This window comes from Hemitrygon akajei, chromosome 7 (assembly GCF_048418815.1).
Source record: "Hemitrygon akajei chromosome 7, sHemAka1.3, whole genome shotgun sequence".
Taxonomy (NCBI): Eukaryota; Metazoa; Chordata; class Chondrichthyes; order Myliobatiformes; family Dasyatidae; genus Hemitrygon; species Hemitrygon akajei.
Genome location: NC_133130.1, coordinates 18,381,514 through 18,669,871, shown reverse-complemented (window position 1 = coordinate 18,669,871; position 288,358 = coordinate 18,381,514). Strand labels below are relative to the sequence as shown.

The 288,358-nt window shown below is 46.9% G+C and overlaps 2 long non-coding RNA genes across 3 annotated transcripts; one reads left to right on the top strand and one right to left on the bottom strand.

The window, feature by feature from the left end:
- Positions 1 to 30,309: 30,309 nt before the first annotated feature.
- Positions 30,310 to 36,819, bottom strand: LOC140729966 (uncharacterized). Of its 2 annotated transcripts, XR_012099445.1 has the most exons (4): positions 35,682 to 36,819; positions 34,643 to 34,830; positions 32,417 to 32,596; positions 30,310 to 30,590 (listed from the first exon to the last, which is right to left on the bottom strand). It is a non-coding gene; the product is annotated as an uncharacterized lncRNA (long non-coding RNA). The 2 variants fall into 2 exon arrangements; XR_012099446.1 differs by lacking the exon at positions 32,417 to 32,596.
- Positions 36,820 to 67,942: 31,123 nt separating this feature from the next.
- On the top strand, positions 67,943 to 242,871 carry LOC140730255 (uncharacterized). Its single transcript, XR_012099549.1, has 3 exons — positions 67,943 to 68,036; positions 237,266 to 237,360; positions 242,413 to 242,871. It is a non-coding gene; the product is annotated as an uncharacterized lncRNA (long non-coding RNA).
- Positions 242,872 to 288,358: the final 45,487 nt, after the last annotated feature.

The following is a 288,358-nucleotide window of genomic DNA, read 5'->3' as shown; positions in this document are numbered from 1 at the left end:
CTGATTCTGAGTTTCAGATTAATTTATTTATCATACATACATGGAAACACACACGAACAGTTCTCAAACACTAGGAAAAGCCCCTTACCTCAAACAAACAGTCCTCTAACATGAGGAAAAGCCCCTTACCTGCACATGGACAGTCCTCTGACATGAGGAAAAGCCCCTTACCTCAAACAAACAGTCCTCTAACATGAGGAAAAGCCCCTTACCTGCACATGGACAGTCCTCTGACATGAGGAAAAGCCCCTTACCTCAAACAAACAGTCCTCTAACATGAGGAAAAGCCCCTTACCTGCACATGGACAGTCCTCTGACATGAGGAAAAGCCCCTTACCTCCACATGGATAGTCCTCTAACATGAGGAAAAGCCCCTTACCTCCACATGGATAGTCCTCTAACATGAGGGAAAAGCCCCTTACCTCCACACAAGCAGTCCTCTAACATTAGGAAAGGCCGTGTCTGAGCCTCCAGACTCCAGTGGACTCAGACTCACATACTTTGGCCCTTCAACTTCCTCAGTAGATTCAAAGAAGCGCGCGACCTGGCTTCAGCAATTGAACATTGACTTCCTGAATTCCAATCATCCTTCAGGCTTCTATCTGTGGTATTGACCCCATTCACCTCTCGCCCTCTTTCACGCCAAAGATGAAAAGCCCTAGCTCACTCAACACTTCCTCATAAGACATGGTGTGATTAATATCCTGAGTGGCATATATTTCAATGCAAGAAATATTGTAGGAAGGGCAGATGAGCTCAGGGCATGGATCAACACTTGGAATTATGACGTTGTAGTCATTATTGAGACTTGGTTGCAGGAGGGGAAGAACTGCCAGCTCAGTATTCCGGGGTTCTGTTGTTTTAGACGCAACATTGTGGGAGGGATGAAAGGAGAAGGAGTAGCGTTACAGGAGGGGCAAATGTCACAACAGTGCTCAATCAGGACTGACTGGAGGCATTATGGGTGGAACTAAGCAATAAGTCCCTCTTCCCTCACTACCATTCAGGTGCTAGAAGTCTGTGTAGGGGAACACTTTGCAACTAGTGATCACAGCATGATTAGTTTTAAAGTAAATGTGCAAAAAGATAGGTCTGGTTTGCGGTTTGAGATTATAAACCGGAGAAAGGCCAAACTCGATGGTATCAGAAAGGATCTGCAAGTGTGGATAGGGATAGGCTGTTTTCTGGCAAAGGTGTACTTGCAAGTGAAAGACCTTCTAAGGTGAAACATTGAGAATATAAAGCTAAAACATGCCTGTTAGAATAAAAGATAAAGATAGCGTGTAGGGAATCTTGGTTTTAAGAGATATTGAGGTCCTGGTTTAGGAAAAAAAGATGCATTTTAGGAATAGGCAGGTAGGAAAAAAGAATCAAAGCTCAATGTTCGACGTTCAAAGTAAAATTCACAATCAGACTGCATATACGTCACTACATACAACTCTGAGATTCTTTTTCTGCAGGCATATGTAGCAAATCTTTAAAACATTAACTGTATGCGGGATCTGTAAACTGTAAACACCAGGAACTGTAGACTATAAACAAACTATGCAAATACAAATAAATAATTAGCAAATAACTAATGAGCATGAAATAACAATATAAAACGTCCTTAAATGAGTGTAGTTATCCCCTTTTGCTCAAAAGCCTGATGGCTGAGGGGTAGTAACTGCTCTTTAACTTTGTGGTGTGAGTCCTGAGGCACCTGTACCTTTTACTTGATGGCAGCAGTGAGAAAGGAGCATGGCCTGGGTGGTGAGGATCACTGATGATGGATGCTGCTTTTCTATAGCAATGTTTCATGTGTATGTGCTCAATGGTTGGGAGGGCTTTATCCATGAATCCACTACCTTTTGTACAGTTTTCCAGTCAAGGGCATTGGTGTTCACATACCAGGCCATAATAACACAATTTATTATGTCTATAGAAGTTTGTCAAGGTTTTTGATGACATGCAAAACCTCCTCTGACCCCTGAGGAAGTTCAGGTGCTGTCATGCCTTCTTCACAATTATATTTACATGATGGGTCCAGACAGGTCCTCTGAGATAGCGACTCTCTCCACCTCTGATCTTCCGATGGTCACTGGTCCTTGGGCCTTGGTTTAATGGACATGGAGTGAAAGGTGGTTGTTATTGCACCAGTCAGCTAAATTTTCAATCTCTCTCCTGTACGCTGATTCATCGCCACCTTTGATGCATCCCACAACACCGGAGTCATCAACAAACTTGTATTAGGTGTTGGAATTGTACATAGCTGTAGAGACGTAGGTGTAAAGTGAGCAGAGCAGGGGGCTAAGTACACATTCTTGCAGTGCTCCTGTGCTGATAGAGATCATGGAGAAGATGTTTCTGCAAACCTAAAATGAGGTGCTTATGGAGTATAAGAAATGCAAGAGAACACTTAAGAGAGAAATCAGAAGGCCTGAAGTTGCGGACAAGTTGAAGGAGAATCCTAAGGGATTCTACAGACAGGTTAAAGGCAAAAGGATTGCATGGGACAAAGATGGTCCTCTGGAAGACCAGAATGATAATCCATGCGTGGAGCCAAAGGAGATGGGGGAGACCTTAACTTTTAATTTTTTTGCATCTGCATTGACTCAGAATCTATAGAAGTGAGGTAAAACAGCACCAAATTCATGGGCACTGTACAGATTACAGAGGAGGACATGCTTTCTATTTTGAGATAAATTATGATGAATCAGTTCCCAGTGCCTGAAAAGGTGCTCCCTCAGACCCTATGGGAGGCAAATTCAGAAATTGCTGGGGCCCTAGCAGAGATCTTTAAATCACCTTTAGCAACAGGTGAAGTACCAGAGGATTGGAGGATAGCCAATGTTGTTCTGGTTAAGGAAGACTCTAAAAATAACTCGGGAAAATATAGGCCATTGAGCCTGATGTTAGTAGTAAGAAAGTTATTTGAAAGTATTCTAAGGGACAGGATACATGATTGGACTGATTTAGGATAATCAGCATGGCTTTGTGTGTGGTAGGTCATGTCTAACAAATCTAGAGTTTTTCAAGGAAATTACCAGAAAAGTTGATGAAAGCAAAGCAGTGGATGTTGTCCACATGGAAGTTAGCAAGGCATTTGACAGGGACAACATGGGCTTTAGCATAGTCCCGTGTGGGAGTTTGATCAAGAAGATTCGGTCTCTGAGCATTCAAAATGAAGTAGAAAATTGGATTAGACATCAGCTTTGTAGGAGAAGCCAGAGAGTGGTGTTGATGGTTGCCTCTCTGACAGAAGGCCTGTGACTTGTGAAGTGCTGAAGCGATCAATGCTGGATCCATTGTTGTTTGTCATCTATATCAATGATCTGGATGATAATGGCGTTAACTGGATCAGCAAGTTTGTGTGTGACATCAAGATTGGTGGTGCAATGGACAGTGAGGAAGACTATCATGGTTTGCAGTAGGATCTGGACCAGCTGGAAAAATGGGCTGAAAAGTGGGAGATGGAAGTGTGAGGTGCTGCTCTTCGATAAGACCAACCAGGGTAGATCTTATATAGATAATGGTAGGGCACTGAGGAATGTGGCAGAACAAAGGGATCTGGGAATGCAGGTCCATAATTCATTGAAAGTGGTGTCACAGGTTGATAGGGCTGTAAAGAAAGCTTTTAGTATGTTGGCCTTCATAAATTAAAGATTTGAATACAGGAGATGGGATGTTTTGTTGAAGTTGTATAAGACATTGGGGAGGCCTAATATAGAGTATTGCGTGCAGTTTTGGTCACCTACCTGCAGGAAAGATGTAAACAAGGTTGAAAGAGTGGAGAGAAAATTTACATGGATGTTGCTGGGTCTGGAGGACCTGAGTTATATGGAAAAATTGAAAAGGTTAGAACTTTATTTTTTGGAATGTAGAAGATTGAGAAGAAACCTATTAGAGGTATACAAAATTATGAGGGGTATGGATAAGATAAATACAAACAGGCTTTTTCCATTGAGATTGGGTGGGACTACAGATAGAGGTCATGGATTAAAGGTGAAAGGTGAAAAGTTTAAGGGAATCATGAGGGAAAACCTCTTCACTCAGAGTTGAGAGAGTGTGGAATTAGCTGCCAGCACAAGTGGTACACGTGAGCTTGATTTCAATGTTTAAGTGAAGTTTGGATAAGTACATGGCTGGTAGGGATATGGAAACCTTTGTTTCCGGTGCAGCTGAATGGAACTAGGCTGTTGAAATGGTTTGGCACAGACTGGATGGGCTGAAGGGCCTGTTTCTGTGCTATACTTTTCTATGACTCTATAACTATGACAAGTTCTCTTATCAGGCAACATCCTGGTAAATCTTCATCACAGAGGCCTTCTACTGAAATTATCTAAAATATTAAAGAACGAAATCACAGTCAAAGTAATAAGAAGCCTCCTAGAAAATCGTAGATTTTATGTAGAAATGAATGGAATTAAGAGTAGGTGACATCCACAAAAGAACGGACTACCACGGGAATCAGTCCTGGCACCTCTACTATTTAACGTTTACACAAATGACCAAACAACCTTCCCTAACATACGCAGGTTTATCTTTGCAGATGACCTATGCATAGCAACACAAGCTAACTCCTTTGAAGAAGTTGAAGTACGACTTACAGCAGCCCTTGAAGCAATGAAGCAGTATTATGAAAAATGATCTCTGAACCCAAATCCATCAAAAACTCGTGTGTGTATTCCACCTGCGGAATTGAGAAGCAGTTCAGAAACTCAAGATCTTCTGGTGTGGGAAGGATCTCGAACACCATCCAACTCCAATTTACCTGGGCGTGACACTGGATAGGACGCTCTCATTTGCCACCCACATCCAAAAACTCCGAGGGAAATTTGCCTCTCGCAATTCTCTCTTGAATAAATTAGCAGGCACGAAATGGGGAGCTGATGCTCACACACTTAGATCAACTGCCCTAGCACTCTGCTATGCACCTGCAGAATACTGTGCACCTGTGTGGGGCAGATCAGCCCATGTGAAGAAAATAGACCCGTTGCTTAACGAAGCCTGCCGAATAATCACGGGCATACTGCACCCCACACCCACTAACGTCATTTACAGACTTGCAGGCATTGCTCCCCCAGAGATCCGAAGACACACTACAACAAAAATTGAAAAATGGTAAACAGAACTCGGATCCACGGCACCCACTACATCATCATGTGCCAGTTTCCAACTGTCTAAAACCGAGGAAAAGCTTTGCTACGGTGGAGGAACTACTGCATGGAACATCCCCCCAATCATACAGGATTGACCTCTGACAATGAACAGAAGCCAGAACCCCACCAAACAACACAGTGCAAGACCCCACAGAGATGTGGCCAGACGGGGCACTGTTTGACAGACGGAAGTGGTGCACTCTCAACACAGTGAGACCGGGAGTTTGTAGGACGGGAGACAATATAGTGAAGTGGGGTTTAAAGACCAGTGAATCCTGTGAGTGTGGTGAGAGGGTGAAGAACATTGAACACGTTCTGCGCAACTGCCCACTCTCACCTGATTGAGCTGACACTGACCTGTTCAACATCAACCAAACAACACTAGAGTGGCTGGCTGTCTGGTGTGACAAGCTATGATGATGATGATCTCCTTTACACACTCTCTAAAGCTTTCACATCTTTCCTGTCAAGAGGCAACCAAAAGTGAGTTCAGTTCTCAGAAGCAAAACCCTTACATAACCCGGGGAGTGACTTTTTTGCCTAATTGATAATTTAAATCTCTCCTGCCAGGAGAGTTTGGATTTTATTCAGCACAATATCATGGGGTAAAGAGTGTGATCCTGTGCTGTACTGTTCTATGTTCTATGATAGTTTACCAGAAACTTTGGCTAAGGGGCCATCTCTAAACTACCTAATGGAGTATTGATTCATTTCCCATTCATAATCGGGATTAATGGAGAATTAGGAATCTAATTTAATTGGGAATCAGAAATGTCATACAAGACAGAAATAGTTGAAACAAAACTGTCAATGGTCAGGGAGATTTCCAATATCACTTCTAATGAGCATCTAAGAAAGTGACGAGATTTAAAGATTAGCTTTATTTGTCACATGTACATCTAGACAAACAGTGAAATGTGTTACTTGTGTCAAATCTAGTCAGTGAGGATTGTGCTGGGGGTTGCTTGTAAGTGTTGCCATACTTCCGATGCCAATGTAGCATGCCCACAACTCACCAACCCTAATGGAACATCTTTGGACTGTGGGAGGAAACTGGAGCACCTGGAGAGAACCCACACAGTCACAGGGAGAACGTACAAACTCCTTACAGACAGTGGTGGGAATTGAACTCCAATCATAGAGCTGGAATATGAAAGCACATCACTAGCTGCTACGCTACCACGTCATCTAATTAACGCTCACACTACGTTACTGGAAATGCCAAGAAAAGTCCTGTGAAAGTGCCTCAGAGAACAGGGCTTTATTGTGAGAACTCAGTATTTATCTGTCTGTGAAAAGGATTGCAGAAATAGAATACTGGAAGGGGGAGATGAAAGGGTCCAAACTGAATGGAAGCCTGCTGTCATTTGACTCTGCACTCTGTGACTCGTGGAATATTGATAGATGTCGACATCCTGAAGTCAACAGTTCCAAGGCACATGAGGAGAAGCCAGCTTTGATGTTTCTGTGTGTGAGCTTGTGGTGGTCTTCCACTCTATAGATTAAACAATGCTTAGTATTCATTGTGTATTGTATATTGGCAGTGTGGACCATCTAAAATTTTGACAAAATTCTACAGATGTATAGTGTAGAGTATATTGACTGGCTGCAGCACAGCCTGGTATGGAAACACCAATGCCCTCGAATGAAAAATCCTATAAAAGCTATTGGATTTGGCTTCATAGGTCCATCATAGGTAAAGCCCTTCCTGCCATTGAGCACATCTATGTTATTGTTGCAAGAAAGCAGCATCCATCATCAGGGACTCCCAGCAACCAGGCCAGGCTCTCTTCGCAAGCAAAAGAAAATCTACAGTTCTGATGAAGGGTCTCAGCCTGAAATGTCGGCTATACTCTTTTTCATAGATGTTGCCTGCTGAGTTCCCCCAGCACTTTGTGTATGCACTCTTCCTGCTGCTGCCCTCAGGAAGAAGGTACAGGAGTCTCAGCACTCACTCCACCAGGTTCGAGAATACCAACCAACAAGCTCTTGAAGCAAAGGTGATAACTTCACTCAACTTCATTATTGAAATGTTCCCATAACCTATGGACTCACTTTCAAGGACTCATTGTCTCATGTTCTTGATATTTAATATTTATTATTATTATTATTATTGTTGTTGTTGTTATTATTATTATATTCTGCATTTGCACAGTTTGCTGTCATATGCATTTAGTTGGTGTGGCCTTTCATTGATTCTATTGTGGTTATTACTCTAGTATCGATGTATTGAGTATGCCCTCAGGAAAATGAATCTCAGTGGTGTACGTGGTGAAATATATGTACTTTGATCATAAACTTCCTTTGAACTTTACCACCTCCTCTCTATCTGAGCTGAGACTCCATTAAAACCCCTGTCCTTGACCACCCGTCCACTTCATTTTCCATACTGACCTCTCGCCGAAGTCCAAACATAATTACCCTCCACCAAGCAGCACCCATCATCAGGGACCCCCAGCATCCAGGCCATGCTCTCTTCTAAGCTGCTGACACCAGGAAGAAGGTAAAGGAGCCTTAGATCCTACACCACCAGGTTCAGGTACAGTCATTACCCCTCAGCCATCAAGCTCCTGAACCAGAAGGGGTAACTTCACTCACCCCAACACTGAACTGATTCCACAACCTATGGACTCACTTTCTAGGATCCTACAACTCATAACCAGAATACATTTATTACTGTTATCCCACCATTAAGAACACTCTCTGTGCCATTCCATGCCCACACTTTTGAAAGTCCAATCACCTGCTGTACATCTACTCCCAGTATATAGACAGAGACTAAAGACTACAGCATCAGTGGTGAGGACCTAAAAGATAAATTCAAGGGAGATGGAGGAGTGCTTCCAGGACTGCTTTGAGTCAGTAGACTGGACAATATTGAGAGATTCATCTTTGAATCTGAATGAATACACGACAGTTGTGGCCAGCTTCATCAGGACCTGTGAGTGCCTTCAAGAACATACCAGACATTCACAAACCAAACCCCAAGAACGAACCAGAAGGTTCATCTTAGATCTGTGGCATTCAAGACCGGTGATCCAGAACTATACAAGAAGACCAGGTATGACCTAAAAGAAGTCTATTTTAAGAGTGAAAATACAATTCTGGAGAGATGGAATCAGATGCACATCAACTCTGGGAGTGTTTGCAGGCCACTACTTCCTATAAAGGAAACTAACATCATGAATAGCTGTGATGCTTCACTCCCAGATGAGCTCACTGCCTTTAATGCACACTTTGAAAGGGAGAATAAAACTACAGCTATGTGAATCCCTGCAGCATCCATCATGGGTTCCAGCCTCCCCAGTATTGTGGAGTGATGCTTCGAAAAAGCAGCATCCATCATTGAGGTCCCCATCACCCAGGACATGCCCGCTTCTCATTACTACCATTAGAGAGGAGGTACAGGAGCTTGAAGGCACACAGTCAATGTTTTAAGAATAGCTTCATCCTCTCCATCATCAGATTTCTGAACAGACAATGAACAATCCCATGAACACTAGCTCACTATTTTCCTCGCTTTTGCACTATTTATTTTATTTAATGTTTATATATACTGCATTTATTACTATAATTTATAGTTTTGTGTGTATTGAATTGTATTGCAGCTGCAAAACAACAAATTTCATGACATATGTCGGTTATATTTAACCTAATTCTGATTCTACACAGAGCACTGTCACAGGAAAGCAGCATCCATCTTCAGGGACCCCCACCACCCAGAATCAGAATAAGGTTTAATATCACCGGCATATGTTGTAAAATTTGTTAACCTAGCAGCAGCAGTGCAATGCAATACATGATAATATAGAAAAAAAATAAGTAAATCATTTACAGTAAATATATATATGTATATTAAATATTTAAATTAAAAGTGCAAAAACAGAAATAATATAAAAAAGTGTGGTTGTGTTCATGGGTTCAACGTCCGTTCAGAAATCAGATGACTGAGGGGAAGAAACTGTTCCTGAATCGCTGAGTGTGTGCCTTCAGGCTTCTGTACCTCCTACCTGGTGGTATCAGTGAGAAAAGGGCATGCCCTGGGTGATGGGGGTCCTTAATAATGGACGCTGTCTTTCTGAGACACCGCTCCTTGAAAATGTCTTGGATACTACGGAGGCTAGTATCCAAAATGGAGTGTCTAATTTTACAACTTTCTGTAGCTTCTTTTGATCCTGTGTGGTAGCCCCCACCCCATACTGGACAGTGATGCAGTGTATCAGAATACTCTCCATGGTACATCTGTAGATGTTTTCAAGTGTTTTAGGTGACAAACCAAACCTCCTCAAACTCCGAATGAAATAGAGCCACCATCTTGCCTTCTTTCTGGCTATACTGATATGTTGAGACCAGGATAGATCCTTAGGGATCTTGATACCTGGGGACTTGAAATCGCTTACTCTCTCCACTTCTGATCCCTCTATGAGGACTGGTTTGTGTTCCCTCGTCCTATCCTTTCTGAAGTCTTTGGTCTTACTGATGCTGAGTGCAAGGTTGTTGCTGCGACACTACTCAACTTGCTGGTATATCTCACTCCTGTTCACCCTCTTGTCTCCATCTGACATTCTACCAACAATGGTAGTGCCATCAGTATATTTATTGATGGTATTTGAGTTATACCTAACCACACAGTTACGGGTATAGAGAGAGCAGAACAGTGGGCTAAGCACTTATCCTTGAGTTGTGCCAGTGTTGATCGTCAGTGAGGAGGAGATATTATTACCAATCTGCACAGATGGTGGTTTCTAGTTAGGAAGTTGAGGATCCAATTGCAGAGGGAGGTACAGAGGCCCAGGTTCTGTAGCTTATCGATCAGGACTGTGGGAGTGATGGTGTTAAACGCTGAGCTATAATCAACGAACAGCATTCTGACATTTTGTATTATCCAAGTGATCTCGGGCCATGTGAAGAGCCATTGAGATTGCATCTGCCGTAGACCTATTGTAGTGATTGGCAAATTGCAGTGGGTCCAGGTCCTTGCTGAGGCAGGAGTTGATCCTTGCCATAACCAATCTCTCAAAACATTTTATTACTGTAAATGTGCTCTTGTCTCAATGCTGCCATCAAGAAGAAAGTACAGGAATGTCAGGACCCACACCACCAGGTTCAGGGACAGTCCGGACCAGTAATTACCCCTCAACCATCACGCTTTTGAATGAGAATGAATAACTTCACTTGCCCATCATTGAAATGTTTCCACAACCTATGTTCTACTTTCAATGACCCTTCAAGTCCTTGATACTTATTGCTTATTTACAACAATTTCTAACTGATGCTAGTTAGAAACTGTTCGGCAACAGCCTCCTGCACCAATTAAGCAGCATAGTTTTCCAAATAAACAAAGTGAATCCTGGCTATTTTCTTGGTTAGTTTTTATTCTCTAAGTGTTGTTCCAAATAAATGGCTGCCCCAATTAACTGATGGCTCAGTTAACTGGAATCCACTGTCTATATATCCTATTGGAAGGTAGTGAGGTAATGTTCATGAGCTTATAGACTATTCAGAAATCTGATGGCAGGGGGGAAGAAGCTGCTCCTAAAATGATCAGCCTGTGCCTTCAGTGCCTGTACCTTCTCCCCAGTGGTCAACCCTGGTCCCTGCCCCCACTGTGCAGTCCACTCCACTCTACGCAAAGAGAGGGAGGCAAGGGAAGGTCATAAGAATGTGGAGAGCGATAGAAAAAATGAACAGATGCGATGGAATCTTTATCAGCTCTGATTCAAAGCATGTTGTGTGTTACAGCCAGCTGTCCTTCAGTCCTGGGAAGACCACATTCCTGCAGTGCCCTGAAGGAGATTTTGCAAGCAGTTTATGAGCCATTAATGATTTATTGCAAGCCTCAACACAGAGTACTAGAACAATTCACAAACAAAACATATCTTTGTCAAGGTGACTTTGGCTTCTCTGCCAGCTGACCATTTTGTACATCATAAATATTCAGAATGATACAACCAGCTATTGCCGTGGGAGATTTTCAGACCCCCTGCGTGTCTCAGGGCTCAGTCACTGAGTCTTTATGAGAACTCACGGGGGGTGGGGGGCACCAGATCTAAGCTGGCAGGCCGCACGAAGGGTCCCTGTATAAACACAATGGTGGGCTTGCACTCACGGGATAGATCGGTGCAGGAAAAGTGGTGGGGGGGAGTGGCAGGAAAGAAGTTGGAAACCCGAGCTTTCGTGGGGGCATGTGGCAAAGGCTGTTTGTGGAAATTAGGCTTTGATTGAAATTTGGAAAGGAAAAACAAACAGGAATTTAGATTTGTATAGCAACGTGCATCACTACAACATGGCCCAAAGCTGGGAAGGGTTTTTTCAAATTCAACCTCTGTTGCATAGGGGATGTTTGGCAGGTGATGTGTGCACAGAAAGATCCCAGAGTCAGCAATGAGATGCAAACGGTGCTTCAATTTGTGGATTCATGTAAATATTGGCCAGGATAAACCCTACAACAAAAAAAAGTTCTTTACAGGAATAGGCCATTTGGCCTGCAATGTCTGAGTCAAATTCAGTTAAATCTTTTACCAGCACATTGGCCATATCCTACAGGAAAGACACCAATAAGGTTGGAAGGGTGAAATGAAAACTTACAAGGGTGCTGCTAGGAGTTGAGAACCTGAGTTATAGGGAAAGGTTGAATAGACTAAGCCCTAGGGGTTCCCTAGGGCGTTGGTCCCCAGCCACCAGGCCGCGAGGAAACGGTACGATTTGGCGGTATGAAGCGATATGAGTCAGCTGCAGTGATGTTGTTTCCTCGCGGCCCAGTAGCACATGCTTTGCGGCCTGATGGTTGGGGACCACTGCCCTACAGCATAGGGGAATGAGGGGAGATTTAATAGAGGTATACAAAATTATGAGGGAAATAGATTAAATGCAAGCAGGCTTTTTCCACTGAGATTGGGTGAGACTAGAACTAGAGGTCATGGGTTAAGGTTGGACGATGAAATGTTGAAGGGGGAATATGAGAAGTAACCTCTTCGCTCAGAGGTTGCGAATGTGGTATGAGCTGCCAGCAGAAGTGGTTCAGTTTCAACACTTAAGAGAAATTTGGATAGGTACGTGGATGGAAGGGGTATGGAGGGCTATGGTCCAGGTGTAGTAGATGGGACTAGGCAGAATAATAGTTTGACATGCACTAGATGTTTCTGTTCTGTAGTGTTCTATGATTCTATGACTATCCCTCAACTCCCTGCGTTTTCATGTGTTCATCTAAAAGCCTCTTAAACACCATTATCATATTTGCTTCCATCACAACCCCTGGCAGTTCGCCGCAGGCACCTCCCACCCTCTGCGTAAAGAAAAACACTCTCCATGTTTCCAGTAGTGGGAGAGTGTAGGATCACTTGGCACCTCCTCAGAATTGAAGCACATCTCTTCAGAACAGAGATGAGAAGAAATTTCATTTGTCAGAGGGTGATATTTGTTGCCACAGATGGCTATGGAGGCCAAGTTATTGAGTATATTTAAAGCAGAGGTTGATAGGTTCTTGGTTAGTAAGGTTATGGGAAGAAGGCAGAAGAATGGGGTTGAATGGTGGAGCAGACTTAATGGGCTGAATGGCTTGCTTCTGCTCGTGTGTCTTATGGTCTCATTTGAGCTTTCATTTCTTATTCACTGTTTTGTGCTGTCTGTAAGGAGTGAATCTTCAGAATTCTCTGCCCCCATGGGTGGTGGAGGCCAGATCATTGGACATACTCAAGGTGGAGACCTATACCGTAAATACTTGAACCATCAGGGAGGGTTAGACCTCAAGAGATTGGAGCAGAATTAGGCCATTTGGCCCATCATGTTATCTCTGCCACTCCATCATGGCTGATTTATTATTCCACCCAACTCCATAGGGAACTGGCACAAATGAAGAGTTAAGAGCTGAGGTGGATCAGCCATGGTCATATTGATTGGCTGGGCAGGTAGTGGCCTACTCCTGATTCTGTTGGGATCTCCCTGTGGCCATCTATTTTAATTCCACTTTCCATTGCCCTCAACCCCACTCCTCTTCACCACTCCCCATCTCCTTTTCCCTCTCTCACCTTAACTCCTTGCCTGCCCATCACCTCTGGTGCTCCCCTCTCCTTTTCTTTCTTCTGTGGCCTTCTGTCCTCTCCTATCAGCCTCCCCCTTCTGCAGCTCTATATCTCCTTCACCTATCAACTTCCCAGCTCTTTACTTCATCCCTTCCACTCCCTATTTCACCTATCATCCTGTGTTTCTCTCTCCTGTCCTCCCATCTTTTAAATCTTCTTACCTCAGCTTTTTGTCTCCCGTCCTGATGAAGGGTCTCAGCCTGAAATATCGACTGTACTTTTTTCCATAAATGCCTGCTGAGTTCCTCCAGCATTTTGTGTGTGTTGGTTGGACCTCCAGCATCTGCTGATGTTCTCTTGTTAGTGAGGTAGTGTTCGTGGGTTCAAAGCCCATTCAGAAATCAGATGGCAGAGGAGAAGAAGCTATTCCTGAATGATTCTGTGTGTGCCTTCAGATCCTTGTATCTCCTCCCTAATGGTAACAATGAGAAGAGGGCATATCCTGGGTGAACAAATGGCAGTTGAGCTGCTTGGGGAGCATTACCCTGGACTTCAGGAGGGCTCGGAGTGACCACTCCCCACTAAACATCGACGACTCCTAGGTAGAGATCGTTAAGAGCACCAAATTTCTTGGTGTTCACCTGGTGGAGAATCTCACCTGGTCCCTCAACACCAGCTCCATAGCAAAGAAAGCCCAGCAACGTCTCTACTTTCTGCAAAGGCTGAGGAAAGTCCATCTCCCACCCCCCCATCCTCATCACATTCTACAGGGGTTGTATTGAGAGCATCCTGAGCAGCTGTATCACTGCCTGGTTCGGAAATTGCAACATCTCGGATCGCAAGACCCTGCAGCGGATAGTGAGGTCAGCTGAGAAGATCATCGGGGTCTCTCTTCCCGCCATCACGGACATTTACACTACACACTGCATCCGCAAAGCGAACAGCATTATGAAGGACCCCATGCACCCCTCATACAAACTCTTCTTCCTCCTGCCGTCTGGGAAAAGGCACCGAAACATTTGGGCTCTCACGACCAGACTATGTAACAGTTTCTTCCCCCAAGTCATCAGACTCTTCAATACCCAGCGTCAGGACTGACACCTTACTGACCCACTGTCCTGTTTATTATTTACTGTAATCCCTGCACTGTTTTGTGCACTTTATGCAGTCCTGGGTAGGTCTGTAGTCTAGTGTAGTTTTTTTCTGTGTTGTTTTTTTTCGTAGCTCAGTCTAGTTTTTGTACTGTCATGTAACACCATGGTCCTGAAAAAACTTTGTCTCATTTTTACTATGACCTGTACCAGCAGTTATGGTTGAAATGACAATAAAAGTGACTTGACTTGATCTCATGTCTGAGATATTGTCTCGTTGCATCACAGCCTGATATGGAAGCTCCAATGCCCAGCAACAGAAAAGCCCACAGAAAGTTGGGGATGCACTCAGTCTATCACTTGCAAAGCCCTCCCCACTAACGAGTGCTGCCTCAAGGAAGTAGCATTTATCATCACAGACCCTCACAGACCAGCCCATGCTCTCTCCTCACTACTACCATGAGGCAGGAGGTACAGGAGCCTTAGGTCACACACCAGCAGGTTGAGGAACAGTAATTACCCTACAACCATCGGACTTTTGAACCAGCATGCTTAACTTCACTCAACACGACACTGAATTGATTCTGTAACATATACACTCACTTCAAGGACTTTTACAACTCATGTTCATGGTATTATTTTTTATTTGCACATTTTGTCTTCTTTTGCACGTTGTTTTTTTGCCAGTCTTTGTGCATAGATTTTCATAAAATTCTAATATATTACTTTTTTTCCTGTAAATGCCTATAAAGGTTAATCTCAAGGTAGCATATGGCAACAGATATGTTCTTTGATAATAAATTTACTTTGAAATGGGCAAGATTCTGGAAATAAATTACATTTCATCTGAAAGAAGGTGGTTCCAATATAAGAGCAATTTCCCTGGACGGGGCAGCAGTTCAGCCTGGCTTCAGTCACTGTGCTGGGCTAGATCTCGCACCTCATTTGAAACAGATATGAGACTACAGTGTGAGGGGCAGGGTGTTGTTATAGCTAAGTGTGTATACACAGAATGTTTCATTTTGGGAAAAATATACAATAGATGGCTACTTTATTAGGTATACCTGTACATTAATACAAATATCCAATCAGTCAACCATGTGGCAGCAACTCAATGTATAAAAGCATGCAGGCATGGTCAAGAGGTTCGGTTATTGTTCAGACCAAACCTCAGAATGGGGAAAAAATGTGATCTAAGTGACTTTGACCATGCAGTGATTGCTGGTGCCAGACGGGGTGGTTTGAGTATCTCAGAAACTGCTGATCTCCTGGAATTCCTACACACAGCAGCCTCTAGAGTTTACAGAGAATGGTGTGGAAATCAAAAAGCAAAACATCCAGCGAGTGGCAGCTCTGTGGACAAAACCGCCTTGTTGATGAAAGAGGTCAGAGGAGAACATCCAGGCTGATTCAAGCCAACAAGAAGGTGACAGTAACCCAAATAACCACTTGTTACAATGGTGGTGTGCAGAACAGCATCGCTGAATTGGATGGGCGACAGCAGCAGAAAACCACACTGGGTCCACTCCTGTACCTAATAAAGCAGCAAATCCGTCCACTCACATTCTAGATTTTGAGGGATTCATTATTAAAAATAAAACAGGGTTTACTGTTTAAGAGATAGAACATAAAATATAAAACATAGAATATCAAACAGTACAACACAGCAGTAGGTTAATCCGTAAAGCCAGTAGGTAAAGCCGTATCAGACTAATTAGATACCTAATGAAATGTACCCTTTCTCTGTTCCCTCTATTCATTTGCCTGTCTAAGAGCCTCTTACTATCATCCCCGGCTGTGAATTCCAGGCACCCACCATTCTCCCGTAAACAAAAACATGTCCTACCCATTATTTGAACTTTTCCCTCTCAGGTTAAATGTGGGTCATCTAGTATTAGGCATCTTGATCCTGAGAGAAATATGTGGATGTCTACTCTATCCAATGCCTCTCACTATGTATTCGACTACTATCGGGTCTACCCGTAGCCTCTCTGCCGTTCCTGAGGAAACAAGAAAAGTTTGTCCAAGTTCTCTTTACGGCACACAAGAGGAGCTGGCCAAACTTGATTGGAAAGGGACACTAACAGGAATGGCAGCAGAACAGCAATGGCTGGAATTCTCCCTTCTGGGAGCAATTCAGAAGGTGCAGGATAGATACATCCCAAAGAAGAAGTATTCTAAAGGCGGAAGATGCAACTGTGGCTGACAAGGGAAGTCAAAGCCAGCATAAAAGTCAAAGAGAGGACATCTAATAGAGTAAAAATTAGTGAGAAGTTAGGGGATTGGGAAGCTTTTAACAACCAACAGAAGACAACTAAAAACATCATAAAGAAGGAAAAGATGGAATACAAAGGTAAGCTAGCCAATAATATTAAAGAGGATACCAGAAGTTTTTCCAGATGTATGAAGAGTTAAAGAGAGGCAAGAGTGGGTATCAGACTGCTGGAAAATGATGCCAAAGAGGTATTAATGGGGACAAGGAAATGGCAGACGAACTGAATAAGCACTTTGCATCAGTTTTCACTGTGGAAGACTCTAGCAGTATGCTGGAAGTTCAAGAACGTCAGGGGTAGAAGTGAGTTTAGCTGTTATTACTAAGGAGAAGGTGCTTGGGAAACTGAAAGGTCTGAAGGTAGATAAATCACCTGGACCAGATGGTGTACACTCCAGGATTCTGAAAGAGGTGAGTGTGGAGATTGTGAAGGCACTGGTAATGATATTTCAAGAATCCGTGATTCTGGCATGGTTCCGGAAGACTGGAAGATTGTAAACATCACTTCACTCTTCAAGAAGGGAGGGAGGCAGAAGAAAGGAAACATTAGGCCAGTTAGTCTGCCCTCAGTGGTTGGGAAAATGTTGGAGGTGATTATTAGGAATGAGGGTTTGGGGTACTTGGAAGCACTTGATAAAATAGGCCAAAGTCAGCATGGTTTCCTTAAAGAAAAATCTTGCTTGACAAACCTGTTGAAATTCAATAAAGAAATAACAAGCAGGATAGGCAAAGGAAAATAAGTTGATGTAGTGTACTTGGATTTTCAGAAGGCCTTTGACAACAATCTACACATGAGGCTGCTAAACAATTTAAGAAACCATGGTATTACAGAAAAGGTTCTAGCACGGATAGAGCATTGGGTGATTGGCAGGAGGCAAAAAGTGGGAATAAAGGGAGCCTTTTCTGGTTGGCTGCCTGTAACTACTGGTGTTCTACAGGGCTCTGTGTTGGGACCTCTTCTTTTCACATTGTATGTCAATGATTTAGAGGATGTAATTGATGGATTTGTGGCAAATGCAATGTTAGCATTCATTTTGAGAGGCCTTGAATATAAAAAAGAAGGGTATAATGTTCGGGCTTTATAAGGCATTGGTAAGGCCTTTCTTGGAATTGTTTTGGGCCCCTTATCTAAGAAAGGATGTGCTGACATTGGAGAGGGTTCAAAGGAGGTTCACAAAAATTATTCCAGTGTTGTATTATTCCAGCCTGTCATATGAGAAGCGTTTGGTGTTTTTTTTCTCAGGGCAGAAATGGCTAAATCAAAAGGCAATAATTTGAAAGTGATTGGAGGAAAATATAGGGGATGTTAGATACAAGAGATTCTGTAGATGCAGGAAATTCAGAGTAACACACACAAAATGCTGAAGAAATTCAGCAGGTCCTCTAGTGTCTGTGGAAATGAACATCGATTTCTCTTTCCAGTTCCATTATTTCTTTTTTCTCTCCCTTATTCTTTTTCCCTCTTCTTTCAGTCCCCACTCTGGCCTCTTACCTCTTCCCCTCACATGCCTATCACTCCTCTGTACCGTCCTTCCTCAATTTCTCCCTTGGTCCACTCTCCTCTCCTACCAGATTACTCCTTCTCCACTCCTTTACCTTTTCCACCTATCACATTGACCGCTCGTTTCCGCGGATGCTGCCCGACCCGCTGAGTTCCTCCAGTTTGTTTGTACGTGTTGATTTTACTATTCACCTTCTGGCTTGTCCTTCTTCCCTTCCCCACCTTTTTATTCTGGCATCTTCCCCCTTTGTCTCCAGTACTGATGTAGGCTCATCCATTTCCACTGATGCTGCCTGACCTGCAGCGTTTTGGATATGTTAGAGGTAAGTATTTTTGTTACAGGGTGTGGTGAATGAGAGGAATGCGCTGTATGGTGGAGGTAGAGGCGGATATATCCGTGCCGTTTAAAAGACTGTTGGATAGGCACATGGATGGAAGTAAATGGAGGGTTATGTAGGAGGGAAAGTTTAGGTTTCCCTGGGAGTCTCAGTGTAGGTTAAAAGGTCGGCACAACCTCATTGACCGAACAGACTGAACTGTGCGAAGTTACATATTCTAAGTCCTTGGCATTTATATCCTGGATATGTATGCCCATGACAACAATAAACTTGAATTTGACCTTGATCACTGGGTCTAAATCCTCGAATTCCCAACAGCACTGTGAGTGCACTTTCAGCAGAACGGTTGCAGGTACCGTAACGGTTAGGCGACGCTGTTATAGCCCTGGGGTGTTCTGGAGTTCAGAGTTCAAGCCTGGCATCATCTGTAAGGAGTTTCCTCGATGCATGGGTTTCCCCTGGGTGCTACATTTCCTCCTACAGTCCAAAGCTGTGCCAGGTAGGTTAATTGGTCATTGTAGATCGTCCTGTGACTAGGCTGGGGTTAAATTAGAGTGTGGGGCACAGTGTGCTGACATTCCACCATCACCTTCCCAAGGGGGTTTAAGGATGGATGATAAATGCTGGCCGGGATTGTGCCTTTTCAGCTCCGTTCTCCCCGTAAAGGCCCTGTGATCACCCTTTGAATATAATTCCTCCAATACGGATTCAGATTCAGATTTATTCATCGCATGTGCATCGGGTATACAGCGAGATGTGCTGTTTGTGTTGACAACCAACACAGCCAAGGATGTGCAGAGGGACAGCCCACAAGCGTTGCCATACATTCCGGCGCCACCATAGCAATCGCATGATGTCTGAACAACACAAATAGCAGCAGCCACAACGGAACAAAACAAAAACAAGAACAAAACAAGCCTGTCTCCTGCACCTCCCCCCCCCCCCCACACACCCTCCCCTTCACACACACAGACAGGCCTCCAACCCCAGGATAGGCTCAACTTCGGGCCTCCAGTCCTTGTCACCATTCCACCTCCCCGCTCCCCTACACTACCAAATATCTCTTTTTTTTCCCCTTTAAAAAGCTGCTAAAAATAAATCAGATTGATCATACTCTTGCCCATCTGCTGCAGCATCTCTACATGGAAGCCAGTGTCACATTTTGTCCAGTCACTGCTCCTATGAAGGGCGTGGGAGGCCAGGACACTATGGAAGTGCTTGCTGTTGGGCTCTGACGATAAGAGTTAAAAGAACAGAGGTGGAACTGGTTTTTGTTTTTCAATTACATGCCAGAAAGGAGTTTCGCCACAGACTCACAACTCAAAAATATATTTTTTTGCCAGTGCCTATTTTTGGATGTTAGAATATTTTTGTTTACATTTTGTACCCTAATGACATCATGGAACTGACTCAGAGGAGCCAGTGATCTTGACAATGTGAAGCAACTTTAATTAGTGTCAGTACATACAGTCATTAACCCCAAGGATTCTTTTGCATGAACTGTATTCGTGTTAATTCAGCTTTCTTGCACTTAACTCCTTAGAGCTATTTCCCCTGCTGATATTGTTCATGCCATCATTTTTCTCATGTGAAAGCACTTTATGGTTATCTCCAGAGTGGCTCAGCTTTTTAAAGGTGCTTCCATGTTAGTGGGCATTCCTGCTCCGATATACACTCTGTGGGGTGTATGTGGTGTCCAGGGAGGCATAGCAACTCTGGTGAGGGGGCTTGTCATGTCTATTCCGGGGCAGCTCACTCACGTTTGACCCCACCGGACACTCAGCTCTCACCCGTGGCTCCAAGTAGCTGTTTGCGTTTGACAGCAACCACACCCCGGTACACTGCATTGACAAGCAGGCTTGCAGAGTAACGTAATTGGGAGAAATGGACATCATTCCCAGCCACCGACACTCTTGACCCTGATGCTCCGGTGGACTGGGTGATGAGGTCCACAGTGAGATTCAATGGCCAGGAAGGTCGTGCTGCGACGCTTATTGGAGAGTGAGGGTCATGACAAGGCACAAAGGACATGATGGTCATCCAATGTAGCCAAGGAAGACCCCTGTTTGTGACGTATTGTACCACTCGACCTGGACCTCTGAGGTCAAGAGAGTGGAAGTACCCTTGTGCAATGGCATTTCTACTTTTAAAAACTCTCCCACGTTTCCTTAGACACCCACCATACAGGCCGTGGCCACTTTATTAGGTACAGGGGTGGAATCCGGTGTGGTCTTCTTCGACTGTAGCCCATCGACTTCAAGATTCGACACATTGTGCATTCACAGATGCTCTTCTGCACACCATTGGCATACGAGGGTTGATTGATAAGTTTGTGGCCTAAGTTAGAAGGAGTCAATTTTAGAAAACCTAGCACATTTATTTTTCCTACATTTACACACTTAGTCCAGCGGTCATGGAGCGTACGGATCCCTTCTTTGTAGAAATGGTCCACAGGAGGGGTGATTGATAAGTTCGTGGCCTAAGGTAGAAGGAGATGAGTTATTAACTTCAAACCTTCTGTATTTTCACTTAGAGTTGAACTGCATGGCATGTAATGAGAGCTGTATAACTCATCTCCTTCTACCTTAGGCCATGAACTTATCAATCACCCCTGCTGAGGACCACATGGAGGTTCAAGACACTCTCGTTACATGCATATGCAGTTCAACTCTTTGAGTGATTATGCAGAAAGTTTGAAGTTAATAACTCATCTCCTTCTATCTTAAACCACGAACTTATCAATCACCTCCCGCTGTGCACCACTTCTACAAAGAAGGGATCCGTATGCTCCACGACCGCTGGACTAAGTGTGTACATGTAGGAGGGGACTATGTTGAAAAATAAATGTGCTAGGTTTTCTAAAAATGACTCCTTCTACCTTAGGCAACAAACTTATCAATCACCCCTCGTAATGCGTGGTTATTTGAGTTACTGCCTCCTTCCTGTCAGCTTGAACCAGTCTGGCCATTCTTTTCTGACCTCTCTCATTAACAAGGTGTTTTCACCCTCAGAACTGCCATTCACTGTGTGTTTATCTGTTATCGCACAATTCTCTGTAAACTCCAGAGACTGTTGTGCGGGAAAATCCTAGGGCATTAGCAATTTCTGACATACTCGAATCACCCAGTCTGGCACCAACAATCATTCCACAGTCAAAGTGACTTATATCACATTTCATTCCCATTCTGACATTGAGTCTGAACAACAGCTGAACCTCTTGACCATGTCAACAGATCAACAAGCTCCAAAACCTGGACCTCTGTACCTCCTTCTGCAAGTGGATCTTTGACATACTCATCGAGAGGTCAGAATCCATAAGACCATAAGATATAGGAGCAGAGGTAGGCCATTTGACCCATCAAGTCTGCTCCACCATTCAATCATGGGCTGATCCAATTCTTCCAATCATCTTCACTCCCCTGCTTTCTCCCCAAACCCTTTGATGCACTGGTTAATCAAGAACCTATCTATCCTTGTCTTAAATGCACCCAATGACTTGACCTTCACAGCTGCTCGTGGCAACAAATTCCACAGGTTTACCACCCTCTGACTAAAGTAATTTCTCCACATCTCAGTTCTAAATGGATGTCCTTCAATACTGAAGTCGTGCCCTCTTGTCCTAGACTCCCCTACCATGGGAAACAACTTTGCCATATCTAATCTGTTCAGGCATTTTAACATTTGAAAGGAGATCCCCCCTCATTCTCCTGAACTCCAGGGAATACAACCCAAGAGCTTTCAGCCGTTGCTCATACGGTAACCCTTTCATTCCTGGAATCATTGTCGTGAATCTTCTCTGAACCCTTTCCAATATCAGTATATCCTTTCTAAAATAAGAAGCCCAAAATTGCACACAATACTCCAAGTGTGGTCTCATGAGTGCCTTATAGAGCCTCAAAATCACATCCCTGCTCTTGTATTCTGTACCTCTAGAAATGAATGCCAACATTGCATTTGCCTTCTTCACCACCGACTCAACTAGACACTAGAATACTACTGCACAGTACAGGCCCTTCGGCCCTTGATGTTGTGCTGACCTATATATTCCTTAAAAAAGAAGTACTAAACCCACACTACCCGGTAACCCTCTATTTTACTTTCATCCATGTGCCTGTCCAAGAGGCTCTTAAATACTCCTAATGTTTTAGCCTCCACCACCATCCCTGGCAAGTCATTCCAGGCACCCACAATCCTCTTCTTAACTATCCTATCAACCTGTGCAGCGACCTTGTGGTATGCATGGATTTGAACCCCACTCCTACCCTCTGCTTTCTTCCTGTAAGCCAATTTTGTATCCAAACAGCCAAGGTTCCACTGATCCCATGCCTCATGACTTTCTGGATGAGTCTCTTGTGGGGGACCTTGTCAAATGCCTTGCTAAAATCCATGTAGACCACATCTACCACCCTACCCTCATCAATTTCTTTTGTTACCTTTTCAAAAAACTCAATTAGGCTAGTGAGGCACGACCTTCCCTTCACAAAGCCATGTTGACTATCTTTGAGTAGACTGTACTTCTCCAAATGCTCGTAGGTCCTATCCTTAAGAATCCTTTCCAATAGTTTGCAGACCACTGACGTAAGACTCACCGGTCTATAGTTCCCAGGATTCTCCCTATTACCTTCCTTAAATAAGGGAATGACATTTGTCATTCTCCAATCCTCCGGCACCTCCCCTGCAGCCAAAGAGGATTCAAAGATTGTAGCCACTGCTCCAGCGATCTCTTCTCTCACTTCCCACAGCAACCTGGGGTATATCACATCTGGCCCTGGGGACTTAGCAATCTTGATGTTTTTAAGAAGATCCAACACTTCTTCTTCCTTAATCTCCACATTGTCCAGCACACAGGACTGTTCTATTTTGACCTCACCCTGATCAAGGTCCTTTTCACTTGTGAATACTGAAGCAAAGTATTCATTTAGGACCTCCCCTAACCTCCTCTGCCTCCAGGCACATGTTGCCTTCTTTATCCTTTAGCAGCACCACCTTCATTCTTGTCATCCTTCTGTTCTTCACATACGCATAGAATGCCTTGGGGTTCTCCTTAATCCTACATGTCAAGGCCTTCTCATGTCCCCTTCGAGCTCTCCTTTCTTAAGCTCCTTCCCAGCTACCCTATATTTCTCATGAGCCCCTCCTGCTTCCTGCTTCTTGTATCTAACATATGCTTCCTTCTTCCTCTTGACGAGTTGCCTCACGTGTTTCGTCAGCTACGGTTTCCTTTTTTGTACCATTTTTTCCTTATCTCAGTGGGATAAACCTATTCTGAACCCAGCACAAGTGGTCCCTAAATTTCCTCCACATTACTTCTGTGCTTTCACCCTTGAACATCTGTTTCCAATTTGCTCTCACTAGTTCCTGCCTTATCCCTTCAAAGTTAGCCCTTCCCCAGTTAAGCACGTTCCCATTTTGTCTGTTTTTATCCTTTTCCATAGCTATGCTGAAGCTAAGGGAATTGTGGTCACTCTCAGCAAAATGCTCCCCCACCAAGAGGTCTACCACCTGACCAGGTTCATTACCCAGAACTAGATCCAGTATAGCCTCTCTTCTCGTCTGCTGGTCCACATACTATGTCAGGAATTTTTCTTGAACACACCTGACAAATTCAGCCCCATCTACCCCCTTGCACTCAGGAGGTGCCAGTCAATATGAGGGAAGTTGAAATCACCCATAACTACAACCCTGTATTTCCTGCACCATTCTAAAATCTGCCTGCTTATCTACTCCTCGGTGTCCTGAGGGCTATTTGGGGGCCTATAGACTACTCCCAGCACAGTGATTGATCCCCTCTTATTTCTGACTTCCACCCAGACTGACTCCGTGGACACTCCCTCTGCAGCGTCCTCCCTTTCTATAGCCGTTATACTATCCCTGACCAGTAATGCTACTCCCCCCCCCCCACCCACTTTTCTACCTCCCATCCTATTCCTTTAAAAACACCTGAACCCCGGTACCGCATCATCCAATCCTGCCCTTCCTCCAGCCAAGTTTCAGTAACGGCCACAACATCGTAGTTCCGCTTACTGATCCATGCTCTAAGTTCATCCCTTTATCCGTAATACTCCTCACATTGAAATAGACACATTTCAGCCCCTCTAACTGGCTATATTTATGTTTTGTAGCCTACCTGTCCTTCCTCACTAACTCAGAGCACAGAGCATCATGCCCTTGTCCTTCTACCCTAATCTCTGCACTCACTTTCTGATTCCCACCCCCCTGCCAAACTAGTTTAAACCCTCCCCAACAGCTCTAGCAAACCTGCCTGCCAGGATATTGGTCCCTTTCCAGTTCAGGTGCAGCCCGTCATTTTTGTACAGGTCAGACCTTCCCCAGAAGAGATCCCAATGATCCAGAAATCTGAACCCCTGTCCCCTGCACCAACTCTTCAGCCACACATTCATCTGCCATAACTTCCTGTTCCTACCCTCTCTGTCTCGTGGCACAGGCAGCTATCCCGAGATTACCACCCTTGAGGTCCTGCTTTTTAACTTCTTTCCTAACTCCCTATATTCCTTCTTCAGGACCTCATCCCTACTCCTATCTATGTCATTAGTCCCCACGTGGACCACGACATCTGGCTGCTCACCCTCTCTCCTGAGAATACCAAGAACTCGATCCGAGTTATCGTGGACCCTGGCACCAGGGAGGCAACAGACCATCTGGGATTCTCAATTTCTCCCACAGAACCTCTTATCTGTCCCCCTGACTATCGAATCCCCTATCACTACTGCTCTCCCCTTTTCCCTCCTTCCTTTCTGAGCTGAGGGTCCAGTCTCGGTGCCAAAGGTTGATCTGGAGGTTAACCTTTAGGTTGTCCTGCACAAGGACTCTCAAGTCCCTTTGCATCTCTGCATTTTGAATTCTCTCCCCATCTAAATAACAGTCTGCCCATTTATTTCTTCCACCAAAGTACATGACCATACTCTTTCATTTGCCACTTCTTTGCCCATGCCCCTAAACTATCTAAGTCTCTCTGTTTCCTCAACACTACCTGATCCTCCACCTATCTTTGTATCATCGGCAAATTTAGTCACAAATCCATTAATACCATAGTCCAAGTCATTGACATACATCATAAAAAGCAGCGGTCCCAATACTGACCCCTGTGGAACTCCACTGGTAACCAGCAGCCAGCCAGAATAGGATCCTTTTATTCCCACTCTCTGTTTTCTGCCGACCAGTCAATGCTCCACCCATGTTAGTAACTCCCCTGTAATTCCATGGGCTCTTATCTTGCTAAGCAGCCTCATGTGTAGCACCTTGTCAAAGACCTTCTGAAAATCCAAGTACACCACATCTACTGCATCTCCTTTGTCTACCCTGCTTGTAATTTCCTCAAAAAATTATAGTAGGTTAGTCAGGCAGGATTTTCCTTTCAGGAAACCATGCTGGCTTTGGCCTGTCTTGTCATGTGCCTCCAGGTACTCCGTAATCTCATCCCTAAGGATTGATTCCAACAACTTCCTAACCACTGATGTCAGGCTAACAGGTCTATAGTTTCCTTTCTGCTGCCTCCCACCCTTCTTAAATAGCAGAGTAACATTTGCAATTTTCCTGTCATCTGGTACAATGCCAGAATCTATTGATTCTTGAAAGATCATTGTTAATGCCTCCGCAATCTTTCCAGCTACTTCCTTCAAAGGATGAGGGTGCATTCCATCAGATGCAGGAGATTTATCCACCCTCAGACCATTAAGCTTCCTGAGCACCTTCTCAGTCATAATTTTCACTGCGCAAACTTCATTTCCCTGACACTCTTGAATGTCTGGTATACTGCAGATGTCTTCCATTGTGAAGACTTATGCAAAATACGCATTCAGTTCCTTTGCCATCTCTGTTTCTCTCATTACAGTATCTCCAGGGTCATTTTCTATTGGTCCTATATCTGCCTTCAACTCTCTTTTACTCTTTATATACTTAAGAAAGATTTCAGTATCGTTTGATATTAGTTGCCAGTTTCCTTTCATAATTCATCTTTTCCTTCCTAATGACCTTCTTAGTTTCCTTCTGCAAGTTTTTAAAAGCTTCCCAATCCTCTATCTTCTCACTAGCTTTGGCTTCCTTGCATACCCTCTCTTTTGCTATTATTTTGTCATTTGTCAGTTGTCAGCCACGGTAGTGTCCTTCTTCAATTCCAAAATTTCTTCTTATTTGGAATATATCTGTCTTGCACTTCCCTCATTTTTTGCAGAAACTCCAGCCATTGCTGCTCTGCTGTCCTTCTTGTTAGTGTCCCTTTCCAGTCAACCTTGGCCAGTCCCCTTCTCATGCCATTGTAATTTCCTTTATTCCACTGAAATACCGACACTATGGAATTTAGTTTCTCTGTCTCAAATTTCAAAGTGAACTTGATCATGTTGTGATTACTGTTCCCTAAGGTTTCCTTAACCTTAAGCTCTCTTATCACCTTCGGATCATTGCACAGCACCCAATCCAGCACAGCCGATCCCCTAGTGGGCTCAACAACAAGCTGTTCTAAAAAGCCATCCCTTAGACATTCAACAATTCTCTCTCTTGAGGTCCAGTACTGACCTGGTTTTCTGACACGCCTTTTCTAAGTCCTACTGTAATTTGTGATCCACATCCCAGCTGCTGTTTGGAAGCCTGTATACAACTGCCATTAGGGTCCTTTTACCCTTGCCATTTCTTAACTCAACCCATAGAAACTCTTCACCTTCTAATCCTATGTCATCCTTTTCTAATGATTTAATATTATTTCCACCCCCTCTGCCTACTAACTTATCTTTCTGATACACCGTATATCCTTGGACTTTCAACTCCCAATAGCAGCCATCCTTTAGCCAAGTTTCAGAGATGGCAGTGCAGGTCAGAAATAATATCTCCTCCTCATTGATAACCAACACTGGTACACCTCAAGCATATATGCCTAGGCCACGGCTCTACTCTTTCTACACTCATGGTTATGTGTCTTGGCACAGCTCATACACCATTTCCAAATTTGTCGATGATACAACTATTGTTGGTAGAATTTGAGATGCTGATGAGGAGTAGAGGAGAGTGACAGATAAGCTGGTTGAGTGATGTTGCAGTCATTGCCAGTAAGACCAAGGAATTGATTGATTGTGGACTTCAGGGAGTAAAGTGAACACACAGCAGTCCTCATCAAAGGATCAGCAGTGGAAAAGGTGAGCAGTTTCAAGTTCCTGGGTGTCAACATCTCTGAGGATCTGTCACGGACCCCACATAAGAACATGAGAAATAGGAGCAGGAGTAGGCCATCTGGCCCATCAAGCCTGCCCCACCATTCAGTAAGATCATGGCTGATCTGTCTGTAAACTCAGCTCCATCTACCTGCCTTTTCCCCATAACTCTTAATTCCCCTACTATGTAAAAATATAACTGTATCTTAAATATATTTAGTGAATAAGTCTCAACTGCTTCCCTGGACAGAGAATTCCACAGATTTACCACTCTGGGAAAAACAGTTTCTCCTCATCTCCATCCTAAATCTTCTCCCCTGAATCTTGAGGTAATGTCCCCTAGTTCTAGTCTCACCTACCAATGGAAACAACTTTCCTACTTGTATCTTATCTATCCCTTTCAAAATGTTGTATGTTTCTATAAGATCCCCTCTCATTCTTCTGAACTCCAGAGAGTACAGTCCCAAGTGACTCAATCTCTCCTCATACGTTAACCTCTTCATCCCTGGAATCAACCTGGTGAACCTCCTCTGCACTGCCTCCAAAGCCAGTATATCCTTCCTCAAGTATGGAGACCAGAACTGCATACAGTACTCCAGGTGCGGCCTCACCAGTACTCTGTATAGTTGCATCGTGACCTCCCTGCTCTTGAATTCAATCCCTCTAGCAATGAAGGCCAACATTCTGTTTGCTTTCTTAATAACCTGTTATACCTGCAAGCCAACTTTTTGCGATTCATGCACAAGCACTCCCAAGTCCCTCTGCACAACAGCACACTGCAATCTTTCACCATTTAAATAATAATCTGCTCTTCTATTATTCCTTCCAAAGTGGATGATCTCGCATTTACCAACGTTGTATTCCATCTGCCAGACCTTGGCCCACTCACTTAACCTATCTATATCCCTTTGCAGACTCTCCACATCCTCTGTACAATTTGCTTTTCCGCTCAGTTTAGTGTCATTGGCAAATTTTGCTATGCTACACTCAGTCCCCTCTTCCAAATCATCAATGTAAATGGTAAACAGCTGCGCCACCCCACTCACCACTGACTGCCAACCAAAGAAACACCCATTTATACCAACTCTCTGCCTTCTATTGGTTAACCAATCCATATCCATGCCAATACATTTCCTCCAACTCCATGCATCTGTACCTTATTTATAAGTCTCTTGTGTGGCACCTTATCGAACGCCTTCTGGAAACCCAAGTATATGACGTCCACCCGTTCCCCTCTATCCACTGCACTCATTATGTCCTCAAAGAACTCCAGTAAGTTTGTCAAACAGGACCTGTCCTTTCTGAATCCATGCTGCGTCTGTCTAATGGAACCACTCCTTTCTAAATGTTGTGCTATTTCTTCCCTAATGACAGCTTCAAGCATTTTCCCGACTACAGACGTTAAGCTAACTGGCCTATAGTTGCCTACATCCTTTTAAAAAAAGTGACATGACGTTTGCTATCTTCCAATCCGTCAGGAACTGCTCAGAGTCTGGAGAGTTTTGGTAAATGATTACCAACGCATCTACTATAACCTCCGCCAATTACCTCAGTACCCTGGGATGCATCCCATCAGAACCAGGGTACTTATCAACCTTCAGACCCTCCAGTTTGCTCATCATTATCTCTTTAGTGACAGTGATTTTATTGAGGTCCTCACCTCCCATTTCATCCATAACATCATTCTTTGGCATATTAGACGTGTCCAACACCATGAAGACTGACACAAAATAGTCGTTCAATGCCTCAGCCATTTCCTTATCACCCAATATCAATTTCCCCTTCTTGTCTTTCAAGTGACCTACATTGATTGTAGCCACCCTCTTCCGCTTTATATATTTATAAAAACTTTTGCTATCTGTTTTTATATTTTGTGCTAATTTACTTTCATACTCTATCTTCCCTTCCCTTATTTCTTGTTTAGTTGTTCTTTGTTGCTTTTTAAAGTTTTCCCAATCCTCCGTTCTCCCACTACTCTTTGTCACTTTGTACATATGAGCTTTTAATTTGATACTATCTTTTACTTCCTTAGACATATTGATGCAATTACAAAGTAGGTATATTTCATTAGGAGTTTGAGGAATATTGATATGACATCAAAGACTCTCGCAGAATTCTACAGTACAGTATGGAGAGAATTCTAACCGGTGGCATCACCACTTGGTATGGAGGGGGGCATGGCACAGAATCGGAAAAAGCTGGAGAAAGTTGCAAATTCAGTTAGCTCCATCATGGGTACCAACCTCCCCAGCACTGAGGACACCTTCAAAAGGTGATGCCTCAAAAAGCGGGCATTAATCATTAAGGACCCTCATCAGTCAGGACATGCCCCTTTCTCATTGCCACTATCGAGGAAGAGGTACAGGAGCCTGAAGCCACACACTCAGTGTTTCAGAAACAACTTCTTCCCCTCCACCATTGAATTTCTAAATGAACAATGAATCCATGTAAACTAACTCATCATAGCTTTTATTGCTCTCTTTTGCACAACTTATTTAATTTGTATCTATATTTCCTGTAGTAATTTGTAGTATTTTTTATTGTACTCTGCTGGTGCTGCAAAACAACAAATTTTGTGACGTGTCAATGATGTAACTTGATTCTGATCTCTGCATGCTTTTGTGCATTGAGTTACTGCCACATGATTGGCTGATTAGATATTTGCATTAACGTGCAGGTGTACAAGTTTGCCTAATAACAAATCTACTGAGAGTATTTTGAAATTTTTAGTAATTTTACATTTTTGCACTTTATTGCTGCTGCAAAACAACAAATTTCAGGTCATAGAAAGCAGTGATAAGAAGCTTCGATCCATTGGTATCATCTGCTACTCTATTTTCTTTTATTCTTTCCACTTTGCACAGTCGAAAACCTAAATATTATATCCGTGTGTCCAAATTCTCAAATGCTTGCTCACTGGAAGACATAATCGAGTGCTTCATTTTTCATTAATACACCTTTGTCCTTGTATAGTTTTACAGTTGATCTACTTTGTAGAACTCTCCCTGTTCATGAGGAAGGACCTTGCTCCTTCCGATCATAAGGGCTTTGGGAGACTTGTCCTTCTGTAACGGAAAGATAACAATTAACCTGATTGCAGGTACTCTAATTTTCAAAAGCTTGCCCTGTGATCAGCATCACTGCCGGCAGAAAGTCACCAAGCTAGGTCAGGGAGTGTGCAGGCTCAAATCGTTGTCAGGACCCTCTTACAAGGCACCGATTACACAAAAGTTCAGGAGACAGTATATCACATTGATCATAAGTGCTGCCTTGTAAAATTCTGGATTTTATTAACAATCATGCTAATATTGGGTGGTGGGGTGAAGATTAGTTTCTACCAAAGGAGGTGTAAAGTGCTCCTTCCCTCCGCCAGCCTGCAAGTCACCCTTGGGGAGGATGTAGCACCTGTTTAGCACCCTTCCCCCATCTGATCAGTGTCAAGTGACACCATGGGAGCAGGGAGTGGATGGTTGTATGAGTAGCTGGTGCGTATCATAAGACCTGGTTATGTGACCACTGACGCCAGGCAGACGATCTCTGAAGAGTGTTGATATTGGCTGGGGGGAGGGGGGGGGGGGTCACCCATCTTGTAAAGACACTGCCCAGAAGAAGGCAATGGCAAACCTTTTCTGTAGGAAAATTTGCCAAGAACAATCATGGTCACAAAACAACAATCACCCATGTCATATTACTCAGCACATAATGATGATGATGAAATCAATCTAAGTAGGAGGTGAGCAAGCGCAAAAGACAGCTTGCAGATGGTGAAATCGTCTATGTACATCAGTGAGACCTGATGCAGACTGGTGGACCACTTCAATGAATGCATTCACTCTGTCCTCCCCAAAAGGCTGAATCTCCTGCTGAACACCTATTTCAGCACCTTCAACCTGGTGGCACGTACATTGATTCTCTCACTTCCAATAATTTCTTCCCCCTTCCTCTTCTCTCTTTTCCATTCCTCATTCTGGCCCCCTCTCTCATCCATTCGTTCTCCTCACCTTCCCATTATCTCCTTCTGGTTTTCCTCCTCCCTTCCATTCTGCCATGGTCAACTCTGCTCTCCTATCAGTTCTCTGTTTCTTTCTTCTTTACTTCTTCCACCTATCACCTCCCAGTTTCACACTTCATTCCCACCACCACCCCACCCCCCCCACCCACATACCTTCCCCCTCACACATGGTCTCATCTATCACCTGCAGCAACACACACCAAATGCTGAAGGAACTCAGCAGGTCAAGCAGCATCTACGGAAAAGAGTAAACAGTCGATGCTTCAGGTCGAGACCCTTCTTCAGGAACTGAAGAATGGTTTCAGTCTGAAAGGTCAACTGTTCACCCTTTTCCATAGATCTTGCCTGATCTGCTGAGTTCCTTCAGCATTTGGTGTGTGTTGCTTTGGATTTCCAGCATCTGCAGAATCTCTTGTGTTTGTGGGTTTGCTCATCCATCACCTGCCAGGTTGAACTCCTTCCCCTTCCTTCACCTTCTTATTCCAGCTTCTTCCCCCTTCCTTTCCAGGCCTAATAAAGAGTCTCAGCCCCAAATGTCAACTCTTTATTCCTTTCCATAGATCCTGCCTGTTCTGCTGAGTTCCTCCAGCTTTTTGTGTGTGTTGCTCAAGATCTGCAGAAGTGGAGTGAGTGACAAACCAAAGGAAGTTTCCGCCAGCAATGGGGGAGGGCAGACAGGGGAGGGAGGAAAGGATGATCAGGAGGTGAATGAAGACTGGAGGAGATTTCATTGTCTTGGGACATGGGAGGCTATTCGGCCCTTTGCATGCATGCCAGTTCACAAAATGATCCAACCTCCCCGTTAATTTTGCTGTAACATTTTCTCCCTCATTCCCATCATCTCCCCCCACTCCCTCCCCCTCAGATTTCATCACTCACCTAGCACACTAGGACCAATTCACAGTGGCTAATTAATCAATCAGCATCTTTGGAATGTGTTTTGAAACCAGAGCGCCCTGGGGAAATCCACATGCTGGCAAGAAAAATGTGCAAACTCCACACAGACAGCACCAAAGGCTTTAGTTCAAACACAGATGGCCCATAGCTTGTAAGAGTGTCCTGAAGAGTGAAGTAAAGAAGTAGAGTAAGACCATAAGACCCAGGAGTCAGAATTAGGCCATTTGGCCCATCAAGTCTGCTCTGCCATTCTATCATGGCTGGTTTATTATACCTCTCTACCTCATTCTCCTGTCTTCTCCCTGTAACCTTTGACGCCCATACTAATCAAGAACCTATCAACCTCTGCTTTAAATAGGCCCATTGACTTAGCCTTCACAGCCATCTACGTCAATGAATTCCACAGATTCACCAAACTCTGGCCAAAGAAACTGCTCCTCATCTCTGTACTACAAGGGCATCCCTCTTTCCTGAGGCTGTGTCCTCTGGTCCTAGAGTCTCTCGCCAGAGGAAACATCCTCTCCATGTCCACTCTATCTGGGCCTTTCAACATTCAATATGTTTCAATGAGATCTCCCCTTACTCTTCTAAACTCATGAAATATGTTACTTTCGTGAACCTCCTCTTAACTCCCTCCAATGCCAGCACACCCTTTCTTAGATTTGGGTGCCAAACTGCTCATAATAGTCCAAGTGTGGTTTGACCAAAACTTTATAAAGCCTCAGCATTATATCCTTCATTTTCCTTTCAAGTCCTCTTGAAATGAATATTGACATGGCCTTCAGCGAGGGAATTCAACACCTTGGCAGCATGAAATATAATCAGATAAAGAGCATAATAATAAAAAAGCAATAAATATAAATATATTAGATAGCTTATATACATGGCCTGATTGCATGTCCATAAAGTGACACTAGTACATAAGGTGACTGATAGAAAATGATAATGTAGTGGTATGGAGGCTTGAGTTAGTGAATGGGGGTGTTGATCAGCCTTACTGCTTGGGGAAAGTAACTGTTTTTGGGTCTGGTGGTCCTGGCTTGGGTGTTGTGTTGCCTCCTCCCTGATGGGAGCAGGGTGGGAGGAATCTTTCATGATGTTATTTGCCCTTTTCCAACACCCATCTGTATAGATGTTCATGATGGCGGGTAGGCTGGTGCCAGTGAAGCACTGGGCGGTTTTGACCTATTGTAGAACTTTTTGTCCATCGCAGTGCAGTTTCCGTACCGTGCAGTGATACAGCGTGTTCTGATGTTCTCTACTGCACATCTGTAGAATGATGCTGGTACAGATGTGCATAGTCCTCCTCAGAAAGTAGAGATGTTGGTGAACTTTCTTGACTTTGCAGAATGTGTTCTGGCACCTTGAGAGGTCGTAATGTGATGTGCACTTCCAGGAGTTTAAGACCGTTCATAGAATCCACTGTAATGCTGTAAGAGGGATATGTGTGCTGCAAGTTCTCCTGAAACCGATAACCATTTCCTTTGTCTTGTTGACATTAAGGAAGAGGTTGTTTGCCTCGCACCAGGCCTCAAGTTCTTCAACCTCCTTTCTGTAGGCCGTCTCATGATTATTGGTGATGAACCCCACCGTTGTGTCATTGGTGAACTTGACAATGTAATTACTTGGGTGTTTGGTTGTGCAGTCACATGTGAGCACAGTGTACAACAGTGGGCTCAGCACACAGCCCCGGGGTTCACCTGAGTTTTGGACGTTGGGGAGGGAGGAGTGGTTATGCATCTTGACGACTTGAGTGTTATTGGTTGGGAAGTCGAACACCCTGTTGCATTGTGGCGTATTTAGACCAAGTTTATTCACCAAGGTCTGTGGGACAATGGTGTTGAATGCCAAACTGAAATCCATAAACAGCATTTTGACATAAGACAGTTGGAGAGGGAGGAAATAACACAGTAGTATAAGGATTGGCTACCAATGGCGAGCGGAACAGACAATGGTGAAGATCGCAAAAGAGGCGGTAAAGCCCAGTCCATCACACGCCAAGCCCTCCCTATCACTGAGCAGAGCTACAAAGAGTGCTACCACAAGAAAGCAGCATCTATTATCAAGGACCTGCACCATCCAGGCCATGCTTTCTTCTCTTTACTACCATTGGGCAAGAGGTACAGATGCCTTAGATCCTACGCCGCCAGGTTCAGGAACAGTTATTATTCTATAACTTCTTGAACCAGCAAGAATAACTTTACTCACCTCAATGTTGATCTGACTCTGTAACCTGCAGATTCACCTTCAAGCACTCTACACCTCATGTTCCTGGTATTACTTTGTCTTCATTATTTGCACAATGCATCTTCTTTAGCACATTGGTTGCTTGTCAGTCTTTGTTATCAATACTTTTTCATAAATCCTATTGTATTTCTTTATTTTCCTTTAAATGCCTGCAAGAAAATTAATCTCAAGGTAATATTTTTGTTTGGGATCAATAAAGTATCTATCTGTCTATATGGTGACATGAGCCCTGATGAAGGGTCTTGACCCAAAACGTCAACTGTTTATTCCTTTTCATAGATTCTGCCTGACCTGCTGAGTTCCTCCAGTGTGTTGTATGTGTTCCTTTGGATTTCCAGAGTCTGCAGAATCTCTTGTGTTTTATATGGTGACACTTTGATAATAAATTTACTTTGAACTTTGAACAATGGTGAAAAGGAGGTTGCCTGGGAGGTCAATTGAGCGTCAGAGAGTTTAGCAGCACACAACAGATGGCGATGGCAAAACAAACCTGTCTTGAAAAACAGGAACATGTTAAAATTTAAACTCCTGGCGGCTTCTCTGGCACAGCAAGAGACATCTGCTCAATGTGGGATCCAAGGAATTAGCTCAGGGCCTTGTACTTTCCAGGAAGTTTCACAGTAGGAAAGAGAAAATACTGGGATAATTTCCCAACTCAAAGAATGCAGGTTTTCAATGGCATTATACTAGATCTAGAAAAGAGGGAGAGTAGGTTTTTGTACACGCAGAGTAATGAGTGCGAGGAACGTGCTGCCAGGAATGGTGGTGGAGACAGATACATTGGGAATCTTTGAGAGATTCTTAGATAGTCACACAGATGAAAGAAAAGTGGAGGGTTATGTGGGAGGGAAATGTTAGATTAACCTTTGTGTTTGTTAAAAGGTCAGCACAACTCCGTGAGCTAAAGGCCTGTACTGTCCTGTAAAATTCTAGGGTGACACAGTAGTATAATGGTTAGCAAAGTGCTTTACAGTACAAGTGACCCACGTTCAGTTCTTACCAAGGAGTTTGTACATCCTCCCCGTGACCATATGGGTTTCCTCCAGCTGCTCCAGTTTCCTGTCACAGTCCAAAGACCTACTGGTTGGCAGGTTAATTGGTCATTGCAAATTGTCCTGTGCTTAGGCTAGGGTTAAATCGGGGATTGGTGGGTGGTGAGGCTTGAAGGACTGAAGGAGCCTGTGGTGTGCTGTATCTCAATAAATAAACAAACAAACAAACAAATAAATAAATGCTCTTTGTTCTATGAAGATTTATTAAATTATCAAGACAATAAATTTAAAACATAGAACACAGAACAGTACAACATAGGAACAGGCCCTGAGGAAGTAGAGGCATTGGTGACTTTTCTTGGCCGTGGCATCAACGTAGTTGGACCAGGACGGCCTATTGATGTTTGCTCTTATTAATTGAAAATGACGGAATAAAGCCTGTTGCTAACTTTACAGTGTGAGATGAACACAGTGGCCTCTGGAATAGAGAAAGGTGCCAGGAAGATTCCCAGAAGTTGAGTTGGATGTTCCTCAGCAGATGGGCTGGTATATGCAGCAAATGTTGGAGATGCTCTGAACTGTGTAAGGGTTGTGTGACAGAAGTACGCAGTTATGGCCCAAGTGCAGAGGGATAGACGTTGAAGTGGAAGAACAGTTCACCGACTTTTAAAGAGAACTGTGCAGAATTAAAGGAAAAACATTAAACGCTCGGCTAACAGGGCCGTGCACTGAAACCTCTCAGATTGAAAGCTAACACTGACACTGCAGCTGGGAAGCAGTAACTTAATACTAAATGAATACCACGCCTTTACAGTGTCTATCGAAATGGTAGTCTTCTTTCCCAGAACGAGGACGAAGGTAAGCAGGGAGCGTAGACGTTGCTGTGATTTTGGTCAAGTCTTAACAAGACTGGAACAAGAGAAAAGGAGTTAAATGTCACAATGAAACATTAATAGGCATACTCATGAGCGTGATTGCCCAACCTGTTCCACAGCCCACCTGCGAGGGCGCGCAGACACTGCAACAGAGTCTGTTGTTGGAACATCTTGAGAGTGCAGTCAGGATCCAAACTATATATAGCCTGATAATAACAGTAACTCAGGAGCAAGAGAAGGCCATGGGTGGACGGGAAGGAAGCCTGTTTCATCCAGCCAGCAGACAGCGAGTGCAGACAGTTAGGGAATGTTTAGGAGGATTCACACGGTGATGGTTGAGGTCGGTGGGAGTGAGGGCAACGGGTAGAATGATAATGCAATGAAGGCCCATCTGCTAGGGAAGGTAGAGGTTGTCTCCGCTAGGTGGAAAAGCAGGGTAACAGTGGTAGAGAAAAGAGGTGTGGCATAGTTAGGGTGGGTGGAGTATGCCAGTGGTGGGTGGGGTGTCAGTGTGGGTGGAGATGCCAGTTGTGGGTAAGTGTGTCAGTGTGGGTGGGTGTGCCATTGGTGGGTGGGGTGTCAGTGTGGGTGGGGTGTTAGTGGCAGGTGAGGTGTCAGCGGTGGGTGGGGGTCAGTGTGGGTGGGTGGGGGTCAGTGTGAGTGGGTGGGGATGTCAGTGTGGGTGGGTAGGGTGGCAGTGGTGGGTGGGGAAGTCAGTGTGAGTGGGTGGGGTGTCAGTGTGGGGGTGTTAGTGGTAGGTGGGGTGTCAGTGTGGGTGGGGATATCAGTGTGAGTGGGTGGGGTGTCAGTGTGGGTGGGGAAGTCAGTGTGAGTGGGTGGGGTGTCAGTGTGGGGGGGTGTTAGTGGTGGGTGGGGAAGTCAGTGTGGGTGGGTGGGGATTCAGTATGGGTGGGGATGTCAGTGTGGGGGTGTTAGTGGTGAGTGGGGAAGTCAATGTGAGTGGGTGGGGTGTCAGTGTGGGGGGGTGTCAGCATGGGTGGGTGGGGTGTCAGTGTGGGTGGGGATGTCAGTGTGAGTGGGTGGGGTGTCCGTGGTGGGTGGTGGTGTCAGTGTGGGTGGGGTGTCAGTGTGGGTGGGTGGTGGTGTCAGTGTGGGTGGGGTGTCAGTGTGGGTGGGTGGTGGTGTCAGTGTGGGTGGGGTGTCAGTGGTGGGTGGGGTGTCAGTGTGGGTGGGTGGGGTGTCAGTGGTGGGTGGTGGTGTCAGTGTGGGTGGGTGGGATGTCAGTGTGGGTGGGGATGTCAGTGTGAGTGGGTGGGGTGTCAGTGGTGGGTGGGGTGTCAGTGTGAGTGGTTGGGGTGTCAGTGTGGGTGGGTGGGGTGTCAGTGTGGGTGGGGATGTCAGTGTGAGTGGGTGGGGTGTCAGTGTGAGTGGTTGGGGTGTCAGTGCGGGTGGGTGGGGTGTCAGTGTGGGTGGGGAAGTCAGTGTGGGTGGGTGGGGGTGTCAGTGTGGGTGGGTGGGGGTGTCAGTGTGGGTGGGGAAGTCAGTGTGGGTGGGTGGGGTGTCAGTGTGGGTGGGGAAGTCAGTGTGGGTGTGTGGGATTTTGTGTGGCGAGTGGAATCTGTCCATATTGGTTGGATGTGATGACACCGTACAACACCGACAGCTCCGCAACCTACTGAAACCCCCACCTACTCATCACTGACACCTCATAGAGTCATAGACATTACAGGACAGGAACAGTCCCATCGGCCCATCTAGTCTGTGCCAATCCATTTAAACTACCTACTCCTGTCGACCTATACCTGGACCACAGTCCTCCATACCACTATCATCCATGTGCCTATCCAAACTTCTTATAAACATTAAATATGAGTTTCCATGCTCCACTTGGGCTTGAAGCTCATTCCACACTCTCACCACCCTCTGAGTGAAGAAGTTTCCCCTCATGTTAACCTTAAACATTTCCCCTTTCACCCTTAACCCTGATCCACCCAACCTCAGAGGAAAAAGCCTGCTTGCATTTACTGTATCTATATCTCCATTCAATACTGACAGATGTTCCTGCCCCACTGACACCAGATATCCCAATTCCCCTCTGCCGTGACTCTACGTCCATAAACAGATGGTAAACAACACCACTTGCAGGATAAACCGTCTCCTTCTTGCTCCCAACTCACAGTCACCTGCCCCCCCACCACTCCTCCCATCCCAACCAGTCAAGAATGAAAATCTCTCTTTGTTAGCCTATCAGTCCCACTACATCATGTGGCTCGAACTGGTGCCAAAACTCCAGGGAACTTCAATAAAAAAAGGCAGCACCGCTTGTTAACTTTGTTCTGAGATGTCCATTGATTGGATTTAGTCCAGAGGGTGATAATGCTTTGACCCTGTGTCCAGTTTTAGTTGGATTTAAACCATCTGTAACAGTGCAAAGCTGTTTACCTGGGAGACAGAAGTAATTAGCAGGGAGGGCTGGTTTGCTGATGTCAGACAGGCAACACCACTTGATGCTTCAGTACACAGTGTTCCAGCACTTTTCAGCAGCCATCATTCAGAGCTTCTTAATATTAAGAATAGTCTGGGGTGGAGTGAACAGAGGAGAATGAGAGACATATGCACACAGGAGAGAGGAGAGATTTTATATATATACTTACACACACACACACACACACACACACACACACACACACACACACACACACACACACACACACACACACACACACACACACACACACACACACACACACACACACACACACCATCCCCTCAAAACTAATCGGTAAACTCCAAGACCTGGGCCTCATAACTCCCTCGTGCAACTGGATCCTGGATTTCCTCACACACGCGGGCAGAAACCACCAAACAGTGTGACCAATGACATCTTTCAGACAGTTCACAAAACGACTTCTTCTTTCAAACGATTCTTCTACTAAGCTGCGTGCGATTGGAACCTGTGATTTACATTTTGATGGTGTTTTTTTGTGCCGATTGAGTGAGCTGGCGCTTTGCTGTCCCCGAGGCAGTTTGGTGAGGTTTGGAGTGGGGTGTGTGCCTGGAGACAGGGCACGAGTCCACGATCAACTCCATTTCTCACCGATCTTGATACTAATTAGAGTGTCCAGCAAGACTAAAATCAATTCTAATTTCCATTAATGCCCCTTCTCCCCTTCTTACCCCATCCCTGACATATTTAGTTGTTTTTTTCTCTCTCTGCCCATCACTGCCTGTTCTCCATCTCCCTCTGATGCTTCCCCTCCCTCTTTCTTTCTCCCAGGGCCTCCCATCTGAGGCACCATCAATAACTCACTCTGAGACGTAAGAAGCGAGATATCGGCTTTTATTGACTGGAAGAATGAACAACACTACATCCTGGAGAATGAGGCCGGGCTCAGGCCTCAATCGCCTATATACAGGGGTCTGTGGGAGGAGCCACAGGAGCAGTCAGCAGGGGTCTGTGGGAGGAGCCACAGGAGCAGTCCAGACAGGTATATGTAGTTCACCACACCGTCCCATGATCCTTTCCCTTCTCCAGCTCTGTATCACTTTCGCCAATCACCTTTCCAGCTCTTAGTTTCATCCCACCCCCTCCGGTCTTCTCCTATCATTTCGCATTTCCCCCTCCCCCACTACTTTCAAATCTTTTAGTATCTTTCCTTTCAGTTAGTCCTGACGAAGGGTCTCGGCCCGAAACGTCAACAGTGCTTCTTCCTACAGATGCTGCCTGGCCTGCTGCGTTCCACCAGCATTTTGTGTGTGTGTTGTTTGAATTTCCAGCATCTGCAGATTTCCTCGTGAAGACTAAAATCAAACTAGGTTGAGAGTGGAAAGCGAGTGGGTGTTCGACACTGTATGCCTGTGTTTGACTGGTCTCCCTCTCCCTCTTGCTCACTCTGCTGGAGGAAGCTGAGGATGCTTCTGAAGTCACGTTAGGGGTCACGAGTTTCATCCGAAAGTGCACCGAGGCTGTTGTCCCACAGAAATCGGTCAGGGTCTTTCCAAACCAGAAACTCCGGATCAACAGTTCCATGCGAGCAGCACTTACGACGTGACACAGAGCTTACGTTACCGGTAATCAGCAGGAGCTCAAGAAAAGCAGCTACAATCTGTGAAATGTCATCAAGGTAGTGAAACAACAATACAGAGACAAGATCCGGACACAACGCTCCACCAGCAACACATGCAGCTTATGGCAAGGTCTGCACACCATCGCAGACTTCAAAGCTAATCGCAGCGGTGTTTCCAACATCGCTGCCTCTCTCCCAGATGAGCTAAATCCTTTTTTACACTCGGTTCGATATTGCCAGCCCCAAAGAGAGCTGCCAAAGCGACATGGTCATCTCTGAGGATGAAGTATGCAGGTGTTTCCAACGAGTGGACAGTCACAAAGCTGCGGGACTGGACGGCATCCCAGGGCGGGTACTCAGGATGTGCGGGGCACAACTGGCAGATGTGTTTACAGACATTTTCAATCACTCCCTCTCCCAGTGTAGAGTGCCCTCCTGCTTCAAAACATCCACCACTGCCCCTGTACCTAAGAAGACCAAGGTAACATGTCTGAACGACTGGTGGCCTGTTGCACTCACCTCAATAAGAAGCAAAGGCTTTGAGAGGCTGGTCAAGGACTTCATCTGCAGCTTGCTACCGCCCACACCGGACCCCCTACAATTCGCCAACTGCCACAACCGATCAACAGACAACGCAATAGTCACAGCTCTACACACTGTCCTTACACACTTAGAGAAGAGGGACGCTAATGTGAGAATGTTCCTCTTGGACTACAGTTCAGCATTCAACACCATAATTCCCACCAGGCTCGACAAAAAACTCAGCGACCTCGGCCTTCACACTGCCTTGTGTAGCTGGGTCCTGGACTTTCTGTCAGATTTTTGACAGGTGGTAAGAGTGGGATCCCTCACCTCTACCCTCAACACAGATGCCCCTCAGGGCTGCGTACTGAGCCCCCTCCTCTACTGTCTGTATACCCATGACTGTGTTGCCACCCACACTTCCAATCTGCTAATTAAATTTGCCGACGACACTACATTGATTGGCCTGATCTGAAATAATAATGAGGCAGCCTACAGAGAGGAAGTCATCACCCTGACTCAGTGGTGTCAAGAAAACAACCTCTCCCTCAACATCATGAAAACAAAGGAGCTGGTTGTGGACTACAGGAGGACTGGAGACAGGCTCACCCCCTATAGACATCAATAGATCTGGGGTTGAGAGGGTGAACAGCTTTAAGTTCCTTGACATAAACATCACTGAGGATCTCACGTGGTCTGTACATACCGGCTGTGTGGTGAAAAAGGCACAACAGCATTTCTCACCTTAGACGGTAGAAGAAGGTTGATATGGCCCCCCAAATTCTAAGAACTTTCTGTAGAGTCACATGACTGCCTGGTATGGGAACTGTACTTCCCTTAATTGCAGGTCTCTGAAAAGAGTGGTGCGAACTTCCCACTGTTCAGGACATTTACAAAGTCAGGTGTGTAAAAAGGGCCCAAATCACCCCAACCACAAACTGTTCCAGCTGCTACCATCCGGGAAGCGGTACCGCAGCATAAAAGCCAGGACCAACAGGCTCCAGGACAGCTTCTTCCACCAGGCCATCAGACTGATTAATTCATGCTGATGCAACTGTAATGTTATATCGACTATCCTGTTGTACATAATATTTATTATAAATCACTATAATTGCAAATTGCACATTTGAACGGAGACGTAACATAAAGATTTTTACTTCTCGTGTATATGAAGGATGTTAGTAATAAAGTCAATTCAATTCATTTCAAGTCTGGAATCTTGGTTTGATCAAAGCAGTTTGTGGATTGGACTCATGGTTTCTGATTTCTAACTACTCCTTTTCTATTGCTATTTTGTGTGGTTTTGATCAGGGAGGACTGACTCACAGGTACATGCAGCTTAGAAAAATAGAGGGCTATGGGTAACCCTAGTAATTTCTAAAGTAGGGACATGTTCGGCACAGCTTTGTGGGCCGAAGGGCCTGTATTGTGCTGTAGGTTTTCTATGTTCCATGACACTGCAGTTTGATGTTCAATATTCTGCTTGTTATTCGTTTGGTTTTTACTCTTTGCGCAATTTATTCTTTTCTCCGTGTTAGGTGTTCGATATTTCCTTTCAATGGGTTCCATGGTGTTTCAACAACACAAGCAAATCTGCAGATGTTGGAAATCCAAAGCAACACACACAAACGGCTGGAAGAACTCAGAGGGTCAGGCACCATCAATGGTTAAGACTAAACAGCCGACATTTCAGGCTGAGACCCTATGTCCTGCAGAAGGGTCTCTGCCCAAAACATTGACTGCTTACTGTTTTCCATTGATGCAACCAGGCCAGCAGCGTTCCTCCAGCATTTTGTATGTGTTGCTTTCCACGGTGTGTCTTTGTTTCCTGTCTGCCTACGGGAAGACAAATCTCAGGCTTGTATACTGCATGCACACTTTGGTAATAAATGCACTTTGGATCTTTGAATATACACATACGCACTCAGTGACCATTTTATTAGGTACACCTGCACACCTGCTCGTTAATGCAAATATCTAATCAGCCAATCATGTGGCAGCAACTCAATGCATAACAGCATGCAGACATGGTCAAGAGGTTCATTTGCTCAGACCAAACATCAGATTGGGGAAGAAATGTTATCTAGGTGTCTTTGTCTGTGGAATGATTGTTGGTGCCTCAAGGGGTGGTCTGAGAATCTCAGAAACTGCTGATCTCCTGGGGTTTTCACACACAACAGTCTCTAGAGTTTACAGAAAATGGTGTGAAAAACAAAAAAACATCCTGTCAAGCTGACAAGGAAGGTGACAGTAACTCAAATATTGATAATACAACAGTGGTGTGCAGAAGATATATATATATATGGATTACTCCCTGTGCCACGGACTAGTGCAGGTAAAAATGAGGTGATCACCTGTATGAATGAGTGGCTGAGAAGTTGGTGCAGGGGACAGTGTTTCAAGTTCTTGGACCATTGGAACCTTTTCTGGGGAAGGGGTGACCTGTACAAAAGGTTCGGGTTGCACCTGAACTGGAGGGGAACCAATATCCTGGCTGGGTAGTTTGCTAATGTCATTTAGGAGAGTTTAAACCAGTTTTGCAGGGGGCTGGGAACCAGAGCCCCAGATCAGTAAGGGAAGGATCGGATCAGAATGTAGATACCAGGGAAAGTTTTGAAAGGCGAAACTGAAATAACAGGTAGGATGGGTCTGATAATTTGAGGTGTATATATTTTAATACTAGAAGTATTATGAGTAAAGATGATGACCTTAAAGCATGGATCAGAACATAGAACTATGATGTTGTAGCCATTATTGAAATATGGCTGAGAGAGGAGCAGGAATGAGTGGTTAATATATCAGGTTTTCAAAGTTTTAGAAAAGATGGAGGAGGAGGTAAAAAAGGGGGTGGAGTTGCACTACTAATCAGGGACAATATCACAACTGCACTCTTTGGAGACTTAATAGAGGGGTCAGACACTGAGTCCATTTGGGTGGAAGGGTGCACTCTAATAGCCACTGGGATACTGAGGAATCAGATCTGTAATCAGATTAAGGAAATGTGTAAAATAATAGGGTTGCGTCATGGGGGATTTCAACTTCCCAAGTATAAACTGAGACCTTCTTAGTGTAAGCAAGTTAGATGGGGCTAAATTTGTTAAGTGTATCCAGGAAGATTTCTTAAGTCAATGTGTGGACAGTCCAATGAGAGGAGAGGCCATACTGGACCTGGTGTTGGGTAATGAGCATGGCCAGGTGACTGATCTTTCAGAGGGTGAACAATTAGGGAACAGTGTGCAAAACTGCTTATCTTTCAGGATCGCTCGCAATAAGAATAGGTATGGTCCTTGTGAGAGAGTTTTAAATTGGAGTTGGGCAAATTATGAGGGCATTAGGCAGGAACTAAGAAATGTTAATTGGGAACACTTTTTTTTCTGGCAAGCCCACATCAGACATGTAGAGGGTGTTTAAAGATCAATTGAACAGAGTACAGGAGAGGTATGTTCCTGGTAGCAGGAAGAATAGGGATGGAAAGATTAAAGAAACTTGGACGTCCAGAGAGGTGATGAATTTAGTCAAGACGAAAAAGGAAAAATATGTAAATCTTCAGAAGTTAGGATCAAACAAAGTAGGAGGAGTATAAAGAAGCCAGAAAAGAAGTAAAGAAGGGAACACACTCAAAACATTGGAGGAACCCTTCTCGTACCAAAACATCAACTGTATTGATGACAAGGTCCTAAATGGTGTTACTGAGCAAAGCAATCTTGGGATCCAAGTTCATAGCTTGCTGAAAGCAGCTAAACATCTGCTGCCTTGTGGTTATACCCATTCATGGGGAAGGCTTCAGGAATAACTTGTGAGGAAAAATATGGAGCTGGAGTCCTTAAGGCAGTCCTACATTGAGATTAATGCTGACTGGCAAATCCTGCGATGCCACTGATGCCAAAAGGTATCACTCTCTGCCGTTCCTTTGGATTCATCAGCTGCGTGGAGATGGGGAGCCTGCTACATGGCCAATAATTTGCTCTCCATATTGTACTGCCCTGGCTTGCATATCACGTAAATAACTAGGATGCAACATTCATGGTCGATCTTGACCAACGGAGGGGCCTCAGGTGTACCAGTTAGCGTAACACCAATACAGCACCAGTGACCCGGGTACAATTCCTGCTGCTGTCTTTAAGGAGTTTGTACATTCTTCCCATGACCATGTGCGATCCTCTAGTGCTCTAGTTTCCTCCCACGTTTTAAAGACATACAGGTTGGTAGGTTAAATAGTCACATAGGTGTCACTGGGCGTCACAGACGCATTGGGTTGGAAGGGACTGTCACCGTGCTGTATCTCCTAACAAAAGTAAATAAATGCAGTGAAAAATTGTCTTGCATACTGTTCATACAGATCAAATCATTACACCAGGCATTAAGGTACTGTACAACATTAACAGGATGTAGAATAGCATATAAAAGCCACAGAGAAAGTGTGGTGCAGGTAAATATTAAACTGCAAAATCATAACGAAATGCACATAATGAACGACTACAATGAGGTAGATTGTGAGGTCAAGAGTCCATCTTATTGTACAAGGGTTCCAAGATAACATCAGGACAGAAGCTGACCTCAAGGCGAGTGGAAGGTACTTTCAGGCTGCCCGATGAAAGAGGGGGGAAGAGAGAATGTCGGCAGTGGGTTGCACCTTTGATTATACGAGCTGCTTTCAGGTTGGCAGCGAGATGTATGGACTGAATCTGTGGGCGTGGAGTTAGTTCCTGTGATGTGCTGAGCTGCACCCACAACTCTCTGCAATGTTTTGCAGTTGCACGCAGACAGAAGATGGACTTGGGAGCGGAACTTGGGCAGTATAGGTTTATTATTGTCACAGATGCAGTGAAAGCGTTTTGTTTTGCGTGCCATGCACACAGATCACGCCAGACTGAAGTACATCCATTTTCATTCATAGGTTATGTGCCATGTCATATGACATAGGCAATCACGGTCTTTCCAGGACCATGACTGTTCATGGGAAAATTTTCTACCAGAAGTGATTTGCCATTGTCTTCCTCTGGGCCGTGTCTGCAAGCTAGGTGACCCCAGCCATCATCAACACTCTTCAGAGATTGCCTGCCTGGTGTTAGTGGTCACATAACCAGGAATTGTGATATGCACCAACTACTCATAGGACCTTCCATCATCTGCTTCCATGGCTTCACATGACCCTGATTGGGGTGGGGGGGGGGGGATGGACTAAGCAGGCTAGTGGAAAAAAGGAGCATCCTACACAGTGAGAAGGAAGAAAACAAAAAGCAAACTAAAGTGTTGCCTACTCCCTCACTACCATTCAGGGCTTCAAACAGTCCTTACAGGTGAGGCAACACTTCACCACACCATGAGTCTGTTGCTCCTGCTGTATCTCCTCTACATTGGTGAGACCTGACTTATTGTAGATTGGGGGATCGATTTATCGATTGTCTTCACTCCTCATGCCACAACAGGCAGGATATCCTGTTGACCAACCATTTTAATTCTACTTCCCACCTCCATTCCAACATGTTGGTCCATGGCCACGGTGGCTACTACCACGGTGAGGCCACTCTCAGGTTGGGGGGAGCAACATCTCATATTCTGTCTGAGTAGCCTCCAACTTGATGGCATGAACATCGATTTCTCCACCTTCTGGTGATTTCTTTCTCCATTCCCAAGTCTGGCTCCACTCTTCTCCTCACCTTCCCATCACCTCCCCCTGGTTCCCCTCGTCCTTCCCTTTCTTTCATGGTCCACTCTCTTCTCCAATTGGTTTCCTCCTTCAGTCCTTTACCTCTTCCACCCATCCCCTCCCAGCCTCTCACTTCATCGCACCTCCTCCACCCACCCACCTTCCCCCTCACCTGGTCACACATCACCTGCCAGCTTGTAGTCCTCCGCCTTCTCCTCCCCTCACCTTCTTATTCTGGCTTCTTCCCTCTTCCTTTCCAGCGCTGATGAAGGGTCTTGGCCCAAATCATCATCTGTTTATTTCCTTCCATCGATGCTGCCCGAACTGCTGAGTTCCTCAAGAAGACAATGTAGGTCCGATGGTGGAGATCTTCGATGATAGATATTGCCTTCTTGAGGCAGTGGCTCATTTTGGGGAGGGATGTGCCTGTGATGAGTTGGGCTGAGTCCACACTCCCTGGAACTTCATACATTCCTGTGCATTTGAATGATCATGCTGCAACCATTCTTTCAACTGTACATCTGAAAACGTTTGTTAGAACTGAGAAGTAAAGAGGTCAAAGGTAGACAGGAATGTGATTAATTCACATTATAATGTGATTAATGACATTAGTTGCATTTGTGACAAGTGTAAAGGGGGCAAGGCTTCTCTTATTCATATGTACTGGGCTTGTCCTAGTCTAGAGAAATTCTGGAGAGAAGGTTTTTTTAACTTTATCCCATATTCTTAATTGGGGAAGGAGCACAGTCTAGGGTTCTTCTCCCGTGGGAGTTGAGGGGTGGGGGGGTGGGGTGTATACCCCTACACAAGTGTATGTAAATATGGAATAACAAGTGCCACGTGGGTAGCAAAAAGTGTGAAAATGTAAAGACTGTAATGGAAACAGTTGTAAAGGATTGAAGGTCATTGAATGGTTTATTGTATATAATTTTATTTTTGAATAAAGTATATTTTGTTTAATAAAAAAATCCCATATTCTTAATTGCCACTTAGAATCTAACCCTCTGATTGCTCTTTTTGGCACCTTGGGTGAAGTAGACATGCATTTGAGTCCAACTAAATGTGGAACATTGTCTTTTGCTTCTCTTTTGGCTAGACAGTTAGTTCTTCTCAGGTGGACAGATGTTGCCCCACTCACTCATGCTCAATGGCTTAGTGATATTTTGTCCTGTTTAGACCTTGAAAAGATTCATTATTCACTTTTCAATTCGGACATAAAGTTTCATAAGGTGTGGGAACCCTTTCTTGAATACTTCCATAACTCCTCTTTAGATTAAGTTTATTTTTTTTTGTACTATAATCCCTTACTTTCAGCTTTTTTTCTTCTGTAAGTTTTACGGTTTTTTATGTCAGTTACGTTATAGTTTTAGTAGTAGTCATTATATTTTCTTTTTTATATGTATATTTACAGCTCTGTGGAGTCGAACGCTTCGGTTAATTTTTCTTTTACACGTTGAAATGGTTGGCCTGAAGTTTTGTAATGGGAGGGTGGGGAGGACACTGACTTTATATGATTTTATTTTGGGTGCTTTTTCCTTATTGTTATGATTTATATATTATACACGTTTGTTTTGCACTGTATAAATCTCTATTTTGTTGATTTTTTTGTAGTATTGTAGAAACTCATAAAAAAACTAATTAAAAAAAGACAGGAATGTGGAAGTGTTGTCACACTTGGATTAACCATGATATTATTGAATGACAAGAGATTTCTGCTCCTAATTTGCATGTTGCTATGTATGGCGGCAAAGCTAATCCAAAATCAAAAGGAAACAATTGTCTCTTGCCTGCGATCATACAGACTGTTATACTTCAGTGATGTGCCCACAGCTCCGATTTCTCCAAACTTCAAACCCTTTATTTGAGCCTTTATTAGTAATTAGCAAACATACAATTATTTATTATTATGTGTTATCTTAATGGTCAGCAAGAGTTATGACCGCTGCTGGTCCCAAGCTATGAACTGGCCAAAAACAGGCAAGCATACATAAATACATTGCTTCTCCCTATAGATGCTGCCTGTCCTGCTGTGTTCTGCCAGCATTTTGTGTGTGTTGCTTGAATTTCCAGCATCTGCAGATTTCCTCGTGTTTGCATTTTTAAAATAACTTATTCCCTTCGTTTTTACTATGTCCCTCCTCATGTGACTGGTCACCATAATTAACATGATAAATGAGCAACACAGAATACGAAGCAGATAGAGAACAGATACCTGGCTCCTAAACAGTGTTTATATCTGGACGCTACCTCCTGTGATCTGTCTGATCTGACATGAGAAGAAATAAGAGCATAAAATAAGATGGAAGCTGGGATGAGCCAGAAGGAGTTAAAATGGTAAACTGATAAATTGGTCCATTATTGTCACATTATAGTGTAGCAGTCAATGTGATGCCATTACAGCTTGATGTCCCGGAGTCTGGACGCTCAGAATTCCTGTGCTGTCTGTAAGGGACCTTTATACATCTTCCCCATGAAATGTATGGGCTTTCTCCGGGTGCTTCAGTTTCCACCCACAGTCCAAAGACGCACCGGCTAGGGGAACTGATCGTTAAGAATTGTCCCCTCATTAAATTAGAGTTCATCGGGGTTGTCGGGGGTCGCTGGAGTGGTGTGCCTCGAATGGCAGGTAGGGTCAACTCGGTGTTGTATTGCTAAATAAATAAAAAGGTGCTGAGGTCCAGTGAAAAGCTTGTCTTGCACACCATCCTTACGGATCAACTCATTAGAGCAGTGAACTGAGGCAGCACAAGGTAAAACAGAGTATGCCAGGTGGGTGGAACATGCTGCCAGGCATGGTGCTAGAGGCAGATACATCAGGGACATTCCAGAGACTCTTAGATAGGCACATGGATGATAGAAAAGTGGAGGGCTCTGTAGGAGAAAAGAGTTGGAATGATCTTAGAGTAGGTGAAAACATCAGTGCGGCATCATGGACTGAAGAATTTGTACTGTTCTATGTTCTATGTTCTAAAACAAGTAACAGAATACAGAATAAAGTATAACCATTACAGAGAATGTGGAGTGCAGACAGACAATAAGGTCCATAGTCATAACAAGGTTGATATTGAGGTCAAGGGTCTACCTAATTGTACTAAGGAACTATTCAATAATCCTATAATAGTGGGGTAGAAGCTTCCTTTGAGCCTGGTGGTGGTACATGCTTTCAGGCTTTTGTATATTCGGGGTGGGGGGGGGGGGGCGTGTGGAAGAGAGACTGTCTGGTGGGTGCGTTTTTGGTTTTGCCTGCTGCTATATTACGGTGCGAGAAGTATAGATAGAATTCATGGAGTGGAGGCTGCTTCCTGTGATGTGCTGAGCTGTGGTCACAACTCCACAATTCCTTCAAAGTTCAAAGTACAAAGTACGTATATGTAACCATATACAACCCTGACATTTGTTTTCTTGTGGGCATACTCAATAAATCTATAGAATAATAAGGATAACAGGTCCAATGAAAGACCGCAACAGCTTGCGCGTTCACCCAGAGGGCAGAAGACAACAAACTGGGCAAATGCAAAAAGGAAGAGGGGATAATAATAAAGTTGTGGTCAGAGGCAGAGCAGTTGCCATACCAAGGCAGTTGTGCGGAGATGATCACAAATCAGTGGCCCTTTCCCGTTCCGCATATTCGATGTGGTTTCCTTCCTGCTCTCTAAAGAGCTGAGTCAATTCCAGTCATGTTTGCGTGGATCCACCTCCAACTGTGAACTGGCACGGAAACTAATTAAGACATCTCTCATGGAACCACAAGGATCTCCACAGAAAATAGGAAAGGATCTCACGGGAGGGAAAGCTTTTGAAAGTCTATCTATTTAACCCAATCAAACACTAAGACCCAGCAGTGGTATGGAGCAGTTTAGTGTGTACCAAGAGAGTGGAATTAGCCTACAGAGCAACATGGGGTGGATATTAGAAATAATCACAGTACCTTACTGCCTTCAACAAGCCATGCGTGACTCCCACACTGATTATTAAGTAATTACAATAAGCAATGAGGTCCTGTAACTTGCATTTAGGGAGCATAGAAACATATGAAAAAGCAGAACCTCTAAGGTTGTAATCCCTGCATTACTCTCGTGCCTTGTTCCAGTGAATATAAGAATTGGATGATATACAGCTGTAGAGATGGTATGGGAGGGAGGGCTTTCAATTACAAGATCATTGTGGCACTTTCAGGGGAAGGTGAGACCTGCAAAAGCTGGACAGGTTATACCTGAAAAGGTTGGGTAGGTTAAGCAGGCCAGAACTTCACTCACTGGAGTCTTGGACACAGAGAGGTAACCTTATAGAAAACCACGAGAGGCATGCACTCAGTGGCTACTTTATCAATTATTCCATGGTCAAAGTCACATAGAAACACAGAAATCTACAGCACATTACAGGTCCTTCAGCCCACGATGCTGTGCTGACGATATAACCTACTCTAGAAAATGCCTAGAATTTCCTTCCATTTTTCTAAGCTCCATGTACCTAACTAAGACTCTCTTGAAAGACCCTATTGTATCCGTCTCTACCACCTTCACCGCCAGTGCATTCCACTCATACACCACTCTCTGTGTGAAAAACTTAACTCTGACATCCCCCTTGTACCTACTTCCAACCACCTTAAAACTATGCCCTCTCGTGTTAGCCATTGCAGACCTGGGGAAAAGCCTCTGACTATCCACACAATCAATGCCTGTCATCATCTTATACACCTCTATCAGGTCACCTCCCATCCTCCGTCACTCCAAGGAGAAAAGGCCAAGTTCACTAAACCTGTTCTCATAAAGCATGCTCCCCAATCCAGGCAATCACTAGATCACATCTCTTGCCCATTCTGATGTTTGGTCTGAACAACAACTTTTGACCATGTCCGCATGCTTTTATGCATTGAGTTGCTGCCACATGTTTGGCTAGTGAGATATTTACATTAACGAGCAGGTTTACCAAATAAAGCGACCACCGAGTGCAGATAAGATAATGCATGCAGTCTTTTTCCAGGGAAAGGGAAGCAAAACTACAGGGCACAAAAGGAAGCTGAGAGGTAACTCCTTCACCTAGAGGGTGGTGCGTAATGGAATGAGTTGCCCAGGAAAGTGAGTCAGGATCAGGTTTACCTTTACTGGCATAATTTTTTTGTTTTGCGGCAGCAGTACATTGCAATGCATAATCATAAAGAAACAATAATCAGCAATAACAAGTATATATAAAAAATATTATTAACTAAGTAGTGCAAAAAGAGAGGGAAAACAGTGAGGTAGTATTCATGGATTTATTGCCCATTCAGAAATCTGACGATGGGGGTGGTGGGGGAGGAAAGAATCTATTCCTGAAGCATTGAGTGTGTGTCTTCAGGCTCCTGCATCTCCTCCTTGATGGTAGCAATGAGAAGAGGGCACGTTCTGGATGATGGGAGTCTTTAATGATGGATGCCGCTTTTCTGAGGCATCATGTTTTGAAGGTCGTCCTGGATGCCAGTGAAGCTAGTTCCCATGATGAAGCTGATTGAGTTTACAACTTTCCGCAGCGTTTTCTGATCTGTGCACTGGCCCCTCCATACCAGGCAGTGATGCAGCCAGTTAGATTACTTTTCATGGTACGTCTGTAGAAATTTGCGAGTGTCTTTGGTGCCATATCAGGTCTTTCCAAACTCCTAATGAAATATAGTCACTGTCATGCCTTCTTTGTAACTGCATCAATATTTTGTGCTCAGGATAGATCTTCAGAGATGTTGACACTCAGGAACTGCTCGCCCTTTCCAATTCAGATCCCTCTATGTGGAATGGTGTGCGTTCCCCTATTTTACTTTTTCTGAAGTCCACAATCAATTCCTTGGTCTTACTGGCATTGAAAGTAATGTGTGTTGCAACAACACCTAACCATCTTGATCCTGTAGGCCTCCTCGTCATCATCTGAAACCCTGCTAACAATAGTTGCGTTGTTTGAATAGCAAATTTATAGATGCCATTTGAGCTGTGCCTATTTGTGTAGAGACTAGACCAGTGGGCTAAGCACACATCCTTGAGGTACACCAATGTTGATTGTCAGCGAAGAGGAGACTGTGGTCTCCCAGTGAGGAAGTCAAGGATCCAGTTGCAGAGGCTCAGGTTTCAGAACCACTTGATTAGAATTGAGGGCATTATTGTATTATGCAGAGCTGTATTTATTAAACCGCAGCCTGATGTAGGTATTACAAGATCCAAGGCCAGCTGGAGAGCAGGTGCGATTGCACGTGCTGTAGACCTATTGTGGTGAAACGCAAGCTGCAGAGGGTCCAAGTCCTTGCTTAGGCAAGAGTTGGTTCTAGCCATGACCAATCTCTCAAAACTCTTCATCGTAGTAAATGTGAGTGCCACTGGGCAATAGACACTGAGGCAGCTTACCTCGCTCTTCTTGGGCACTGACATGTTTGTCACACTTTTGAAACCTCGATGGGAACCTCCAAATGCAGTAGTGAGAGATTGAAGCTGTCTTCAAACTCTCCCGCCAGTTGTTTGTTTTCAGAGCCATAACAGGTACACCATCGGGGCCTGATGCCTTGAGAGGGTTCACCCTCTGAATGATGTTCTGGCATCGGCCTTCAAGACTGAGATCACAGGGTCACCAGGTGCTGCAGGGATTTTCACAGCTGTAGTTTTTATTTTTTTTTAAAGCATACATAAAAAGCAATTATCTCATCTGGGAGTGAAGCATCACAGCCACTGATGATGTTAAGTTTCGTATTGTAGAGGTTCCATCTCCAACCTCAATCAGATTTGTTTTCTTGCTCTTGAAATAGCCTTCCATCGGCCATGTCTGGACTTCTGGGTAACTGGTCTTGAATGCCGCAGATCTTGTCCTCAGCAGACAATGAATCTCCTGGTTCATCCATGGTTTTTGGTTTGGATATGGTTGGTATGTTCTCAAAGCTACACATTCATCCACACAGGTTTTCATGAAGTCAGCAAGAGCTATGGTGTGTTCATTCAGATTTGAAGATGAATCTCTGAGTATTGTCCAGTCTACTGACACAAAGCAGTCCTGAAATCACTCCTCCACCTCCCTTGATCATACTGTGTTGGTGTTCACCACTGATGCTGCAATCTTTAGTCTCTGCCTATGATAGTAGTACAGCCAGGTGATCGGACTTTCCAAAGTGTGGTTGTGGGATGTCACAGTAAGCATTCCTGATCGTGGTATAACAGTGGTGAAGTGTGTTGGCTCCCCTGTTTCCACAAGTGATATGTTGGTGGTCGTTGCAAGGAGTAAAAATGAAACCATTTAAAGAACATAGTTGGATAGGCCCATAGAATGGCTTAGAGGACTTTGGGACAATTGTGTGCAAATGGGGCTAACATAGATTCTGTGACTGTGATTCTGGACCCAGAGTCTGCAAATCTGAGAGTCCGGGGCCTTGAACTTCAGCGACAGTTTGTCCTGCCTGGGGTCAGAGGCCTGTCTGTTAGTGTGCATGGCTGGGTGGGTAGGAGGAAAGGGACTGGAGAAAAGAGCAATTATAATGGTAGAAATGTGGAGATGTCTAAGGTAGACTGGGAAAATGATCCAAAAGACAGGTCAGGAGGTGAACAGTGGGAGATATTTAAATAGGTGGTCATAGAATGACAGTCATTTAGCAAGGTCACAGGTTCTACGGCCCAAACTTATCTACATGACATTATATTGCCCACCTACCTATCTGCTGTGTTGGACCATAGCCTTCTAAACCTCTCCCATCCATGTGCTAATCTAGATGGCTTTAAATATTGCTAATGCACCCAAATATGCAGGACATCTGCACAGGTTTGGCCTGTCATTTAAAACTTTGAGAAAATTCTATAGATGGGATGCACGGTGGAAAGTACCCTGATTGGTTGCACCACAGCCTCGTATGGAAAACACCAATGCCCAAGAATGGAAAAGCCTATGATAGGTAGTGGATAAAGCCAGTCCATTACAGGAAAAACCCTCCCCACCACTGAGCACATCGACAAGGAGCACTGCTACAAGAAAGTAGTATACATCTTCAAAGACCCTCACTATCCAGCCCAGGTTCCCTTCTCACCACTGCCTTTGGAAAGGCAAGCTAAGTGCCTTCTTCACCACCCTGTCGACATCCGGTGCCAATTTCAGTGAACTAGGTCCCTCTGTTGTGCAACACACCCAGGGCCTTAATACTCAGCAGACATTTATTCCAATTAGAGAGAAAGATTCCATAGCAACTGAGGTCAATGATAATAGAGACACAAGATTTGGAATTAGACTCGGTTTATTATTGTCACATGTACCAAGGTACAGTGAAAAGCTCGCCCTGCATAAACATCGAACGTTACTGCATCATACAGGCCCTTTAGCCCTGAGTGTTGTTCTGACCCTTTAACCTACTCTAAGATCAATCTAACCCTTCCCTCCTACATATCCCTCCATTTTTCTATCATCTATATGCCTATCTAAGTGTTTCTTAAATGCCACTACAGTTGGTCCTTTGGTCATACAGGTCAGTTCATTATTCAGTGCCTTGAGGTAGAACAATAACAAAACGCAGAATGAAGTGTGACTGCTACAGAGAAGGTGCAGTACAGGTAGACGATAAAGTGCAAGGCCACAATGAGGTGGATTGTGAGGTCAAGAGCCCATCTTATTGCATTATGGAACCATTCGATAGTCTTATAACAGCGGGGTAGAGGCTCTCCTTGTACCTAGTATTGGAATTAGAATTGGTTTATTGTTGTTACATATTGAGATACATTGAAAACCTGTTTTGCACACTGTTCATGCAGATCAGATAGTTACACAGTGCACAGAGGCAGAACAAGGTAAACCAATGACAATGCAGAATTAACTGTAATTGTTACAGAGAAAGTGTGGTGCAGGTAGACAATGAGGTGTAAGATCGCAATAAGATGTAATGGAGAACTATTTAATAGTTATATAACAGTGGGATTGAAGCTGCCCTTGAGCCTGGTGGATGTGCTTTCCTAAGCCTGCACCGAGTGGAATATGGAGCAACTAACGGTCGGCTGGAGGAACTCAGCAAGCTGAGTGGCCTTTGTAAGGGGGGAGGGAGGGAGGAGAAGAGCTGTTGATGTCTCAGGTCAATCAGGACTGAGAGTCACCCTCAGTAGGGCTTCAATCTGTACAGTTGACATGGTCCATGTGGGCTCTATGATGCTGTGTCCTGATAGAGGACCACAGGCTTGACCTGACTTTCTCATAAGGCGTACCCTCTAATCTAGGCAACATCCTGGTAAATCTCCTCTGCACTTTCTCTAAAGCTTCCACATTCTTTCTATAGTGACGTGACCAAAACTGAACATAATATTCCAAACATGGTCTGACCAAATATTTATAGAACTGCAATATTACCTCATATCTCTTGAACACAATCCCCGAACTAATGAAGACTAACATTCCATATGCCATTTTAGCAATCCCATTGATTTATACAGTAACTTTGAGGGATCTAAGGACAGGGGCCAGCAGATCCCTCGGTTCCTCCACTTATGTTGGGCTGAAGGACTTGTTTCAGGTCTGTTTAACTCCATGACTTCAGACAGTGGTGTGTGAGGCTGTGAGGCTGATGCAATTCCTCGTGGCTATGTGACGACAACTACATTCTTGTCAGTCATTCACGGGCTATGTCCAGGGTGCATGCCCCATTAATCCCTGTGTGTACACCTCAGCATGAGGTTCCTCCTGCGCTGATTCAGTAAAGGTACTGACCCATTTAACACAGATTAACCTGTTTTTGTTTCAGCAGAGAAAAGATTTCAAAACAATGAAAACACCTTAAGACTTGCGTCATTCAGTTCAAACTCTCCTGAAGTGATTTCGTCTCTGATTAAAGGTTTTCACTGAGCCTGCTCCTCAAGGAGCAGACTATTACACTCATTAGCAAGTGCTGGCTGGGGTTGCTGGGAGATGCACCCTGCAGTCCCAGCAGGATCACTACATGCAGGCTTCCCTCTCCTCCAAGTAAATGTGCACACGTGTCACTTGAGTTCAACCAGCTGGAAGCCAACATGTGTTGAGAAGAGCTGGCACGGAAAGGGAGTAGATGCCTGCATCATTAGAATAAATCATGGGCAGGCTTGAAGGGACTGGACGCCCACCATCCAGACCATGCTCTCTTCTCGCTTCTGCCATCGGGAAGGAAATACAGAAGCCTTAGGTCCCACTTCACCAGGTTCAAACAACTACTACACTTCAACCACCAGGCTCCTGAACCAGCGTGGAAAACTTCACTCACCTCAACAATGAACTGAATGCACAACCTGTGGACTCCACAACTCATGTTCTCAGATTTATTTATGTACTGTTTTATTTATCATTAATATCATTGTATTTACATAGTTTGTCTTCTTTAGCACATTGGTTGTTTCAGTATTGGGTAGTCTGTATTTTATTGTACTTCTTTATTCTACTGTGAATGCCCATTAGAAAATGAATCTCAGGGTAGATTATTGCGGCATCCATGTACTCTGATAATAAATTTTACTTTGAACTTTGAGCTTTCTACTCCTGCTGTCAGTCAGCTCCATTATGGGCACCAGCCTCCCCATCATCCAGGACGTCTTCAAGTTGGGATGCCTCAAAAAGGCAGCATCCATCATTAAGGGGCTCCACCAGCCAGGACATGACCACTTCTTGTTGCTACCATCAGGGAGGAGGTACAGAAGCCTGAAGGCAAACACTCAGTGTTTCAGGAACTTCTTCTTCCCCTCTGCCATCTGATTTCTGAATGAACATTGAACCCATGATCACTACTTTACTACTTTTTCTCCTCTTTTTGCACGACAAAGTTAATTTAATTTTTTATATATGTTTTTTATTGATAATTACAGTTTCTTTATTATGTATTGCAATGTACTGTTGCCGCATAGCAACAAATTTCATGACATATATCGGTGATAGTAAACCTGAACCGCTCAGAAATCTAATAACCACTCTGGACTTTCTCTCTTCTCATCAGAAGGCACAAAAACTCCAAGAGCACACGCCACTAGGTTCAGGGGCAAATTCTATCTTGTTTTTATAAATTCAAGTTCAAGTCTATTGTCATTCAATTGTACACATATATACGGCTAAACAAAACAATGTTCCTCTAGGACCAAGGTGCGAAATACAGTACATATATCGCATACAGTACATAAAATAATATTAACAGACAATAAAATATTCTGTAGATGTAAGATTGATATTAAGTGTATGTAAGACACATAGTTAAATATTGGTGGTGGCATCCGTCGGTCTCGAGAGACCATGGATCTGCGCCTGGAGTTGTAAATATACAACAGGGTAATGCTACTGGGGTGGTAACGGGGTGCTCAGAAGTCTCACAGCCTGGGGGATGAATCTATACCCAGTTCTCGTGCTTATACTGTAGTACCTTCTGCCTGACAGTAGAAGGAAAGGAGACTGCGGGACGGATGTGAGGGGTCTTTGACACTGCTGAGTGCTCTGTGAGTGCAGCACTTCTAGTATATGTCCTGCTGGTGTGTGTGTGTGTGTGTGTGGGGGGGGGGGGGGTGTAGTGGGAGGAGAATCACAGATGATTCTCTCAGCAGTCATCACAATTCATTGCAGGATCTTACGGTCAACCGCTTTGCGATTTCCATACCGCATGGTGATACAGCTGGTCAGGACACTCTCAAAGGTGCTCCGGTGGAATGTAGTTAGAATTGGGGCAGGGACCCTTGCTAGCTTCAGTCTCCTCAAGAGGTGAAGGCACTTCTTGCCCAAAGAGGTGGTCTTCAGGGACCTGGAGAGATCATCTGTGATGTGCACTCCATGAAACTTGGTGCTCCTGACTCTCCCCACGGAGGAGCTATTGATGTGCAAATAGGGAGTGGTCAGCCTGCAGCTTCTAGAAGTCTAGACTCATCTCTTCAGTCTTGTCTCTTTGAGACCGTTAAACAGACCTCTCTTATCTACAGAGATGAACTCTGGATCTCCCAGTCTACCTTGGCATTGCCTTTGCTTTATTTGCCTACCTGCACGACACTTTCTCTGTAACTGCATTCTGCATTCAGATTTCCTTTTGCTACTTCATTGTAGTTACTTATTTGAACTAAGTAATGAATCAATCTGTATGAACAGTATTGGTACATGTGACAACAATATACCATCATCGAATTTGTGTGTTCTTGAACCCCCTGTAGTACTCCTCACATAGGGGAAGATATTTCAAGATGTCATTTACTTGGATTTTCAGAAGGCATTTGATAAGGTGCCACACATGAGGCTGCTTAACACGATAAAATCTTATGGTGTTACAGTAAAGATTCTAGCATGGATAGAGGAGTGGCTGACAGGCAAGAGACAGCGAGTGGGAATAAAAGGGGCCTTTCTGGTTGCCAGTGAACAGTGGTGCTCCTCAGGAATTTAGTAGTGAGAGTGCTACTTTTCACTTTGTTTAGCAATGATTTAGATAGAGAAATTAATGGCTTTGTGGCAAAGTTTGTGGATGATGCAAAGATAGGTGGAGGGGTAGGTTGTGCTGAGGAAGCAATGCGATTGCAGCAGGATTTAGACAAATTGAAAGAATGGGCAAAAAAGTGGCAGATGGAATATAGTGTAGGGAAATGTACGATAATGGATTTTGGTAAATGGAACAATAGTGTGGACTATTATCAAAATCGGGAGAAGGTTCAAACATCAGAGGTGCAGAGGGATTTAGGAGTCCTTGTGCAAGACTCCCAGAAGGTTAATTTTCAGGTTGAGGCTGTGGTAAAGAAGGCAAGTGCAATGTTGGCATTTATTTCAAGGGGAATAGAATATAAGACCATTAGACCATACAACATAGGAGCAGAAGTAGGCTATTCGGCCTATCGAGTCTTCTCCGCCATTCAGTCCTGGGCTGATCCAATTCTTCCAGTCATCCCCACTCCCCTGCCTTCTCCCCATACCCTTTGATGCCCTGGCTAATCAAGAACTTATCTATCTCGGCCTTAAATGCACCCAGTGACTTGGTCTCCACAGCCACTCGTGGCATCAAATTCCACAGACTTACCACCCTCTGACTAAAGTAATTTCTCCATATCTCTTTTCTAAACAGACATCCTTCAATCCTGTAGTAGTGCCCTAAAAAGCAAGGAGATAATGCTTTATAAGACACTAGTCAGGCCACTCTTAGAGGATTGTCAACAGTTCAGGACCCCATATCTCAGAAAGGATGTGTTGTCATTGGAGAGAGTGCAGAGGATGTTCACGAGGATGATTCCAGGAATGAAGGGGTTAACATATGAGGAGTGTTTGGCAGTTTTGGGGCTGTAATCACTGGAATTTAGAAGAATGCGGGGGGGATATCATTGAAACCGACTGAATGTTGAAAAGACTAGATGGGTGGATTTGGAGAGGATGTTTCCTATGGTGGGGTTATCCAGAACTAGAGGGAACAGCCTCACATTTGAGGGGCAGCCTCTTGGAACAGAGGTAAAGAGGAATTTTTTAGCCCGAGAGTAGAGAGTCTGTGGATTGCTCTGCCACAGACTGTGATGGAGGCCAAGTCCGTGGGTATATTTAGGGTTCAAGTTGATAGTTCCTGATCAGTCTGGGCATCAAAGGATATGACAAAAAGACAGGTGTAGGGGGTTGAGTGGGATCCAAGAGCAGCCAAGATGGAATGGTGGAGCAGACCGGATAGGTTGAATGGCCTAATTCTGCTCCTATTGTGGTCTTATGGCATATGGTCTAAGATTTAGAGCTGGCAACAATGAAATTAATGGTAACATGTTTTCAAAAATATTCCTATGAGTCTATGCATTCTCTCTAACACAATCATTCCATTACAATAGTATGGTGATCTGAACTACCCACAATACTCCAGGAGCCACCTAATCAAACGCATACTGGAAATCCAAAGCAACACAAATACAAAATGCTGGAGGAACTCAGCAGGTCAGGGAGCGTCTATGGAGACGATTAAACGGTCAATGGTAGTGCTGTGGTTAGCATAATGCTATTACAAGTGCAGTTACCCGGGTTCATTTCTGGTTTTGCTTGTCAGGAGTTTGCAAGTTCTTTCCATTTCCAAGCTGGTTTCTTCTGGGTGCTCTACTTTCCTCCTGCATTCCTAAACTTTACGAGTTAGTAGGTCAATTGGTCACATGGGTGTAATTTGGTGCTGCGGGCGCATTGGTCCGGAAAGGCCTATTACTATGCTGTATCTCAAAGAAAATTGGGCCAAGACCCTTCGTACATTCTAACATGATGTCCCTGCTCTTATGTTTGATGCATTTAAATTGTTGTTCCTCCCAAACCACAGTCAATACTTGACGTTACCAACCATTGGCTTTACCTCTCTTTCTTTCCAGTCCTAATTAAGTTTCCTGTATTGGGAGAGTCTTTAGCCGGAGGATGGAAAATCTGTGTAATTCATTGCCACAGATGGGTGTGGAGGCCAAGTCATTTGGTATATTTTAAGCGGAGGTTGATAAGTTCGTGCGGTTAGCAAGTCTGTCAAAGGTTATGGGGAGAAGACAAGAGAATGGGGTTGAGAAGACTCAATAATGGAATGGTGGAGAAAACTCGATGGGCCAAATGGTCTAATTCTGTTCCTATGAATGATGGTCTTATGGTCCTATATCAGTTGAACATGGACAGTTAGTTATGGAGACAGGGTGAGGGGAGTTTTGCAGATTTAATCAGAAACCTCCCTCACAATCAACACAGGTGCACTTCACAGATTAAAAAGTTGATGAAGGGCCAAAAACATCAACTGTTTATCCCCCTCCATAGATGCTGCCTGAGATGCTGAGTTTCTCCAGCTTGTTGCATGTGTTGCTCAAGATCTCCAGCCTCTACAGAAAGTCTCATATGAGGCTTTAGACTTCCGTACCTCCTGCCCAACGGTAGCTGCGAGAGGATAGCATGGGTCAGCGGGTGAGGAGCTTTGATGATGGATCTTGTCTTCTTGAGGCAGCACCTCCTGTAGATACTACCGACGGAGGGGAGGGATGCGATGAGTTGAGTCCGCAACTTTCTGTAGCTTCTTTCATTCTTGCATTCAGATTGCTGCACCTGCAACAGCAAGTGAAAGATCTCACCTGCAGTGACGGACCTCCAAGCTGGTCCATTTGGTTTTGGAAGTCAGATACACAAGTCTGTGAAAACTTTAGAGAGGGTGCAGAGGAGATTTACCAGGACACTGCCTCGATTAGAGGGCATGTTTTATGTGGATAGGTTGAGGGTTTTTTTTCCCCTCTGGAATGAAGGAGGATGAGAGGTGACTTGATAGAGGTGTACACGATAAAAAGAGGCATAGATCGAGTGCATAGACAGAGACTTTTTTCCCAGGATGTTAATGGCCAATATAAGAGTGCATAATTTAAGGTGTTTGGAAGAACATATAGGGGAGGATGTTAGAGGTAAGTTTTGTTACACAGAGTGATGGGGGGGGGGCGGTGGCAGGGATGGCAGTAGAGGCATATACATTAGAGGAATTTAAGAGACTACTAGATAGGCACATGGGTTATAAAATGTAGAGATATGTAGGAGGTAAGGATTAGATTGATCTTAAAGTAGGTTAAAAGTTCAGTATAATATTTTGTGCCAAAAGGCCTACACTGTTCTGTAGTGTTCTACAGTGTGTTCTGTGTTCCTTGAAAGGGAAACTTATCCTGTCATTGATAGGATAGATCCTGAATGAAGGGCCTTAAAATTAGAGAGAATAGGACAGCACATAAAAAGATCGCTCAGCCCATTATTTCTATACCAAACATGATCCCAAATTAAACTAATGCCATCTGCCTTCTTCCTCTGTTTCCTGGATTTTCATGTCTAAAATATCTCTATTGTATCGACACCCCACCACTCTCTATGTAAAATACTTGCTCCCATATCTCTTTCAAATTTTCCTTCTCTCACCTAAAAGCTCTGCCCCCTGGTATTTGACATTGTACTCTATGGCAAAGATGATGACTGTCTTCCATGTCTATGTCTCTCAAGTCAAAATATTTCTGTTAAAGTTGAGTTGTCCAGTGTATAAGGAGAATTGATGACCATTGAGAGGCAGATACAGTTTAATACAGGACCTCTCTATGTCAGGACTGAGACATTTCCCATCCCCTGTAGGCTGAGGGGATGCTTTAACATCAAAGATGCCTTGTCCTGGACAAGCGATTTTAGTTGTCCTTGAAAGTGAATTGAAAGAAACTAGTGGTTTAATGTGTCTATTGGAAGCACTTAATTTGAAGTGTTTTGCTTTGGTGTTGCAGTGACCAAGAGTGCAGATGATTTAGATTAAGTTCTGTTTATCACAGAAATGAAAGCCAAGAAACATTATTAAAGTCTACAAAGCTTTACAACCAATTTCAATTCAAAATGCCAAGTAGAATGCAGAGTTAAATGCTCAATCAATAGCTCATCACAGCAGGCAGTTAGCTGAATCTGGTCAGAGTTTTTGTTTGGGAAGGCTTAGAGACGTAGAATACTACAGCACTGAAACTCGCCCTTTGGCCCATCTAATCCATGAGACCTGCTGTTCTGCCTAGTCCCATTTACCCGCACCTAGACCATAGCCCTCCGTACCCCTCCCATCCATGTACCTATCAAAATTTCTCTCAGATGTTACAATTGAAAGTGTATCCGCTACTTCTGCCGGCCGCTCATTCCACCCTCTTACCACCCTCCGGGCGAAGATGTTTCTCCTCATGTTCCCCTTAAATATTTCACCCCTCACGCTTAACATAAAACTTCTATTTCCAGTCTCAACCAACCAGAGGGGAGAAAGCCTGCATGCGTTTACCCTGTCTATACCCCTCATAATTCTGTATACCTCTATCAAGTCTCCCCTCATTCTCCTATGCTTCATGGTTGACGTCCTCACATATTCAACATTTCCCTATAACACAGCTCCTCAAGTCCCAACAACATCCTTATAAATTTTCTCTGCACTTTTTTAAGCTTGTTGATTTCTTTTCTCCAAATTTTGTCTAGTGTGCCATTCTGCTTGACCAGCTATAAAATGGATAGGGTGCAGAAAAGATTCATACATGATGTTACTGGGACTGGAGGCTTTGATGTACGCATGAGGAAAGAATCGGTAGGCTGAGTTTGTTTTACTTGCAGTGATGAAAACAAAGGAATAACTAACTTGAAGAGTTTATAAAATCATGAGAGATAGAGATAAGGCCGATAGTTCAAATCAAACTAGATTCAAGATTATTTAATGTCATTTCCAGTACACAAGAGCAAAGGGTGTGTGTGTTCGTGTGTGCGTGTGTGTGTGCTGTGTGTGTGTTCGTGTGTGAGTGTGTGTGTGTGTGTGTATGTGAATGTGTGTGAGTGTGTGTGTGTGAATGTGTGTGTGTGCATGTGTGTGTGAGTGTGTGTGCGCGCGTGTGAGTGTGTGTATATGTGATGGTGTGTGTGTGATTGTGTGTGTGTGTATGTGTGATTGTGTGTGTGAGTATGTGTGTGATTGTGTGTGTGTGTGTGTATGTTTGAGTGTGAGTGTGTGTGTGTGTATGTGCGTGTGTGTGTGTGTATGTTTGAGTGTGAGTGTGTGTGTGTATGTGTGTGTGTATGTTTGAGTGTGAGTGTGTGTGTGTGTGTGTGTGTGTTCGTGTGTGCATGGTTGTGGAAAGGTTGTTTTGTTTCGTTGCTCTATTGTTGCTGTTGCAGCTACTTGTGTTGTTCTGCTGAACATTAGTCTGGTGCTCGATACCGAAGATCAGAGCCTGAACATCATCCAGGAGTCCAGAAGTTGAAGCTAAAGCCTGGATCTTGTCCCAGAGTTGGAGGCCCGTCCTGGAGTTGGATGATGTCTGTGTGTATGGGTGGATGGGAGGGAGGAAAGGGGCTTTGCTGTTGTTGTTTTGTTGTTTGTTCTGTTCTCTTGTGTTCTGCACTGTTTTGGCTAAATATTGGTGGCACACGTGGGCTGCCCCCAGCACACCCCTGAGTTGTGTTGGGTGTTACGTAAAACAATACATTTCACTGTGTGTTTTGATGTACATGTGATAAATAAATGAGTCTGAATCTGACTCTATATTTGTGGTGTATTGTTGTGTGACTCCAAGAGTGAAGGTGAGGAGGTGTGTGATCTGCGGAACTACACTCAGTGACCACTTTATTGGGTACTTCCTGTACATAGTAAAGTGGCCACTGAGTGTATATTCATGCTACCGAAGCCCATCCACTTCCAGGTTCGACCTGTTGTGCGCTCAGAGATGCTCTTCTGCAGAGCACTGTTGTAACACGGTTATTTGCGTTACTGTCGCCTTCCTGTCAGCTTGAATCAGTCTGGCCTCTCTCAGTAACGCCCACCGAACTGGATGTTTTTTGTTTCTCGCACCATCTAACTCTAGAGACTGTGAAAATCCCTGGAGATCAGTAAATTCTGAGATATTGAAAGCATCCCGCCAGGCACCAGCAATCATTCCACAGTCAAAGTCACTCAGATCACATTTCTTCCTCATTCTGATGTTTGGTCTGAACAACAACCGAAACTCTTGGCCATGCCTGCATGCTTTTATGCATTGAGTTGCTGCCACATGATTGGCTGATGAAATTTTGCATTAATGAGCCGGTGTAGAGGTGTACCCAATAAAGTGAGCACCAAGTGTCTAAACCTGCGGCCAAGCGCAAAGCAGGAGGAACAGACAGATACTTGAGGAATGTATATATGGATTTACCAGTGAAGACCTGCCTGGTGCAATCGAATACAACTTAGTTTAATTTATTCTGAAAATTGCAAGGGAGAAGTTCCCTCACAAGTGGAAAAGGTACAAATTACATAATCAATGAGATAAAAGACAATGATTACACAATCAATGAAGTACATAAAACAGATAAAGAATTGGGTAACACCAGCCTAGGGTTAGCACAGGAGTTGACAAATTACTTCAAGCACTACAACATGTTATTGTTCAATTCCAAAAGCCCTGCAGTCGATAGTTAAGGAGCTCAGTGCTTTGTGATATAGACAAAAGTGAGCATACTTTTATTGAACCAGAACGAAAATAAAATTGCTATTGCAACTCCCCCCCCCCAAAGGATAACCACAGGACATTTAGAGACCCTTGAGTATTTTTGAAGTATGGTCACTGTATGAATATGATCACACAATTTTCATCAAGATAGCACGTTTAAGCTAACAAAATCATTGCATGGTAAAAGTCACACAGCAGGTTCAAGAACAGAATCAGAATTATAAGACCTTAAGAAACAAGAGCAGATTAGGGCCAAATGGCCATGGAGTCCGCTCCACTATTCCATTATCTCTCTCAACTCCATTCTCCTGCTTTTTTTTCCTCCCCCATAACCATTAATGCCCTGACGAATCAAGAACCTATCAAATTCCCAATACACCAAATGACTTGGCCTCCACAGCCGTTTGTGGCAATGAATTCCACAGATTCACCACCCTCTGGCTAAAGGAATTCCCTTCCTCATTTCTGTTTCAAGGAGACATCCTGGAACTCTGAGACTGTGCTGTCTCGTCCTAGACTTCCCTACCACAGGAAGTACCCTCTCCATGTCCGCTCTACCTGGACCTTTCTATATTCGATAGGTTTCAATGAGATCCCCATCATCCTTCTCAACTCAAGCCAGCCCAGGCCCAGAGCCATCAAACGCTCCTCATATGTTAACACTTTCACTCACCGACATATGTCATGACATGTGTTGTTTTATGGCAACAGTACAGTGCGACACATAAAAAATTACTATAAATCACAATAAGAATATACAGAAAGTAAACAGAAGAGTTTCTGTAGATGCTGGAAATCTAGAGGAATCCAGCAGGGCAGGCAGCATTATGGAGTGGAGTAAACAGTCGATGTTTTAGGCTGAGACCCTTCCTCAGGACTGGAAAAGAAAGGCAAAACAGCCAGAATAAGAAGGTAAGGGCAAGGGAAGGAGTACAAGTTGGCAGATGATAGGTGAGACCAAGTGAGGAGGAAGATAGATGGGTGGGGGGGAGGGAGGATGAAGTGAGAAGCTGGGAGATGATACATGGAAGGCATGAAGACTTGAAGAAGGAGTAAAAAATACATTATCAGAACGAACTTCCTTTCAGTCATTCAGCTCTTGAACCAACTGGCGCAAGCCTAATCACCACAGTTTATAAACACAATCATCACTTCGATCACCTTTCACTAAAATGGCAGTTTTTTTGTCAGCTGTGGTCTTTCTTGTAAAAATTATGTTTATGTTTTTCTTTTGAATGCTGCTTATCTGATGCTTTTGCCTATTATAAACCCAAAACATCATAAGACATAGAACTACAGTTAGGCTATTTGGCCCATTGTCTTTGCTCCGTCATTCCATCATGGCTGATTTATTATCCATCTCAACTCCATTCTTCGGCCTTCTCCTCATAACCTTTGACTGTTTGTTGCTGCTGAAAGTACATTTTTAATTACACCTGTGCATACTTGTGCTTGTGCAGATGGCAATAAACTTGACTTTGCCTTTGACTTAAGGAGATGTCAGTGTAGAGTACAATAACTTGGGTTAGACATGGTATGCAAGGATAAAATCAGTGTGCTTTTAGAAGGGCACAATTGTGTATCCTTAGTATTACTAAGTTTGTGTGTATCTGTAACTTGTTGTGCATTTATTATTTCAATAGTATTTGAATAATCTTGTGTATGTATATCAGTTGATTAAGCATTCCTGTTCGGTTGAATGTAATCCATTATGGGTTATATGTATAAATACATGAATTGCATTACATCATCACGCTACCATGTGATACGGCGTGCCTCGCTTGAAGTAAACTTGAACTACACCTGCATTTTTGGACTCCTGTGAGTTTCTTTGAGTTAATTTAATGTTTTGAAGTTACAAAACATAACATAGCTCTTTCACTATCACTGTCTGCTTACACTTCTCACTGCCTCAGTAAAGCAGCCAGCATAGTCAAAGACCCCAACTCACCCCAGACATTCTCTCTTCTCCTCTTTCCCATTGGGCAGAAGATACAAAAGTCTGAAAGCATGTACCACTGGGCTTGAGGACACCTTCTACCCTCCAATCAACAACCCATATACACTACTCCTGCACTCCCAGCAGATTCTATAACTCACCTACACACAGGCAAAATCTACAGCGGCCGGTTAACCCACCATTCTGCAAATCTTGGATAATCCCAGGTCCAGGGATCGTGTGTCACAGCCAAGGATTCAGCAGCGCAGCAGATAAGGCAATTGCGCTCATGACAGCTAATTATTATTATGTTGTGACAGTATGTTGTAACTCCATTCTTTTCATTGTAGTGTTTGTCAAGACTTGAACAAAGCACAGCAATGTTTCGCTGCCTGCTTGCATTTGGCCTTGCCTGAGAAATTGGACAGTCAAGTCAACCGACTCGGAAGACTGGCGGTATTTGTTTTATATTTAGTTATTTCTTTCAGCTGTAGTGTTGGCTTTAGTTTACATTTGAGAGTTCTAGTTAACGGCCCTGTGTGACCTAGCGTTTATTGTTTTCTTTTCTCTCTAGCTCTGTTTGCATTAGAGTCTGTGAACTATCGACCGCTTCAGTTTCTGTCACTCTGCACTTGGGATATATCTGAACATAGTGACATTGTGTGGGAGAAACACAGAACATTAAATAGAATATTACATCTCAGTATAGGCTCTGTGGCTCATGGCATTGTGACAACTAATAAACCTACTCTAAGATCAATCTAACTATTCCCTCCTACATAGCTTTCCATTTTTCTTTTATTTGCTTGCCTAAGAGTTTTTCCAGAGGCCCCTAATATATCTGCTTCTACCACCACCCCAGTAGGGCATTCCACATACTCACCACTTTCTATGTAAAGAACCTACCTCTGATATCCCCTCCTATACTTGCCATATCAGTCATTTCCGCCCAGGAAAACCTATTCAAACTTCCGGTGTAATTTAGCTTGGTGGCGGTGTGGAGATAGGTCTCTACCAAAGGATGTATAAGACATTCCTTCCCTCCACTAACCTGCAAGTCATCTTTGGGCAAGATGTAGCACCTGCTTATCCCCCCAATCAGGGTCGCGTGAAGCGTAAATCACAAGTACTGATTATGCGACCACTGACGCCAGGCAGACAATCTCTGAAGAGTATTGATAATGGCTGGGAAGATTATCTTGTAAGGACACTGCCTAGAAGGAGGCAATGATAAACAACTTCTGTATAAAATTTGCCAAGAACAGTCATTGTCAGGGAGAGCATGATCGCCCATGTCACGTGACACGGCACATAATGAACGCACAAGTTCCAGCAAGACCTGCCACCTACACAATAGAAAAAAGTCCTTCAGTCAGTTAGCCACTTTCTCTCCAAAATGAGCAGAATGAGAATTCAAGCAGATGTCTGAGAGAGTAAGAACAGAAATCACTGAAAACACACAATGGGTCAAGCAGTGGAAAGAGAAACAAGAGTTAATGTTTCATGGGGTCATATATCACCACAGCACAGAAACAAGCCTTTCGACCCATCTAGTCCATGCTGAACTATTATTCTGCCTAGTTCCATTGACCTGCACCCAGACCATAGACCTCCATACCCCTCCCGTCCAGGAACTTAGCCACCACTTTCACTGGCAGCTCATTTCACACTATCACCACCCTATGATTGAAGGAGTTGCTCCTCAGATTCCCCTTCAATATTTCACCTTTAACCTGTAGTTCTTACCTCACCCAGTCTGAGGAGAAAATGCCTCCATGCATTCACCCTATACACCTCATAACTTTGCATGCCTCTGTAAGGTCACCCCTTATTAACGTTGTCAGAGGTTCAACACCAGACAAGCCGAAAGAAATAGTTCAGTGATATTGAGGCAAAGTATTTACATAAGCACATCATGGCACCATTCCACAGAATGGTTCCTCTTCAGTGCCCGCATGTTATGTTGGGTCACCGTGTCCCTTATTCGGTTAATTAAAGAATTTGCTGTTGTGTTTGTTCTGGCAAACAATCAGGGGAGGGAGCTTAGATGCAGGCAGCTAAGTGTGGTGGGAACTAGAGGAAATGAAGCTATGCCCTGCAGCTGCCTAACTGGAAATAGATAGGCCATTCATCCTTTTCAACCTGTTCCTCTGGTCAGTGAAATGAAGGCTGAATCTTCCATCTCATATATTTTCCTGCACTAACATCAGAATTCCCCCAAAATCCAGAAGCCTCTCAACGTAGGACACCTGGTTAAGTGGTGCCACAACAATACCCTCTCATTCCAGAAGGGAAAGGAGGGCACGCATCCACCAGTCTACATTTGTGAATCAGTGGTGTCGGGAGTCAGAAGCTTTTAAATTCCTGGGTGTTAACATATCAGGTGACCTGTACTGGGCCCTGTTCACAGATACAATCGCAAGGAAGGTGTGTAAATGTCTTTATTTGCTTAGTAAATTAAGGAGGTTCACCTTGTAACCAAAGTTCTCTAGATGTACTTTTGAAAGTGTCCTGATCGGTTGCATCATTGGATGGAATGGTAGGAATGTAGGAAGCTATAGCGAGATGGCACGGGTGAACAACGTGACCAATGGCAACGTCCTGCAGACAGTTTACAAAACTACTTCTCTTACTTATAGACAATATACAATAGACAGTAGGTGCAGGAGTAGGCCATTCGACCCTTCCAGCCAGCACCGCCACTCATTGTGATCATGGCTGGTCATACACAATCAGTACCCCGTTCCTGACCTTTCCCCATATCCCTTGACCCCGCTATCCATAAGAGCTCTATCTAACTCTCTCTTGAATGTATCCAGAGACTTGGCCTCCAATGCCTTCTGGGGCAGAGCATTCCACATATCCACCACTCTCTGGGTGAAAAAACTTTTCCGTATCTCTGTTCTAAATGGCCTACCCCTTATTCTTAAACTGTGGCCTCTAGTTCTGGACTGGACTGTGCTGGACCTCTTCTTCGTTCAAATATGATTCTACTAAGTTGCATGCAATTGGAACTGTGATTTACATGTCGATGGTGTGTTTTTGAGCCGAATGAACAATCTGGCACTTTGCTGCCTCCGAGGGAGGCCATTCAGGTATGGAGCAGAGTGTGTGGTCTGGAGGTTTAGAAGCTTGGAGACAGAACACAAGCTATGATCAATTCCATTGCTTCCCTCTGACTGATGTTTCGAGGGTGTGAGCCCATGATAGACGCCATTGCTTCCCTCTGACTAACGTGTAGAGGGTGTGAGCCCATGATAGACTCCATTGCTTGTCTCCGACTGATGTGTCGAGGGTGTGAGCCCATGATAGACTCCATTGCTTCCCTCTGACTGACGTGTCGAGGGTGTGAGCCCATGATAGACTCCATTGCTTTCCTCTGACTGACGTGTCGAGGGTGTGAGCGCATGATAGACTCCATTGCTTGTCTCTGACTGACGTGCTGAGGCTGTGAGCCCATGATAGACTCCATTGCTTGTTTCTGACTGAGGTGTTGAGGGTGTGAGCCCATGATAGACTTCATTGCTTGTCTCCAACTGACGTGTCGAGAGTGTGAGCCCATGATAGACTCCATTGCTTGTCTCCAACTGACGTGTCGAGAGTGTGAGCCCATGATAGACTCCATTGCTTCACTCTGACTGACGTGTCGAGGGTGTGAGCCCATGATAGACTCCATTGCTTGTCTCTGACTGACGTGTCGAGGGTGTGAGCCGATGATAGTCTCCATTGCTTGTCTCCGACTGACGTGTCGAGAGTGTGAGCCCATGATAGACACCATTGCTTCACTCTGACTGACGTGTCGAGGGTGTGAGCCCATGATAGACTCCATTGCTTGTCTCTGACTGACGTGTCGAGGGTGTGAGCCCATGAGAGACTCCATTGCTTCCCTCCGACTGACGTGTTGAGGGTGTGAGCCCATGATAGACTCCATTGCTTCCCTCCGACTGAGGTGTCGAGGGTGTGAGCCCATGATAGACTCCATTGCTTCCCTCTGACTGAGGTGTCGAGGGTGTGAGCCCATGATAGACTCCATTGCTTCCCTCTGACTGATGTGTCGAGGGTGTGAGCCCATAATAGACTCCATTGCTTCCGTCTGACTGAGGTGTAGAGGGTGTGAGCCCATGATAGACTCCATTGCTTCCCTCTGACTGACGTGTTGAGGGTGTGAGCCCATGATAGACTCCATTGCTTCCCTCTGACTGACTTGTCGAGGGTATGAGCCCATGAGAGACTCCATTGCTTGTCTCCGACTGACGTGTCGAGGGTGTGAGCCCATGATAGACTCAATTGCTTGTTTCCGACTGACATGTCGAGGGTGTGAGCCCATGATAGACTCCATTGCTTGTCTCTGAATGACGTGTCGAGGGTGTGAGCCCATGATAGACTCCGTTGCTTCTCTCTGACTGACGTGTCGAGGGTGTGAGCCCATGATAGACTCCATTGCTTCCCTCCGACTGACTTGTCGAGGGTGTGAGCCCATGATAGACTCCATTGCTTCCCTCCGACTGACTTGTCGAGGGTGTGAGCCCATAAAAGACTCCATTGCTTGTCTCCGACTGACGTGTCGAGGGTGTGAGCCCATGATAGACTCCATTGCTTCATTCTGACTGACGTGTTGAGGGTGTGAGCCCATGATAGACACCATTGCTTGTCTCCGACTGTCGTGTCGAGGGTGTGAGCCCATTATAGACTCCATTGCTTCCCTCCGACTGACGTGTCGAGGTTGTGAGCCCATGATAGACTCCACTGCTTGTCTCCGACTGACATGCCGAGGGTGTGAACCCATGATAGACTCCATTGCTTGTCTCTGACTGACGTGTTGAGGGTGTGAGCCCATGATAGACTCCATTGCTTCCCTCTGACTGACTTGTCGAGGGTGTGAGCCCATGAGAGACTCCATTGCTTGTCTGCGACTGACGTGTCGAGGGTGTGAGCCCATGATAGACTCCATTGCTTGTCTCCGACTGACGTGTCGAGGGTGTGAGCCCATGATAGACTCCGTTGCTTGTCTCCGACTGACGTGTCGAGGGTGTGAGCCCATGATAGACTCCGTTGCTTCTCTCTGACTGACGTGTCGAGGGTGTGAGCCCATGATATACTCCATTGCTTCCCTCCGACTGACTTGACGAGGGTGTGAGCCCATAATAGACTCCATTGCTTGTCTCCGACTGACGTGTCGAGGGTGTGATCCCATGATAGACTCCATTGCTTCGTTCCGACTGACGTGTCGAGTGTGAGCCCATGATAGACTCCATTGCTTCATTCCGACTGACGTGTTGAGGGTGTGAGCCCGTGATAGACTCCATTGCTTGTCTCCGACTGTCGTGTCGAGGGTGTGAGCCCATTATAGACTCCATTGATTCCCTCCGACTGACGTGTCGAGGTTGTGAGCCCATGATAGACTCCATTGCTTGTCTCCGAATGACATGCCGAGGGTGTGAACCCATGATAGACTCCATTGCTTGTCTCTGACTGACGTGTCGAGGGTGTGAGCCCATGACAGACTCCATTGCTTTTCTCCGACTGAAGTGTCGAGGGTGTGAGCCCATGATAGACTCCATTGCTTCCCTCCGACTGACGTGTCGAGGGTGTGAGCCCATGATAGACTCCATTGCTTCCCTCCGACTGACGTGTCGAGGGTGTGAGCCCATGATAGACTCCATTGCTTGTCTCTGACTGACGTGTCGAGTGTGTGAGCCCATGATAGACTCCATTGCTTCCCTCCCACTGACGTGTTGAGGGTGTGAGCCCATGACAGACTCCATTGCATCCCTCTGATTGAGGTGTTGAGGGTGTGGGCCCATGACAGACTCCATTGCTTCCCTCCGACTGACGTGTTGAGGGTGTGAGCCCATGATAAACTCCATTGCTTCCCTCTGACTGACGTGTCGAGGGTGCGAGCCCATGATAAACTCCATTGCTTCCCTCTGACTGATGTATCGAGGGTGTGAGCCCATGATAGACTCCAGTGCTTCCCTCTGACTGATGTTTCGAGCGTGTGAGCGCATGATAGACTCCATTGATTGTCTCTGACTGACGTGTTGAGGGTGTGAGCCCATGATAAACTCCATTGCTTCCCTCTGACTGATGTTTCGAGCGTGTGAGCGCATGATAGACTCCATTGCTTGTCTCTGACTGACGCGTTGAGGGTGTCAGCCCATGATAGACTCCATTGCTTCCCTCTGACTGATGTGTCGAGGGTGTGAGCCCATGATAGACTCCATTGCTTCCCTCCGACTGACGTGTCGAGGGTGTGAGCCCATGATAGACTCCATTGCTTCCCTAAGACTGATGTGTCGAGGGTGTGAGCCCATTATAGACTCCATTGCTTCCCTCCGACTGACGTGTCGAGGGTGTGAGCCCATGATAGACTCCATTGCTTCTCTCTGACAGACGTGTCGAGGGTGTGAGACCATGATTTACTCCATTGCTTCCCTCCGACAGACTTGTCGAGGGTGTGAGCCCATTATAGACTCCATTGCTTGTCTCCGACTGACATGTTGAGGGTGTGAGCCCATGATAGACTCCATTGCTTCGTTCCGACTGACGTGTCGAGGGTGTGAGCCCATGATAGACTCCATTGCTTCGTTCCGACTGATGTGTTGATGGTGTGAGCCCATGATAGACTCCATTGCTTGTCTCCGACTGACTTGTCGAGGGTGTAAGCCCATTATAGACTTCATTGCTTCACTCCGACTGACGTGTCGAGGTTGTGAGCCCATGATAGACTCCATTGCTTGTCTCCGACTGACGTGACGAGGGTGTGAACCCATTATAGACTCCATTGCTTCACTCTGACTGACGTGTCGAAGGGGTGAGCCCATTATAGCCTCCATTGCTTCCCTCCGACTGACGTGTCGAGATTGTGAGCCCATGATACACTCCACTGCTTGTCTCCGAATGACATGCCGAGGGTGTGAACCCATGATAGACTCCATTGCTTGTCTCTGACTGACGTGTCGAGGGTGTGAGCCCATGATAGACTCCATTGCTTGTCTCTGACTGACGTGTCGAGTGTGTGAGCCCATGATAGACTCCATTGCTTCCCTCCGACTGACGTGTTGAGGGTGTGAGCCCATGATAGACTCCATTGCATCCCTCTGATTGAGGTGTTGAGTGTGTGGGCCCATGACAGACTCCATTGCTTCCCTCCGACTGACGTGTTGAGGGTGTGAGCCCATGATAAACTCCATTGCTTCCCTCTGACTGACGTGTCGAGGGTGCGAGCCCATGATAAACTCCATTGCTTCCCTCTGACTGATGTATCGAGGGTGTGAGCCCATGATAGACTCCAGTGCTTCCCTCTGACTGATGTTTTGAGCGTGTGAGCGCATGATAGACTCCATTGATTGTCTCTGACTGACGTGTTGAGGGTGTGAGCCCATGATAGACTCCATTGCTTGTCTCTGACTGACGCGTTGAGGGTGTCAGCCCATGATAGACTCCATTGCTTCCCTCTGACTGACGTGTCGAGGGTGTGAGCCCATGATAGACTCCATTGCTTCCCTCCGACTGACGTGTCGAGGTTGTGAGCCCATGATAGACTCCATTGCTTCCCTCCGACTGACGTGTCGAGGGTGTGAGCCCATTATAGACTCCATTGCTTCCCTCCGACTGAGGTGTCGAGGGTGTGAGCCCATTATAGACTCCATTGCTTCCCATCGACTGAGGTGTCGAGGGTGTGAGCCCATGGTAGACTTCATTGCTTCCCTCTGACTGAGGTGTCGAGGGTGTGAGCCCATGATAGACTCCATTGCTTCTCTCTGACAGACGTGTCGAGGGTGTGAGACCATGATTTACTCCATTGCTTCCCTCCGACAGACTTGTCGAGGGTGTGAGCCCATTATAGACTCCATTGCTTGTCTCCGACTGACGTGTTGAGGGTGTGAGCCCATGATAGACTCCATTGCTTCGTTCCGACTGACGTGTCGAGGGTGTGAGCCCATGACAGACTCCATTGCTTCGTTCCGACTGATGTGTTGATGGTGTGAGCCCATGATAGACTCCATTGCTTGTCTCCGACTGACTTATCGAGGGTGTAAGCCCATTATAGACTTCATTGCTTCACTCCGACTGACGTGTCGAGGTTGTGAGCCCATGATAGACTCCATTGCTTGTCTCCGACTGACGTGACGAGGGTGTGAACCCATTATAGACTCCATTGCTTCACTCTGACTGACGTGTCGAGGGGGTGAGCCCATTATAGCCTCCATTGCTTCTCTCCGACTGACGTGTCGAGGGTGTGAGCCCATGATAAACTCCATTGCTTCCCTCTGACTGTCGTGTCGAGGGTATGAGCCCATGATAGACTCCATTGCTTGTCTCTGACTGACGTGTTGAGTGTGTGAGCCGATGATAGACTCCATTGCTTCCCTCTGACTGACGTGTCGAGGGTGTAAGCCCATGATAAACTCCATTGCTTCAATCTGACTATCGTGTCGAGGGTGTGAGCCCATGATAGACTCCATTGCTTGTCTCTGACTGACGTGTTGAGTGTGTGAGCACATGATAGACTCCATTGCTTCCCTCTGACTGACGTGTCGAGGGTGTAAGCCCATGATAGACTCCATTGCTTGTCTCTGACTGATGTGTCGAGGGTGTGAGCCCATGATAGACTCCATTGCTTGTCTCTGACTGATGTGTCGAGGGTGTGAGCCCATGATAGACTCCATTGCTTGTCTCTGACTGACGTGTTGTGGGTGTGAGCCCATGATAGACTCCATTGCTTGTCTCCGACTGACTTGTCGAGGGTGTGAGCCCATTTTAGACTCCATTGCTTCAGTCCGACTGACGTGTCGAGGTTGTGAGCCCATGATAGACTCCATTGCTTCCCTCCGACTGACGTGTCGAGGGTGTGAGCCCATGATAGACTCCATTGCTTCCCTAAGACTGATGTGTCGAGGGTGTGAGCCCATTATAGACTCCATTGCTTCCCTCCGACTGACGTGTCGAGGGTGTGAGCCCATTATAGACTCCATTGCTTCCCTCCGACTGAGGTGTCCAGGGTGTGAGCCCATTATAGACTCCATTGCTTCCCTCCGACTGAGGTGTCGAGGGTGTGAGCCCATGATAGACTTCATTGCTTCCCTCTGACTGAGGTGTCGAGGGTGTGAGCCCATGATAGACTCCAGTGCTTCGTTCCGACTGACGTGTCGAGGGTGTGAGCCCATTATAGACTCCATTGCTTCGTTCCGACTGATGTGTTGATGGTGTGAGCCCATGATAGACTCCATTGCTTGTCTCCGACTGACTTGTCGAGGGTGTAAGCCCATTATAGACTTCATTGCTTCACTCTGACTGACGTGTCGAGGTTGTGAGCCCATGATAGACTCCATTGCTTGTCTCCGACTGACGTGACGAGGGTGTGAACCCATCATAGACTCCATTGCTTCACTCTGACTGACGTGTCGAGGGGGTGAGCCCATTATAGCCTCCATTGCTTCTCTCCGACTGACGTGTCGAGGGTGTGAGCCCATGATAAACTCCATTGCTTCCCTCTGACTGTCGTGTCGAGTGTATGAGCCCATGATAGACTCCGTTGCTTGTCACTGACTGACGTGTTGAGTGGGTGAGCCCATGATAGACTCCATTGCTTCCCTCTGACTGACGTGTCGAGGGTGTAAGCCCATGATAATCTCCATTGCTTCCCTCTGACTGTCGTGTCGAGGGTGTGAGCCCATGATAGACTCCATTGCTTGTCTCTGACTGACGTGTTGAGTGTGTGAGCACATGATAGACTCCATTGCTTCCCTCTGACTGACGTGTCGAGGGTGTAAGCCCATGATAGACTCCATTGCTTGTCTCTGACTGATGTGTCGAGGGTGTGAGCCCATGATAGACTCCATTGCTTGTCTCTGACTGATGTGTCGAGGGTGTGAGCCCATGATAGACTCCATTGCTTGTCTCTGACTGACGTGTTGTGGGTGTGAGCCCATGATAGACTCCATTGCTTGTCTCCGACTGACTTGTCGAGGGTGTGAGCCCATTTTAGACTCCATTGCTTCAGTCCGACTGACGTGTCGAGGTTGTGAGCTCATGATAGACTCCATTGCTTCCCTCTGACTGACGTGTCGAAGGTGTGAGCCCATGATAGACTCCATTGCTTCCCTCCGACTGACTTGTCGAAATTGTGAGCCCATGATAGACTCCATTGCTTCCCTCCGACTGACTGGTCGAGGGTGTGAGCCCATAATAGACTCCGTTGCTTGTCTCCGACTGACGTGTTGAGGGTGTGAGCCCATGATAGACTCCATTGCATCATTCCGACTGACGTGTCGAGGGTGTGAGCCCATGATAGACTCCATTGCTTGTCTCCGACTGTCGTGTCGAGGGTGTGAGCCCATTATAGACTCCATTGCTTCCCTCCGACTGACGTGTCGAGGTTGTGAGCCCATGATAGACTTCACTGCTTGTCTCCGACTGACATGTTAAGGGTGTAAGCCCATGATAAACTCCATTGCTTGTCTCCGACTGATGTGTCGAGTTTGTGAGCCCATGATAGAGTCCATTGCTTGTCTCCGACTGATGTGTCGAGGGTGTGAGCCCATGATAGACTCCATTGCTTGTCTCTGACTGATGTGTCGAGGTTGTGAGCCCATGATAGACTCCATTGCTTCCCTCTGACTGACTTGTCGAGGGTGTGAGCCCATGATAGACTCCATTGCTTCCCTCTGACTGATGTGTCGAGGGTGTGAGCCCATAATAGACTCCATTGCTTCCCTCTGACTGAGGTGTAGAGGGTGTGAGCCCATGATAGACTCCATTGCTTGTCTCTGACTGACGTGTTGAGGGTGTGAGCCCATGATAGACTCCATTGCTTCCCTAAGACTGATGTGTCGAGGGTGTGAGCCCATTATAGACTCCATTGCTTCCCTCCAACTGACGTGTCGAGGGTGTGAGCCCATTATAGACTCCATTGCTTCCCTCCGACTGAGGTGTCGAGGGTGTGAGCCCATTATAGACTCCATTGCTTCCCTCCGACTGAGGTGTCGAGGGTGTGAGCCCATGATAGACTTCATTGCTTCCCTCTGACTGAGGTGTCGAGGGTGTGAGCCCATGATAGACTCCATTGCTTCTCTCTGACAGACGTGTCGAGGGTGTGAGACCATGATTTACTCCATTGCTTCCGTCCGACAGACTTGTCGAGGGTGTGAGCCCATTATAGACTCCATTGCTTTTCTCCGACTGACGTGTTGAGGGTGTGAGCCCATGATAGACTCCATTGCTTCGTTCCGACTGACGTGTTGAGGGTGTGAGCCCATGATAGACTCCATTGCTTCGTTCCGACTGATGTGTTGATGGTGTGAGCCCATGATAGACTCCATTGCTTGTCTCCGACTGACTTGTCGAGGGTGTAAGCCCATTATAGACTTCATTGCTTCACTCCGACTGACGTGTCGAGGTTGTGAGCCCATGATAGACTCCATTGCTTGTCTCCGACTGACGTGACGAGGGTGTGAACCCATTATAGACTCCATTGCTTCACTCTGACTGACGTGTCGAGGGGGTGAGCCCATTATAGCCTCCATTGCTTCTCTCCGACTGACGTGTCGAGGGTGTGAGCCCATGATAAACTCCATTGCTTCCCTCTGACTGTCGTGTCGAGGGTATGAGCCCATGATAGACTCCATTGCCTGTCTCTGACTGACGTGTTGAGTGTGTGAGCCCATGATAGACTCCATTGCTTCCCTCTGACTGACGTGTCGAGGGTGTAAGCCCATGATAAACTCCATTGCTTCCCTCTGACTGTCGTGTCGAGGGTGTGAGCCCATGATAGACTCCATTGCTTGTCTCTGACTGACCTGTTGAGTGTGTGAGCACATGATAGACTCCATTGCTTCCCCCTGACTGACGTGTCGAGGGTGTAAGCCCATGATAGACTGCATTGCTTGTCTCTGACTGATGTGTCGAGGGTGTGAGCCCATGATAGACTCCATTGCTTGTCTCTGACTGATGTGTCGAGTGTGTGAGCCCATGATAGACTCCATTGCTTGTCTCTGACTGACGTGTTGTGGGTGTGAGCCCATGATAGACTCCATTGCTTGTCTCCGACTGACTTGTCGAGGGTGTGAGACCATTTTAGACTCCATTGCTTCAGTCCGACTGACGTGTCGAGGTTTTGAGCCCATGATAGACTCCATTGCTTCCCTCCGACTGACGTGTCGAGGGTGTGAGCCCATGATAGATTCCATTGCTTCCCTAAGACTGATGTGTCGAGGGTGTGAGCCCATTATAGACTCCATTGCTTCCCTCCGACTGACGTGTCGAGGGTGTGAGCCCATTATAGACTCCATTGCTTCCCTCCGACTGAGGTGTCGAGGGTGTGAGCCCATTATAGACTCCATTGCTTCCCTCCGACTGAGGTGTCGAGGGTGTGAGCCCATGATAGACTTCATTGCTTCCCTCTGACTGAGGTGTCGAGGGTGTGAGCCCATGTTAGACTCCATTGCTTCTCTCTGACAGACGTGTCGAGGGTGTGAGACCATGATTTACTCCATTGCTTCCCTCCGACAGACTTTACGAGGGTGTGAGCCCATTATAGACTCCATTGCTTGTCTCCGACTGACGTGTTGAGGGTGTGAGCCCATGATAGACTCCTTTGCTTCGTTCCGACTGACGTGTCGAGGGTGTGAGCCCATGATAGAGTCCATTGCTTCGTTCTGACTGATGTGTTGATGGTGTGAGCCCATGATAGACTCCATTGCTTGTCTCCGACTGACTTGTCGAGTGTGTAAGCCCATTATAGACTTCATTGCTTCAGTCCGACTGACGTGTCGAGGTTGTGAGCCGATGATAGACTCCATTGCTTCATTCCGACTGACGTGTCGAGGGTGTGAGCCCATGATAGACTCCATTGCTTCCCTCTGACTCAGGTGTCGAGAGTGTGAGCCCATGATAGTCTCCATTGCTTGACTCCGACTGACGTGCCGAGGGTGTGAACCCATGATAGACTCCATTGCTTCCCTCTGACTGACGTGTTGAGGGTGTGAGCCCATGACAGACTCCATTGCTTCCCTCCGACTGACGTGTTGAGGGTGTGAGCCCATGGTAGACTCCATCGCTTCCCTCTGACTGACGTGTCGGGGGTTTGAGCCCATGATAGACTCCATTGCTTGTCTCTGACTGAGGTGTCGAGGGTGTGAGCCCATGGTAGACTCCATTGCTTCCCTCTGACTGACGTGTCGAGGGTTTGAGCCCATGATAGACTCCATTGCTTGTCTCTGACTGACGTGTTGAGGGTGTGAGCCCATGATAGACTCCATTGCATCCCTCTGATTGAGGTGTTGAGGGTGTGAGCCCATGGTAGACTCCATTGCTTCCCTCTGACTGATGTGTCGACGGTGTGAGCCCATGATAGACTCCATTGCTTCATTCCGACTGACGTGCCGAGGGTTTGAGCCCATGATAGACTCCATTGCTTCGTTCCGACTGACGTGTCGAGGGTGTGAGCCCATGATAGACTACATTGCTTGTCTCCAACTGACGTGTCGAGGGTGTGAGCCCATGATAGACTCCATTGCTTCATTCCGACTGACGTGTCGAGGGTGTGAGCCCATGATAGACTCCATTGCTTCCCTCTGACTCAGGTGTCGAGAGTGTGAGCCCATGATAGACTCCATTGCTTGTCTCTGACTGATGTGTCGAGGGTGTGAGCCCATGATAGACTCAATTGCTTCCCTCCGACTGACGTGTTGAGGGTTTGAGCCCATGATAGACTCCATTGCTTCTCTCTGACTGAGGTGTTGAGGGTGTGAGCCCATGACAGACTCCATTGCTTCCCTCCGAATGACGTGTTGAGGGTGTGAGCCCATGGTAGACTCCATTGCTTCCCTCTGACTGACGTGTCGAGGGTTTGAGCCCATGATAGACTCCATTACTTGTCTCTGACTGAGGTGTCGAGGGTGTGAGCCCATGGTAGACTCCATTGCTTCCCTCTGACTGACGTGTCGAGGGTTTGAGCCCATGATAGACTCCATTGCTTGTCTCTGACTGACGTGTTGAGGGTGTGAGCCCATGATAGACTCCATTGCATCCCTCTGATTGAGGTGTTGAGGGTGTGAGCCCATGGCAGACTCCATTGCTTCCCTCTGACTGATGTGTCGACGGTGTGAGCCCATGATAGACTCCATTGCTTCATTCCGACTGACGTGTCCAGGGTGTGAGCCCATGATAGACTCCATTGCTTCATTCCGACTGACGTGTCGAGGGTGTGAGCCCATGATAGACTCCATTGCTTCCCTCTGACTCAGGTGTCGAGAGTGTGAGCCCATGATAGTCTCCATTGCTTGACTCCGACTGACGTGCCGAGGGTGTGAACCCATGATAGACTCCATTGCTTCCCTCTGACTGACGTGTTGAGGGTGTGAGCCCATGACAGACTCCATTGCTTCCCTCCGACTGACGTGTTGAGGGTGTGAGCCCATGGTAGACTCCATTGCTTCCCTCCGACTGACATGTTGAGGGTGTGAGCCCATAGTAGACTCCATTGCTTCCCTCTGACTGACGTGTCGAGGGTGTGAGCCCATGATAGACTCCATTGCTTGTCTCTGACTGAGTTGTTGAGGGTGTGAGCCCATGATAGACTCCATTGCATCCCTCTGATTGAGGTGTTGAGGGTGTGAGCCCATGGTAGACTCCATTGCTTCCTTCTGACTGATGTGTCGAGGGTGTGAGCCCATGATAGACTACATTGCTTGTCTCCAACAGACGTGTCGAGGGTGTGAGCCCATGATGGACTCCATTGCTTCATTCTGACTGACGTGTCGAGGGTGTGAGCCCATGATAGACTCCATTGCTTCCCTCTGACAGACATTTCGAGGGTGTGAGCCCATCATAGACTCCATTGCTTCCCTCCGACTGATGTGTAGAGGGTGTGAGCCCATGATAGGCTCCATTGCTTCCCTCTGACTCAGGTGTCGAGAGTGTGAGCCCATGATAGACTTCATTGCTTCCCTCTGACTGAGGTGTCGAGGGTGTGAGCCCATGATAGACTCCATTGCTTCTCTCTGACAGACGTGTCGAGGGTGTGAGACCATGATTTACTCCATTGCTTCCGTCCGACAGACTTGTCGAGGGTGTGAGCCCATTATAGACTCCATTGCTTGTCTCCGACTGACGTGTTGAGGGTGTGAGCCCATGATAGACTCCATTGCTTCGTTCCGACTGACGTGTCGAGGGTGTGAGCCCATGATAGACTCCATTGCTTCGTTCCGACTGATGTGTTGATGGTGTGAGCCCATGATAGACTCCATTGCTTGTCTCCGACTGACTTGTCGAGGGTGTAAGCCCATTATAGACTTCATTGCTTCACTCCGACTGACGTGTCGAGGTTGTGAGCCCATGATAGACTCCATTGCTTGTCTCCGACTGACGTGACGAGGGTGTGAACCCATTATAGACTCCATTGCTTCACTCTGACTGACGTGTCGAGGGGGTGAGCCCATTATAGCCTCCATTGCTTCTCTCCGACTGACGTGTCGAGGGTGTGAGCCCATGATAAACTCCATTGCTTCCCTCTGACTGTCGTGTCGAGGGTATGAGCCCATGATAGACTCCATTGCCTGTCTCTGACTGACGTGTTGAGTGTGTGAGCCCATGATAGACTCCATTGCTTCCCTCTGACTGACGTGTCGAGGGTGTAAGCCCATGATAAACTCCATTGCTTCCCTCTGACTGTCGTGTCGAGGGTGTGAGCCCATGATAGACTCCATTGCTTGTCTCTGACTGACCTGTTGAGTGTGTGAGCACATGATAGACTCCATTGCTTCCCCCTGACTGACGTGTCGAGGGTGTAAGCCCATGATAGACTCCATTGCTTGTCTCTGACTGATGTGTCGAGGGTGTGAGCCCATGATAGACTCCATTGCTTGTCTCTGACTGATGTGTCGAGTGTGTGAGCCCATGATAGACTCCATTGCTTGTCTCTGACTGACGTGTTGTGGGTGTGAGCCCATGATAGACTCCATTGCTTGTCTCCGACTGACTTGTCGAGGGTGTGAGACCATTTTAGACTCCATTGCTTCAGTCCGACTGACGTGTCGAGGTTTTGAGCCCATGATAGACTCCATTGCTTCCCTCCGACTGACGTGTCGAGGGTGTGAGCCCATGATAGATTCCATTGCTTCCCTAAGACTGATGTGTCGAGGGTGTGAGCCCATTATAGACTCCATTGCTTCCCTCCGACTGACGTGTCGAGGGTGTGAGCCCATTATAGACTCCATTGCTTCCCTCCGACTGAGGTGTCGAGGGTGTGAGCCCATTATAGACTCCATTGCTTCCCTCCGACTGAGGTGTCGAGGGTGTGAGCCCATGATAGACTTCATTGCTTCCCTCTGACTGAGGTGTCGAGGGTGTGAGCCCATGTTAGACTCCATTGCTTCTCTCTGACAGACGTGTCGAGGGTGTGAGACCATGATTTACTCCATTGCTTCCCTCCGACAGACTTTTCGAGGGTGTGAGCCCATTATAGACTCCATTGCTTGTCTCCGACTGACGTGTTGAGGGTGTGAGCCCATGATAGACTCCTTTGCTTCGTTCCGACTGACGTGTCGAGGGTGTGAGCCCATGATAGAGTCCATTGCTTCGTTCCGACTGATGTGTTGATGGTGTGAGCCCATGATAGACTCCATTGCTTGTCTCCGACTGACTTGTCGAGTGTGTAAGCCCATTATAGACTTCATTGCTTCAGTCCGACTGACGTGTCGAGGTTGTGAGCCCATGATAGACTCCATTGCTTTATTCCGACTGACGTGTCGAGGGTGTGAGCCCATGATAGACTCCATTGCTTCCCTCTGACTCAGGTGTCGAGAGTGTGAGCCCATGATAGTCTCCATTGCTTGACTCCGACTGACGTGCCGAGGGTGTGAACCCATGATAGACTCCATTGCTTCCCTCTGACTGACGTGTTGAGGGTGTGAGCCCATGACAGACTCCATTGCTTCCCTCCGACTGACGTGTTGAGGGTGTGAGCCCATGGTAGACTCCATCGCTTCCCTCTGACTGACGTGTCGGGGGTTTGAGCCCATGATAGACTCCATTGCTTGTCTCTGACTGAGGTGTCGAGGGTGTGAGCCCATGGTAGACTCCATTGCTTCCCTCTGACTGACGTGTCGAGGGTTTGAGCCCATGATAGACTCCATTGCTTGTCTCTGACTGACGTGTTGAGGGTGTGAGCCCATGATAGACTCCATTGCATCCCTCTGATTGAGGTGTTGAGGGTGTGAGCCCATGGTAGACTCCATTGCTTCCCTCTGACTGATGTGTCGACGGTGTGAGCCCATGATAGACTCCATTGCTTCATTCCGACTGACGTGCCGAGGGTTTGAGCCCATGATAGACTCCATTGCTTCGTTCCGACTGACGTGTCGAGGGTGTGAGCCCATGATAGACTACATTGCTTGTCTCCAACTGACGTGTCGAGGGTGTGAGCCCATGATAGACTCCATTGCTTCATTCCGACTGACGTGTCGAGGGTGTGAGCCCATGATAGACTCCATTGCTTCCCTCTGACTCAGGTGTCGAGAGTGTGAGCCCATGATAGACTCCATTGCTTGTCTCTGACTGATGTGTCGAGGGTGTGAGCCCATGATAGACTCAATTGCTTCCCTCCGACTGACGTGTTGAGGGTTTGAGCCCATGATAGACTCCATTGCTTCTCTCTGACTGAGGTGTTGAGGGTGTGAGCCCATGACAGACTCCATTGCTTCCCTCCGAATGACGTGTTGAGGGTGTGAGCCCATGGTAGACTCCATTGCTTCCCTCTGACTGACGTGTCGAGGGTTTGAGCCCATGATAGACTCCATTACTTGTCTCTGACTGAGGTGTCGAGGGTGTGAGCCCATGGTAGACTCCATTGCTTCCCTCTGACTGACGTGTCGAGGGTTTGAGCCCATGATAGACTCCATTGCTTGTCTCTGACTGACGTGTTGAGGGTGTGAGCCCATGATAGACTCCATTGCATCCCTCTGATTGAGGTGTTGAGGGTGTGAGCCCATGGCAGACTCCATTGCTTCCCTCTGACTGATGTGTCGACGGTGTGAGCCCATGATAGACTCCATTGCTTCATTCCGACTGACGTGTCCAGGGTGTGAGCCCATGATAGACTCCATTGCTTCATTCCGACTGACGTGTCGAGGGTGTGAGCCCATGATAGACTCCATTGCTTCCCTCTGACTCAGGTGTCGAGAGTGTGAGCCCATGATAGTCTCCATTGCTTGACTCCGACTGACGTGCCGAGGGTGTGAACCCATGATAGACTCCATTGCTTCCCTCTGACTGACGTGTTGAGGGTGTGAGCCCATGACAGACTCCATTGCTTCCCTCCGACTGACGTGTTGAGGGTGTGAGCCCATGGTAGACTCCATTGCTTCCCTCTGACTGACGTGTCGAGGGTTTGAGCCCATGATAGACTCCATTGCTTGTCTCTGACTGAGGTGTCGAGGGTGTGAGCCCATGGTAGACTCCATTGCTTCCCTCTGACTGACGTGTCGAGGGTTTGAGCCCATGATAGACTCCATTGCTTGTCTCTGACTGACGTGTTGAGGGTGTGAGCCCATGATAGACTCCATAGCATCCCTCTGATTGAGGTGTTGAGGGTGTGAGCCCATGGTAGACTCCATTGCTTCCCTCTGACTGATGTGTCGAAGGTGTGAGCCCATGATAGACTCCATTGCTTCATTCCGACTGACGTGCCGAGGGTTTGAGCCCATGATAGACTCCATTGCTTCGTTCCGACTGACGTGTCGAGGGTGTGAGCCCATGATAGACTACATTGCTTGTCTCCAACTGACGTGTCGAGGGTGTGAGCCCATGATAGTCTCCATTGCTTGACTCCGACTGACGTGCCGAGGGTGTGAACACATGATAGACTCCATTGCTTCCCTCTGACTGACGTGTTGAGGGTGTGAGCCCATTATGGACTCCATTACTTCCCTCCGACTGAGGTGTCCAGGTTGTGAGCCCATGATAGACTCCATTGCTTTTCTCCGACTGACGTGTCGAGGGTGTGAGCCCATGATAGACTCCATTGCTTGTCTCCGACTGACGTGTCGAGGGTGTGAGCCCATGATAGACTCCATTGCTTGTCTCCGACTGACATGCCGAGGGTGTGAACCCATGATAGACTCCATTGCTTGTCTCTGACTGACGTGTCGAGGGTGTGAGCCCATGACAGACTCCATTGCTTCCCTCCAACTGACGTGTTGAGGGTGTGAGCCCATAGTAGACTCCATTGCTTCCCTCTGACTGACGTGTCGAGGGTGTGAGCCCATGATAGACTCCATTGCTTGTCTCTGACTGAGTTGTTGAGGGTGTGAGCCCATGATAGACTCCATTGCATCCCTCTGATTGATGTGTTGAGGGTGTGAGCCCATGGTAGACTCCATTGCTTCCTTCTGACTGATGTGTCGAGGGTGTGAGCCCATGATAGACTACATTGCTTGTCTCCAACAGACGTGTCGAGGGTGTGAGCCCATGATGGACTCCATTGCTTCATTCTGACTGACGTGTCGAGGGTGTGAGCCCATGATAGACTCCATTGCTTCCCTCTGACTGACATTTCGAGGGTGTGAGCCCATCATAGACTCCATTGCTTCCCTCCGACTGATGTGTAGAGGGTGTGAGCCCATGATAGGCTCCATTGCTTCCCTCTGACTCAGGTGTCGAGAGTGTGAGCCCATGATAGTCTCCATTGCTTGACTCCGACTGACGTGCCGAGGGTGTGAACCCATGATAGACTCCATTGCTTCCCTCTGACTGACGTGTCGAGGGTGTGAGCCCATTGTAGACTCCATTGCTTCCCTCCGACTGAGGTGTCGAGGGTGTGAGCCCATGATAGACTCCATTGCTTGTCTCCGACTGACGTATCGAGGGTGTGAGCCCATGATAGACTCCATTGCTTGTCTCCGACTGACGTGTCGAGGGTGTGAGCCCATGATAGACTCCATTGCTTCCCTATGACTGACGTGTTGAGGGTGTGAGCCCATGATAGACTCCATTGCTACCCTCCGACTGACTTGTCGAGGATGTGAGCCCATAATAGACTCCATTGCTTTTCTCCGACTGACGTGTCGATGGTGTGATCCCATTATAGACTCCATTGCTTCCCTCTGACTGAGGTGTCGAGGGTGTGAGCCCATGATAGACTCCATTGCTTCCCTCCGACTGACGTGTCGAGGGTGTGAGCCCATGATAGACTCCATTGCTTGTCTCCGACTGACGTGTTGAGTGTGTGAGCCCATGATAGACTCCATTGCTTCCCTCTGACTGACGTGTCGAGGGTGTGAGCCCATGATAGACTCCATTGCTTCATTCCGACTGACGTGTCGAGTGTGTGAGCCCATGATAGACTCCATTGCTTGTCTCCGACTGACGTGTCGAGGGTGTGAGCCCATGATAGACTCCATTGCTTCCCTATGACTGACGTGTCGTGGGTGTGAGCCCATGATAGACTCCATTGCTTCCCTCTGACTGTCATGTCGAGGGTGTGAGCCCATGATAGACTCCATTGCTTGTCTCTGACTGTTGTGTTGAGTGTGTGAGCCCATGATAGACTCCATTGCTTCCCTCTGACTGACGTGTCGAGGGTGTAAGCCCATGATAGACTCCATTGCTTGTCTCGGACTGATGTGTCGAGTGTGTGAGCCCATGATAGACTCCATTGCTTCCGTCCGACTGACGTGTTGAGGGTGTGAGCCCATGATAGACTCCATTGCTTCTCTCTGACTGAGGTGTTGAGGGTGTGAACCCATGACAGACTCCATTGCTTCCCTCCAACTGACGTGTTGAGGGTGTGAGCCCATGGTAGACTCCATTGCTTCCCTCTGACTGACGTGTCGAGGGTGTGAGCCCATGATAGACTCCATTGCTTGTCTCTGACTGAGGTGTTGAGGGTGTGAGCCCATGATAGACTCCATTGCATCCCTCTGATTGAGGTGCTGAGGGTGTGAGCCCATGGTAGACTCCATTGCTTCCTTCTGACTGATGTGTCGACGGTGTGAACCCATGATAGACTCCATTGCTTCATTCCGACTGATGTGTCGAGGGTTTGAGCCCATGATAGAATCCATTGCTTCGTTCCGACTGACGTGTCGAGGGTGTTAGCCCATGATAGACTACATTGCTTGTCTCCAACAGACGTGTCGAGTGTGTGAGCCCATGATGGACTCCATTGCTTCATTCCGACTGACGTGCCGAGGGTGTGAGCCCATGATAGACTCCATTGCTTCATTCTGACTGACGTGTCGAGGGTGTGAGCCCATGATAGACTCCATTGCTTCCCTCTGACTGACATTTCGAGGGTGTGAGCCCATCATAGACTCCATTGCTTCCCTCCGACTGATGTGTAGAGGGTGTGAGCCCATGATAGGCTCCATTGCTTCCCTCTGACTCAGGTGTCGAGAGTGTGAGCCCATGATAGTCTCCATTGCTTGACTCCGACTGACGTGCCGAGGGTGTGAACCCATGATAGACTCCATTGCTTCCCTCTGACTGACGTGTCGAGGGTGTGAGCCCATTGTAGACTCCATTGCTTCCCTCCGACTGAGGTGTCGAGGGTGTGAGCCCATGATAGACTCCATTGCTTGTCTCCGACTGACGTATCGAGGGTGTGAGCCCATGATAGACTCCATTGCTTGTCTCCGACTGACGTGTCGAGGGTGTGAGCCCATGATAGACTCCATTGCTTCCCTATGACTGACGTGTTGAGGGTGTGAGCCCATGATAGACTCCATTGCTACCCTCCGACTGACTTGTCGAGGATGTGAGCCCATAATAGACTCCATTGCTTTTCTCCGACTGACGTGTCGAGGGTGTGATCCCATTATAGACTCCATTGCTTCCCTCTGACTGAGGTGTCGAGGGTGTGAGCCCATGATAGACTCCATTGCTTCCCTCCGACTGACGTGTCGAGGGTGTGAGCCCATGATAGACTCCATTGCTTGTCTCCGACTGACGTGTTGAGTGTGTGAGCCCATGATAGACTCCATTGCTTCCCTCTGACTGACGTGTCGAGGGTGTGAGCCCATGATAGACTCCATTGCTTCATTCCGACTGACGTGTCGAGTGTGTGAGCCCATGATAGACTCCATTGCTTGTCTCCGACTGACGTGTCGAGGGTGTGAGCCCATGATAGACTCCATTGCTTCCCTATGACTGACGTGTCGTGGGTGTGAGCCCATGATAGACTCCATTGCTTCCCTCTGACTGTCATGTCGAGTGTGTGAGCCCATGATAGACTCCATTGCTTGTCTCTGACTGTTGTGTTGAGTGTGTGAGCCCATGATAGACTCCATTGCTTCCCTCTGACTGACGTGTCGAGGGTGTAAGCCCATGATAGACTCCATTGCTTGTCTCGGACTGATGTGTCGAGTGTGTGAGCCCATGATAGACTCCATTGCTTCCCTCCGACTGACGTGTTGAGGGTGTGAGCCCATGATAGACTCCATTGCTTCTCTCTGACTGAGGTGTTGAGGGTGTGAACCCATGACAGACTCCATTGCTTCCCTCCAACTGACGTGTTGAGGGTGTGAGCCCATGGTAGACTCCATTGCTTCCCTCTGACTGACGTGTCGAGGGTGTGAGCCCATGATAGACTCCATTGCTTGTCTCTGACTGAGGTGTTGAGGGTGTGAGCCCATGATAGACTCCATTGCATCCCTCTGATTGAGGTGCTGAGGGTGTGAGCCCATGGTAGACTCCATTGCTTCCTTCTGACTGATGTGTCGACGGTGTGAACCCATGATAGACTCCATTGCTTCATTCCGACTGATGTGTCGAGGGTTTGAGCCCATGATAGACTCCATTGCTTCGTTCCGACTGACGTGTCGAGGGTGTTAGCCCATGATAGACTACATTGCTTGTCTCCAACAGACGTGTCGAGTGTGTGAGCCCATGATGGACTCCATTGCTTCATTCCGACTGACGTGCCGAGGGTGTGAGCCCATGATAGACTCCATTGTTTCCCTCTGACTGACATTTCGAGGGTGTGAGCCCATGATAGACTCCATTGCTTCCCTCCGACTGATGTGTAGAGGGTGTGAGCCCATGATAGGCTCCATTGCTTCCCTCTGACTCAGGTGTCGAGAGTGTGAGCCCATGATAGTCTCCATTGCTTGACTCCGACTGACGTGCCGAGGGTGTGAACCCATGATAGACTCCATTGCTTCCCTCTGACTGACGTGTCGAGGGTGTGAGCCCATTGTAGACTCCATTGCTTCCCTCCGACTGAGGAGTCGAGGGTGTGAGCCCATGATAGACTCCATTGCTTGTCTCCGACTGACGTATCGAGGGTGTGAGCCCATGATAGACTCCATTGCTTGTCTCCGACTGACGTGTCGAGGGTTTGAGCCCATGATAGACTTCATTGCTTGTCTCCGACTGACGTGTCGAGGGTGTGAGCCCATGATAGACTCCATTGCTTCCCTATGACTGACGTGTCGAGGGTGTGAGCCCATGATAGACTGCATTGCTACCCTCCGACTGACTTGTCGAGGATGTGAGCCCATAATAGACTCCATTGCTTTTCTCGGACTGACGTGTCGAGGGTGTGAGCCCATTATAGACTCCATTGCTTCCCTCTGACTGAGGTGTCGAGGGTGTGAGCCCATGATAGACTCCATTGCTTCCCTAAGACTGACGTGTCGAGGGTGTGAGCCCATGATAGACTCCATTGCTTGTCTCCGACTGACGTGTTGAGTGTGTGAGCCCATGATAGACTCCATTGCTTCCCTCTGACTGACGTGTCGAGGGTGTGAGCCCATGATAGACTCCATTGCTTCATTCCGACTGACGTGTCGAGTGTGTGGGCCCATGATAGACTCCATTGCTTGTCTCCGACTGACGTGTCGAGGGTGAGATCCCATGATAGACTCCATTGCTTCCCTATGACTGACGTGTCGTGGGTGTGAGCCCATGATAGACTCCATTGCTTGTCTCCGACTGACGTGTTGAGGGTGTGAGCCCATGATAGACTCCATTGCTTCCCTCTGACTGTCATGTCGAGGGTGTGAGCCCATGATAGACTCCATTGCTTGTCTCTGACTGTCGTGTTGAGTGTGTGAGCCCATGATAGACTCCATTGCTTGTCTCTGACTCACGTGTCGAGTGTGTGAGACCAAGATAGACTCCATTGCTTGTCTCTGACTGACGTGTTGAGGGTGTGAGCCCATGATTGACTCCATTGCTTGTCTCTGACTAATGTGTTGAGGGTGTGAGCCCATGATAGACTCCATTGCTTCCCTCTGACTGATGTGTCGAGGGTGTGAGCCCATGATAGACTCCATTGCTTGTCTCCGACTGACGTGTCGAGGGTGTGAGCGCATGATAGACTCCATTGCTTGTCTCTGACTGAGGTGTTGAGGGTGTGAGCCCATGATAGACTCCATTGCATCCCTCTGATTGAGGTGTTGAGGGTGTGAGCCCATGGTAGACTCCATTGCTTCCTTCTGACTGATGTGTCGACGGTGTGAACCCATGATAGACTCCATTGCTTCATTCCGACTGATGTGTCGAGGGTTTGAGCCCATGATAGACTCCATTGCTTCATTCCGACTGACGTGTCGAGGGTGTGAGCCCATGATAGACTGCATTGCTTGTCTCCAACAGACATGTCGAGGGTGTGAGCCCATGATGGACTCCATTGCTTCATTCCGACTGACGTGTCGAGGGTGTGAGCCCATGATAGACTCCATTGCTTCCCTCTGACTGACATTTCGAGGGTGTGAGCCCATCATAGACTCCATTGCTTCCCTCCGACTGATGTGTAGAGGGTGTGAGCCCATGATAGGCTCCATTGCTTCCCTCTGACTCAGGTGTCGAGAGTGTGAGCCCATGATAGTCTCCATTGCTTGACTCCGACTGACGTGCCGAGGGTGTGAACCCATGATAGACTCCATTGCTTCCCTCTGACTGACGTGTCGAGGGTGTGAGCCCATTGTAGACTCCATTGCTTCCCTCCGACTGAGGTGTCGAGGGTGTGAGCCCATGATAGACTCCATTGCTTGTCTCCGACTGACGTATCGAGGGTGTGAGCCCATGATAGACTCCATTGCTTGTCTCCGACTGACGTGTCGAGGGTGTGAGCCCATGATAGACTTCATTGCTTGTCTCCGACTGACGTGTCGAGGGTGTGAGCCCATGATAGACTCCATTGCTTCCCTATGACTGACGTGTCGAGGGTGTGAGCCCATGATAGACTCCATTGCTACCCTCCGACTGACTTGTCGAGGATGTGAGCCCATAATAGACTCCATTGCTTTTCTCTGACTGACGTGTCGAGGGTGTGAGCCCATTATAGACTCCATTGCTTCCCTCTGACTGAGGTGTCGAGGGTGTGAGACCATGATAGACTCCATTGCTTGTCTCCGACTGACGTGTTGAGGGTTTGAGCCCATGATAGACTCCATTGCTTCTCTCTGACTGAGGTGTTGAGGGTGTGAGCCCATGACAGACTCCATTGCTTCCCTCCGAATTACGTGTTGAGGGTGTGAGCCCATGGTAGACTCCATTGCTTCCCTCTGACTGACGTGTCGAGGGTTTGAGCCCATGATAGACTCCATTACTTGTCTCTGACTGAGGTGTCGAGGGTGTGAGCCCATGGTAGACTCCATTGCTTCCCTCTGACTGACGTGTCGAGGGTTTGAGCCCATGATAGACTCCATTGCTTGTCTCTGACTGACGTGTTGAGGGTGTGAGCCCATGATAGACTCCATTGCATCCCTCTGATTGAGGTGTTGAGGGTGTGAGCCCATGGCAGACTCCATTGCTTCCCTCTGACTGATGTGTCGACGGTGTGAGCCCATGATAGACTCCATTGCTTCATTCCGACTGACGTGTCCAGGGTGTGAGCCCATGATAGACTCCATTGCTTCATTCCGACTGACGTGTCGAGGGTGTGAGCCCATGATAGACTCCATTGCTTCCCTCTGACTCAGGTGTCGAGAGTGTGAGCCCATGATAGTCTCCATTGCTTGACTCCGACTGACGTGCCGAGGGTGTGAACCCATGATAGACTCCATTGCTTCCCTCTGACTGACGTGTTGAGGGTGTGAGCCCATGACAGACTCCATTGCTTCCCTCCGACTGACGTGTTGAGGGTGTGAGCCCATGGTAGACTCCATTGCTTCCCTCTGACTGACGTGTCGAGGGTTTGAGCCCATGATAGACTCCATTGCTTGTCTCTGACTGAGGTGTCGAGGGTGTGAGCCCATGGTAGACTCCATTGCTTCCCTCTGACTGACGTGTCGAGGGTTTGAGCCCATGATAGACTCCATTGCTTGTCTCTGACTGACGTGTTGAGGGTGTGAGCCCATGATAGACTCCATAGCATCCCTCTGATTGAGGTGTTGAGGGTGTGAGCCCATGGTAGACTCCATTGCTTCCCTCTGACTGATGTGTCGAAGGTGTGAGCCCATGATAGACTCCATTGCTTCATTCCGACTGACGTGCCGAGGGTTTGAGCCCATGATAGACTCCATTGCTTCGTTCCGACTGACGTGTCGAGGGTGTGAGCCCATGATAGACTACATTGCTTGTCTCCAACTGACGTGTCGAGGGTGTGAGCCCATGATAGTCTCCATTGCTTGACTCCGACTGACGTGCCGAGGGTGTGAACACATGATAGACTCCATTGCTTCCCTCTGACTGACGTGTTGAGGGTGTGAGCCCATTATAGACTCCATTACTTCCCTCCGACTGAGGTGTCCAGGTTGTGAGCCCATGATAGACTCCATTGCTTTTCTCCGACTGACGTGTCGAGGGTGTGAGCCCATGATAGACTCCATTGCTTGTCTCCGACTGACGTGTCGAGGGTGTGAGCCCATGATAGACTCCATTGCTTGTCTCCGACTGACATGCCGAGGGTGTGAACCCATGATAGACTCCATTGCTTGTCTCTGACTGACGTGTCGAGGGTGTGAGCCCATGATAGACTCCATTGCTTGTCTCCGACTGACGTGTCGAGGGTGTGAGCCCATGATAGACTCCATTGCTTGTCTCCGACTGACATGCCGAGGGTGTGAACCCATGATAGACTCCATTGCTTGTCTCTGACTGACGTGTCGAGGGTGTGAGCCCATGACAGACTCCATTGCTTCCCTCCAACTGACGTGTTGAGGGTGTGAGCCCATAGTAGACTCCATTGCTTCCCTCTGACTGACGTGTCGAGGGTGTGAGCCCATGATAGACTCCATTGCTTGTCTCTGACTGAGTTGTTGAGGGTGTGAGCCCATGATAGACTCCATTGCATCCCTCTGATTGAGGTGTTGAGGGTGTGAGCCCATGGTAGACTCCATTGCTTCCTTCTGACTGATGTGTCGAGGGTGTGAGCCCATGATAGACTACATTGCTTGTCTCCAACAGACGTGTCGAGGGTGTGAGCCCATGATGGACTCCATTGCTTCATTCTGACTGACGTGTCGAGGGTGTGAGCCCATGATAGACTCCATTGCTTCCCTCTGACTGACATTTCGAGGGTGTGAGCCCATCATAGACTCCATTGCTTCCCTCCGACTGATGTGTAGAGGGTGTGAGCCCATGATAGGCTCCATTGCTTCCCTCTGACTCAGGTGTCGAGAGTGTGAGCCCATGATAGTCTCCATTGCTTGACTCCGACTGACGTGCCGAGGGTGTGAACCCATGATAGACTCCATTGCTTCCCTCTGACTGACGTGTCGAGGGTGTGAGCCCATTGTAGACTCCATTGCTTCCCTCCGACTGAGGTGTCGAGGGTGTGAGCCCATGATAGACTCCATTGCTTGTCTCCGACTGACGTATCGAGGGTGTGAGCCCATGATAGACTCCATTGCTTGTCTCCGACTGACGTGTCGAGGGTGTGAGCCCATGATAGACTCCATTGCTTCCCTATGACTGACGTGTTGAGGGTGTGAGCCCATGATAGACTCCATTGCTACCCTCCGACTGACTTGTCGAGGATGTGAGCCCATAATAGACTCCATTGCTTTTCTCCGACTGACGTGTCGAGGGTGTGATCCCATTATAGACTCCATTGCTTCCCTCTGACTGAGGTGTCGAGGGTGTGAGCCCATGATAGACTCCATTGCTTCCCTCCGACTGACGTGTCGAGGGTGTGAGCCCATGATAGACTCCATTGATTGTCTCCGACTGACGTGTTGAGTGTGTGAGCCCATGATAGACTCCATTGCTTCCCTCTGACTGACGTGTCGAGGGTGTGAGCCCATGATAGACTCCATTGCTTCATTCCGACTGACGTGTCGAGTGTGTGAGCCCATGATAGACTCCATTGCTTTTCTCCGACTGACGTGTCGAGGGTGTGAGCCCATGATAGACTCCATTGCTTCCCTATGACTGACGTGTCGTGGGTGTGAGCCCATGATAGACTCCATTGCTTCCCTCTGACTGTCATGTCGAGGGTGTGAGCCCATGATAGACTCCATTGCTTGTCTCTGACTGTTGTGTTGAGTGTGTGAGCCCATGATAGACTCCATTGCTTCCCTCTGACTGACGTGTCGAGGGTGTAAGCCCATGATAGACTCCATTGCTTGTCTCGGACTGATGTGTCGAGTGTGTGAGCCCATGATAGACTCCATTGCTTCATTCCGACTGACGTGTCGAGGGTGTGAGCCCATGATAGACTCCATTGCTTCCCTCTGACTCAGGTGTCGAGAGTGTGAGCCCATGATAGTCTCCATTGCTTGACTCCGACTGACGTGCCGAGGGTGTGAACCCATGATAGACTCCATTGCTTCCCTCTGACTGACGTGTTGAGGGTGTGAGCCCATGACAGACTCCATTGCTTCCCTCCGACTGACGTGTTGAGGGTGTGAGCCCATGGTAGACTCCATTGCTTCCCTCTGACTGACGTGTCGAGGGTTTGAGCCCATGATAGACTCCATTGCTTGTCTCTGACTGAGGTGTCGAGGGTGTGAGCCCATGGTAGACTCCATTGCTTCCCTCTGACTGACGTGTCGAGGGTTTGAGCCCATGATAGACTCCATTGCTTGTCTCTGACTGACGTGTTGAGGGTGTGAGCCCATGATAGACTCCATAGCATCCCTCTGATTGAGGTGTTGAGGGTGTGAGCCCATGGTAGACTCCATTGCTTCCCTCTGACTGATGTGTCGAAGGTGTGAGCCCATGATAGACTCCATTGCTTCATTCCGACTGACGTGCCGAGGGTTTGAGCCCATGATAGACTCCATTGCTTTTCTCCGACTGACGTGTCGAGGGTGTGAGCCCATGATAGACTCCATTGCTTGTCTCCGACTGACGTGTCGAGGGTGTGAGCCCATGATAGACTCCATTGCTTGTCTCCGACTGACATGCCGAGGGTGTGAACCCATGATAGACTCCATTGCTTGTCTCTGACTGACGTGTCGAGGGTGTGAGCCCATGACAGACTCCATTGCTTCCCTCCAACTGACGTGTTGAGGGTGTGAGCCCATAGTAGACTCCATTGCTTCCCTCTGACTGACGTGTCGAGGGTGTGAGCCCATGATAGACTCCATTGCTTGTCTCTGACTGAGTTGTTGAGGGTGTGAGCCCATGATAGACTCCATTGCATCCCTCTGATTGAGGTGTTGAGGGTGTGAGCCCATGGTAGACTCCATTGCTTCCTTCTGACTGATGTGTCGAGGGTGTGAGCCCATGATAGACTACATTGCTTGTCTCCAACAGACGTGTCGAGGGTGTGAGCCCATGATGGACTCCATTGCTTCATTCTGACTGACGTGTCGAGGGTGTGAGCCCATGATAGACTCCATTGCTTCCCTCTGACTGACATTTCGAGGGTGTGAGACCATCATAGACTCCATTGCTTCCCTCCGACTGATGTGTAGAGGGTGTGAGCCCATGATAGGCTCCATTGCTTCCCTCTGACTCAGGTGTCGAGAGTGTGAGCCCATGATAGTCTCCATTGCTTGACTCCGACTGACGTGCCGAGGGTGTGAACCCATGATAGACTCCATTGCTTCCCTCTGACTGACGTGTCGAGGGTGTGAGCCCATTGTAGACTCCATTGCTTCCCTCCGACTGAGGTGTCGAGGGTGTGAGCCCATGATAGACTCCATTGCTTGTCTCCGACTGACGTATCGAGGGTGTGAGCCCATGATAGACTCCATTGCTTGTCTCCGACTGACGTGTCGAGGGTGTGAGCCCATGATAGACTCCATTGCTTCCCTATGACTGACGTGTTGAGGGTGTGAGCCCATGATAGACTCCATTGCTACCCTCCGACTGACTTGTCGAGGATGTGAGCCCATAATAGACTCCATTGCTTTTCTCCGACTGACGTGTCGAGGGTGTGATCCCATTATAGACTCCATTGCTTCCCTCTGACTGAGGTGTCGAGGGTGTGAGCCCATGATAGACTCCATTGCTTCCCTCCGACTGACGTGTCGAGGGTGTGAGCCCATGATAGACTCCATTGCTTGTCTCCGACTGACGTGTTGAGTGTGTGAGCCCATGATAGACTCCATTGCTTCCCTCTGACTGACGTGTCGAGGGTGTGAGCCCATGATAGACTCCATTGCTTCATTCCGACTGACGTGTCGAGTGTGTGAGCCCATGATAGACTCCATTGCTTTTCTCCGACTGACGTGTCGAGGGTGTGAGCCCATGATAGACTCCATTGCTTCCCTATGACTGACGTGTCGTGGGTGTGAGCCCATGATAGACTCCATTGCTTCCCTCTGACTGTCATGTCGAGGGTGTGAGCCCATGATAGACTCCATTGCTTGTCTCTGACTGTTGTGTTGAGTGTGTGAGCCCATGATAGACTCCATTGCTTCCCTCTGACTGACGTGTCGAGGGTGTAAGCCCATGATAGACTCCATTGCTTGTCTCGGACTGATGTGTCGAGTGTGTGAGCCCATGATAGACTCCATTGCTTCCGTCCGACTGACGTGTTGAGGGTGTGAGCCCATGATAGACTCCATTGCTTCTCTCTGACTGAGGTGTTGAGGGTGTGAACCCATGACAGACTCCATTGCTTCCCTATGACTGACGTGTTGAGGGTGTGAGCCCATGATAGACTCCATTGCTACCCTCCGACTGACTTGTCGAGGATGTGAGCCCATAATAGACTCCATTGCTTTTCTCCGACTGACGTGTCGAGGGTGTGATCCCATTATAGACTCCATTGCTTACCTCTGACTGAGGTGTCGAGGGTGTGAGCCCATGATAGACTCCATTGCTTCCCTCCGACTGACGTGTCGAGGGTGTGAGCCCATGATAGACTCCATTGCTTGTCTCCGACTGACGTGTTGAGTGTGTGAGCCCATGATAGACTCCATTGCTTCCCTCTGACTGACGTGTCGAGGGTGTGAGCCCATGATAGACTCCATTGCTTCATTCCGACTGACGTGTCGAGTGTGTGAGCCCATGATAGACTCCATTGCTTGTCTCCGACTGACGTGTCGAGGGTGTGAGCCCATGATAGACTCCATTGCTTCCCTATGACTGACGTGTCGTGGGTGTGAGCCCATGATAGACTCCATTGCTTCCCTCTGACTGTCATGTCGAGGGTGTGAGCCCATGATAGACTCCATTGCTTGTCTCTGACTGTTGTGTTGAGTGTGTGAGCCCATGATAGACTCCATTGCTTCCCTCTGACTGACGTGTCGAGGGTGTAAGCCCATGATAGACTCCATTGCTTGTCTCGGACTGATGTGTCGAGTGTGTGAGCCCATGATAGACTCCATTGCTTCCGTCCGACTGACGTGTTGAGGGTGTGAGCCCATGATAGACTCCATTGCTTCTCTCTGACTGAGGTGTTGAGGGTGTGAACCCATGACAGACTCCATTGCTTCCCTCCAACTGACGTGTTGAGGGTGTGAGCCCATGGTAGACTCCATTGCTTCCCTCTGACTGACGTGTCGAGGGTGTGAGCCCATGATAGACTCCATTGCTTGTCTCTGACTGAGGTGTTGAGGGTGTGAGCCCATGATAGACTCCATTGCATCCCTCTGATTGAGGTGCTGAGGGTGTGAGCCCATGGTAGACTCCATTGCTTCCTTCTGACTGATGTGTCGACGGTGTGAACCCATGATAGACTCCATTGCTTCATTCCGACTGATGTGTCGAGGGTTTGAGCCCATGATAGAATCCATTGCTTCGTTCCGACTGACGTGTCGAGGGTGTTAGCCCATGATAGACTACATTGCTTGTCTCCAACAGACGTGTCGAGTGTGTGAGCCCATGATGGACTCCATTGCTTCATTCCGACTGACGTGCCGAGGGTGTGAGCCCATGATAGACTCCATTGCTTCATTCTGACTGACGTGTCGAGGGTGTGAGCCCATGATAGACTCCATTGCTTCCCTCTGACTGACATTTCGAGGGTGTGAGCCCATCATAGACTCCATTGCTTCCCTCCGACTGATGTGTAGAGGGTGTGAGCCCATGATAGGCTCCATTGCTTCCCTCTGACTCAGGTGTCGAGAGTGTGAGCCCATGATAGTCTCCATTGCTTGACTCCGACTGACGTGCCGAGGGTGTGAACCCATGATAGACTCCATTGCTTCCCTCTGACTGACGTGTCGAGGGTGTGAGCCCATTGTAGACTCCATTGCTTCCCTCCGACTGAGGTGTCGAGGGTGTGAGCCCATGATAGACTCCATTGCTTGTCTCCGACTGACGTATCGAGGGTGTGAGCCCATGATAGACTCCATTGCTTGTCTCCGACTGACGTGTCGAGGGTGTGAGCCCATGATAGACTCCATTGCTTCCCTATGACTGACGTGTTGAGGGTGTGAGCCCATGATAGACTCCATTGCTACCCTCCGACTGACTTGTCGAGGATGTGAGCCCATAATAGACTCCATTGCTTTTCTCCGACTGACGTGTCGAGGGTGTGATCCCATTATAGACTCCATTGCTTCCCTCTGACTGAGGTGTCGAGGGTGTGAGCCCATGATAGACTCCATTGCTTCCCTCCGACTGACGTGTCGAGGGTGTGAGCCCATGATAGACTCCATTGCTTGTCTCCGACTGACGTGTTGAGTGTGTGAGCCCATGATAGACTCCATTGCTTCCCTCTGACTGACGTGTCGAGGGTGTGAGCCCATGATAGACTCCATTGCTTCATTCCGACTGACGTGTCGAGTGTGTGAGCCCATGATAGACTCCATTGCTTGTCTCCGACTGACGTGTCGAGGGTGTGAGCCCATGATAGACTCCATTGCTTCCCTATGACTGACGTGTCGTGGGTGTGAGCCCATGATAGACTCCATTGCTTCCCTCTGACTGTCATGTCGAGTGTGTGAGCCCATGATAGACTCCATTGCTTGTCTCTGACTGTTGTGTTGAGTGTGTGAGCCCATGATAGACTCCATTGCTTCCCTCTGACTGACGTGTCGAGGGTGTAAGCCCATGATAGACTCCATTGCTTGTCTCGGACTGATGTGTCGAGTGTGTGAGCCCATGATAGACTCCATTGCTTCCCTCCGACTGACGTGTTGAGGGTGTGAGCCCATGATAGACTCCATTGCTTCTCTCTGACTGAGGTGTTGAGGGTGTGAACCCATGACAGACTCCATTGCTTCCCTCCAACTGACGTGTTGTGGGTGTGAGCCCATGGTAGACTCCATTGCTTCCCTCTGACTGACGTGTCGAGGGTGTGAGCCCATGATAGACTCCATTGCTTGTCTCTGACTGAGGTGTTGAGGGTGTGAGCCCATGATAGACTCCATTGCATCCCTCTGATTGAGGTGCTGAGGGTGTGAGCCCATGGTAGACTCCATTGCTTCCTTCTGACTGATGTGTCGAGGGTGTGAGCCCATGGTAGACTCCATTGCTTCATTCCGACTGATGTGTCGAGGGTTTGAGCCCATGATAGACTCCATTGCTTCGTTCCGACTGACGTGTCGAGGGTGTTAGCCCATGATAGACTACATTGCTTGTCTCCAACAGACGTGTCGAGTGTGTGAGCCCATGATGGACTCCATTGCTTCATTCCGACTGACGTGCCGAGGGTGTGAGCCCATGATAGACTCCATTGTTTCCCTCTGACTGACATTTCGAGGGTGTGAGCCCATGATAGACTCCATTGCTTCCCTCCGACTGATGTGTAGAGGGTGTGAGCCCATGATAGGCTCCATTGCTTCCCTCTGACTCAGGTGTCGAGAGTGTGAGCCCATGATAGTCTCCATTGCTTGACTCCGACTGACGTGCCGAGGGTGTGAACCCATGATAGACTCCATTGCTTCCCTCTGACTGACGTGTCGAGGGTGTGAGCCCATTGTAGACTCCATTGCTTCCCTCCGACTGAGGAGTCGAGGGTGTGAGCCCATGATAGACTCCATTGCTTGTCTCCGACTGACGTATCGAGGGTGTGAGCCCATGATAGACTCCATTGCTTGTCTCCGACTGACGTGTCGAGTGTTTGAGCCCATGATAGACTTCATTGCTTGTCTCCGACTGACGTGTCGAGGGTGTGAGCCCATGATAGACTCCATTGCTTCCCTATGACTGACGTGTCGAGGGTGTGAGCCCATGATAGACTCCATTGCTACCCTCCGACTGACTTGTCGAGGATGTGAGCCCATAATAGACTCCATTGCTTTTCTCGGACTGACGTGTCGAGTGTGTGAGCCCATTATAGACTCCATTGCTTCCCTCTGACTGAGGTGTCGAGGGTGTGAGCCCATGATAGACTCCATTGCTTCCCTAAGACTGACGTGTCGAGGGTGTGAGCCCATGATAGACTCCATTGCTTGTCTCCGACTGACGTGTTGAGTGTGTGAGCCCATGATAGACTCCATTGCTTCCCTCTGACTGACGTGTCGAGGGTGTGAGCCCATGATAGACTCCATTGCTTCATTCCGACTGACGTGTCGAGTGTGTGAGCCCATGATAGACTCCATTGCTTGTCTCCGACTGACGTGTCGAGGGTGAGATCCCATGATAGACTCCATTGCTTCCCTATGACTGACGTGTCGTGGGTGTGAGCCCATGATAGACTCCATTGCTTGTCTCCGACTGACGTGTTGAGGGTGTGAGCCCATGATAGACTCCATTGCTTCCCTCTGACTGTCATGTCGAGGGTGTGAGCCCATGATAGACTCCATTGCTTGTCTCTGACTGTCGTGTTGAGTGTGTGAGCCCATGATAGACTCCATTGCTTGTCTCTGACTCACGTGTCGAGTGTGTGAGACCAAGATAGACTCCATTGCTTGTCTCTGACTGACGTGTTGAGGGTGTGAGCCCATGATTGACTCCATTGCTTGTCTCTGACTAATGTGTTGAGGGTGTGAGCCCATGATAGACTCCATTGCTTCCCTCTGACTGATGTGTCGAGGGTGTGAGCCCATGATAGACTCCATTGCTTGTCTCCGACTGACGTGTCGAGGGTGTGAGCGCATGATAGACTCCATTGCTTGTCTCTGACTGAGGTGTTGAGGGTGTGAGCCCATGATAGACTCCATTGCATCCCTCTGATTGAGGTGTTGAGGGTGTGAGCCCATGGTAGACTCCATTGCTTCCTTCTGACTGATGTGTCGACGGTGTGAACCCATGATAGACTCCATTGCTTCATTCCGACTGATGTGTCGAGGGTTTGAGCCCATGATAGACTCCATTGCGTCATTCCGACTGACGTGTCGAGGGTGTGAGCCCATGATAGACTGCATTGCTTGTCTCCAACAGACATGTCGAGGGTGTGAGCCCATGATGGACTCCATTGCTTCATTCCGACTGACGTGTCGAGGGTGTGAGCCCATGATAGACTCCATTGCTTCCCTCTGACTGACATTTCGAGGGTGTGAGCACATCATAGACTCCATTGCTTCCCTCCGACTGATGTGTAGAGGGTGTGAGCCCATGATAGGCTCCATTGCTTCCCTCTGACTCAGGTGTCGAGAGTGTGAGCCCATGATAGTCTCCATTGCTTGACTCCGACTGACGTGCCGAGGGTGTGAACCCATGATAGACTCCATTGCTTCCCTCTGACTGACGTGTCGAGGGTGTGAGCCCATTGTAGACTCCATTGCTTCCCTCCGACTGAGGTGTCGAGGGTGTGAGCCCATGATAGACTCCATTGCTTGTCTCCGACTGACGTATCGAGGGTGTGAGCCCATGATAGACTCCATTGCTTGTCTCCGACTGACGTGTCGAGGGTGTGAGCCCATGATAGACTTCATTGCTTGTCTCCGACTGACGTGTCGAGGGTGTGAGCCCATGATAGACTCCATTGCTTCCCTATGACTGACGTGTCGAGGGTGTGAGCCCATGATAGACTCCATTGCTACCCTCCGACTGACTTGTCGAGGATGTGAGCCCATAATAGACTCCATTGCTTTTCTCTGACTGACGTGTCGAGGGTGTGAGCCCATTATAGACTCCATTGCTTCCCTCTGACTGAGGTGTCGAGGGTGTGAGCCCATGATAGACTCCATTGCTTGTCTCCGACTGACGTGTTGAGTGTGTGAGCCCATGATAGACTCCATTGCTTCCCTCTGACTGACGTGTCGAGTGTGTGAGCACATGATAGACTCCATTGCTTGTCTCCGACTGACGTGTCGAGGGTGTGAGCCCATGATAGACTCCATTGCTTCCCTATGACTGACGTGTCGTGGGTGTGAGCCCATGATAGACTCCATTGCTTCCCTCTGACTGTCATGTCGAGGGTGTGAGCCCATGATAGACTCCATTGCTTGTCTCTGACTGTCGTGTTGAGTGTGTGAGCCCATGATAGACTCCATTGCTTCCCTCTGACTGACGTGTCGAGGGTGTAAGCCCATGATAGACTCCATTGCTTGTCTCGGACTGATGTGTCGAGGGTGTGAGCCCATGATAGACTCCATTGCTTCCCTCCGACTGACGTGTTGAGGGTGTGAGCCCATGATAGACTCCATTGCTTCTCTCTGACTGAGGTGTTGAGGGTGTGAACCCATGACAGACTCCATTGCTTCCCTCCAACTGACGTGTTGAGGGTGTGAGCCCATGGTAGACTCCATTGCTTCCCTCTGACTGACGTGTCGAGGGTGTGAGCCCATGATAGACTCCATTGCTTGTCTCTGACTGAGGTGTTGAGGGTGTGAGCCCACGATAGAATCCATTGCATCCCTCTGATTGAGGTGTTGAGGGTGTGAGCCCATGGTAGACTCCATTGCTTCCTTCTGACTGATGTGTCGACGGTGTGAACCCATGATAGACTCCATTGCTTCATTCCGACTGATGTGTCGAGGGTTTGAGCCCATGATAGACTCCATTGCTTCGTTCTGACTGACGTGTCGAGGGTGTGAGCCCATGATAGACTACATTGCTTGTCTCCAACAGACGTGTCGAGGGTGTGAGCCCATGATGGACTCCATTGCTTCATTCCGACTGACGTGCCGAGGGTGTGAGCCCATGATAGACTCCATTGCTTCCCTCTGACTGACATTTCGAGGGTGTGAGCCCATGATAGACTCCATTGCTTCCCTCCGACTGATGTGTAGAGGGTGTGAGCCCATGATAGGCTCCATTGCTTCCCTCTGACTCAGGTGTAGAGAGTGTGAGCCCATGATAGTCTCCATTGCTTGACTCCGACTGACGTGCCGAGGGTGTGAACCCATGATAGACTCCATTGCTTCCCTCTGACTGACGTGTCGAGGGTGTGAGCCCATTGTAGACTCCATTGCTTCCCTCCGACTGAGGTGTCGAGGGTGTGAGCCCATGATAGACTCCATTGCTTGTCTCCGACTGACGTATCGAGGGTGTGAGCCCATGATAGACTCCATTGCTTGTCACCGACTGACGTGTCGAGGGTGTGAGCCCATGATAGACTTCATTGCTTGTCTCCGACTGACGTGTCGAGGGTGTGAGCCCATGATAGACTCCATTGCTTCCCTATGACTGACGTGTCGAGGGTGTGAGCCCATGATAGACTCCATTGCTACCCTCCGACTGACTTGTCGAGGATGTGAGCCCATAATAGACTCCATTGCTTTTCTCCGACTGACGTGTCGAGGGTGTGAGCCCATTATAGACTCCATTGCTTCCCTCTGACTGAGGTGTCGAGGGTGTGAGCCCATGATAGACTCCATTGCTTCCCTCCGACTGACGTGTCGAGGGTGTGAGCCCATGATAGACTCCATTGCTTGTCTCCGACTGACGTGTTGAGTGTGTGAGCCCATGATAGACTCCATTGCTTCCCTCTGACTGACGAGTCGAGGGTGTGAGCCCATGATAGACTCCATTGCTTCATTCCGACTGACGTGTCGAGTGTGTGAGCCCATGATAGTCTCCATTGCTTGTCTCCGACTGACGTGTCGAGGGTGTGAGCCCATGATAGACTCCATTGCTTCCCTATGACTGACGTGTCGTGGGTGTGAGCCCATGATAGACTCCATTGCTTGTCTCCGACTGACGTGTTGAGGGTGTGAGCCCATGATAGACTCCATTGCTTCCCTCTGACTGTCATGTCGAGGGTGTTAGCCCATGATAGACTCCATTGCTTGTCTCTGACTGTCGTGTTGAGTGTGTGAGCCCATGATAGACTCCATTGCTTGTCTCTGACTCACGTGTCGAGTGTGTGAGACCAAGATAGACTCCATTGCTTGTCTCTGACTGACGTGTTGAGGGTGTGAGCACATGATTGACTCCATTGCTTGTCTCTGACTAACGTGTTGAGGGTGTGAGCCCATGATAGACTCCATTGCTTCCCTCTGACTGATGTGTCGAGGGTGTGAGCCCATGATAGACTCCATTGCTTGTCTCCGACTGACGTGTCGAGGGTGTGAGCGCATGATAGACTCCATTGATTCCCTCCGACTGACGTGTTGAGGGTGTGAGCCCATGACAGACTCCATTGCTTCGTTCCGACTGACGTGTCGAGGGTGTGAGCCCATGATAGACTCCATTGCTTGTCTCCGACTGACTTGTCGAGGGTGTGAGCCCATTTTAGACTCCATTGCTTCACTCCGACTGACGTGTCGAGGTTGTCAGCCCATGATAGACTCCATGGCTTCCCTCTGACTGACGTGTCGAGGGTGTGAGCCCATTATAGACTCCATTGCTTCCCTCCGACTGACTTGTCGAGGGTGTGAGCCCATGATAAACTCCATTGCTTGTCTCTGACTGACGTGTTGAGGGTGTGAGCCCATGGTAGACTCCATTGCTTGTCTCTGACTGATGTGTTGAGGGTGTGAGCCCATGACAGACTCCATTGCTTCCCTCCGACTGAAATGTTGAGGGTGTGAGCCCATGGTAGACTCCATTGCTTCCCTCTGACTGACGTGTCGAGGGTTTGAGCCCATGACAGACTCCATTGCTTGTCTCTGACTGAGGTGTCGAGGGTGTGAGCCCATGATAGACTCCATTGCTTGTCTCTGACTGACGTGTTGAGGGTGTGAGCCCATGATAGACTCCATTGCTTGTCTCTGACTGATGTGTCGAGGGTGTGAGCCCATGATAGACTCAATTGCTTCCTTCCGACTGACGTGTTGAGGGTGTGAGCCCATGATAGACTCCATTGCTTCTCTCTGACTGAGGTGTTGAGGGTGTGAGCCCATGACAGACTCCATTGCTTCCCTCCGACTGACTTGTCGAGGGTGTGAGCCCATGATAAACTCCATTGCTTCCCTCTGACTGTCGTGTCGAGGGTGTGAGCCCATGATAGACTCCATTGCTTGTCTCTGACTGACGTGTTGAGGGTGTGAGCCCATGATAGACTCCATTGCTTGTCTCTGACTGATGTGTCGAGGGTGTGAGCCCATGATAGACTCAATTGCTTCCCTCCGACTGACGTGTTGAGGGTGTGAGCCCATGATAGACTCCATTGCTTCTCTCTGACTGAGGTGTTGAGGGTGTGAGCCCATGACAGACTCCATTGCTTCCCTCCGACTGACGTGTTGAGGGTGTGAGCCCATGGTAGACTCCATTGCTTCCCTCTGACTGACGTGTCGAGGGTTTGAGCCCATGATAGACTCCATTGCTTGTCTCTGACTGTCGTGTTGAGTGTGTGAGCCCATGATAGACTCCATTGCTTCCCTCTGACTGACGTGTCGAGGGTGTAAGCCCATGATAGACTCCATTGCTTGTCTCGGACTGATGTGTCGAGGGTGTAAGCCCATGATAGACTCCATTGCTTGTCTCGGACTGATGTGTCGAGGGTGTGAGCCCATGATAGACTCCATTGCTTCCCTCCGACTGACGTGTTGAGGGTGTGAGCCCATGATAGACTCCATTGCTTCTCTCTGACTGAGGTGTTGAGGGTGTGAACCCATGACAGACTCCATTGCTTCCCTCCAACTGACGTGTTGAGGGTGTGAGCCCATGGTAGACTCCATTGCTTCCCTCTGACTGACGTGTCGAGGGTGTGAGCCCATGATAGACTCCATTGCTTGTCTCTGACTGAGGTGTTGAGGGTGTGAGCCCACGATAGACTCCATTGCATCCCTCTGATTGAGGTGTTGAGGGTGTGAGCCCATGGTAGACTCCATTGCTTGTCTCTGACTGAGGTGTTGAGGGTGTGAGCCCACGATAGACTCCATTGCATCCCTCTGATTGAGGTGCTGAGGGTGTGAGCCCATGGTAGACTCCATTGCTTCCTTCTGACTGATGTGTCGACGGTGTGAACCCATGATAGACTCCATTGCTTCATTCCGACTGATGTGTCGAGGGTTTGAGCCCATGATAGACTCCATTGCTTCGTTCCGACTGACGTGTCGAGGGTGTGAGCCCATGATAGACTACATTGCTTGTCTCCAACAGACGTGTCGAGGGTGTGAGCCCATGATGGACTCCATTGCTTCATTCCGACTGACGTGCCGAGGGTGTGAGCCCATGATAGACTCCATTGCTTCCCTCTGACTGACATTTCGAGGGTGTGAGCCCATGATAGACTCCATTGCTTCCCTCCGACTGATGTGTAGAGAGTGTGAGCCCATGATAGTCTCCATTGCTTGACTCCGACTGACGTGCCGAGGGTGTGAACCCATGATAGACTCCATTGCTTCCCTCTGACTGACGTGTCGAGGGTGTGAGCCCATTGTAGACTCCATTGCTTCCCTCCGACTGAGGTGTCGAGGGTGTGAGCCCATGATAGACTCCATTGCTTGTCTCCGACTGACGTATCGAGGGTGTGAGCCCATGATAGACTCCATTGCTTGTCACCGACTGACGTGTCGAGGGTGTGAGCCCATGATAGACTTCATTGCTTGTCTCCGACTGACGTGTCGAGGGTGTGAGCCCATGATAGACTCCATTGCTTCCCTATGACTGACGTGTCGAGGGTGTGAGCCCATGATAGACTCCATTGCTACCCTCCGACTGACTTGTCGAGGATGTGAGCCCATAATAGACTCCATTGCTTTTCTCCGACTGACGTGTCGAGGGTGTGAGCCCATTATAGACTCCATTGCTTCCCTCTGACTGAGGTGTCGAGGGTGTGAGCCCATGATAGACTCCATTGCTTCCCTCCGACTGACGTGTCGAGGGTGTGAGCCCATGATAGACTCCATTGCTTGTCTCCGACTGACGTGTTGAGTGTGTGAGCCCATGATAGACTCCATTGCTTCCCTCTGACTGACGAGTCGAGGGTGTGAGCCCATGATAGACTCCATTGCTTCATTCCGACTGACGTGTCGAGTGTGTGAGCCCATGATAGTCTCCATTGCTTGTCTCCGACTGACGTGTCGAGGGTGTGAGCCCATGATAGACTCCATTGCTTCCCTATGACTGACGTGTCGTGGGTGTGAGCCCATGATAGACTCCATTGCTTGTCTCCGACTGACGTGTTGAGGGTGTGAGCCCATGATAGACTCCATTGCTTCCCTCTGACTGTCATGTCGAGGGTGTGAGCCCATGATAGACTCCATTGCTTGTCTCTGACTGTCGTGTTGAGTGTGTGAGCCCATGATAGACTCCATTGCTTGTCTCTGACTCACGTGTCGAGTGTGTGAGACCAAGATAGACTCCATTGCTTGTCTCTGACTGACGTGTTGAGGGTGTGAGCACATGATTGACTCCATTGCTTGTCTCTGACTAACGTGTTGAGGGTGTGAGCCCATGATAGACTCCATTGCTTCCCTCTGACTGATGTGTCGAGGGTGTGAGCCCATGATAGACTCCATTGCTTGTCTCCGACTGACGTGTCGAGGGTGTGAGCGCATGATAGACTCCATTGATTCCCTCCGACTGACGTGTTGAGGGTGTGAGCCCATGACAGACTCCATTGCTTCGTTCCGACTGACGTGTCGAGGGTGTGAGCCCATGATAGACTCCATTGCTTGTCTCCGACTGACTTGTCGAGGGTGTGAGCCCATTTTAGACTCCATTGCTTCACTCCGACTGACGTGTCGAGGTTGTGAGCCCATGATAGACTCCATGGCTTCCCTCTGACTGACGTGTCGAGGGTGTGAGCCCATTATAGACTCCATTGCTTCCCTCCGACTGACTTGTCGAGGGTGTGAGCCCATGATAAACTCCATTGCTTGTCTCTGACTGACGTGTTGAGGGTGTGAGCCCATGGTAGACTCCATTGCTTGTCTCTGACTGATGTGTTGAGGGTGTGAGCCCATGACAGACTCCATTGCTTCCCTCCGACTGACATGTTGAGGGTGTGAGCCCATGGTAGACTCCATTGCTTCCCTCTGACTGACGTGTCGAGGGTTTGAGCCCATGACAGACTCCATTGCTTGTCTCTGACTGAGGTGTCGAGGGTGTGAGCCCATGATAGACTCCATTGCTTGTCTCTGACTGACGTGTTGAGGGTGTGAGCCCATGATAGACTCCATTGCTTGTCTCTGACTGATGTGTCGAGGGTGTGAGCCCATGATAGACTCAATTGCTTCCTTCCGACTGACGTGTTGAGGGTGTGAGCCCATGATAGACTCCATTGCTTCTCTCTGACTGAGGTGTTGAGGGTGTGAGCCCATGACAGACTCCATTGCTTCCCTCCGACTGACGTGTTGAGGGTGTGAGCCCATGGTAGACTCCATTGCTTCCCTCTGACTGACGTGTCGAGGGTTTGAGCCCATGATAGACTCCATTGCTTGTCTCTGACTGAGGTGTCGAGGGTGTGAGCCCATGGTAGGCTCCATTGCTTCCCTCTGACTGACGTGTCGAGGGTTTGAGCCCATGATAGACTCCATTGCTTGTCTCTGACTTACGTGTTGAGGGTGTGAGCCCATGATAGACTCCATTGCATCCCTCTGATTGAGGTGTTGAGGGTGTGAGCCCATGGTAGACTCCATTGCTTCCCTCTGACTGATGTGTCGACGGTGTGAGCCCATGATAGACTCCATTGCTTCATTCCGACTGACGTGCCGAGGGTTTGAGCCCATGATAGACTCCATTGCTTCGTTCCGACTGACGTGTCGAGGGTGTGAGCCCATGATAGACTACATTGCTTGTCTCCAACTGACGTGTCGAGGGTGTGAGCCCATGATAGACTCCATTGCTTCATTCCGACTGACGTGTCTAGGGTGTGAGCCCATGATAGACTCCATTGCTTCCCTCTGACTCAGGTGTCGAGAGTGTGAGCCCATGATAGTCTCCATTGCTTGACTCCGACTGACGTGCCGAGGGTGTGAGCCCATGACAGACTCCATTGCTTCCCTCCGACTGATGTCTCGAGGGTGTGAGCCCATGATAAACTCCATTGCTTCCCACTGACTGTCGTGTCGAGGGTGTGAGCCCATGATAGACTCCATTGCTTGTCTCTGACTGACGTGTTGAGGGTGTGAGCCCATGATAGACTCCATTGCTTGTCTCGGACTGATGTGTCGAGGGTGTGAGCCCATGATAGACTCCATTGCTTCCCTCCGACTGACGTGTTGAGGGTGTGAGCCCATGATAGACTCCATTGCTTCTCTCTGACTGAGGTGTTGAGGGTGTGAACCCATGACAGACTCCATTGCTTCCCTCCAACTGACGTGTTGAGGGTGTGAGCCCATGGTAGACTCCATTGCTTCCCTCTGACTGACGTGTCGAGGGTGTGAGCCCATGATAGACTCCATTGCTTGTCTCTAACTGAGGTGTTGAGGTTGTGAGCCCATGATAGACTCCATTGCATCACTCTGATTGAGGTGTTGAGGGTGTGAGCCCATGGTAGACTCCATTGCTTCCTTCTGACTGATGTGCCGACGGTGTGAACCCATGATAGACTCCATTGCTTCATTCCGACTGATGTGTCGAGGGTGTGAGCCCATGATAGACTCCATTGCATCCCTCTGATTGAGGTGTTGAGGGTGTGAGCCCATGGTAGACTCCATTGCTTCCTTCTGACTGATGTGTCGACGGTGTGAACCCATGATAGACTCCATTGCTTCATTCCGACTGACTTGTCGAGGATGTGAGCCCATAATAGACTCCATTGCTTTTCTCCGACTGACGTGTCGAGGGTGTGAGCCCATTATAGACTCCATTGCTTCCCTCTGACTGAGGTGTCGAGGGTGTGAGCCCATGATAGACTCCATTGCTTCCCTCCGACTGACGTGTCGAGGGTGTGAGCCCATGATAGACTCCATTGCTTGTCTCCGACTGACGTGTTGAGTGTGTGAGCCCATGATAGACTCCATTGCTTCCCTCTGACTGACGAGTCGAGGGTGTGAGCCCATGATAGACTCCATTGCTTCATTCCGACTGACGTGTCGAGTGTGTGAGCCCATGATAGTCTCCATTGCTTGTCTCCGACTGACGTGTCGAGGGTGTGAGCCCATGATAGACTCCATTGCTTCCCTATGACTGACGTGTCGTGGGTGTGAGCCCATGATAGACTCCATTGCTTGTCTCCGACTGACGTGTTGAGGGTGTGAGCCCATGATAGACTCCATTGCTTCCCTCTGACTGTCATGTCGAGGGTGTGAGCCCATGATAGACTCCATTGCTTGTCTCTGACTGTCGTGTTGAGTGTGTGAGCCCATGATAGACTCCATTGCTTGTCTCTGACTCACGTGTCGAGTGTGTGAGACCAAGATAGACTCCATTGCTTGTCTCTGACTGACGTGTTGAGGGTGTGAGCACATGATTGACTCCATTGCTTGTCTCTGACTAACGTGTTGAGGGTGTGAGCCCATGATAGACTCCATTGCTTCCCTCTGACTGATGTGTCGAGGGTGTGAGCCCATGATAGACTCCATTGCTTGTCTCCGACTGACGTGTCGAGGGTGTGAGCGCATGATAGACTCCATTGATTCCCTCCGACTGACGTGTTGAGGGTGTGAGCCCATGACAGACTCCATTGCTTCGTTCCGACTGACGTGTCGAGGGTGTGAGCCCATGATAGACTCCATTGCTTGTCTCCGACTGACTTGTCGAGGGTGTGAGCCCATTTTAGACTCCATTGCTTCACTCCGACTGACGTGTCGAGGTTGTCAGCCCATGATAGACTCCATGGCTTCCCTCTGACTGACGTGTCGAGGGTGTGAGCCCATTATAGACTCCATTGCTTCCCTCCGACTGACTTGTCGAGGGTGTGAGCCCATGATAAACTCCATTGCTTGTCTCTGACTGACGTGTTGAGGGTGTGAGCCCATGGTAGACTCCATTGCTTGTCTCTGACTGATGTGTTGAGGGTGTGAGCCCATGACAGACTCCATTGCTTCCCTCCGACTGACATGTTGAGGGTGTGAGCCCATGGTAGACTCCATTGCTTCCCTCTGACTGACGTGTCGAGGGTTTGAGCCCATGACAGACTCCATTGCTTGTCTCTGACTGAGGTGTCGAGGGTGTGAGCCCATGATAGACTCCATTGCTTGTCTCTGACTGACGTGTTGAGGGTGTGAGCCCATGATAGACTCCATTGCTTGTCTCTGACTGATGTGTCGAGGGTGTGAGCCCATGATAGACTCAATTGCTTCCTTCCGACTGACGTGTTGAGGGTGTGAGCCCATGATAGACTCCATTGCTTCTCTCTGACTGAGGTGTTGAGGGTGTGAGCCCATGACAGACTCCATTGCTTCCCTCCGACTGACTTGTCGAGGGTGTGAGCCCATGATAAACTCCATTGCTTCCCTCTGACTGTCGTGTCGAGGGTGTGAGCCCATGATAGACTCCATTGCTTGTCTCTGACTGACGTGTTGAGGGTGTGAGCCCATGATAGACTCCATTGCTTGTCTCTGACTGATGTGTCGAGGGTGTGAGCCCATGATAGACTCAATTGCTTCCCTCCGACTGACGTGTTGAGGGTGTGAGCCCATGATAGACTCCATTGCTTCTCTCTGACTGAGGTGTTGAGGGTGTGAGCCCATGACAGACTCCATTGCTTCCCTCCGACTGACGTGTTGAGGGTGTGAGCCCATGGTAGACTCCATTGCTTCCCTCTGACTGACGTGTCGAGGGTTTGAGCCCATGATAGACTCCATTGCTTGTCTCTGACTGTCGTGTTGAGTGTGTGAGCCCATGATAGACTCCATTGCTTCCCTCTGACTGACGTGTCGAGGGTGTAAGCCCATGATAGACTCCATTGCTTGTCTCGGACTGATGTGTCGAGGGTGTAAGCCCATGATAGACTCCATTGCTTGTCTCGGACTGATGTGTCGAGGGTGTGAGCCCATGATAGACTCCATTGCTTTCCTCCGACTGACGTGTTGAGGGTGTGAGCCCATGATAGACTCCATTGCTTCTCTCTGACTGAGGTGTTGAGGGTGTGAACCCATGACAGACTCCATTGCTTCCCTCCAACTGACGTGTTGAGGGTGTGAGCCCATGGTAGACTCCATTGCTTCCCTCTGACTGACGTGTCGAGGGTGTGAGCCCATGATAGACACCATTGCTTGTCTCTGACTGAGGTGTTGAGGGTGTGAGCCCACGATAGACTCCATTGCATCCCTCTGATTGAGGTGTTGAGGGTGTGAGCCCATGGTAGACTCCATTGCTTGTCTCTGACTGAGGTGTTGAGGGTGTGAGCCCACGATAGACTCCATTGCATCCCTCTGATTGAGGTGCTGAGGGTGTGAGCCCATGGTAGACTCCATTGCTTCCTTCTGACTGATGTGTCGACGGTGTGAACCCATGATAGACTCCATTGCTTCATTCCGACTGATGTGTCGAGGGTTTGAGCCCATGATAGACTCCATTGCTTCGTTCCGACTGACGTGTCGAGGGTGTGAGCCCATGATAGACTACATTGCTTGTCTCCAACAGACGTGTCGAGGGTGTGAGCCCATGATGGACTCCATTGCTTCATTCCGACTGACGTGCCGAGGGTGTGAGCCCATGATAGACTCCATTGCTTCCCTCTGACTGACATTTCGAGGGTGTGAGCCCATGATAGACTCCATTGCTTCCCTCCGACTGATGTGTAGAGAGTGTGAGCCCATGATAGTCTCCATTGCTTGACTCCGACTGACGTGCCGAGGGTGTGAACCCATGATAGACTCCATTGCTTCCCTCTGACTGACGTGTCGAGGGTGTGAGCCCATTGTAGACTCCATTGCTTCCCTCCGACTGAGGTGTCGAGGGTGTGAGCCCATGATAGACTCCATTGCTTGTCTCCGACTGACGTATCGAGGGTGTGAGCCCATGATAGACTCCATTGCTTGTCACCGACTGACGTGTCGAGGGTGTGAGCCCATGATAGACTTCATTGCTTGTCTCCGACTGACGTGTCGAGGGTGTGAGCCCATGATAGACTCCATTGCTTCCCTATGACTGACGTGTCGAGGGTGTGAGCCCATGATAGACTCCATTGCTACCCTCCGACTGACTTGTCGAGGATGTGAGCCCATAATAGACTCCATTGCTTTTCTCCGACTGACGTGTCGAGGGTGTGAGCCCATTATAGACTCCATTGCTTCCCTCTGACTGAGGTGTCGAGGGTGTGAGCCCATGATAGACTCCATTGCTTCCCTCCGACTGACGTGTCGAGGGTGTGAGCCCATGATAGACTCCATTGCTTGTCTCCGACTGACGTGTTGAGTGTGTGAGCCCATGATAGACTCCATTGCTTCCCTCTGACTGACGAGTCGAGGGTGTGAGCCCATGATAGACTCCATTGCTTCATTCCGACTGACGTGTCGAGTGTGTGAGCCCATGATAGTCTCCATTGCTTGTCTCCGACTGACGTGTCGAGGGTGTGAGCCCATGATAGACTCCATTGCTTCCCTATGACTGACGTGTCGTGGGTGTGAGCCCATGATAGACTCCATTGCTTGTCTCCGACTGACGTGTTGAGGGTGTGAGCCCATGATAGACTCCATTGCTTCCCTCTGACTGTCATGTCGAGGGTGTGAGCCCATGATAGACTCCATTGCTTGTCTCTGACTGTCGTGTTGAGTGTGTGAGCCCATGATAGACTCCATTGCTTGTCTCTGACTCACGTGTCGAGTGTGTGAGACCAAGATAGACTCCATTGCTTGTCTCTGACTGACGTGTTGAGGGTGTGAGCACATGATTGACTCCATTGCTTGTCTCTGACTAACGTGTTGAGGGTGTGAGCCCATGATAGACTCCATTGCTTCCCTCTGACTGATGTGTCGAGGGTGTGAGCCCATGATAGACTCCATTGCTTGTCTCCGACTGACGTGTCGAGGGTGTGAGCGCATGATAGACTCCATTGATTCCCTCCGACTGACGTGTTGAGGGTGTGAGCCCATGACAGACTCCATTGCTTCGTTCCGACTGACGTGTCGAGGGTGTGAGCCCATGATAGACTCCATTGCTTGTCTCCGACTGACTTGTCGAGGGTGTGAGCCCATTTTAGACTCCATTGCTTCACTCCGACTGACGTGTCGAGGTTGTGAGCCCATGATAGACTCCATGGCTTCCCTCTGACTGACGTGTCGAGGGTGTGAGCCCATTATAGACTCCATTGCTTCCCTCCGACTGACTTGTCGAGGGTGTGAGCCCATGATAAACTCCATTGCTTGTCTCTGACTGACGTGTTGAGGGTGTGAGCCCATGGTAGACTCCATTGCTTGTCTCTGACTGATGTGTTGAGGGTGTGAGCCCATGACAGACTCCATTGCTTCCCTCCGACTGACATGTTGAGGGTGTGAGCCCATGGTAGACTCCATTGCTTCCCTCTGACTGACGTGTCGAGGGTTTGAGCCCATGACAGACTCCATTGCTTGTCTCTGACTGAGGTGTCGAGGGTGTGAGCCCATGATAGACTCCATTGCTTGTCTCTGACTGACGTGTTGAGGGTGTGAGCCCATGATAGACTCCATTGCTTGTCTCTGACTGATGTGTCGAGGGTGTGAGCCCATGATAGACTCAATTGCTTCCTTCCGACTGACGTGTTGAGGGTGTGAGCCCATGATAGACTCCATTGCTTCTCTCTGACTGAGGTGTTGAGGGTGTGAGCCCATGACAGACTCCATTGCTTCCCTCCGACTGACGTGTTGAGGGTGTGAGCCCATGGTAGACTCCATTGCTTCCCTCTGACTGACGTGTCGAGGGTTTGAGCCCATGATAGACTCCATTGCTTGTCTCTGACTGAGGTGTCGAGGGTGTGAGCCCATGGTAGGCTCCATTGCTTCCCTCTGACTGACGTGTCGAGGGTTTGAGCCCATGATAGACTCCATTGCTTGTCTCTGACTTACGTGTTGAGGGTGTGAGCCCATGATAGACTCCATTGCATCCCTCTGATTGAGGTGTTGAGGGTGTGAGCCCATGGTAGACTCCATTGCTTCCCTCTGACTGATGTGTCGACGGTGTGAGCCCATGATAGACTCCATTGCTTCATTCCGACTGACGTGCCGAGGGTTTGAGCCCATGATAGACTCCATTGCTTCGTTCCGACTGACGTGTCGAGGGTGTGAGCCCATGATAGACTACATTGCTTGTCTCCAACTGACGTGTCGAGGGTGTGAGCCCATGATAGACTCCATTGCTTCATTCCGACTGACGTGTCTAGGGTGTGAGCCCATGATAGACTCCATTGCTTCCCTCTGACTCAGGTGTCGAGAGTGTGAGCCCATGATAGTCTCCATTGCTTGACTCCGACTGACGTGCCGAGGGTGTGAGCCCATGACAGACTCCATTGCTTCCCTCCGACTGATGTCTCGAGGGTGTGAGCCCATGATAAACTCCATTGCTTCCCACTGACTGTCGTGTCGAGGGTGTGAGCCCATGATAGACTCCATTGCTTGTCTCTGACTGACGTGTTGAGGGTGTGAGCCCATGATAGACTCCATTGCTTGTCTCGGACTGATGTGTCGAGGGTGTGAGCCCATGATAGACTCCATTGCTTCCCTCCGACTGACGTGTTGAGGGTGTGAGCCCATGATAGACTCCATTGCTTCTCTCTGACTGAGGTGTTGAGGGTGTGAACCCATGACAGACTCCATTGCTTCCCTCCAACTGACGTGTTGAGGGTGTGAGCCCATGGTAGACTCCATTGCTTCCCTCTGACTGACGTGTCGAGGGTGTGAGCCCATGATAGACTCCATTGCTTGTCTCTAACTGAGGTGTTGAGGTTGTGAGCCCATGATAGACTCCATTGCATCACTCTGATTGAGGTGTTGAGGGTGTGAGCCCATGGTAGACTCCATTGCTTCCTTCTGACTGATGTGCCGACGGTGTGAACCCATGATAGACTCCATTGCTTCATTCCGACTGATGTGTCGAGGGTGTGAGCCCATGATAGACTCCATTGCATCCCTCTGATTGAGGTGTTGAGGGTGTGAGCCCATGGTAGACTCCATTGCTTCCTTCTGACTGATGTGTCGACGGTGTGAACCCATGATAGACTCCATTGCTTCATTCCGACTGACGTGTCGAGGTTGTGAGCCCATGATAGACTCCATGGCTTCCCTCTGACTGACGTGTCGAGGGTGTGAGCCCATTATAGACTCCATTGCTTCCCTCCGACTGACTTGTCGAGGGTGTGAGCCCATGATAAACTCCATTGCTTGTCTCTGACTGACGTGTTGAGGGTGTGAGCCCATGGTAGACTCCATTGCTTGTCTCTGACTGATGTGTTGAGGGTGTGAGCCCATGACAGACTCCATTGCTTCCCTCCGACTGACATGTTGAGGGTGTGAGCCCATGGTAGACTCCATTGCTTCCCTCTGACTGACGTGTCGAGGGTTTGAGCCCATGACAGACTCCATTGCTTGTCTCTGACTGAGGTGTCGAGGGTGTGAGCCCATGATAGACTCCATTGCTTGTCTCTGACTGACGTGTTGAGGGTGTGAGCCCATGATAGACTCCATTGCTTGTCTCTGACTGATGTGTCGAGGGTGTGAGCCCATGATAGACTCAATTGCTTCCTTCCGACTGACGTGTTGAGGGTGTGAGCCCATGATAGACTCCATTGCTTCTCTCTGACTGAGGTGTTGAGGGTGTGAGCCCATGACAGACTCCATTGCTTCCCTCCGACTGACTTGTCGAGGGTGTGAGCCCATGATAAACTCCATTGCTTCCCTCTGACTGTCGTGTCGAGGGTGTGAGCCCATGATAGACTCCATTGCTTGTCTCTGACTGACGTGTTGAGGGTGTGAGCCCATGATAGACTCCATTGCTTGTCTCTGACTGATGTGTCGAGGGTGTGAGCCCATGATAGACTCAATTGCTTCCCTCTGACTGACGTGTTGAGGGTGTGAGCCCATGATAGACTCCATTACTTCTCTCTGACTGAGGTGTTGAGGGTGTGAGCCCATGACAGACTCCATTGCTTCCCTCCGACTGACGTGTTGAGGGTGTGAGCCCATGGTAGACTCCATTGCTTCCCTCTGACTGACGTGTCGAGGGTTTGAGCCCATGATAGACTCCATTGCTTGTCTCTGACTGAGGTGTCGAGGGTGTGAGCCCATGGTAGACTCCATTGCTTCCCTCTGACTGACGTGTCGAGGGTTTGAGCCCATGATAGACTCCATTGCTTGTCTCTGACTGACGTGTTGAGGGTGTGAGCCCATGATAGACTCCATTGCATCCCTCTGATTGAGGTGTTGAGGGTGTGAGCCCATGGTAGACTCCATTGCTTCCCTCTGACTGATGTGTCGACGGTGTGAGCCCATGATAGACTCCATTGCTTCATTCCGACTGACGTGCCGAGGGTTTGAGCCCATGATAGACTCCATTGCTTCGTTCCGACTGACGTGTCGAGGGTGTGAGCCCATGATAGACTACATTGCTTGTCTCCAACTGACGTGTCGAGGGTGTGAGCCCATGATAGACTCCATTGCTTCATTCCGACTGACGTGTCTAGGGTGTGAGCCCATGATAGATTCCATTGCTTCCCTCTGACTCAGGTGTCGAGAGTGTGAGCCCATGATAGTCTCCATTGCTTGACTCCGACTGACGTGCCGAGGGTGTGAGCCCATGACAGACTCCATTGCTTCCCTCCGACTGATGTCTCGAGGGTGTGAGCCCATGATAAACTCCATTGCTTCCCACTGACTGTCGTGTCGAGGGTGTGAGCCCATGATAGACTCCATTGCTTGTCTCTGACTGACGTGTTGAGGGTGTGAGCCCATGATAGACTCCATTGCTTGTCTCGGACTGATGTGTCGAGGGTGTGAGCCCATGATAGACTCCATTGCTTCCCTCCGACTGACGTGTTGAGGGTGTGAGCCCATGATAGACTCCATTGCTTCTCTCTGACTGAGGTGTTGAGGGTGTGAACCCATGACAGACTCCATTGCTTCCCTCCAACTGACGTGTTGAGGGTGTGAGCCCATGGTAGACTCCATTGCTTCCCTCTGACTGACGTGTCGAGGGTGTGAGCCCATGATAGACTCCATTGCTTGTCTCTAACTGAGGTGTTGAGGTTGTGAGCCCATGATAGACTCCATTGCATCACTCTGATTGAGGTGTTGAGGGTGTGAGCCCATGGTAGACTCCATTGCTTCCTTCTGACTGATGTGTCGACGGTGTGAACCCATGATAGACTCCATTGCTTCATTCCAACTGATGTGTCGAGGGTGTGAGCCCATGATAGACTCCATTGCATCCCTCTGATTGAGGTGTTGAGGGTGTGAGCCCATGGTAGACTCCATTGCTTCCTTCTGACTGATGTGTCGACGGTGTGAACCCATGATAGACTCCATTGCTTCATTCCGACTGATGTGTCGAGGGTGTGAGCCCATGATGGACTCCATTGCTTCATTCCGACTGACGTGTCGAGGGTGTGAGCCCATGATAGACTCCATTGCTTCCCTCTGAATGACATTTCGAGGGTGTGAGCCCATCATAGACTCCATTGCTTCCCTCCGACTGATGTGTAGAGGGTGTGAGCCCATGATAGGCTCCATTGCTTCCCTCTGACTCAGGTGTCGAGAGTGTGAGCCCATGATAGTCTCCATTACTTGACTCCGACTGACGTGCCGAGGGTGTGAACCCATGATAGACTCCATTGCTTCCCTCTGACTGACGTGTCGAGGGTGTGAGCCCATTGTAGACTCCATTGCTTCCCTCCGACTGAGGTGTCGAGGGTGTGAGCCCATGATAGACTCCATTGCTTGTCTCCGACTGACGTATCGAGGGTGTGAGCCCATGATAGACTCCATTGCTTGTCTCCGACTGACGTGTCGAGGGTGTGAGCCCATGATAGACTTCATTGCTTGTCTCCGACTGACGTGTCGAGGGTGTGAGCCCATGATAGACTCCATTGCTTCCCTATGACTGACGTGTCGAGGGTGTGAGCCCATGATAGACACCATTGCTACCCTCCGACTGACTTGTCGAGGATGTGAGCCCATAATACACTCCATTGCTTTTCTCCGACTGACGTGTCGAGGGTGTGAGCCCATTATAGACTCCATTGCTTCCCTCTGACTGAGGTGTCGAGGGTGTGAGCCCATGATAGACTCCATTGCTTCCCTCCGACTGACGTGTCGAGGGTGTGAGCCCATGATAGACTCCATTGCTTGTCTCCGACTGACGTGTTGAGTGTGTGAGCCCATGATAGTCTCCATTGCTTCCCTCTGACTGACGTGTCGAGGGTGTGAGCCCATGATAGACTCCATTGCTTCATTCCGACTGACGTGTCGAGTGTGTGAGCCGATGAAAGACTCAATTGCTTGTCTCCGACTGACGTGTTGAGGGTGTGAGCCCATGATAGACTCCATTGCTTCCCTATGACTGACGTGTCGTGGGTGTGAGCCCATGATAGACTCCATTGCTTCCCTCTGACTGTCATGTCGAGGGTGTGAGCCCATGATAGACTCCATTGCTTGTCTCTGACTGTCGTGTTGAGTGTGTGAGCCCATGATAGACTCCATTGCTTCCCTCTGACTGACGTGTCGAGGGTGTAAGCCCATGATAGACTCCATTGCTTGTCTCGGACTGATGTGTCGAGGGTGTGAGCCCATGATAGACTCCATTGCTTCCCTCCGACTGACGTGTTGAGGGTGTGAGCCCATGATAGACTCCATTGCTTCTCTCTGACTGAGGTGTTGAGGGTGTGAACCCATGACAGACTCCATTGCTTCCCTCCAACTGACGTGTTGAGGGTGTGAGCCCATGGTAGACTCCATTGCTTCCCTCTGACTGACGTGTCGAGGGTGTGAGCCCATGATAGACTCCATTGCTTGTCTCTGACTGAGGTGTTGAGGGTGTGAGCCCACGATAGACTCCATTGCATCCCTCTGATTGAGGTGTTGAGGGTGTGAGCCCATGGTAGACTCCATTGCTTCCTTCTGACTGATGTGTCGACGGTGTGAACCCATGATAGACTCCATTGCTTCATTCCGACTGATGTGTCGAGGGTTTGAGCCCATGATAGACTCCATTGCTTCGTTCCGACTGACGTGTCGAGGGTGTGAGCCCATGATAGACTACATTGCTTGTCTCCAACAGACGTGTCGAGGGTGTGAGCCCATGATGGACTCCATTGCTTCATTCCGACTGACGTGCCGAGGGTGTGAGCCCATGATAGACTCCATTGCTTCCCTCTGACTGACATTTCGAGGGTGTGAGCCCATGATAGACTCCATTGCTTCCCTCCGACTGATGTGTAGAGGGTGTGAGCCCATGATAGGCTCCATTGCTTCCCTCTGACTCAGGTGTAGAGAGTGTGAGCCCATGATAGTCTCCATTGCTTGACTCCGACTGACGTGCCGAGGGTGTGAACCCATGATAGACTCCATTGCTTCCCTCTGACTGACGTGTCGAGGGTGTGAGCCCATTGTAGACTCCATTGCTTCCCTCCGACTGAGGTGTCGAGGGTGTGAGCCCATGATAGACTCCATTGCTTGTCTCCGACTGACGTATCGAGGGTGTGAGCCCATGATAGACTCCATTGCTTGTCACCGACTGACGTGTCGAGGGTGTGAGCCCATGATAGACTTCATTGCTTGTCTCCGACTGACGTGTCGAGGGTGTGAGCCCATGATAGACTCCATTGCTTCCCTATGACTGACGTGTCGAGGGTGTGAGCCCATGATAGACTCCATTGCTACCCTCCGACTGACTTGTCGAGGATGTGAGCCCATAATAGACTCCATTGCTTTTCTCCGACTGACGTGTCGAGGGTGTGAGCCCATTATAGACTCCATTGCTTCCCTCTGACTGAGGTGTCGAGGGTGTGAGCCCATGATAGACTCCATTGCTTCCCTCCGACTGACGTGTCGAGGGTGTGAGCCCATGATAGACTCCATTGCTTGTCTCCGACTGACGTGTTGAGTGTGTGAGCCCATGATAGACTCCATTGCTTCCCTCTGACTGACGAGTCGAGGGTGTGAGCCCATGATAGACTCCATTGCTTCATTCCGACTGACGTGTCGAGTGTGTGAGCCCATGATAGTCTCCATTGCTTGTCTCCGACTGACGTGTCGAGGGTGTGAGCCCATGATAGACTCCATTGCTTCCCTATGACTGACGTGTCGTGGGTGTGAGCCCATGATAGACTCCATTGCTTGTCTCCGACTGACGTGTTGAGGGTGTGAGCCCATGATAGACTCCATTGCTTCCCTCTGACTGTCATGTCGAGGGTGTGAGCCCATGATAGACTCCATTGCTTGTCTCTGACTGTCGTGTTGAGTGTGTGAGCCCATGATAGACTCCATTGCTTGTCTCTGACTCACGTGTCGAGTGTGTGAGACCAAGATAGACTCCATTGCTTGTCTCTGACTGACGTGTTGAGGGTGTGAGCACATGATTGACTCCATTGCTTGTCTCTGACTAACGTGTTGAGGGTGTGAGCCCATGATAGACTCCATTGCTTCCCTCTGACTGATGTGTCGAGGGTGTGAGCCCATGATAGACTCCATTGCTTGTCTCCGACTGACGTGTCGAGGGTGTGAGCGCATGATAGACTCCATTGATTCCCTCCGACTGACGTGTTGAGGGTGTGAGCCCATGACAGACTCCATTGCTTCGTTCCGACTGACGTGTCGAGGGTGTGAGCCCATGATAGACTCCATTGCTTGTCTCCGACTGACTTGTCGAGGGTGTGAGCCCATTTTAGACTCCATTGCTTCACTCCGACTGACGTGTCGAGGTTGTGAGCCCATGATAGACTCCATGGCTTCCCTCTGACTGACGTGTCGAGGGTGTGAGCCCATTATAGACTCCATTGCTTCCCTCCGACTGACTTGTCGAGGGTGTGAGCCCATGATAAACTCCATTGCTTGTCTCTGACTGACGTGTTGAGGGTGTGAGCCCATGGTAGACTCCATTGCTTGTCTCTGACTGATGTGTTGAGGGTGTGAGCCCAAGACAGACTCCATTGCTTCCCTCCGACTGACATGTTGAGGGTGTGAGCCCATGGTAGACTCCATTGCTTCCCTCTGACTGACGTGTCGAGGGTTTGAGCCCATGACAGACTCCATTGCTTGTCTCTGACTGAGGTGTCGAGGGTGTGAGCCCATGATAGACTCCATTGCTTGTCTCTGACTGACGTGTTGAGGGTGTGAGCCCATGATAGACTCCATTGCTTGTCTCTGACTGATGTGTCGAGGGTGTGAGCCCATGATAGACTCAATTGCTTCCTTCCGACTGACGTGTTGAGGGTGTGAGCCCATGATAGACTCCATTGCTTCTCTCTGACTGAGGTGTTGAGGGTGTGAGCCCATGACAGACTCCATTGCTTCCCTCCGACTGACTTGTCGAGGGTGTGAGCCCATGATAAACTCCATTGCTTCCCTCTGACTGTCGTGTCGAGGGTGTGAGCCCATGATAGACTCCATTGCTTGTCTCTGACTGACGTGTTGAGGGTGTGAGCCCATGATAGACTCCATTGCTTGTCTCTGACTGATGTGTCGAGGGTGTGAGCCCATGATAGACTCAATTGCTTCCCTCCGACTGACGTGTTGAGGGTGTGAGCCCATGATAGACTCCATTGCTTCTCTCTGACTGAGGTGTTGAGGGTGTGAGCCCATGACAGACTCCATTGCTTCCCTCCGACTGACGTGTTGAGGGTGTGAGCCCATGGTAGACTCCATTGCTTCCCTCTGACTGACGTGTCGAGGGTTTGAGCCCATGATAGACTCCATTGCTTGTCTCTGACTGAGGTGTCGAGGGTGTGAGCCCATGGTAGGCTCCATTGCTTCCCTCTGACTGACGTGTCGAGGGTTTGAGCCCATGATAGACTCCATTGCTTGTCTCTGACTAACGTGTTGAGGGTGTGAGCCCATGATAGACTCCATTGCATCCCTCTGATTGAGGTGTTGAGGGTGTGAGCCCATGGTAGACTCCATTGCTTCCCTCTGACTGATGTGTCGACGGTGTGAGCCCATGATAGACTCCATTGCTTCATTCCGACTGACGTGCCGAGGGTTTGAGCCCATGATAGACTCCATTGCTTCGTTCCGACTGACGTGTCGAGGGTGTGAGCCCATGATAGACTACATTGCTTGTCTCCAACTGACGTGTCGAGGGTGTGAGCCCATGATAGACTCCATTGCTTCATTCCGACTGACGTGTCTAGGGTGTGAGCCCATGATAGACTCCATTGCTTCCCTCTGACTCAGGTGTCGAGAGTGTGAGCCCATGATAGTCTCCATTGCTTGACTCCGACTGACGTGCCGAGGGTGTGAGCCCATGACAGACTCCATTGCTTCCCTCCGACTGATGTCTCGAGGGTGTGAGCCCATGATAAACTCCATTGCTTCCCACTGACTGTCGTGTCGAGGGTGTGAGCCCATGATAGACTCCATTGCTTGTCTCTGACTGACGTGTTGAGGGTGTGAGCCCATGATAGACTCCATTGCTTGTCTCGGACTGATGTGTCGAGGGTGTGAGCCCATGATAGACTCCATTGCTTCCCTCCGACTGACGTGTTGAGGGTGTGAGCCCATGATAGACTCCATTGCTTCTCTCTGACTGAGGTGTTGAGGGTGTGAACCCATGACAGACTCCATTGCTTCCCTCCAACTGACGTGTTGAGGGTGTGAGCCCATGGTAGACTCCATTGCTTCCCTCTGACTGACGTGTCGAGGGTGTGAGCCCATGATAGACTCCATTGCTTGTCTCTAACTGAGGTGTTGAGGTTGTGAGCCCATGATAGACTCCATTGCATCACTCTGATTGAGGTGTTGAGGGTGTGAGCCCATGGTAGACTCCATTGCTTCCTTCTGACTGATGTGTCGACTGTGTGAACCCATGATAGACTCCATTGCTTCATTCCGACTGATGTGTCGAGGGTGTGAGCCCATGATAGACTCCATTGCATCCCTCTGATTGAGGTGTTGAGGGTGTGAGCCCATGGTAGACTCCATTGCTTCCTTCTGACTGATGTGTCGACGGTGTGAACCCATGATAGACTCCATTGCTTCATTCCGACTGACGTGTCGAGGTTGTGAGCCCATGATAGACTCCATGGCTTCCCTCTGACTGACGTGTCGAGGGTGTGAGCCCATGATAGACTCCATTGCTTGTCTCTGACTGAGGTGTCGAGGGTGTGAGCCCATGGTAGGCTCCATTGCTTGTCTCCGACTGACGTGTCGAGGGTGTGAGCCCATGATAGACTCCATTGCTTCCCTATGACTGACGTGTCGAGGGTGTGAGCCCATGATAGACTCCATTGCTACCCTCCGACTGACTTGTCGAGGATGTGAGCCCATAATAGACTCCATTGCTTTTCTCCGACTGACGTGTCGAGGGTGTGAGCCCATTATAGACTCCATTGCTTCCCTCTGACTGAGGTGTCGAGGGTGTGAGCCCATGATAGACTCCATTGCTTCCCTCCGACTGACGTGTCGAGGGTGTGAGCCCATGATAGACTCCATTGCTTGTCTCCGACTGACGTGTTGAGTGTGTGAGCCCATGATAGACTCCATTGCTTCCCTCTGACTGACGAGTCGAGGGTGTGAGCCCATGATAGACTCCATTGCTTCATTCCGACTGACGTGTCGAGTGTGTGAGCCCATGATAGTCTCCATTGCTTGTCTCCGACTGACGTGTCGAGGGTGTGAGCCCATGATAGACTCCATTGCTTCCCTATGACTGACGTGTCGTGGGTGTGAGCCCATGATAGACTCCATTGCTTGTCTCCGACTGACGTGTTGAGGGTGTGAGCCCATGATAGACTCCATTGCTTCCCTCTGACTGTCATGTCGAGGGTGTGAGCCCATGATAGACTCCATTGCTTGTCTCTGACTGTCGTGTTGAGTGTGTGAGCCCATGATAGACTCCATTGCTTGTCTCTGACTCACGTGTCGAGTGTGTGAGACCAAGATAGACTCCATTGCTTGTCTCTGACTGACGTGTTGAGGGTGTGAGCACATGATTGACTCCATTGCTTGTCTCTGACTAACGTGTTGAGGGTGTGAGCCCATGACAGACTCCATTGCTTCGTTCCGACTGACGTGTCGAGGGTGTGAGCCCATGATAGACTCCATTGCTTGTCTCCGACTGACTTGTCGAGGGTGTGAGCCCATTTTAGACTCCATTGCTTCACTCCGACTGACGTGTCGAGGTTGTGAGCCCATGATAGACTCCATGGCTTCCCTCTGACTGACGTGTCGAGGGTGTGAGCCCATTATAGACTCCATTGCTTCCCTCCGACTGACTTGTCGAGGGTGTGAGCCCATGATAAACTCCATTGCTTGTCTCTGACTGACGTGTTGAGGGTGTGAGCCCATGGTAGACTCCATTGCTTGTCTCTGACTGATGTGTTGAGGGTGTGAGCCCATGACAGACTCCATTGCTTCCCTCCGACTGACATGTTGAGGGTGTGAGCCCATGGTAGACTCCATTGCTTCCCTCTGACTGACGTGTCGAGGGTTTGAGCCCATGACAGACTCCATTGCTTGTCTCTGACTGAGGTGTCGAGGGTGTGAGCCCATGATAGACTCCATTGCTTGTCTCTGACTGACGTGTTGAGGGTGTGAGCCCATGATAGACTCCATTGCTTGTCTCTGACTGATGTGTCGAGGGTGTGAGCCCATGATAGACTCAATTGCTTCCTTCCGACTGACGTGTTGAGGGTGTGAGCCCATGATAGACTCCATTGCTTCTCTCTGACTGAGGTGTTGAGGGTGTGAGCCCATGACAGACTCCATTGCTTCCCTCCGACTGACTTGTCGAGGGTGTGAGCCCATGATAAACTCCATTGCTTCCCTCTGACTGTCGTGTCGAGGGTGTGAGCCCATGATAGACTCCATTGCTTGTCTCTGACTGACGTGTTGAGGGTGTGAGCCCATGATAGACTCCATTGCTTGTCTCTGACTGATGTGTCGAGGGTGTGAGCCCATGATAGACTCAATTGCTTCCCTCCGACTGACGTGTTGAGGGTGTGAGCCCATGATAGACTCCATTGCTTCTCTCTGACTGAGGTGTTGAGGGTGTGAGCCCATGACAGACTCCATTGCTTCCCTCCGACTGACGTGTTGAGGGTGTGAGCCCATGGTAGACTCCATTGCTTCCCTCTGACTGACGTGTCGAGGGTTTGAGCCCATGATAGACTCCATTGCTTGTCTCTGACTGAGGTGTCGAGGGTGTGAGCCCATGGTAGGCTCCATTGCTTCCCTCTGACTGACGTGTCGAGGGTTTGAGCCCATGATAGACTCCATTGCTTGTCTCTGACTAACGTGTTGAGGGTGTGAGCCCATGATAGACTCCATTGCATCCCTCTGATTGAGGTGTTGAGGGTGTGAGCCCATGGTAGACTCCATTGCTTCCCTCTGACTGATGTGTCGACGGTGTGAGCCCATGATAGACTCCATTGCTTCATTCCGACTGACGTGCCGAGGGTTTGAGCCCATGATAGACTCCATTGCTTCGTTCCGACTGACGTGTCGAGGGTGTGAGCCCATGATAGACTACATTGCTTGTCTCCAACTGACGTGTCGAGGGTGTGAGCCCATGATAGACTCCATTGCTTCATTCCGACTGACGTGTCTAGGGTGTGAGCCCATGATAGACTCCATTGCTTCCCTCTGACTCAGGTGTCGAGAGTGTGAGCCCATGATAGTCTCCATTGCTTGACTCCGACTGACGTGCCGAGGGTGTGAGCCCATGACAGACTCCATTGCTTCCCTCCGACTGATGTCTCGAGGGTGTGAGCCCATGATAAACTCCATTGCTTCCCACTGACTGTCGTGTCGAGGGTGTGAGCCCATGATAGACTCCATTGCTTGTCTCTGACTGACGTGTTGAGGGTGTGAGCCCATGATAGACTCCATTGCTTGTCTCGGACTGATGTGTCGAGGGTGTGAGCCCATGATAGACTCCATTGCTTCCCTCCGACTGACGTGTTGAGGGTGTGAGCCCATGATAGACTCCATTGCTTCTCTCTGACTGAGGTGTTGAGGGTGTGAACCCATGACAGACTCCATTGCTTCCCTCCAACTGACGTGTTGAGGGTGTGAGCCCATGGTAGACTCCATTGCTTCCCTCTGACTGACGTGTCGAGGGTGTGAGCCCATGATAGACTCCATTGCTTGTCTCTAACTGAGGTGTTGAGGTTGTGAGCCCATGATAGACTCCATTGCATCACTCTGATTGAGGTGTTGAGGGTGTGAGCCCATGGTAGACTCCATTGCTTCCTTCTGACTGATGTGTCGACTGTGTGAACCCATGATAGACTCCATTGCTTCATTCCGACTGATGTGTCGAGGGTGTGAGCCCATGATAGACTCCATTGCATCCCTCTGATTGAGGTGTTGAGGGTGTGAGCCCATGGTAGACTCCATTGCTTCCTTCTGACTGATGTGTCGACGGTGTGAACCCATGATAGACTCCATTGCTTCATTCCGACTGACGTGTCGAGGTTGTGAGCCCATGATAGACTCCATGGCTTCCCTCTGACTGACGTGTCGAGGGTGTGAGCCCATTATAGACTCCATTGCTTCCCTCCGACTGACTTGTCGAGGGTGTGAGCCCATGATAAACTCCATTGCTTGTCTCTGACTGACGTGTTGAGGGTGTGAGCCCATGGTAGACTCCATTGCTTGTCTCTGACTGATGTGTTGAGGGTGTGAGCCCATGACAGACTCCATTGCTTCCCTCCGACTGACATGTTGAGGGTGTGAGCCCATGGTAGACTCCATTGCTTCCCTCTGACTGACGTGTCGAGGGTTTGAGCCCATGACAGACTCCATTGCTTGTCTCTGACTGAGGTGTCGAGGGTGTGAGCCCATGATAGACTCCATTGCTTGTCTCTGACTGACGTGTTGAGGGTGTGAGCCCATGATAGACTCCATTGCTTGTCTCTGACTGATGTGTCGAGGGTGTGAGCCCATGATAGACTCAATTGCTTCCTTCCGACTGACGTGTTGAGGGTGTGAGCCCATGATAGACTCCATTGCTTCTCTCTGACTGAGGTGTTGAGGGTGTGAGCCCATGACAGACTCCATTGCTTCCCTCCGACTGACTTGTCGAGGGTGTGAGCCCATGATAAACTCCATTGCTTCCCTCTGACTGTCGTGTCGAGGGTGTGAGCCCATGATAGACTCCATTGCTTGTCTCTGACTGACGTGTTGAGGGTGTGAGCCCATGATAGACTCCATTGCTTGTCTCTGACTGATGTGTCGAGGGTGTGAGCCCATGATAGACTCAATTGCTTCCCTCCGACTGACGTGTTGAGGGTGTGAGCCCATGATAGACTCCATTGCTTCTCTCTGACTGAGGTGTTGAGGGTGTGAGCCCATGACAGACTCCATTGCTTCCCTCCGACTGACGTGTTGAGGGTGTGAGCCCATGGTAGACTCCATTGCTTCCCTCTGACTGACGTGTCGAGGGTTTGAGCCCATGATAGACTCCATTGCTTGTCTCTGACTGAGGTGTCGAGGGTGTGAGCCCATGGTAGACTCCATTGCTTCCCTCTGACTGACGTGTCGAGGGTTTGAGCCCATGATAGACTCCATTGCTTGTCTCTGACTGACGTGTTGAGGGTGTGAGCCCATGATAGACTCCATTGCATCCCTCTGATTGAGGTGTTGAGGGTGTGAGCCCATGGTAGACTCCATTGCTTCCCTCTGACTGATGTGTCGACGGTGTGAGCCCATGATAGACTCCATTGCTTCATTCCGACTGACGTGCCGAGGGTTTGAGCCCATGATAGACTCCATTGCTTCGTTCCGACTGACGTGTCGAGGGTGTGAGCCCATGATAGACTACATTGCTTGTCTCCAACTGACGTGTCGAGGGTGTGAGCCCATGATAGACTCCATTGCTTCATTCCGACTGACGTGTCTAGGGTGTGAGCCCATGATAGACTCCATTGCTTCCCTCTGACTCAGGTGTCGAGAGTGTGAGCCCATGATAGTCTCCATTGCTTGACTCCGACTGACGTGCCGAGGGTGTGAGCCCATGACAGACTCCATTGCTTCCCTCCGACTGATGTCTCGAGGGTGTGAGCCCATGATAAACTCCATTGCTTCCCACTGACTGTCGTGTCGAGGGTGTGAGCCCATGATAGACTCCATTGCTTGTCTCTGACTGACGTGTTGAGGGTGTGAGCCCATGATAGACTCCATTGCTTGTCTCGGACTGATGTGTCGAGGGTGTGAGCCCATGATAGACTCCATTGCTTCCCTCCGACTGACGTGTTGAGGGTGTGAGCCCATGATAGACTCCATTGCTTCTCTCTGACTGAGGTGTTGAGGGTGTGAACCCATGACAGACTCCATTGCTTCCCTCCAACTGACGTGTTGAGGGTGTGAGCCCATGGTAGACTCCATTGCTTCCCTCTGACTGACGTGTCGAGGGTGTGAGCCCATGATAGACTCCATTGCTTGTCTCTAACTGAGGTGTTGAGGTTGTGAGCCCATGATAGACTCCATTGCATCACTCTGATTGAGGTGTTGAGGGTGTGAGCCCATGGTAGACTCCATTGCTTCCTTCTGACTGATGTGTCGACGGTGTGAACCCATGATAGACTCCATTGCTTCATTCCGACTGATGTGTCGAGGGTGTGAGCCCATGATAGACTCCATTGCATCCCTCTGATTGAGGTGTTGAGGGTGTGAGCCCATGGTAGACTCCATTGCTTCCTTCTGACTGATGTGTCGACGGTGTGAACCCATGATAGACTCCATTGCTTCCCTCTGAATGACATTTCGAGGGTGTGAGCCCATCATAGACTCCATTGCTTCCCTCCGACTGATGTGTAGAGGGTGTGAGCCCATGATAGGCTCCATTGCTTCCCTCTGACTCAGGTGTCGAGAGTGTGAGCCCATGATAGTCTCCATTACTTGACTCCGACTGACGTGCCGAGGGTGTGAACCCATGATAGACTCCATTGCTTCCCTCTGACTGACGTGTCGAGGGTGTGAGCCCATTGTAGACTCCATTGCTTCCCTCCGACTGAGGTGTCGAGGGTGTGAGCCCATGATAGACTCCATTGCTTGTCTCCGACTGACGTATCGAGGGTGTGAGCCCATGATAGACTCCATTGCTTGTCTCCGACTGACGTGTCGAGGGTGTGAGCCCATGATAGACTTCATTGTTTGTCTCCGACTGACGTGTCGAGGGTGTGAGCCCATGATAGACTCCATTGCTTCCCTATGACTGACGTGTCGAGGGTGTGAGCCCATGATAGACACCATTGCTACCCTCCGACTGACTTGTCGAGGATGTGAGCCCATAATACACTCCATTGCTTTTCTCCGACTGACGTGTCGAGGGTGTGAGCCCATTATAGACTCCATTGCTTCCCTCTGACTGAGGTGTCGAGGGTGTGAGCCCATGATAGACTCCATTGCTTCCCTCCGACTGACGTGTCGAGGGTGTGAGCCCATGATAGACTCCATTGCTTGTCTCCGACTGACGTGTTGAGTGTGTGAGCCCATGATAGACTCCATTGCTTCCCTCTGACTGACGTGTCGAGGGTGTGAGCCCATGATAGACTCCATTGCTTCATTCCGACTGACGTGTCGAGTGTGTGAGCCGATGAAAGACTCAATTGCTTGTCTCCGACTGACGTGTTGAGGGTGTGAGCCCATGATAGACTCCATTGCTTCCCTATGACTGACGTGTCGTGGGTGTGAGCCCATGATAGACTCCATTGCTTGTCTCCGACTGACGTGTTGAGGGTGTGAGCCCATGATAGACTCCATTGCTTCCCTCTGACTGTCATGTCGAGGGTGTGAGCCCATGATAGACTCCATTGCTTGTCTCTGACTGTCGTGTTGAGTGTGTGAGCCCATGATAGACTCCATTGCTTCCCTCTGACTGACGTGTCGAGGGTGTAAGCCCATGATAGACTCCATTGCTTGTCTCGGACTGATGTGTCGAGGGTGTGAGCCCATGATAGCCTCCATTGCTTCCCTCCGACTGACGTGTTGAGGGTGTGAGCCCATGATAGACTCCATTGCTTCTCTCTGACTGAGGTGTTGAGGGTGTGAACCCATGACAGACTCCATTGCTTCCCTCCAACTGACGTGTTGAGGGTGTGAGCCCATGGTAGACTCCATTGCTTCCCTCTGACTGACGTGTCGAGGGTGTGAGCCCATGATAGACTCCATTGCTTGTCTCTGACTGAGGTTTTGAGGGTGTGAGCCCATGATAGACTCCATTGCATCCCTCTGATTGAGGTGTTGAGGGTGTGAGCCCATGGTAGACTCCATTGCTTCCTTCTGACTGATGTGTCGACGGTGTGAACCCATGATAGACTCCATTGCTTCATTCCGACTGATGTGTCGAGGGTTTGAGCCCATGATAGACTCCATTGCTTCGTTCCGACTGACGTGTCGAGGGTGTGAGCCCATGATAGACTCCATTGCTTGTCTCTGACTGACGTGTTGAGGGTGTGAGCCCATGATAGACTCCATTGCATCCCTCTGATTGAGGTGTTGAGGGTGTGAGCCCATGGTAGACTCCATTGCTTCCCTCTGACTGATGTGTCGACGGTGTGAGCCCATGATAGACTCCATTGCTTCATTCCGACTGACGTGCCGAGGGTTTGAGCCCATGATAGACTCCATTGCTTCGTTCCGACTGACGTGTCGAGGGTGTGAGCCCATGATAGACTACATTGCTTGTCTCCAACTGACGTGTCGAGGGTGTGAGCCCATGATAGACTCCATTGCTTCATTCCGACTGACGTGTCGAGGGTGTGAGCCCATGATAGACTCCATTGCTTCCCTCTGACTCAGGTGTCGAGAGTGTGAGCCCATGATAGTCTCCATTGCTTGACTCTGACTGACGTGCCGAGCGTGTGAGCCCATGATAGACTCCATTGCTTGTCTCCGACTGACGTGTCGAGGGTGTGAGCCCATGATAGACTTCATTGCTTGTCTCCGACTGACGTGTCGAGGGTGTGAGCCCATGATAGACTCCATTGCTTCCCTATGACTGACGTGTCGAGGGTGTGAGCCCATGATAGACTCCATTGCTACCCTCCGACTGACTTGTCGAGGATGTGAGCCCATAATAGACTCCATTGCTTTTCTCCGACTGACGTGTCGAGGGTGTGAGCCCATGATAGACTCCATTGCTTCCCTCTGACTGACGTGTCGAGGGTGTGAGCCCATGATAGACTCCATTGCTTCATTCCGACTGACGTGTCGAGTGTGTGAGCCCATTATAGACTCCATTGCTTGTCTCCGACTGACGTGTCGAGGGTGTGAGCCCATGATAGACTCCATTGCTTCCCTATGACTGACGTGTCGTGGGTGTGAGCCCATGATAGACTCCATTGCTTGTCTCCGACTTACGTGTTGAGGGTGTGAGCCCATGATAGACTCCAATGCTTCCCTCTGACTATCATGTCGAGGGTGTGAGCCCATGATAGACTCCATTGCTTGTCTCTGACTGTCGTGTTGAGTGTGTGAGCCCATGATAGACTCCATTGCTTGTCTCTGACTAACGTGTCGAGTGTGTGAGACCAAGATAGACTCCATTGCTTGTCTCTGACTGACGTGTTGAGGGTGTGAGCCCATGATTGACTCCATTGCTTGTCTCTGACTAACGTGTTGAGGGTGTGAGCCATTGATAGACTCCATTGCTTCCCTCTGACTGATGTGTCGAGGGTGTGAGCCCATGATAGACTCCATTGCTTGTCTCCGACTGACGTGTCGAGGGTGTGAGTGCATGATAGACTCCATTGATTCCCTCCGACTGACGTGTTGAGGGTGTGAGCCCATGACAGACTCCATTGCTTCATTCCGACTGACGTGTCGAGGGTGTGAGCCCATGATAGACTCCATTGCTTGTCTCCGACTGACTTGTCGAGGGTGTGAGCCCATGATAGACTCCATGGCTTCCCTCTGACTGACGTGTCGAGGGTGTGAGCCCATTATAGACTCCATTGCTTCCCTCCGACTGACTTGTCGAGGGTGTGAGCCCATGATAAACTCCATTGCTTGTCTCTGACTGACGTGTTGAGGGTGTGAGCCCATGGTAGACTCCATTGCTTGTCTCTGACTGATGTGTTGAGGGTGTGAGCCCATGACAGACTCCATTGCTTCCCTCCGACTGACATGTTGAGGGTTGAGCCCATGGTAGACTCCATTGCTTCCCTCTGACTGACGTGTCGAGGGTTTGAGCCCATGATAGACTCCATTGCTTGTCTCTGACTGAGGTGTCGAGGGTGTGAGCCCATGATAGACTCCATTGCTTGTCTCTGACTGACGTGTTGAGGGTGTGAGCCCATGATAGACTCCATTGCTTGTCTCTGACTGATGTGTCGAGGGTGTGAGCCCATGATAGACTCAATTGCTTCCTTCCGACTGACATGTTGAGGGTGTGAGCCCATGATAGACTCCATTGCTTCTCTATGACTGAGGTGTTGAGGGTGTGAGCCCTTGACAGACTCCATTGCTTCCCTATGACTGACGTGTTGAGGGTGTGAGCCCATGATAGTCTCCATTGCTTCCCTCCGACTGACTTGTCGAGGGTGTGAGCCCATGATAAACTCCATTGCTTCCCTCTGACTGTCGTGTCGAGGGTGTGAGCCCATGATAGACTCCATTGCTTGTCTCTGACTGACGTGTTGAGGGTGTGAGCCCATGATAGACTCCATTGCTTGTCTCGGACTGATGTGTCGAGGGTGTGAGCCCATGATAGACTCCATTGCTTCCCTCCGACTGATATGTTGAGGGTGTGAGCCCATGATAGACTCCATTGCTTCTCTCTGACTGAGGTGTTGAGGGTGTGAACCCATGACAGACTCCATTGCTTCCCTCCAACTGACGTGTTGAGGGTGTGAGCCCATGGTAGACTCCATTGCTTCCCTCTGACTGACGTGTCGAGGGTGTGAGCCCATGATAGACTCCATTGCTTGTCTCTGACTGAGGTGTTGAGGGTGTGAGCCCATGATAGACTCCATTGCATCCCTCTGATTGAGGTGTTGAGGGTGTGAGCCCATGGTAGTCTCCATTGCTTCCCTCTGACTGTCGTGTCGAGGGTGTGAGCCCATGAGAGACTCCATTGCTTGTCTCTGACTGACGTGTTGAGGGTGTGAGCCCATGATAGACTCCATTGCTTGTCTCTGACTGATGTGTCGAGGGTGTGAGCCCATGATAGACTCAATTGCTTCCCTCCGACTGACGTGTTGAGGGTGTGAGCCCATGATAGACTCCATTGCTTCTCTCTGACTGAGGTGTTGAGGGTGTGAGCCCATGACAGACTCCATTGCTTCCCTCCGACTGACGTGTTGAGGGTGTGAGCCCATGGTAGACTCCATTGCTTCCCTCTGACTGACGTGTCGAGGGTTTGAGCCCATGATAGACTCCATTGCTTGTCTCTGACTGAGGTGTCGAGGGTGTGAGCCCATGGTAGACTCCATTGCTTCTCTCTGACTGAGGTGTTGAGGGTGTGAACCCATGACAGACTCCATTGCTTCCCTCCAACTGACGTGTTGAGGGTGTGAGCCCATGATAGAGTCCATTGCTTCCCTCTGACTGAGGTGTCGAGGGTGTGAGCCCATGATAGACTCCATTGCTTGTCTCTGACTGACGTGTCGAGTGTGTGAGACCAAGATAGACTCCATTGCTTGTCTCTGACTGACGTGTTGAGGGTGTGAGCCCATGATTGACTCCATTGCTTGTCTCTGACTAACGTGTTGAGGGTGTGAGCCCATGATAGACTCAATTGCTTCCTTCCGACTGACGTGTTGAGGGTGTGAGCCCATGATAGACTCCATTGCTTGTCTCCGACTGACGTGTCGAGGGTGTGAGTGCATGATAGACTCCATTGATTCCCTCCGACTGACGTGTTGAGGGTGTGAGCCCATGACAGACTCCATTGCTTCATTCCGACTGACGTGTCGAGGGTGTGAGCCCATGATAGACTCCATTGCTTGTCTCCGACTGACTTGTCGAGGGTGTGAGCCCATGATAGACTCCATGGCTTCCCTCCGACTGACGTGTCGAGGGTGTGAGCCCATGATAGACTCCATTGCTTTTCTCCGACTGACGTGTTGAGTGTGTGAGCCCATGATAGACTCCATTGATTGTCTCTGACTGACGTGTTGAGGGTGTGAGCCCATGATAGACTCCATTGCTTCATTCCGACTGACGTGTCTAGGGTGTGAGCCCATGATAGACTCCATTGCTTCCCTCTGACTCAGGTGTCGAGAGTGTGAGCCCATGATAGTCTCCATTGCTTGACTCCGACTGACGTGCCGAGGGTGTGAGCCCATGACAGACTCCATTGCTTCCCTCCGACTGATGTCTCGAGGGTGTGAGCCCATGATAAACTCCATTGCTTCCCACTGACTGTCGTGTCGAGGGTGTGAGCCCATGATAGACTCCATTGCTTGTCTCTGACTGACGTGTTGAGGGTGTGAGCCCATGATAGACTCCATTGCTTGTCTCGGACTGATGTGTCGAGGGTGTGAGCCCATGATAGACTCCATTGCTTCCCTCCGACTGACGTGTTGAGGGTGTGAGCCCATGATAGACTCCATTGCTTCTCTCTGACTGAGGTGTTGAGGGTGTGAACCCATGACAGACTCCATTGCTTCCCTCCAACTGACGTGTTGAGGGTGTGAGCCCATGGTAGACTCCATTGCTTCCCTCTGACTGACGTGTCGAGGGTGTGAGCCCATGATAGACTCCATTGGTTGTCTCTAACTGAGGTGTTGAGGTTGTGAGCCCATGATAGACTCCATTGCATCACTCTGATTGAGGTGTTGAGGGTGTGAGCCCATGGTAGACTCCATTGCTTCCTTCTGACTGATGTGTCGACGGTGTGAACCCATGATAGACTCCATTGCTTCATTCCGACTGATGTGTCGAGGGTGTGAGCCCATGATAGACTCAATTGCATCCCTCTGATTGAGGTGTTGAGGGTGTGAGCCCATGGTAGACTCCATTGCTTCCTTCTGACTGATGTGTCGACGGTGTGAACCCATGATAGACTCCATTGCTTCATTCCGACTGATGTGTCGAGGGTGTGAGCCCATGATGGACTCCATTGCTTCATTCCGACTGACGTGTCGAGGGTGTGAGCCCATGATAGACTCCATTGCTTCCCTCTGACTGACATTTCGAGGGTGTGAGCCCATCATAGACTCCATTGCTTCCCTCCGACTGATGTGTAGAGGGTGTGAGCCCATGATAGGCTCCATTGCTTCCCTCTGACTCAGGTGTCGAGAGTGTGAGCCCATGATAGTCTCCATTGCTTGACTCCGACTGACGTGCCGAGGGTGTGAACCCATGATAGACTCCATTGCTTCCCTCTGACTGACGTGTCGAGGGTGTGAGCCCATTGTAGACTCCATTGCTTCCCTCCGACTGAGGTGTCGAGGGTGTGAGCCCATGATAGACTCCATTGCTTGTCTCCGACTGACGTATCGAGGGTGTGAGCCCATGATAGACTCCATTGCTTGTCTCCGACTGACGTGTCGAGGGTGTGAGCCCATGATAGACTTCATTGCTTGTCTCCGACTGACGTGTCGAGGGTGTGAGCCCATGATAGACTCCATTGCTTCCCTATGACTGACGTGTCGAGGGTGTGAGCCCATGATAGACACCATTGCTACCCTCCGACTGACTTGTCGAGGATGTGAGCCCATAATACACTCCATTGCTTTTCTCCGACTGACGTGTCGAGGGTGTGAGCCCATTATAGACTCCATTGCTTCCCTCTGACTGAGGTGTCGAGGGTGTGAGCCCATGATAGACTCCATTGCTTCCCTCCGACTGACGTGTCGAGGGTGTGAGCCCATGATAGACTCCATTGCTTGTCTCCGACTGACGTGTTGAGTGTGTGAGCCCATGATAGACTCCATTGCTTCCCTCTGACTGACGTGTCGAGGGTGTGAGCCCATGATAGACTCCATTGCTTCATTCCGACTGACGTGTCGAGTGTGTGAGCCGATGAAAGACTCAATTGCTTGTCTCCGACTGACGTGTTGAGGGTGTGAGCCCATGATAGACTCCATTGCTTCCCTATGACTGACGTGTCGTGGGTGTGAGCCCATGATAGACTCCATTGCTTGTCTCCGACTGACGTGTTGAGGGTGTGAGCCCATGATAGACTCCATTGCTTCCCTCTGACTGTCATGTCGAGGGTGTGAGCCCATGATAGACTCCATTGCTTGTCTCTGACTGTCGTGTTGAGTGTGTGAGCCCATGATAGACTCCATTGCTTCCCTCTGACTGACGTGTCGAGGGTGTAAGCCCATGATAGACTCCATTGCTTGTCTCGGACTGATGTGTCGAGGGTGTGAGCCCATGATAGACTCCATTGCTTCCCTCCGACTGACGTGTTGAGGGTGTGAGCCCATGATAGACTCCATTGCTTCTCTCTGACTGAGGTGTTGAGGGTGTGAACCCATGACAGACTCCATTGCTTCCCTCCAACTGACGTGTTGAGGTTGTGAGCCCATGGTAGACTCCATTGCTTCCCTCTGACTGACGTGTCGAGGGTGTGAGCCCATGATAGACTCCATTGCTTGTCTCTGACTGAGGTGTTGAGGGTGTGAGCCCATGATAGACTCCATTGCATCCCTCTGATTGAGGTGTTGAGGGTGTGAGCCCATGGTAGACTCCATTGCTTCCTTCTGACTGATGTGTCGACGGTGTGAACCCATGATAGACTCCATTGCTTCATTCCGACTGATGTGTCGAGGGTTTGAGCCCATGATAGACTCCATTGCTTCGTTCCGACTGACGTGTCGAGGGTGTGAGCCCATGATAGACTCCATTGCTTGTCTCTGACTGACGTGTTGATGGTGTGAGCCCATGATAGACTCCATTGCATCCCTCTGATTGAGGTGTTGAGGGTGTGAGCCCATGGTAGACTCCATTGCTTCCCTCTGACTGATGTGTCGACGGTGTGAGCCCATGATAGACTCCATTGCTTCATTCCGACTGACGTGCCGAGGGTTTGAGCCCATGATAGACTCCATTGCTTCGTTCCGACTGACGTGTCGAGGGTGTGAGCCCATGATAGACTACATTGCTTGTCTCCAACTGACGTGTCGAGGGTGTGAGCCCATGATAGACTCCATTGCTTCATTCCGACCGACGTGTCGAGGGTGTGAGCCCATGATAGACTCCATTGCTTCCCTCTGACTCAGGTGTCGAGAGTGTGAGCCCATGATAGTCTCCATTGCTTGACTCTGACTGACGTGCCGAGCGTGTGAGCCCATGATAGACTCCATTGCTTGTCTCCGACTGACGTGTCGAGGGTGTGAGCCCATGATAGACTTCATTGCTTGTCTCCGACTGACGTGTCGAGGGTGTGAGCCCATGATAGACTCCATTGCTTCCCTATGACTGACGTGTCGAGGGTGTGAGCCCATGATAGACTCCATTGCTACCCTCCGACTGACTTGTCGAGGATGTGAGCCCATAATAGACTCCATTGCTTTTCTCCGACTGACGTGTCGAGGGTGTGAGCCCATGATAGACTCCATTGCTTCCCTCTGACTGACGTGTCGAGGGTGTGAGCCCATGATAGACTCCATTGCTTCATTCCGACTGACGTGTCGAGTGTGTGAGCCCATGATAGACTCCATTGCTTGTCTCCGACTGACGTGTCGAGGGTGTGAGCCCATGATAGACTCCATTGCTTCCCTATGACTGACGTGTCGTGGGTGTGAGCCCATGATAGACTCCATTGCTTGTCTCCGACTGACGTGTTGAGGGTGTGAGCCCATGATAGACTCCAATGCTTCCCTCTGACTATCATGTCGAGGGTGTGAGCCCATGATAGACTCCATTGCTTGTCTCTGACTGTCGTGTTGAGTGTGTGAGCCCATGATAGACTCCATTGCTTGTCTCTGACTGACGTGTCGAGTGTGTGAGACCAAGATAGACTCCATTGCTTGTCTCTGACTGACGTGTTGAGGGTGTGAGCCCATGATTGACTCCATTGCTTGTCTCTGACTAACGTGTTGAGGGTGTGAGCCCATGATAGACTCCATTGCTTCCCTCTGACTGATGTGTCGAGGGTGTGAGCCCATGATAGACTCCATTGCTTGTCTCCGACTGACGTGTCGAGGGTGTGAGTGCATGATAGACTCCATTGATTCCCTCCGACTGACGTGTTGAGGGTGTGAGCCCATGACAGACTCCATTGCTTCATTCCGACTGACGTGTCGAGGGTGTGAGCCCATGATAGACTCCATTGCTTGTCTCCGACTGACTTGTCGAGGGTGTGAGCCCATGATAGACTCCATGGCTTCCCTCTGACTGACGTGTCGAGGGTGTGAGCCCATTATAGACTCCATTGCTTCCCTCCGACTGACTTGTCGAGGGTGTGAGCCCATGATAAACTCCATTGCTTGTCTCTGACTGACGTGTTGAGGGTGTGAGCCCATGGTAGACTCCATTGCTTGTCTCTGACTGATGTGTTGAGGGTGTGAGCCCATGACAGACTCCATTGCTTCCCTCCGACTGACATGTTGAGGGTTGAGCCCATGGTAGACTCCATTGCTTCCCTCTGACTGACGTGTCGAGGGTTTGAGCCCATGATAGACTCCATTGCTTGTCTCTGACTGAGGTGTCGAGGGTGTGAGCCCATGATAGACTCCATTGCTTGTCTCTGACTGACGTGTTGAGGGTGTGAGCCCATGATAGACTCCATTGCTTGTCTCTGACTGATGTGTCGAGGGTGTGAGCCCATGATAGACTCAATTGCTTCCTTCCGACTGACGTGTTGAGGGTGTGAGCCCATGATAGACTCCATTGCTTCTCTATGACTGAGGTGTTGAGGGTGTGAGCCCATGACAGACTCCATTGCTTCCCTCCGACTGACTTGTCGAGGGTGTGAGCCCATGATAAACTCCATTGCTTCCCTCTGACTGTCGTGTCGAGGGTGTGAGCCCATGATAGACTCCATTGCTTGTCTCTGACTGATGTGTCGAGGGTGTGAGCCCATGATAGACTCAATTGCTTCCCTCCGACTGACGTGTTGAGGGTGTGAGCCCATGATAGACTCCATTGCTTCTCTCTGACTGAGGTGTTGAGGGTGTGAGCCCATGACAGACTCCATTGCTTCCCTCCGACTGACGTGTTGAGGGTGTGAGCCCATGGTAGACTCCATTGCTTCCCTCTGACTGACGTGTCGAGGGTTTGAGCCCATGATAGACTCCATTGCTTGTCTCTGACTGAGGTGTCGAGGGTGTGAGCCCATGGTAGACTCCATTGCTTCTCTCTGACTGAGGTGTTGAGGGTGTGAACCCATGACAGACTCCATTGCTTCCCTCCAACTGACGTGTTGAGGGTGTGAGCCCATGATAGAGTCCATTGCTTCCCTCTGACTGAGGTGTCGAGGGTGTGAGCCCATGATAGACTCCATTGCTTGTCTCTGACTGACGTGTCGAGTGTGTGAGACCAAGATAGACTCCATTGCTTGTCTCTGACTGACGTGTTGAGGGTGTGAGCCCATGATTGACTCCATTGCTTGTCTCTGACTAACGTGTTGAGGGTGTGAGCCCATGATAGACTCAATTGCTTCCTTCCGACTGACGTGTTGAGGGTGTGAGCCCATGATAGACTCCATTGCTTGTCTCCGACTGACGTGTCGAGGGTGTGAGTGCATGATAGACTCCATTGATTCCCTCCGACTGACGTGTTGAGGGTGTGAGCCCATGACAGACTCCATTGCTTCATTCCGACTGACGTGTCGAGGGTGTGAGCCCATGATAGACTCCATTGCTTGTCTCCGACTGACTTGTCGAGGGTGTGAGCCCATGATAGACTCCATGGCTTCCCTCCGACTGACGTGTCGAGGGTGTGAGCCCATGATAGACTCCATTGCTTTTCTCCGACTGACGTGTTGAGTGTGTGAGCCCATGATAGACTCCATTGATTGTCTCTGACTGACGTGTTGAGGGTGTGAGCCCATGATTGACTCCATTGCTTGTCTCTGACTAACGTGTTGAGGGTGTGAGCCCATGATAGACTCAATTGCTTCCTTCCGACTGACGTGTTGAGGGTGTGAGCCCATGATAGACTCCATTGCTTGTCTCCGACTGACGTGTCGAGGGTGTGAGTGCATGATAGACTCCATTGATTCCCTCCGACTGACGTGTTGAGGGTGTGAGCCCATGACAGACTCCATTGCTTCATTCCGACTGACGTGTCGAGGGTGTGAGCCCATGATAGACTCCATTGCTTGTCTCCGACTGACTTGTCGAGGGTGTGAGCCCATGATAGACTCCATGGCTTCCCTCCGACTGACGTGTCGAGGGTGTGAGCCCATGATAGACTCCATTGCTTTTCTCCGACTGACGTGTTGAGGGTGTGAGCCCATGATAGACTCCATTGCTTCCCTCTGACTCAGGTGTCGAGAGTGTGAGCCCATGATAGTCTCCATTGCTTGACTCCGACTGACGTGCCGAGGGTTTGAGCCCATGATAGACTCCATTGCTTCGTTCCGACTGACGTGTCGAGGGTGTGAGCCCATGATAGACTACATTGCTTGTCTCCAACTGACGTGTCGAGGGTGTGAGCCCATGATAGACTCCATTGCTTCATTCCGACTGACGTGTCGAGGGTGTGAGCCCATGATAGACTCCATTGCTTCCCTCTGACTCAGGTGTCGAGAGTGTGAGCCCATGATAGTCTCCATTGCTTGACTCCGACTGACGTGCCGAGGGTGTGAACCCATGATAGACTCCATTGCTTCCCTCTGACTGACGTGTTGAGGGTGTGAGCCCATGACAGACTCCATTGCTTCCCTCCGGCTGACGTGTTGAGGGTGTGAGCCCATGGTAGACTCCATTGCTTCCCTCTGACTGACGTGTCGAGGGTTTGAGCCCATGATAGACTCCATTGCTTGTCTCTGACTGAGGTGTCGAGGGTGTGAGCCCATGGTAGATTCCATTGCTTCCCTCTGACTGACGTGTCGAGGGTTTGAGCCCATGATAGACTCCATTGCTTGTCTCTGACTGACGTGTTGAGGGTGTGAGCCCATGATAGACTCCATTGCATCCCTCTGATTGAGGTGTCGAGAGTGTGAGCCCATGATAGTCTCCATTGCTTGACTCCGACTGACGTGCCGAGGGTTTGAGCCCATGATAGACTCCATTGCTTCGTTCCGACTGACGTGTCGAGGGTGTGAGCCCATGATAGACTACATTGCTTGTCTCCAACTGACGTGTCGAGGGTGTGAGCCCATGATAGACTCCATTGCTTCATTCCGACTGACGTGTCGAGGGTGTGAGCCCATGATAGACTCCATTGCTTCCCTCTGACTCAGGTGTCGAGAGTGTGAGCCCATGATAGTCTCCATTGCTTGACTCCGACTGACGTGCCGAGGGTGTGAACCCATGATAGACTCCATTGCTTCCCTCTGACTGACGTGTTGAGGGTGTGAGCCCATGACAGACTCCATTGCTTCCCTCCGGCTGACGTGTTGAGGGTGTGAGCCCATGGTAGACTCCATTGCTTCCCTCTGACTGACGTGTCGAGGGTTTGAGCCCATGATAGACTCCATTGCTTGTCTCTGACTGAGGTGTCGAGGGTGTGAGCCCATGGTAGATTCCATTGCTTCCCTCTGACTGACGTGTCGAGGGTTTGAGCCCATGATAGACTCCATTGCTTGTCTCTGACTGACGTGTTGAGGGTGTGAGCCCATGATAGACTCCATTGCATCCCTCTGATTGAGGTGTTGAGGGTGTGAGCCCATGGTAGACTCCATTGCTTCCCTCTGACTGATGTGTCGACGGTGTGAGCCCATGATAGACTCCATTGCTTCATTCCGACTGACGTGCCGAGGGTTTGAGCCCATGATAGACTCCATTGCTTCGTTCCGACTGACGTGTCGAGGGTGTGAGCCCATGATAGACTACATTGCTTGTCTCCAACTGACGTGTCGAGGGTGTGAGCCCATGATAGACTCCATTGCTTCATTCCGACTGACGTGTCGAGGGTGTGAGCCAATGATAGACTCCATTGCTTCCCTCTGACTCAGGTGTCGAGAGTGTGAGCCCATGATAGTCTCCATTGCTTGACTCTGACTGACGTGCCGAAGGTGTGAACCCATGATAGACTCCATTGCTTCCCTTTGACTGACGTGTTGAGGGTGTGAGCCCGTTATAGACTCCATTACTTCCCTCCGACTGAGGTGTCCAGGTTGTGAGCCCATGATAGACTCCATTGCTTTTCTCCGACTGACGTGTCGAGGGTGTGAGCCCATGATAGACTCCATTGCTTGTCTCCGACTGACGTGTCGAGGGTGTGAGCCCATGATAGACTCCATTGCTTGTCACCGACTGACATGCCGAGGGTGTGAACCCATGATAGACTCCATTGCTTGTCTCCGACTGACGTGTCGAGGGTGTGAGCCCATGACAGACTCCATTGCTTTTCTCCGACTGAAGTGTCGAGGTTGTGAGCCCATGATAGACTCCATTGCTTCACTCCGACTGACGTGTCGAGGGTGTGAGCCCATGATAGACTCCATTGCTTCCCTCCGACTGACGTGTCGAGGGTGTGAGCCCATGATAGACTCCATTGCTTCCCTCCGACTGACGTGTCGAGGGTGTGAGCCCATGATAGACTCCATTGCTTTTCTCCGACTGACGTGTTGAGTGTGTGAGCCCATGATAGACTCCATTGCTTGTCTCTGACTGACGTGTCGAGTGTGTGAGCCCATGATAGACTCCATTGCTTCCCTCCGACTGACGTGTTGAGGGTGTGAGCCCATGATAGACTCCATTGCATCCCTCTGATTGAGGTGTTGAGGGTGTGGGCCCATGACAGACTCCATTGCTTCCCTCCGACTGATGTCTCGAGGGTGTGAGCCCATGATAAACTCCATTGCTTCCCACTGACTGTCGTGTCGAGGGTGTGAGCCCATGATAGACTCCATTGCTTGTCTCTGACTGACGTGTTGAGGGTGTGAGCCTATGATAGACTCCATTGCTTGTCTCGGACTGATGTGTCGAGGGTGTGAGCCCATGATAGACTCCATTGCTTCCCTCCGACTGACGTGTTGAGGGTGTGAGCCCATGATAGACTCCATTGCTTCTCTCTGACTGAGGTGTTGAGGGTGTGAACCCATGACAGACTCCATTGCTTCCCTCCAACTGACGTGTTGAGGGTGTGAGCCCATGATAGAGTCCATTGCTTCCCTCTGACTGAGGTGTCGAGGGTGTGAGCCCATGATAGACTCCATTGCTTGTCTCTGACTGACGTGTCGAGTGTGTGAGACCAAGATAGACTCCATTGCTTGTCTCTGACTAACGTGTTGAGGGTGTGAGCCCATGATAGACTCAATTGCTTCCTTCCGACTGACGTGTTGAGGGTGTGAGCCCATGATAGACTCCATTGCTTGTCTCCGACTGACGTGTCGAGGGTGTGAGTGCATGATAGACTCCATTGATTCCCTCCGACTGACGTGTTGAGGGTGTGAGCCCATGACAGACTCCATTGCTTCATTCCGACTGACGTGTCGAGGGTGTGAGCCCATGATAGACTCCATTGCTTGTCTCCGACTGACTTGTCGAGGGTGTGAGCCCATGATAGACTCCATGGCTTCCCTCTGACTGACGTGTCGAGGGTGTGAGCCCATTATAGACTCCATTGCTTCCCTCCGACTGACTTGTCGAGGGTGTGAGCCCATGATAAACTCCATTGCTTGTCTCTGACTGACGTGTTGAGGGTGTGAGCCCATGGTAGACTCCATTGCTTGTCTCTGACTGATGTGTTGAGGGTGTGAGCCCATGACAGACTCCATTGCTTCCCTCCGACTGACATGTTGAGGGTTGAGCCCATGGTAGACTCCATTGCTTCCCTCTGACTGACGTGTCGAGGGTTTGAGCCCATGATAGACTCCATTGCTTGTCTCTGACTGAGGTGTCGAGGGTGTGAGCCCATGATAGACTCCATTGCTTGTCTCTGACGGACGTGTTGAGGGTGTGAGCCCATGATAGACTCCATTGCTTGTCTCTGACTGATGTGTCGAGGGTGTGAGCCCATGATAGACTCAATTGCTTCCTTCCGACTGACGTGTTGAGGGTGTGAGCCCATGATAAACTCCATTGCTTCCCTCCGACTGACGTGTCGAGGGTGTGAGCCCATGATAGACTCCATTGCTTCTCTATGACTGAGGTGTTGAGGGTGTGAGCCCATGACAGACTCCATTGCTTCCCTCCGACTGACTTGTCGAGGGTGTGAGCCCATGATAAACTCCATTGCTTCCCTCTGACTGTCGTGTCGAGGGTGTGAGCCCATGATAGACTCCATTGCTTGTCTCTGACTGACGTGTTGAGGGTGTGAGCCCATGATAGACTCCATTGCTTGTCTCGGACTGATGTGTCGAGGGTGTGAGCCCATGATAGACTCCATTGCTTCCCTCCGACTGATATGTTGAGGGTGTGAGCCCATGATAGACTCCATTGCTTCTCTCTGACTGAGGTGTTGAGGGTGTGAACCCATGACAGACTCCATTGCTTCCCTCCAACTGACGTGTTGAGGGTGTGAGCCCATGGTAGACTCCATTGCTTCCCTCTGACTGACGTGTCGAGGGTGTGAGCCCATGATAGACTCCATTGCTTGTCTCTGACTGAGGTGTTGAGGGTGTGAGCCCATGATAGACTCCATTGCATCCCTCTGATTGAGGTGTTGAGGGTGTGAGCCCATGGTAGACTCCATTGCTTCCCTCTGACTGTCGTGTCGAGGGTGTGAGCCCATGAGAGACTCCATTGCTTGTCTCTGACTGACGTGTTGAGGGTGTGAGCCCATGATAGACTCCATTGCTTGTCTCTGACTGATGTGTCGAGGGTGTGAGCCCATGATAGACTCAATTGCTTCCCTCCGACTGACGTGTTGAGGGTGTGAGCCCATGATAGACTCCATTGCTTCTCTCTGACTGAGGTGTTGAGGGTGTGAGCCCATGACAGACTCCATTGCTTCCCTCCGACTGACGTGTTGAGGGTGTGAGCCCATGGTAGACTCCATTGCTTCCCTCTGACTGACGTGTCGAGGGTTTGAGCCCATGATAGACTCCATTGCTTGTCTCTGACTGACGTGTTGAGGGTGTGAGCCCATGATAGACTCCATTGCATCCCTCTGATTGAGGTGTTGAGGGTGTGAGCCCATGGTAGACTCCATTGCTTCCCTCTGACTGATGTGTCGACGGTGTGAGCCCATGATAGACTCCATTGCTTCATTCCGACTGACGTGCCGAGGGTTTGAGCCCATGATAGACTCCATTGCTTCGTTCCGACTGACGTGTCGAGGGTGTGAGCCCATGATAGACTACATTGCTTGTCTCCAACTGACGTGTCGAAGGTGTGAGCCCATGATAGACTCCATTGCTTCATTCCGACTGACGTGTCGAGGGTGTGAGCCCATGATAGAGTCCATTGCTTCCCTCTGACTCAGGTGTCGAGAGTGTGAGCCCATGATAGTCTCCATTGCTTGACTCCGACTGACGTGCCGAGGGTGTGAACCCATGATAGACTCCATTGCTTCCCTCTGACTGACGTGTTGAGGGTGTGAGCCCATGACAGACTCCATTGCTTCCCTCCGACTGACGTGTTGAGGGTGTGAGCCCATGGTAGACTCCATTGCTTCCCTCTGACTGACGTGTCGAGGGTTTGAGCCCATGATAGACTCCATTGCTTGTCTCTGACTGACGTGTTGAGGGTGTGAGCCCATGATAGACTCCATTGCATCCCTCTGATTGAGGTGTTGAGGGTGTGAGCCCATGGTAGACTCCATTGCTTCCCTCTGACTGATGTGTCGACGGTGTGAGCCCATGATAGACTCCATTGCTTCATTCCGACTGACGTGCCGAGGGTTTGAGCCCATGATAGACTCCATTGCTTCATTCCGACTGACGTGTCGAGGGTGTGAGCCCATGATAGACTACATTGCTTGTCTCCAACTGACGTGTCGAGGGTGTGAGCCCATGATAGACTCCATTGCTTCATTCCGACTGACGTGTCGAGGGTGTGAGCCAATGATAGACTCCATTGCTTCCCTCTGACTCAGGTGTCGAGAGTGTGAGCCCATGATAGTCTCCATTGCTTGACTCTGACTGACGTGCCGAGGGTGTGAACCCATGATAGACTCCATTGCTTCCCTTTGACTGACGTGTTGAGGGTGTGAGCCCGTTATAGACTCCATTACTTCCCTCCGACTGAGGTGTCCAGGTTGTGAGCCCATGATAGACTCCATTGCTTTTCTCCGACTGACGTGTCGAGGGTGTGAGCCCATGATAGACTCCATTGCTTGTCTCCGACTGACGTGTCGAGGGTGTGAGCCCATGATAGACTCCATTGCTTGTCTCCGACTGACATGCCGAGGGTGTGAACCCATGATAGACTCCATTGCTTGTCTCCGACTGACGTGTCGAGGGTGTGAGCCCATGACAGACTCCATTGCTTTGCTCCGACTGAAGTGTCGAGGTTGTGAGGCCATGATAGACTCCATTGCTTCACTCCGACTGACGTGTCGAGGGTGTGAGCCCATGATAGACTCCATTGCTTCCCTCCGACTGACGTGTCGAGGGTGTGAGCCCATGATAGACTCCATTGCTTCCCTCCGACTGACGTGTCGAGGGTGTGAGCCCATGATAGACTCCATTGCTTTTCTCCGACTGACGTGTTGAGTGTGTGAGCCCATGATAGACTCCATTGCTTGTCACTGACTGACGTGTCGAGTGTGTGAGCCCATGATAGACTCCATTGCTTCCCTCCGACTGACGTGTTGAGGGTGTGAGCCCATGATAGACTCCATTGCATCCCTCTGATTGAGGTGTTGAGGGTGTGGGCCCATGACAGACTCCATTGCTTCCCTCCGACTGATGTCTCGAGGGTGTGAGCCCATGATAAACTCCATTGCTTCCCACTGACTGTCGTGTCGAGGGTGTGAGCCCATGATAGACTCCATTGCTTGTCTCTGACTGACGTGTTGAGGGTGTGAGCCCATGATAGACTCCATTGCTTGTCTCGGACTGATGTGTCGAGGGTGTGAGCCCATGATAGACTCCATTGCTTCCCTCCGACTGACGTGTTGAGGGTGTGAGCCCATGATAGACTCCATTGCTTCTCTCTGACTGAGGTGTTGAGGGTGTGAACCCATGACAGACTCCATTGCTTCCCTCCAACTGACGTGTTGAGGGTGTGAGCCCATGATAGAGTCCATTGCTTCCCTCTGACTGAGGTGTCGAGGGTGTGAGCCCATGATAGACTCCATTGCTTGTCTCTGACTGACGTGTCGAGTGTGTGAGACCAAGATAGACTCCATTGCTTGTCTCTGACTGACGTGTTGAGGGTGTGAGCCCATGATTGACTCCATTGCTTGTCTCTGACTAACGTGTTGAGGGTGTGAGCCCATGATAGACTCCATTGCTTGTCTCCGACTGACGTGTCGAGGGTGTGAGTGCATGATAGACTCCATTGATTCCCTCCGACTGACGTGTTGAGGGTGTGAGCCCATGACAGACTCCATTGCTTCATTCCGACTGACGTGTCGAGGGTGTGAGCCCATGATAGACTCCATTGCTTGTCTCCGACTGACTTGTCGAGGGTGTGAGCCCATGATAGACTCCATGGCTTCCCTCTGACTGACGTGTCGAGGGTGTGAGCCCATTATAGACTCCATTGCTTCCCTCCGACTGACTTGTCGAGGGTGTGAGCCCATGATAAACTCCATTGCTTGTCTCTGACTGACGTGTTGAGGGTGTGAGCCCATGGTAGACTCCATTGCTTGTCTCTGACTGATGTGTTGAGGGTGTGAGCCCATGACAGACTCCATTGCTTCCCTCCGACTGACATGTTGAGGGTTGAGCCCATGGTAGACTCCATTGCTTCCCTCTGACTGACGTGTCGAGGGTTTGAGCCCATGATAGACTCCATTGCTTGTCTCTGACTGAGGTGTCGAGGGTGTGAGCCCATGATAGACTCCATTGCTTGTCTCTGACTGACGTGTTGAGGGTGTGAGCCCATGATAGACTCCATTGCTTGTCTCTGACTGATGTGTCGAGGGTGTGAGCCCATGATAGACTCAATTGCTTCCTTCCGACTGACGTGTTGAGGGTGTGAGCCCATGATAGACTCCATTGCTTCTCTATGACTGAGGTGTTGAGGGTGTGAGCCCATGACAGACTCCATTGCTTCCCTCCGACTGACTTGTCGAGGGTGTGAGCCCATGATAATCTCCATTGCTTCCCTCTGACTGTCGTGTCGAGGGTGTGAGCCCATGATAGACTCCATTGCTTGTCTCTGACTGACGTGTTGAGGGTGTGAGCCCATGATAGACTCCATTGCTTGTCTCGGACTGATGTGTCGAGGGTGTGAGCCCATGATAGACTCCATTGCTTCCCTCCGACTGATATGTTGAGGGTGTGAGCCCATGATAGACTCCATTGCTTCTCTCTGACTGAGGTGTTGAGGGTGTGAACCCATGACAGACTCCATTGCTTCCCTCCAACTGACGTGTTGAGGGTGTGAGCCCATGGTAGACTCCATTGCTTCCCTCTGACTGACGTGTCGAGGGTGTGAGCCCATGATAGACTCCATTGCTTGTCTCTGACTGAGGTGTTGAGGGTGTGAGCCCATGATAGACTCCATTGCATCCCTCTGATTGAGGTGTTGAGGGTGTGAGCCCATGGTAGACTCCATTGCTTCCCTCGACTGTCGTGTCGAGGGTGTGAACCCATGAGAGACTCCATTGCTTGTCTCTGACTGACGTGTTGAGGGTGTGAGCCCATGATAGACTCCATTGCTTGTCTCTGACTGATGTGTCGAGGGTGTGAGCCAATGATAGACTCAATTGCTTCCCTCCGACTGACGTGTTGAGGGTGTGAGCCCATGATAGACTCCATTGCTTCTCTCTGACTGAGGTGTTGAGGGTGTGAGCCCATGACAGACTCCATTGCTTCCCTCCGACTGACGTGTTGAGAGTGTGAGCCCATGGTAGACTCCATTGCTTCCCTCTGACTGACGTGTCGAGGGTTTGAGCCCATGATAGACTCCATTGCTTGTCTCTGACTGAGGTGTCGAGGGTGTGAGCCCATGGTAGACTCCATTGCTTCCCTCTGACTGACGTGTCGAGGGTTTGAGCCCATGATAGACTCCATTGCTTGTCTCTGACTGACGTGTTGAGGGTGTGAGCCCATGATAGACTCCATTGCATCCCTCTGATTGAGGTGTTGAGGGTGTGAGCCCATGGTAGACTCCATTGCTTCCCTCTGACTGATGTGTCGACGGTGTGAGCCCATGATAGACTCCATTGCTTCATTCCGACTGACGTGCCGAGGGTTTGAGCCCATGATAGACTCCATTGCTTCGTTCCGACTGACGTGTCGAGGGTGTGAGCCCATGATAGACTACATTGCTTGTCTCCAACTGACGTGTCGAGGGTGTGAGCCCATGATAGACTCCATTGCTTCATTCCGACTGACGTGTCGAGGGTGTGAGCCCATGATAGACTCCATTGCTTCCCTCTGACTCAGGTGTCGAGAGTGTGAGCCCATGATAGTCTCCATTGCTTGACTCCGACTGACGTGCCGAGGGTGTGAACCCATGATAGACTCCATTGCTTCACTCCGACTGACGTGTCGAGGGTGTGAGCCCATGATAGACTCCATTGCTTCCCTCCGACTGACGTGTCGAGGGTGTGAGCCCATGATAGACTCCATTGCTTCCCTCCGACTGACGTGTCGAGGGTGTGAGCCCATGATAGACTCCATTGCTTTTCTCCGACTGACGTGTTGAGTGTGTGAGCCCATGATAGACTCCATTGCTTGTCACTGACTGACGTGTCGAGTGTGTGAGCCCATGATAGACTCCATTGCTTCCCTCCGACTGACGTGTTGAGGGTGTGAGCCCATGATAGACTCCATTGCATCCCTCTGATTGAGGTGTTGAGGGTGTGGGCCCATGACAGACTCCATTGCTTCCCTCCGACTGATGTCTCGAGGGTGTGAGCCCATGATAAACTCCATTGCTTCCCACTGACTGTCGTGTCGAGGGTGTGAGCCCATGATAGACTCCATTGCTTGTCTCTGACTGACGTGTTGAGGGTGTGAGCCCATGATAGACTCCATTGCTTGTCTCGGACTGATGTGTCGAGGGTGTGAGCCCATGATAGACTCCATTGCTTCCCTCCGACTGACGTGTTGAGGGTGTGAGCCCATGATAGACTCCATTGCTTCTCTCTGACTGAGGTGTTGAGGGTGTGAACCCATGACAGACTCCATTGCTTCCCTCCAACTGACGTGTTGAGGGTGTGAGCCCATGATAGAGTCCATTGCTTCCCTCTGACTGAGGTGTCGAGGGTGTGAGCCCATGATAGACTCCATTGCTTGTCTCTGACTGACGTGTCGAGTGTGTGAGACCAAGATAGACTCCATTGCTTGTCTCTGACTGACGTGTTGAGGGTGTGAGCCCATGATTGACTCCATTGCTTGTCTCTGACTAACGTGTTGAGGGTGTGAGCCCATGATAGACTCCATTGCTTGTCTCCGACTGACGTGTCGAGGGTGTGAGTGCATGATAGACTCCATTGATTCCCTCCGACTGACGTGTTGAGGGTGTGAGCCCATGACAGACTCCATTGCTTCATTCCGACTGACGTGTCGAGGGTGTGAGCCCATGATAGACTCCATTGCTTGTCTCCGACTGACTTGTCGAGGGTGTGAGCCCATGATAGACTCCATGGCTTCCCTCTGACTGACGTGTCGAGGGTGTGAGCCCATTATAGACTCCATTGCTTCCCTCCGACTGACTTGTCGAGGGTGTGAGCCCATGATAAACTCCATTGCTTGTCTCTGACTGACGTGTTGAGGGTGTGAGCCCATGGTAGACTCCATTGCTTGTCTCTGACTGATGTGTTGAGGGTGTGAGCCCATGACAGACTCCATTGCTTCCCTCCGACTGACATGTTGAGGGTTGAGCCCATGGTAGACTCCATTGCTTCCCTCTGACTGACGTGTCGAGGGTTTGAGCCCATGATAGACTCCATTGCTTGTCTCTGACTGAGGTGTCGAGGGTGTGAGCCCATGATAGACTCCATTGCTTGTCTCTGACTGACGTGTTGAGGGTGTGAGCCCATGATAGACTCCATTGCTTGTCTCTGACTGATGTGTCGAGGGTGTGAGCCCATGATAGACTCAATTGCTTCCTTCCGACTGACGTGTTGAGGGTGTGAGCCCATGATAGACTCCATTGCTTCTCTATGACTGAGGTGTTGAGGGTGTGAGCCCATGACAGACTCCATTGCTTCCCTCCGACTGACTTGTCGAGGGTGTGAGCCCATGATAATCTCCATTGCTTCCCTCTGACTGTCGTGTCGAGGGTGTGAGCCCATGATAGACTCCATTGCTTGTCTCTGACTGACGTGTTGAGGGTGTGAGCCCATGATAGACTCCATTGCTTGTCTCGGACTGATGTGTCGAGGGTGTGAGCCCATGATAGACTCCATTGCTTCCCTCCGACTGATATGTTGAGGGTGTGAGCCCATGATAGACTCCATTGCTTCTCTCTGACTGAGGTGTTGAGGGTGTGAACCCATGACAGACTCCATTGCTTCCCTCCAACTGACGTGTTGAGGGTGTGAGCCCATGGTAGACTCCATTGCTTCCCTCTGACTGACGTGTCGAGGGAGTGAGCCCATGATAGACTCCATTGCTTGTCTCTGACTGAGGTGTTGAGGGTGTGAGCCCATGATAGACTCCATTGCATCCCTCTGATTGAGGTGTTGAGGGTGTGAGCCCATGGTAGACTCCATTGCTTCCCTCGACTGTCGTGTCGAGGGTGTGAACCCATGAGAGACTCCATTGCTTGTCTCTGACTGACGTGTTGAGGGTGTGAGCCCATGATAGACTCCATTGCTTGTCTCTGACTGATGTGTCGAGGGTGTGAGCCAATGATAGACTCAATTGCTTCCCTCCGACTGACGTGTTGAGGGTGTGAGCCCATGATAGACTCCATTGCTTCTCTCTGACTGAGGTGTTGAGGGTGTGAGCCCATGACAGACTCCATTGCTTCCCTCCGACTGACGTGTTGAGAGTGTGAGCCCATGGTAGACTCCATTGCTTCTCTCTGACTGACGTGTCGAGGGTTTGAGCCCATGATAGACTCCATTGCTTGTCTCTGACTGAGGTGTCGAGGGTGTGAGCCCATGGTAGACTCCATTGCTTCCCTCTGACTGACGTGTCGAGGGTTTGAGCCCATGATAGACTCCATTGCTTGTCTCTGACTGACGTGTTGAGGGTGTGAGCCCATGATAGACTCCATTGCATCCCTCTGATTGAGGTGTTGAGGGTGTGAGCCCATGGTAGACTCCATTGCTTCCCTCTGACTGATGTGTCGACGGTGTGAGCCCATGATAGACTCCATTGCTTCATTCCGACTGACGTGCCGAGGGTTTGAGCCCATGATAGACTCCATTGCTTCGTTCCGACTGACGTGTCGAGGGTGTGAGCCCATGATAGACTACATTGCTTGTCTCCAACTGACGTGTCGAGGGTGTGAGCCCATGATAGACTCCATTGCTTCATTCCGACTGACGTGTCGAGGGTGTGAGCCCATGATAGACTCCATTGCTTCCCTCTGACTCAGGTGTCGAGAGTGTGAGCCCATGATAGTCTCCATTGCTTGACTCCGACTGACGTGCCGAGGGTGTGAACCCATGATAGACTCCATTGCTTCCCTCTGACTGACGTGTTGAGGGTGTGAGCCCATGACAGACTCCATTGCTTCCCTCCGACTGACGTGTTGAGGGTGTGAGCCCATGGTAGACTCCATTGCTTCCCTCTGACTGACGTGTCGAGGGTTTGAGCCCATGATAGACTCCATTGCTTGTCTCTGACTGAGGTGTCGAGGGTGTGAGCCCATGGTAGATTCCATTGCTTCCCTCTGACTGACGTGTCGAGGGTTTGAGCCCATGATAGACTCCATTGCTTGTCTCTGACTGACGTGTTGAGGGTGTGAGCCCATGATAGACTCCATGGCATCCCTCTGATTGAGGTGTTGAGGGTGTGAGCCCATGGTAGACTCCATTGCTTCCCTCTGACTGATGTGTCGACGGTGTGAGCCCATGATAGACTCCATTGCTTCATTCCGACTGACGTGCCGAGGGTTTGAGCCCATGATAGACTCCATTGCTTCGTTCCGACTGACGTGTCCAGGGTGTGAGCCCATGATAGACTACATTGCTTGTCTCCAACTGACGTGTCGAGGGTGTGAGCCCATGATAGAGTCCATTGCTTCATTCCGACTGACGTGTCGAGGGTGTGAGCCCATGATAGACTCCATTGCTTCCCTCTGACTCAGGTGTCGAGAGTGTGAGCCCATGATAGTCTCCATTGCTTGACTCTGACTGACGTGCCGAGGGTGTGAACCCATGATAGACTCCATTGCTTCCCTTTGACTGACGTGTTGAGGGTGTGAGCCCATTATAGACTCCATTACTTCCCTCCGACTGAGGTGTCCAGGTTGTGAGCCCATGATAGACTCCATTGCTTTTCTCCGACTGACGTGTCGAGGGTGTGAGCCCATGATAGACTCCATTGCTTGTCTCCGACTGACGTGTCGAGGGTGTGAGCCCATGATAGACTCCATTGCTTGTCTCCGACTGACATGCCGAGGGTGTGAACCCATGATAGACTCCATTGCTTGTCTCCGACTGACGTGTCGAGGGTGTGAGCCCATGACAGACTCCATTGCTTTTCTCCGACTGAAGTGTCGAGGTTGTGAGCCCATGATAGACTCCATTGCTTCACTCCGACTGACGTGTCGAGGGTGTGAGCCCATGATAGACTCCATTGCTTCCCTCCGACTGACGTGTCGAGGGTGTGAGCCCATGATAGACTCCATTGCTTCCCTCCGACTGACGTGTCGAGGGTGTGAGCCCATGATAGACTCCATTGCTTTTCTCCGACTGACGTGTTGAGTGTGTGAGCCCATGATAGACTCCATTGCTTGTCTCTGACCGACGTGTCGAGTGTGTGAGCCCATGATAGACTCCATTGCTTCCCTCCGACTGACGTGTTGAGGGTGTGAGCCCATGATAGACTCCATTGCATCCCTCTGATTGAGGTGTTGAGGGTGTGGGCCCATGACAGACTCCATTGCTTCCCTCCGACTGATGTCTCGAGTGTGTGAGCCCATGATAGACTCCATTGCTTGTCTCTGACTGACGTGTTGAAGGTGTGAGCCCATGATAGACTCCATTGCTTGTCTCGGACTGATGTGTCGAGGGTGTGAGCCCATGATAGACTCCATTGCTTCCCTCCGACTGACGTGTTGAGGGTGTGAGCCCATGATAGACTCCATTGTTTCTCTCTGACTGAGGTGTTGAGGGTGTGAACCCATGACAGACTCCATTGCTTCCCTCCAACTGACGTGTTGAGGGTGTGAGCCCATGATAGAGTCCATTGCTTCCCTCTGACTGAGGTGTCGAGGGTGTGAGCCCATGATAGACTCCATTGCTTGTCTCCGACTGACGTGTCGAGTGTGTGAGCCCATGATAGACTCCATTGCTTGTCTCCGACTGACGTGTCGAGGGTGTGAGCCCATGATAGACTCCATTGCTTGTCTCCGACTGAGGTGTCGAGAGTGTGAGCCCATGATAGACTCCATTGCTTCCCTATGACTGACGTGTCGACGGTGTGAGCCCATGATAGACTTCATTGCTTGTCTCCGACTGACTTGTCGAGGATGTGAGCCCATAATAGACTACATTGCTTTTCTCCGACTGACGTCTCGAGGGTGTGAGCCCATTATAGACTCCATTGCTTCCCTCTGACTGAGGTGTCGAGGGTGTGAGCCCATGATAGACTCCATTGCTTGTCTCCGACTGACGTGTCGAGTGTGTGAGCCCATGATAGACTCCATTGCTTGTCTCCGACTGACGTGTCGAGGGTGTGAGCCCATGATAGACTCCATTGCTTGTCTCCGACTGACGTGTTGAGGGTGTGAGCCCATGACAGACTCCATTGCTTCCCTCCGACTGACGTGTTGAGGGTGTGAGCCCATGGTAGACTCCATTGCTTCCCTCTGACTGACGTGTCGAGGGTTTGAGCCCATGATAGACTCCATTGCTTGTCTCTGACTGAGGTGTCGAGGGTGTGAGCCCATGGTAGATTCCATTGCTTCCCTCTGACTGACGTGTCGAGGGTTTGAGCCCATGATAGACTCCATTGCTTGTCTCTGACTGACGTGTTGAGGGTGTGAGCCCATGATAGACTCCATTGCATCCCTCTGATTGAGGTGTTGAGGGTGTGAGCCCATGGTAGACTCCATTGCTTCCCTCTGACTGATGTGTCGACGGTGTGAGCCCATGATAGACTCCATTGCTTCATTCCGACTGACGTGCCGAGGGTTTGAGCCCATGATAGACTCCATTGCTTCGTTCCGACTGACGTGTCGAGGGTGTGAGCCCATGATAGACTACATTGCTTGTCTCCAACTGACGTGTCGAGGGTGTGAGCCCATGATAGACTCCATTGCTTCATTCCGACTGACGTGTCGAGGGTGTGAGCCCATGATAGACTCCATTGCTTCCCTCTGACTCAGGTGTCGAGAGTGTGAGCCCATGATAGTCTCCATTGCTTGACTCTGACTGACGTGCCGAGGGTGTGAACCCATGATAGACTCCATTGCTTCCCTTTGACTGACGTGTTGAGGGTGTGAGCCCGTTATAGACTCCATTACTTCCCTCCGACTGAGGTGTCCAGGTTGTGAGCCCATGATAGACTCCATTGCTTGTCTCCGACTGACGTGTCGAGGGTGTGAGCCCATGACAGACTCCATTGCTTTTCTCCGACTGAAGTGTCGAGGTTGTGAGCCCATGATAGACTCCATTGCTTCACTCCGACTGACGTGTCGAGGGTGTGAGCCCATGATAGACTCCATTGCTTCCCTCCGACTGACGTGTCGAGGGTGTGAGCCCATGATAGACTCCATTGCTTCCCTCCGACTGACGTGTCGAGGGTGTGAGCCCATGATAGACTCCATTGCTTTTCTCCGACTGACGTGTTGAGTGTGTGAGCCCATGATAGACTCCATTGCTTGTCTCTGACTGACGTGTCGAGTGTGTGAGCCCATGATAGACTCCATTGCTTCCCTCCGACTGACGTGTTGAGGGTGTGAGCCCATGATAGACTCTATTGCATCCCTCTGATTGAGGTGTTGAGGGTGTGGGCCCATGACAGACTCCATTGCTTACCTCCGACTGATGTCTCGAGGGTGTGAGCCCATGATAAACTCCATTGCTTCCCACTGACTGTCGTGTCGAGGGTGTGAGCCCATGATAGACTCCATTGCTTGTCTCTGACTGACGTGTTGAGGGTGTGAGACCATGATAGACTCCATTGCTTGTCTCGGACTGATGTGTCGAGGGTGTGAGCCCATGATAGACTCCATTGCTTCCCTCCGACTGACGTGTTGAGGGTGTGAGCCCATGATAGACTCCATTGCTTCTCTCTGACTGAGGTGTTGAGGGTGTGAACCCATGACAGACTCCATTGCTTCCCTCCAACTGACGTGTTGAGGGTGTGAGTCCATGATAGGGTCCATTGCTTCCCTCTGACTGAGGTGTCGAGGGTGTGAGCCCATGATAGACTCCATTGCTTGTCTCTGACTGACGTGTCGAGTGTGTGAGACCAAGATAGACTCCATTGCTTGTCTCTGACTGACGTGTTGAGGGTGTGAGCCCATGATTGACTCCATTGCTTGTCTCTGACTAACGTGTTGAGGGTGTGAGCCCATGATAGACTCCATTGCTTCCCTCTGACTGATGTGTCGAGGGGGTGAGCCCATGATAGACTCCATTGCTTGTCTCCGACTGACGTGTCGAGGGTGTGAGTGCATGATAGACTCCATTGAATCCCTCCGACTGACGTGTTGAGGGTGTGAGCCCATGACAGACTCCATTGCTTCATTCCGACTTACGTGTCGAGGGTGTGAGCCCATGATAGACTCCATTGCTTGTCTCCGACTGACTTGTCGAGGGTGTGAGCCCATGATAGACTCCATGGCTTCCCTCTGACTGACGTGTCGAGGGTGTGAGCCCATTATAGACTCCATTGCTTCCCTCCGACTGACTTGTCGAGGGTGTGAGCCCATGATAAACTCCATTGCTTGTCTCTGACTGACGTGTTGAGGGTGTGAGCCCATGGTAGACTCCATTGCTTGTCTCTGACTGATGTGTTGAGGGTGTGAGCCCATGACAGACTCCATTGCTTCCCTCCGACTGACATGTTGAGGGTTGAGCCCATGGTAGACTCCATTGCTTCCCTCTGACTGACGTGTCGAGGGTTTGAGCCCATGATAGACTCCATTGCTTGTCTCTGACTGAGGTGTCGAGGGTGTGAGCCCATGATAGACTCCATTGCTTGTCTCTGACTGACGTGTTGAGGGTGTGAGCCCATGATAGACTCCATTGCTTGTCTCTGACTGATGTGTCGAGGGTGTGAGCCCATGATAGACTCAATTGCTTCCTTCCGACTGACGTGTTGAGGGTGTGAGCCCATGATAGACTCCATTGCTTCTCTATGACTGAGGTGTTGAGGGTGTGAGCCCATGACAGACTCCATTGCTTCCCTCCGACTGACTTGTCGAGGGTGTGAGCCCATGATAAACTCCATTGCTTCCTTCTGACTGTCGTGTCGAGGGTGTGAGCCCATGATAGACTCCATTGCTTGTCTCTGACTGACGTGTTGAGGGTGTGAGCCCATGATAGACTCCATTGCTTGTCTCGGACTGATGTGTCGAGGGTGTGAGCCCATGATAGACTCCATTGCTTCCCTCCGACTGATATGTTGAGGGTGTGAGCCCATGATAGACTCCATTGCTTCTCTCTGACTGAGGTGTTGAGGGTGTGAACCCATGACAGACTCCATTGCTTCCCTCCAACTGACGTGTTGAGGGTGTGAGCCCATGGTAGACTCCATTGCTTCCCTCTGACTGACGTGTCGAGGGTGTGAGCCCATGATAGACTCCATTGCTTGTCTCTGACTGAGGTGTTGAGGGTGTGAGCCCATGATAGACTCCATTGCATCCCTCTGATTGAGGTGTTGAGGGTGTGAGCCCATGGTAGTCTCCATTGCTTCCCTCTGACTGTCGTGTCGAGGGTGTGAGCCCATGAGAGACTCCATTGCTTGTCTCTGACTGACGTGTTGAGGGTGTGAGCCCATGATAGACTCCATTGCTTGTCTCTGACTGATGTGTCGAGGGTGTGAGCCCATGATAGACTCAATTGCTTCCCTCCGACTGACGTGTTGAGGGTGTGAGCCCATGATAGACTCCATTGCTTCTCTCTGACTGAGGTGTTGAGGGTGTGAGCCCATGACAGACTCCATTGCTTCCCTCCGACTGACGTGTTGAGGGTGTGAGCCCATGGTAGACTCCATTGCTTCCCTCTGACTGACGTGTCGAGGGTTTGAGCCCATGATAGACTCCATTGCTTGTCTCTGACTGAGGTGTCGAGGGTGTGAGCCCATGGTAGACTCCATTGCTTCTCTCTGACTGAGGTGTTGAGGGTGTGAGCCCATGATAGACTCCATTGCTTCCCTCTGACTGATGTGTCGAGGGGGTGAGCCCATGATAGACTCCATTGCTTGTCTCCGACTGACGTGTCGAGGGTGTGAGTGCATGATAGACTCCATTGAATCCCTCCGACTGACGTGTTGAGGGTGTGAGCCCATGACAGACTCCATTGCTTCATTCCGACTTACGTGTCGAGGGTGTGAGCCCATGATAGACTCCATTGCTTGTCTCCGACTGACTTGTCGAGGGTGTGAGCCCATGATAGACTCCATGGCTTCCCTCTGACTGACGTGTCGAGGGTGTGAGCCCATTATAGACTCCATTGCTTCCCTCCGACTGACTTGTCGAGGGTGTGAGCCCATGATAGACTCCATTGCTTGTCTCTGACTGACGTGTTGAGGGTGTGAGCCCATGATAGACTCCATTGCTTGTCTCTGACTGATGTGTCGAGGGTGTGAGCCCATGATAGACTCCATTGCTTCCCTCCGACTGATATGTTGAGGGTGTGAGCCCATGATAGACTCCATTGCTTCTCTCTGACTGAGGTGTTGAGGGTGTGAACCCATGACAGACTCCATTGCTTCCCTCCAACTGACGTGTTGAGGGTGTGAGCCCATGGTAGACTCCATTGCTTCCCTCTGACTGACGTGTCGAGGGTGTGAGCCCATGATAGACTCCATTGCTTGTCTCTGACTGAGGTGTTGAGGGTGTGAGCCGATGATAGACTCCATTGCATCCCTCTGATTGAGGTGTTGAGGGTGTGAGCCCATGGTAGACTCCATTGCTTCCCTCTGACTGTCGTGTCGAGGGTGTGAGCCCATGAGAGACTCCATTGCTTGTCTCTGACTGACGTGTTGAGGGTGTGAGCCCATGATAGACTCCATTGCTTGTCTCTGACTGATGTGTCGAGGGTGTGAGCCAATGATAGACTCAATTGCTTCCCTCCGACTGACGTGTTGAGGGTGTGAGCCCATGATAGACTCCATTGTTTCTCTCTGACTGAGGTGTTGAGGGTGTGAGCCCATGACAGACTCCATTGCTTCCCTCCGACTGACGTGTTGAGGGTGTGAGCCCATGGTAGACTCCATTGCTTCCCTCTGACTGACGTGTCGAGGGTTTGAGCCCATGATAGACTCCATTGCTTGTCTCTGACTGAGGTGTCGAGGGTGTGAGCCCATGGTAGACTCCATTGCTTCCCTCTGACTGACGTGTCGAGGGTTTGAGCCCATGATAGACTCAATTGCTTGTCTCTGACTGACGTGTTGAGGTTGTGAGCCCATGATAGACTCCATTGCATCCCTCTGATTGAGGTGTTGAGGGTGTGAGCCCATGGTAGACTCCATTGCTTCCCTCTGACTGATGTGTCGACGGTGTGAGCCCATGATAGACTCCATTGCTTCATTCCGACTGACGTGCCGAGGGTTTGAGCCCATGATAGACTCCATTGCTTCGTTCCGACTGACGTGTCGAGGGTGTGAGCCCATGATAGACTACATTGCTTGTCTCCAACTGACGTGTCGAGGGTGTGAGCCCATGATAGACTCCATTGCTTCATTCCGACTGACGTGTCGAGGGTGTGAGCCCATGATAGACTCCATTGCTTCCCTCTGACTCAGGTGTCGAGAGTGTGAGCCCATGATAGTCTCCATTGCTTGACTCCGACTGACGTGCCGAGGGTGTGAACCCATGATAGACTCCATTGCTTCCCTCTGACTGACGTGTTGAGGGTGTGAGCCCATGACAGACTCCATTGCTTCCCTCCGACTGACGTGTTGAGGGTGTGAGCCCATGGTAGACTCCATTGCTTCCCTCTGACTGACGTGTCGAGGGTTTGAGCCCATGATAGACTCCATTGCTTGTCTCTGACTGAGGTGTCGAGGGTGTGAGCCCATGGTAGATTCCATTGCTTCCCTCTGACTGACGTGTCGAGGGTTTGAGCCCATGATAGACTCCATTGCTTGTCTCTGACTGACGTGTTGAGGGTGTGAGCCCATGATAGACTCCATTGCATCCCTCTGATTGAGGTGTTGAGGGTGTGAGCCCATGGTAGACTCCATTGCTTCCCTCTGACTGATGTGTCGACGGTGTGAGCCCATGATAGACTCCATTGCTTCATTCCGACTGACGTGCCGAGGGTTTGAGCCCATGATAGACTCCATTGCTTCGTTCCGACTGACGTGTCGAGGGTGTGAGCCCATGATAGACTACATTGCTTGTCTCCAACTGACGTGTCGAGGGTGTGAGCCCATGATAGACTCCATTGCTTCATTCCGACTGACGTGTCGAGGGTGTGAGCCCATGATAGACTCCATTGCTTCCCTCTGACTCAGGTGTCGAGAGTGTGAGCCCATGATAGTCTCCATTGCTTGACTCTGACTGACGTGCCGAGGGTGTGAACCCATGATAGACTCCATTGCTTCCCTTTGACTGACGTGTTGAGGGTGTGAGCCCATTATAGACTCCATTACTTCCCTCTGACTGAGGTGTCCAGGTTGTGAGCCCATGATAGACTCCATTGCTTTTCTCCGACTGACGTGTCGAGGGTGTGAGCCCATGATAGACTCCATTGCTTGTCTCCGACTGATGTGTCGAGGGTGTGAGCCCATGATAGACTCCATTGCTTGTCTCCGACTGACATGCCGAGGGTGTGAACCCATGATAGACTCCATTGCTTGTCTCCGACTGACGTGTCGAGGGTGTGAGCCCATGACAGACTCCATTGCTTTTCTCCGACTGAAGTGTCGAGGTTGTGAGCCCATGATAGACTCCATTGCTTCACTCCGACTGACGTGTCGAGGGTGTGAGCCCATGATAGACTCCATTGCTTCCCTCCGACTGACGTGTCGAGGGTGTGAGCCCATGATAGACTCCATTGCTTCCCTCCGACTGACGTGTCGAGGGTGTGAGCCCATGATAGACTCCATTGCTTTTCTCCGACTGACGTGTTGAGTGTGTGAGCCCATGATAGACTCCATTGCTTGTCTCTGACTGACGTGTCGAGTGTGTGAGCCCATGATAGACTCCATTGCTTCCCTCCGACTGACGTGTTGAGGGTGTGAGCCCATGATAGACTCCATTGCATCCCTCTGATTGAGGTGTTGAGGGTGTGGGCCCATGACAGACTCCATTGCTTCCCTCCGACTGATGTCTCGAGGGTGTGAGCCCATGATAAACTCCATTGCTTCCCACTGACTGTCGTGTCGAGGGTGTGAGCCCATGATAGACTCCATTGCTTCCCTCCGACTGACGTGTCGAGGGTGTGAGCCCATGATAGACTCCATTGCTTCCCTCCGACTGACTTGTCGAGGGTGTGAGCCCATTATAGACTCCATTGCTTGTCTCTGACTGACGTGTCGAGGGTGTGAGCCCATTATAGACTCCATTGCTTCCCTCCGACAGACTTGTCGAGGGTGTGAGCCCATAATAGACTGCATTGCTTCGTTCCGACTGACGAGTGGAGGGCCTGAGCCCATTATAGACTGCATTGCTTTACTCCAACTGACGTGTCGAGGTTGTGAACCCATGATAGACTCCATTGCTTCCCTCTGACTGACGTGTCGAGGGTGTGAGCCCATGATAAACTCCATTGCTTCCCTCTGACTGACGTGTCGAGGGTGTGAGCCCATGATAGACTCCATTGCTTATCTCAGACTGACGTGTCGAGGGTGTGAGCCCATGATAGACTCCATTGCTTCCCTCCGACTGACGTGTTGAGGGTGTCAACCCATGATAGACTCCATTGCTTGTCTCTGACTGAGGTGTTCAGGGTGTGAGCCCATGACAGACTCCATTGCTTTTCTCTGACTGATGTGTCGAGGGTGTGAGCCCTATGATAGACTCCATTGCTTCCCTCTGAATGACGTGTCGAGGGTGTGAGCCCATGATAGACTCCATTGCTTCCCTCCAACTGACGTGTCGAGGGTGTGAGCCCATGATAGACTCCATTGCTTCCCTCCGACTGACTTGTCGAGGGTGTGAGCCCATTATAGACTCCATTGCTTCACTCCAACTGACGTGTCGAGGTTGTGAGCCCATTATAGACTCCATTGCTTCCCTCTGACTGACGTGTCGAGGGTGTGAGCCCATGATAAACTCCATTGCTTCCCTCTGACTGACGTGTCGAGGGTGTGAGCCCATGATAGACTTCATTGCTTCCCTCCGACTGACGTGTTGAGGGTGTGAGCCCATGATAGACTCCATTGCTTGTCTCTGACTGAGGTGTTGAGGGTGTGAGCCCATGACAGACTCCATTGCTTTTCTCTGACTGATGTGTCGAGGGTGTGAGCCCATGATAGACTCCATTGCTTCCCTCTGACTGACGTGTCGAGGGTGTGAGCCCATGATAGACTCCATTGCTTCCCTCCGTCTGACGTGTCGAGGGTGTGAGCCCATGATAGACTCCATTGCTTCCCTCCGACTGACGTGTCGAGGGTGTGAGCCCATGATAGACTCCATTGCTTGTCTCTGCCTGATGTGTCGAGGGTGTGAGCCCATGATAGACTCCATTGCTTGTCTCGGACTGATGTGTTGAGGGTGTGAGCCCATGATAGACTCCATTGCTTCACTCTGACTGACGGGTCGAGGGTGTGAGCCCATGATAGACTCCATTGCTTCTCTCTGACTGACGTGTCGAGGGTGTGAGCGCATGATAGACTCCATTGCTTGTCTCCGACTGACGTATTGAGGGTGTGAGCCCATGATAGACTCCATTGCTTCCCTCCGACTGACTTGTCGAGGGTGTGAGCCCATGATAGACTCCATTGCTTCCCTCCGACAGATTTGTCGAGGGTGTGAGCCCATAATAGACTCCATTGCTTCGTTCCGACTGACGTGTGGAGGGTGTGAGCCCATGATAGGCTCCATTGCTTCCCTCTGACTGACGTGTCGACGTTGTGAGCCCATGATAGACTCCATTGCTTGTCTCTGACTGACGTGTCGAGGGTGTGAGCCCATGATAGACTCCATTGCTTCCCTCCGACAGACTTGTCGAGGGTGTGAGCCCATAATAGACTCCATTGCTTCGTTCTGACTGACGTGTGGAGGGCGTGAGCCCATGATAGGCTCCATTCCTTCCCTCTGACTGACGTGTCAAGGGTGTGAGCCCATGATAGACTCCATTGCTTGTCTCCGACTGTCTTGTCGAGGGTGTGAGCCCATTATAGACTCCATTGCTTCACTCCAACTGACGTGTCGAGGTTGTGAGCCCATGATAGACTCCATTGATAGATAGATAGATAGATAGATAGATAGATAGATACTTTATTCATCCCCATGGGGAAATTCAACTTTTTTTTCCAATGTCCCATACACTTGTTGTAGCAAAACTAATTACATACAATACTTAACTCAGTAAAAAATATGATATGCATCTAAATCACTATCTCAAAAAGCATTAATAATAGCTTTTAAAATGTTCTTAAGTCCTGGCGGTAGAATTGTAAAGCCTAATGGCATTGGGGAGTATTGACCTCTTCATCCTGTCTGAGGAGCATTGCATCGATAGTAACCTGTGGCTGAAACTGCTTCTCTGTCTCTGGATGGTGCTATGTAGAGGATGTTCAGAGTTATCCATAATTGACCGTAGCCTACTCAGCGCCCTTCGCTCAGCTACCGATGTTAAACTCTCCAGTACTTTGCCCACGACAGAGCCCGCCTTCCTTACCAGCTTATTAAGACGTGAGGCGTCCCTCTTCTTAATGCTTCCTCCCCAACACGCCACCACAAAGAAGAGGGCGCTCTCCACAACTGACCTATAGAACATCTTCAGCATCTCACTACAGACATTGAATGACGCCAACCTTCTTAGGAAGTACAGTCGACTCTGTGCCTTCCTGCACAAGTCATCTGTGTTGGCAGTCCAGTCTAGCTTCTCGTCTAACTGTACTCCCAGATACTTGTAGGTCTTAACCTGCTCCACACATTCTCCATTAATGATCACTGGCTCCATATGAGGCCTAGATCTCCTAAAGTCCACCACCATCTCCTTGGTCTTGGTGATATTGAGACGCAGGTAGTTTGAGTTGCACCAAACTACTTCCCTCTGACTGACGTGTCGAGGGTGTGAGCCCATGATAGACTCCATTGCTCGTCTCAGACTGACGTGTCGAGGGTGTGAGCCCATGATAGACTCCATTGCTTCCCTCCGACTGACGTGTCGAGGGTGTGAGCCCATGATGGACTCCATTGCTTCCCTCCGACTGACGATTTGAGGGTATGAGCCCATTATAGACTCCATTGCTTGTCTCTGACTGACGTGTCGAGGGTGTGAGCCCATGATAGACTCCATTGCTTGTCTCTGCCTGATGTGTCGAGGGTGTGAGCCCATGATAAACTCCATTGCTTCCCTCTGACTGAGGTGTTGAGGGTGTGAGCCCATGACAGACTCCATTGCTTCCCTCCGACTGACTTGTCGAGGGTGTGAGCCCATGATAAACTCCATTGCTTCCCTCTGACTGTCGTGTCGAGGGTGTGAGCCCATGATAGACTCCATTGCTTGTCTCTGACTGACGTGTTGAGGGTGTGAGCCCATGATAGACTCCATTGCTTGTCTCGGACTGATGTGTCGAGGGTGTGAGCCCATGATAGACTCCATTGCTTCCCTCCGACTGATATGTTGAGGGTGTGAGCCCATGATAGACTCCATTGCTTCTCTCTGACTGAGGTGTTGAGGGTGTGAACCCATGACAGACTCCATTGCTTACCTCCAACTGACGTGTTGAGGGTGTGAGCCCATGGTAGACTCCATTGCTTCCCTCTGACTGACGTGTCGAGGGTGTGAGCCCATGATAGACTCCATTGCTTGTCTCTGACTGAGGTGTTGAGGGTGTGAGCCCATGATAGACTCCATTGCATCCCTCTGATTGAGGTGTTGAGGGTGTGAGCCCATGGTAGACTCCATTGCTTCCCTCTGACTGTCGTGTCGAGGGTGTGAGCCCATGAGAGACTCCATTGCTTGTCTCTGACTGACGTGTTGAGGGTGTGAGCCCATGATAGACTCCATTGCTTGTCTCTGACTGATGTGTCGAGGGTGTGAGCCAATGATAGACTCAATTGCTTCCCTCCGACTGACGTGTTGAGGGTGTGAGCCCATGATAGACTCCATTGCTTCTCTCTGACTGAGGTGTTGAGGGTGTGAGCCCATGACAGACTCCATTGCTTCCCTCCGACTGACGTGTTGAGGGTGTGAGCCCATGGTAGACTCCATTGCTTCCCTCTGACTGACGTGTCGAGGGTTTGAGCCCATGATAGACTCCATTGCTTGTCTCTGACTGAGGTGTCGAGGGTGTGAGCCCATGGTAGACTCCATTGCTTCCCTCTGACTGACGTGTCGAGGGTTTGAGCCCATGATAGACTCCATTGCTTGTCTCTGACTGACGTGTTGAGGGTGTGAGCCCATGATAGACTCCATTGCATCCCTCTGATTGAGGTGTTGAGGGTGTGAGCCCATGGTAGACTCCATTGCTTCCCTCTGACTGATGTGTCGACGGTGTGAGCCCATGATAGACTCCATTGCTTCATTCCGACTGACGTGCCGAGGGTTTGAGCCCATGATAGACTCCATTGCTTCGTTCCGACTGACGTGTCGAGGGTGTGAGCCCATGATAGACTACATTGCTTGTCTCCAACTGACGTGTCGAGGGTGTGAGCCCATGATAGACTCCATTGCTTCATTCCGACTGACGTGTCGAGGGTGTGAGCCCATGATAGACTCCATTGCTTCCCTCTGACTCAGGTGTCGAGAGTGTGAGCCCATGATAGTCTCCATTGCTTGACTCCGACTGACGTGCCGAGGGTGTGAACCCATGATAGACTCCATTGCTTCCCTCTGACTGACGTGTTGAGGGTGTGAGCCCATGACAGACTCCATTGCTTCCCTCCGACTGACGTGTTGAGGGTGTGAGCCCATGGTAGACTCCATTGCTTCCCTCTGACTGACGTGTCGAGGGTTTGAGCCCATGATAGACTCCATTGCTTGTCTCTGACTGAGGTGTCGAGGGTGTGAGCCCATGGTAGATTCCATTGCTTCCCTCTGACTGACGTGTCGAGGGTTTGAGCCCATGATAGACTCCATTGCTTGTCTCTGACTGACGTGTTGAGGGTGTGAGCCCATGATAGACTCCATTGCATCCCTCTGATTGAGGTGTTGAGGGTGTGAGCCCATGGTAGACTCCATTGCTTCCCTCTGACTGATGTGTCGACGGTGTGAGCCCATGATAGACTCCATTGCTTCATTCCGACTGACGTGCCGAGGGTTTGAGCCCATGATAGACTCCATTGCTTCGTTCCGACTGACGTGTCGAGGGTGTGAGCCCATGATAGACTACATTGCTTGTCTCCAACTGACGTGTCGAGGGTGTGAGCCCATGATAGACTCCATTGCTTCATTCCGACTGACGTGTCGAGGGTGTGAGCCCATGATAGACTCCATTGCTTCCCTCTGACTCAGGTGTCGAGAGTGTGAGCCCATGATAGTCTCCATTGCTTGACTCTGACTGACGTGCCGAGGGTGTGAACCCATGATAGACTCCATTGCTTCCCTTTGACTGACGTGTTGAGGGTGTGAGCCCATTATAGACTCCATTACTTCCCTCCGACTGAGGTGTCCAGGTTGTGAGCCCATGATAGACTCCATTGCTTTTCTCCGACTGACGTGTCGAGGGTGTGAGCCCATGATAGACTCCATTGCTTGTCTCCGACTGACGTGTCGAGGGTGTGAGCCCATGATAGACTCCATTGCTTGTCTCCGACTGACATGCCGAGGGTGTGAACCCATGATAGACTCCATTGCTTGTCTCCGACTGACGTGTCGAGGGTGTGAGCCCATGACAGACTCCATTGCTTTTCTCCGACTGAAGTGTCGAGGTTGTGAGCCCATGATAGACTCCATTGCTTCACTCCGACTGACGTGTCGAGGGTGTGAGCCCATGATAGACTCCATTGCTTCCCTCCGACTGACGTGTCGAGGGTGTGAGCCCATGATAGACTCCATTGCTTCCCTCCGACTGACGTGTCGAGGGTGTGAGCCCATGATAGACTCCATTGCTTTTCTCCGACTGACGTGTTGAGTGTGTGAGCCCATGATAGACTCCATTGCTTGTCTCTGACTGACGTGTCGAGTGTGTGAGCCCATGATAGACTCCATTGCTTCCCTCCGACTGACGTGTTGAGGGTGTGAGCCCATGATACACTCCATTGCATCCCTCTGATTGAGGTGTTGAGGGTGTGGGCCCATGACAGACTCCATTGCTTCCCTCCGACTGATGTCTCGAGGGTGTGAGCCCATGATAAACTCCATTGCTTCCCACTGACTGTCGTGTCGAGGGTGTGAGCCCATGATAGACTCCATTGCTTGTCTCTGACTGACGTGTTGAGGGTGTGAGCCCATGATAGACTCCATTGCTTGTCTCGGACTGATGTGTCGAGGGTGTGAGCCCATGATAGACTCCATTGCTTCCCTCCGACTGACGTGTTGAGGGTGTGAGCCCATGATAGACTCCATTGCTTCTCTCTGACTGAGGTGTTGAGGGTGTGAACCCATGACAGACTCCATTGCTTCCCTCCAACTGACGTGTTGAGGGTGTGAGCCCATGATAGAGTCCATTGCTTCCCTCTGACTGAGGTGTCGAGGGTGTGAGCCCATGATAGACTCCATTGCTTGTCTCCGACTGACGTGTCGAGTGTGTGAGCCCATGATAGACTCCATTGCTTGTCTCCGACTGACGTGTCGAGGGTGTGAGCCCATGATAGACTCCATTGCTTGTCTCCGACTGAGGTGTCGAGAGTGTGAGCCCATGATAGACTCCATTGCTTCCCTATGACTGACGTGTCGACGGTGTGAGCCCATGATAGACTTCATTGCTTGTCTCCGACTGACTTGTCGAGGATGTGAGCCCATAATAGACTACATTGCTTTTCTCCGACTGACGTCTCGAGGGTGTGAGCCCATTATAGACTCCATTGCTTCCCTCTGACTGAGGTGTCGAGGGTGTGAGCCCATGATAGACTCCATTGCTTGTCTCCGACTGACGTGTCGAGTGTGTGAGCCCATGATAGACTCCATTGCTTGTCTCAGACTGACGTGTCGAGGGTGTGAGCCCATGATAGACTCCATTGCTTGTCTCCGACTGACGTGTTGAGGGTGTGAGCCCATGATAGACTCCATTGCTTCCCTCTGACTGACGTGTCGAGGGTGTGAGCCCATGATAGACTCCATTGCTTCATTCCGACTGACGTGTCGAGTGTGTGAGCCCATGATAGACTCCATTGCTTGTCTCCGACTGACGTGTCGAGGGTGTGAGCCCATGATAGACTCCATTGCTTCCCTCCGACTGACTTGTCGAGGGTGTGAGCCCATTATAGACTCCATTGCTTGTCTCTGACTGACGTGTCGAGGGTGTGAGCCCATTATAGACTCCATTGCTTCCCTCCGACAGACTTGTCGAGGGTGTGAGCCCATAATAGACTGCATTGCTTCGTTCCGACTGACGTGTGGAGGGCCTGAGCCCATTATAGACTGCATTGCTTTACTCCAACTGACGTGTCGAGGTTGTGAACCCATGATAGACTCCATTGCTTCCCTCTGACTGACGTGTCGAGGGTGTGAGCCCATGATAAACTCCATTGCTTATCTCAGACTGACGTGTCGAGGGTGTGAGCCCATGATAGACTCCATTGCTTCCCTCCGACTGACGTGTTGAGGGTGTCAACCCATGATAGACTCCATTGCTTGTCTCTGACTGAGGTGTTGAGGGTGTGAGCCCATGACAGACTCCATTGCTTTTCTCTGACTGATGTGTCGAGGGTGTGAGCCCTATGATAGACTCCATTGCTTCCCTCTGAATGACGTGTCGAGGGTGTGAGCCCATGATAGACTCCATTGCTTCCCTCCGACTGACGTGTCGAGGGTGTGAGCCCATGATAGACTCCATTGCTTCCCTCCGACTGACTTGTCGAGGGTGTGAGCCCATTATAGACTCCATTGCTTCACTCCAACTGACGTGTCGAGGTTGTGAGCCCATTATAGACTCCATTGCTTCCCTCTGACTGACGTGTCGAGGGTGTGAGCCCATGATAAACTCCATTGCTTCCCTCTGACTGACGTGTCGAGGGTGTGAGCCCATGATAGACTTCATTGCTTCCCTCCGACTGACGTGTTGAGGGTGTGAGCCCATGATAGACTCCATTGCTTGTCTCTGACTGAGGTGTTGAGGGTGTGAGCCCATGACAGACTCCATTGCTTTTCTCTGACTGATGTGTCGAGGGTGTGAGCCCATGATAGACTCCATTGCTTCCCTCTGACTGACGTGTCGAGGGTGTGAGCCCATGATAGACTCCATTGCTTCCCTCCGTCTGACGTGTCGAGGGTGTGAGCCCATGATAGACTCCATTGCTTCCCTCCGACTGACGTGTCGAGGGTGTGAGCCCATGATAGACTCCATTGCTTGTCTCTGCCTGATGTGTCGAGGGTGTGAGCCCATGATAGACTCCATTGCTTGTCTCGGACTGATGTGTTGAGGGTGTGAGCCCATGATAGACTCCATTGCTTCACTCTGACTGACGGGTCGAGGGTGTGAGCCCATGATAGACTCCATTGCTTCTCTCTGACTGACGTGTCGAGGGTGTGAGCGCATGATAGACTCCATTGCTTGTCTCCGACTGACGTATTGAGGGTGTGAGCCCATGATAGACTCCATTGCTTCCCTCCGACTGACTTGTCGAGGGTGTGAGCCCATGATAGACTCCATTGCTTCCCTCCGACAGATTTGTCGAGGGTGTGAGCCCATAATAGACTCCATTGCTTCGTTCCGACTGACGTGTGGAGGGTGTGAGCCCATGATAGGCTCCATTGCTTCCCTCTGACTGACGTGTCGACGTTGTGAGCCCATGATAGACTCCATTGCTTGTCTCTGACTGACGTGTCGAGGGTGTGAGCCCATGATAGACTCCATTGCTTCCCTCCGACAGACTTGTCGAGGGTGTGAGCCCATAATAGACTCCATTGCTTCGTTCTGACTGACGTGTGGAGGGCGTGAGCCCATGATAGGCTCCATTCCTTCCCTCTGACTGACGTGTCAAGGGTGTGAGCCCATGATAGACTCCATTGCTTGTCTCCGACTGTCTTGTCGAGGGTGTGAGCCCATTATAGACTCCATTGCTTCACTCCAACTGACGTGTCGAGGTTGTGAGCCCATGATAGACTCCATTGATAGATAGATAGATAGATAGATAGATAGATACTTTATTCATCCCCATGGGGAAATTCAACTTTTTTTTCCAATGTCCCATACACTTGTTGTAGCAAAACTAATTACATACAATACTTAACTCAGTAAAAAATATGATATGCATCTAAATCACTATCTCAAAAAGCATTAATAATAGCTTTTAAAATGTTCTTAAGTCCTGGCGGTAGAATTGTAAAGCCTAATGGCATTGGGGAGTATTGACCTCTTCATCCTGTCTGAGGAGCATTGCATCGATAGTAACCTGTGGCTGAAACTGCTTCTCTGTCTCTGGATGGTGCTATGTAGAGGATGTTCAGAGTTATCCATAATTGACCGTAGCCTACTCAGCGCCCTTCGCTCAGCTACCGATGTTAAACTCTCCAGTACTTTGCCCACGACAGAGCCCGCCTTCCTTACCAGCTTATTAAGACGTGAGGCGTCCCTCTTCTTAATGCTTCCTCCCCAACACGCCACCACAAAGAAGAGGGCGCTCTCCACAACTGACCTATAGAACATCTTCAGCATCTCACTACAGACATTGAATGACGCCAACCTTCTTAGGAAGTACAGTCGACTCTGTGCCTTCCTGCACAAGTCATCTGTGTTGGCAGTCCAGTCTAGCTTCTCGTCTAACTGTACTCCCAGATACTTGTAGGTCTTAACCTGCTCCACACATTCTCCATTAATGATCACTGGCTCCATATGAGGCCTAGATCTCCTAAAGTCCACCACCATCTCCTTGGTCTTGGTGATATTGAGACGCAGGTAGTTTGAGTTGCACCAAACTACTTCCCTCTGACTGACGTGTCGAGGGTGTGAGCCCATGATAGACTCCATTGCTCGTCTCAGACTGACGTGTCGAGGGTGTGAGCCCATGATAGACTCCATTGCTTCCCTCCGACTGACGTGTCGAGGGTGTGAGCCCATGATGGACTCCATTGCTTCCCTCCGACTGACGATTTGAGGGTATGAGCCCATTATAGACTCCATTGCTTGTCTCTGACTGACGTGTCGAGGGTGTGAGCCCATGATAGACTCCATTGCTTGTCTCTGCCTGATGTGTCGAGGGTGTGAGCCCATGATAAACTCCATTGCTTCCCTCTGACTGACGTGTTGAGGGTGTGAGCCCATGATAGACTCCATTGCTTGTCTCGGACTGATGTGTTGAGGGTGTGAGCCCATGATAGACTCCATTGCTTGTCTCGGACTGATGTGTTGAGGGTGTGAGCCCATGATAGACTCCATTGGTTCTCTCTGACTGACGTGTCGAGGGTGTGAGCGCTTGATAGACTCCATTGCTTGTCTCCGACTGACGTGTCGAGGGTGTGAGCCCATGATAGACTCCATTGCTTGTCTCTGCCTGATGTGTCGAGGGTGTGAGCCCATGATAGACTCCATTGCTTGTCTCGGACTGATGTGTTGAGGGTGTGAGCCCATGATAGACTCCATTGGTTCTCTCTGACTTACGTGTCGAGGGTGTGAGCGAATGATAGACTCCATTGGTTGTCTCCGACTGACGTGTCGAGGGTGTGAACCCATGATAGACTCCATTGATTTTCTCCGACTGCGGTGTCGAGCAAGGTTAAAGTTGACGAGAACGTGAGTGGAGGACGGGCAGGTGTTTGGCGCCACCTGTCTGCACTTGACTGGTTTTTCTCTCCCTGTCGTTAGCTGCCTTCAGAGGAAACTGTAATTGGTCTGGGATCCAGGTTTCCAGGATTGATCAGTGAGCCTGTGGGTTTATTTTTTGAGGTTCCTCATGTTGCATGTGTTCCTGGACTCTGGTTACTCTTTGTGTCTGAGAATAAAGTTTAAGTTTAGCCTTACTTGTCTCAAGTAAACAGTGAAATGCATTGTTATCATAACCCACCAACTTATTCTGAGGATGTGCTGGGGACATCCCGTAATGTCGTCATGCTTCTGCACCAACAGAGCATGCCCACCCCGTGCCCACCTTAACCCCTCCTGTATGTCTTTGGAACTTTGGGGGAATCTGTCGCACATGGAGGGAGCCCAAGCTGTCATGGGTAGAACATACAATCTCCTTACAGACAGCGACAGGAACTGAACCTGGGTCGCCGGTGCTGTAAAGCATTGCACTAACAAATATGTTGTCATGCTGCCCAATATATAACATATTATTAACGCAGGTGATAAGGAGTTTGAACAGAGATTAGGTGGGACAAGCACTGTGACTCTGTCAATGGTCTCCTCGCCTGGCTTTGACCAATAGCAGGCATTTCCTTGCACCCGGTGTCAGTAAGATTGTGGACTTCAGAAAGGGTAAGACAATAAAGGGATCAGAAGTGGAAAGAGTGAGCGATTTCACGTTCCTGGATGTCAACATCTCTGAGGATCTGTCCTGGGCCCAACATATCGATGCAGCAACAAAGAAGGCAAGGCAGTGGCTATATTACATTAATGGTTTGAGGAGATGTGGTTCGTCACCAAAGACACTCTCAAACTTCTACAGATCTACTGTGGAGAGCATTCTTGCTGGCTGCATCACTGTCTGGTTTGGGGGTGGGGGGCAGCTACACAGGATTGAAAGAAGCTGCAGAAAGCTGTGAACTTAAGTCAGCTCCATCATGGGCGGCAGCCTATGTAGCATCCAGGACATCTTCCAGGAGCGAGGAGCAATGCTTCAAAAAGGCAGCATCCATCATTAAGGACCCCCATCATCCAGAACATGGCCTCTTCTCGTTGCTACCATCAAGGAGGAGGGGGTTCAGGAGCCTGAAGGCACATACCCAATGATTTAGAAACAGCTTTTCCCCTCTGCCGTCAGATTTCTGAATGGACTTTGAACCCATGAACACTACCTCATGGCTTTTTTTTCTCTTTTGCACTATTTATGTAATTTAACTTTTTAAAAATATATATATGTAAACCTCTCAGTGAGCTGATATACAAACTTGGCTTGTTAGCTAGCTCTGCTAACAGCCAACTGACTCAGTGATGAGAAGGCCACTTTTCATAAACAATATATATCTAGGGTTGGTATAATTTGGGGTTCAACCAAACAGGAACATTGTGATGTCCTGTTTAAAGAAAGTTCGATTTGAGCAAATGTTGTGTAAATGCTTCCCATACAGAATTGTCGGTTGGCCAGAAATGACAGATTGTACACCACATAAAATTACAAAGGAAGTACATTTACATGTTTCAGCTTGATCAAACAATTAATAGGAAAAAGAAAATGGAAGGGTCCAATACAGTTAAACCAGTCCAATGTGCACAGACTGTTGGAGCTCATATTAGAGTTGTCTTTTACTCACATGCTGGACCCATGGTCTGCAAGAAAGCACACAACACGTTGCGAACCTCTGCAAAGTCCAACTTGAACAAGAGTATTGGCCCTTCCTCCTTTGAGCCATTCATCTGAGCAAAGCACTCTGTGCAAGGGCAATGAATCTCCTTTCAACGGCATTCTGTTGCAGCTTCCCTTCTGTCCCACTCCACAGCTCCCGCGAAAATCCCCCAAACCAGGCTACTGTCCTTCAGAAAACTTGTCCCCACAATCCTTATTGGCTGACTCACACTCCTAAGTTGAACAGCAGGTCTTCTTGTCTTAGCCGAAACTGAAACATTCTACCAGCAGGACACACTGCTTTTGAAGACCATTGCTGAAGTGAAGTATCTACAGCATAGCCGTAGAAATCTTAACCAGGGCATTACACTCTGCTCCCCCTACCCCACCAAAAATAGTCATGCCCTCATGACTGTGGACCTTATTCAACCATTATTAATAAAAGGGTATTCAAATGAATTTTGTGGTTCCGTGGGTAAATGGAAGTAGCACATCTCGCCATGGGAATGGACATAATACCCTGTTTCCCAGGTGCATCCTCTGTCAGCTTAGCTAGTGTTTTCCTGACTCTCCGAGACCTCCTTATCTCATCTTCAGCTTCTCCAGCTTCAGCCGCTCCTTGTGACCTTTCCTGTATACTAGAGGGTGCCTCCTCCTGTCTATCATGCATATCTTCCGGCAGCTCAGGACCCCAGCCCCATGACTGAACTTCGTCTCCTTCAGATGCTGCCGAATACCTTCAACATCTGCTGGTGCTAACTGGTGAGGCCTCTCTTGGAAATGGGGTGTTCTCAGTCACTCTAATAGTGTGGCAAGTGTCTTCGGAGCAACCAACATCAGATTCGTCAGTAGAAAAGACATCTTCATGTTCCAACATCTTCTCCATTCCCATTTCTCAGGTGAGTCACCAAAGCTGAATGACTTTGAGGTCAACTTCTTCAATCCAGGAGACTGTTTCACTCCGGTTCCCCTGGAAAAATAAACACAGCCATCACAGGAAAAAGTGGGACAATCAACATCTCACCTCTCCCACATCTCTTCCTGAGGTTTCCCTGACAATCACTTTCATCCCGTTTGTGTAGACAGCCGAAGATTTCTGCAGTTCAGGACTCACCAGCTATCCTGCAGGTATATGTGGCTCTTCTTCCTGATCACCTGGTGCATCCACCTGGCTGAGGTGTTGGGCATTCTGCCAAACTCGGGGACTCCCAACACTCTAGCTAATCCTCCAGGATTCTCATCATCCTGCCTAGGAGAAACTTGCACCTTCTCAAAAACAGCTCTGAACACAGGGTGAATGGACAAGGTTTTCAAAAAGCTCTCTCCATTCCCCTCCTTGCATGCTCCCACAAACCTTCTCACAATGGAAGTATTTGTTCCCACAAGGATGGAAGCTTCACCCTTTTCAACTAGATCTGGGCAGACCAACACTGGTTTGTCTATAGTCTCAGTTACTCCAACATCTGTTTCCGAAAACTTCAGTTTCAACGACAAGTAACCAATGTACAGGTAGTCATCCCTCAAATCTCAAGGACACCGATTGGGGTCTATGGTAAATGCGTCAAATACTGGTTGTAAAAGGATGTGTAGAGTAAAGTAACTTGAGAACCTGTGTCAAGTATGGCTCTAGCATAAATACCTTCCATCTGTATGGACAATTCAGAGCTTGGTCCCACCAAGCCTTCAGGAATAGTAATTTGCACTTTAGTAATTCCCTTGATACTCTGATTGGAACAGTTCCTCTGCAAGAAGCAGCCCATTCCTTTACTGGGTCCCTCCGTAGCTTTGCAACTTTCCTTCTTTGTTTGATTAACCGCTGACTTACTCTTCAAAGATTTTCCTGCCCCTCACAGTCTTCCATAAAGTGTCCACCTTCTCCACAGTTGCAACAGAAAATACCAGTCACCTCTCTAATCAAGTGACAGCATTCGTTTGCGGTCGTAAGTCCTACAGGTGGGTTGGGTTTCTCACCGGATGTATCACATTTTGTTAAAACTTTAGCAGACATCTATCGAATCAGCTCCGCCCAAAGGTTTTCCTCAAAAGCTCCATCTCCATGGTATTAGGGGTCACTTTGGCAGCAAAGGTCGCCTGTACTGTAAAGCATTGTGCTAACCATTATGCTACCGTGCCCTCCCATCGTGGAAACCAGCCTCCACTCCATGGAATGAGGAAGGGGGGGGATCTCACTGAAACCTCTCATATATTGAAAGGCCTAGCAAGAGTGGATGGGGAGAGGATGCTACCTATTGTTGGGGGGAGCATAGGATCAGAGAGCACAGCCTCAGAATACATAGGTGTCTACTTTGAACAGAGCTAAGGAGGAATTTCTTTAGCCAGAGGGTAGTGATTCTGTGAAATTATTTGCCACATAAATCTGTGGAGACCAAGTCATTGGGTACACTTAAAGTGGAGTTTGTTAGGTTCTTGTTTAGTATGTTAGGCTTTTGATTTGGCTGTGTGGGAGAAGACAGAGCGTGGTAGTGGATGATTACTTCTCAGACTGGAGGCCTGTGACTAGTGGTGTGCCTCAGGGCCCATTGTTGTATGTCTGTGCTGGGACCATTATTGTTTGTTGTCTATATCAATGGTGAGGCCAAATTTGGAGTATTGTCAGCAGTTTTGGTCACCTAATTACAAGAAGGATATTAATAAGATTGAAAGTGTGCAGAGAAGGTTTACAAGGATGTTGCTGGGACTTGAGAAACTGAGTTACAGAGAAAGGTTGAATAGGTTAGGACTTTATTCCCTGGAGCGTAGCAGAATGAGGGGAGATTTGATAGAGGTATATAAAATTAAGATGGGTATAGATGGAGTGAATGCAAGCAGGCTTTTTCCACTGAGGCTAGGGGAGAAAAAAAACCAGAGGACATGGGTTAAGGGTGAAGGGGGAAAAGTTTAAAGGGAACATTGGAGAGGGGGGCTTCTTCACACAGAGAGTGGTGGGAGTGTGGAATGAGCTGCCAGATGAAGTGGTAAATGCGGGCTCACTTTTAAACATTCAAGAAAAACTTGGACAGGTACATGGATGAGAGGGGGTATGGAGGGATATGGTCCAGGTGCAGGTCAGTGGGACTAGGCAGAAAAATGGTTCGGAACAGCCAAGAATGGCCAAAAGGCCTGTTTCTGTGCTGTAATGTTCTATGGTTCTATGATCTAGATGATAATGTGGTAAATTGGATCAGCAAGTTTGCTGATTACACTAAGATTGGAGGCATTGTGGACAGCGAGGAAGGCTTTCAAAGCTTGCAGGGGAATCTGAACCAACTGGAAAAATGGGCCAGAAAATGGCAGATGGAGTTTAATGCAGACAGGTGTGAGGTGTTGCATTTTGGAAGGACAAATCACAGTAGGACATACACAGTAAATGGTAGGGCACTGAGGAGTGCGGAGGAACAAAGGGATCTGGGAGTTCAGATACATAATTTCCCTGAAAGTGGCATCACAAAAGAAGGCTTTCATAAATCAAAGTACTGAGTATCAGAGTTGGGATGTTATGGTGAGATTGTATAAGACACTGGTGAGGCCAAATTTGGAGTATTGTGTGCAGTTCTGGTCACCTAACTATAGGAAGGATATCAGTAAGATTGAAAGAGTGCAGAGAAGATTTACTAGGATGTTGCCGGGTCTTCAGGAGTTGAGTTACAGGGAAAGATTGAACAGGTTAGGACTTTATTCCTTGCAGCGTAGAAGAATGAGGGGGGATTTGATGGAAGTTTACAAAATTATGAGGGTATAGACAGAGTAAATGTGAGTAGGCTCTTTCCAGTTAGATTAGGAGAGATAAATACGAGAGGACATGGCTTTAGGGTGAAAGGGGAAAGGTTTAGGGGGAACATTAGGGGGAACTTCTTCACTCAGAGAGTGGTGTGAGTGTGGAATGAGCTGCCATATAACGTAGTAAATGTGGACTCACTCTTAAGTTTTAAGAATAAATTGGATAGATACATGGATGGAAGAGGTCTGGAGGGTTATGGACTGGGTGCAGGTCAATGGAACTAGTGGAATAAAGTTTCGGCACAGACTAGAATGGTCGAATAGCCTGTTTTCTGTGCTGTAGTGTTCTATGTATGTCAAAGGTTACAGGAAGAAGGCAGGAGAATGGGGTTGAGAGGGATAATAAATCAGGTATGATGGAATGGTGGAGCAGACTCAATGGGGAGCATGACCTAATTCCACTCTTGTGTCTTATGATCTTATGGCCAAAGAAAGACATAAATTGGCTGCAGCTTGTTCAAAATGCAATAGCAAAAATCTTAACCAAAAAAAGAAAATCTGTGCACATTTCACTAGTTTGGCATCATTAAACTGGCTGCCTGTGTCTTTTAGGATCAATTTTTAAATACTCTTAATTGTACACAAGTCTCTGAATAATCTGACTCCTCCATATACTGTATTTTGGAGTGCCAATTCCCTTACATCCCTGATTGTAACCAAGATCCATGAATACTGGTTTGCTTCGAGTTCCTGGAGCCAAGCATATAAGAATTGGTGATGCAGCCTTTTACTCCTGTGCACTAAAAACTCCAGAATACTTTACTGATTGATATATGCCGGGTTAATACTGTGGAACATTTCAAAACTCTTCTAAAAACCTACTTTGGAAACTCTGATCTTTGAAGAAAGAGGATGTCCCCATTGTTCCAGAATACAAAGCCTTGTCCTGAGAACAGACGTGAAGGCAGCAGAAGAACAGAGGAAAGAGAATTGCATTTTTACAAGTGAGGTATAATCAAGATAGCTGCGAGAGTCAGCAATTTTAGTCTGCTTCCAGATATAGAGATATTGAGGAAGTGGAGAGAAGTGTCAGAGATGGGCCAAGTAAAGTTGAGGACAGGTTGGAAGTTGGAAGCAAAATTGATGAAATTGATGAGCTTAACATGGGTGCATGCAGCAGCACCAATGCAGTCATTAATATAGCCCAGAAGGAGGTGGGGAGCAATACCAGATTACCAGTGTAAACATGAAACATGGACTGTTCCACACAGCCAACAAAAAGGCATGCATAGCTGGGTACCTATGGCTACACCATGGGATTGGAGAAAATGGGAGCAGTTAAAGAGAGATTGTTGGGGATGAGGACCAATTCTAACAGATGGAGCAGGGTGCTGGTGGAAGGGATCTAGTTAGGTCTGTTGTCTAAAGAGAAGTGGAGAGCTTTTAAGGCCTTCCTGTTGGAGGATAGGGACTGGATATCCATAGTGAAAATGGGGAATTAGGATCAGGGAATTTAAAATGATCGAAGTGACTAAGAGTGTGTGAAGTGTCACAGGTAAGAAGAAACTGAAGCCAGGGGGATGAAATAGAGTCCAGGTATGTGGAAATGAGTCTAGTAGGGCAGGGCAAGGCAGAAATATGGGCCTACCCAGACAGTCTTATTTGTGGATCTTGTGTAGGAGGTAGAAACGAGCAAGGTGGGGTAAGGGGCTGGTGACAGTGAATGGGAGATATCCAAATTTGATGAGGTTGCTGATGGTGGAGAAAACAATGGTCTGATTGCCCTGAGTGGAGCCCTGTTCAAAGCATAAGTAAGAGGAGGTTCCTGAGAGTTGCCATCTCACCTTAAACCTTGTCCTCCAGGTCTTGACTTCCCAACCCAAAGGAACAGACGGTGTCCATTCACCCTGCCTGAGTCCCTCATAGTTTGCCTGGAGGGAGTTCTACCACAAACTATGGAGAGATCTTTTGGTCTAAAGGCAAAGATCTGTCTCCTTGGGCTTGTGGGCTGATCATTCCCGCAAGTTCCTCTTGTCTTGACCCACCACCTCGTAAGCCTCACATCCAACACATCATTCTCCACAACTTCTGACATCTTCAATGGGATCATACCACCAATCACATCGTACCTCCTCCCCCTCTCTTCTTTCTGCAGAGATAATTTTCTCCATGATTCCCTTGTCCCATTCATCCCCTCCCGCTAATCTCCCTCTTGGCACTTAACCCTGCAAGTGACAGAAATGCTACACCTGTCCATTCACCTCCAATCAGGACCCCAAACAGTCCTTCCAGGCGAAGTAACATTTCATCTGCGAATCTGTTCCGACTATCTACTGTATTCGGTGCTCCCAATGCAGCCTCCTCTTCACTGGAGAGAACCAGAGTAAACTGGACAAACTGCTTTGTTGAGCACATTTGCTCCATCCGCCAAAAACAAACAGAATTTCCCGGTGGCCAACCGTTTTAATTCCTATCCCCATTCCCGTTTTGACACATGGCCTCCTCTTCTGCCATGATGAGGCCACTCTCAAGGTAGAGGAGCAACTCCTCATGTTCTGTCTAGAAAGCCTCCAACCTGATGGCGTAAGCATCAATTTCTCCTTCCAGTAATTGTTTCTTTTCGTTTCCCCTCCCCCTTCCCTCTTCTTCTATTCCCTATTCTAGCCTTTTTGCTCTTCTCTTCACCGGCCTATCCCCTCCCTCTGGTGCCCCTTCTTCTTTCTTTTCTCCCATGGTACAGTCTTGTCTCCTATCAGATTCCTTCTTCTCCAGTCCTTCACCTTTCCCACCCACCTGGCTTCACGTACCATTTTCTAGCTTCCCATCCCCCCGCCTTTTTATTCTGGAGTCTTCCTCCTTTCTTTCCCGTCCTAAAGAAGGGTTTCAGCCCAAAACATTGACTGTTTATTCATTTTGATAGATGCTACCTGACCTGCTGAGTACCTCCAGCTTTTTTTGTGTGTCTCACTCCTACAAGTGTGTCTGCTAACAACAGGTCCCTAATACCACATATTTCAAAGACACAATTCAGATCCTGACGCTGCTTATCGTGATGAATGGACTTCTATTCTCTAGCTGATAGATTATTCAGTGACAGAATCATGACACTGTCATACTCTTTCATCTTTTCAGTGCTAAAGATAGGATATAATTTGTCTGCCCACAGTCCTAGTTTGTCTACATCAGTGAGACTGCTAACACAGCCTTACGTATTCAGGACAGTGATCCAGGTTTCAAAGACTCATCCAAACGCGAAACATTTCTTAGGCTTCAGAATGTAAAAATAAAACAGGTTGCCATCTGACAGCAGCTAAATCCACTCGAAACTGAATATATCTGCATTTACCACAATCAGATAGACATGAAGCAGATAGGTGGGGAGGTACATTGCATAGGAAGGAAGATGTATTGATGGATGGATGGGAGAAGAAAACACATCAAGTAGATGTGGGTATGTCATGGTCTACCTTGAACTGCCAGTGTAATAAAACCTTATTTTGAGTAGAGTGTTAGGGTGCAAGGAAGATTCAAGATTCAAGTTTATTTATCACGTGCACATTGAAACATGCAGTGAAATGCACTAATTGCATTAACAGCCACCACACCCAAGGGTGTGCTGGGGGCAGCCCGCAAGCATCATCACATATTCTGGCTTCAACTTAATATACCCACAATGCTCAGCAGAACAACACAGCACACAACAAAAAAACAATAAAAATACATAGCAAAACAAGCCCCGCTCCTTCCTCCTGCTGATCCACACACACACAAACACACAGTCTTCCAACCCCTGGCAAGGCTACCTTCGGTTTCCAGCCTCCAGTGGAGTCAGACCAGCAGACAGTGGCCCTTTGACTAGCTCAGCAGACTCACAGAGATTTTCAGCCTCAGGGCTCCAGCTGGCAGGCTTGACTTCCAGAATTACTATCAATCCTTGGTCCTCGACCCTTGGCATCATCTCCAGGACCCGCCGATCACTGACTACTAGGCCTTGAACTCTGGACTTGTGATGGCAGGACCCTGAACGCTAAGAGATGGCAGTGTCATTCCTCATTGAAACCTATTGAATAGTGAAAGGCCTTGATAGAGTGGATATGGAGAGGATGTTTCCTATTGTGGGAGAGTTTAAGACCAGAGGACACTGCCTCAGAATAGAGAGGGGGCCTTTTAGAACAGAGATGAGAAAGATTTTCTTTAGCCAGAGAATGGTAGATCTGTGGAATTCTTTACTACAGGCAGCTGTGGAGGCCAAGTCTTTACGAATACTTAAAGCAGACGTTGATAGATTCTTGAGTGGCCAGGGCATGAGGAGATATGGAGAGAGGGTAGGAGATTGGGGCTGTGAGGAAAAATGGACCAGCCATGATGAAATGGCGGAACAGACTCAATGGGTCAAATAGCCTAATTCTGCTCCTAAGTCTAATGGTCCGATAGTCCAACATGCACTGGTTTCTGCAAGTAGAGGGGCCAAAATTTGCTTTCGATTTTGCATCCACAGATCCCGTAGGAAGGTACACAGATGAATTACTTAGCAGAGTGTGGCTGAAGTATGAGTAGTGATTACACACATGTCAACGATGTCAGCTCAAGGAGCTATGTCATTAGTCTGAATATAAAAGAATGTTCATCAAAATTATTTCAGAATATTTAACTGGTAATTGTTTGATTTAATTAAAGCAGCTGTTTGATGAGGCATTTTGATAATCGTAGAGGGATATTAATGATGTTCTAATTGTGCTTTAATAAATCACAGAATAAAGGGAGAGAAAACCACTTCAATAACACATAGACCATCGAAGAGTACAGCACAGGAACAGGCCCTTTGGCCAACAAAGTTTGCTGAGCTAATTATATTAGTAATCAAATGGCCAATCCCTTCTCCCCACATATGCCGTCTCCTTCCACCTCTCACATTCATGCGCCTATCTAAACATCTCTTTAAAGTCCCTTAATGTAACTGCTTCTAGCTCCACCCTAGGCAATGCATTCCAGGTACCCACCAGTCTCTGTGTCAAACGCTTGTCCCTCACATCTCCTTTGAATTTACCCCTTCTTGCCTTAAATGCATGGCCTCTGGTATTAGACATCTGAACCCTGGGGAAAAAAGATACCATTGACTCTTTCCATGCCTCTCTTAATCGTATAAACCTCTATCAAATCTCCCCTCAGCCTCTGCTGCTTCAGTGGAAATGACCCAAGTTTGTCCAAACTTGTTATAGCACATGCCCTCTAATCCAGGCAGCATCCTGGTAAACCTCTTCTGTTTCCTCTCCAAAGCCTTGAGATCCTTGCTATGGGTGCAATAATTAACAGAAGGAATATTCAGCTGCTCTGATGGGAAGAAATAGTTCAGGGTTTTAGCTGATGGGAAGAAATAATAAGGGTATCCAAGGTTACAGGGAGAAGGTTGGAGAATTAGAGGCTGATACACTTTGGAGGGTCAAATTTGAAGGTAGCATACAGGATTAATGGCAGGATCCTTAGCAATTTGGAGGAACAGATGGATCTTGAGGTTTACATCCTTACTTCCTCAAAGTCGCTGTGCAAGTTGAGAGGATGACTAAGAAAGCATAAGTTGTGTTGGCCTTTATCAGATGGGGGACCGAGTTCAGGAGGTGTGAGGTAATGTTGTGGCTCTAAAGACCCTGGTCTGACCTCACTTGGAGTATTGTGTTCAGTTCTGGTTACCTCATTATAGGAAGGGCATGGAAGTTTTACAGATGGTGCAGAGAAGATGCAGCCTGGATTAAAGAGCACGACTTATGACTTTGGACTGAAGGAGGATGAGAGATGACTTGATAATGGGAAGATGATAAGAGGGATAGATAGAATGGATAACCAGTAATTTTTTCCCAAGGCAGAAACAGCTAATACAGGATGACTTAATTTTAAGGTGATTGGAGGAAAGTATAGTGATAGAGGACTGTCAGAGGTTGGTTTTGGGCCAAAGTTCCTGACAGTTGTGCACTGCTCTGTGAGTGAGGTTCATCAGGATTAGTGAGTCAGCCATGATTGCTTGGCAGAACAACGCAAGTAGCAACAATAATAAAAACAACAACAATAATCAAAAACAAGATGACAAGAGCAAAACAACTCCTTTCCCACCCTCCCCCTCACAGGCACAGACAGCTCTAAAAGCCCAGGACCCCCTGCCGCCAGGCACCAGTCTCTCAGACTCGCAGAAAGGGTAGAGGTTCTATCTGACCCCCTTTGATCTGTCAGTGGCATCACTGCAACAGTAACTAGCATGATCACAGACCCCGTCCACTCCAGTTACTTTCCCTGCAGAAGATACAAAAGCCTGAAAGCATGTACCACCGGGCTCAAGGACAGCTTCTACCCCGCTGTTATCAGACAGTTGAATGGACTTCATGTATGATAAAATGGACTCTTGACCTCACAATCTACCTTGCTATGATCTTGCACTTTATCATTTACCCGCACTTCGCCAGGAGACTTATGAAATTTGGCATGTCCCCATCAACTCTTCCCAGCTTTTATCAATGCACCATAGAAATAATCCTGTCTGGATGAATCACGGGGCGGTACGGCAAATGCTCTGCACGAGACTGCAAGAAATTGGAGAGAGTTGTGGACACAGCTCAGCACATCACAGGAACCAACCTCTCTTTCATGGACACTGTCTACACTTCTCGCTGCCTTAGTAAAGCAGCCAGACCCCGCCCACCCAGGACATTCTCTCTTCACCCCTTTCCCATCTGGTGGAAGATATAAAAGCCTGAAAGCATGTACCACCAGCCTCAAGGACAGCGTCTATCTCACTGTTGCACGATAAAATGGACCTTTGATCTCACAATCTACCTCCTTCTGATCTCGCATTTCATTGTTTATCTGCTCTGCACTTTTTCTCTTTTACACTTTATTCTGCATTGTTATTGCTTTAACTTAATGGACTGTGCAATGATCTGATCTGTGTGAAGAGTATGCAAGACAGGCTTTACACTGTATTTTACTGCATGTGACAATAATAAGCCAATACCAATACTTTTTATAGACCAACCATTCCATGACCCATCAATCTTTTATGCACTCTCCCTTCACCAAGTACATTCTTTTATACAGTACTGTAGTATTGCACTGTGCAGTTGCCACAAAAAAAGCAACAGATTTCATATGTGAGTGATGATAAACCTGATTCTGATATGGGTCTTTATTGTGGACTGAGAGTGGGAAGGGGGCAGGGAGAGGGGAATCATGGTTGGGAAGAAAGGAAGAGAGAGGAAGGGAGCAGGAAGCACCAGAAAGACATTCTGTAATAATCAATAAATCAATTGTTTGGAATAAAATGACCTTGCCTGGAGTCTCAGGGCTGGGTGTGCCTCAATTGCGCCACCACCCCTCCCTGGACGACCTTCTCTGTCACCAGTCCCGTGGTGCTCCGTCCTCACCATTCCCAACAACCTTTGCTCCCACCAAATTTACAAACTGGCTCTCCGCTCCACGTTGACAAATACAGTACTGAGCAAAGTTTTATGCACCCTAGCTATATATAAGTTCCCAAAACGGTAGGTAAGGAAACCAAAACTATGCACCACTCTCCAGTTTTGACCCCATCAGTGTACCAGCGTCTTATATAGAAAATATTTAGTTTGTTACTCAAACCCTTTTGTACTAAAATTCAAAATATCGTTTGCCATCCTGGATTAAAGGGCCAGTACTCTAAGGAGTGATTGAGCAATCGAAGCAAAAGCAATTCTGCAGATGCTGGAATCCAGAACAAGACATTCAAAATGCTGAAGAAACTCAGCAGGTCAGCCAGCATCTGTGGCAGGGATTCAAACCTGGGGTCCATGGACCCCTTGTTAATGGTATTGGTCCGTGGCGTAATGTATGGAGAAGAATAAACAGTCAACGTTTCGGGCCAAGACCTTCATCGGGATCCTAGGTTTGCTTTCTCTGGAGCCGTGGAGGGTGAAGGCAGACTGAAGGAAACTTATAAGATAACAAAGGACAAAAATGTAAAATCGAGGTCTTTTTTGAATTGCAATTGATTTATTATTGTCACATGTACCGAGATATAATGGAAAGCTTGTCTTGCAAACTGTTCTCCAGTATGCAAATGGTTACATAGTGCACTGAGGTAAAACAAGGTAAAGCAATAACAGAATGCAGAATAAAGTGCAACACCTTCAGAGAAAGTGCAGTGCAGGTGAGCTATAATATGTAAGATCAGAATGAGGTAGATTGTGAGATGAAGAATCTATCTTATACTAAGGAGCCATTGATAAACACAAGAGATTCTGCTGATGCTGGAAATCCAGAGCAACACACACAAAACGCTGGAGGAATTCTGCAGGTCAGCAGCATCTATGGGAAGAATAAACTGCCAACATTTTGAGCCAAGAAACTTCATCGGGACCATTCAATAGTCTTCTAATAGCAGAGCAGAAGCTATATTTGTGCCTGGTACTGGAATTGGAATTGGCTTATTATTGTCATGTGCACTGGGATACCAAGATAGAGTGAAAGGCTTGACTTGCATACCGTTCATACAGATCAAATCATTGCACAGTACACTGAGGTAGAATAAAGTAAAACAATAACAGAATGCAGAATAAAGTGTAGCAGCTATAGAGAAAGTACAGCACAGGTAGACAATAAGATTATAACGAGGTAGAAGGTGAGGTGGAGTGTTTACTTTATCATACTAAGGAACAATTCAATAGTCTTATAACAGCAGGGTAGAAGCATTGGAATTGAAATTGGTTTATTATTGTCACATGTACAGAGCTACATGAAAAGCTTGTCTTGCATACGGCTCACACAGATCAGATCATTACACAGTGGTAAAACCATAACAGAATACAGAATAAAGTGTAACAGCTACAATATAGTTCAGTGCAGGTAAAAAAAAATAAGGAGCAGGAACGAAACATCTTTGACTGAAGGCATGAATTTAAGATAATATGAAGCAAGTTCCAAGGAGATGGGCGGGCAGGTTTTTTTACACAGAGTGGTGGGTCCCTGATACATGATGCAGGAATGCTAGTGGAGGTGGTGATTAAGAGGCAACTAGATAGGTACATGAAAATGCAGGAAATGGGAAATGGAGGAATATGTTCAGGCAGAAGGGATTAGCTGAGATTTAGATAGACTTCATTAGCTAAATTAGGTCAGCACCACATGCTGAACAGGACCTTTTTGTGGGCTGTCCTGTTCTCTGTTCTAACCACACATTGTCCCTGCAGCAGTCTGTCTGTCATCTCTTTGAATATCCATATTTCCTAATCGTTGCATCATGTATTCCCCACTTAAGTTGACTTCACATTAATTTCACATATTTCACACTGTACTCCACCTGTCACGCCGTTGTCACTCTATCTTATCTGTATCTTCCTGAGCCCTCTCTGCATCATCCACATTCCCACTTAGTTACTTCCAGACTTCGCGATTCAGGCACATCCCTAGCCTGTCTTTCAATGTGGACTTTTCATGTACATAAACTCATCTATAAATCTAGTCCAGTGCCAATGGATTAATCTACTTCACCATCAATCTAACCCTTCCCTCCCACATAGCTGTCCATTTTTCTTTCATCCATGTGCCCATCTAAACGTTCCTTATATGTCCCTATGTATCAGTCTTTACCAGGCACCCAGGCAACCGCCATTCTCTGTGTGAAAAGATTCCCTGATTGTGCCCTGATTGTAAAAATATTTCTCTGATTGTTAGTCAGTGATGTTCCGATATCCTCGTGCCTCAGTGGATCTGTGTACATGCACACTGAAGTGTGAGAGTGTTATGTATTCATGTATATTTTGACCCTTGTGGGTTGTTGTCAAGCTTCCCTGTGTGTAATGTACTGACTGTAATATGAGGGTGCGTTCTGGGTAGACAACTTCCAGCTGCATGTTTGTTCCTCACCTCTCCATCTCACATGCGCATTATTAGCCTCAGCCACCTGACTTCCAACTACCGAATAAATAACAACTGGCAACGAGTTGACAAGTCCTCAAGCCATGTTCCAGAATCAGGTTTATTATCACCGTCATGTGACGTGGAATTTGTTAACTTAGCAGCAGCAGTTCAATACAATACATAATCTAGCAGAGAAAAAAAAGTAGTAATAAGTAAAATAAAAATAATAATAATGAACAAGTAGATCAATTATGTATATTGAATCGATTTAAAAAATGTGCAATAACAGAAATATTGTATATTAAAAATAAGTGAGGTAGTGTCCAAGGATTCAATGTCCATTTAGGAGTCGAATGGCAGAGGGGAAGAAGCTGTTCCTGAATCGCTGAGTATGTGCCTTCAGGCTTCTGTATCTCCTTCCTGATGGTAACAGTGAGAAAAGGCCATGCCCTGGGTGCTGGAGGTCCTAAATAATGAATGCTGCCTTTCTGAGACACTGCTCCCTGAAGATGTCCTGGGTACTTTGTAGGCTAGTGCCCAAGATGGAGCTGATTAGATTTACAACCTTCTGCAGCTTCTTTCGGTCTTGTGCAGTAGCCCCTCTATACCAGACAGTGATGCAGCCTGTCAGAATGCTCTCCATGGTACAGCTATAGAAGTTTTTGAGTGTATTTGTTGACATGCCAATTCTCTTCAAATTCCTAATAAAGTATAGCCGCTGTCTTGCCTTCTTTATAACTACAACGGTATGTTGGGACCAGGTTAGATCCTCAGAGATTTTGACACCCAGGGACTTGAAGCTGCTCACTCTCTCCACTTCTGATCCCTCTATGAGGATTGGTATGTGTTCTTTCATCTTACCCTTCCAGAAGTCCACAATCAGCTCTTTCGTCTTACTGACGTTGAGTGCCAGGTTGCTGCTGCAGCACCATTCCACTAGTTGGCGTATCTCACTCCTGTACACCCCCTCATCACTACCTGAGATTCTACCAACAATGGTTGTATTGTCAGCAAATTTATAGATGGTGTTTGAGCTATGCCTAGCCACACAGTCATGTGTATACAGAGAGTAGAGCAGTGGGCTAAGCACACACCCCTGAGGTGCGCCAGTGTTGATCATCAGCGAGGTGGATATGTTATCACCAATCAGCACGGATTGTGGTCTTCCAGTTAGGAAGTCAAGGATCCAATTGCAGAGGGAGGTACAGAGGCCCAGGTTCTGAAATTTCTCAATCAGGATTGTGGGAATGATGGTATTAAGTGCTGAGCTATAGTTGATAAACAGCATCCTGACATAGGTGTTTGTGTTGTCCAGGTGGTCTAAAGCTGTGTGGAGAGCCATTGAGATTGCGTCTGCCATTGACCTATTGTGGCGATAGGCAAGGTGTCTTGTTCCCTTCAGCAAGAGAAGCCTGCATGCAGCGCTGGTGGTGTACTGTTGTGTAGTGTGAGTGAGCAAAAAGAAAACAGCCTCAGGAAATGTAGTGAGTGAAGAATCTGAGTGGACAGAAGGAGAATGGGAAGGTTAAATAAAACAAATAAGAGAGGGAGAGAGATGAATAAGACCAGTTAACTTCTCTGGAACGTGGTTGTGTTTGAAAATGGCAACTACGTTTTGAAGTATGGGGTTATATGACAAAACGACAGAGCAATGGAGTTCATATACTGAAAGATTTGAAAATTTTGCACTGACAAATCAAATTTCAGATAATATTCCTGTTCCAATTTTTCAGACTGTGATGGATGCAAAACCTTTAATTTATTATGCAGTCTTGTGCAACCTGCTAAACCTGTTGAGAACACAGTTAAAGACTTAAAGGACCGCTATTCATCTAAACCTTTGATTATTGCTGAGAGGTTTATATTTCATAAGGAGGAAGATGAGTCTATTTCACAGATTATGGTGGTGCTGAAGCAATTGTCAGAACATTGATTCTGGGCATTCATTGAATGACATGTTATGTGATTGATCTATATGTGATCTGCATAGTGAGGCGATGCAGAAACATTTCCTTACAGAAGACAGACTAACATTACAGAAAGCAATTGAGATTGGTACATCTAAGGAGATGGCAGCTAAAGAAGCATAGCTATTAAGCACAGATTCCCAAGTTCATAAAGTTTCTACTGACTTTAGTAATAAGTCACTAATTGGCAATCAATATTACCATTGTGGCAAAAACCAGACATTTAGCAAAAGAATGCTGGTATACATTGCCAAAGTTGTGATAAAAGGAGACATATTGAACACAACTGTAAAAGTAAAAAGACACTGTCAACCAAAAACACTTTCATAAAGAGAACACGAGGAAATCTGCAGATGCTGGAGATGCAAGCAACACACACAAAATGCTGGTGGAATGCAGCAGGCCAGGCAACATCTATAGGGAGAAGTGCTGTTGATGTTTCGAGCCGAGACCCTTCGTCAGGACTAACTGAAAGGAAAGATAGTAAGAGATTTGAAAGTAGGAGGGGGAGGAGGAAATGCGAAATGATGGGAGAAGACTGGAGGGGGTGGGGTGAAGCTATGAGCTGGAAAAGTGATTGGCAAAAGGGATACAGAGCTGGAGAAGGGAAGGATCATGGGACTGGAGGCCTAGGGAGAAAGAAAGGGGGAGGGGAGCACCAGAGGGAGATGGAGAGCAGGCAGAGTGATGGGCAGAGAGAGAGAGAAAAAAAGGGGGGAGGGGGGAAAATACTAAATATATCAGAAATGGGGTAAGAAGGGGAGGAAGGGCATTAATGGAAGTTAGAGAAGTCAATGTTCATTCCATCAGGTTGGAGGCTACCCAGATGGAATATAAGGTGTTGTTCCTCCAGCCTGAGTGTGGCTTCATCTCGACAGTAGAGGAGACCATGGATTGACATATCAGAATGGGAATGGGACGTGGAATTAAAATGTGTGGCCACCTCCCTCTGGTGCTCCCCTCCCCCTTTCTTTCTCCCGAGGCCTCCCGTCCCGTGATCCTTTCCCTTCTCCAGCTTTGTATCTCTTTCGTCAATGCCCGGATTTTGCCAATCACCTTTCCAGCTCTTAACTTCACCCCACCTCCTCCGGTCTTCTCCTATCATTTTGCATTTTCCCCTCCCCCTCCTACTTCCAAATCTCTTACTATCTTTCCGTTCAGTTAGTCCTGACAAAGGGTCTCGGCCCAAAAAGTTGACAGTGCTTCTCCCTATAGATGCTGCCTGGCCTCCTGTGTTCCACCAGCATTTTGTGTGTAATAAAGAGAAAAGACTTTCGTAAAAATAACAAAAAAGAAACATTTGGACAAGATGGTCCAACATTTGAACATACTGAGGACAGACTGAGTGACTCTCACTCTGTGGTTGAAGAAAATTTGCATGTTTTATCTGTTTCAGGACACAAAGATGGCTATTGGATGACGAGTTACTATTTACGGATGCCCAGTCTGTGTTCCATCAAGGCCATTCAGATCCTGACCTCATAATTTCCTTGGTCCAAACATGGACCAAAGAGCTAAATACCAGAGATGAGGTGAGAGTGATAGCCCTCAACATCACGGCAGCATTTGACCGAGTATGGCATCAAGGTGCCCTCACTAAAATGGAATTAGGGGGAAAACCCTCCGCTGGTTGGAATCATGCCTGACACAAAGGAAGATGGTTCTGGTGGTTGGAGGTCAATCATCTCATCGTCAGGCCATCACCACAGGAATTCCTTAGGGAGTGTCCTAGGACCAAACATCTTCAGCTGCTTCATCAATGACCTTCCTTCTGTCATGAGGTCGGAAGTGGGGATGTTTGAAGATGACTGCACAAGGTTCTGCACCATTTGTGACTCCTCAGGTGGTGAAACTGTTTATACTCAAATGCAGCAGGACCTGGACAATATCCAGGGTTGGGCTAACAAGTGGCAAGTAACATTCGAGCCATGCAAGTGCCAGGCAATTACCATCTCCAACAAGAGAGGCTCTAACCATCGTCCCTTGACATTGCATCACCATCACTGAATCCTCAACTATCAACATTCTGGAGGTTACCATTGTCAGGAAACCGAACTGGTCAAGCCATATAAACACTGTGGCTACCAGAGCAGATCAAAGACTAGGAATCCTACTGTGCATTACTCACCTCCTGACCCCCCAAAATCTGTCTTCTATCTACAACGGTCAGGTCAGGAGTGTAATGGGATACTCACCACTCGCCTGGATGAGTGCAGCTCCATCAATACTCAGGAAGCTTGGCACCATCCAGTACAAAGCAGCCCACTTGATTGGTACCCCTTCCACAAGCATCCAATCTCTCCACTGTTGATGAACAGTTGCAGCAGTGAGTACTACCTACAAGATGCACTGCAACAATACACTATGTTCCTGAGGCAGCACCTTCCAGCCCAACGACCACTACCATGTAGAAGGATGAGAACAGCAGATATCTGGGAACACCACCATTTAGAAATGCCGACTTGGAAACATGTCACTGTTCCTTCATTGTTGCTGGGTCAAAATCATGGAATTCCCTCCCTAACAGCACCTACACCTCAGGGACTGCAGCAGTTCAAGAAGGCAGCTGATCAACACCTTTTCAAGGGCAACTAGAGATGGGCAATAAATGCTGGTTTAACTGACGATGCCCACAGCCAATAAATAAATAAACAAAAAAAAAGAAAAAAATGTAAAGACTGGTCCGGAGACAGATATTGGGACCAGTGTCTAAATAAATGGGCAACTCTGGTGGTTCCTGTCCTAAAAAGGGTTGGGCCTTTAGGGCCCTGTCAAGACTTCAAGGTTGTAATTCTTATGACTGAACAATACTCTCTTCCCCTCATTGATGACCTTTTTGCAGGATTGTCCAGAGGACAGACATTTAGCAAGACTGACTTGTGTCAAGCATACTTGCAGATTTATGTGGAGCTAGAGACACAAGAACTGCTGACCATAGTGACACATAAGGGAATGTTCAGGTCCCGAAGGCTTCAGTTGGCATCACCTGGGCTCCCACACTTCCTTCGGCGAGGAATGGACCAGATCCTGAGCAGTTTGACAAGGGTGCAATGCGATTTGAATGACTTACTCCTTACTGGGAAACATGAGTGGGAGCACTTACACCCTTGGATGCTACACTACAAAGTCTCAAGGAATATGGATTAAGGGTCCAGAAGGACAAGTGTAAGTTCTTTTGACCTTCGAATGGATATTTGGGCCGTGTGGTTGACAACTTAGGGCTTCATAAGACACCATCAAAGGTGAGGGCAATTGTGGCGGCTCAATTACCATAGAGTCTACCTCAATTAAAATCTTCCTGAGGACGATTATCGTACTACGCAAAGATCCTAACTTAGTTAGCATGCTGAAAGCACTTCATGAGGTTTTAAATAAATCAACACACTGGCAGTGGATTGGTCACTGTGAAGAGGCTTTTAGAAAAGCCAAAACAATCCGAAGCGTTCACACACTTCAACCTGTCATTGTCCATACAGTTGGTCTGCGATGCATCACTCTATGAGGATGGGGTAGTTCTCTCACACATCATGCCATTAGCTTAAGAGCATCCAATCACTTTTGCATCAAGGATACAAAGCAAAGACAGAAAGCTACTATGCCCAGATTTAGCAGGAAGCACTCCTAATAGTCATTGGAGTTCAGAAATTCCATCAATTCATTTTTGGTCAAGAGTTTACACTACTGGCAGATCCACCACCCCTTGACTTCAATTTTTGGACCGCACATGAGAATTCCTTTCCTGGCTGCTAGTTAAATGCAATGTTGGGCTGTGTTACCATCTGTACATTGGTACGGTATGGCCTGAAGAACCATGGCAGAGGATTTACAAAGATTCTGCAGGACCTGTAGTGAATGTTTTTGGTCATAGTGAACGTGGACATCAAATGGCCTGAGGCTGCCATCATGAGTAGCGCTATATCTGAAAAGTGGATTGAGGAGCTACGTTCCACTTTCGCCGCTTAGGGCCCCCTCAACAGCTTGTAGGTAACAATGGCCCACAACTGCTGTCTAAAGAGTTCGAAGCATTAATGGAAGCAAATGGTATTCAGCACATCAAGTCAGCACTATATCATTCAGCCACTAATGGCCCTGCTGAAGGATTCATACAAGCAAAGAAAAAGCCGTTAAGACTACAGTGGGAAGTAGATCCCTCAACAAGTGCCTTTATACTTTCTTGCCAATATACCATAACACACCTCACACCGCCACTGAAATTGCAGTAACTGCTGGTGCCCTAGCAGAGATATTTAAATCATCTTTAGTGACAGGTAAGAAACCAGAGGAATGGAGGATAGCTATAGTTGTTTTGCTGGTTAAGAAAGGCTCTAAACATAAACCAGGAAATTATAGGCCGGTGAGCCTGACATCAATAGTGGGAAAGTTATTGGAAGGTATTCTAAGAGACCATATATATAAGTATTTGGATAGGCATGGACTGATTAAGGATAGTCAGCATGGTTTCATGTGCGGTAGGTCATGTCTAACCAATCTTATAGAGTTTCTCGAGGAAACTTGATGAAGGCAAGCCAGTGGATGTTGTCTTCATGGACTTTAGAAAGGCCTTTGACAAGGTCCCACGTGGAAGGTTGGTATAGAAGGTTCAGTCACTCAGCATTTAAGATGAGGTAATAAATTGGATTAGACATTGGCTTTGTGGGAAAAGCCAGAGAGTGGTAGTAGATGGTTGCCTCTCTGGCTGGAGGCTTGTGACGAGTGGAGTGCCACGGGGATTGGTGCTGGGACCATTGTTGTTTGTGATCTGTATCAATCATCTGGATGATAATATGGTTTACAGGATCTGCAAATTTGCAAATGACACCAATATCTAGGGTGTTGTAGACAGCAAGGAAGGCTATCATGGCTTGCAGCGAGATCTGGACCAGCTGCAGAAATGGGCTGAAAAAAGGCAGATGGAATTTAATACAGACAAGTGTGAGGTGTTCCACTTTGGTAGGACCAACCAAGGTAGGTCTTACCCAGTGAACAAATGGCACTGAGGAATGTGGTAGAACAAAGGGATCTGGGAACACAAATCCTTAATTTATTGAAAGTTGTATCATAGGTAGAGAGGGTCATAAAGAAAGCTTTTGGCACATTGGTCTTCCTAACCCAAAGTGTTGAGTACAAGAGGTGGGATGTTATGTTGAAGTTGTATAAGACACTAGTGAGACCTAATCTGGAGTATTGTGTGCAGTTTGGTCACTTACCTACAGGAAAAATGTAAATAATGTTGAAAAAACACAGAGAAAATTTACAAGGATATTGCCAGGGCTGGATCTGAGTTATAAGGGAAGATTGAGTAGGTTAGGACTTTATTCCTTGGATCGTAGAAGATTGAGAGGAGATTTGATAGAGGTATACAATATTATGAGGGGTATAGATAGGGTAAATGCAAGCAGGCTTTTGTCCTCTGAGGTTGGGTGGGACTATAACCAGAGGTCATGGGTTAAGGGTGAAAAGTGAATCACTTAAGGGGAACGTGAGGGGAAACTTCTTCACTCAGAGGGTGGTGAGAGTGGGTAAGTGAGCTCGATATCAACATTTAAGAGAAGTTTGGATAGGTACGTGAATGGGAGGGGTATGGAGAGCTGTGGTCTCAGTGCAGGTCAGTGGGAGTAGGCAGCTTAAATGGCTCAGCATGGACTGGATGGGCCGAAGGACCTACTTCTGAGCTATACTTTTCTATGACTATCTATGACTCTAAAAGACAGCTTCATAGCTAGCTTGAGCTGCCTTAATGCCCAAACACGAAACAGATTGTGCTAAATGACAGGCAACCCAAGTGAAGTACAGATGCTTCACAGCAGGAGAGGGAGTACTTTCCCAGAACTACATTTCTGGAAGAAAGTGAATACCCTGCGACGGTGGTGGCATAAACTGCTCTTCTACCGTGCACAGTGGAAACTAGTAACCCCAACATCTAGAGACAGCATGTTGATCCACTTCGGAGGCTACTGAAAACCAACACAAACTGACCAACCCAGATCAAGTTGCAGAAATGAGACAGGATTCTGAGCCAATGACTACAGAACCGCTGTTGACATGAAATGACGCAGCCAGTGCTCCCCCATCACCTGTGCTTTCTGAGGCACCCACCACTGATGATGCAGTAACCAAGCCGGGATCTATAGATACACCACCAAGAGATAAAATGACTGGTGTTATCCCCAGGTTGTCAGTGCCTTCACAGGAATAGGTGGCCTCCAGACAGATTGAATCTCTAGTCTAGTGAGTAACCCTCAACACATGGGCAAAATATTTCCAAGGTCTATGTCTGGAAATAGAGGCAGTCTTCCTTCTTCCCCTAAATTAGAAAAAATTAGTTTTTTGTTGTTTGTCGAATTTAATGACTACTCCATTTAATGTTAATAGTTCAGCAGCTGGTCTGTGTGTGGGAAGGGGAAATCCTTTAAAATAAAGGGGAAGGGATATGTTATTATTTATGTATATTTTGACCCTTGTGGGTCGCTGTCAAGCTTCCCAGTGTGTTACATACTGAATGTAATGTGAGGGGGCATTCTGCAGATGATTTACAAGCAAAATAAACAGCTGCACGTCTGTTTCTCACTTCTCCATCTTTTGTGTATGCTATTCACAGCCACCCAGCTTCCTGGTACCATGAACATAACAGACAATATACACGTGAGCTCATGTGTACCTGCCTTCATCTGTAATATATTGTAGTTGTAGCGATGTGTGTGTGTGTAAGTCTGTTTATTTGCTAGAAATATGTGGAGTGTGCATAAAGTGTGTGTACATTTATACATGTTAAGTGTGTGTGTGTGTGTGTGAGTGTGTATGAGTGTGTGAGAGTGTGTGTGTGAGTGTGTGAGTGAGTGTATGTGTGTGTGTGAGTGTGTGTGTGTGTGTGAGTGAGTGTGTGTGTGTGTGAGTGTGTGTGTGAGTGAGTGTGTGTGTGTGTGTGAGTGTGTGTGTGAGTGTGTGTGTGTGCGTGAGTGAGTGTGTGTGTGTATGTGTGTGTGTGAGTGTGTGTGTGAGTGTGTGAGTGAGTGTGTGTGTGTGAGTGTGTGTGTGTGAGTGAGTGTGTGTGTGTGAGTGTGTGTGTGAGTGTGTGTGTGAGTGTGTGAGTGAGTGTGTGTGTGTGTGAGTGTGTGTGTGTGAGTGAGTGTGTGTGTGTGTGTGTGTATGTGTGTGTGTGTGTGAGTGAGTGTGTGTGTGTGTGTGTGTGTGTGTGTGTGAGTGAGTGTGTGTGTGTGTGTAGACACATTATTGAGCCATACAAGAGTGTAGAGGGTGTCCAGAGAGCAGCAGCACCTCTGGTGAAGACCAAAAGACCATAATATACAGGGGCAGAATTGATCCATTTGACACGTTGAGTCTATTCCTCCACTTCATCATGGCTGATCCAGTTACCCTTTCAGCCCCAATCTCCTGCCTTCTCCCCATATCCCTTCATGCCCTGGCCAATCAAGAATCAATGTGAAGGGGGTTGTCATGTCCATCCTGGCTCACTCACTTTTGGTGTCCACCGTACACTTCACGCTTGTCTGTGGCTCCAAGTAGTTGTTTGCATGTGACAGTGGTGCACTGCTTCGACAGGTGGGCTAAACCAGGTGAGGGTAGCTGGTAGCCCGATATTCTGGTGAGATAGGGAGATGCCTGTCCTCGCACTCAGCTCTGTGGATTGGGCAGATGAGATCTACAGTGAAATGCAGTGGCCAGGAAGGCAGTTCTACAAAGCTCCATGGAGAGCAAAGGGCAGGACAAGGCACAGAAGACATCATGGTCACCCACTGCAACCAAAAACCCCAGTTTGTGACCATCACTTGTACCACTGGACCTGGGCTTCTAAGGCCGAGGGAGTGGAACTGCCCCAGTGTAACAACTTTTAAACATAGAAAACCTACAGCACAATACAGGCCCTTCGGCCCAGAAAGTTGTGCCGAACATGTCCCTACCTTAGAAATTACTAGGCTTCGCAATGGCTTAACGACATTATGGCCTGCTTGGACCTCGAAAAAATTCATTATTCAGTTCTTAATTCGGATCTAAAGTTCCATAAGGTCTGGGGACCTTTTATCGAGTACTTTCATAACCTTCCTCTTGACTAGGGTTTTTTTTCTTTCTTTTTCTCTTCTTTTCGGTCCCTTGCTTTCAGCTCCCTTCTTTTTCCTGGTAGTAGGCATTATTATCCTCTGTTGCTAAGTGTATTCACAGTCTGGGAGTTTGACTGTCCGGACTTATACTCTTTATACTGTGTGGTGGTTGGTCTGGAGTTGTTGTTGTTTTTTTCTTGTGTTGTGGGGCTTGGGGAGGACACTAAGCTCACTTGTCTTTAATTTAGGTGCTTTTCTGTTAAATTCTCTTCCTTTGTAGCATATTGTTATTGTATGCTTAATCTTGCACTGTATTAATGCTCCTCATTGGGATTTGGGGTTTTTAATTTTGTAAAATGTTTTGAAAAACTAATAAAAAAATTATTTAAAAAGAAAGAAAGAAAGAAATAAATTACTAGGCTTACCCATAGTCCTCTATTTTTCTAAGCTCCAAGTACCAATCCAAAAGTCTCTTAAAAGACCCTATCGTATCCAACTCCACCACCATTGCCGGCAGCCCATTCCACACAATCACCACTCTCTGAGTACAAAACTTACCCCTGACATCTCCTCTGTACCTACTCCCCAGCACCTTAAACCTGTGTCCTCTTGTGGCGGCCATTTCAGCCCTGGGGAAAAAGCCTCTGACTATCCACATGATCAATGCCTCTCGTCATCTTATACACCTCTATCAGGTCACCTAAGGAGAAAAGGCCAAGTTCACTCAACCTGTTTTCATAAGGCATGCTCCCTAATCCAGGCAACTTCCTTGTAAATCTACTCTGCACCCTTTCTATGGCTTCCACATCCTTCCTGTAGTGAGGCGACCAGAATTGAGCACAGTGCTCCAAGTGGGGTCTGACCAGGGTCCTATATAGCTGCAACATTACCTCTCAGCTCCTGAATTCAATTCCACGATTGATGAAGGCCAATACACCGTATGCCTTCTTAACCACAGAGTCAACCTGCACAGCTGCTTTGAGCGTCCTATGGACTCGGACCCCAAGATCCCTCTGATCCTCCACACTGCCAAGAGTCTTACCATTAATACTATATTCTGCCATCATATTTGACCTACCAAAATGAACCACTTCACACTTCACTTATCTGGGTTGAACTCCATCTGCCACTTCTCGGCCCAATTTTGCATCTTATCAATGTTACAACCTCTGACAGCCCTCCACTATCCACAACACCCTCAACCTTTGTGTCATCAGAAAACTTACTAACCCATCCCTCCACTTCTTCATCCAGGTCATTTATAAAAATTATGAAGAGTAAGGGTCCCAGAACAGATCCCTGAGGCACTCCACTGGTCACCAACCTCCATGCAGTATATGACCTGTCAACAACCACTCTTTGCCTTCTGTGGGCAAGCTAGTTCTGGATCCACAAAGCAATGCCCCTTGGATCCCATGACTCCTTACTTTCTCAATACACCTTGTATGGGAACCTTATCAAATGCCTTGCTGAAATCCATATACACTGCATCTACTGCTCTACCTTCATCAATGTGTTTAGCCACATCCTCAAAAAATTCAATTAGGCTCGTAAGGCACGACCTGCCCTTGACTAAGCCATGCTGACTATTCCTAATCATGTTATACCTCTCCAAGTGTTCATAAATCTTGCCTCTCAGGATCTTTTCCATCAACTTACCAGCTACTGATGTAAGACTCACGGGCCTATAATTTCCTGGGCTATCTCTACTCTCTTTCGTGAATAAAGGAACAACAACCGTAACCCTCCAATCCTCTGGAACCTCTCCCGTCCTCATTGATGATGCAAAGATCATTACCAGAGGCTCAGCAATCTCCTCCCTCACCTCCCATAGTAGCCTAGGGTACACCTCATCCAGTCCTGACAATTTATCCAACTTCATGATTTCAAAAAGCTCCAGCACATCCTCTTTCTTAATATCTACATGCTCAAGCTTTTCAGTCCGCTGCAAGTCATCCCTACAATCACCAAGATCCTTTTCCAAAGTGAATACTGAAGTAAATTATTCATTAAGTACCTCTGCTATCTCCTCCGTTTCCATACACACTTTCCCACTGTTGCACTTGATAGGTCCTATTTTTTCACATCTCATCCTCTTGGTCTTCACATACTTGTAGAATGCCTTGGGGTTTTCCTTAATCCTGTCGCTAACACCTTCTCATAGTCCCTTCTGGGTCTTCTAATTTCCTTCTTAAACTCCTTCCTGTTAGCCTTATAATCTTCTAGATATGTAACATTACCTAGCTCTCTGAACCCTTTGTAAGCTTTTCTTTTCTTCTTGACTAGAAGACAAGTTGTAAGCTTTTCTTCTTTTCCACTTTAAAAATTGTCATTGTTGGACACGAGGATCCACCAACAGAGCCCTTTAGCCCAACTTGTCCATGCAGACCATGGTGCCCACCAGGCTAGTCACATTTGGCTCACCTTGGAATGGGAATTGGATTATTATTGTCACAGATCCCAAGATAGAGTGAGAAACTTGTCTAACATAATGTTCATACAGATTAAATCATTACACAGTGCATTGAGGTAGCACAAGGGAAAACAATAACAGAATTGCAAAATAAAGTGTCATAGTTGCAGAGAAAGTGCAGTGCAGGTAAGCAAAAAGGTGCAAGATCATAATGAGGTAGATTGTGATGTCAAGAGACCAATTTATCGTACTATTTAATAATCTTACAACAGTGGGATAGAAGCATGATGGCATGTGCTTTCTGGCTTTGTATCTTCTTCCCAATGGGAGGGGAAAGAAGGGAGAATGTCTGAGGTGGGTGGAGCCTTTGATTATACTGAGCGATTTACTGAGGCAGCAAGAAGTATAGACAGTTATAATTTATTTGTTTATTTAGTGATATGACATGGAGTGGGCACTTCTTGCCCTTTGAGCCACGCAACCCCAGACAACCCTAACCTAATTACGGGACAATTTACAATGACCAGTTATCTTTGGACTGTGGGAGGAAACCAGAGCACCTGAGGGAAACGCATGAATTTCATGGGCAGGATGTACAGGTACTCACTTACAGAGGATGCCGGGAATGAACTTTGACGCCCCGAGGTGTAACAGCATTGCGCTAACCGCTACACTACTGTGACAGTCCCTCTAAACCTTTTCTATTCGAGTACTTATCCAAATGTTTTTTTACTCCAAATGTTGACATGCATATGAACGTACAGAATCAGAATCAGGTTTATTATCATTGACATATGTTGTGAAATTTGTTGTTTTGCAGCAGCAATACAGTAAAATACATAAAAATGACTAAGTTACAAAAATAATTAAATACAGTACCTATAAAAAAAATTCATATCCCTCCCGGAAGTTTTCCTGTTTTATTGTTTTACAACCTTGAATGACAATGGATTTAATTTGGCTTTTTTGACACTGATCAACAGAAAAAACACTTTGGTGTCAAAATGAAAACAAATTTCTACAAATTGGTCCAAATTTATTGCAATTATTAAACACAAAGTAATTGATCACATAATTACTCACCCCCTTCAAATCAGTATTTAGTAGATACACCTTTGGCAGCAATTACAGCCTTGAGTCTATGTAAATAGGTCTCTATCAGCTTTGTGCATCTGGACACTGCAATTTTTCCCCATTCTTCATTACAAAACTGCTCAAGCTCTGTCAAATTACATGGGGATTGTGAGCAAACAGCTCTTTTCAAGTCCAGCCACAAATTTTCAATTGGATTGAGGTCTGGACTCTGATTTGGCCACTTCAGGATATTAACTTTGTTGTTTTTAAGCCATTCCTGTGCAGCTTTGGCGTTATGCTTGGGGTCATTGTCTTGCTGAAAAACAAATCTTTTCCCAAGTCGCAGTTCTCTTGCAGACCACATCAGGTTATCCTCCAGGATTTTCCTGTATTTTACTGCATTCATTTTACCCTCTACCTTCTCAGGCCTTCCAGGGCCTGATGCAGTGAAGCATCCCCACAGCATGATGCAGCCACCACCATGCTTCATGGTAGGGATGGTGTGTTTTTGATAATGTGCAGTGTCTGGCTTACACCAAACATAGTGTTTAGTCTGATGGACAAAAAATTCATTTTTGGTTTCATCCGATCATAGAACCTTCTTCCAGCTGACTTCGGAGTCTCCCACATGCCTCTGGAAAACTCTAACTCTGAGGTTTTTTTTGACAGTGGCTTTCTCTTTGCCGCTCTCCCATAAAGCTGCAACTGGCGAAGCACCCGGGCAACAGTTGTTGTATGTGCGGTCTCTCCCATCTCAGTCTCTGAGGCTTGTAACTCCTACAGAGTTTTCATAGGTCTCTTGGTGGCCCCTCTCATTAGTCCCCTACTTGCACGGCACTCAGTTTTTGACGATGGCCTGCTCTAGGCAGATTTACAGCTGTGTCATATTCTTTCTATTTCTCGATGATTGAATTAACTGTGCTCCAAAGCATATTCAGTGACTTGGAAATGTTCTTGTATCCATCTCCTGACTTGTGTTTTTCAATAACCTTTTCACAGAGTTGCTTACAGTGTACTTTTGTCTTCATGGTGTAGTTTTTGCCAGGATACTGACTCACCAGCAGTTGGCCCTTCCAGATACAGGGGTATTATTACTACAATCAATTGAAACACCTTGACTGCACACAGAGATCTCCATTTAACTAATAATGTGACTTCTAAAATCAATTGACTGCATCAGTGATGATTTGGTGTGTTATATTAAAGGGGGATGAATACGTATGCAATCAATTTTTTTTTTGTTTTATATTTGTCATTAATTTGGATCACTTTGTAGAGACCTGTTTTCACTTTGAGATGAAAGAGTCTTTTTCAGTTGATCAGTGTCAAAAAAAGCCAAATTAAATCCACTGTGAATCAATGTTGTAAAATAATAAAACATGAAAACTTCCGGGGTGTGTGTGGGGGGGGGGGGGGGGGGGTGGTGAATGCCTTTTTCCAGCCACTATTGCAAAAGAGGAACAGTTGGGTAGTTATCATGGTTGATGAACTGTTCAGGAATCCAATGGCAGTGGGCAAGAAGTGTTTGAGTGTGGGTCTCCCACATATCATCCCTGATTTGCTTTTCAGCATCTGCATGTCTGTATAGATGTACATGTGTGTGTGTGTATGTCAGTTTGCAAATAGTGTGTGGTATGTATGTGTATGTGTGTCTGTGTGTCCGTGTGTGTGTGCACATGTGTGTGTGTATCCATATATATATGTGTGCGTGTGTGTATCCATATATATATAACTGTGTGTGTGTATATATCCATATATATATATATATATATCTGTGTGTGTGTGTGTGTGTGTGTCAGTCTGTGTATGTGTGTGCGTGTGTCTGTATGTCCCTGTGTGTGTGTGTGTGTGTGTGTGTGTGTGTGTGTGTGTGTGTGTGTGTGTGTGTGTGCGTGTGTCTGTATGTCCCTCTGTGTGTGTGTGTTTATCTCTGGCTGTGTGTGTATGTTTGTGCTTGTCCGAAGAGGACGGGATCAGACTCTCACGGTCAAAGAGTCCACACTGGGATCTAAGGTCATGACAACAAACAGCTGCTTCACAAGTCGTCGGTGGATCAGTGGACACAAACACAAATTATATCCTGATGAAGGGTCTCGGTCCGAAACGTCGACGCTCTCCATCGGCGCCGCCTGAGCTGCTGAGTTCCTCCAGCGTTTTGTGTGTCTCAGTGGATTCACACAGTCGCGTGACTCGAGCCGAGCGCAGGAAAACTGGTGAAAGAGAGATAAATAATCTCTCCCTCTGAACAATAAGCACTTTAAAAATAAGTAACAAGCTGCTTAAAAAGGACAGAGCCCCTTCTGCACACACAGCTCGGTTATTTAAAGCTTCGTTGTCCGAGCAACTAAACGTGTCATCTGTTTCGTATCACCCCGTTTAACGCGAGCTGTTTACGTGGAAAAAAATGTCAAAAGGGGGCTATAAATATATCTGGAACAAGTGCTGAGTGCAAAGAACTGCTGCCTCCGCGTTGCCGCTGCCCAACAGCTCTGATTTGTTATTGTAATCATAATACTGCGGGCGTGAGGGCTGCTTGGATTGGATGTTCTTGTACGGCTGCCAAGCGCTGCTTCTGCCTTGCTGGAATCCCAAACAACTCCGATTTAACGCTGTGTGGCTGCAGGACGAGGAACCAACACGGAGCCGTAACTAGTCCCCAGCAGCGCCGTGCATGGGCCGGCCAAGGGCTGGGGGCGGTGTTGCCAGGGTTTGTGTTCGGGTAAGGTTGCCTACTATAAGGTTCTGATGGGAGCCGTTGCCCTTTCAAGCTCTCTGAAGAAAAATGGGCATAGACCCATACAACTGTAAGACATAGGTGAAAAATTAGGCCAATTTTCCTATTGAGTTTGCTCTGCCATTCAATCATGGCTGATTTATTACCATTCTCCTGCCTTCTTCCCATAACCTTTGACACCCTTACTGGTTTAACTCTCCGCAATGAATTGGCCTCAACAGCCGACAGTAGCAGTGAATTCCACACCCTTTTGCAAAATAAGTTCCTCCTTACCTCTGTTCTAAAAGGACAGAGGCTGTGCCCTCTGATCCTAGACTCCCCCACTAATGGAGACATGGTCTCTACATCCACTCTACCTAAGCAAGGCCAAGGTCATTATTAATATTCTCTGGGCGAATTGAAGACCCTCATTCAGTCTTTCGGAAACAGCTTCCCATCCTCCATCATAGAGTGATCGAGTCATAGAGCACTTCAGTGGAGAAACAGGCTCTTTGACTTATCTAGTCCATGCTGAAGTATTATTCTGCCTAGTCCCATTGTCCTGGCCCTGGACCATAGCTCTCCATACCCCTCCATTTGGGAGGAGATTGGATGTCTTCTTCCCTGTCACTCCTATCTATCACCTCCTCAATTTCCCTATGAGCCGAATCCATCCAACTGCACCTCCAGTTCCTTGGTACAATCTCTAAGGAGCTGCAGATCATGCAATACATGCAGATGTAGATATCAGGGACCAACACTGGGGGACCACTTCATCAAGCACCTTTGCTCCAGCCTGCAAAAAGCAGAATCTCCCAGTGGCTATCCGTGGCATTTCCACTTCCCGGTCCCACACTTACATCTTTGTCCATGGCCTCCTCTATTGCCAATTTGAGGGTAGAAAGATATTAGGGGAATAGCATTTCTGTTTTTATCTTGTTAGTCTCCAACCTGATGGCATCAACATCGATTTCTCTAACTTCCCTCCATTCTCTGCACATTCATGTGCCTTTCAAAGAATTTCTTAAATACCTCTGTCATGTTTGTCTCCACCAGCATCCCCAGCAGTGCATTTCAGGCACCCAGCACTTTCTGTGTAAAGAAACACATGTCTCCTTTGAACATTCCCCCTCACACCTTAAATGCCTGCTCTCTGTTATGGGTATTTCAACCTTGGGAAAAAGATACCTGCCTCCAATAATCTTATAGACTTCTATCAGGTCTTTCCTCAGCCTCCTCTGCTCCAGGGAAAGCAACCTGAGTTTGTCCTACTTATAACACATGCCCTCTAATACAGGCATCATCCTCGTGAACCCCTTCCGCACCCTCGCTGATGTCTCCACATCCTTCCAGTAATGGGGCAACCAGAATGCATGTAATACTCCCGATGTGGTCGACCAGGTTTATAACTATGTTTTGCTTTTCCATTCTTTCTGCTACAACCTTTGAGCAGGAGGTACAGGAGCCTTAGGTTCCATACTACCAGGTTCAGAAACAGATATTACCCTACAACCATCAGGCTTCTGAATTGACATGGATAACTTCAAGCTCCACTATTCTGAGTGAATTCTACAACCATAGGCTCATTTTTAATGAAACACAGGGGACTATACGATAGCATACTCCCAGTGTCCATTTCACTTGATACACATGTACAGCTGCTCACTAATGCAAGTATCTAATCAGCCAATCATATGGCAACACTCAGTGCATAAAAGCATGCAGACATAGTCAAGAGGTTCAGTTGTTCAGACCAAACATCAGAATGGGGAAGAAGTGTGATTTAAGTGGCTTTGACTGTGGAATGATTGTTAGTGCCAGACGGGCTGGTTTGAGTGTCTCAGAAATTGCTGATCTTGTAGTATTTTCACACACAACAGTCTGTAGAGTTTACAGAGAATGGTGCGACAAACAAGAAACATCCACCAAGTAGCAGTTCTGTGGTCAAAAGTGCTTTGTTAATGAGAGAGTTCAGTTGAGAAGGACCATAAGACCATAAGACATAGGAGCAGAATAAGGCCATTCAGCCCATTAAGTCTGCTTCATCATTCCATTATGGCTGATTCCAGATCCCACTTAATCCCATAACCTGCTTTCTTGGCATAAGCTTTGATGCCCCGACCGATCAGGAAAATATCAACTTGCACTTTAAATATACCCACGGGGTTGACCTCACCAGCTCTCTGTGACAGAGCATTCCACAGATTCACCAGTCTCTGGCTAAAAAAATTCCTCCTTACTTCTGATGTAAAAGATTTTGAGGCTGTGTCTTCAAGTTCTGGATATCCCCACCATAGGAAACATCCTCTCAACATCTACCCTATCCAGTCCTTTCAACATTTGGTAGGGTTTAATGAGATCTCCCACATTCTTCTAAATTTCAGTGAGTACAGGCCCAAAGCTGTCAAATGCTGTCCCTGTCAAAAGCTGTCCCTTTCGTTCCAGGAATCATCCTTTTGAACCTCCTCTGGACTCTCTCCAATGACAACACTTCCTTTTGGAGATGTGGGTCCCAAAACTGTTGACAATACTTCAAGTGCGGCCTGACTAGTGTCTAACTAAGGCTCAGCATTATCTCCTTGCTTTTATATTCTAGTCCCCTTGAAATAACTGCCATCATTGCATGTACCTTCTTTACCACAGACTCAATCTGCAAATTAACCTACTGGGAGTCTTGCACGAGGACTCCCTCTGCACCTCTAATGTTTGAAACTTCTGCCCATTTAGATAATAGTCCGCACTATTGTCATTTTTACCAAAATGCACTATCATACATTTCCCAACACTGCATTCCATCTGACACCTTTTTTACCTATTCTTCCACTTTGTCTAAGTCCTGCTGCAATCGTATTGCTTCCTCAGCAGTGCCAATCCACCTGGGCAAGCTCCTCTCTCATGACGCTGTAATTCCCTTTAAACTATTGCAATACTGATACATGTGACTTATGCTTCTCACTCTCAACTTGCAGTGTGAATTCAATCATATTATGATCACTGCCTCCTAAGGGTTCCTTTACATTAATCTCCCTCATAAGATTATGGGCTTGTATACACTGGAATTTAGATGGGCTTGCATACACTGGAATTTAGAAGGATGAGAGGGAATCTGATTGAAACATATAAGTTTATTAAGGGATTGGACATGCTAGAGGCAGGAAACATGTTCCCGATGTTGGGGGAGTCCAGAACCAGAGGCCACAGTTTAAGAATAAGGGGTAGGCCATTTAGAACAGAGTTGAGGAAAAACTTCTTCTCCCAGAGAGTTGTGGATCTGTGGAATGCTCTGCCCCAGAAGGCAGTGGAGGCCAATTCTCTGGATGCTTTCAAGATAGAGTTAGATAGAGCTCTTAAAGATAGCGGAGTCAAGGGATATGGGGAGAAGGCAGGAACGGGGTTCTGATTGTGGATGATCAGCCATGATCGCAGTGAATGGTGGTGCTAACTCAAAGGGCCAAATGGCCTATTCCTGCACCTACTGTCTATATAAATATATATATAAGATCTGGGCTATTACAGAACACCTAATCTAAAATAGCCTATCCCTGAGCAGGTTCAAGCACAAGCTGCTCTAAAAAGTCATCTTGTAGGCATTTAATAAGTTCCCTGTCTTGCAGTCTGACACCAACATGATTTTTGCAATCCCCTTGCATATTGAAATGCTAGACTGGATCAAGCTGACAGAAATGCGACGATAACTCAAATAGCCACGCATTACAACTGTGATGTACAGAAGAGCATCTCTGAATAACCAACATGTTGAACCTTGAAGTGGATGGGCTACAGCAGCAGAAGACCATGAACATACACTCAATGGCCACTTTATTAGATATACTGTATGTACTTTGATAATAAATTTACTTTGAACTTTAGAATTAAAGCTTCTTAAGATTGGGTTGCCAAAATGTTTTGGATAAGGTCTGACCCTTTAATGTTTCAAAGGGAATAATTTTAGTCTCTCAGTACAGTACGTGTTGTCAATGGTTTGTACTGAAATATTGCTTGTCAGAGATATCCAGCGGGAACAGCTTGTATATGTTCTAAGTCAGTTCTATTGCTTATCACTGTAGCCTTTGATGAGCAGTGGAACACTATGACACAAACTTTGCAAAGAAGCATTCCTGGGTCAGGTGTAGTGTGCTTTCTGATAGGATCACCATTCTGCCCCACCATTGTGTTTTAGCCCAGTTACAGCAAGTATTCTATTTTCCTTTACTGAGATGGTTGTGTCATCCTTTTACCAAGCTCCTAGTAGCTTCCTGGTTAAAACACACTCGACTTAAATGAGCTACAGTCATCAAAAGTTTCTTCAGAGAGTAAGGGGTGGGAGTATGTTGATACTGGATTCAGCATCTGCAAAGCCCTAAACTCAACAGAGGGTCATGAGGGTGTGGAACGAGCCACCAGTGCGAGTGGTGCACGTGAGCTCCATTTCAACACTTAAGAGAAGTTTGGATAGGTGCCTGGATGGTAGGGGTATGGTGGGCGATGTGCCAGAGCAAGTCAATGGGAGTAGGCAGTTTAAATGAGTCAGTAAAGACTAGATGGACCAAAAGGCCTGTTTCTGTGCTGTATTTTTCTATGACCATATGAGTCACTGAGCTCTCATCAATATAGGTATCTATGGGTATCCTTGCTTTAAGGAGGTTATACAATATCAATCTGCTCTTTAAAGACTACCTTACTTCCTTGTATATTCTTTGCCAATATCCATTATCTGAGTGATGTGTCCCCCCCTCCCACCTAAGGAGGAGGTACTTCCTGCTAACACATTAGTTTAAACACTGTTCACTTTATTTTTAATGCTGCATGTTTAAATTTAGATAAATCTTAACACAGAGGATTTCCAGTTTATAAAAGATTCAAAATTGCAAAAGATTTATGAACTTCAAAGGATTTCCAAATTCAGTTACAATCCTTATGAACTAAAAGAACATACAAACAAGTTGCAGGCGAACGAGTCATCAGTCACAGAAACTGAGGGTTGAGGAATGTATTCTTGTTCCTTATGTTGCACTATGTTTTTTTTAATTTAGATTTCCTACTGTAACTTACAGTAGTTTTTATGTACTGCAAGGTTCTGCTGCCGCAAAAGAACGGATTTCTCTACGTCAGTGATAATGAACCTGATTCAGATTCTAATGTTGCAGAAATTTGTGAACACAACCCAATTTTTTCACAAAAACCACAGCCCATGGATTCTGTCCTCACCTCCCACTGTCTTGGGAAAGCAGACAAAAAAATAGAGGGTCTCATGGGAGGGAAGGATTAGATCGATCTGAGAGTAAGTTAAACCATCGGCACAACATTGTACACTAAGGTCTTTTACAGTGCTGTAATGTTCTTTGTTCTCAAAGTGCTAAGTAAACTTATTATCAAAGTAAGTATTAGGCACATTTATATAGCTAGGGTGCCTAAGACTGTTGCACAGTATCGTATTTGTAAATGTGGAGTGGGGAGTAAGTTTGTAAATCTGGTGGGAGCAAAGGATGTTGGGAATGGCAAGAGGGGTGTGGGGCAGGTGGCAGAGAAGGAGTGCCAGGGGTGGGGGTTGTGGCGTGGGTGCAAACACACCCAGTCCCGAGACACCAGGCAAGGTCATTTGATTCTAAACAATCGGTTTATTGAACATTACTGAATGTCTCTCTAGTGATTCCCACTTCCTCCCCTCTCCCTTCCCCTTTTTTCAACCAGAGTCCACAGTAGAGACCCATATCAGAATCAGGTTTATCATCACTCGCATATGTTATTATGAAATTAGGTTTTTTTACAGCAACAGCAGTACAGTGCAATACATAAAATTGCTACTACAGTCCTATACAAAAATCTCAGGCACCCTATACATTTGTGCCTTAGACTTTTGCACAGTACTGTATGTATCACCATATACAACCCTGAAGTTCATTTTCTTACGGTATCCACAAAAGATTTTTAAAAATGCAATGGAATCAATTTTAAACTACACACAAAGACGAACAAACAAACAATCTGCAAAGGAAGGTAAACTGTGCAGATAAAGTAATAATACTACTACAGGATAAACAAGCAAGAACAACTTGATATCGCCATTCCAAACACACATAACATACAGAAATCAGTAAGTGAGAAACACCGGAAATATGCTGAATTAAAAGAGGAAATTGAAAGACTATGGAACATGAACAGGGTATATATTGTCCCAATAGTAATATCTACAGCTGGTATCCCAAAGGCACTACACAATAGTAATAAACAATTAGTACAACACAGCAAGATCTATGTAAAACTTCAGAAAGTCACAATACTAAACACCACTGGAAGAGTCCAAAAGTTCCCAGCAATTGAGAAATGGGCATGTTTGGCTATGCCCGTAGTTTAGGATTTGCCAGCTCGAACGGACAAAAAAAATAATAAAGGTACACTGCTGAATAGGTGGGCAGGCACCAGGAAGCCTGAAAAAGATAAAGCCTGCATTCAAATAAGCCCATCAACACCCACTGGCTGCAGATGTTTCTCAGGGGAGCAGTGCAATTATAACTGAGGCCACTCAAGAAGTTAAGGGAAGAAAGGCACACATTAAATGATCATTAGAAGTAAGCACATTTATAATGCGAGATATGATTGAGTAATGGAACTTGAGATGGATATGACAGCATACAGAGACAAACTTCAGCAACAGATTAGACCATAAGACAACAAGGTATAGGAGCAGAATAAGGCCATTCAGCCCATCGGGTCTGCTCCACCATTCCATCATGGCTGATCCCGGAGCCCACTCAACCCCATACACCTGCCTTCTCGCCATGTCCTTTGATTTCCTGACTGATCAGGAAACTATCAACTTCTGCCTTAAATATACCCAGGAACTTGGACTCCACTGCAGTCTGTGGCAGGGCATTCCACAGATTCACTACTCTCTGGCTAAAAGAATTATTCCTTACCTCTGTTCTAAAAGATCACCCCTCAAATTTGAGGCTGTGCCCTTTAGTTCTGGATACTCCCACCAGAGGAAACATCATCTCCACATCCACACTATCTCGTCTTTCAACATTCGGTAGGTTTCAATGAGATCCCCCCTCATTCTTCTGAATTCCAGTGAGTACAGGCCCAAAGCTGCCAAACACTCCTCATACATTAACCTCTCGATCCTCCTGTCAGTCAGCCATTCCGCTATCCATGCCAGTATTTTTTTTCTGTAACGCCATAGGATTTTATCTTGTTGAGCAGCCTCATGTGTGGCACCTAATCATCTTCTGAAAATCCAAGTAAATGACATCCACTCCCTCTCTTTTGTCCACCCTGTTTGTTTCTTAGAACATAGAACATAGAAAACCTACAGCACAATACAGGCCCTTCAGCTATGCAGAACATGTCCTTACCTTAGAAATTACCTAGGGTTCCACATTTTTTTCTGAGCTCCGTGTACCTAGTCAGGAGTCTCTTAAAACCCCCTATTGTATCCACCTCCACCATCGTCGCCGGCAGCCCATTCCGTGCACTCACTACACTCTGTGTAAAAAACTTACCCCTGACCTCTCCTCTGTACCTACTTCCAAGCACCTTAAAACCATGCCCTCTCGTCCTAGCCCTGGGAAAGATCCTCTCACTATCTACACAATCAATGACTCTCTTCATCTTATACACCTGTATCAGATCACCTATCATCCTCCGTCGCTCCAAGAAAAAAAGGCCGAGTTCACTCAACCTATTCTCATAAGGCATGCTCCCCAATCCAGCCAACATCCTTGTAGATCTCCTCCGCACCCTTTCTATGGTTTCCACATCCTTCCTGTAGTGAGGCGACCAAACTGAGCACAGTACTCCAAGTGGGGTCTGACCAGGGTCCTATATAGCTGCAACCATACAGAGTCAATCTGCACAGCAGCTTTGAGTGTCCTATGGACTCAGACCCCAAGATCCCTCTGATTCTCTGCACTGCCAAGAGTCTTACCATTAATGATATTTTCTGCCATCATACTTGACCTACCAAAATGAACCAGTTCACACTTTCCTGGGTTGAACTCCATCTGCCACTTCTCAGCCCAGTTTTGCATCCTATCAATGTCCCGCTGTAACCTCTGACAGCCCTCCACACTATCCACAACACCCCCTACCTTTGTGTCATCAGCAAATTTACTAACCCATCCCTCCACTTCTTCATCCAGGTCATTTATAAAAATCACAAAGAGTAGGAGTCCCAGAACAGATCCCTGAGGCACACCACTGGTCACCAACATCCATGCAGAATATGACCCGTCTACAACCACTCTTTGCCTTCTGTGGGCAAGCCAGTTCTGGATTCACAAAGCAATGTTCCCTTAGATCCCATGCCTCCTTACTTTCTCAATAAGCCTTGCATGGAGTACCTTATCAGATGCCTTGCTGAAATCCCTATACCCTACATCTACTGCTCTATATTCATCAATGTCTTTAGTCACATCCTCAAAAATTCAATCAGGCTCGTAAGGCACAACCTTCCTTTGACAAAGCCATGCTGGCTATTCCTAATCATATTATGCCTCTCCAAAAGTTCATAAGTCCTACCTCTCAGGATCTTCTCCATCAACTTACCAACCACTGAAGTAAGACTCACTGGTCTATAATTTCCTGGGCTATCTCTACTCCCTTTTTTGAATGAGGGAACGACATCCTCAACCCTCCAATCTCCGTATCCGGAACCTATCACATCCCTATTGATGATGCAAAGATCACTGCCAGAGGCTCAGCAATCTCCTCCCTCCCTCCTAGAGTAGCCAAGGGTACATCTCGTCTGGTCCCAGTGACATATCCAACTTGATGCTTTCCAAAACCTACAGCACATCCTTTTTCTTAATATCTACGTTCAAGCTTTTCAGTCCACTTTAAGTCATCCCTACAATCACCAAGATCCTTTTCAGTAGTGAATACTGAAGCAAAGTATTCATTAAGTATCTCTGTTATCTCCTCCGGTTCCATATACACTTTTCCACTGTCACATTTGATTGGTCCTATTCTCTCACATCTTATCCTCTTGCTCTTCACATACCTGTAGAATGCCTTGGGGCTTTCTTTAATCCTGTCCGTCAAGGCCTTCTCATGGACTCTTCTGGGTCTCCTAAGTTCATTCTTAAGCTCCTTCCTGCTAGCCTTATAATCTTCTAGATCTCTATCATTTCCTGGTTTTTTGATCCTTTCATAAGCCTTTCTTTTCTTCTTGACTAGATCTTCAACAGCCTTTGTACACATGGTTCCTATACCCTACCATCCTTTCCCTATCTCATTTGAACGTACCTATGCAGAATTCCACGCAAATATCCCTGAACATTGGCCACATTTCTTCTGTACATTTCCCTGAGAACATCTGCTCACAATTTATGCTTCCAAGTTCCTGCCTGATAGCATCATATTTTCCCTTACTCCAATTAAACGCTTTCCTAACTTACCTGTTCCTATCCCTCTCCAATGCTATGGTAAAGGAGATAGAAATATGATCACTATCTCCAAAACACTCTCCCACTGAGAGATCTGACACCTGACCAGGTTCATTTCCCAATACCAGATCAAGTACAGCCTCTCCTCTTGTAGGTTTATCTACATATTGTGTCAAGAAACCTTCTCAAACACACCTAAGAAGCTCCACCCCATCTAAACCCCTTGCTGTCAGGAGATGCCAATTGATTTTTGGGAAATTAAAATCTCCCACCATGATAACCCTGTTATTATTACACCTTTCCAGAATCTGTCTCCTTATCTACTCCTCGATGTCCCTGTTACTATTGGGTGATCTATAAAAAACACCCAGTAGAGTTATTGACCCCTTCCTGTTCCTAATCTCCACCCACAGAGACACCATAGACAATCCCTCCATGACTTGCTCCTTTTCTGCAGTCGTGACACTATCTCTGATCAACAGTGCCACGCCTCCACCTCTTTTGCCTCCCTCCCCGTCCTTTCTGAAACAACTAAAGCCTGGCACTTCAAGTAACTATTCCTACTCCTGAGCCATCCAAGTCTCTGTAATGGCCATAACATCATAGCTCCAAGTACTGATCCACACTCTAAGCTCATCCGCTTTGTTCATAATACTCCTTGCATTAAAATAGACACATCTCAAACCATAGATCTGAGTGCGTCCCTTCTCTATCACCTGCCTATTCTCCCTCTCGCGCTGTCTCCAAACTTTCTCTATTTGAGAGCCAGCTGCCTCTTGCTCCGTCTCTTCGGTTCGGTTCCCCTTCCACCACCCCCAGCAATTCTAGTTTAAACTCTCCCCGATAGCCTTAGCAAACCTCCCCACTAGGATATTGGTCCCTCTGGGATTCAAGTGCAATCCGTCCTTTATGTGCAGGTCACACCTGCCCCAAAAGAGGTCCCAATGATCCAGAGATCTGAATCCCTGCCCCCTGCTCCAATCCCTCAGCCACGCATTTATCCTCCACCTCACTCTATTCCTATACTCACTCTCATGTGGCACAGGCAGTAATCCCGAGATGACTACCTTTGAGGACCTGCTTCTTAACTTCCTTCCTAACTCCCTGTATCTGCTTTCAGGACCTCCTCCCTTTTCCTGCCTATGTCTTTGGTACCAATATGTACCACGACCTCTGGCTGCTCTCCTTCCCACTTCAGGATATTGCAGATGCGATCAGAAACATCCTGGACCCTGGCACCTGGGAGGCAAACTACCATCAGTGTTTCTTTCCTGCGTCCACAGAATCGCCTGTCTGACCCCCTAGCTACAGAGTCCCCTATCACTGCTGCCATCCTCTTCTTTCCTTACCCTTCTGAGCCACAGGGCCAGACTCTGCACCAAAGGTGAGGCCACTGTTGCTTCCCCCAGGTGGACTGCACCCCCCCCCCCAACAGTACTCAAGCAGGAGAACTTATTGTTAAGGATGACAGCCACAGGTGTACTCTCTAGCATCTGACGTCTTCCCTTACTTCTCGTGACCGTTACCCACTTATCTGTCCCCAAGGCCCCGGTGTGACTTACCTGCCTATAGCTCCTATCTATCACTTCTTGAAGAACTCTAACAGATGTGTCAGGCAATATTTCCTTTCATGGAAACCATGCTAACTTTGACTTATTTTGTCATTTGTCTCGAAGTACTCCGAAACCTCATCCTTAGTAATAGACTCCAACACTTTCCCAAACACTGAGGTTAGGCTAACTGGCCTATAATTTCCTTTGCTTTGCATTCCTCCCTTCTTAAAAAGAGGAGTGACATTTGCAATTTCCCAGTCCTCCAGGGCCATGCCAGAATCAAGTGTTTCTTGAAGGATCATGACCAATGCATCTGGTTTCTCTTCAGCAATCTCTCTCAGGACTCTGGGATGTAGCCCATCTGGTCCAGGTGACTTATCCACCTTATGTCCTTTGAGTTTGCCTCGCATTTTTTCCTCTGTAATAGCGATGTCACTCACTCCTGCTCCCTGACACTCATGGACCTCTGGCACATTGATAGTATCGTTCACAGCGAAGACAGATGCAAAGTACCCATCAAGTTCATCTGCCATTCTTTGTCACCCGTTACTACCTCACCAGCATCATTTTCCAGTGGTCCAATATCACCTCTCACCTCCCTTTTATTCTTTGTATAACTGAAAAAACTTTTAGTATCTTGCTTTTTTGGCTAGTTTACCCTTACTTTTCATCTTTTCCCTTATAACTTTTTCAGTTGCATTTTGTTGGATTTTAAAAACTTCCCAATCATCCAACTTCCCACTCACACTTTCCAGCTCATATGCTTTTTCCTTGGTTTTTGTGCAGTCCTTAATTTCCTTTGTCAGCCACAGTTGACTTGCTCTGCCATTTGAGAACTTAATCTCCTATGGGACATATCTACCCTGCGCCTTGTGAACTATTCGCAGAAACTTCAGCCAAATCTGCTCTACTATCATTCCCACCACTATCCTTCTCCAGTCCACCTGGACAAGCTCTTCTCTCATGCCTCTGTAATTCCCTTTATTCCATTGCAATACTGATACACGTGAGTTATGCTTCTCCCTCTCAAATTGCACTTATGAATTCAATGATATAATGATCACTGCCTCCTAAGGGTTCCTTTACATTAAGCTTCCAAATAAGATCTGGGTAATTACACAACACCCAATCTAAGATAGCCTTTCCCTGAGTAGGCTCAAGCACAAGCTGCTCTAAAAAGCCATCTCATAGGCATTCAACCAATGCCCTCTCTTGCAATCCAACACCAACCCTTGCATATTGAAGTTTCCCATTATAATTGTGTCATTATTCTTACTTCATGCCTTTTTCAGCTCCCTTTGCAATCTCAATTTCACATATTGGCTACTATTCAGAGGCCTCTATATGATTCCCATTATCGTTCATTTTACCCTTGCAGTTTCTTAACTCCATCCACAAAGATTCAACATTCCCTGAACCTCTGTCACCTCTTTCTAAAGATGTAATTCCATCTCTTACCAACAGAACCATATAACCATATAACAATTACAGCACGGAAATAGGCCATCTCGGCCCTTCTAGTCCGTGCCGAATGGTTACTCTCACCTAGTTCCACTGACCCGCACTCAGCCCATAACCCTCCATTCCTTTCCTGTCCATATACCTATCCAAGTTTTTTTAATGACAAAAACGAACCTGCCTCTACCACTTCTACTGGAAGTTCGTTCCACACAGCTACCACTCTCTGAGTAAACAAGTTCCCCCTCGTGTTACCCCTAAACTTTTGCCCCCTAACTCTCAACTCATGTCCTCTTGTTTGAATCTCCCCTACTCTCAATGGAAAAAGCCTATCCACTTCAACTCTATCTATCCCTCTCATAATTTTAAATACCTCTATCAAGTCCCCACTGAACCTTCTACGCTCCAAAGAATAAAGACCTAACTTGGTCAACCTTTCTCTGTAACTTAGGTGCTGAAACCCAGGTAACATTCCAGGAAACCTCCTCTGTAGTCTCTCGATTTTGTTAACATCTTTCCTATAATTCAGTGACCAGAACTGTACACAATACTCCAAATTTGGCCCCACCAATGCCTTGTACAATTTTAACATTACATCCCAACTCCTATACTCAATGCTCTGATTTATAAAGGCCAGCATACCAAAAGCTTTCTTCACCACCCTATCCACATGAGATTCCACCTTCAGGGAACTATGCACCATTATTCCTCGATCACTCTGTTCTACTGCATTCCTTAAAGCCCTACCATTTAGGCAGGGAACCACACCACTGCCTGTGCCTTCCTGCCTGTCCTTCTAATACAAAGTATATCCTTTGATGTTAAGCTCCAACTATGGCCTTCTTTCGGTCATGACTCAGTGATGCCCACAACGTCATACCGACCAATCTCTAATTGTGCCACAAGTTTATCCACCTTATTCTGAATGTAACACACACTTAAATACAGCAGCTTCAGTCCTGCATTCTTCACGCTTTATGGTACATTTTAATTCTTTGCTGTGTCTGCACTTGTACCTAATCATTGGCTTCTCCTTCCTTACATTCATGTTACACCCATCATCTACTTGTGAACCTGCTGGCTCATCCTCAGCTCTATCGTACTGTTTCCCATCCCCCTGCCATATTAGTTTAAACCTTTCCCAACAACTCTAGTAAACATGCTTTGCAAGAATATTGGTCCCCCTTGTATTCAAGTGCAACCCATCCATCTTGTACAGTTCCCTCCTGCCCCAGAAGAGGTCCCAATTATCCAGAAATCTGAATCCCTGCTCCAATTCTTGAGCCAAACACTTATCTGCCATTTCATTCTGTTCCTATCCTCACTATTGCATGACACAGGAGATTACTACTCTTGAGGTTTATAACACAAAATCCCTTCAAGCATGGAAATGCACAAAGAATTGCAGATCATCATAGAGTCATAATAAGAAATAACTTAATCCCTATAGACATTTTTTTCCTCCTTTCCATGCCTTGTGGTGCATCAGGCGGCAACCTTGCTAATTCTTTAGCATTTTTCAGATTTTTTTTTGAGGCTGAGTTGCTTGCTCAACACTCAATCCAGCACAGATGGAAAGTGTCCAAGGAGCCATCTGGATTCAAGCCTGGGACGACTTGCTTCTAAGTCTGGTGCAGACTACACCACCACCCAGCTTGTAGACATATTAAGCCAAATAAAAGATGAAGTAGCACAAGAGCTAAAAGAAATCAACTTAAATAAATGCTCCAGGAAAATAATAAAGATACCACCAACCATAGTGCTGATGAAAGTAGAATTTCTTCAACAACTGCACCACAACCTGACAGTAATAGCAATGACACAGATGTAGAGCCTCTGCAGAATGCTGATGAGAAAGCTAAGCTTACAGACAAGATTATTCTACCATTTAACTCCACACTAACAGAATACATGGGCACTGACCCAACAAAAGAAACTTATGTACCAGAAAAAAAACTCATCAGAATTTGGAAAAATTGTTAATATTTTAAACAATATTATATTGCAACAATATTTAGGAAAACTTGAAACATTTGAAGAACTGCACACAATAACATACTGTAGAAGTCTTTCATATTGTAATATTGACTATCAAAGAGCATTTGATTCTGTCCCACACTCATGGCTAATAGAAGGTCCTAATATAAACAAACATATAAACTACACCCAATTTTTCTGAAATTCCAACAACATCTGCTGAAGCATTAACATACTATAATCACCCAATCTAGTAACAACCAATAAAGAACAACCACAATTATCAATATAAACCGAGACATTTTCAAGGGCAATTCTCTAAGACCACATGGTTTTGTCCAGTACTAAATCCACTCTAAATTTCTGAATTGGATGAAAATAGGGTATCAAATCAGAGACAACAAAATAAATTATATTTTGATATACACTTCTATACATGGACAATTTAAAATTATGTGCTCCTTCATCAGTAAAACTAAAACAGTTAATTAAAATAGTGGAGCTATTTTCTGAAGTTATAAAGACGAACTTTTAACTAGATAAGTGCAGAACATTAAACATTAAGAAAGGTGCAATAGAACTAGCAGAATATAAAACAGAGCAGCAGAATACAATACAACAGATGGATGAATATGAAATATAAAAGTACCTGGGATTTCAACAAGCAAAGAAAATAGAATACAGTACAATAAAGGGAAAGCTTTCAACAGATTTTTCTTCAAGGCTTAAGAAAATCTGCCAAACAGAGCTCAGTAGTAAAAATAAAACAAAGGCAATTAACACTTGCTATACCCATATTAATGTATACTTTTGACATATTATCTTGGTTCAAGACTGATCAGGAAAATTTACAAAGAAGAATAAGAACTGAAATGACAAATTTTAGAAAGCACTATGTATACTTGAACATTACCTAGATGGAAAGAGGAAGAGAAATAACAGACATAAAACATTTACATAACAGTCAGATAAAACTTCTAAGGATATATTTTCATCAACAAAAACAGGATTCAGTAATCCATGCAAACATATGCAATTCTGTTAAGAAGTACAAAACACAAAGCTTAAATGAAAGCACAACACAGAAAATTGAAGAATTTATCACTATAGAAGAAAAAGTTAACCAATGGAAGAGCATGATCTTCAATGGAAGACAACCCTATGATCTGAGCAGACTAGATATCAACAAGGAAATGTCAAATGTCTGGCTCAGAGTTGGAGACCTCTTTCCAGAAACAGAAGGGATCCTTGCCGTCAACACAAGGCCGTCAACACAAAAAATAGTATCAGAAATACACAATGAAAGACCAACAAATTCAAGATAATAAATGCAGAAAATGCCAAGAGAAAAGAGAAACAATCCAACATATTCTAGATTTCTGCAGCCATGTAACTCAATCTGATGACTTATACAGTCACAATCAAGTGGCAAACGTCATTCACCAAAATCCTGCTTTAAAATACAAACTCATAAAAGACAACATACCCTACTATAAATACAGGCCTGATCCAATTTTAGAGTCAGGGCCCTACAAATGATATTACTACCGATCCATTATTACAGATAGTGGAATTGATAATAACTGTCCAGTTATAATATTACAGGATAAACCGGCAAGAACAACTTACTTAATAGATATAGCCATTCCAACCACACATAACATACAGAAATCAATAAGTGAAATAAGCTAGAAATATACTGACTTAAAAGAGGAAATTGAAATACTATGGAACATGAATAGATCTACATTATCCCAGTGATATCTAAAACTGGTTTCATCCCAAAGTCACTACACAATAGCATTAAACAATTAAGGCTACACAGCAACATTTATGTAAATCTCCAGAAAGCCACAAGTTGAATAGTCCAAATGTTCCTTGCAATTGAGAAATTAGTATGCTTGTTTATGTTCATACCTCAGGTTTTACCAGCTTGAGCTGAGAAAAAAATACAACAATAATAATAAATAAGCTATAAATAATATTGAAAACATGAGTTGTACAGTCCTTAAGTGTGAGTCCGTAGGTTGTGGATTCAATTCAGTGTTGAGGTGAGTGAGGTTATCGACGCTGGTTCAGGATCTTGATGGTTGAAGGGTAATAAGTGTTTCTGAACCTGGTGGTGTGAACCTAAGGCTCCTGTACCTCCTTCCCGATGGCAACAGTGAGAAGAGAGAATGGATGGTGGGCATCTTTGATGATGGATACTGCTTTCTTTGGCAGTGCTCCTTGTAGATGTGCTCAATGGTGGGGAGGGCTTTTCCTGTGATGGATTGATCTGCATCCATTGCCTTTTGTAGGCTTTTCCATTCATGGGCATTGGTGTTTCCATAACGTTCTAAATTCCATGCAATCAAAGACCCCTTCCACCCTGGTTATTATCTCTCCTACCACGCTCTTCCCCTTTCCATAAGGCAGAAGATGCAAAGGTTTAAGAACACATACCACCAGACTCAAGGACAGCTTCTAACCCACTATTTTAAGGTGCTTGAACAGACCTCCTTATACAATAAAAACATCTAATCTCTCATTTTCGCTTTTCATGGCCCCTGCATCTTATTTGACAATATGCACAATGTTTTATCTGTAGCTGTAACTCTAAATTCCACATTCCTCTGTACAACCTTGATGAATTTATGTACGAGGTGACCCGTATGGATGACTTCTTGGTACATGCAACAATAACAATATCAGTGACCATTCCTAGGTAGGTAGGAGATGGGGCTTCAACACTGAGGGTATCCCTGATAAATACTGACCCTCATTAAAAAGAACATTTTTTCTAATGTCTTGCTGCTGTTTATCATGCAGGTAGCATGGTAGTGTAGCTGCTAGCATAATACTTTACCACGCCAGTGACTGGAAGACTGGGGTCCAGTTCCCACCGCTGTCGGTAAGGTGTTTGCAGGTTCTCCCCATGACTGTGTAGGGTTCCCCAGGGTGCTCCATTTTCCTCCCACAATATAAAGATGTATGGGTTAGTAAGTTGTCATGGCTTTTCCTTGAGGTCGAGGATGATGGTCTTCGTTCCGTTTCCACAGAGCGAAGACGCCTGTGCGTGTATTTGTTTAACGTGTACTTGATATTGCACTCCAAGAAGCACACGATACTTCACAAATCAACCAACTGATTCCAATGGCATGGAAACCACGACGATTGAAGCTGATGGATTTGTTTCAGACTTCATCTGTTGAGTTAAAAGTAACTTCATCCACCTGTTCCACCATTGAGGTCTTGGTTGGATTGTTCTTTGTCAGGGACCTCACCCTCGACCTTACCGCCATGGGTGACCCTACCAGGAGCATAGCTCCAGACGGCATCACTCTCGGGATCTCAGGACCACACAAGCTTCTCCACCATGACCAGGTGACAATCCACAGAGAAGAGTAAGTTGTAGGGATGCTACATCGGCACTGGAAACATGGCAACACATACAGGCTGCCCCAGCACATCCTCAGACTGTGTCGGTTGTTGCTGCGAACGAAGTATTTCGCTGTATGTTTTGAAGTTTTGATGTTCGTCCGTTCGTTCATTATGTCCCGTGTCACATGATGTAGACGATCATGGTCTTTCCATGACCATGATTGCTCTTGGAAAGTTTTACTACAGAAGTGGTTTGCCATTGCCACCTTCTGGGCAGTGTCTTTACAAGACGAGTGTCCCTAGCCGTTACTCTTCAGAGATTGTCTGCCTGGCGTCAGTGGTCGCATAGCCAGGAATTGTGATAGGCATCAATTGCTCCCTTGGCTTCACGTGAATCTGATTTGGTGGGGGCGAGGGGAGCAAAGCAGGTGCTACACTTTGCCCAAGGGTGACCTGCAGGCAAGTGGAGGGAAGGAGCAACTTACACCTCCTTTGGTAGAGATGTACCTCCACCCCGACACCCCCATCTCCGCCCCACCACCCCAACCTCCACCCACCACCCCAAAATCCATTTTTTGATGCACATGTGCCAAATAAAGCAAATCTTTACTTACAGAAAAGGAAAGAAACAAGAGGAATTAAGATGAGACCTTGCTTCTCCCTATCTCTCTGATGCCCACAAGTCCTTGACATTGTCTAAAGAACAGTACAGTATGGATCCTTCTGCCCACGATGATGCGCAACTGACATAAATCTACTCGAAGATCATTCTTACCCTTCCTCTTACCAACGTTCCCTGTAGTTTTTTTTTACAGCTGCGTGGACCAACCAGGAAATTTTTACATGGCCTGAAGACTGTGCAGCACTTTAAATGTTCTTGTTGTAAAATGCATACTATGAATATTTAGAATGAAAATCGAAAAAAAATCACAATCTTTTTATTTTATTTATTAATTGAAGGATGTAATGAAATACAGTACAACAAAGAAAATCCTGCAGGTTTTGTAAACTTTTTCTAGTTTTGACCGATTCCAGCTGCGCGTTGACAAAGGCTATGTACACAGAAGCATTTCAGTTACTGTACGGCCAGCGCACCTGCACAGCTTAGAGGGAAAAATGCCTCTTACACAGCCCATGACACTTCTTTTTTTCTTTCATCCATATGCCTATCTAAGATTCTCTTAAATATCCCTAATGTATCAGCCTCTACCATTACCCCTGGCATGGCATTCCCGGCACTCAGCACTGTGAAAAAGCCTACTTCTTACATTTCCCTTAAGCTCTCCTCCAATCTCCCTAAAAGGATATCCTCTACTATTGTCCATTGCCATAGAAACCGTAAAAAGCTAGTGTTTTGCATGCCATCCAGACAGATCATTCCAAACATAAGTACTTTGAAAAACAATAACAGAATGGAGAATATAGTGTTTCATTTACAGAGAAAGTGCAATGTACTTTCTTATTGCCTGTTACGCCTCTGGTGTTTACAGCAGCAGTGAAGGTCCTCCACCTCTTGTAGTGTTGAGGACTTCTTTCATTGTGGTAGGAGCTTCCTCTCAGTTTTCACTACTGCCAGCCATGCAAGACCTGGGTGGAGGCTTGTGGTGAACTAGATATACCTGTCTGACTGCTCCTGTGGCTCCTCCCACAGACCCTGCTGACTGCTCCTGTGGCTCCTCCCACAGACCCCTGTATAAAGGCGACTGTGGTCTGCTGCTCTCCCTCATTTTTCCCAGGATGTAGTGTTGTTCTTCAGTCAATAAAAGCCGATATCTCACTTCCTAAGTCTCAGCGTGAGTTATTGATGGTGCATCAAGGCTCAGGAATACCGTCACACTCAGATGTAGAAGGATTCTTCATTGCTGTTTCTGTTACAATAAAGTGTAGCATAGGCAGACAGTGCAAGGGTCAAAACAAGATAGAAGTGTTTTTTTTCCGCACCATTCGCTGTAAACACTGGAGACTGTTGTGTGTGAAAATCCCAGGGGTTCAGCAGTTTCTGAGATACTCAAACCACCCCGTCTGGCACCAACAATCATTCTACGGTCAAAGTCACTTAGATCACATTTCTTCCCCCATTCTGATGTTTAGTCTGAACAACAACTGAACCTCTTGGTCATGCCTGCATGCCTTAATGCATTGAGATGTGATGATTTTCTGATCAGATACTTGCATTAAAGAGCAGGTGTACAGATGCGCCCACTAAAGGGGCCATTGAGTGCATGTCGCTGTGTTCATTTTCCTGACAGCCTTTACAGGAAAATTTATGAAAAACTACACATAAACAAAGACTGGCAAACAACCAATGTGTTAAAGAAGACAAATTGTACAAATAGTAAATAATACTGAGAACATGAGTATCAAGTCCTTGAAAGTGTGTCTGTAGATTGTGGAGTCTGTTCGGCGGTGAGGTGAGTGAAGTTATCCAGGCTGGTTCTGGAGCCTGATGGTTGTAAGGCAGTATTTGTTCTGGAATCTGGTGCTGTGGAACTTAAGGCCTCCTGCCCAATGGTCGTAGCAGGTAGAAATTACGGCCTGAATGATGAGGTTCCTTGATGATGGATGCTGCTTTCTTGCAGAAAGCAGTCCTTGTAGATGTAATCAGTGATGGGGAGGGTTTAACCTGTGATTGACTGGGCTACCCTTCAATCTGGACTGGGATAAAAACATGATCTTTAACTCTCCATCTCCTCAACAGAAAAAGGTAAACATCTCGACCTCTGCAATTTAAATCATGGCCCTATAGGTGTGCATGGCTTCTGCTTTCACTGCATACCCAAATTTGTTCAGGTGGTGCGGCTTGGGACTAAATCCCTTGCATTTGATTATTGGGGTGTTTACTGGGCAGTGAGGGGTTCCTCATTGTGGGAGGATGTCCCAACAAGAGGCATTGTCCCAAAGGGAGGTGGGTGGGCGGAGGCTGGAGCAGCGCCAGGGTCGAGGACACTGATGTGTGCTTTTGCTGCAGAGAGTTCCTGAAGAATATTGTCAGTGCACAGCTCTATAAATAGAAGCCATATCACCACACTGCTCAGCAGAATGTACTGTTCCTGTCTTGGAATTGCAAATAATGATGTCTTTCTTCTCAATCTCTCTCTCTCTCTCTCTTTTGCTCTCTCTCTCTCTTTTTTCTCTCTCCCCCTCCCTCTCTCTCTCTCTCTCTCCCTCTCACACACACACACACACACACACACACACGTGTGCGCACGCGCACATGCACAGAAAGACTCTATTTATCTCTCTCTTTATTTTTTTCTCTCTTTCTCCTTTCCTCTCTATGCCTCTCTCTCTCTCTTTCCCTTCTTTCTAAATGGTCCATGAACTAATGAATATTACCTCACTATTTTTGCACTTATATTTCTTATTGTAATGTATAATTTACATGTTGCACTGTACAGCTGCCGATAATCAACAAAGCATGTGTCAGCGATAAACAGGACTGTGATTCTGATTAGTTAGAGATACAGCACAGTAACAGGCCCTTTCAGCCCAGTGAGCCCCCACCTCCCAATTACAGCCACGTGGCCAATTAACCTGCTGACCCATACATCTTTGGAATGTGGGAGGAAGTAGGAGCACCCAGGGGAATCCCACATGGTCACGGCGAGAACATACAACCTCTTTCCAGAGACTGCTGGGATTTGAACCTGGGTTTCTAGCTCTGTGACAATGTTCTGCTAACTGCTATGCCACCTTGCTGCCTCAACATTATATTATTTCTCGATTCCCTGCATTAATTTATTCAACTCCATGTATCAACCTCTCTATCTTTCCAGCAATCTATTTATTTTTCTCCCTTCCTCTCAATCTTTCCCTCTCACTCTCAGTGAAATTTATTTGCTTCAAGGATGAAAGGTTATTCCAAACTATAAAACATGTTACATGTCACGTATCACCTGACTGAAACATGTCACATGACTGCCAGGAGAAGGACACCTGCACTATGACCCAGGAGCATGACATTTGGTCTTATTTGAGGAGATACATACTTGGATTTATCTGGTCATGTCTCTCTGCTCTGATCTCCAACTGGTGGATGTGTGGATCGAATAATATGAACAGTGAGGTAGATGTGCAGACTTCATAACTTCCAAGTTGAAAGTTGAGAGTTCAAAGTATATTTATCACCAAAGTATGTATACATTAGATAACCTTGAGATTTGTCTCCTCGCAAGCAGCCACAAAACAAAGAAATCCAAAAGAAACAATGAACAAAAAGACTGATAAACACCTAGTGTGCAGGGAGAGAGAGAGAGAAAAACAAATCATTCAAACAATAAAAGTAAGCAAATAACTTTCAGAACTGAAGTCTACAAAAGTGAGTCCATCCATTGATCCTCAGTTTGGTGAAGAGTCGAGCAGGTGTCATGGAGTAGTGAGCTGAACCGGCACGTTCCTCTCCTCAGACCCCAACACTCTGACCTTTTCAATCTGTGTTTGAATCATCCAGACACCAGGTTCGGTCACTTCAGTCAGGTCTGGGGCCAGGACCGCCTCGATTCAGCCTGTAACCAACCTTTCCAATGCGGCCCAGTGCTTAAATTGTTGTCCAAACATTGGGTTCTGTTGCTTCGATCTCTGGGGCCTGGAACCCACCACCTCGATTCGGCCTATACCTGACCTTAACTTAATTAGTAAAGCAGGCATTGTTGCAGAGTCTGTTAATGGCATGTCCTCTTCTCACTGCTATCATCAGGGAGGAGGCACTGGAGTCTGAAGACCCACACTCAATGTTTTAGCAGCAGTTTCTTCCCCTCCGCTATCAAACTTCTGAATGGTCCATAGACCCAAGAACACCACCTCACTGTTTCTCTTTCACACTATTTATTTATGTTATTTCTTAATGTAACATACAGTAATTTGTCTTATGTTCTGCACTGTACTGCTGCCACAAAACAACAATTGTCATAACATATGTCAGTGCTAATAAACCTGATTCAGATTGATTCACAGAAGCTGTCTGACTTGTTGAATGTTTTGACTTTTTCTCTTTTGTTTGAATACTTTGTTTGGTCGTATTCATAGAGTCAGGGAGCAACGTGTGGTCATTGTGATGGAGAATTGCAGAAGGCATTGTGATGCCAGCCATTTCGTAGTCCTCCATAATGTTTAGCAAGGAATCTCATGGACAATAGGGACAGCATCATGTCAATGCCTCTGTGGGCATCACTGAGGCAAAGTGGTTAATGAGACACTAACAAGTTCGGAGAGTTCCGGAGTTTGGAGTTCAGCTCCAAAAGTATCTGTAAGGAATTGGTACGTTCTCCTAGCGACGGTATGGGTTTCCTCCAGATGCTCCAGTTTCCTCCCACAGTCTAAAGACATACAGTTGGTCGGTTAATTGGTCATTGTAAGTTGTCCTGTCATTAGGCCCTGTGTCTGTGCCGACTTTGTCTTCTGCTTAGCCTCATCCACCTGCAGTAAGACCACAGACTTGCACACTCCTCCCATCCAAGTTCTTATCTAAACTTCTCTTAAATGTTGCAATTGAACCCACACCCACCCCTCTGCTGGCAGCTTACTTCACATTCTCACTACCCTCTGAGTGAAGAAAATCTCCCTCAGGTTCCTCTTAAATATTTCACCTTTTATTCTAAACCCATGACCTCTAGTTCTGGTCTTACCCAATCTCAGGGGATGGTGGCACGTTCAGACACAGCGGCTGCTCAGGGGCCAAGCAAAGGTGTTCTTTTCTTTGTTAAATGTGTTTTTTTTATGATTACAAGACTATATTGGACTCCAAGAATTTCAGGTACAGTAGGTCTGCCATATCAGTGAACTACTCATTGATTGGAGTAGCTGGCCAGTGTGATGGTGGAGGAGCCAGACTGGGTTCGGAGGAGCTGTCTGCTGCGCAAAGGCATCGGGGTTGATATGCCAAGGCGGCATGCGGTGTAACTGTGGGAGATTGTCTTTGACAATTCTCTTGCAATCACATGACCCTGTTGGACATTGATAATGTAAGATGCCGTAGGCCGATTTCCCCTATTTGATGGTGAGACGAGTGGTGTGGGAGTTATGTAGCCTTGGTTGTAGGAAGAACTAGGCCTTAAGCTGAGGGCTTTCCTGCTGCTGCAGTCCAGGTCAGGAGATGCCAAAGGCTGTGCAGTATAGCGTCCTTGCTCAGCTGGGGGCTGGCCTCTCCCATCAGTACTGCCCTCCAGTGTTTGATCAGTGGAATGACAGGCTGGATTGCAGGCATCTGTGCACTGCTGGGAGAATGTGCCATCAGTTTGTGGGACATGCTGCTCAGGATCTTGGGCTATATGTGTGTGTATATATATATATATATATATATATATAGAGAGAGAGAGAGAGACAGAGAGAGAGAGAGAGATTTTTTTTTTTGCGTGACTCTGTTTGGCGGAAAAAGCCTAAATGCATTCACTCTATCAAACCCTCCAAAGTTTTGTATACCTCTATAAGATCTCCCCTCATTCTCCTGTGCTCCAGGGAATAAAAAGTCATAGAAACATAGAAAACCTATAGCACAATACAGGTCCTTCAGACCACAATGCTGTGCCGAACATGGACTTACTTTAGAAATTACCTAAGGTAATTTTTCTAAGCTCTCTATTTTTCTAAGCTCCATGTACCTATCCAGGAGACTCTTAAAAGACCCTATCGTATCTGCCTCCACCACTGTCGCCGGCAGCCCATTTCACGCACTCACCACTCTCTGTGTAAAAAACTTATCCCTGACATCTCCTCTGTACCTACTTCCAAGCACCTTAAAACTGTGTCCTCTTGTGTTAGCCATTTCAGCCTTGGGAAAAAGCCTCTGACTATCCACACGATCAATGCCTCTCATCATCTTATACACCTCTATCAGGTCACCTCTCATCCTCCGCCGCTCCAAAGAGAAAAGGCCGAGTTAATTCAAACTATTCTCATAAGGCATGCTCCCCAATTCAGGCAACATCCTTGTAAACCTCCTCTGAACCCTTTCTATAGTTTCCACATCCTTCCTGTGAGGTGACCAGATCTGAGCACAGTACTCCAAGTGGGGTCTGGCCAGGGTCCTATATCGCTGCAACATTACCTCTTGGCTCCTAAACTCAGTCTCACAATTGATGAAGCCCAATGCACCGTATTCCTTCTTAACCACAGAGTCAACCTGCTCGGCAGCTTTTGAGTGACCTATGGACTCGGATGATAAGATCCCTCTGATCCTCCACACTGCCAAGAGTCTTACCATTAATACGATATTCTGCCATCATGTTTGACCTACCAAAATGAACCACCTCACACTTATCTGGGTTGAACTCCATCTGCCATTTCTCGGCCATTTTGCATCCTATCGATGTCCCGCTGTAACCTCTGACAGCCCTCCACACTATCCACAACACCCCAAACCTTTGTGTCATCATCAGATTTACTAACCTATCCCTCCACTTCCTCATCAAGGTCATTTATAAAAATCACGAAGAGAAGGGGTCCCAGAACAGATCGCTGAGGCACACCACTGGTCACCGACCTCCATGCAGAATATGACCCATCTACAACCACTCTTTGCCTTCTCTAGGCCATCCAATTCTGGATCCACAAAGCAATGTCCTCTTGGATCCCATGCCTCCTTACTTTCTCAATAAGCCTTGCATGGGGTACCTTATCAAATGCCTTGCTGTAATCAATATACACTACATCTACGGCTCTACCTTCATCAATGTGTTTAGTCCCATCCTCAAAAAATTCAATCAGGCTCATAAGGCACGACCTGCCATTGACAAAGCCATGCCGACTATTCCTAATCATGTTATGCCACTCCAAATTTTCATAAATCCTGCCTCTCAGAATCTTTTCCATCAACTTACCAACCACTGAAGTAAGACTCACTGGTCTATAATTTCCTGGGTTTTCTCTACTCCCTTTCTTGAATAAAGGAACAACATCTGTAACCCTCCGATCCTCCGGAACCTCCTCCATCCCCATTGATGATGCAAAGATCATTGCCAGAGGCTCACCAATCCCCTCCCTCGCCTTCCACAGTAGTGCTGATGTATCAAAACTTTCCCTGTAACTCAGGTCCTGAATTCGCAGCAACATCCTTGTAAATTTTTTCCTGCACTCTTTCAAGCTTGGTAGATGGTCAGAACAATAGACAATACTCGAAATTCAACCTCAACAGCGTCTTATTGTATACATCTTGAACATAACATCTGAAGTAGCTCCTGTACTCAATGTAACACACATAAAATGCTGGAGGAACTCAGCAAGCCAGGCAGGCCAAGAATAAACAGTTGACGTTCAGAAGAGAGGGAAGGGGGCGGAGCAACAGAGGGAGGTGTTAGATGGGTACGGAGATATGGTGAGAGAGGGAAACAGGATTGGGGAATGGTGAGGGAGAGTAGGTGGGAGGGGGCGGGGCAATTACCAGAAGTTCGGGAAATCAATGTTCACGCCATCAGGTTGAAGGCTGCACGGACAGAATGTGAGGTGTTGCTCCTCCAACCTGGTTGTGGCCTCATCGCGGCAGTTAAGGAGACCATGGACTGACATGTCAGAATGTTCCTGTACTCATTGTCCTGCTATATGAAGGCCAATGTGCCAAAAGCTCTCTGTATGACCCCACTTCGAAGAAATAAGGATCTATATTCCTAGGTCCCTTTATTCAATGTTTTGAGGAGTTACAAACAAAATATCTCAGAGGGAAAACAATGGGCTGTTTTCTGACTCAGCAATCAGCACACCTCCAGTGTTGACGCTGTTCAAGCCAGTGACGAGAACCGGAGGGGCAGTTAGTAGGTGCTGTGTCACACTAGTGAATCCCTTGAATGCACATCTTTAAGAACGAATGAGCACAAAATCTATGCCTGTCTCATCGCAACAGGGAATGACTCATTTTTATCAAAGGTTAAGTCTCCTCCTAGTGTGCCAGTATGGAGGGAGGAGTGGGTGGTGGGGATTGAGTCACTCCTTGCTCTAGGTAGCTCCTATGAAGGAAAATAAATTCATGATCTTTCTGGTGGGCCAATGGGCTTCTGCTTGATCAACTGCAGGAGGAAGTGACTGGTAGATGTCACCTGACCGATGACAATGAACTGTATGACAGCGGTCACCACAGACGTGTAGCAGTTTGCATGACGCTATCACAGCTGGTGTCACGAGGAGTTCAGAGTTCAATTCTGCCTGCTACCTGTAAGGAGTTTGTACATACTCCCTGTGAACTGCGTGGGCTTCCTCCAGGTGCATGGCTTCCTCCCACAGTACTGGTTAATAGGTTAATTGGTCACTGTAAATATGATGAGATTAGTCCAGGGTTAAATCAAATCTTGCTGGCTGATACAACTTGTTGTGCTGGAAGGTTCTGTTCCACGCTGTATCTCTAAGTAAATAAAGGAAACCTGAAAGGAGAGACTGGAGACAAAAGAAGTGGGCCCAGGGGCACAGGAAGGCCAGTGCTGTGCCAGGAGGAGAAGAGGTCTTCAGGACTCCATGTGCAGTTGGAGCGGAAAAATGCATGCAGCAAAAAGTGGAGTGGAGACTTGCAGTGATTTTGTCAGGTCTTGAGGGACTGAATTATGGAGAGATTGAGCAGGTTGGGACTTCATTCCCAAGAGAATAAGATGTGCAAATTCATACAAAGGTGTATAAAAAAAAGGTAACACACACAAAATGTTGGCGGAACTCAGTAGGTCAAGCAGCATCTATGGAGAAGAATAAAGAGCTGACGATTTGGGTTGAGACCCTTCATCAGGACTTGCTTCCACTAAAAACATCCACATTCAGGGACACAAATACCTGTACTCCTAGATCCTTCCGTTCTACACACTTGGTGGTGAGGAAGGCAAATGCATTGTTAGCATTTATTTTGAGAGAACTAGAATACAAAAGCAAAGATGTAATGCTGAGGCTTTATAAGGCATTGTTCAGACTCCCGTTAGAGTATTGTGAGCAGCTTTAGACCCCTTATCTGAGAAAAGATATGCTGGCATTGGAGAGGGCCCTGAGGAGTTTCATGAGAATGAATAAGGAAATGAAAGGGATAATGTATGAAGTGTGTTTGATGACTCAGGGGCTGTACTTGCTAGAGATCAGAAGAAGGAGAGAGTTTGCATTGCAACCTATCAAATACTGAAATACATAGATAGAATGGGCATGGAGGAGATGCTTTCTATACTTGGGGAGTCTAGAGCTGGAGCGAACAGCCTCAGAATGGACTAGACATTCCCAACCTGGTGTCCTTTGACCCCTTGCTCAATGCTGTTGGTCCATGGCATAGGAAAATTTGGGAACCCCTTTAGAATAGAGGTGAGGAGGAACTTCTTTAGCCAGATACTGGTGAATCTGTGGAATTCATTGCCACTGACAGCTGTGGAAGCCAAATCATTTGATGTGTTTAATAGTTTCTTGACTCGTTAAGGGCATCAAAGGTTACAAGCAGAAGTTGGGAGAACGGGATTGAGAGGGATAGTCAATCAGCCATCATCAAATGACAGAACAGACTCAATGGGCCACTGGCTTTTTTCCTCTCCTATGCCTTATGGCCAAAAAGCTGCTGCAGACTGCAAGATGCTTGCTGACGTCTAAGGGATACACGAATCATTCTGTTTCCAAAGTAGTCCGTCCGACCTGGTGGGAAGTCAGCCTTTCACTACTTCAACCGATCTTTGAGGGGAGAAAACTGGGAGTTCCCAGTGGGTGAAGGAGACCTTTGGAACAGGGGAAAGGTGGGAGGGAAAGAGAGTGAGGGAGATCTGTCCCTCCAACATGCAGTCTGCAATACAAGGGCTCCCTCTGTTGGGCACTGTTGGTTTAATGGTGAGTCAAGAGGCAGCTACTCTTGGGGTTAAGTAAAATAAGACGATGGTGAGCTGAAGTCAACCAAATGAAACAGAAGCGAACTGGGGCATTTTGCTTTGGAGTGAAGGAGGATGAGAGTGAAGTTGATAAAGGTGTACAAGATTATAAGAGCCAGTGATTTTTTCCCAGGGTGGAAAAAAGCTGATATCAGAGGGCATTCATTTACAGTGAGTGGAGGAGATGTCAGAGGTAGTTTTTGTTCACACAGACAGTGCCTTAAAAGCACTGCTGGGGGTGCTGATAGAAGTTGATACAATAGGGAGATTTTAGAGACTTACATAGACACACAGATGGAAGAAAAATGGAGGGAAGGGTGAGATTGATTGTGGAATAGGATTACATAGCACCAGGCTCTGCTACCCAGGGTAGGGAGCCCAAGACTGGATCACTGAGTTGAAGGGAGAAGGGAGAGATTTAATAGGAACCTGAGGGGCAAATTCCTCACATGAGAGGGTGTTAGGTATTCGGATCGAGCCAATGGAGCAAGTGGTCAAGGCAGGAACAATTACAATCTTTAAAAGACACTTGGACGGTTACGTGGATAGGAAAGGTTTAGAGGCATCTGAACCAATGCAGGCAAATGAAATTAGCTCAGTTAGCTAACTTAGTTGGCATGGATTAGTTGGGCCGAAGGGCCTGTTTCTGTGATGTATAGCTCTACTGGATAACTTCACTCACCACAGCTACCAACTCTCAACAAATCCCACAACTTACAGACTCACTTCCAAAAACTCCATAACTCACGGGTATACAACTCGTCCTCAGTATTATTTATTTATTTATGTGCATGATTTGTCTTTGTTTGCATGTTGGCTGTTTGTCCGCATTTGTTTATGTGTATATTTTTCATAAGTATGCCTACAAGCAAGGCAGTATATGATAACATATATGTACCCTTCATTGCACATCAATGGATCTGCTGTGGAGAGAGTGAAGAACATGAAGTTCTTATGATGTGCACATATGGACAATCTATACAGCAACTCCTCATTGGTCATGAAGGCATAGCAGTGTCTATACTTTCCGAGGAGATTGAGGTGTGCAAGGCTCCCCACCCCGATTCTAATAATTTTCTGCAGGAGCACCATCGAGAGTGTCCTATCATCATTGTGTGGCACGGATGCTGCAAGGCATCAGACTGCAAGACCCTACAGAGGATGGTAAAAACTGCCGAGAAGATCGCTGGTGTCTCCATCCACACTCTTCCCCCCACCCCCCAATTTGTGACATTCACTGCGAGCCTTGTAGACAAAGGGCTCGAAGCATTGTTGAGGATCCCTTCCACACATCCCACAATCTCCTTGACCCACTACCGTCAGGAAGAGGGTACAGGAGCATCAGGACTAGGAATTCTAGACTGAATTCCTTTCAGACTGCAGACTTCTTCTTTCAGACTGTGAGACTAATGAATACCCTGCTACCCATCAAGGTCTCGTCACTAGGAGAACGAGCTGTTTACTGTTTCCCTGTGCTGTACACTTCATATGAATTTTGAACTATATTTTATAAACTTATTAGAGGTAATATTTTGTTTTTTGTGCTGTGTCTGTTATACGTATTGTGGTGCACTGCGGTCCAGAGGAACATTGTTTCACTGTATATACGTACAGTCAGATGACAATAACCTTGAACTTGAACTTCGACAATAAATTTGCTATGACTTTGACTATGATTCCATAACTATGATGAAGTGTCATTAATCTTGTTCTCTCCCCACAGACACTGTCTGATTCATCAAATATTCCCAGCATTTTCTATATTTATTTCAAGTCAGAACTGAAGATACGAGAGGAGATTGCTCACTCCAGTAAAAGGTGTGAATCTTGGAAGGGAAGAGCAGTACCTGACAGATCAAGTTTAAAACACAGAACATAGAACATTACAGCACAGTACAGGTGCTTCGGCCCATGATGTTTAACCTACTCTAAGAACAAACTAACCTTTCCCTCCTACATAGCCCTCCATTTTTTGACATTCCATGTTCCAATCTAAGAGTTTCTCAGCTATGATTGAATGGCAGAGCGGACTCGATGGAATGAGTGGTTTAATTCTGCTCCTGCAGTACTGTGCAAAAGCCTTAGGGTGCCTAAGAACTTTTGTAGTAGTTTTATGTATTGCACTGTGCTGCTGCCACAAAATAAAACAAATTTCTTGACATATGTGAGTGATGATAAACATGATTCTCTTATGGGTCCCTAATGTGGACTGAGAGTGGGAAGGGGGCAGGGACAGGGGAATCAAGGTTGGGGAAAGGGGAATGGAGAGGAGAGAGAGCAGGAGGCACCAGAGAGACATCTGCAGCAATCAATAAACCAATTGTTTGGAATCAAATAATCTTGCCTGGTGTCTCAGGGCTGGGTGTGTCTGCACCCAAGCTACCCTCCTGCCCCTAGAGCTCCTTCTCTGCCACTTGTCCTACACCCCTCCCATGGCACTCTATCCTCGCTGTTCCCAATGTCCTTTGCTCCTGCCAGATTTACAGACTCAGTCTCCGCTTCATGTTGAGAAATATAGTGCTGTGCAAAAGTTTTAGGCACCTTAGTTATATACGTGCGTCTATGACTTACTTTTGCACAGTTCTGTATGTCCTACGGTCTTAGATGTGTCCAATTTACCTAATGTATAAATTTAATCATGAAAAGCTTGGTGCAGGAAAGTGATTGGCATTAATGGATGGAGGAGACTACAGTACACCTTCTGAGAGAAAGAATTTAAAAATACTGTACATTAGGGTAGTTGTAGGGATGGTGAGGTGGTTAAATTACTGGACCAACAACACAGAGATCGAGCTCCAAATCCCAACACAGCAGCTGCAGAATTTAAATTCAATTAATGTTTAGAGTTTTCAAACAAAAAAGAGTCATTAGTAATGATGACCAGAAAACAACTGGATTCTTGGAAAATTCCCATAAGACCCCACCCATTGAATTGACTCTGAAATGATCCAGCAAACCACTCAGCTCAAGGATTGTTAGGGAGGAGTGATAAATGCTAGCCTTGTCACGGAAGACCATAGGGTGGAAAAAATAATTAAAGCACATCTTATCCCAGAAAAGTTGACAGTCTTTCCGACAAGCTATTGGTAATTGGGATGGACATCACATTAAGTAGGTGGTTGGGTCATACTGGCGTGTCTTCAAAATGATGCTTATTGATGAGGGTTTGGAAAAGACTCAAAGCACTCAAGATTGGCTTTGTAATGGGAAAAGTGCAGTAGCTGGACCATTGCTGTTCCAGATCCACACTGATCACAAAAGAATGCACACAAAATGCTGGAGGAACCAGCAGGTCAGGCAGCGTCTCTGGAGACAAATAAAGAGCAGACGTTTCAGGCAAAAAGCCTTTATCGGGACAGGAAAGGAAAGGGGCAGAAGCTAGAATGGGGAGGGGGGAAGGAGCACAACCTGAAAGGTGATAATGAAGCCAGGTGAGGGGGAAGGTAAGTGGATAGGGGAAGGGGATTAAGTGAGAAGCTGGGAGGTAGAAAAGGTAATGGCCTGAAGAAGAAGGAATCTTATAGGAGAGGAGAGTGGACCCTGCAACAAAGGGAATTAGGAAGGGCACCAGAGGGAGATGATAAGCAGTCAAGGAAAAGAAAAGGGATAGAGGGGAACTAGAATGGAGAATGGAACTGGAGAGAAGATGGAGTGCATTGATGCTGCCTGACTTGCTAAGTTCCTCCAGAATTTCTTATGTATTACTCTGGATTTCCAGCATCTGAAGGAACTCTTGTGTTTTTGATGTCCAAAGTCTATGGTCTACATTCTCCAAATGGTGTCTGGTCTAGCCAACCTTACTTCATAAAGCAATCACTACTCCAAGTGTGGTCTAACCAGCATCATATACAGCTACAGTATGAAGTCTGAACTCTTATACTTAATGTCTCTGTCTATGACAGAATCTCAATGTGCCCATCTATGGAGGAACAGCTGGATTTTGGGGTCCACTTCCATAGATCCATCAGAGTTGTCACACAAGTTGATAATGTGTTGGCCTTCATTAGTCAGGGATTGAGTTCAAGAGCCATGAAGTAATGTTGCAGCGCTATAAAATTCTGGTTCGACCACACTTAAAGTATTGTGTTCAGTTCTGGTCTCCCCATTATAGGAAGGGTGTGAAAGTTTTAGAGAGGGTGCAGAGGAGATTTACTAAGATACTGCCTGGGTCAGAGAACATGTTTTATAAGGATAGAGCAAGCTAGGACTTTTCTGTGTGGAGTAAAGGAGGAGGTTCTATGTTTAACAAAGGCAAGCAAGCTAAGCACTTTCTTCACCCTATTTCTCTTGTGCCATTACTTTCAGGAAGCTTTGGGCTTATTGTCATAGAGTCATGGAGCAGCACAGCACAATAATAGACCCTCCCACTCACCTAGTCCATGCTGAACAGTTATTCTGCCAAGACCCATTGACCTGCACCTGGACCTTAGTCCTCCATACCCCTCCAACATTATCCAAACTTCTTTTAAATGTTGAAATCAAGACCACATCCACCACTTTCAATGGCAGCTCCTTCCACACTCTCTCCACCCTCTGATTGAAATAGTTTCCCTCAGGTTCCCCTTTAACATTTCACCTTTCACCCTTCTCTAGTTCTTGTTTCACCCGACTTCAGTGGCAAAAACCTGTTTGCATCGACCCTCTCTATATCCCTCATAAGTTTTTGTATACTTCCTCTCAAATTTCCAATCATTCTCCTATGCTTCAGGGAATTAAAGTCCTAACATATTCATCCGTTCCTTATAACTCAGGTCCTCTAGCTCCAGCAACACCCTTGCATATTTTCTCTGTTCTGATTCAATCTTATCGATATCTTTCCTGTAGGTAGGTGACCAGAACTGCATACAATACTCCAAATTAGGCCTCACCAACGTCTTATACACCTTCAATATAACATCCCAACTCCTGTATCCAGTATGAAGGTCAATATGCCAAAAGCTCTTTTTAAGACCCTGTCTACTGTGACAACACTTTAATGGAATTATGAATCTGCACTCCCAGGTCCCTCTGTTTTACCGCACTCTTCAGTGCCTGTGTAAGTACCACTATGGTTTGCTATCCCAAAGTACAATACCTCACATTTGTCTGCATTGAATTCCAACTGTTATTTTTCAGCCCATTTTTTTATCTGGTCAAGATACCACTGATAGTCTTCCTCTATACCTCCAACTCTGGTGTAATCCACAAATTTGCTGATCTGGTTTACCATATCATCATCCAGAAAATTGATATAGATGACTAACAACACCAGACCCTGCAGTGATCTCTGTGGCACATCATTAGTCACAGGCTTCCAGTCAGAGAGCAGACCAACTACTACCACTGTCTGGCTTCTCCCATGAAGCCAGCGTCAAGTTCAGACATTTCAACTTGCACTCCAGTGTCCTTCTGCATATCAACATTTACAAGGTCTCTGTGATTTCCCATAGGTGTCCAATATAAGACAACCCAAAATGCAGTTTGAGAATTATTTACTCCAGCCAATGATTCTCCAGCTACTGGGTATGGTGTTGAAGGAGGAATGCCATAATTGGAATGTCTCCCCTTGTGACTTGAGATAAGCACTGCACAGCGATACCCTGTGACTCTCTGGCCCTAAACAATGAATGGTGTGTTTGCACAGTGACAGGGTATACAGCCAACATCAGTGTACAGAATCCTGACCCACATGTATTGTTGAGTAGTTTAGGGAATTCCTGACAGAATTTTTTTTTTAGTCAATCACTATTACACCAGAAAATTGGTTTTGAATTGCATCCTATGCATACATTTGAAAGGCTCCTAAATGGGCATATGATTCTGCAAAGAATGGGGAGATGTGGATAATGTGTAGGCAGAAGGGATTAGTTCCCTTTTTATTTAGAGATGCAGCATGGTAACAAGCCTTTCCAGCCTAAAAAGTTTTCACCACCCAATTGTACCCATGTAACCAATTAACCTACTAAACTATACACCTTTGGAATTAGTTTAGTAAGGTACTTAATTAGTTCAGCACAACATTATGGACTGAAGAGATTGTTCCTTTCCTGTGCTGGTCAATGTTTCATGTTTATGTAGGTATCTATTCATTGCTGTTGACTGTAGCCACGTGCTTTGGTCATTTTATCTTGTTTTTTTGAAATGTGAGCATTTGTGCAAGTTTTATTTTTACACGGAGAGTGGAGGGTTCCTGTTACAGGCTCCTGGGGATGATCCTGAAGCAGATGTGATAGTGGTAGTTAAGAAGCATTTTGACAGATATAAGTGCAGGAAAGGAAATGATGGATATAGAGCATATGTATGTAGGCAGATGCGCAGCTTATATTGACACCATGGTCAGTACAAACATTGTGGCCTGAAGAGCCTCTTCCTATGTTGCACTTTTGTGTTCTAAGTTATTAATGGCATAGATTCATAGAGTGATAGTGTTACAAGGAGCGTTGGGGGCGGACCCAAGTGCAGGACACAGACATAGGGATAGTATAATCAGAACAGTGTTCATTGATGGTTACTAGGGAGGCCAGGGAGCGAGGACTAAATGTCAACAGGGACGTAAATGTTGGATAACAAACCGGTAAAACCTGGACTAAGACTTGGACAAGGAACCTGGACTTGAACTTGCCTTGAACTTGACTTGAACTAAAAACATGGACTCGGACTCGACTTAGACTAGGAACCTGGACCTGGAATTCAGCTTGGACTCGAAACTTGGACCATGACTTGGTCTCGGAATTCGGACTACGAGCTTGGACTTGGACTGTACTTGGACCACAAAAAGACAGAATACCCAACTCAGAGTAGCGACAAACAGCCAGACCTACTCAGCTGGAAGGACTTGGACAACGAGGAGACAAAACCACACAATGACATTCCATTTGTATCTTTGCTCAGAGTGGCAGCAAATGGCCAGCAAGTCTCAGCCAGACCTGGAAATGACAGAATTTGTACCTTATGGAGCAGCGGCAAAAATGGCCAGCAACTCAGCTGGACACGAAAATGACTGAATTCGCTAAGCAGCCACAGGCACCGAAGCAACTAGAGTCCACGATTCTTGGCAGACCCGGGATCACAGTGGCTACGATGAGATGACTGGCTTCTGGTGACTGGTTACCGGTGATGAATTTCTGATGATGGTCCAGCAATAACCATTGTATCCTGGAGCCTTTTATGCTACGAAAAGAAGATCAGGTGCCTTAATCAAGGCACCCAATGGAATATGGGAAAAAGGAAATAACTGGAATAAGGAAACCATGAACCAGACCATGACAGATAGAGTACTTCAGCACAGAAACAGGCCCTTCAGGCCATCTGGTCTTCTGCTAGCCCATCTACCTGAAACAGGACCATAGTTCTCTATACCTCTTCCATCCATGTACTTATCCAAACTTATCTTAAGTGTTGCTGTTGCTTATTTAATATTTGAGTAAAATTGTATATATATTGTTTGATTAAGCAACATTTGTTTAAGTAATTCCTTTAGAATTTTATGCAAAAGTACAATAATCGCATATGGCTTCACGTAACCATATTACAGGGGCACATTTCACGAAAGAAAAATGTAACTAACATACATGGATTATCCTGGCTCTGTGTTTTTCTTTTAATTAATTTAATGCTTTGGAATTACAAAGCATAACAGTGGTGACAAGGAAGCTTTAAAAAAAACTTGAGTTGACTACCTACTTGTTGAAATGCAGCAAGATGTTTGAGTTTAAAAAAACACAGCGAGACTTTTGAATTATTGGAAAAAAGAGCAGCGAGCTTTTTACACAAGAGGAGACAATTGACTAAATTCACAGGTTCATAAATAGGGAATGCCAGGTGATAATGATTGTAATCATAAATAAAACAAAGCAGAAATGACTGATTACGTCTGAAAGATAGATGGGTTTGATTGCATGAGAGATCATTGAAATATATATACTGAGTGAATTGAACAGTTTTTTAAAGCAAATGGAATAACCAATGAGAAACAAGTATCAGTTTTGCTGAGTGCATTGAGTGGAAAAACATTTAGTATACTTAGAAGTATGACTGCTCCAACCAAACAAGCCAACATGAGCTTTGTTGATTTTGTGAAAGTAATGCAGTAGCATTTAGAACTGAAACCATTGTTGATTGCAAATACTTTAGGTTTCATAAACAGAATCAAAAGGAAGGGGAGTCCATTTCAGTGCACGTAGCTGAATAGAAGAGATTGTCTGAGTATTTTCAGTTCAGTGATGGGCTTAATGATGCATAGAGAAACCTTTCAGTTTGTGGAATCTTACAATGAAGCATTCAAAAATGGTTCCTAACTCAGGTGCAACTTATACTTAAAAGAGCATTTGAAATATTAATATTATAGTATTAATGGAAACAGAAGACAGAGACACAATTGAATTGCAGTCAGAATAAAAGTCAGTGTGAAAAAAGTTGCAACAACTAATCAGACACCGACCTGGATGATCAAATTGGGTTACATTGTGGCAGGGGCTCATACACACCAGATCATTGCAAATTTAAAGGTGAAATATGCAGAAAAATGCAACAAAGTAGGACATATACAAAGAGCATGTCAGGCAGTCAAAAATAAATGGACCACACAAGGAAGAGATAAAGATTAAAAAATCGTGTTTCATTTTCAAAAAGAGCACTAATCTGCATGCTGCTGATAAAAAAATCTAATAATGATGAGAATTGGGGAGCCTTGAGATTTACAGTGTGAAAAATAACAATAGACAAGCAATATGACATACACCAGAGGTGAAAGGCAAATTAATTAAAATGGAATTGGACACTGATTCAGCTGTTTCAATCATTCCAAAAAATGAGTTTGAATGGCATTTCATCGATACTGCGGGTATCTAACTGAGAACTTATAACCAGAGAAAAGCTAACTCTTGTTGGGATTGCATTCATAGCAGTGAAATACAATGATCAACAAGCCACATTGTGTTTGTATGTGATTAAAACAGGGGGGGCCAGCATTGTGGGGGTGTGACCGGCTGAGTCAATTACAACTACAACTTGATTGGAGATCCATCCACCATTTCCATGAAACATCCCCAGCAATTAATCCAACTGAAAGCTAATTAAGAAAAGTACTGAATAATACCTCAGCAGTGTTCAAGGACAACACTGGAGAACTCAAACATATCAAGGGTAAAACAGTGCTAAATGAAAATGCCATACCCAAGTTTTTCAAAGCCTGTCCGGTTCTTTATACCATCCATGATAAAGTAGCCAGTGACCGAGACTGCGTGGAGGCTGAAAGAATTCTTTCCAAGGTTGACTGGAGCTCATGGGCAATGAGTAGTTTCAGTCGCCAAGAAGAGTGTCAGAATCTGTGGTGATTTTAAGGTCACTGTCAATCCAGTACCGAAAGCAGATCAGTGCCCTCTGCCAAGATTGAGGATATACTTGCAAAAACTTTCTGGAAGGAAGCACTTCAGCAAAGTGGACCTCTGAGTCCTACCAACAGACGGAGATGGAAGGAGAGTTCAAAGTGTTTCACCATAAATAATCACAAAGGGCTTTATCGCTATAATAGGCTTATTTTTGGAGAAGCGTCTTCAACTGCACCCTGGTAGAAAGCTATGGACCAGGTGCTGCAAGGCTGCCCAGGCACAAGGTGTTACCTGGATGACATCATTGTTACCAGCAAGGATGACAAGGAGCATTTCCAAAACCTCAAGGCAGTGGAAAAAAGATTAGAAGATTTTTGGCTCAGAGCAGGATGCAACAAATGTGAATTCTTTAAACCAAGCATTACTTACTTTGGTCACACCATTGACGCAGAAGGATTACACAAATATGCTGAGAAGATTCAAGCAGTGGTGAATCACAAAGGCCAAAGGATGTGTCACAGTTGTGGTCCTTCTTAGAATTTGTCAATTACTATTGCAGGTTCCTGCCAATCCTGCCCACTGTGCTCCAGCACTTGAACTTATTACTATGGATTGGGAAAAAATGGCAATGGACTCCAAAGAGTGTGAGGTGGTTTTCAAAAAGTTAAAGGAAATGGTGACCTCAGATATAGTATACATACATTGTGATCGAGTGAAGCTTGCTGTGACACCTCGCCTTCTGGTGTAGGTATTGTCATGTCACGTGTTATGAGCAATGGAAATAATTGTCTTTGCATCATGGTCTTTTCCCGCCGCAGCGAAAAATTATGCACAGATTGACAGACAGGCTTTGAGTCTGGTTTGAGGTATAATACATTTCAACCAGTACTGTGTAGGAGAGAGTTTACCCTTGTTGTTGATCATCAGTCACTAGTGTCCATTTTGAATCTACACAGGGGTGTACGACTAATAGCAGCAGCTCAAATGCAGAGTTGGGATCTGCTTCTTGGTGGACACAACTACAAGATTGTATTCAGTCGGACATTCAATCATGGAAATGCTGATGGATTTTCTTACCCTTGGGAAAGAAAATAACTGGAAAACTGACAAAAAAGGACACTTCTCTTGACATATTCTCCCTGATGCAAATTGACACAGAGATGATCCAAATGGAAACCCAAAAAGACCCCACATGGTCTCAGGTCAACACGGCAAATTAAAAAGTCTGAAATGTGCATCAGAAATGACAGTTCCCCAATTTTTACTAGCACTGGAACTTGCCCTTGATGGAGGTTGCCTTATGTGGGGATTGAGAGTTGTACCATCCAAGCTGAGAACTAAAATGCTGGAGGAGCTACATGCCAGTCACCTAGATGCAGGTTAAAGGTGAGTGTGGGCTTGAAGCTTTGTCTGGTGGCCTGGAGTGGATCAACAGATCAAACAGCTTGCCATGCAGTGTTCAGGATGCCAACACACCCAGAAGAAAGGTGTCCAGGGTTGTCAGAATCACTTCCTGCAATCACAGTGTCAATTCTCCTATAACCAACATGGAGGAAGCCACAGAACCTGAAACTATTTCAGAGCCACAAATCTCTCTTGCCAAGCAGAGTGACCCACCACACTACCCAACCTCTGTCAGGAACAATGTAATAAGACCATAAGATTGTAAGATATAGGAGCAGAATTAGGCCATTTGGCCCATCGAGCCTGTTCTGCCATTTCACTGTGGCTGATTCAGATTTCCTCTCAGCCCCAATCTCCTGCCATCTCCTTATATCCCTTCATGCCCTGACCAATCATGAATCTATCGCCCTCTTCCTTAAAGGAACATAAAGACTTGGCTTCCACTGCTGCCTGTGGCAAAGAATTCCACAGATTTACCATTCTCTGGGTAAAGAATTTCTTCCTCATCTCTGAACAAAAAAGACACCCCTCTATTCTGAGGCTGTGTTCTCCTGTCTTAGACTCTCTCACCATAGGAAATGTCCTCTCCACATCCACTCTATCAAGGTGTTTCACCATTCAGTAGGTTTCAATGAGGTCACCCTTCATTCTTCTGAATTCCAGTGAATACAGGCCCCAAAGGGTTCTTTTACCTTATGAGTGCTAATCAATTTCTGATCATTGCACAACGCCCAATTCAGAATTACTTACCTCCTAGTGGACTCAATCATGAACTGCTCTAAAAAGCTATCTCATAGGCATTATAGAAATTCTCCCTCTTGGAATTCAGGACCAACCTGATTTTTCCAATCTATCTGAATATTGAATTCCCTCATGAGTACTGTAACACTGACCTTTTGGCATGCATTTTCTATCCCCCATTGTCATTTGTAGACTGCATACTTAATACTGTTTGGGTATATGTATGCAACTCCCATCCAGGTCTTTTACCTTTGCAGTTCCTGAGCTTTATCCTCAATGATTCCACACCTTCCAACTCTATATCACCTCTTTCTAATTATTTGATTTCATTTTTTACCAACCGAATAATGTCACCCCCTCTGCCTTCCTGCCTTCCTGCCTGTCCTTTCAATATAGTGTATATACTTGGACATTAAGCTCCCAATTATAATCTTCTTTCAGCCACGATTCAGCGATGCCTACAACATCATAATGCCAATCTATAACTGTGCCTCACAGCACATCGTCACTGATTGTAAACCAGTTATTTCATCTTCAGCACTATCACTCCAGTTCCCATCCTCCTGCCAAATTAGTTTAATCCCTCCCAACCTACTCAAGCCAATCTGTCTGCAGTGTTATTGGACCACCTCTGGTTCAGGTGTAAGCCATCCCTTTTGTACAGGTTGCACCTTCCCCACAAGAGTAGGTTAAATGGTTAGCACAACATCATGGCCCAAAGGGCCCGTACTATGCTGTAATATTCTATTTTATCTGTTCAATCTCTTTTGTGCGAACATCCCAGAAACTCTTAACCTTTATATACAATTTGGGTCAAATTTGACCCGTTTTGACATTTGACAGCAGTAAAAACACCCTAAATGCCATTTTTTAAGCTGAAATTTGATGACTTTTCCTAAAGTAACCCAAAATGTGCAAAAATGAAAATATTTAAAAATTTTATACTTTTGTACAGGTGCTATAAATTTTAGCACATTGAGGCTGTTCCAGGTCAAATATGACCTGTATCTATTGAAATGGATTTTAGATTTCTGAAACATTAATTAAGGATTAATAACCCATTTATTAATGTCAGATAGGCTATTTATACATTCTAAATAGATCTGTTGTTCAAAATTTGGTATAGACACTTGTTATGAGGGATTCTTGGGCCGGGTCAAAATCAACCCAGACCATACTGTGAAGGTTTAGAATATGAACAGGTTGCCGGGGTTAATTGAAACCAGCTTTTGCCATATTTGCACACCCAGATGAACTCACAACCACACAATGATCTTATTTGCAGCAACTGACACAACGTACCACCCTGCTTCTTTGGTATAGCTGTGTAGTTTCAGCAAATAACTGCCTCTGCATAGCAATATATCTATTAGTTTGGAACTGCATTAAAACCAAGAGACATCCCTGCTGTAAACCCCAATGTAGAAAAGTATCAGGGCTGTAGCTGTGGTCTCGCAGTACTGTGCTGCAATAGCTTCCTAGTTAATTAAACTGTGTGGAAATCTGTTGTATTAGTTAGACCACCTTACATCACCAACTCCACCCCTCCAATGTAAGACATTCCTTCAATGTTGCAGGTTCGTGAAAAACTCCCTGATATCTTTCTGTTTGTTGTGCAAAATGCTTCCTGATGAAAGGTCTCAGCTCGAAACATCGACTGTTCATTCCCTCCATAGACGCTGCCTGAACTGCTGAGTTCCGCCAGCGTTTTGTGAGTGTTGCTCCAGCATCTCTTGTGTATCTAGCTGTTACTTCACCCTGCTCATGGCCCGTTAGTCCCAATCCCATCGGGGAGGAGGGAATGTAGCATCCACGCCAGGACCAACAAACTTAGAAACAGTTACTTTCCCAAAGCAGTAAGACTGATCAACACATCCACCCACGAACTCCATCCCTCCACACACCCACCACTACTTTATCATTTCCTGTCAGTCACCATATGTACAGACACTCCTGTGACGAGCATCACTTTATGGACATACAATCAATGTATACAAGCTGACTTACATATTTATATTTATTAAGTATTATTATTTTTATTCGGGTGGTGGAGTAGAGGTACATCTCTACACAAAGAAAGTGTAAGGCAATCCTTCCCTCTGTTAGCCTGCAGGTCACCCTTGGAGCAAGGTGTAGCATCTGCTTAGCCCCCAGATCAGGGTCACGTGAAGCCTTGGGAGCAGGTGGTGGATGGTCATATGAAGTCGGTACATATCACAGGAGCTGGTTATGATACCACTGATGCCAGGCAGACAATCTCTGAAAAGTCTTGATAATGAGTGGGGTCACCCATCTTGTAAAGACACTGCCCAGAAGAAGGCAATGGAAAACTACTTCTTTAGAAAAATTTCCCAAGAACAATCATGGTCATGGGATCTACATCATACCACACAACACATAATCAGAATCAGGTTTATTATCACCAGCATGTGATGTGAAATTTGTTAACTTAGCAGCAGCAGTTAATGCAATATGTAATCTAGCAGAGAAAAAATAAAATAAAAATAATAATAATAAATAAACAAATAAATCAATTAAGAATATTGAATAGATTTAAAAAACATACAAAAACAGAAATACTGTATATTTAAAAAAAAGTGAGGTAGTGTCCAAAGATTCAATGTCCATTTAGGAATCGGATGGCAGAGGGGAAGAAGCTGTTCCTGAATCGCTGAGTGTGTGCCTTCAGGCTTCTGTACCTCCTACCTGATGGTAACAGTGAGAAAAGGGCATACCCTGGGTGCTGGAGGTCCTTAATAATGGACGCTGCCTTTCTGAGACACCGCTCCTTGAAGATGTCCTGGGTACTGATGATGATGATAATAATTATTATTATTAATGTGTACTTTATCTTATTAATTTATATGCTGCATTGGATCTGGAGTAACAATTATTTCATTCTCCTTTACACTTATCTACAGGAAATGACATTAAATAATCTTGAATCTCAAATCTTCCTCTCCTTTAAGAGAAAACCTACTGTACTTTTACTTTTCCATTGGTCCTGACATTGAGTCCTACAGCAGGGAAAGAGGCCCTTGAGTCCAAATGGTCTGTGCCAACCAAGTTGTCCCATTTGCCAAATTCCCTCTAAACCTTTCAAATGCATGAAGCTTTAAATGTTATTGTCCACCTCTACCACTTCCTCTGTCATCTTGTTCCATATTCACTCTATGGTGAAGCTGTCATCAGGTCCTCTTTAAATCCCTCTGTTCTCACCTTAAACTTACACCTTCTAGTTTTTGATTCCACATCCTTATGAAAAAAAGACTCAATGTATTCACCCAGTGTCCCTCAGATTTTATATACCTCCATAAAAGGAGATTGAGGGATGATTTTTGTGCCAAGGAGTGAGATTTAGCCTGTCTAACTTCTCTCCAGAACTCAGAGCCTCATGTCCTGGCAACATCCTTGTAAATCTCCTCTGCACCCTTTCAGCTTAATGCGATCTTTCCTATGCAGAATGACCAGACTACACACTTTATTCCAAGTGCAGCCTCATTAACATTTTTTACAACTGCCTCATACCAACTCCTATACTCAGTGCCCCAAATGATGCCAAAAACCTTCTTCACACCCTGTCCACCTCTGACGCCACATCAAGAGAGTCATGGATTACTCTCCCATGTATATCCCAGAACAGTTTACTGAATTAAAATAACAAGACCCTAGGCACACAGGTTAGAGAGACAGGAGTTCAAGGCCTAGCGTTCAGAGTCTCATCATCAGTGTGTCTGGAGATTGAGGGCTAGTGTTCAGGATCCTGTCATCTGCCAGTCTGGAGTTTGAGGCCTAGTGTTCAGGGTCCTGCCATAGCAAGTCCAGCGTTCGAGACCTAGTGTTCAGGGCCCCAACATCTGTCAGTCTGGAGTTCAAGGCCTAGTGTTCAGGGTCCCATCATCAGCAAGTCTGGAATTTGAGGCCTAGGTTTTGGAGTCCTCATCCAGGGTCCTCATTTATCACCATCAGCGATGCTAAAGATTGAAGCCCAAAGGTCGATCAGAAGTCCGGAAGCCAAGGCCCAATAGCCAAAGTTCTGAGTCTACGAAACTCTGTAATTCCACTGGAGAAGTCAAAGGCCCAGGGTCTGCGAGTCTAAGTCTGCTGGAGGCTGGGGGGTCAAAGACAGGCTGCCCTGGGGTTGGAGCAGTGTGTGTGTGTGTGTGTGTGTGTGTGTGTGTGTGTGTGTGTGTGTGTGTGTGTGTGTGTGTGTGTGTGTGTGTGTGTGTGTGTGTGTGTGTGTGTGTGTGTGTGTGTGTGTGTGTGTGTGTGTGTGTGTGTAGGCAGGAATAGGTCTTATTTTGTTGTTTGTTGTGTTCTGTTTTGTTGCATTCAGTGTTGTTCCGCCAAGCATTGTGGGCATATTATGTTGGTACTGGAATGTGTGGCAACACCTGTGGGCGGCCCCCAGCACACCCTTGGATGTGTTGGTTGTTAATGCTAATGATGCATTTCAGTGTATGTTTCGATAGACATACAATAAGTAAATCTAAATCTGAAGTAAATGAGGCTCAAGCATAACTTGGGCCCAGAAACAGGATGTTCAATCTACATACTGCAATCTTGGCCAAAATGAATAGTAGTCCCAATCATCCAAATTATTGACATATCATATAAAACGAAGTGATTCCAATACAGACCCCTGTGGAAAACCATTAGTCACCGGCAGCCAACCAGAATAGGTCCCATTTATTCCCACGTTTTGCCTCTTGCCGGTCAGCTAATCTTTTATCCATTCTGGTATCTTTCCTACAATACCATGGGATCTTACCTTGTTAAGCAGCCACATGTAAGATGCCTTGTCAAAGCCTCCTAAATATCCAAGTAAACAACATTCATTGACTCTCCTTTGTCTATCCTGCCTGTTGTTTCCTCAAAGAATTCCAGCAGATTTTTCAAGCAAGATAGGAAACCATACTGACTTTGGCTTGCTGTATTATGTGCCTCCAATTACCCCGAAACCTTGTCCTTAATAATGGACTGCAACATCTTCCCAACCCATATTCTTTACTGAGTTAAGTATTGTATGTAATTAGTTTTGCTACAACAAGTGTATGGGACATTGGAAAAAAAGTTGAATTTCCCCATGGGGATGAATAAAGTATCTATCTATCTATATAGTAATTTTCTTTCTTTTGCCTCCCTCCCTTCTCAGAAAGTGGAGTGACGTTTGCAATTTTTCTGTCCTCTGGAACCAATCCAGAACCTAGTGATTCTTGAAAGACCATTGCCAAGCTTCCACAATCTGTTCAGCTGCCTCATTCAGAACCCGGGGGTGCAGTCCATCTATCTACAATACCTTCAGACCTTTCAGCTTCCCAAGCACCTTCTTCTTAGTAATAGCAACTACCTCACTTCTCCCCCCCCCCAACACTCTCGCCTTTCTAGCATTCTGCTTGTGTCTTAATCAGTGAAAAGTGACGCAAAATACTTAAGCTCATCGACCATTCCCTTGTCCCCCATTTCTACCACTCCAGCATCATTTACCAATGGCCCAATATTCACTCTCGTCTCTCTTTCACTCTTTATATATCTGGAAAAAAGTTTTGGGACCCTCTCTTATATTATTGGCTAGTTTACATTAATATTTCATCTTTTCTCTCCTTATGGCTTTTTAGTTGCCTTCTGTTGGTTTTGGAAAGTTTCCCAATTCTGAACTTCCCAATATTTATTTTGCTATGTTATTGCCCTCTTTTCTTTTATGCTGTCTTTGAGTTCCCTTTTCAGCCACAGTTGCTTCATCCACTCTATAGAATATTTATTCATTTTTGGGATGTATCTATCCTATGCCTTGTAATTTGCTCCCAGAAACTTCAGCCATTGCTGTTCTGCCATCATCCCTGCTTGTGTCCTCTCCTAATCAACTTAGATCAGCTCCTTTCTCATTTCTCTGTAATTCCCTTTACTCCACTGTAATGCTGATACATCTGTCCTTATCTTCTCCCTCTCAAACTGCATGGTGAATTCTGTCATACTATGATCACTGACTCCTAAGGCTTCCTTTACTTTAAATCCTTAATCAAATCCAGTTTATTTCACAACAACCAATCCACAATTTCTTTCCCATAGTGTTTGGGAAGTTGCTCTAAAAAGCTATTGTGTTTGCATTCTACAAATTCCCTCTCTTGGGATACAGCACAAACTGATTTTCCCAATCTCCCTGAATATTGAAAACCACTATGAATATTGCAATATTGCCCTTTTTTATATATCTTTTCTATCTCCCGTTGTTGTAACTTATATCCCACATTCTGGCTACTATTTGGAGGCTTGTATATAGCTCCCATCAAGATCTTTTTACCCTAGCAGCTTCTTACTTATACCCATAAGGATTTTACATCTTCCAATCTTATGTCACCTCTTTCTAAGGATTTGACTTTATTTTTTACCAACAGAGCAACCCCATGCCTCTGGCTACTTGCCTGTCTTTTCAATACAATGTGTATCCTTGGATGTTAAACTCCCAGCTATGATCTTCTTTCAGCTACAACTCATCGATGCCCCCAACATCATACCGCCAATCTTTAACTGTGCTTCAAGATCACCTACCTTATTCCGGATACTGTGTGCATTCAAACATAACCCCTTCAGTCCTGCATTCATTGACCTTTTCAATTTGCTCCCATGTTACATTTCAACTCATCCATTGACTGCAATTTTGCCCTATCTTTTAAACCAACTTCCCCATCCACAGACCTATCACTCTGGTTTCCATTCCCCTGCCAAATTAGTTTAAACAATTCCCAAAGGCTCTACCAAACTTGCCTGCAAGCTTATTGGTCCCCATCGTGTTCCGGTGTAACCTATCTTTTTTGTACACGTCATGCCTTCCCCTGAAGAGATCCCATTGATCTAGAAACCTAAAAGCCTCAGCCGTTCATTCATCATCTTATTCCCGCCCTGATGAACACATGATATTGGGAGTAATCCAGAGATGCTTTGCGAGTTCCATTTTCCACCACCCCAACTTACAATACATTCACCAATTCCAATTACCCAAAGCACAAAAAATTCTTAGGTCTTCAAGTTATTCCTCAATCCCCCTCTGCACCTTTACCTGACAGTCAACTGTAATGTTACCCTCATTTATAAAGTTCTCAGTTCACTCCTCAGCTAGATGTCATTAAGAATTTGAGTAGATTTGGCATGCAACCAAAGACTAGCTAATTTCTACTTATGTACAGTGGAGAGCCTTCTAACTGCCTGATCCCAGCCTGTTATGAGGACTCCAGTGTGCAGGATCAAAAGAGGCTGCTGGTTTTTATGGTGCAGTATCGTATCCCAGATGTTAGCAACTGGCACAGTTTGTGGCTGGGGTGATTCGGGTCTCCAAAGATCCTTCCGGCCGATTTTACACACTTGCATTTTGTAGAAGCAACACACACAAAATGCTGGAGGAACTCAGCGGGCTAGCCAGCATCTATGGAAAAGAGTAAACAGTCACCATTTCGGGCCGAGGTCCTTCGGCAGGACTGGAGAAAAAAAGATGAGGAGTAGATTTAAAAGATCGGGGAGGGGATAGGGAAACATAAGGTGATCAGTGAAACTGGGAAGGGGAGGAATGAAGTAAAGAGCTGAGAAGCTGATTGGTGAAAGAGACGCAGGGCTGGAGAAGGGGGAGTCTGATAGGAGAGGACGGAAGGCCATGGAAGAGAGAAAATGGGGAAAGAGCCCCAGAGGAGGCGATGGGCAGGCAAGGAGATATGGTGAGAGAGGGAAAAGGAGATGGGGACTGGTGAAGGAGTGGTGGGGGGGGGGGCACCATTACCGGAAGCTCGAGAAATCGATGTGCATGCCATTAGGTTGGAGGGTACCCAGATGGAAAATAAGGTGTTGTTCCTCCAAGTTGTAGACGTGACCATCTATATCACGGGCACATGCCTCCCCACCATGGAAGACATCTTCAAGAGGTGGTACCTCAAGAAGGCAACATCCATCATTAATACCCTTCACCATCCAGGATATGCCCTCTTATTGTTTCTGCCATTAAACCACAGCTGAAGAATCAACGCAAAACTATAGGAGCAGCTTCTTCCCCTCCATCATTAGTCTCTAAATGTTATATTAACCTACTTCTTTATGTACTTATTGTAATACAATGCAATATAGGACTTTCTGGCTCTTCGAGCCGTGCTGGCCAGCAGTCCCCTGATTTAACCCTAGCCTGATCACAGGACAATTTACAATGAGCATTTAACCTACCAACTGGTACGTCTTTGGACTGTGGGAGGAAGCCGGAGCACCCGGAGGAAATCCGTGCGGTCACAGGGAGAACGTACAAACTCCTTACAGGCAGCACTGGCAATTGAACCCGGGTCGCCTGTAACTGTAGAGCATTGTGTTAACTATTACACTACCATGCCACCCTAGTCCATGAACCCATGAACACTACCTCACAGCTCCTCTTTTGACCTGATTTATTTATTGTAACATAGTATTTTTATGGCCACACTACTGCTGAAAAAAAAATTACAACATACGTCAGTGACAATAAACCCGATTGTAAGCATCTTCAGCTCCAAGGAAAAGGAAACTAGTCCAGTCTCTTCTCATCTGAAGCACTCTTTGGTGATTTAATTCACTCTGAAGTCAGGGTTTTAAATCTTTACAAAGCAAACCTCAGAGGTATAGAGAATGGTAGACTGGGAAACTACATGAGAAAGGTATGGCAATGGGCATAGATAACACTTAAACCAGTGAATACATCAAGCATACACTCCTTCAAATCACAAATTGTAAAGGAATGGTTGTCCAAAAATGGCTACTAAGTTCAAAGTACAAATTTCAAAATAAATTTATTTCCAAGTGCATATATGTCACCACGTACAACATATAACACCATATATATGTTAAAGATAGTGTTGAGTCACATAAAAATGTCAGCTTACTAAAGTGAGCAGCCAGCTTCAGACCATAAGACAAAGAAAGAGAATTAGTTCATTTAACCCATTGAGTCGGTTCTGCCATTCCATCATGGCTGATTTATTATTCCTCTCAACCCCATTCTCTTGCCTTCTCCCTGAAATCTTTGGTGTCCTGACTAATCAAGAACCTATATAATCAAGAATCTGTTTTAAATATACCCAATGACTTGGCCTCCACAGCCACCTGTGGCAATGAATTCCACAGATTCACCACCCTCTGGCTAAAGGAATTCCTCCTCATCTCTGTTCTAAAGGGATGTCCTGGTGTTCTGAGGCTGTGTCCTCTGGTCTCAGATTTGAAAGACTCTAAGACCAGAGGACACAGATTCAGGATTGGTGCAGGTCAGGGTAGAGGACTGGAAACATTTCAGCGGAGGATGATAGAGACTTTGGTACAGGAAAGAAAAGTTGAATACTGGAGGGGCCTAGGAAGAAGCCAAGTGACTCAAAGGCTCCATATGTAAAAATAACAAAATTAACTAAAACCAGTGCAATCCTGGGGAGGGGAAATCAAGAACCAAAAGGCATAGGTTTAAAGTGAGAGCAGTGGGATTTAAAGAGGACCTGAAGACATGGAGCAAGCTGCCAGAGGAACTAGCAGTGGTAGACAATGACATTTAAAGGCACATGGGGGGGGATATGGGCCAAATGCAGGCAAATGAGACTAGCTTTGATGGACATCTTGGTCAACATAGGCTAAGGGTCTGTTTCCCTGAGGTATGATTCTATGGGTTGGATCCAAAGGCCAGCATTGTGAGAGGAGACACTGTCATAAAGAGAGCCTTTGGTATATTCGCTTTCATAAATCAAACTACCGAGTACACAAGTTGGGAAATGAGAAGACTGAGATGAAGAGGCAGCAAGATGTAGGGGAGTTTTCCACAAAAGCAGCAGTTAACGTATTTACTCCTTCCATTTTTGTTACATTCATGTGTTGATCTAAATGCGTCTTAGAAGTCTCTAATGCAACTGCCTCTACAACTGCCCCAGGCAATGCCTTCCGGGGACCCATTAATGTCTGTGCAAGAGACTTGCCCCTCACATCTCCTTTGAAATTACCCACTCTTCCCTCAAATGCATGCCCTCTGGTATTAGACATTTCAAACCTGGGAAGAAGATACTGTCTCTCTACCCTTGGCTTTGATGTTCTTCTAAGCCACAGCTTTCAGATGACGGCATCGCTGTTCAGAAGCAATTAGCTACTGAAACCACACCGCTTCAAGAGGAGCTGAGGGTGATACGCCATGCTTACTAAGTACCCAGAGATGTACCCTGTGAGTAATCTTAAATCTCTGGCATTTCTGTTGTTGAGGCTGAGACTTGATCTGGCTATGAAGATATGGTCAAGAGCTGTCTTACATAAAGAGTCTGTCAGAAATACTTGTATGAAGAGAAAGACCCATAGAACCGGGCAAGGATCCCAGTACAATCCTACGATAAGTCATACATTTATATAGCTGTAGAAAAGAAGAGCACAGAAAAATGCCCTTTGGCCCATCTAGTCTATGCCAAACCATTTAACCTGTCTGCCCCCATCGACCTGCATCAAGACTATAGCCCTCCATACCACTACCATCCATATATCCATCCAAACTTTGCTTAAATATTGAAATTGAGCTTGCTTGTACCACTTGTGCTGGCATCTCATTCCACACTCTCATGACCCTTTGAGTGAAGAAGTTTCCCCTCATGTTCCCTTTAAACTTTTCAATTTTCACCTTTAACCCATGACCTCTAGTTGTAGTCTTACCCATCCTCAGTGGAAAAAGTCTGCTTGCATTTAGCCCATCTATTCCCCTCATAATTTAGTAGACCTCTATCAAATCTCCTCTCAGTCTTCTGCGTTCCAAGCAATAAAGTCCTAACCAATTTAATCTTTCCTTTTAACTCAAGTTCTTCAGAAATGGCAACGTCTTTGTTAATTTTCTCTGTACTCTTTCAACCTTATTTACACCATTCCTGTCAATTCTCCAAATTAGACCTCATCAATGTCTTATACAAGTTCAACATAACATCCTATCTCCTGTACTCAGTACTTTGATTTATGAAGGCCAATGGGCTTTTTATAAACTTTCTTTATGACCCTATATACCTGTGGCACCACTTTCAAGGAATTATGGACCTGCAATCCAAAATCCCTTTGTCCTACAGCACACCTCAGTGCCTTACTGTTCATTGTGTAAGACCTCCCCGGTTGGTCCTATTGAAATGCAACACCTTGCACTTGTCTGTATTAAATTCCATCTGTCTTTCTTCAGTCCATTTTTCCAGCTGGTCCAGAATGCACTGCAAGCCATAATAGCCTTCCTAGCTGTTCACTACACCCGAACCTAAGGCAGAACAACAGCTCATATTCTGTTTGGTTAGCTTCCAATCTAATGGAATGAAGGTCAATTTCTCTAACATCTGGTAATTACTTCCTTCCCCTTCTCCCTTCTTCCATCCCCATTCTGGTTACCCTCTCACTCCTTCTCTTCTCTTCTCTTAACCTGCCCATCAACTCCCTCTCATTCCCCTTTGCCCATGGTGTACTGTCCTCTCCTATCAGATTCCTTCTTCTTCAGCCCTTTACCTATTCCACCTATCACCTCCCAGCTTCTCACTTCATTGCCCTCTTCTCCCACCCATTCACATTCATGCTCAGCTGATGTCATTTATCACCTGCCAGCTTGTACTCCTCTCCTCCTCTCATCTTCTTATGCTGGCTTCTACCCCTCACTTTCCCTTCCTGATGAAGGATCTCAGCCTAAAACATCAACTGTTTATTCTACTCCATAGATGCTGCCTGACCTGTTGAGTCCCTCCAGCATTTTGTGTGTGCGACTCTGGATTTCCAGCTTCTCCAGAATCTCTTGTGCTTTCTAATGCAAATCTCACTTTCTGCTCAGCTACGCTGTGGTGGATCTGCTCCCCTTGGGAAAGGAGATAGTGTAACCCCTTTCCATCATAGTCACTGGACAGGGAAGATAGAACGTAGAACTTAGAACATAAACCACTATCGTGTAGCACAGGCCCTTCAGGTCTCAGTCTTGTATGGACTTGTTTTCCCACTCTAAGATCAATCTAGTCCTTCCCTCCTACATAGCCCTCGTCCATGTGCCTATCTAAGAATTTCTTTAAAGTCCTTAATGAATCTGTCTCTACCACCATCCATTGCAGTGTGGTCCATGCACCTGTCACTCTCTGTATAAGAAAAGCTTCCCTTTGACATCCCCCCTATACTTTGCTCCAATCACCTCAAACTTATGCCCCTCTGTCTTAGCCATTTCTGGCTGTCCACTTGATCTATGCCTCTTATCTTGTACACCTCTGTCAAGCCTCTGTCTATGGGACATGGAGTTTCAGAGGTTTCAAAGGTACATTTAATGTCAGAGAAATGTATACAATATACATCCTGAAATGCTTTTTCTTCGCAACCATCTGCGAAAACAGAGGAGCGCCCCCAAAGAATGAATGGCAGTTAAATGTTAGAACCCCAAACACCCCCCACCAGCTACCGCCTCCCACACGTAAGCAGCAGCAAAGTAATAATCCCCCCTCCCCCACCAGCAAAAAAAGCATCAACACCCTCCACTGCTCAGCAAAGCACCAATAAAGACACAGACTTGCAGTACCCCAAAGACTACTCGTTCACCTGGTAATTCGACATACCACAGGCTCTCTCTCTCCCTAATAAGGGAAGAAGAGATGTCTCCGTTTCACAGCGAGAGGGGAAACATTACAAACAACTCGCTGATTTACAATGTTAAAAGTCTGTTTCGTCGCTTTTTCCAAGTCAGTCCAGTGTTGATGTGAGTGAAGTTATCTGACCACCTTTTCGTGGAATTTTGGTGGAATGAGAAGTGATCTCAATGAACATAAAGTCGTGAAGTTGCGAGTATTAATTATGACAGACAGCATAGATCTAAATGACTTCTTAACCACCAAATGGTTGACCAGTCCTCTCCACTCTAGGTACCATCAGAGACATAGGGTATTAAGTTGGAGTTATAGACTAGGACATCGGTGAGGTCGCTTTTGCAATATTGTTGGTCATTGTGCTATTGGAGAGTTGCCATTGAGCTGGAAGAAATGCAGAATATTTACAAGGATTTGCGTTTGCTCAGGGCTTGAGGGCCTGCATTATGGAGATAGACTGAGCAGGCTGGGACTCTGTTCACCGGACCATAAGGGAATGAGGATGATCTTACACAAGTGTCTAAAATCACAAGGGGCAGAGATAGATTAAATCCTCACAGTCTTTATCCCAGGGTGGAGGAATGAAGGACTGAAAATGATCTAGGTTGAGAGAGCAAAGGTTTCTACAGGAACCTGAGGAGCAACTCTTTCAGTCAGATGGCATGATGCTATTACAGATCAGGGCATCAGAGTTGGAGATCTATTCCTGTGTCCTTTGTAAGGAGTTTGCCTTGGAGCGTGTGGGTTTCTCCGGGTGCTCTGGTTTCCCCACACAATTGAAAGAGGTTAGTGGGTTAGTTGATCAGTTTAAGTGGTCCTGTGATTAGGCTGGGGTTAAATCAGGGGTTGATGGGCGGCACAGCTCAAGGTGATGTTCTGTTCGGCGATGTGTCTCTAAATACTGTAAAATAAAATAAATAAATGTATGGAATGAGCTGCCAAAGGAAGTGGCTGAGGCATTTGGAAAACATCTAACAGCCCAGTTCTCCTCAGTACAGTGCAGACTTTCTCTCAGACTCATATGCTGACTTCTACGGCGTGAGATTTGTTGTTTTGCGGCAGCAGTACAGTGCAAAGACTTAAAAATACTATAAATCACACGAGCACATTTTGCAATAGTAAAGGAGCAATGAGGTGGTGTTCATAGACCACTCAGAAATCTGGTGACGGAGAGAAGGAAGCTCTTTCTGAATCGCTGAGTGGCGGTCTTCAGGCTCCTCTACCCCCTCCCCAATGGTAGTAATGAGAGGAGGTGGTGAGGGACTATATTTTGGATGCTACCTTCTTTAAGCACTGCCTCTTGAAGATGTCCTCAATTGTGGGGAGGGCTGAGCCTGTTTTGGAGCTGGCTGACTCTTCCTAATGAACCCTCCTTTCCTTGACAAAAATCACACTATTGAAAACGATTTAGACTCTAACCCTTGGTAGCATACTTAGGTACGGAGGATATGTCTCCTTTTGTCGTGTTTCTGTTTTAAATGAACATTTCCGGGGCAAATTCGTTTTTCATTATTCATTTATATTTGTAGCTTTTCACGGATTCTATTGCAGTTCTTTGTTCTACTGAGAATGCCTGCAAGAAAATGAATCTCAGGTTAGTATGTGGTGACATATGGTCTGATAGTCTTAAAAGGATGGCACAACACTGCCAAATAAAGCGCAAGAACCAGGAGAGTTGGGAGGAATAGAGGGAGATGGCAGAGGTAAGTTCACTACACAGAGAGTGGTGTGTGTTTGGAATGCGCTGTGAGTGGTAATGGTAGAGCCAGATGCATTGGAGACATTGAAGAAATTTGTAGCTGCATGGTAGTGTAGTGGGTAGAACAACACTCTACAGTACAGGTGACCTGGTTTCAATTCCCGCCGCTGTCTGTAAGGAGTTTGTACGCTCTTCCCGTGACCACACGAGTTTCCTCCTGGTGCCCCAGTTTCTTTCCACAGTCCAAAGAAATACCGGTTGGTAGTTCAATTGGCCATTGTAAATTGGCTCATGATTAGGCTAGGATTAAATTGGGGGTTTGCTGGGTAGTGCAGCTCAAAAGCCCTACTTTGCGCTGTACTCTTCAATAAATAAAATAAATATATAGATAGACACGTGGATGACAGAAAAATGAAGGGCTGTGTAGGAAGAAAAGGTTAGATTGATCTTCGAGTAGGTTAAAAGGTCAGCACAACATTGTGGGCCGAAGGGCCTGTAAGGTTCTATGCTCTATTTTCCTAGTCATTAAAATGAAGTGCAAGAATCTGATCTGCGGAGCTGTTACAAAATAAATGCAGCCCAAAATAAAATCAAAATCAGCTCTGAGGTGAGTGCAGCATTTGCTGTCACAGGGTCTGGGTATGCATTAAATGCATCACTGATTCAAACAGACAGTATTCCCTGAGGGTATTCATCACCATGCTGTTCATAATAACTGTAGACAAAGGGTAATGAAATCCCAGCCCGCCATGTGGTGAGCTGACAAACTGCCAGTTTAGACTCAAATAATAAGGAGCCTGCTGCAAGCACTGGGTCTCATGGCTAATCTAATGACACCCTGCTCCAGTCTCCTCTGGGTAATCACAGCTGCTACTGAGCATCTCTCCCCCTCACCCCTCCTCACCACTACAAACCCCCTCACTATCTGTATATGAAAACACCCCTCAAAGTACCTGGAATATAATCTGCAGCCTGATCTAGGAGGGCTCTTCAATACTGTGTTATCTGACAGCCCTTTGAGAGCTGAAAGCTTCCCTTAAGGGCCTGCTGTAACCTGAACTGGGTTTCTCCAGATACTAGATATTTTTTTAATCCTCCTTCTTTCTGTCAAAAGCTGTTATTATTGTAACGAGGCACATGCAATCAACCAGGACGCAGCGTGAATCACTCCTCAGCTCCTCGCCCATAGGCCTGGAGATGCTGACATCACTTCCCCCTGCCAGGCTTCCTGCGGAGGGAGTGCTGGCAAGCAGATGGGTGAATGACATCATTACCTCTCTAATGAACACACTCGAAGGGCACATTGCAGGCTGCTTGGCGTACCGGTTACACGTCGGAGTTGTTCGCTGTTCAGCCACATCGGGCAGGTTACTCGAAGACAGGTCGACCCGGGGCGAGGGGAGGGGGGGGGGGGGAAGTTGAAGGAAAGAAAGGGTTAAATGTCAACTAAATGATTCCATACCAAACTTTACATTTCTACAACGAGTCTCCAAATGTCCTGGGGAGGTTAACACCCATAGTTTTCCATTGATTCTATTGAATTTCTTTGTTTAGTTTATTTATTTATTGAGCTGCAGCATGGAGCTGGCTCTTCCGCCTCTTCAAACCACACTGCACAACAACCCTCAATTTAACCCTAGCCTAAGCACGGGACAACTGACAATGACCAAACAACCTACTAAATGCTACGTCTATGGACTGTGGGAGGAAACCGGAGTGCCCGGAGGAAACCCACGTATTTCACGGTGAGGAACATACAGACTCCTCATAGCTGACGTTGGAATTGAACCCCAAACTCTGATGCTCCAAGCTTTAATAGCATTGAGCGAACCGCTACACTACCATGATGCCCACGGTGCCAGTTCTTGTTCTTCTGTGAATGCCTGCAAGGAAATAAATCACAGGGTAGTATTTGGTGACATATACCGTATGTACTTAGATAATAAATTTACTTTGAACTTAGAACACAGAATCAGCCGAGACAGAAAGGTTCTGGGGATTACTACCTCAATACACCCGGTAATGAATTGATCTGTATGGACGGTATACATGACAAGAGTTTCGTTGTCCCTCGGTATATAGAACTGTGGGGCACCACAGTAGTGCAGCAGTTAGCCTGGTGCTACCACAGCTCCGGGTGTTGGAGTTTCAAGTTCAGTCCCAGTGACCTCTGTAAGGGCTTTGCATGTCTTCTCCATGAAAGCATGTGTTTCCTCCAAGTGCTGTGATTTCTTCCCACAGTCCAAAGATGTAGCGATTTGTAGGTTAATTGGATATTGTAAATTGTCGTGTGATTGGGCTGGGGTTAAATGGGTGGGTCGCTGGGCGGGTGCAGCTTGCCAGAACGACCTGCTCTGCGTGATTTCTCGAAAAAAATACATAAATGGAACCTAGATCAGTATAGCAGGCCTTTTGGCCCACAATGTTGTGCCAACCTTTTAATCTACCCCACAATTAACCTACCCCTTCCCTGTTACACAGCCCAGAATCTACCATTTTTCTTTCACTTATATCCCTAATGTATCCACCTCCACCACCACCCCTGGTGATCCAGGCACCCACCACTCTGTGTAAAAAACACATGTGGCACTAATAAACCAGTTCCAATTCTTTTTGTTTATTAGACATAGAATAGAACAGCACATTACAAGCCCTTCGGCCCACAAACCCTGCCTCACATATAACCCCCCACCTTAAATTCCTCCATATACTTGTCTAGTAGTCTCTTAAACTTCGCTAGTGTGTCTGCCTCCACCACTGACTCAGGCAGTGCATTCCACGCACCAACCACTCCCTGAGTGAAAAACCTTCCTCTAATATCCCCCTTGAACTTCCCTCCCCTTAACTTAAAGCCATGTCCTCTTGTACTGAGCAGTGGTGCCCTGGGGAAGAGGCGCTGGCTGTCCACTCTGTCTATTCCTCTTAATTCTGATTTGAATGCTGGGCTGTTAGTTTTGCCTTGGGCAGTGTTTTGTACAGAATAAAGGGAAAAGGTTGATGAGGGAGGGGTGTGGGCAGTTGGTGGGGCCATTCATGACTGACCCACCCTTGTGATACAGAGTGAAGGTTCCAGACCTGCTGAGTTCCTCCGGTAGGTGTGTGTTGCTTTGTGCTTCACCGCTCGCTTCTGTGTCTTTATTAACCTAACAAGTGGATGGCATAATTAATGGTTGATCAGCACCCTACCAAAGATCTTCCCCGTGACCTGTCCGTTACGGTGAGCTGAATCAACCAATGCCTCTTGACCAGCTGGCAGTCAGTCCAGACTGACTTCCACAGGTTGGTCGTTTTCCCTGACTACATTTCGAATTTTCTCTGTGACTCTTCGCTTTGGATTCACAGTTGAGATTTTTTGACTCTGATGTTTTACCGAATAAAGAGTTATTCCATGTTCTAGTTTTCTTCTGTCTCCTACTTCGGGATGTCATCAGTAGTTATAGGTGAGCAAACGCAACACCATCCATCCCGTCCCCACCCTCTGTACAATCTAAAACTAAGCAGATTTCACTTATTCCCAGTTCTTCAACCTGAAAACTTACTTCTTCGCAAATGCTGCCTGACCTGCTATGTGTTTCCAGCATTTCCCGCTTTTACTTCCTACCTCAATGTTCACAGTTTTAAGTTCAAAGTTCAAAGTAAATTTATTATCCAAGTACTTATAGGCAGACCATATACTACTCTGAGATGGCCGGCTTGGTGGCGCAATGGCATCAGTGCTGGACTCCGGAGCGAAGGCTCCCGAGTTCGAATCCGAGTTGGGTCACCCCCGAGCATGCTTCCTATCCGTGCTGGGTTGAGTGTCGAGCTAGCCACTCGGCCTCATAATAAATACAAGGGTTGAGTCAGGAACATTCATATCGTGACCAGGTTAATCCGAAAGGAGATCAACCATGACACCACGCACCAGATGAGAATGACTGACTGACACGCTAAAAAGAACTCTGAGATTCGTTTCCTTGCAGGCATTGATGCTAAGAAACAGATTAGAATCAATGAGCAACTACACACAAAGACAGACAGCTAATGTGCAAAAGATGACAAATTGTGTAAATACAAAAAGAAATGCAAAGTACTAATAAACAAATATGTAATAAATAATATTAAGAGCATGAGTTGTAGAGCCGTTGAAATTGAGTCCATAGGTTGTGGAATCAGCTAAGAGTTATGGTAAGTGGTTATCCACTCTGGTTCAGGAGCCTCATGGAGGGGTAATGGTTCAAGGGTAACTAGGAGGTAATGATGCAAAATGGATGAGCTGACTGAGTGAAGAGAGACAGACATCCCAATTGATAGTGAATGAACAGAGAATGAATGAACGATTTCCACATGGCTCAGAGGCAGAGTAGTCACTGTGGGTGGACAAATTATTTGAGTCCTATGCAGTATGCTCAGCATGCAATTTTTAGATGGGTTTGCATTAAGAGATGAATGGTAAATGACAGAAGAACATATTGGATTTGTGTAAGTCTTTGAATACTTGTCTATCAATCTCATTCATTGAGATGAATCAGGAATATTAACGCGTGTTTATGGTCTGACTGAGAAAGTAGCTCAAAGTTGCCAATCATCTTCACAGCTTGTAATCAGAGTTGTCCAGATGGAAGAGTTATTGTCTTGAAGCTGCAGTCACCTATGTTCAAAAATGACCTCCTGTACCTAATAAAGAGGCTCTGAGTGTATGTTTGTGGTCTTCTGCTGCTGTAGCCCATCCACTCCAAGGTTTGACATGTTGTGCAGTCAGAGATGCTCTTCTGCACACCACTGTTGTAACGCGTTGTTATTTGAGTTACTGTTGCCTTTTTGTCAGTTTGAACCAGTCTGGCCATTCTCCCCTGACCTCTGTCTTTAACAAGGTGCTTTTGCCCGCAGAGCTGCCGGTCACTGCCAAAGGGTCTCGGTCCGAAACGTCAACTATTCTGTTTTTCCATAGATGCTGCCTGACCTGCTGAGTTCCTCCAGCATTTTGTGTGTGTTGCTTGGATCTCCAGCATCTGCAGATTTTCTCTTGTTTGCCGCTTACCGGATGATTTTTGTTGTTTGCGCTATTCTCTGTAAACTCTAGAAAATGTTGTGTGGGAACATCCCAAATCAGCTATTTCTCAGGTACTCAAACCACCCCATCTGGCACCAAAGGTCAAAGTCAGTTAGTTCACACTTCTTCTCCATCCCATTATGGTGTTTGGTCTGGGCAACGACTGAACCTCTTAACCATGTTTGCATGCTTTCATGCATTGAGCTGCTGGCACATGAGTGGCTGATTAAATACTTTCATCAACATGCTGATGTACGGGTGTACCTTATTAAGTGGCCACTGGGTGTATATTCTCCAAGAACAAATTTTTATTCTGTATTTCAGATCTTTCAGAAGAGACAGAAAAACAGAATTCCATAATCTCCCCCCTCCCCAAGATAGGGAGTCCAAAACTAGAGAGCATAGAAATGAGAAAGGAAAGATTTAAAGGGGTTCTTGGGAGTAAGAATTGCACTCAGAGGTTGGTGAGTAAATGGAATGAGCTGCCAGTAGAGGTTGCAGTTTTTAAAAACCATTTGGGCAAGTTCCTGATAGGAAATGGTTAGAACAGTGATTCCCAACCCATTTTACGCCATGGACAAATACCATTAATCAAAGGGTGTGTGGACCCCAGGTTGGGAACTCCCAGTTTGGAGGAGAACGGCCAGAATGTAGACTAATGGGACTAGCTTAGATGGGTATGATGGGTGAGTTGGACTGTAAGGGCCTGTTTCCATGCTGTCTGACTCTGTGATGCTGTATGAGGCGTGAATTCTCTAAACCATCAGAACTAAAGGATACACTGTATTTGAAAGGTTGAGGAACTGAGGGGTATGGGAAAGTGGACACAAAATTGTGGCACGCATCACTTTACGGGCATAAACACAATCTGTGTATACAAGCTATCTTATGTATTTATATTTAGTATGATAGAGTCATTGAAAACTACAGCACCGAAACAGGCCCTTCAACCCATCTAGTCTGTGCTGAACCATTTTAAACTGCCTAGTCCCATCGATCTGCACCAGGACCATAGCTCTCCACACCTCTACCATCCATGTAGCTATCCAAAGTTCTCTTAAATCAAAGTCGCATCTATCACCTGCTCTGGCAGCTCATTCCATTCTTACACCACTTTCTGAGTGAGGATGTTTCCCTTCTAAAACACTCCACCTTTCACCCTACAACCTCTAGTTCTAGTCTCTCCCAACCTCAGTGGATAAACCTTGCTTGCATTTACTCTATCTGTACACCTCTATCAAAACTCCCCTCAACTTTCAACATTCTAGCCTATTCAACCTTTCCTCACAACTCAGTTCCTCCAGACCTGCAACAACTTTGTAAATTTTCTGCATTCTTGGAATTTTCTTTACATCTTTCCTGTGGGCAGGTGACCAAAACTGCACACAATACTCCAAATTAGGCATCAGCAACATCTTGTACAACTTTAATGGAACAACCCAACTTCTGCACTCAATACTTTGATCAACGAAGGCCAACGTGTCAAAAGCTTTCCTTACCACCCGAGCTGTGACACCACTTACAATGAATTATGGACCTATATTCATTTTGTTTTTCTTTAGTATTGTGTTCTTTATCTTATTATGCTTTTGTTTGTGCATCAGATCCAGAGTAACAATTATTTCATCTCCTTTACACGTGTGTACAGGAAATGACATTAAACAATCGTGAATCTTGAATTAGGGCTTTGCTGGTTGGTTCAAGGACTGAATCTTTGAAAGGAATTGGTAAACTGGTAAACGGGTTAATTATTGCTACATGTACTGAGGTAGAGTGAAAGCATGTCCATACAGATTAATTCATTACACAGTAACAGGCAAAACAATAACAATAATAGATTAACATGTTTAAAGTACAGAGAAAGTGCAATGCAAGTGGACGTTAGTACCGTACTGTGCAAGTCTTAGCCACATGTAAAAATACTTTCAAAAATCATGAAACGAAAGCTTTCTAAACATCAAAAAAATTACTATAAAAAACAGCAAGCAGCAAAAAACTAAATCAGACCAACATTTGGTGTGACCCTTCGTCCTTAAACCTGCATCAATTCTCTCAGGTACACTGCCGTGCAGTTTTATAAGAAAACCGGCTGGTAGTTTGTTCTAAGCATCTTGGAGAACCTGGCACAGCTCTTCTGCAGACTTTGGCCATCTCGCTTGCTTCTGTCTCTCCAGGTAATCCCAGACAGCCTGGATGACGTTGTGGAGGCCATACCATGTAAAACCATATCAAAAATCTAGGGTGCCTGTGACCTTTGCACTGTAGGTAGGAAGTAGCTTTCTTGAATCAGGTGATGTGGGACATCATGTCTCTGTACCTCCTGCTCAGTGGCAGTTGTGAGAAGATGGCATGGCCCACATGGTGAATATCTATGATGATAAGTGTTGTCTTCTTAAGGCAGTGACCTCATGTAAAGCATAAACAGAAAGGATCTTTCAGATGCTCGGAAACTTTGGGCAATGAGGCACCACTTCATATAGATGCTACCGATGATGGGGAAGCTTTTGCCTGTAATATATTGGGCAGAGTCCACTACTCTCTGCAGCTTCTAATGTTTCTGCATGTTGAAATTGTGCTTGGTGAGTTAAAGGAACTATTTCATGCTTTATGCATGCTGTTTCATGCAACTATTTCATGCACGCTGTCGGAGCAGTGCTGCCAGGATAATCAAGGACAAGACCCACACAGCCAACACACTTTTTGTCCCACTTCCTTCCGGGAGAAGGTTCAGGAGCATGAAGATTTGTACAGCCAGATTTGGGAACAGCTTCTTTCCAACTGTGATAAGACTGCTGAACGGATCCTGATCCGGATCTGGGCCGTACTTTCCAAATATCCGGACCTGACATGCACTACCTTACTTTCCCTTTTCTATTTTCTAATTATGATTTATAATTTAAATTTTTGTTATATTTACTTCGATTTGTACTTAAAGGAGCACAAAGCGCAGAAACAAATATCACTGTGACGATTGTACGCTCTAGTATCAATTGTTTGGTGACGATAAAGTAAAGTATCTCACAAAAACAAACTACATTAGAAAGTTACATTTATATAGCAGTATTCACTATTGAGGTGTGTAAATAGCAAATAGCGAGGGGTAGGAGCACTGATGAAGGGGCTTGTCATGTCCATTCGGGGCAGCCCACTCACCCTTGGTTCCCACCAGACACTCAGCTCTCACTTGTGGCTCCAAGTAGCTGCTTGCATGCAACAGTGGCTATAGCCCCAGTACACTGCTTCGACAGGCAGGCTAAACCAGGTGAGGGCAGCCAGCAGGCCTAATGCTAGTGAGATAGGGACATGCCTGTCTCAGAATGTGAAGTCAGTTCCAGCAACTGAGAGATCCGATGGACAGGAAGGCAGTTTTACCTGGCTTCGTGGCGAGTGAAGGGTATGACAAGGCACAGGAGATGTCACGGTCATCCACTGTAACCAAGATCCCGGTTTGTCACAGCTACTCGTGCCACTGGACCCGGACTCTGAGGTCAAGAGAATGGAACTGCCCCAATGCAAGAGCTTTTCCACTTTCGGTTTCTCGGTCATTGTTGGATATGATGGACAACCAATCAATCAAAAATATAAGAGATTCCGCAGATGCTGGAAATCTAAAGCAACTCACACAAAATGCTGGAGGAACTCAGCAAGTCAGGCAGCATCTATGGAAAGGAATAAACAGTTAACATTTTATGCTGAGACCCTTCATCAGGACTGGGAAGGAAGGGGGAAGACGCCAGAATGAGAAGGTGGGGGGAGAGGAAGGAGTACAAACTGGCAGGTGATAGGTGAAACCAGGTGAGGGGGAAGCTGGATGATTGGGGAAGAGGGTATAAAGTTAGAAGCTGGGAGGTGACAAGTGGAAAAGGTAAAGGGCTAAAGAAGGAGGAATCTGATAGGAGAGGAGAGTGGACCATGGGAAAAAGGGAAGGAGGAGGGGCTCTAGGGGGTAAGTGATAGGCAGGTGAGGAGAAGAGGCAAGAGGGGAGGCAGAGAGGGGAAATAAAAGAAAAGAGGAAGGGGAAAAGTACTGGAAGTTAGAGAAATCAATGTCCATGTCATCGGTTATTCAGACAGAATATGAAGAGTTGTTCTTTCAACCTAAGAGTGGCTTCATTGTAGCAGTAGAAAAGGCCATGGACTGAAATGATGGGAAGGGAATGGAAATTGGAATTAAAATGGTTGGCTACTGGGAAATCCTGCTTATTGAAGACAGAGTAAATGTTCTGGACACCTTCAAATGATTGATTGATTTAATCATTCACTTCAAGATTTCTGAAACACAATAAGAAGGAAATAAGCGATGATATTAAGGGTTGTGATTATACAAAAAATGTTTCCGTTCAAACATTGTAATTAGTGAATAATTCCCTAAATGAGATCATCCTTAACAATTACTCAGTGAACACAACACACAGCTGCCAGGCATCACAAGATAATGTGTTCCCATTGTCTTTCTTGATGATCCATTGATTCTCCAGATTGGACAGAGTGGGAGCAATTGTCAGGCACTATGTTTTGTGAAATTCAATCAAAAAGTATTTATTGGGGTGTAATAGTCATAAATTAACTCCACTATGGAAATTCTCAATTTCTGCGAAAGGTGGAGGGTTAGGCATGGGGTGAATTGTTTACCTCAGTGGGCTTTGAATGCTCAGTCATTCAGTATATGTTCTTCTCCTAGGATTGTCGCCATGTTGTGCTGGAGAGGCTAGTGAGCTCCTGAGATCCTGAGAGTGCTGCTGTCTGGAGCTTAGCTCCTGGTAGGGTCACCCATGGCGATAAGGTCAAGGGGTTAGATTCTAGACAAAGAGCGATCCAACCAAGACCTCAACTAGTGGAGGTTGCGGAAGATGATGACGCATCACAATGGCAGTGAAGGTGGAGGAAGGCTGCAGCATTGCAGGTCCCCATTCGCCTTGGATTCCATACCACTGGATCCTGACCATGGTCTGTCAGGATAGTGTGGTTACTGCCTGTACCTCATCCTCCCCATTATATTTAAGGGATGTGGCTGAGTAACACAGGATTAATATAATTGGCTGGTCGATGGTTGGCATGAATTTGGTAGGCTGAAGACCCTGTTTCTGTGTTGTATAACTTACTGACTCCAAGAATTAATTGGGTTAAATTTTTGGCAACAGATTTGCATGGAGAGTGTGTGAAAAGGCATACAGTCATAGAGAATTTATCTTCTCAATCTTCTCTTCTCGTTGGTCACACTTGGAGCATTGTGTGCACTTTTGGCCCCCTTATCTAAGAAAAGGCATACAAGCACTGTAGAAGATCCAGACAAGGTTCTCAAAGATGATTCCAGGAATGAAAAGGTTAACTTGTGAGGAGCATTTGATGGCTCTGGGCCTGTACTCCCTGCAATTTAGAAGAATATGGGGGGGGGGGGAGGGGGGATCTCAATGAAACCAACTGAATATTGAAAGAGCTGGATAGAACAGACCTGGAAAGGGTGCATCCTATAATGAGACCAAAGGGCACAGCCTCAGAATAAAATGATGTCCCTTCAGAATGGAGATGAGGAAGAATTTCAGCTGGCCAGAGGGTGGTGAACCTGTGCAATTCATTACCTTAACAGCAGTTGATGGCAAGTCATTGGGTATATTTAAAATGGATGTTGGTAGTTCTTGATTAACCAGGGTATCAAAGGTTATGGGAAGAAGGCAGGAGATTGGACTTAGGAAGGATAATGAAGTAACCATAATCAGATGGCAAAGCAGACTCGAAGGGCCTAATTCTGCTCCTATGTCTTATTACTGTCAAATTAGTATTTGACTTAGCTCAAGTTAATATTAAATTCTTCATTCTTTCACTGCATCAGCTCACATCTGACTTAGAGGCATGAGGGCTACTTCTTTGATGGGATCATGCTTTGCACAAGAAGTCACAGAGTTCAACAGGAAGAAGGCCCTTCATCCCATTGATTCCTTACTGACATTGAACACCTATGGAATATCAGGCAGGCTCGAACCTCTGAATGTCATACTTTTCCTCCCTTTTCCTCTATAGTGCACAGTTCTGGTCACCTACTACAGGAAAAATGTCAATAAGATTGAAGGAGCGCAGAGAAAATGTACAAGGGTGCTGCTGGGAATTGAGCACCTGATTTATAGGGAAAGGTTGAATGGGTTCAAACTGTTCAATTTAATATCAGAGAATGTATACAGTATTAAACCTGAAATTCTTACTCTTCATAGACATGCACGGAACAAGAAACTCCAAAGAATGAATGATAGGAACAGCAGAACCTCAAGACACCCCCTCCCCTTCACACGCACAAGCAGCAGCAGCAGTAGTAGTGGAAGCATCAACCCTCTCCATTACCCTCCCCCCCCCCTCCACTTGCACCATCAAAAGCACCCACCCCCACCATGCAAGCAAAAGCCCTCAAAGAGACCATCACTCCAGTATCTCAGACAGGCTCGCTCTCACCAGTGAGGGAAGGAGACGCTGCTCCTTCAACAATGAGAGTGGAGACCAGCGGATTGCTGTTCCAATATTACAATCTCCTGTGCTGCTTCTCCAGGCCTCTGACTTGAGGATTGTCAGGATCTCGCCCTTGAGACAGAGACAGACAGAGAGATAGAGACAGAAACAGACATTGCTCGAATATAGGGGCCTTCTTCTGACAGCTGCTGTCCCAATGTTTCAGTCTCCCACGACGCTTCAGTTGGCGAAATCGGTGAGGGACCAAATCATCGATGGGGCCGCTTCCTGAAGGCGCATGTCTCCTGGAGATAGTGAAAGGCCAGACGGCACAGCGGTGGAAACACCCACCACTTGTGAAGAACTGTAGTTTGAGCTGCTGCTGTAGATCACGGACTCTGACAGAACACCAGCCACCTTGAAAAGAAAGACACATAAGAAGAAGAAGCTGTTTCGTGGATGAACTGGAAGAAGTCACCTGGGTCTATGGCACCATCTTTCCCAGCTCCTCCCTTTATTCCCTAAAGCACTGGAAAATGAAAGGAGATTTGATAGAGATATAGAAAATTATGAGGGGTCTAGATAGGATAAAAAAATACAGTCTTTTTCCACTGAGATTGGGTGAGACTAGAACTAGGGTTCACATGTTAAGGGTGAAATGTTTAAGTGGAATATGAGGGGAAAGTCTTCACCTAGAAGGTTGTGAGAGTGGGGAATGAGTTGGAGTGGAAATGGTGGATGAAGGTTTGATTGCATGGGAGGGCTATGGTCCAGGTGCAGATCAATGGGACGAGGCAGAATAACAGTGTGGCATGCACAAGAAGAGCTTGTTTCTGTGCTCCTGTGCTCCATGACTCTAAAAGTGAATTGGATAGTTCAGTTCAGGTGCCTTGCTGTTCAGCATGGGCGATCATGTCTCTCCATCCATCACGGTCCCTGACCCTCCAGATTGTAGTTTCTAACCATGATGTTGTTCCATCTCTCATTCTCATTCTCTGTCAGCCTCTGCTTCTTTTTCCTTCCAGCTTTCCAGTTGTAACTAAATGTTCTAATGTCTCTCTTCGCATGATGTGTCCAAAGAATTTTGATTGCTGTTTTCTGATTTTTTTTTTAAAAGTAATATACGTTTTATTTTCATTCTCTGTAGAACTTCTTCCTTGGTTATCCTGTCAGTATATGATATGCATAGCATTCTCCTGAGGAACCACATCTCTGCTGCATTGATTCTTTTTTCTGTTGCATTTCTGATGGTCCATGACTCGCAGCCGTACATCAATATAGGAAGAATGTAGCAGCTGAGAGTTCTAAGGCGGATGTCAATTGCTATGTCTTGTTTGTTAGGATGTTTCTCATTTCTGTAAATGCTGTCCTTGCCATTGCTATTCTTGCTTTTATGTCTGTTTCGCATTTGTCATCAGATGTTACCCATGATCTAAGGTACTTGAAGTTGTGAACTTGTTTCAGGATTTCATTTTCCAATACAATCCTACAGTTTGGGATATCAGGTTTCTTTGATATTACCATTACTTCAGTTTTCTTTTTGTTTAAGGTTTGGCCAAGTTTTTCGCTCTCTGTGTTGATGGTAGATACTAGTTTCTGTAAATTTACTTCACTGTTTGTTATCAGTACTGTATCATTGTTGATATTGTATTCTCCTGTGCTTATTCCAGGTGGGTCTTGTATGGTCTCATGATGTCTTCACTATACAGGAACATGCTATGAAGGAAGTGCAAAAGGGGAAATAATCAGGACCAGATAACATTCCGGTTGAACTGTATGAAGCGCTGGAAGATTTTGGTGTAGAGAAATTAACAATCTTATTGAATAGAATATACAACAGTGGCAAAGTATCAGAAGATCTTTTAAAGGCAGTATTCTTTGCACTGCCAAAGAAACCAGGTGCAGCAGAGTGTGGACAACACAGAACAATTAGTTTAATGAGCCACCTCACAAAAATTCTACTTAGAATCATCATGCTCAGAATAAGAAACAAAATTAAACCAGAGATCAGTGAAGAACAGCGCGGCTTGGTTGGAGGCAAGGGGACATCAAACGCAACTTATATTCTCAGGAATATTATCAAAAGATCAATAGAAGTGCAACAAGACCTATACTTCTGTTTCATTGACAACACAAAAACCTTTGACGCAATGAAACACCAAGTCATCATGAAAATGCTTAAAGATATTAATATCGATGGAAAAGATGTAAGAATAATCAGGACTCTCTACTGGCAACAAAGCGCAACCATACGGATAGACAACGAGATTGGTGAATATCAGCCAATAAAGCAAGGAGTCAGACAGGGTTGTGTCCTATCACCAGACCTGTTCTCCCTGTACAGTGAAAACATCATGAGAAACGTACAAGACCTATCTGGAATTGGATAAAAATTAGAATTAATGTGGCCATGAGGAGAGATGTTGCAGTTGACTGGATAGCTCATCCAAGGGTACACAATGGGCTGAGTGTCCTCTTTTGGAGATGCTTCAAGATCTCTGGGATGAAGACCGTAAGTCAAAGGAGCAGAATTAGGACATTTAGTGATAATAAACCTGATTCTGATTCAGACCTTTGTGTCAGTTCCACCATTTCATCATGGCTGATCCATTTCCCTCTCAATCCCATTCTCCTGCCTCCTCCCCATAACTTTTCATGCCCTGACTAATTAGAACCTATCAACCTCTGTCTTAAATATACCCAATGACTTGGCATCCACTGCCAACTGTGGCATTGAATTCCACAAATTCATCACCCTCTGGTTAAATAAATTCCTCCTCATCACCTCTCTAAATGGACATCCCTTTATTCTGAAGCTGCTCCCTCTGGTCAGCTGTTTATTCCTCTCCATAGATGCTGCATGACCTGCTGAGTTCCTCCAGCACTTTTTGTGTGTGGTGCTCTAACAAAAGACACAGTTGTATTTAACATCACTGTTAAAGTATCTTCACAAATGCTTCATTAGTGCCTAAAGCAGCAAGAGCAACTTTGCTGACATGTGTAAATGTAAATAGATTTTAATTAAAATCACGCAACGCGTCACTGTGAAGATTCAGTGTCAGGCTGACATCACATTCGGTTCCCACAGATTCTGAGCAATTTGCTAATTAACTGCTGGATATTGATCTAAACCAAATATTATTACACGTTCAGGCAAACATGTTTGTCTTTTCCTTTTGCACACTCTGTTGTTGCTTGGATGCCTGAACGGTTCAATGCCTTGCTTGTTAAAAGTGTGTTTAATGTAACATTAATTTCCAAAAGCTCCCTTCCTGAAAGCACTATTCATTTCATCTTAAAAATTTCTTCCCCCAAGTAGTTAATCTGATCAACCTTTCTGGTTAATCTCCCACCCACATACCATCTATCAATTATTCCCATCACTACACTGCACTGTAAGCACTTTAAATCATTTTTTAATAATGCTATTGACATTGTAAATCATGCTGGTATTTAGGTATTCGTGCACATTTTATTCCATATATGTACTTCTAACTTTATTTTTATGTATAATTCTTTAGAATTATCGAATGTTGTTTTTGTTGCATGTCGCGTCCTGGCCAACATACCACGGCAAATTCCCAATTAATGTAAATGTGTACAGTGAATAAACTTGATCCTTGCCTGAACATAGAAGATAGAACCCTACATCACAGTACAGGCCCTTCAGCTTATGATGTTTTTCCAACTTGTTCACTTACCCCACAATCAACATAACACTTGCCTGCTACATAGTGTGGTTGATATAATACAGGACATGGGACATAGAACAACAGAGCAGAGTATGGGCTCTTTGGTCCAAGATATTTTGCCGATCTTTTAACTTACTCCATGATTTACCTAACTCTAGCTGGCACAGTAGTGTAGCAGTTAGCATAATACTTAACAACAGCAGCGATCGGAGTTCAATTCCTGCCACTGTTCTGTAAGGAGTTTGCATGTGGGTTTCCTCTGAATGCTCTGGTTTCCTCCCACATTCCAAAGGCATATGGGTTAGGGTTAGGACGTAGAGGCATGCTATGTCAGTGCCAAAAGCATAGCGACATTTGTGGGCTGCCCCCAACACTTCTCTGGGCTGTTTTGGTTGCAGATGCAAACAGCACATTTCATTGTATGTTTGATGAACATGTGACAAATAAAAGTAGCCTTTATCTTTACCTTCCTTTCTGCATCTATTTCCTTAATATATCAGCCTTTACCACCATCCCAGTATTCTAGGCACTTACAACTCTGTTTTTAAAAAAAAACCTACGTGATATAAACCAAATCCAATTCTGATTTGATAGCTGGACTGCAAATTTGGTCTTGGGCAGCATTTTGTAAAGAATAAGGGGGAAAGGTCGATGGGAGGAGGGTAGGAAGGAAGGTGGGTTTGAAGTCACTCTAAAGCATGCTCAGGAAAATATATTATTAGTTTTGGGAATAATTCGGAAAACGTAACCCAGATACTTGGCTTTTGTATTCCAAATCAGCTGATTGAGAAGTATATAAAGGCCAAGGATCAACACCGTACTGACACTATCTCCTCACATGGTGACAAAACATTTGCAAGTAAATTGCCAAGATCGGAGAACAACTCAACCCAATCATATTATTAGTCTGCCTCAAGAGGTTCCTAATTTCACTTCTCTCTCTCTTCTCTTTACAGATGCCATCGACCCTCTCCCACCCTCGGTCTTCTCCAAGGATCGTCTCCTTGTCATTGGTGGAGAAGCTCGTGAATTCCTGAGATCCTCAGATCCAACTGAAATATGAAGGGTCATTCCCCACTCATCTTGCATTTCATGTCTCTGGACCCTGACCCTGATTTGCCCAGGACCCTGTGGTGGCTGGCTCTGCATCAGATGCCCCACATTAAACAAAGTCATGCACAGGCGATTTCCATTAAAGGAGTAACCCCTCGGGAAAACATTATACCCTCCAGAGATCACACTGCTATTCTCATTGCTGATGCAAGGTTTCGACCTGAAACATTAACAATTCCTCTGCCTTCCACAGATGCTGCTCGACCCATTATCAGGTCTTGACCTGAAATGTCAATTACTTATTCCCCTCCATGCTGCCTGACCTGCTGAGATCGTCCAACATTTTATGTGAGTTGGTTAAGATTTAAAGCAACTGCGGAATCTTTTGTGTGAAGGAAAGTGCTTTTTCCTCTGAACAGACAGATCCATTGATGCTTACCCAGTTCTTTGGCCTATCTATCTATTTATTTAGAGATGCAACATGGTACCAGCTCTTCTTATTCAATGAGCCCACACTGCCCAATCATACCCAAGTGACCAGTTAATCAACTGCCCTGTAGTTTTTGGACTGTGGGAGGAAACCCGAACATGTGGATGAAATCCATGTGGTCACGGTGAAAACGTACAAACCCCTTACAGACAACGGCAGTAATTGAACCCTGGTTGCTGGCACGACAGTAGCACTATTCTAACCACTATGTTACTGTGCCGCCCCATTTAAACAGAAAGTCTCAGTGGCAGAGAGGATTATAGTCAATATCGTTTCCTTACAGCGAGGCTCTGAAAAAACAGATTTGAGTTTCTGAGCAAAAGCTGTGAGTGTTGCCAGCATTATCAAGGGTCCTGACATTGATAACACAAGGGAGCTTCTGTTACTCGATGAGTTAAATTAATGTTGACTCACCCCAGTGTACTGTGTCTGTTGGCTTCAAGCCAGGACTCCCAAACACATCATCAGCACACTCATCGCTGGTTAATAAATCCTTAGACATTCCCTCCTTCCACCTACGTTCTCTCAAATGACATCACAATTCTCTTTGGTTACCCTGCCTTGCAGTCCAATTATACAGTAATCACACTGCACAAAGTATCTGGCTGCGATATAAAACATACAACATAGAAGGTACAGTCCTGTGCAAAAGTCTTAGGCACATACTGTATATATAGCTAGAGTGCCTAAGATTTTTGCATGGCACTGTATCAATTTTATTTATTGCTGTGTGCTGCTGCCACAAGAAGAAAACAAATTTCATGACATTTGTGAGTGAAGATAAACCGGATTCTGATATGGGTCTCCATTGTGGACTGAGAGTAAGAAGGGTGCAGGGGAGAGGGGATCATGTTTGGGAAAAGGGGAAGGGAGAGGGGAGGGAGCAGGATGCACCAGAGAGACATTCTGTACTGATCAATAAGCCAGTTGCTTGGAATCAAATGACCTTGCCTGGTGTCTCAGGGCTGCCTGTGTCTGCATCCTCGCCGTCCCTGACACTCCTTCTCAACTACTTGAGCCACACCCCTCCTGTGGCGCTCCACCCTCGCCATTCCCAACCTTCTTTGCTGCCACCAGATTTAAAAACTTCCTCTCTGCTCCACGTTGAAAAATACAGTACTGTGCAAAATTCTTAGGCATCCTGTCTATATATATGTGCCTAAGAGTTTTGCACAGTTCTGTAGAAAATAGAACATAAATTGCGGAACATACAACATAAATCATACAATATATTCTGTATATAACAAAGAATACAGAATATAAAACACAGAATATAGAACAGTGCAGCACAGGAACAAGTCCTTCGACCCAAGATGTTGTGATGAGGTAATTAAGCCAATGATATCAAATTAAACACCTCTCCTGGCAGCACTTTATCTGGATCCCTCCATTCCCTGCACATTCATGTGCCTATCTACGAGCCACTTAAATGCCTCTATCATATGTCTCTACCACCAGCGCCTGGCACCTCACACCAGGCACCCACCACCCTCTGCCAAAAAAAAGCTTGCCTGCACTCCCGCCCTCTCTCCTTAAGCACAGGCCCTCTGGTATTAGACATTAAAACACTGGGGGAAGAAACTGCACATCTCTCTCTTTGGCTCTCTGCCTCTCATTCTCTCCCTCTCAATTACTTTCTCTCACTCACTTTCCCTCTCTCATAATCTTTCTCTCTTCATCACTCTCTCTCGCACTCTCATTCACTCCCTCTCTCTCATTCTCTCACTCTTTCTCTCCCTCACATTCTTTCTCTCTCACTCACTTTTTCTCTACCTCTCATTCTCTCCCCCTCTCTCCATTCCCCTCTCTCTCTCTCTCTCTCTCTCTCTCTCTCTCTCTCTCTCTCTATGCATGGGTACCATAAATCAAAGCATCATTGGAGCCTGTAATGAGAAGATATAGCCCCAAGAGGGGTGAGACACTTTTCATTGCCATAAATCAATAGCACAATGGAATGATTTGAAACCAACTGGGATGGAAGATTAAGCCACTTACTGCAGGCAATTCACTTATAGCTGGCATCGGACAGTTATTTTAGCGCCTCTTGTATGTGAATAAGGGAACACGTGTTTCTGCGACACCTTTCGTTTTCATTATGTGATGTCCCAAACTTGAAATCTAGTCAATTCTGGCATAAGTAGCTGATGCAGCCAATCTCCTAGTAACCTTGGCACTAATGGTTGGGGTGCTGGGGTGCCAGGGATAATTCCCTGAGAAGAAAGGCAAGGCCATGGTGTAATTATTGAACTGAAAGCTGACGCGTCTGGAATTCCAGCTATTCCACTGCACCGCAGAGGGATTTAAGCTGAGGTCATAAAACCATCGGGTACAGGAGCAGAATTAGGCTATTCGGCCCTCTGGTCCATTCCACCATTCAATCATCGCTGATATTTTTATTTCATTCCTATTCTCCTGCCTTCACCCCATAACACATAATCGCCTTACCGATCAAGAATCCATTAATCACTGCCTTAAATGCTTCCAGTAACTTGGACTCCACAGACATCTGTGGTAACAAATTCCACAGAAGCACAGCCCTTTCTCTGAAGAAATTCCTCCTCATCTTCGTTTTAAACAGACATTCCTTTTTTTCTGAGGTTGTGCCCTCAGATCCAAGACTCCATTCTCCATGTGAAACATAGTTGTGGACGCAGCTCAGCACATCACAGGAACCAGCCTCCCCTCTGTCGACAATCCTCCCTGCCTTGGTGAAGCAGCTAATATAATTAAAGATCCCATTCATCCCGGGTGTTCTCTCTTCTCACCTCTCCGAATGGGCAGAAGTTAGAAAAGCCTGAAAGCATGTACCACCAGGCTCAAGGACAGCTTCTGTCTGAGTGTTATCGGACCTTTGAATAGATTTCTTTTACGATACGATGAATGTTTGCCTCGCAATTTACTTCATTCTAAACTTGCAATTTATTACTTATTTGCACCACACTTCTTCAGTAGCTTCTACACTTTATTCTGCATTATAGTTTTGGGCTGTTTGGAGTGTCCAGGGAGGGGTAGCATCTCTGCTGAAGGGTCTTTTTGTGTCCATTCCTGGGCAGCTCACTCACCTTTTGTCCCCACCGGACATTTAGCTCTCACTTGTGGCTCCAAGTAGCTGTTTGCACATGATAGTGACCACACTGCTTCGACAGGTGAGCTACCCCAGATGAGGGTAGCTGGCGGCCTCGTGCTCTGGTAAGATAGGGGGACATGCCTGTTCTTGTCGGACACGATGAACAGCCACCATACTAGTTACTACTTTACATTGTTCTTGCTCAACCAATGCACTGTGTAATGCACTTTGACCTTTATCAACATTATGCAAGATTATCTTTTCAATCTATCTTGTTATATGTGATTATAATAATTAACCAATACCAATACTATGCCAACCAAGAAGCCCATTGAAGCTAGTCTTATTTCCCCATGTTTAGCCCAAATCCTCTAAACCTTTCCTATCCATGGACCCATCCAAATGTATCTTAAATTTTGTTAATGTACCTGCCTTAACCACTTCCACTGGCAGCTTACTCCAGATACCTGACACACACTGGATAAAAAAAATGCCTCTCAGTTTGCAACGCGATCTCTCCCCTCTCACCTTCAACCTATGCCTTCTAGTTCTTCACTCCCCAGTCCTAGGGAAAGGACTGTGGTGCATTGACCCTGTCTATGCTGCTTGTGATTTTAGATACCTCCACAAGTTTACTGCTCATTTACTCTCTCTGGATAAGGAACATTACAGAACACAGCAAGTAATTGCCATTTCTGCAGACAGACAACCCTTCTCTACAAAAGCTTTCCTTAATATTGCAATGCCATCATGGGAAATGTACTGAGTGAGTCACTTATTACCAAGCTGCTCTGGTTAGAGATCATTAGATTGCTTGGTATGAGGAGATTTGGTAAGTCAGCAAAGAACACAGAACATAGAACAGTTACAGCACAGGAACAGGTCCTTCAGCCCACAATGCTGTGCTGAATCAATTAAATTTGTAAACAAATGGACAACGAACTAGTCTCTTCTGCCTACACAATGTCCATTATCTTCCATTTTCCTCACATTCATGTGCCTATCAAAATGTCTCTTAAGAGTCCCTGATGTATCTGTCTCGACCAGCATCCCAGGCAGGGCATTCCAGACACCCACCACTCTCTGTCAAAAAATGTGTTGCTCGCATCTCCTTTGAAATTACCCCGTCTCGCCTTAAATGCAAGCCCTCTAGCGTTAGACATTTTGACACTGGGAGGAAGTTCCCTAGGGAACATCACTTATCACTGAACTCCAGCTAGAATAAATCCCTTCAGCCACTACCCACTGTCTTCTATGCTAGCTCCCAATCCAAATAGCCAATTCACCATCGATCCCTGGCATCTTGATTTTCTGGATGACCAAAAGCTCTTGAAAATTTCTACAGTTGTATAGTGAAGAGCATTTTGACAGGTTGCATCACTGCCTTGTACGGAGTCTCCAGTGCAGGAGGCTGCAAGAGTTTGTAGACTCAGCCAGCTCCATCATGGGCACAACCCTCCCCATCACTGAGAGCATCTTCGAGAGGCAGTGACAACCATTGCTAAAGTTCCTCTGGGACACGTCCTCTTCTCAATACTATGTAGGCCTCCGTTAGTCTTGATAGACCATGGATTTGCACCTTGGAAAGTTTCCAGGGCACAAGCCTGGGCAAGGTTTTTTTTGTGGAAGGCCAGCAGTTGCCCAAGCTGCAAGTCTCCCCTCTCCACGCCACCGATGTTGTCCAAGGGAAGGGCATTAGGACCCATACAGCTTGGCACTGGTGTCGTCGCAGAGCAATGTGTGGTTAAGTGCCTTGCTCAAGGACGCCACACGCAGCCTCAGCCTAGGCTCGAACTAGTGACCTTCAGATAACTAGACGAACGCCTTAACCACTTGGCCGCTTGCCAACACTTTCAATACTCTCATAAGACAGGAGCCCAAAGATGCAGCCACAGTGAGTTAAAAATGGGTTCTTCAGCTCCGCCATTAGATTTCTGAACAGTCTACAAGCCCTTGTTATTCCTTTTCTATTTATTTATTTGTAATTTGTAATCAGTTCCTTAAGGCTATAATAGCTGAGGGAGGTCCTGGGGATAAGCTCCCACTACCTATTAAATGCTCCCGGTAACATGAGGCTCAAGTAGCCTCTGACAACCAAGTCCAGCTCCTGGCCTTCACGTGTGGCTTAGCTACTAAGCCTGGCAGAACTGTTTCCACTGACAGGGGAAGGGGCAAAGGCAGATTCTTTTTCTTCTTGGGCTCATTGCTCCCAGTGCAATGTAGGCCACTGATGACCTCCCATCTTCATTCTTAAAAGTCGATGGTATGGTTGGAATTCATCAATGGTTTTGTAATCCATTGTTGCAGGGATCAACCCATATAGCTTCACCAGAGCCCTGTTGGCCAGCCTTACCCATTTTCAACTCTCACGGGGATGTAGGGTTGGATTTTGAGAGGCCAAAGGCGGTTTACTAGCACCTTAAAACCAGTCGCTTTGGGCAGCCACGGTTAGCAGGTCATCCAGGAGAAGGGTAACTCCGCTGTCTTGCGACTATACCCACTCATGGGGAAGGCTACCAGAGTAAACCCCAAGGAAAAATCCGAAGCTGGAGTCCCTAAGGTAGTCCTACGCTGACTTCAAAGCTGGCTGGCAACTCCTGCGAGGCCTGTCTGCCAAACTGTATCAGTCTGTGCCGTTAATTTCAATTAATCAGCTGTGTGGAGAGGGCAAACTCGTGACACAGGCAACTGCCTGCTCTCCATAGCGTACTGCCCTGGCTTACGTGTCACGTAGACAGCTGGGATGCCTCATCCATGGTCAATCCCGACCAACGGAGGTCCTTAAAATGAATAGTAATTTTATGGTTTTTGCACTGTTCTTCTGCCACAAAATAACAAGTTCCATGTCATGTAAATAAGTGATGATAAGTGCTGATTCTCCTCAATGTTTTCACAGATTTGGAGGTTCCCCTGGCACAATAACTTTTACTATCAATCCTACGCTAAAAGAGAGGGGGTGGCGGTGACATACAGGTGCAGAGTGGAATTTCACGACATACATCGGTGATAATTAACCTGATCCTGATTCTGAAATAGCAACAGACGCTGGGAGGTGGGGACACAAGAGGTGGCAGGCGCTGGGATCTCGAGCAACAACCAATGTGCTGGAGGAACTCAGCGGGTTGGACGGCATTAGTGGGTGTGAGGAGTTGCCAATGTTTAGGGTCAAAAGCCTGCGTCAGGACTGAGGGTGGAGAGATGAGGCGGTGAGTAAATGGAGAGGGGAGTGGTGAGAAAGGTTTCTGAGGTGATTGGCGGACTGAGAGGATGGGAGGTGACAGGTGGAGGATACAAACGGATGCAGATGAAGGAATCTAATAAACCATAAGACTAGAAGACATACTGTAGATGTAGCATTAGGCCATTCAGCCCATCAAATTGACTCTGCTATTCCATCACGGCTAATTTACTATCCCTCTCAACCCCATTCTCCTGCCTTCTCCTCATAACCTTTGATGCTCTTAATACTCAAGAACCTATCAACTTCTGCACTTTAAGTATACCCAGTGACTGGGCCTCCACAGCTATCCGTAACAATGAATTCCACAAATTCACCACCCTCTGGCTAAAGACATTCCTCCTCATCTCTGATCTAAATGGATGTCCTTCAATTCTGAGGCAGTGTCTTCTGGTCCTAGACTTATCCACTATTCTTGTAAACATTCTCTGGACTATCCCAATTCCTGGCACATCCTCTCTTAGATAAGGGGCACGAAACAGCTCACAGTACTCCAAGTGTGGTCTGCCCAATGACTTATAAAGCCACAGAATTACAGCCTTGCTTTTATATTCTAGTCCTCTTGAAATGAATGCTAACATTGCTTTTGTCTTCCTTACCACTGACTCAAGTTGCAAGCTAACTTTTAGGGAATCCTGCAGAAGGACTAGGTCCCTTTGCACTTCTGACTTCCAAATTTTCTGCCTGTTTAGAAAATAGCCATAGAGAAGTACAGCACAGAGACAGGTCTTTCAGCCCATCTAGACCATGCCAAAATCATTTAAATTCCCACCAACATATGGGACCTTGGCCCTCCATATCCCTACTATCCATGCACCTATCAAAATTTCTTAAAGGTTGAAATCAAGCTCGCATGCACTACTTGTACTGGGAACTCATTCCACACTCTCACAACCCTGCCACCATGTTCCCCTTAAAACTTTTCACCTTTTGCCCTTAACCCATGACCTCTGGTTGTAGTCCCACCCAGCCTCAGCTGAAAAACACCTGCTTGCATCAATCCTATCTACACCCCTCATGATTTCGTATACCTCTGTCTAATCTCCTTTCAATCGTCTACAATCTAAGGATTGAAGTCCTAACCTATTCAATCTTTCCTTACAAGTCAGGTCCTCCACACCCAGCAACATATTTGTGAATTTTCTTAGTACTCTTTCAACCTTATTTAGATGTATCCTGTAGACAGGTGAATAAAACTGCACACAATACTCCAAACTAGACCTCACCAATGTCTTATACAACTTCAGTTTAACATCCATCTCCTGTACTCAGTACATTGACATATGAAGGCCAATGTGCCAAAACATTTTTACCACCCTATCCATCTGTGACACCACTTTCAATGAATTATGGACCTATACTCCCAAAATACCTTTGTTCTACCACACTCCTCATTGCCCTACCATTCACTGTGTAAGGCCTACCCTGGCTGGGCCTACCGAAGCACAACACCTCACATTTGTCTGCATTAAATTCCATCTGCCATTTTTCAGCCCATTTTTCCAGCTGATTCAGAGCCCTCTCCAAGCCATGATAATCTTCCCCGCTGTTCACTACATGCTGTTCCCCCCCATCTTGGTGCCATCTACAAATTTGCTTATCCAGTTAATCACATTATCATCCAGATCGTTGATATAGATGAGAAACAACAATGGACCCAGCACAGATCCCTGTGTTACAGGCCTCAGGTCAGAGAGGCAACCATCTATTACCACTCTCTGATTTCTCCAACAAAGCAAAAGTTTAATCTAACTTACTACCTTATCTTGACTGCAGAGGGACTGAAACTTCTTGACCAACTTCCCATGCAGCACTTTGTCAAGTGCTAAAGTCCATGTAGACAGCTTCCATTGTGTTGTCTTCATCCACTTCTCTGGTAACTTTTTGAAAAACACTAAGATTGGTTAGACACAACCTACCATGCACAAAGCCATGCCTACTATCCTTAATCAGTCCATAACTATCCAAAGGAGGTGTTGGAGTTGTTAAAATACATTAGGACGGATAAGTCCCCGGGGCCTGATGGAATATTCCCCAGGCTGATCCACGAGGCAAGGGAAGAGATTGCTGAACCTCTGGCTAAGATCTTTATGTCCTCGTTGTCCACGGGAATGGTACCGGAGGATTGGAGGGAGGCGAATGTTGTCCCCTTATTCAAAAAAGGTAGTAGGGATAGTCCAGGTAATTATAGACCAGTGAGCCTTATGTCTGTGGTGGGAAAGCTGTTGGAAAAGATTCTTAGAGATAGGATCTATGGGCATTTAGAGAATCATGGTCTGATCAGGGACAGTCAGCATGGCTTTGTGAAGGGCAGATCATGCCTAACAAGCCTGATAGAGTTCTTCAAGGAGGTGACCAGGCATATAGATGAGGGTAGTGCAGTGGATGTGATCTACATGGATTTTAGTAAGGCATTTGACAAGGTTTCACACGGTAGGCTTATTCAGAAAGTCAGAAGGCATGGAATCCAGGGAAGTTTGGCCAGGTGGATTCAGAATTGGCTTGCCTGCAGAAGGCAGAGGGTCATGGTGGAGGGAGTACATTCAGATTGGAGGGTTGTGACTAGTGGTGTCCCACAAGGATCTGTTCTGGAACCTCTACTTTTTGTGATTTTTATTAACGACCCTGAATGTGGGGGTAGAAGGGTGGGTTGGCAAGTTTGCAGATGACACAAAGGTTGGTGGTGTTGTAGATAGTGTAGAGGATTGTCAAAGATTGCAGAGAGACATTGATAGGATGCAGAAGTGGGCTGAGAGGTGGCAGATGGAGTTCAACCCGGAGAAGTGTGAGGTGGTACACTTTGGAAGGACAAACTCCAAGGCAGAGTACAAAGTAAATGGCAGGATACTTGGTAGTGTGGAGGAGCAGAGGGATCTGGGGGTACATGTCCACAGATCCCTGAAAGTTGCCTCACAGGTAGATAGGGTAGTTAAGAAAGCTTAAGGGGTGTTAGCTTTCATAAGTCGAGGGATAGAGAGACGCGATGTGATGATGCAGCTCTATAAAACTCTAGTTAGGCCACACTTGGAGTACTGTGTCCAGTTCTGGTCGCCTCACTATAGGAAGGATGTGGAAGCATTGGAAAGGGTACAGAGGAGATTTACCAGGATGCTGCCTGGTTTAGAGAGTATGGATTATGATCAGAGATTAAGGGAGCTAGGGCTTTACTCTTTGGAGAGAAGGAGGATGAGAGGAGACATGATAGAGGTGTACAAGATATTAAGAGGAATAGACAGAGTGGACAGCCAGCGCCTCTTCCCCAGGGCACCACTGCTCAGTACAAGAGGACATGGCTTTAAGGTAAGGGGAGGGAAGTTCAAGGGGGATATTAGAGGAAGGTTTTTCACTCAGAGAGTGGTTGGTGCGTGGAATGCACTGCCTGAGTCAGTGGAGGAGGCAGATACACTAGTGAAGTTTAAGAGACTACTAGACAGGTATATGGAGGAATTTAAGGTAGGGGGGTTATATGGGAGGCAGGGTTTGAGGGTCAGCACAACATTGTGGGCCAAAGGGCCTGTACTGTTCTATGTTCTATGTTCTAACTGTCCAAATACTTATATATCAAGTCTCTTAGAATACCTTCCAATAACTCTCTCACAACTGATATCAGACACAACAGCCTATAATTTTATGCTTTCCGTTTAGAGCTTTTTTTTTTAAACAGCTGAACAACGTTGGCCATCCTCCAATCCTCTGGTACCTCTCCTGTCATTAAGGATAATTTAAATATCTCTGCTAGGACCCTAGCAATTTCTGCACTTGCCTCCCGTATGGCCCAAAGGAACACCATGTGAAGCTCTGGGGATTTATCCACCCTGATTTGCCACACAATTGCCACACCTCCTCCTCTGCAATCTTTACAGGGTCCATGAAGTTGATACCACTTTGCCTCACTTCAATAGACCCTGCGTCTGTCTCCTGAGTAAATACAGATGCAAAAATGTATTTAAGATCCACACATGGATTACCATTCCGATCTTCCAGGGGACCAATTTTGTCCCTTGCAAACCATTTGCTCTTAATATATCTGTAGAATCTGTCATGACTCTCCTTCA